The sequence below is a fragment of the Excalfactoria chinensis genome, chromosome 5 (genome assembly GCF_039878825.1).
Source record: "Excalfactoria chinensis isolate bCotChi1 chromosome 5, bCotChi1.hap2, whole genome shotgun sequence".
Lineage (NCBI taxonomy): Eukaryota > Metazoa > Chordata > Aves > Galliformes > Phasianidae > Excalfactoria > Excalfactoria chinensis.
In genome coordinates this window covers 50,662,997-50,945,921 of record NC_092829.1, presented here as the reverse complement: position 1 = coordinate 50,945,921, position 282,925 = coordinate 50,662,997, and the positions used below count along the sequence as shown (strand labels likewise).

Here is a 282,925-nt window from a genome sequence, read left to right as displayed (position 1 = left end):
GCATGGAAATTCAGAAGGAATTAGTCTGGGTAGATCATGCAAGTGTTGTGAGAAACCTCGTTCCTTCTGCTGCTGAGAAAATCCTCTCCTCCTCCACATTTCTTTCAACCATTTTCTGAGATGGAAGAAATGCATCTTGTTTTGCATGTCTGTTCATTTACAAGCACTGTTGCATACGAAAGGCATGCAGTGAGAGACTTTTGCTGTGGCTTGTTTTTTTTTCAGAACTTCCTAATGAGTACGACTAAAACCAGTAACACACCTTCTCCAGGAAACTTTGAAAAGCTGGGAACAATCCAGCTGAAACTGGCCGTGCCATAGGAAAAACATCCTCACTTAGAGCAAAGGGAGGCTGCTGCAGGCTTCAGATGTCACCACAGAATGGCAAGTTACAGTAACTACCTCAGATACTGAAAGCCACCTAGCTCAAGAAGCATAAAGATACACACAGGCTATTTTACACCTTCTGGTTTGCAGCTAGTTCAAGTATATCCACTCAGTCTTTGTAAATACAAACCCAAAGAGGAGGAATGCAAAAAGCTTGCCAATTAGTAATGTCTACTAGACAGACATTCAACAAAGGTTTTGCTGTGATCGTTATTCTAGAATAAGCCAATTGGAAAGAGCAGAAAGGAAGTGTCTGCTAGGGCAAAAGAGGTTTGGGTTTTAACCTTCCCTCTAACTTTTGCATTGTTTTGGCACTTACATTTGACAACTGCGTTCTAGTTCCTCTGTCTGAATAAGGAACTAGGTGTTACAGTAAGCTTATGTCAGCGATGCTAACTAAACACTTGGAATCTTAAGAACAGATGGAGAAATGCAGCTAAGTGGCATCTTATGCATTTTGTTTCCCCTTTCCTCTTCATTCCTAGTCATCACTATCAGAACTTAAAATTACCAAATCCACTTCATCCTTTCCCACCTGGAGTCAATACGCAATTTCTTCTGTAAAAATTTTCTAGGGCTCTACCAGTCTGGTCTTATATGACTCATAAAGCTTCCATCACGTTCTTTGTGATAATCCAACAGTCTCCTAGACAACACGACAGCAGTACATAGGTCCTAAAATTAAGCAAAGGAACTGCATTCTGAATTCCTCTGTAAAGACAACCTGTGAACAAACCTGGCTCCAGAACTTTTCTCTTTGCATTTTTCAACTACCACCAGAGAGTTATCAAGCCTCCATACTATAGCCAAGTTCCTCTGAATCTAGTCCTTTATTCTTATAGTCTTGTTTGAATGCAAATGCATCTCTTGGTATAATTTGAGTCTTGTTCTTTGTTCCACAGCTTCTGAGGTGATCAAACATTCCAGTTTAATCAAGATACCGTCAGTTCTTTGCTGAAAGCTGTTAAAGCAGATTTCATTTTCTAACCACACATATTTTTTCTCTGTTACCTGCCTGGGTCTTTCTCAGTCATTAGTGTCCTTCCTCAGGAAAAGCGATGCTTGTTGGATCAGGTACCCATTTTCTTTTTATAGGATGACTATAATTCATTAGATCAGAAATCTGACGCATCCAGATAGAGAGAGTTCCTAGCTGTGTAATAAATGGACCTTGTTTAAGACAAGACTGTGTGCACGAGTAAAGGCTTCTACAGAGCTGAAGGTGTTGTTTAGTTTACCAGGAAGCACATGCTCTCTGAATATCATCTTCTGTGGCAGGTACACCTCTGCCTAAATCCTAAAAGGTTCTCAAGCAACTATGTGGAAATTAAAAATCCGGTTACTCAAGGATTTGTGATGAAGTAATTTATTCATATTGATGACCAGGTTGTATGTTTAGCATCTCAGAAATATAGCCATGCTCAGGAGCTTCAGGTCAAAATCTATTATACAATGAGTCATGAATAACACAACTGCCTTGAAGGTCTCTCAGTTAGAGATCACTTGGAGTCCGGTGTGCTCACACAGGAAAAATGAAAAGCAGAGCCATCTTCGCCAAGATTTGGGCTGCAACTCTAAGTATGTCCTATTTGAAGCTTAGAGTTCTTGATAACTGTTTAGATAGGTAAACAGTAGAGAGCACTGCATGCTAATGTTTTACAATAAGGGAATTCAGGTCAATGTAACAGGGAGAAGGTAGCAACTGGAAAGAAAAATAAGCAGAGAATTATGACAGGATAGCATCTCCATCATATTTTACTTATTGCTAGAATGCAGTTGTCCCAAATGGACAAATATGAACGTAGATGTATGTCATTCAAGATCCGGAGAAATTTAGGGTCAGCTCTATTATGTGAGTCATTAATATGAAATGCTGATAACGTAGAATGCGTGTATTAAGTATTTCTTATATATTCCCCTACTTCCAAACTCTTTTTCTTCTATTTCAAAAGGGACATTGCAGGGAATTGCATAGAGATGAACTACAAATGCACAAAGCAATAAATGGGGTAATGCAACCATGCATTTGGCCCTTCCTTTAAAGCATACTGACTATTACAGATAGAAACATAACCACCTCTTTTGTAAACTTATTTTAGCTGCAGATCAGATGTGCCCAGATCATTCAGAGATTGAGTAACTAGCTCATCTACCAGACAAAAGAACAAAATGCTGTAGATAAGGAAAGAAGAGGGGAAGGGAATATTAGATATGAAATATAATATCCCTAAGGCAATTATACTACCCAATCGTGTTTTCATTAACATTCAATATTTCTTTGTCTAACTTGCAACTTGTATGCCCTGTATTTTAAGGCATCAAATTATACTGCCATATTGAGGATTATTTAAGCAATCCCGGTAAGTAGGTCAGCCAGTAATTTACTCTGGGTTTATTAGAGTGTGCTAAAAGAAAAGAGCAACACTGCTATTTGTTAAACGAGCAGCTGGACCCTAATTGTTGGGGGGAAAAACCATCAGTTGAGAAAGCGTTTTGTTAAGATCTCTAGCATAAAGAAAAGTATAGCAAAATCGGTTTGCCAGACAAATTCGTGTAGCAAGCAAACATGATTAAAGCAGCTTCTCTTCCATAGCAGGTTAGATTAAGCACCAGGAGGAACGATGCAGTGAAGAGCTCTGTATGACCCAGGGGACCAAGATGGAGGATGCATTTGGTCTTATGTAGCCTGATTAGACAAGCATTTTCCCCAACTGTGTTAACAGCCCCAGAAACTGCCAAAGAAAGAAAGAAAATAATACCAGTTGCATTTCTTTGAATCATGAGGAAGACTGTTCTCATTTAGTTATATATAAAAGCAAAAATAATGAAGTTGTTCTTTTTAAACTAGGGTATCCTTCTGAGGCGGGATCTCAGGTATTTACTTATGAACTAATCTCTAATTTCCCTGCGTTGCCATTGGAAATTCTCTCCAGTACAGTAAAGCATCAAATACATTTTTGAAGAGAAGGTATTGATTTTGAATTGTACCCTCACGTATGGATGTAAGGCTGGGTTAAAGCTTTTAAAATACACTAATTGAATAGCATTTGTGGGGAGAAAAGGCCAAAGATGTAGTCTTAAATTCTGAGATTGAAGTGCTAACACATATCCTTCTCTCTGAAAACCACATCAGCAGCTCCTCCACGTGAACACTCTGTAGTAAGGGATTTCCATGGGTTTAAATAAAGGTGAGGGCCATGTCCCATCTGTGCATCATCGTCTCCCCCAGAACTGTCAGAGCGACTCAGAAATGGCTATTGTGTATGTTCTTAGATAGCATTCATAAAGGAGGTAAATTGTACCCTTTTTCTGTCTCAGTTATTTTACAGCAGGGCAGCTTGCAAGCCCAGCTTGCGGTAGCAAACCAAAAAGCTTTGCTGATGTTGGCCTAAATAGCGCCCTTGAATGGTAGCTCTCAATTACAGTTTGCCTTTTCCTTTACTTAGAAACTTTGTTTTTAACAAGTTTTATTCATGAGCTGGCCTTCCTCAATGCAGGAGATTGACTTGAAAAGTTCAATTTCCCTTCCCCTTCTCCCTCCCTTCCAAAGAAATTTTTCTTTCATAAGCTCTGAAGCAAAAACATCATTAAATTTTCTTTTACATGACTGCTCGAGGGTTCCATGAAACCTTAACTTTCCAAAAAATCCTGCAAGAAATCAGGAAGAGTATTTTACTAACAGCTCATTAAAAATATCCTGATAAATGTTTGTATTTCTAAAAAGTCAGAATGCAAGTGAGATGTCATGTTGCTCTGCTAGAGAACAAAAGGGAACTTAGGACAATGAGCTAGAAGAACAGAGTATTCAGAAGGTAAAAATATTTCATAGTCCCTGCGTTCTATTTATTTCTCAGTTTTCTAGTTCTGCAGCTTGCAGTGGATTACAGAATGTTTCTATTAAACAAAAGTGAGTATTAAACAGTTATAGAATATGTTTTTGATTGTGTTAAAGGACCAGTTTTCCATAGAACCTGGCTTTTAACAAGTCCCTACAGTTCATTCAGGTAAATGCATGCATATAGGTATCATCACTTTTAAGGGCTTGGGAAAACAAGTATGGTATCAAGATACGAACTGAAAGTCAATAAATTTGGGTAGTGCCAATGCAATAGGGGCAAACATGTCATCAGAAACCCCACTTTAAGAGAATTCTGAGATTCTTCTGTGGCACTCATCTTGTGACTGAACAGTCTATCAGTCCTGATATCTCATCAGAACCAGCAGAAATATCAGTCTCTCCAGCAATCAACCTGTTTAGGACATCATGCAGCACATTCCATCTGGCAGGTGGAGACTGGTCAGCACAAAACGTTGTTTCCACTTTGTATTAAATGGGCAACCATATCAACTATAGTCTTAAAGAATAACCACATGAAGAAGGCACAGCTGATGCGACATCCTTTAGGCTGAGTAAGTACGGACTGCTGAAAGACGACATATATTCATCTCCCTCCACTGTTCTCTCCAAATTTCTAAAATAACTCCATTGTTGACAGCCGTGCCCACTTCATCTGCATCTAAGTTTTGGTACCAGAGAGTCAAGGGGTGTTAGGTATTATCAGCAATGAGTCACCCAACTTCATAGTTCTCTCATAAAAGAGTAAGATTAGAAGTGGAATCATAAATAAGATTGTAAACAGCAAGAGAGCAAAGATCCCTCAATTCCATGTTTGAAAACAAGCTTGACACTGTGCTGCCTAAAAGAAAAGAGCGCTGTCACTCTGTTGTGTGTACCTACTGTCTCACCACAAGACATTACTGAGACACACGAGTCCATTAATAGATCACTGGTCAAAATTCCCCCCACAAAGTTCCACTTCAGAAAACCTGTTGCTTCTAAAGGAACTGAAGGCACAGACACAAATCAAGTCATCTAACTCATGAAATAAGATAAAATTTTCACATTGAGGGTTAGACGGGTGTACAATCAGCCACAGGCAGCAAGGATTTTGCAAAATGCCTGCTATTAATTATCTCATATCGTGAATCACCAATTTACTGACTGGAGGCCTGTGGAGTTTCCATTCCCTGATGTAGCAGAGTGGACTACAGGCTAGAATGTGCTGTAATGGAATAACTCAAGAGAACGGTTCTTGGATGCTAACTACAAAATGATGCTGAAAAATATACCAAAAGCAGAGCCACCTCTCCTAGTCGTGCTGATACCACTTACTTGTGCTTCGGTCAAACATATTTTTCTGCCTTCAGTAAATAAAAGTACAAGTAGAAAACATGCAGCTAGGAGAAGTTAGTCCTTCCCCCCCCCCCCCGCCCCCGCTGTGGGATCAGTATATGTAATAAACAGATGACTTCTTGGCCAAGTATCTCCCAGTCTGAAGGGGCCATTTGACTTTTAAGGGCATACAAGTACCATCACCAGCCCACTGCTGATCACTTGTCAATTATGCTTGCTACCTAAAGTTTTAACTGCACCATTAAGTAACTGGAAAAAGAATGAAAACAAAAAGTATCTCAGTTTATAAGAGAATGCAGGAGGTATCATCTGAAATCTACATGCAAAGCTTTGGATTAGCCTGACAAGTAACATCCAACCCGATGAGCATGAGATGCCCGGAATGGCTCTGGTAGGGCGATGAGCATTGGCATGAAGTGAGTTCTTTGGGGTAAGGCTGTGTGCAACTGGCCAACCCTGTCCTACTGGCCCTGCCTGCTACTCCTAATGGATATTGGATGAAGAAAATCACAGAGAACAGGCTAGCTGTTATTAGGAGATGCAAAAGGCCTGGGAAACCAGGAACTGTGTACTAGAGGAGCTGATGCAGGAGACAATCTTGTGAAATACAATTTTGACATTTAGCATTTAGCTGTGTTTGCAGCCCAAATATCATTTTAAGTAGGTTTTTAATCCATTTTTAAAGCATCTATATTGTAACTGAAACCACTGATTAGTTACAGGCATTTACAGTGCCTACATCTTCTGGACAAAAAAAGGAAGGCAGAAATCAACAGTGTATACGTATCAGAAATTACATATTTCTATGAAAAAAAAAAAATTAAAGCAAAGGATTGTTTATGATATCCTACCACATTGCAAAGAAGGCTTGGGCTTATCAGACAGCTATAATAATGAACAAGTTCAGATTTCAGTCATGCAGTTCTTTAAAGGAGCTGCTGTTAAATGCCAGCTATTTCTGCTCGCCTGTGGAGAACACACTATCAGGAGTAAAGCTGAACAGGAAAAAACATGATTATTCTTCTGTGCTTCCCAACTCTATCACAAAAGCTGTTTGAAAGTGAAGCAAAAACTCTATTACTTCTAGGGACAGCTGTAAACCAGAAAAACTTCACAAACTGCTGTCAAGGTACACTAACCCCTTTGCATTTAGCACAATGCTGTGGATACAATAACATCTTTAGCAGCTGGGGCTTGCACACAGTTCCTTTTATGCATGGTACCATTGGGCCTGGAATTCTGTTGTGGATGCACAAGGTCTGATATAGTCTATTAGCATCAGCTTGGCTGGCAGGCATTTAACAAGGCACTGCTCTTACCCTCAGGGTCTTCAGTGAAATGAAGGCCTTCCCACTGCCTTCAGCTTTCCCTAATTATTGACAAACTGTCTGTGTCCTACAACTACCTACAAGATAGTTGTCTGTGAAATAGTGTCTGTAGTTCCATTCCCTGCCAGCTCCCCCACCATGTCATCTCCCCTTAGAATTGGAGCCTGATAGCCATTTCTCAGGACTAAGCATTTATTATGGTAGCCAGCCAGTAGTTAATTTTTTACACATTAATGATGATGTGAAGAAAGCTACATAGGTAAAATGTAAGGTAAATGGTAAAATAGGCTCTGACTCCCTGTGCGAGTGGTAAATCAGGCCGTTATGACCTCTTGTGTTGGCAGACAGATGTTGGAGAAGCAGCTTCCTAACAGGTGGCAAAATGTGTTTCTGAAAGCAGAACTATTAAGTTCCTATTCGTATGTTAAATCACAGACCAAAAAAACCTATAATCTCCTTAAAAGGAATGGGCTGACAATCAGTACTCAGATATTTCAAGGAAAGTTTCCACTTCCATGGTACTTCCACAGAACCAATTGAGTTGGAAGAGATCCTTAGAGGCCATCTACTCCAACTCCCCTGCAGTGAACAGGGACATCTAAGCTAGATCAGGTTCTCAGAGCCCCCATCCAGCTCGACCTTGAATGTCTCTCCAGGGATGGGGCATCCACTGCCTCCCTGGGCAGCCTGTGCCAGTGTCTCACTGTAAAAAAACATTTTCCTTATATCTATACTCAATTTGTTTTACTCTTTTAGTTTGAAACCATTTCCCCTTGTCCTGTCACAACAGACCCTGCTAAACAGCCGGTCTGTCTCCTTCTTACAGCCTTCCTTAAGACTGAAAGGCCACTATCAGGTCTCCTTTGGAGCCTTCTCTTTTCGAGGCTAAACAGCCTCAGCTCTCTGTTTGTCACTGCAAGGGAGGTGTTCCATCTCTTTGTGACCCTCCTCTGGTCACACTCCAACACATTCACATCCCTCCTGTACTGAGGACTCCATATCTGGACACAGTGCTTCCTCCTGAGGAAGTTTATCTGTTTTACTTGACTTACCTCAGAGGCAACTTGGAGTTTTTTATAATTTAAGTGGCAGGCCTTCAGCTACAGACTCAGACACCTCAATCAGGTCTGCACTCAGTCACTGCGCATAGGCAGTTTCTTCATCAACACTTTGTTAGAGCAGCACCTGTACACTGGGGCAGCTTTTATGTGATAGAATCCATCAACTCGTATATAGGTGTTTAAAAAAAGAGAGAGAGAGAGAGAGAGAGAGAAAGTGAAATAGCAGATAGAGCTGCAATGGTCAGTGAAATGGTTCACATACAAAATTAGAACCATATGGAGGAATTTGTCATTCTGGTCCTAACCTCTTATGGTCACATTTTCAGCAGAAAGATTTTGTGCTTTCCTGATCCCTTCTCTGTAAGTTGTTAGCAAATGGTTGCAACTGCGTAGAAAAGCAATCAGACAACTTTTGAGCATGACCAAGAGGAAGGCATCTTCCACAAACCAAGTCAGAATAGACAGGCACTTATCAAACACATTAAAACCCACCTTTTTGAGACTCTCTGATGCCATCCTTCTGTCATTAACAGCATCAGCCAAGCTCACAGAACTCTTACATGTAGCAGCACTTTGCACTTAGCACAGAAAGGACCAAGTCACCAGGACAGAGTCCATAAAGGAGTGAAAAAAAGCCAGATTTCCAGTAACACTACCAAAGAAGAGTTGGGGTTGCATTGTTGTACACCTGTGCAAAGTTCCTCAGAGAACACGCAGGAAGACAGAATTCATTTCAGTGTGTTACAAGGAAACAGGTCAATTACGGCAATTCCTTAAGTAGTAATAACTGAGGCAAATTTAAAGCATTGCTCTTTGGAGTCCAGTGAGACTTTTTAACATGTTTAAGGACAGAACATTATCAAAGCTGTAATTCCATTCCATTCCACTGAGATAGTTTTTTTTTTATCCCAGGCACATGAAGTAATTGTAAAACTGAAAACTATATATGAGCAAATGATCTGGTAGCAGATGTGGTGAATGTCCCTTACCCGGACATACTCAGGGTCAGTCAGGATGGGGCTCTGAGCACCTGATGTAGCTGTAGGTGTCCCTGTTCATTGTAGGGGAATTGGACCAGATGGCCTTTAATGGTCCCTTCCAATTCAAATGATTCTATCAATCTATGTTTCTGGGATCTACTTTTCTTTCAAGTAAGCAAAGCAAGTTACCTATTCCAGAGACTCTACCAGACATTAGACTCAGACCAGACAATGGCCAACTGGACATACAGATCAAAATTTTCCAAAGCATTTAGAGCAGCTACTGCCTATTTGGTAATAATTTACAATGATCTATATTTGCAGAAAGAATAGATCAACAACCTATCTCAGTCAGCCTAAGCTTGGCATCGGTAATCAGGAAAATAAATGGGACAGTTACAGAAAATTCCATATCTACAGCCTGAGTTCGCCTTGGACCTTCCAGAACCTTTCCTGAAGCTTAGAAAGTTCTCTAAAACATTGATTCTTTTCCTGCACAATAGTGTGACATTCTCATCTGCAGACCTGTAGGGGTAATATAGCAAAGAACCCGGAGAAGTGCATAAGCAGAGAAGCACCACGATTTGTGTGTATCTTACAGCTCTAGTGAAAAAAAAAACAGCAAAGTGATTCTGACTATATAACTGATAAGCTGGTACTGTGTCCAAACACCCAACAAAAACTACCTGGCTTTTAAAGGACATTTTGTCTTCCTTCCAATCAGCTCCCAAAGCTCCCTCAGAAAGGTACTGGCTTCCATCTTAACGTAGATGTGGGGGTGGGAAAAACAGTTTCCTTAGCTGTGTATATTCAATTCAAGCCATTTTCCTCTGTTGTACTTGTTGACTTATCTTGTCCAAACTTGCTTTAGCGCATACTTTTTATTCTTCCCAATAACAAATGGGTAAAACAGCCAAGGACAGAATTTAACTCCTCATCCTTCCCCTACCTTCAAATTAGCCTCTTGCACACTGCTGAAATGTGTAGTCTTGTACTGGAAAATAGCCTTCTTTCTTTCTGAGCAAGTCATGAATGCAAAATATTTTGCTTGATAGGAATGCTGCAGTGATGCACACAATGTTGTGGGTTTTTTTTGTCTCTTAACAGAAATGATCTATTTTTTTCTAGTTTTTAATCTTTATACAGGGAGAGGAAAAATTCTAATGCTCATCCTGTGAATGAAGTTAAAATTACATACAATTTTTTCTCCTCTCTGCACCATTCCTGGGTAAAGCGGCCTCTCTGGAAACAATAGCTTAAGCTTTAGGTATCCACTGGGAAAACAGCATCATGCTTGATTTAACACCCTTCTCTTGGGATTCATTCTTGCTAAAGTGCCTGTGTGGTTTATGCCAGAAGGGATACACAATTCACATGTGGATCCCTCACTCACTTAGAAGTACTTAGTACTAATAGAGCCTAACAGGAGCGAGCATCCCATGGATTACAAAAGTGCACCTGAAAACTATCCCCCATTCAGAAAAAGCCAAAGGCTCACCTGACTGGTATGAGAAGGAGAAAGCTGAATATCAGCATCTCTCTCCAATACAACCAAAAGCTGTGACCGGAAAATAACTACTATTAGATTATATGGTCAGATAATGAGCAGAAACGCTATCAGTGCCTCAAAGTCCACAAAGATGTGAAATAAGCACAATACCCCTGGATCATTTTAAAAAACACTTTTCAGGTGTGAGACAGATCATTCAAGCAATATGCACAGACAAATAACAGCTCAATCAGCACGCTCTACTGCATTCTGAGCAGTACCTACCAGAAATCTTCCAGGATCCCATACTGTACATATAAATGTACATATGTATATATATATATAAAAGAAACAAACAAAAAACCATCTTTAACATTAACAGAGCTTGCAAGGTGAAAGAGTGTTTGTTTGCATTCTACCACTTGACACTAAGCCTGCCTTTGCTGCGCACACAGCTGGAGACTGTTCAGTGACAGAACTGCAGATAGCATGATTTTTGGATTTAGAATTCTGTAATGCATATACGAAACTCCACCTCCCCCTACTACATGTGCAGCCGGCTTGATTCAAAGAGACTGCATAGCCAAACCTGATCCACTGCTATTGACCACGGATCTATAAATAGTAAACAGAGCATTGTTTCTCTTGATAGCCATTCAAGCCATTCATGTGACGACTACCTTCATTTTGCCATTTATAGGAATTGAGGGACTGAGAGCATTAGGCTGCTTGCTGCTGTTTGTGGAACAAATTGTCTCAGAACTTACAGAAAAAAGGCAGAGACAGGGAGAAATAATGTACATCATTACCCGGGATTCCACAATCTTGAAGTGATTTGCCACTTTGTACAAGGAGGAAAAGCCCAGCTATAAAAGGGAGACTAGAAAAAGGTGTTGAGTACTGCAACAGTGCTGAACTAATAGCTTTCCTTGTCCATATGATAAAAGAGAATGAAAAATCCCTGACAACATAATGAATCTCTGAATGACAATGGAGCTGCAGGGAGACAATAAAACTTGTCACCCTAAAAGCATGAAAATGACAGATCAGTGCAACTTAAGTTTGTTACTTGACAAGCTCTTAGATTTTTGCACCATATCCTTCATATAAACTGAGTCCAACGTTAACAAGCAGATATGCAGAACAAGAAAAACAAACAAAAACCAACAAAGCAGCAAACAATCTAACCTCAATTTGAAGAGGAAAAGGAAATAAATTATTGCTAAAAATTAGTTGCTTTTTTTTGGGGGGACGCTGCGCCTTTAAGAGATTCAACAGCGCGCCGGAAGTGACGCCATATTGCCTTCCAAGGCATTCTTCCCACCCCCTTGTGGGAGCCGCCATTTTTTTTTTCCCCCACGTGACTCCCGCAGCCAATCGGAGCTACTTCCGGTTGGCGTGGGCCATGCCCACCACGCACTCGTTACCTTGCTGGCAAAGCGCAGTGAGTTGAGGGACTCGGACAAGTTCTCCTCCAGGGGGGAGATATTAACAAACATCAGCATCTTGGCATTGCCCCCCAGGCTGTTCTGCAGCAGGTAGGTCAGCTTGCTGTTCCTATAGGGGATATGGGGCTCCTTCTTGGCCTAGGCCATGATGACCAGCCCCAATGAGGACAGGCTGGTGTTGATGGATTGGGTCTCACGGAGCCTTTTGCTTTGGGATTGGGATTGGGATTGGGGTTGGGATTTATCCAGGCGTTCACTGCCGGCCAGGTCCACCAGGCTGAGTATGGAGTTGCAGCTGAGCTGGAAGATGCTGTGACTGCGGGACGAGCGGTCATTGAGGGCAGTGCGGGACACGGAGCGGTGCAACGAGGCCGTCTGCAGCAGCTGCAGCACCTGTTGCTCATTGTCCACGGGCACGCACTGCAGGTTGGTGACGTGCAGCTGCTGGCTGTCAGTGCTGACCCTGCGGATCTGCAGCTCCTTGCACTCACTGCTGGCCCTGCACTCAGCCTTGCAGGCCTTGCATTCAGCCTTGCAGCCATGCAGCTCCTTGCAGCCATGCAGCTCCTTGCAGCCGTGCAGCTCCTTGCAGCCGTGCAGCTCTTTGCAGCCGTGCAGCTCCTTGCACTCAGCCCTGCAGCTCAGCAGGTCCCGGAGGGTCTCGTTGTAGATCTCCAGGAAGCTGGCCTTGAACTGGTACTTCCATCCCTTCCCCTCCAGCTCCTGTGCCCCCCTGAAGACGTGGCTGACGGCCCTGGGGATCATCCCCCTGCTCTGGGAGTCCCGGGGGTCCAGCCCCTCCATGGTGAACGTCTTCCCACTGCCCGTCTGCCCATAGGCGAAGATACACACGTTGTAGCCGTCCAGGGCGGACTGCACCAGCAGCGCGATCTCTTCAAACACCTGCTCCTGGGTTGAGCTGGGGGGGAAGACGCGGTCGAAGCTGAAGTCGTACCTGGTGTCGTCCTTACGGTCACGGCCGGTGTGAGACTGCTCGCCCTTGATGAGCACGATGGCGTTGCTGTCGTGTGCTGGGAAGTGCAGGTGCTGCAGGTTGTTCTGCAGCTGCAGCTCAGCCGCCAACAGGGGCCGGACCCGGCAGAACACCCGGATGTTGCCCTTCAGCTTCTGCACCGTGTTATGGAGGCGCCTCCTGTCCATCTCCATCAGGTGCTGCTGCTTTTCCATCTCCTGCAGCCGCTGCTGTTGGCTTTGGGATTGGGATCGGAGCTCGGCCATCTCGGCCCCATAGGACTCCTCCTGTTCCCTCATCCTACAGCCCTGGGATTCAACCCTCAGCTTCAGCTCGGCCACCTCCGAGTCCCTCTGAGCTAAAGAGGAGTGGGAGTGATGGAGATCAGCCTGTGCCTGGTGCAGCCTTGCCGTCAGCTCCTCCAGCTCACGGCCTTTCAGCTCTGATTCCTCACGGAGCTTGGCCAGCTCTGCGCTCAGGGTGCTCACACATCTCTCCATCTCCTCCCCTCTCTCCTCCTTTTCCCGCAGCTCCTCCTTCAGTCCCTCCACCTCCTCCCGGAGCTTCCCGTTCTCCTCCTCCAACCTTTGCGCTCTCTCCTTTTGATTCCCCAGTGCGACCCACACATCGTTCAATTGCCCCTTTAAATCCCAGGCAGCTCGACGCCGTTGGGCCCCACCGACAGAAGGAGCCGCTCTTGGAACCGGGGCTGCCCCACGACTCCCTTTCCCAGCCCTTGGGGCGGCGGTGACCGTCATGGCCTTCCTTGGAGGCCCTGGCCCCGAAGCAGCTGGAACGCTCAGTGCCCGCAATGGGGCTCGGCTGGGGGGCTGCGAGGAGGAGGAAGCGGTGCAGAGACGTTTCTGCTCCGGAGCCGCCGGTTGAGGGCCGGGAGCCGCCCGTTTAGCCGCAGCTCTACGGACTGGGAGCCGTGAGGTCGGAGCGACCACCGCCGTTCTCAGCACCGAACCGACGCTGTCACCGGAGCCGACCCCCGCCATTGCGCGCCCTTCCTTCAAACTCCTCAGCCCAGAGGAGGGCCACGAAGATGATCAGGGGGCTGGAGCACCTCCCCTATGAGGACAGGCTGAGGGAGTTGGGTTTGTTCAGCCTGGAGAAGAGAAGGTTGCGGGGTGACCTCATTGCAGCCTTTCAATACCTGAAGGGAACTTACTCCCAGGAGGGGAGCAAACTCTTCGAAAGGGCTGATAATAGCAGGACTAGGGGAAATGGATTTAAGTTAAAAGAGGGAAGATTTAGGTTGGATGTTAGGGGGAAGTTCTTTACTAGGAGAGTGGTTAGGTCCTGGAACAGGCTGCCCAGGGAGGTTGTGGATGCCCCGTCCTTGGAGGTGTTCAAGACCAGGTTGGACGGGGCTCTGGGCAACCTGATCTAGTAAAGACGTATGTTTGGTGGCCCTGCTAGGCAGGGGGGTTGGAACTACATGATCCTTGAGGTCCCTTCCAACCCGGGTCATTCTGTGATTCTGTGATTCATTCTGTAAATTGATTCAGGTTCAATTTGTGAGGAAATGCAGGAACCTGTCTCAGAAATGACCTGGAAGTTGTAAAGCATGGACAGACTGTGGTTCAGTTAGTCATCTGTCCCATACGTAGATCTTAAACATTTAAAAACTAAGAAAGAAAAGTCAAGCTTTTGGATATACGCCACTACAAATCCATAGGCGATTTGAAAGGAATCAGGAGGGCAGCATTCCATACCAGAAAGCAGAGAAAAGAAGTTTCTCCTGGTCCTTCTTGATACCATTCTGTACATTCATGCAATATCTAACATAGTGGGATCTCGAATTGTCAGGGCTTTGTCCATGACACTGCAATACCGATAACAGGCTTGCTGAAATTAGTAAACTCATAACGACTTCAAAGGACTGTGCCTCAAGGCACCAAACAATTTCTAGAGCCTGTTTTTATTTAAATTGTTTTCTGTGGAAAAAAAAAATAAATAAAAATCATCATCATTTGCACCTCTTAGAGACAGGTCGCTCATATGGACAGCGGCTGGTGAAGGAAAGCAGAAGCAAAACAACAGTTGTTTGGTAGCAAAGCAGTATTTCTCGCTGACAACAACAAATGCAGCCTTCTCCTAATGACCAGCAAGATCTAACCATAGAGAAACAAAACTAATCTCAGAGCAGAGATAAAGTTGGAAGTATTCTCACTGGAATCTAGCTAGCATCCAAACACTCACTGTTAAATTCTGTTGAGAAATTTTACATCTTCACCAAAAACAATAGAGTCGTTTGCAAATAAATTCTTCCTGCCACACAACTCTTCAATATTTATTCTCATTTCCCCTTCACTCTTCCTCTAGAACTCATATTTACTTGTTGGAAATATATACCTTGTTTGAGAAACAGAATTTTCCTCCAGCTTTTTGGGAGGATGGGAAGGCTATGGAAATGAATATTATTTAATTTGCTTCCACATGTTGACATTTTAGAAGGATGAGATAAATCTGGGAAGTTTGGATCACTGCAGAGAGAATTTGAGTCTTAGAAGAATGAGTCTGAGATGTTAAAGTGGGCCGGTATGTAAGAAAAATGTCTTCTGAGGCCTGCCTGAGAGAGAACATTCTCTTTTACTGAGCAGGAACTTTATGGAAGAAAGGCAATGTTTTTTCCCTACATAGAGATAGCTTTAGGAGACGGGACAATCTCTTCTTTGTATGTGAGAGATTTTGGTTTCCAGGCACCTTTTCTAGCCTTCTGGATCTGTTGCCCTCTACTTACACATCCAGATGTTAATAGAGATTGCATTTACTCGTCTCTAGCATCAACCTCTTAACTATCCTTTTGCTTTGGACATAGCTCAATGTGAAGAGGGGCAGTGACTACTGTGTGGGAGATTGGTAATCACAGCCTGAACCTCTGATGAATCAGCTGAGGCAAGTGTGGGGTCAGCTGTGGGAGCACAGGTGAGAGTGATGTAGCTGTGCTCCTGGAAGGGGTAGCGCTTGACTCCATCCCCTCTGAGACCTCATTTAAGGGCTGACTCCCACTGAGGCAGCATCTCTTGGAGATTGCTCTCCAGTGAGGACTGCCCCAGCTTCTTTGGCTAAGGCATCATCACTGGTGAGTTTTCCTTCGCTTATTCCTTCTGCACATTTGTTACCATCTGTATATTAACAACCAATACAGACTACAAACACTGAGTGAAAATAGGGGTTTCTGGAAAAGGAGATACTGACGTTATTTGTGTTAGATATTTGGGGGGAAAAACCACAAAGCAGGACTTACATAAACATCTACAGATGTTGATTAGCTTCTTTTAAAAATAAAGGGTTGATGTTGGTAAGTGTTAGTAGAGAAAATCTGACTGCCTTTACTGCAGATGGGAAGCTGAACTTTCACACTAGTTGGTCCTGCACCATGCCCATATCTTACAATGTTATAAAATATTTCTATAATATGGGAGAAACACAAACCTCTGTATCTTCTGAATAACAATCTGCAGACCCTATACGAATACAAGGATGTAATTCACTCTAGGATTTCTGCAGCTGTTAATAAATCACTCAAGCTGCACTCTGGCAGCTTATGACATCAGCAGCAGCCCTCAAGTGAATTACAGCCATTAATTTACACAGAGGAGGCCATCTATCATCTATTATTGACCATCTGTTACTGAGAAAATGTACATTTTTAATAAATTATTAAGATTTTGATAGAAAATGGTGTTGGATTTTATTCGTTTTCACGTGCGTTTGTGATGTTTAACTTCAAGTTCATAACCATCGGTACAAGCTGATCTGTGACACCAGTTGGAAGCAATCACACACTGATAGCAGTGTTATTGCTGCCTACTTCACGGCTTGTCTGGGAGGCACAACATGGGGTGCTTAAAGCTCCTGCATGGACATGAGTGGAAGAGATTGATCCTCTCAAAGGCATTGCAGGAAGACGTACTCAGCAGACAAAAGAAACAAACTCCTGGTGTATCAAGTGCTCTCTCTCTGTCCTTTGCAATGTGAAACCTGTTACACTTTGTACAACATCATTTCTTCCAAATAGTAAAAGTAACAGCTATCGAACATCTGCTTACTGTCAACACAAGATAAGACATTATCTCAAAGGAAGAATCAAGCTCATTGCACCTGCTGATTTACTGCAGCCTCTGCCTTGTATTTCTGTTTCCTCCTGTTTCTACTTCATGAGGTGGTACTGCTGTGCCCTTACCATCAGCAGGATTGATGATATGGATTTGAGTATAGTATATACGCAATTCCAAATTGCAAGAGGAGTTATAGCAGCTACAAGACACAGTGTTATTTTTAAAAGAGGCTATTGTTAATGCGTTGGCAAACTTGGAGATTTTAGCATAGGGCTTGTAAAATAAATAGGAGTGCCTTTGGGCAGTGAAATTGGGCAGTGCTTTGGTGTTTCTGAGCAGTGGAGAATGGGGAGGGGGACAGGGGTCAAATTGTGTGTGGAAATCAGCTTGGAGCACGTCTGAGTAACAAACAGTTCAGGGCTGGCTCAGAGCAGTAACACCCTGAGTTAAACTGTCAAGTGGGCACAGCCTGTTCAGCTACACATTTGTGCTCCTGAAAATCGCTCATAACTACAGTCTTCAAGTCAGATCTGCAAATAAAAGAATAAACAGCATTCCTGTCACCCAGGGAGAAGAAACCGCTTGCTCAGCAAAAGCCACATGTTTTCCTGGAAACTGAATTTGGTTTTGTACCACTGGACAGGATTTGATGCAGTTGCTCTTCATGGAGAGGAAAGGACTGAGCGCCTGGTTCTTAAGCTGTAGAAGCTTGGACCTACGTGATGCCCTACGTAAGTGTAACGCAGCAGTCTCTACACTCAAATCCAAAGTTCAAGTTTCACGTCTTAAAAGATGTTGTTTTACCAAACCGCTCATCACATGAAGATTTTAACAAGTACAATTTTTTAAGTGAAAACTGGATGCTTTCAAAAAGCTGGCAGTATTATGATTACAGGGTCACGGCCCATGCGAGACACTGAAAATGCAAAGCTCAAGGTGGAAAGAGCTACAAAGTCAGCAAAGAATAAATGTAGTTTTTTATAAATTATGTAACTGCCTATAGTTCAGGAACGCTAATTAAAAACCACTGATTCCTGCCAATGCACACTGAAATAAACTCATCTGGCATTCATTCTACATCTTTCAGCCCTGGATTATCAAGTGGAAGTCATGAAATCATCACATGACTGAAATAGTGGGTAACGTGACCGAAAGAAACTTTTACTCCTGTAAGAAATAATGCCATCATGGCTGTTCTGTGGTAATTAACTAGGAAGCAATAAACGTTTCAGATCTGAGACCCTTGGCACTCCTGTGAGGACTAAGCCTAAACGACAGCGTGAATTTAGGAAGTGAAAGTTTGGTTGAAATTCTCTATGGGGTTTTTCACAGTACAACATAATACACCAAATTTCTGATGACATCTAGTTGGAGCCGGTCACCATCTGTCCGCCAGTTTTCAGAACAAAATATGGGCAGGCAAAATAGTTTAACATAGTAGCCTTATTTCTGAAGCATGCCATCGTGGTTTGACCACCTGACTTTCTGATTTTCAAAGACAACATTTTGTGTTATAGACTGAAAGAGCTACAGTGGGAAGCTGCTAGAAGGCAGGAAATATAATAAAACTGATTGTAATCAACCTGAAAGCAGCATCTTTTTTGACTTTTATAATCGCCAGCAGAAATAAGTTGTAGATAAATGTATTCTCAAAGAGAGTCCTTTCAGTCCACTTGGCTTTCAGATCACGAGTTGGAGCCTGCAGGAGGGGGTAAATAAAGTTTACTGGCCTTCCTTCAGCTCCATTCAAACTCACCGTGCACCACCGAACTGCAGCGATCCCTTCATGCCACTGGGACCAAAGATGGCATCTCCTGGTCCTGAACTGTGCAGTGCCCGCCCACTCCATGCATGCACTGAACAGGCTGAGGCACCTATAAAACAATATGTAAGTGCTGTTATTAATATTATCACAGTGCCACTGCCTGTTGACCTATTAATTAATAACCAATTCTGGTCTAAGTAAAGCTTTCCAGGGTTTGTAAATTAAGCACAAAAACTGCTAATCTGGTTCAACAAGGTGGCATGGCAAGGCTGAGCTCCAGGAGCAATTTATTGTTACAATAACATCTACTTGTTCAGAATTTCTGTTGCTGGAATCCCTGCCATTTCCAGGAAGTGCAGTGCATGGGAAATGAAAGTAGAATTAAACCCCGTTCCACGTGAAAACCGTGTTTCATTAAACAACCTTAAACTTTGTTTCCTACTAAGCACCACCAGAAGACTTCCAGTACACAAAGGGAGCTGATGAACAGTAGGAGGACTGGCTTTTTACACAGTGTAATGCTGATAGCAAGGGGGAGTGGCTTTCAACTAAAAGAAGTGATTCAGGTTAGGAGGAAATCCTTTATTCAGAGGGCACTTGGGCTCTGGCACAGGCTGCCCAGTGAGCTGTGGAGGCGCCATCCCTGCAGGCAGAGCTGGATGGGGCCTTGGGCAGCCTGAGCTGGTAGGGGGCAGCCCTACCCACGGCATAGAGTGGGACCCGGGTGGGCTGTAAGGTCCCCTCCAACCAGGCTGTTCTGTGATTCCAATGACCACAGAGGAACCCACAATGCTGGCAAGCGGCTCTCAGAACTTTATCTGCAGCAAATCGTTCCCACAAACGTTTACCATGACTTACAGAGAACAAAGATGCTCTAAGAGCTTCTGCTAAACCTATATAAATACATGTTACGCCTGAGAACAAACCGTACCGTGATCCCTGCGCTGTGTGGAGAAACACAAAGGGCAACTTAAAACATCGGGCAACGCCGTGAAACTTGCCAACTTTGAGCAGAAGGCGGCTGTACGGGTGACCCGAGTCCTGCACACAGGGGCTGCCCCGGAGCACCGCCCGACACGGAGAGCAGCCCCACTGTCCCCCGGCAGCACCGCGACTCTCTCAGCGCCTCTCCCTGCCTAAAGCGGGTGGGCGCCATTTTTAAAGAGCCCTGTCAGGGCGGAAGGGGAAACAGGTGCTTGCTGCTCGCTGAGGTAGCGGCCCCACCGAGCAGGCCGTGGCCATACACGCTGTTTGGGGCTGGGGAAGGGACACCTGCATGCTGCAGACAGGTGGCAGCGAAACACCCCGCCCCAAAAACCCCACGACGTGCAGCGGCTGCGATGGGACTGCTCACATTTAAAGGGCAGCCCCGCGCGGAGGGATCCCGGCAGCACACGGCCGGCCGGCACTTCTTACTCCCCGTGCAGCGCCGAGCGGCGGGGCGGCCCGGAACTCGTTTTCTCCACGGGAATCCCTTCGCCGCGCAGAGCGGTCATGGGCGCTGCGGTCCCCGCTGTCCATCCTCCGCGGGCGAGGCACGGAAGCTCGCTGAGTCGCGGCCTGCCCCTGCGCCGGCCCGCGTGAGGGGGAGGTGGGGAGCGACGCGGCTTGAGGAAGGAGGAGAGTTCGGTTTTCTTTCAAGCCGCGTATCCTTCCGCGCAGCGGGCGCAAGAGGCTGGAGCCGCGGTGTCCCTCCGCCGCCGGCAGCGCAGGGGCAGGCGGCGCCTCTCCGGAGGGGGGCGAGGAGGTCGCGGCTTCGCGGGAGAGAGAGGAAGAAACTTAGGAGCGGTGTGGCTGGAGCGACGGACCGCCCGGCTCAGAAGCCCTGCGGAAAGAGGCCTTCGACACCGAAAGAGAAGCACGACCGGGAGGAGGAAGCGGCGGCGGCCGCCACCGGTCCTCATCGCCGCCCCGCGGGGTCCCTGCGAGGGAGCTCGGGGGACTCTTTTTCACGGGGTCCGGCGGAGGGATCTCTCGGCGGCTCGCTCCATCGCCTCCCCCCTGCACCGCTCGCCCCTCGGCACCGCCATCTTGGATTTTAATCCGCCATTTTTTTTCTCCCCCCACTCGGAATTATTTTTGACCATTACCCCCGTGCATTTTTTTTTCTTTTCCTCTCTCTCTTTTTTTTTTTTATTTTTTTTTTTTTTCTCTTCCGGCTTTCTCTTTTTTCTCCTCGCCATCTTTGCTTTTTTTTTTTTTTTTTGTGCGTGTGTGTTTTGTTTTGTTTTTTCTTTAAATTTCCCCCCTTGCTCCTTTGCTTTGGATGAGCCATTTCCCACCCCCGGCGGACGCTGGGGCAGCACCGGCGACGGCGCGGAGGCGACCTGAGGTGAGCGCGGGGGGCACAAAATGGCGGCGGGGGAGAGCCCTCCCCGCCCGGGCCTCCCTCAGCGAGGGGCGTCCGCCTTCTCCCAGCCCCGCGGTGGGGAAGGCCCGGGCGGCACGGTAGGCCATAGGGGGCAGCAGGGAGCCGGGTAGGAGGGAAGGGAGCGCCTGTAGCCGTCTGCAGGCCTGGGGTAGAGTGGGTGAAAGCTGAGCGGAAGGAAAGGATCTGGGGGTGTTGGTCAGTGGTCGGCTGAACCAGCCGTGTGGTCGGCTGAAGCCAGCTGTGTGGTCAGGATAGCCAGCAGCATCCCGGCTTGTATTAGCAACAGTGCAGCCAGCAGGAGCAGGGTTGTGATTCTCTCCCTGTACTGAGATCTGGTGGGGCTGCACGTCGAGTGCTGTGTTCAGTTTGGGGCCCGTCGCTATAAGAAAGACACTGAGGACACAGAGCGTGTCCGGAGACAGATAGTGAGGCTGCGAGGGGGCTGGAGCACAACTCCGATGGGGAGTGGCTGAGGGAGCTGGGATCGTTCAGTCTGGAGGAGGCACGGGGGAGACCTGAGTTGATCCTTACACCGATCTGAAGGGAGGTAGTGGGGAGGTGAGAGTCAACCTCTTCTACTTGGTAACAGTGATAGAATGAGGGGGAATGGCCTCAAGTTGCACCGGGGAAGTTCTGATTGGATGTTAGGAAACATCTCTGATAGAGTGGTGATGCAGTGAGACAGGCTGCCCAGGGAGGTGGTGCAGTCACCGTCCCTGGAGGTGTACAAGGAAAGGGTGGATGTGGCACATAGGGATGAGGTCAGTGGGGACGGGCTGGGAGATGCACTTGGTCATCTTGGAGGTCTTTTCCAACTTGAGTGATTCTGTGGTTACGGCCCGTTAAGGCAGGTGTGGCGTTGTGTTCTTGTCACGTGAACCAGAAACTGCCTGGGTCCTCTAGGGTCAGCACTGAGCCATTTTTGAACGTAACTACGTACCGTTTTTAAATGAGAGTTTAACCCACCCCCATCCTAAAAATGCTGTTGGTTTTCTATGGGTTTGTGTGCTTTTTTTCTTCGTTTGTTTTTTAAATGCTTCATTACTTTTTGGAGGGTGTTTGTATAATGTCAGTCTCTGCTGTAGAGTTCAAAGCAGGTTGCACGCTACGCTTACTATGATGTATAACCTTAATTGGGTTAGGATGCTCGGTTTCCTGGGGTCACATAGCTACACTTATATTGATGAAGGTGTTTGAAGGGAGTTATAAGCAGGAAGGGGAACAACTTTTTACGTGGTCTAGGAGTGGGTAGGACAAGGAGGAACGGCTTGAAACTAAAAGAGGAGAAATTAAATTAGATATTAGGAAAAAAAAACATATTTGCTCAGAGGGGGGTGAGCTGAGGACGCCCCATCCCTGAATGCACTCAAGGCCAGGTTGGGCCCTGGGCAGCCTGATCTTGTGGCAGGCAGCCCTGCCTATGGCAGGGGGTTGGAACTAATTGGTCTTTAGAGATCTCTTCCAACCTAAGCCATTCTATGATTCCGTGTGTGTCTGTATAATTAGATAGGGGGGTGTGTTTATACAGACGTTGTCCTTAATCACTTATCAGCTTTAGAATTCTGTCTTTGCTTCCAGATGTGTCAGCAACTTGCAGGGCAGCAGTTCACCTGTGAGTGTCTGTTTGCAACAGCTCCCTGTGCCGGTGCTACAAACTGCTTTTCTCGTTTCCTAATGCAAATGCAGATCCTTTTCTTAAGTGTGTGTGTGTACCTACATATATGTGTGTTAAAGCTTTGTCTTGGAAACAGATTACCTTGTAAGTTCTGATGATGTTAATGTTTTGCTTCCAGTAGGTATTGGAGCTGAAATTATTCATCCACTTCTCCGAGCCTTTTGAAAAGTGACTAAATGCAACTGGGTCAGGTTGTCTGTGGGCATGAAGTGGTTGGGAGAATCCAAGAACATGGTGGTGAATGGCAGGAGGAGTGGAAGCAGGGCGTCTAATGACCACGTGCAGAATCAAACCAAATTGCAGCACACAGGAAAGGAGAATCCCAGGTCTGGCAAAAATGGAGTTGAGAGAAGATCAAGCAGATGTACGTACATGTTTCTGCAGTTTGGTGTTTGTGCTTCATCTGTCAGCTTGCATGCCAGGCTTCGGCTGTGTCTTAATTCACAAAGGGGGTGTGCATGTAACTCTCATCAGAAGCATTGATTATGTTTGTATTTGTTGAATGTTGTAACTCCTTTTGGGAATACGGATCTCTTCAGCTTAAAAGTTAAGTGAGAGCAATAGAACATAAATTAATCTGAACCTGGTTGTGTGCAAAATACACGACTGGCACTTACTGAGAGCTACTGTGATTGGAGCCAGATAACAGATATGACTCGAGTTACTAGCCTAAATTTAGTGAACATGTGTTTGTGTAGAAGTAGACCCCATCTTCATTGAAGTCACGTGTATCAGTAGTAGTTAGAAAGCTGTTCTAAGGAACATGGGTGTTTATTTTTGCTATTGATGTGGAGTGAGGAATGAAAAAGAAATTCGGAAGAAATCCTCGTTTCAAATCTTAGGACAGTCAGGCTTAAATTTTCATGGCTTTGTCATGCTCATAGGCCTTAGAGGCAGGTGTGACTGGGTTGTGTACTCTGGGAAGTTGCTTGTATGTGGGGAGGTGGAGTGAGAAGGAAGCCCATAAAAATACATTACGAAACACTGTCTCCATTGTCAGCTGCAATAACCAACAAGAGTTAAAAATGAACTGAACTGTGCTTCTGCTTCTTCCTTTGTGATTTATTTTTTATTATTTTACTATCCAAACTTGAGTTGCAGCTCCCCTTTTCCCTAATGCAGGTGGGTTTCAGAACGTTCCATAAATGATACCTGCTTTATGCTTTCTTATTTGCAGGTAGTGGTGCTTCAGGATTTGAGGGTCAGAGTCGTTATGTGCCTTCCTCTGGAATGTCTGCCAAGGAACTGTGTGAAAACGATGACCTAGCAACTAGTTTGGTTCTTGATCCTTACTTAGGTTTTCAGACACACAAAATGAATACTAGGTAACTTGTCTTTACTTTCCTAGAATTGGTCCTTTGGTTACATCAATTACGATAACTGTGAATTTCCTGCATGTTTACAGAAGTCTGAAACAATGACAGTTGGTGGATTCTGCCTTTAGAATGGTGCTGCATGTGAGACTGGATCTTCGAGCTGTGTAGCTGCTGTTTTGTAGCGCTATCACAGGTCTTCCTATTACCCTTAGCAACAGCTTCTGCTGTAGAGCTGTGTGTTAATAGATGCTTTCCTAGCTTAAACAATTAACTCCTCCTCAGTTTTAAACCTTTAGCCATTTGAAATAATATTTCACAGCCAGGAGTTGGTATCTGGGAAGTGTGGTGTATTTCCTATTTATTTTGTTGCCTGGGGATTTGATTTTCTTCTCAACTTTTACAATATCTTGATTTACTTCCTGAGTTCCAGTGTTAGTGCCACTTGATGCCAAACTCTTGCAGATCCATGCTGAAGAAATGCTGCTCAGATGTGTCTGTGTATAAATAAGATAAATTGATGTGCACATCTGGAACCTTCCTACCAGATTTGCACATAATGTTGTGCACCTGCCTGAATGCTTGCCTTAAATTCAGAGTGGGCTTGTGGTTTAGTTGTTGCGTGCCTCTTCCTGCTTGCTAGTTATACCACCATGTCTGAGTATATTCTGTAAAAGACACGTGTTGCTGGCTTACTGGGGAAGCTGTGCGTGAATGGTAAGTTTCTAAGGACAAGGAAGGAACTGTGTGTTTCTTGTTGTATGAACAAATGGGGGGTCTTGGTCTGATCTGGGGTTTCCAGTGTGTTTCTTGTTGTATGAATGGGGGTTCTTGGTCTGAGCTGGGGTTTCCAGGCCAGGTTATGAGAAGCAGGCTTCCCAGCCCTTGCAACTTATTGCTGTGTTTATTTTAAAAGAAGAACAGGAATATTGCATGGGCAAATCACCAGTGTATCGGTTCATATGTTATGTGTGTGTGTCTGTGTGACAAGCTGATGACTGGTAGAGCCTTACAGTGTGTGAGTTGTACCTGAAATTGTAGCAGTGTGTTCCTGATAGCTGTGAAGACTTCCAGGGAGATCTCTCTTCTTTTCTACAGGGAGTGCAGGGTCCATCCTTAAGAGAAATCCCAGCATTCTTCTTGTTCTCTCTGTGCTGTTGATTACAATAGCATGTTGTGCCCAGGGCAGTGTGTACGTAGGTATTCGGTTGTTTCTGCATTTCCAGAAGTCAATTGAGATAAACATGCATGTGCTCAAAAGCCCTTTTTGTTGTTGTTCTTGGATGAGTGGTGGTGTACAGCTGTTCAGAAGCTGTTCTTGCTGATTTGCTTTTTGCTAAGGAAATTATGTATCTATCGGTAGCTGGAGAAGTTGCTTTTGTAAGTGGTATGTTTTCAACATGTGAAATACTTCTTGAATTGCTGATTTGCAGCAAAAGACCACGCAAAGATTATCATCATGTGTTTCTTCCTTTCTCAGGCTTGGAGTGCAGTTAACAGGCAGCCTTCAGGGACAATAGTTAATAATCTTGGAGCTCTGTGGGAAATACTTAGATGAGGCTTACAACTTCTGCCAGAAGCTAGACCTGTTGACTCTCCTTAATGTCTTACTGAGAGAGTTTCTACCATTATAGTGAATCAAAGTTAAGCTCTCAGCGTAGTTCATGCTTGTCTTTCACTGTAGTAATGACTTACTGCTGTAGCTATTTAGCTTGGACCACCTTCCTTCCATCTAGTGAGATGTAGTGTTTCTATAACTTTGTAGAGTTGTTGCCCTCATGTAATTCTGAGGGAAGGTGGAGGGGGGCGGGGGATGTGAATGCTTGTAGACCCAATTCAAAACAAGTACATTCAGGTACCACTTGTATGCTTGCAGTAAAAAACAAAGGTTACAATAAGCGCTCTTTGTACTTCATTCCTTTAGTTGAAAAGTTTGTGGAGATGGATTGCTTTCCCCATAGCATATTGATTAGAGAAGAAACTTAGAACATTGTAGTTAAATATCTAAGTCACTCCTGGAACTTCTTTACATCTTCTTTATACTGAAGTAGTGACAGGAACCTGAGCGAGCTTTTTGTGTGGTTTGTTGTTGTTCTTTCTGGAGGCAGTAAGAGGAAGGTTCCACAAGTACTCAGCGTCTGCTGTCTTGGGAATTGGGCTGGTAGCTTTGTAAGCTGTCGTGTGAGTAATATCTCAAAGAGCCGAAAGCTTGTTATCAAAAGATTTCAGTCAGATCCCCTAGTGAGTTTTTCCACTTTGCTCCGAAATGTCTTCTTGTTGCCAGGGATTTGATAGCCTGCCTAAAATGTAGCTCTAGAAATTCTTTAATGGCTTTACTTGAAAGTGACTTTATTTGTTTCATCATCCTGGTTTTCCAAGAGAAAGCTGATAGTTTCTGGTGGTTGGGGTCTGCTACAGCCTCCTGATCAGAGGGAGCCTGTTGATGCAGCCTTTTTATTCCAGCTGCAGGAGGTGTACTGCACGTGATGGGGGATTTCAACCACCTGGCTATCTGCTGGGACAGTGGCACAGCAGGTGACAGGCAATCCAGGAGATTGCTGGAGTCTGTTGAGGACAACTTCCTGGTCCAGGTAATAGGTGGACTGACCCAAGGTGAAGCCCTATTGGACCTGGTCCTCACAGATGTGAAGGAGAGCACTAGAGAGGTTAAGAGTGGGGGCAGGCTGGGCTGCATTGACCATGTCTTGATGGAGTTTGTGATCTGGAGGAATGCAGGCCTGGCAAAAAGCAGAGCTAGGACCCTGTGCTTCAGGAGAGCAAGCTTCTGGCTGTGCAAGGAACTGCTGAGTGGGATCCCCTGGGAAACTGTCCTTAAGGGCACAGGTGAGAACAGTGCTGGCTGCTCTTTAAGGACACCCTTCTGAGAGTGCAACAGCTCTCCATCCCCCAGCAAAAGAAGTCTAGCCGGGGAGGCAGGTGACCGTCATGGCTGTGCAAGGATCTGCAGCTTAAACTGAGGGAAAAGAGGGAAATGTACAGGAAGTGGAAGCAGGGTTGTGTAGCCTGGGAGGAATACAGGGCTGTTGTCCATGTATGCAGAGATAAGATTAAGAAAGCCAAGGTGCGGATGGAGCTGCACTTGGTGACGGATGTGAGGGACTCAAGCATCATGCTTGGGAATACCAAGAGCACTTCCAAGAGTCATTTAGATGTACTGGTAGTACAGGAAGTCAAATGCATTGTAGCTTGTTTTAGGAGAATCTAGGTCTGTTTCTGAGCTCCACATTGCTGCTTTCTGTGAAGCTGCAGGCTTACAGTAGTAATTCTGACTGTTAATTCTACCCTGCTACTCTGTTTGGTAGAATGAAAGAACGTGAGTTCTCCCAGCTGCTTCTGTCCTTAGTATTTAAAAAACTGCATTTATTTGTCAGCTGTGCTGCGGAGAATGAATTTCTGCTGCTGCTGGAATTTTCATTACTTCTATCTGGGTTGGATTTGAGCTTTGCCCGCAGTGCTGTGTGTACATTTTTCAGTTCAAGGAACTGAAGTGGACTACTTTATCATTTTAAAAAATGCAGTCTTGAGCCTTCAGGGGATATGGGGTTTTTCCTGATAATGAAGTTTAGTGGAAAAGTCCTTTGGTGCTCTCAGGTGCATGCATTACATGGGCTTTCATACTGAAACTCTTTCAGGATCCATTTTTGTTCAAACTCACTGCTCTGAGTGGCTGAGCAAGGTACCGTGCTTCCGAACTTACCAGAACCTCTCCTTTAACTTCCTTTATAGGCAAGCATCTCACTGACCTTTGGCTTTATACCTTGGAGTTTCAAGATTCTTTAAGTATTCCTGAGGTAAGAGGAAATGAGAGGGAGAAAGAGCTGTGCTTCATCAAGCCGTTTTCTTACATCCTCCTTGTTGAGACAGACTCAGGCAGCTTGTCAGGAAGAAGGGAGATTAGCCTTTCTCTTAAGATGCAGTGATAGCTAAATTTGTGTTTGTAACTTCATTGGAACGGCCAGGCTGTTGTGCGGCCTGGTTCTCTGTGAGACCTGCTTCAGATTCAAATAAGAGAGTGTCTTGTTGAGTTCTCATGATGGAATCTTACAGAGGTATAATTCATGGGTGCAAACCAGAAGTTTGGATAGATATGATTCTGACTTGAGTTGACTCCTGAGTTGTGAGACAGGGGTGGCTGATTTGTTCATTTCTGTTTTGTTTTTCTTGTGCTCTTTCTGTCTCTTCATTTCTCTTCTTTGATGTAGTCTCCCATTTTACTGACATTTAAAAGCCTTGGTTGGTTGGTTTTGCTCAGCTCTTAAATATGTTTAGCTATGGTGTCTTTCTAGGCTGTCTTCACGCTGTTAGAAAACAGTCATGTAGATGCTTAAAGCACGTTGGTAGACTTTTCATGTCATGTGTGAATGAGGAAGTTCTGTACTACCAAAATCACAGATAGTACTGAGGATCACTTCACATAACTACTTGGTGTTGTGGTAGGTAGTGCTAGGAAGGCCTAGTGAATAAGTTTCTATTTCATAACACTCTTTGGAGAAGTGAAGTACCTATATTAAATGCAGCAGAGTCTCACAGTCTCCAGGAAGATTCAGCTTTCAGGCTTTCTTGGCCTGTAGGCATCCTTTGTCTCAAGTCACCAGGTACCCATTGCAGTGTATGTGGTGATGTCCCTGTGAAACGTGAGAAATCTGGTTTCAGTATTTTGGCTTATCTCAAACTTGGTACAGTTTATATACTGCGGTTCATGCCTGCATCTGAACTGTGGAAAAACTCACTTGCTCAGAGTGAAAAGTGTTGGTCTGTTTCATTGAGTTGGGAACCTGTTAAGTAGGATGGTCTTTATTGTGCTGCTAGTTTCCAGTTTCCACATACTTGTGGATGCTTCCATTGCTTACTTGGAATTCCTTTAATTTTTCCTTTGCTCCTTTGCCATGTAAATCATTTCATTAAAATGTGATAAAGGTGCTGCAGGAGATCCTTGATAGTATTTTTGTCCCCTTTGCTTCTAAGTCACGTACTTGAAAGACCCTGTTTCAGATTTAAAATGATGGGCATGCAGCACAACATTTATCTGACCTGTTAGTGTATCAAGGTGGTTTTTGGTTGGTTTTGTTGTTGTTGTGTTGGTTGGTTTTTTTTACCATACTTTAACCATTCTGCAGCCTTCTTTTTGGTCTTTTCAAAACTCGTGTCCATAGTATTTCTAATTGTATTGATTGATGTTACGTGAGTTGCTGCTAGACTTCTGAAAGGACTCTGGTAACTGTAGAATGCCTGAAATAAGAACCTGGGGAAACTCCTGCTGATGTAACCTATGGAGGTATACAGGGTTAGTGCCTGTTCCTGAGCTACTAAGGTAATTCATCAAGTCTGGTCACCTTCTAGAGAATGATGCCTTGTGGAAGAAGTGAAATAGGAGAGCCACTTCGAAGCTGTAAGATATTCTTCTAATAACTAATAAATGTAGGGCGTTAATTCTTTTACTGTTCTAGGTTTTCCATCTACCACGCTTTCTTTTTTTCCCTCTTCCTAGCAGTTAGGATACTGCTTTCTTTAGCTGGCATAAACTGAACTGCTTCTTGATGTATGACAGTGCCTGTCAGCACATGCACATCTCCAGTGCTAGCACAGTATTGAATGCGATGGTATTTCCATCTATCTTTGTTCTTGCAGATTACTTAGCTTAAAAACAAACAAACAAACCAACCAAAAACATCTAAATACAATAAAGGAAAAGGAGAGAGCAATCATTCACTTAGCCCAGAAAGAACTGAAATTGCCAAAGCCCAGATTTTAGCAGTAAATGCTACATCCCTTCCTCTTGTGCAATTGGTAGCTATAGATGTAAGTAAATTGCTATTGATCCTGGTGTGTATTGTGCTTGCAATGATAGGAGTACAAGTGTGTCCCTGTTGCAAAAGGTGTTTCTGATTGCCATTACAAGAATAAGTCCTTATCTGAAACTAGTCAAATGTAGTTTATCTCACTGTGAATTCCTTTGGTATCTGAGGAGGCTCTGTGAGTTTTGGCAATCAAATCTGAGGGAGGTTTCCTTCTTATTTTCAGAATAACCGGGAGATCTTCTCCTGATTGTATGTCTGACTGATAGGCGAAGAAAACTTGGTGTAGCAAAACAAAATGACAGTCACCTCATCTGTAGTCTGAAGGGAGTTTTTTGCAACGAGGCTTGCTGGGCATTTTGCTTTGGTGGGGAGGGGGATAAGTATGTTCTTTATTAAAGAAGATAATTGAAATATTTCTGGCACAACGTTTATTGCAGTTTGAAGTAGGTAAGTTTTAGAAGTGCATCATCTACTTCTTGTTAGATGTTATCCCAGCAGGTAGGATACTTACCTCTTTCTTCTCTGAATTACCAGCTGTATTTTCTGTTCTGAAAGCTCACAAGGTTATGCTGATAATTTTTGCAGTATTCAAAAACATGTAAAGAACTGTAGAGTCATTATATTGCAGAGACCTTTTTTTAAATGGAGAATTCGGAGAAGATGCTTATGTAAAAGCATGGAAAGCTAATAACCTGCACTGCCCCTGGAAACAATACTCCTGTCAGAAGGTCTTTATTTACTGTGTTAGGAGCAGACATACAGCATTCTTCTTCCTCATGAATGAAGTTGTATACCCTTCACTATGAACTATTTGTGATTAAACTAAAATTGAGACATGTAACACTTAACGTTATCAGTTAGGGAGCTGGTGATGTTTCCTTCTGCCAACTTAATTGTCATTTCTTTCCTATTATTTGTTTTTATCATCAAATGCAGGCTTTGTTTGGTAAGTAAGAGGAAGTAAGATTAGTATGGTAATTCTCCACAAGACGTAATGAAACTGGTGTATATTTAAGAAGGTCTTAATTTCATGGATTTAGTCAAAAGCTGTTAACTTTTTCAATACAGAAGCCAGAACTGTGCATAGATCATTCGATACTAGTGTTACTATGAAACTTAGAGCATCCAGTTTATTGTCTTGAATTTTTTTGTACATACAGTGATCGTAAATTGATAAGGAAAGTTAGGACAGTAATACTTCCATTATACTAGTTCTTTGGCTACTGTTTTATAGTGAAATATTATTCAATGGTGGTTGATCTTATCAGCAATGCATTTTATACATAAATTGCCTCGGCAGAATGGAAGGTTTTAAAGTTTGAAGCAGTAAGCTTGGAACCTTTGTCATTACCTCTGAAAATGAGGGTCTGTGGTTTGTTTGCATACTGGTCGGTTTCCTTATGCAAGGAGCAAAATATTCATCTGGCTAGCAAAAAACCTTATGTGCTGTGAGTTAATGTGAGGAAGAACTGCAAATGAATAACAGCAGACTGGAATAGCTTTCTTCTTTGTTTCAGATTTCGACCTATAAAAGGAAGGCAAGAAGAACTAAAAGAGGTGATTGAACGTTTTAAGAAAGATGAGCACTTAGAAAAAGCCTTCAAGTCCTTGACGTCAGGTGACTGGGCCCGGCACTATTTTCTTAACAAGAACAAAATGCAGGAAAGGTTGTTCAAAGAACATGTAGGTGTATTTGTAATTAATGTGCTTTTTCACATGGTTGGAAGGCTAAGAAAATGTAGAAGTCTCATAGGAATGTAGCAGTAGCAACGTGAAGTAATCCTCTGCAGTTACATGTTGCTTGTTTGGATGCTTTTTTAACACGAAATTCTTGTGTTTGTTAAAACCCAAATAACTTGAAGGAGGGTTGGGGAAAATTAACTTTTCATTGCTATTTATTTCATAGGCATATAGGAGGGACAACTATATTTGCAGTTTGCCTCTTCTGTTGTTGGCTTAAGTCCTAGGCAGAAGAGAGAAGCCCTGCTGCTGAGAGACAGAAGTTTTGAGGACTTATTTTTGTGTTGTCCTTTTTTCTTCCTGTTCATTTTTTAAAGTTACAGCTACAGTAGATCAAACTGTGGGTCAAAGAAGAGTAAAAGGAGAAGCCTTGGTACCTCAAAGCTCAATTGGCTCAATATATTACTGCTCTTCCTCTACTTTTGAGCACCCCAAAACGACTTTTTGTTGACATGCAGAGCTGCAAAGAAATTATAGTACTGTTGAACTTCAGGGAAAAAATAAAATAGCTCCTTCTAGAATTCAACATGTTGCTTGCATATACAACCAAAAGGAATTTGGCCTTTTCCTATTCTAAAACAGATTTAATCTAGTAGTAGTGAAGAAAGTAGGCAGCAAATTCTGCTTTCCCAAAGCATTTTTAATGAAAGCTGCCAGAATGAACTGCTTGAAACTGATCTGGTCCAGCAATCTGAACTCAGCAGCTGGATTTCTCATGGAAATAATACCTTGTTCAGAACTGGAAGGAATAAAATCTCATGTAAAAAGGTGGTTAGGTATCTGTGGTTCTTCAAGACCCAAGACAACTTCTTAAACATAAATATGTTTTCCTCACTGCTGTTTTGCTTTTAACGGGATGCTGTTATTTTCTTTCATTGCAGGTATTTATTTATTTGCGGATGTTTGCAACTGACAGTGGGTTTGAGATACTGCCTTGTAATCGGTATTCTTCTGAGCAGAACGGAGCCAAAATAGTTGCAACGAAAGAATGGTAAGTAGTACAGCTTATTGTTATGTTCTGTTTCTACCAATTATTTTGAACGAGTTAATAAAAAAAAGGAGAGCATGATTTAGAATTAAAATCGTAAGGAGGGAATTGGAGTGGGAACTTCATATTGGAAACTTTTGAGTTGAAACTTTTGTTTTTGCTGAAAAACTTGAAGGATCTTCTGAGACGGAGAAACAACAGGAGGCCTGCTTCAAAACACTGTCAATAGCTAGAAAATTCTTAAAGCACAATATATTGATAAGAGTGCTGTGCACTCTCTGTACAAGAAGAATTTTGCACTTGAAAGGTTTGGCTTGAGGGAATAAGTAAGAAAGAAAAAAAAATCTTTGTCATTTTAGCAGCTGAAGAAGTTGAAGTAATCAAAACTCCTGCGGTTACTTGCTTGCATCCTCAGGAGACTGCAGAAACAATGATGGGTAATGCCTTCATGTAATTGATTCTGTGCAGTGGCATAACAACATTTAGTTCATATAGAAGAAAATGTCTACCTGGCCTAATTATTGACATCTTGTGCTTTTATGAAAAAATACCATGCTGTTAAACTTTGTGAGTTGTTTCTTTTAAATGTATGTATGCTTATTTTTACTATTCTTTACACTAAAGGAAGCGGAATGATAAAATAGAACTACTTGTTGGCTGTATTGCTGAACTGTCAGAAATGGAAGAAAACATGCTGTTGAGACATGGGGAAAATGACTTCAGCGTAATGTATTCCACAAGGAAAAACTGTGCACAACTGTGGCTTGGTCCTGCTGCGTTTATCAATCATGGTGAGTAAGAAGGATTGAAACTGTGTTAAATGGCAAAAGCAGTTCTGTTCAGATGCAACATAAGTGATCTGAACAACAACATTTAAGTGAGCTAGATCACATCAGGGTATCAGAGGAAAAACAGCAGGATCAAGCATACTGGTTACTAGGTGTAACGTAGAACTCTTGTTGGGAGCTTCCCAAACCAGAACTGACTGGCTGTGAACTGAGAAACTTAAAAAAAGGCTCAGGGAAGTGATGCTTTCTTCCTTCACAGAGACCTTGAAGCTGGCAGCTGAATCATTGGAGCGTATTGAGGCCCATTCTGAATTGTTAATATAGCAAAGTTTCTGAATGTAGTCAGTAATAACGTAGTGGGTGAACTCTTCGTGCTTCTTTTAAACGCTTACACAGAAGCTTCACTGATACTGCTGCATTAGTACTCTGAAGGAAGAACAGGTAGGATTTAAGATAAGTTCTGTTACTTTGAAGAGGAGGGACTTTGAAAAATTGAGGTAGAGTAGGGAAGAGTTCAGAAATCAAACTGTATCAAAGTGATCGTCTCCTGATATACAGCTTTATGCAGTACTACAGCTCCCAGCATTTAGTTGAGAGTCTAAAGTTGTTGAAGTCAGAGTGAATCCTTACTTTAGATATCTACAACTATTCATGTTTCAGGTCTTATCAACAGTTAATTGACTTTATCTTTTGGACCTTTTTCAGATTGCAGACCTAACTGTAAGGTAAGCAAGAAATTAAAAATCAATAAAGCCCCCTGCTTTTTTTTCTTTGTCCTTGCACCTTTCCCTACCCAGCTGTTTTGCTGCTTGTTTTCTTATTTACTGTTCAACCTTAATGACTTGCCTTTCTTTTCTTCCCCCTCCACTTCCTGTCCTCTTCTCAAGTTTGTGTCAACTGGCAGAGATACAGCATGTGTGAAAGCTCTGAGAGATATTGAACCTGGAGAAGAAATTTCTTGTTACTATGGAGATGGCTTTTTTGGAGAAAATAACGAATACTGCGAATGTTACACCTGTGAAAGGTATGCATTGATGGAAATAAGGCTTTCCAATGAAATTGGGCATATTCATAATGCATTTTGTAAAATTAGAGGCGGTTGGTTATGAGCACACAATTCCTCAATCCGTTATTATTGCTTCTTAATTCATCAGAATGATTTTTTTCAAACTATCACTGAATAGTCAGGTTTGCTCTGAACTCCTGTATTCTGTTCTTTTCCCGCCTCCCATCCTCAGGAAATAGCCAAAATCACAAAAAGCAACCTAGAATCTTTGAAGCAACCTTTACTGAAAAAGGTAGAATTGTAGAGAAACGTAGTTATAGATATTATGAGCACGTTAGCAGTTGGGTCCTGACTGCAGGCAGCTCTTAGAGCAAAGGAGATTTCATTAGTCTTTTATTTGTTGGTCTGAAGTCTTGTTCTGATGAAAACAATCTGAGTAGTTTTCACATAATCTCATCAAAACATGGAGGGTTTAAGTATTAAATATCTGCTGGTTAGGACGGTATTTTCTTATATCTATTCGTTGCACCACAGCAGCAAGCTTATTTGTTTTTCATCTCATTGTCTGAACCCAACTTACCAAATTCACTCCAAGGAATTTCGTAGTTGTTTCTTCTGTTTTCTGTTGAAATTTCTGCTTGCTGTGAGTGTGAAGGTTTGATGTCATCTGTGACAACCTCACTTGGTTCCAAGAGGAAGTTTGCAGTACTTGTAACTGTTATTTTGAGCTTACTGGAGAGAGAAGAATCCTACAAAGGATTAATCCTGTTTGAGAAATATTTTAATGCACACTTAGGTAAATAGTTTCATAGTCTAACCTTCATTTTTACTGTGTAGTTTGTTTACTAACAGTTCTTGTGCTTCAGGAGAAAAGCCTGCTGGTGTGGGCCTCAAAGCTCATTTGATATTGGTAGGTCTTTCTAAGCAAAGGGTACAGTCTCAGGCTTTTGTCTGTAGAGCTTCTAGGTAAAGTTTACTTCAGCCCTGGGAGCTGCTAAGTATTGAATAGATGAACATCTCAGTCACTTTTTCCTTCCAACATGGAAGGTCATTTCTTTTTGCTCAAGTTTTTCAATGTAACATCAATATATACTTTCAGTTTCAGGATGGACCAACTTGATTTATCAGAATCTTTTCAGAAACATGTCATCTTTGGATTTAAAGTACATGAAAATTTTGTGTTTTTAAAGCTAATACTTGTGTAATTCTTGCTTCTGGAATCCACTTCTCAGTCAGAAGGTTATGTTACAAAAATCAGAGGAGAGATTTGGATTTAGGGGAGCTGAGAAAGGGAAAATGAGTCCTTACAAGCATTTAGAAGCCAACCTAATATGTAATTGTGTTATGAAAAAGGAGATGTGTAGAGAAGTCAGCCATCTCTGTATGCCGCAAGAAATAATTCCTAAGATCCAATTTCAACTATTCCGTAAAGGCTGTAATTTTGTAATGTTAAAATGCTAGGCTTCTAGGAGACTGTGGGATATGTTTTGGAGCTGAGGGAAGGTTAGCACTGAAAAAGTATTTTCAGGTCTCCGAGAAAATCAGCACGAAGAAAACACACGTATATGCATTGACAGTTAGGTAAGCACACAATTCATCGTGTCTGACTGAAGTAACCAAGCACCAAGAACATGGCAGAAGGCTGTTGTCATTATTTGTGGCACTGTTCTAATCTCAAGTGGCTGCCACTTGGGCTGAGCTCGGCCTGCTCACTTCTTTTAGTTGCCTGTAATTTGTAAAGTTTAAAATAATGCCAAAAGAGTGTTCAGTATAGTGTTGTATCTGCATAATAATAATAGTTAACTTTGTGGAGATTGAGACCCTCTCCGATCTCTTTGATGTACTTTTGGTTACATTTTATGGACTTCTTCTAGTGCAGTGTGGTGGAATCCAAACTGAAGTTGTCTCAAGTATTTCTGCAAAATGCAAGCCTGTGGGATGGTTAGGAGTACTGAAGGATCTGGGTAGTAGAGTTTGAAGTGCAAGTGTAGAAATTCTTAATCTCTATTGTTTTCTGTGATGAAGTTTTCAAGTTTTCTTATGTATCATGCAAGTTAGACAGCTGTGTACTTCATCTTTAAGTTCTAAAGGAAAATGGAAATATGTGAACATTGTATTCCATTTCATGTACTCTTAAAACTCTTACTAGTGCAATACCAAGTGCTGTAACTGGAGCTGACTTCTTTTTAATTTCAAGTAGTATTTTGAACTACCATATTCCATTTTCACTTGTGTCATTTCATTCTTAAAAGATAGTAAAACAGATGTAAAGCAAGAGAAAACCTACTTATGTATTTTTTTTTTCTTCTCACAATTAATTAGTGGAAGATATTTATTTATTTATTTATTTTAACATCTTAGTGAAACTATACCTGTATAGGCATCTCAATAAAGCGGCCCATGATTGATAATCAACTCAAAGGTTGTTGGTATTATTTATCCATGTGTTGCTATGATTCAGACTTATGTATAAGCATAAAACTTAGGACGTCGTTTCACATAGTTATTAATACATTGTCATCTTTGCCTTTGTAGGCGTGGAACTGGTGCTTTTAAATCAAGAGTGGGATTGCCAGCCCCTACTCCTGTGATTAATAGTAAATATGGACTGAGAGAAACAGATAAGCGATTGAACAGGCTCAAAAAGCTGGGTGACAGCAGCAAAAACTCAGACAGCCAGTCCGTCAGCTCTAACACTGATGCAGATACCACTCAGGAAAAAGCTAATGCAAGTAAGCAAGTGTGGGACTTAAAGTTTTATAAAACATGAAGAACTACCACTGTGATGGCATTGCTTCTTGTATTTGAAAAGCATCCCAAATGCTTTTAGAACTGTAATTGATTAAGGAAACTGAAGATCATTTCTGCAGCAAATTAACTGTTTTCCTTAGGCCTTTCTATAACAAGTAGTATGTTTGTGTTTTGCTTGTATGTTCTTATTTTCTTTCCTTCTGTTGTGTACACTTACATCTAATAATTGGTGCCACATTTCTAAATTTGTCAGTTAAAGAGCTCTGTTGATTTGGTTTGTATTTGAAAAAGGTGGTAAGAAATCACATGCAGTAGTGTGGCTTAGGAAAGAAAACTCAGTTTGAGGAGTGTCCGTTTTGTAGGAAAACAATTCATACAGAAATAGTTCTAGAGATGATTGAATGTATAATCATCACCTTTAGAGATGCCTTAAACTAGGCAGCTATTCCCCATCAGCATCCAGGACTGTTAGTTCTGACACCTGTTCTGAAATGGACGTGCACAGTTAACAGTTTCAGAAGAGATTGGAAGGGAATTTTGTTTGTTATGCTCTTGAGAGACTTCACGGAGTAGTGAGTACTATTTTTCTTCTTTTTTCCCTTCACACACAATATAGGCAAGATACAAATAATTGCAACTTTTTACTCAACTGAGTCACTTTGAATATTTTGCCTCTGTCTGTCTCTTATTTGACATTGCGAATTGAAAAGCAAACCAGTAACAAACTTTTTTTTCAGTTGTACGATCTCTGATGACAAAGCTTTGTAGTTGCAGCTTTGCTTGGGCAGGCAGAACTCCATTGCTATCACATTCAGTGATGGTTGATAGGCAGCTGGAACACTGAAAATGAAACCATTGCAGTAGCTAAGGGTTTAGTTTTGTTTTTGTGGCCCCTGGTAGAAAAAAAATTAAAACAAGAGCTTGCTGATCCTCAGCTTTTTGCTGGAATAATTTTCAGTATCTACTGAGGAAAACGCGGGATGAATCTGTGGAAAATTCAGTAGGAGAAGCAGGTGGAAGGGGGGGGGAGCGAGTGGCGCAGACAGCAAACTTGATACAGTGGAGATGATGAGGGAATTTAGGTGGGTTCTTAGATACACTCCTGGAATTTAGATGGGAGTATTTTTGACAGTCCTGAATAGGATTTGTCTGAATAGGAAATTAACCAGTCAGTCTTGTTACTGCATAATGTCTAGTTTGTTGAACAGATTTTAATTAAGAGTATTAAATGAAACAACTACAAAATTTGGGGAGTGGAAGCCTCAGGTTAAGTCAGCATCATGATCACTTCTTTTTTTCTTTCTTTTGCAGCTAACAGAAAATCTTCAATTGGTGTGAAAAAGAATGGCAAAAACAGAACATTAACAAGACAGTCTATATCAAGAATTCCAGCATCATCAAACTCTACCTCATCTAAACTAACTCATATAAATAATTCCAGGGTACCAAAGAGACTGAAAAAGCCTGCAAAGCCTTTACTTTCAAAGATTAAGCAGAGAAATCAGTGCAAAAGGCTGGAGCAAAAGAATGCTTCTAAAAAGCTCGAAATGGGAAATTTAGTTCTCAAAGAGCCTAAAGTAGTTTTGTACAAAAGCTTGCCCATTAAAAAGGATAAGGAATTAGAGGGACCAGTCAAAGTTGCAGTCTCTAGTGGATGCTTAACAAGGCACGCAGCAAGAGAGTATAAACTGAATTCTGTGAAAGGTGCTCACGAGCATGGTGACATACCACCTTGCACATACATAACACGGAGGTCAATGAGAACGCGGATGAGTTTGAAGGAGACCTCTGACATAAAGCTTGAACCAAATACATTGGATAGCTATAAGAATAACTTGACGAGAACACGATCGGACGTTTTAGAGCAGCAGTCTCATGCAACAGATGAAAACAGCCTGGTTCATGGAACGTCACATAAAGGGGAGGCCAGGTGTCAGAAAAATGACGCAGGCACGTCAAAAAAGAAGTCTCGACAAGGAAAACTAGTGAAACCACCTGCAAAATTAGATGAAACAGATAATACGCACAACACACCTGTAAAAGATGAAGTACCAGACTTGATCAGTTCTCACCCAGAAAATGGGGAGAGGAATAATGTGGTAGATATACCTGTTAGCTATCAAGACTGTATCTCTGGATCTGGTAGCTGTTCTGTTGTAACATCTGACAGTTTCAAAGCGAAGGACAGCTTCAGAACTGCAAAAACTAAAAAGAAAAGACGAATCACGAGGTATGATGCACAACTAATCCTTGAAAATAGCTCTGGGATCCCCAAACTGACTCTTCGTAGGCGCCATGATAGCAGTAGCAAGGCAAATGACCAAGAATCTGATGGAATGAGTTCTTCAAAAATAAGCATCAAACTAAGTAAAGACCACGAAAAGGATAATAATTTATATGTAGCAAAGCTAAATAATGGGTTTAACTCAGGATCAGGCAATAGTTCAACAAAACTAAAAATACAGTTAAAACGAGAGGAGGAAAATAGAGGGACGTACTCTGAGGACCTTCATGAAAATGGTGTGTGTTGTAGTGAGACTCTCTCCCTTTTGGAGTCAAGAATGGAAGTAGATGATTACGCTCAGTATGAGGAGGAAACAGCAGATGAGTCTTCATCAGAAGAGGATGATGAAGAGGAAGATGACTATGATGATGAGTTTGATGACTTTATTCCTCTTCCTCCAGCAAAGAGACTAAGACTCATTGTTGGCAAGGATTCAATAGATATTGATATTTCTTCCAGGAGGAGGGAAGATCAGTCTTTAAGGCTCAATGCATAAGCTTATAGGTCTTAAACTGACCTGGATGTCATTTTTAAAAAACAAAAAATTAAATAAAAAAATAAAATAATAAAAATAAAAAAAAACCTCACCACCAACAAATTCCATTTGATTATTCCTCAGCTGAAGAACTTTCTGAAAAACTTAGCGGCAGCACTTCTTTATTGTTTGTTCACCTATCAACATAATATTGTAGAAAGTGTACAGCATACTGACTCTTCTTAAGTCCAATTTGTGCAGATTTTTATTGTACTTTTTAATAGCCTTCTTATGTGCAATTCTGAGGTAGAGGTAACGCTCTGTTGTAAAATAAAGGCTCAAGCAAAGTTACGAAGTTGCATCAAATCTTTCCATGCAGGACAATGAGAATACAGTGTGGCTACACAATTATTTTTGATCTGCAAGAGCGTCGCTTTGCTCTTGCAGTATTTGACTAAACAATTAAATAATTAAAAAAGAAATAAATCATAGTAGCAGCATATTTAAGGTTTTCTAGTCTATGTTAATATCACCAGCAACGAACTACAGCTTTTCGATTTATTTGCTAGATGTTTGTTTTTTTTTTTCCCTTGGAGTTTGTCGGTTTTAACACTGTATGCTGTCCCAGACGTACTGTTTGTGGCCTTTGTTATATAGTAGCAAACGGTTGGTTGGAAGTCAAATTGATTTCTTAAGAAAAAAAAAAAAAAAAGAAAAAATTAAAAAAAAAAAAAAAAGAAAAAAAAAGAAAAGGTGTTGACAATTTGCTGACTTTTTAGTACATTATATGTACAAGGGTAGCAGTATGCAGAATAAAAAGTTTGGATATGGTGTATTTATTGCTTATTATGTAAATTAAACACCTTGTATTTAACACTTTTCAATACTTTTAGATAAAATTGTTCTTTGCAAGAATGATTGGTGCTTATTTTTTCAAGAATTTGCTGTGAAATAATGTGACTACAACGGGCAACGTTTATCCATTGAACTGCAGCTATCCTGAATTGGTTCTTCATATTTTTTCTGTTGCACTTGTAAAATGCTACAAGGAATTTAAAGAAAAAAAAGAAAAAAAAAAAATCTATTCACTTTAACTTATGATAGTTTTATGAAATTAAAAACAACTACGTCACAGCTTTTGTTCTGTGGTAACCTATCAAATGTTTGTCTTTTAAGAACCAGTTGTAAAAGACTGAAAAAAAAAATATGTATATGTTGTAAATATTTGTGTGTTGTGCGGAATTTTGTCATAAGAAATTGAGATAACTTGCCAGAAGGGTTTTTAAGTTTAGAAATACATCCATGCCAATAAAATAGGAAATTGTAAACCTAGTTTTAAACTCTGCGTTAGTTGGAGTTCTTTGATCGTTATGTAGTTCACTTGGTGCTTCAGAATCTATAGCAGTGGAGAGCATCAGGGCAGTGTTTGACTTCTTTTCATAATTCCAAGGACATTAGGAAAACTTGCTGCTTCTGGGCACGGTTAATGTGTTTGTATGTATAAAGCGTTAACTTTTATGTCGCTTCTTTGAAACGGGGCTATAATTTGCACATTTTGTAGTTGTAACCGTACAGCAGTTTGGTCTGTGTGCTCTTTGTTTCTGTTCAGCCATGGTTTGAGACTCAGAATTCTTCCATCCAAGGATGTAGAAACAGGCAGCTCATCAAAAAGCACCTTGTTGTATCAGTTCAGTCAGCTGTAATTGCATACTGCTGTCAGGTCCACTGCTGTGTGCCTGGAAGAGGAAGGACGTGAAGGTTGCCTTATCCAGGTTTGAAAGCATTGACCATTGGTGGTGATGTGTGGGTAGTTTGCAGGAGTTGCTCCTGATGGTCTGGCCATCTCTGACTTCTTTAGAAAAGTTATTTCCCTTTTCTTTCAAGTGAATCCTTCCAAATGCATTTCATTAATTTGTCAGACTGCAAATCGTATGATGGAATCAGTTTCATCTCGTTTACCTGATGTATTTGTAGCATAGGATTGAGTGTAGCATTAAACCTAGTACTTACAACTTCATCTTTAAAATGTCCGCTCTTTGTTACAGGCAGTCTGTCTCATGCACAGAGTATGTTTTAAAACAAGCCTATGTGTAATGCACAATCTTTTTCTGACAGACAGGTGTTTAGGTCACAGAACACTGAATGCAGAAAGACTGGTAAGTATGCTGGCGTTTTTGAGCTCTGAGCCAGGTATGGTGGATTGTCTTAATGGAACTTAAAGGTTTTATTTGTAGGCAGCTCTTTAGGCATCAGGAAATTTGGATTGATCTTGTTCCATGAACAAGCTTCTTGTACTGGATGACTTAGAACTATGTTTAGATGTTTACTGGTAGATGAGCCCAAAGAGGATCTAGCTGAAGATCATGCATATATGAATTGGCATATAGTGATTTTCCCTTACCACTGAGATTAGAGAAATGGTGAATGTTTGTGTCGTGTATGAAAACCTGGGGATGTTTCTTCCTTTCCTGTTCAGCTCTCAAAGCACTGTAAGGTTAGTGATCCAACCTCTGGGAACCCTCCTCTAGCTGCTTTTATATTCTAGCAGGCTGGTAAGGAAACTGCATCATCTGGATAGGTTTACAGTGACCACTAGAACTTACGGTGGTCAGGGCAAAGTTCTAGCAGGCTGAAGAATTGGAGGGTAGGAGACAAAGATAAGAAGAAAGCAAATAATGCTTTTCAAATAACAGGTTTAGGGAGCTACAGTGTTCTTAAAAGTTGTTTTTTTGCTGTTGTTCTATTTATGTGAAAGTTAAAAGCGCACTGGCTTATTGTACAATATGATCATTGCAAAATACAGTGCAGGAGGTTTGATCCTATTGAGTAGTATTCGTGTCAGTCCTAAGGAGACAGAAGAGATGATTGCTTTGTCTCTGCCTTGCATAGTGCAAGCTAACCTGCCCTGGTGGGTAGTGTTTCTGTGTCTTCTTCAAATGCTCAGGTATTAGTTTACACGAAGGTTACCATTGTTCAATATTACTCTGCTTTTCGTAGTGCCTTGGCTTTATTCAGTAATATTGCCTGACGTGGTGTGTTAAATGCACCTGCGGAGCTCCCCGGAGTGCATATGCAGGTTTGCTTTTAGCTGCTATTGCTGCTTGTCAGTTTGCCTCTGTTACCCACACTTGTATGATCTATTGCTCCTTTTAAAATGAGAGGGTGAAGGCCTGAGAATTGGAATAAGACTTGCTAAAAATGAAAAGCCGAGTTACTTATGTCTGCACTGTATCCACTAGTATCGTGTTTTCTTAAATCCTTTTCCCAGGAAACACTCTTGTTTGGGCTGGGCCATAAAGAAACTGGTAGCCTTGCATGCTCTGTTGCAGCTTACTTAACTCTTGATTTCACAAGTTGGCAGGGTTATGTTGTCTTTCTTCAGTGCTGCTCCATAGCGCTAGGTAAGGAATTGCTCTTTATTGCCTGTAGCAGCTGCTGCTTGTTCTCCACAACGTCACATCAGTTCTAGCCATAATGCCTCATTGACAATAATCCAGTGAAATGTTCTTACAATTGCAGGGCATAGGTGATTGTTTCAATGCTATTCCTTCTCTCCACAGGCAAAGGAAGTCCACAGCTTCTTCCCAGAACTAGGAAGCTATGTGTGATTTAACCTGTGTAATTTTACTTGGACTCATCCATATGGGAAGCTTGGCCAGAAATTTCCTGTCACAGAAGCAGTGATGCTGGAGAACCTCTTGCAGGTACAGGTATGTCAGCTCTGGAGCAGAATGGGGCCAACTAGACTGTGTTGCTCTGAAAATTGGTTTGACTTAACAGGGAAAAGACTTGTGGTTTTGATAGTTCCAGTCAACTGCAGAGCTACCAGTGGGTGCAACGGAACATAGATTTTTCCACTGATGCTTTGTGATGCATATCAGAAGTCAATTTTCTTCCATAATTAGATTTATAGTTTTTCTGCTCCAATTATTGCGTTGGCTGCAACGTTTTGCAACAGATTTTTGTTCTCTACTGGTTTACAACCTATAATTGTGTTGAGCAGGATGTGATTTTACTCATAATTTTAGAAATCATGCATACACAGCGTTAGTACGAGACTGCTGGGTAATTTGTCCTCATTGTTATTGCAGTCTCTTGGAAAATATGGGATGCTGAGACAGAAAGATGTCTTTCCAGATGCAGAGGCTGAGTCCTTTCCTGTGCAAGAGCTCGAGTGCAAAGGCTGCCCAAAATGTTGTAGCCCCAAAGATGAGTCACAGCCCATCCTGTCAGTGCCTGGGAGGTGCCAAATTGCTCATGTTTAAGTGGTGAACAACAATTGCCAACTTTGGAATTGACATCAATACTTGAGATGCAACTTGGGGATTTTAATTGCAAAGCACACATCCTTGGAAGGGAATGTACAGGCTTTAGTCTTAATGGTAAGATGGGGTTTACAATTACTTCTAAAAATCAGACTTAGCCTTTTAAGTGACTGAAGCGTTTCAGAAAGTTTTCTTCCCAAATGGCATAGTTAAATACTGTAGAGTCTAGATAATTCAGATCTGCAGTGAAATCCAGAAGCCAAGCAGCTCATACTCCATTTAAATATAGGACAGACAGTGTAGCATAAGGACCTCTCCTATAGAATATAACTGAATTCTGAGATTATTCAGCTAGTTCAGTGGATGCAAATAGCATCAGGTGACTCAGCTTTGGGAGTATGTGCATAAAGGGTAACCATTGTATGCATCCCTGGGCTTTCTGGAGAAAGGACTGCTTACTCATGTAGTTTCGGAATTCAGTTTTTTAAGCCCCTTCGTGATGACAGCAATATACTTCAGTTTCATCTCTGTGGAACATCCACGTTTCTTTTAAATGTAACCGAATTCTGAATTTCCTGGTTTTATCACTTTTGCTCTAAGAGAAAGCAGTATTGTCCACGTGCTGGTTTAATCCTTAGAGCATCGAACTGTAGCAAAATTCAGATTACTGCATTCTGCTTGGGTATGGTTTTCTTGAAAAGAAAACTCGCACTGTGTTCCATTCCAAGGTGTTTGCAGAGGAACTCCTGTATTCCTGATACTTTGGACAAGTTGCTTTTCTTCCTTTTCAAGCTTATGAATCGCTTCTGAAGTGAATAAAACTCAAAGCAGGGCTGTTTTTATTTCTGAGTCTTCAGGGAACTTCTCTTTTCACACAGTAGCAACCTCCCATTTTTAAACATAATAAACGTTTCCACAAAGCTGGTTATGCTAAAGCTTCCCTTAAAGTCAGTCCTAGCTTGCCTGTCCCTTCAAAAAGCAGAACCTTCCTACAGCAGGGGCTGTATTGGATTGAGTGTGATGCTGCTGGGTAGCAGGAGCCAAAACTAAAAACTAAAGCAGGGGCTCTGTTCCGAAGATGGCTTCTGGGCCCATTCTATCGTTTGGTTTTGCAGACAGATTGGATTTTATCCATCTGACTGCTTCCATTCCCAGCACAAGGTGGCACTCTCCTTCCAAGTGAAGGATTTGTCAGCCCTTCAGCTTAGCTGTCTTTAGAAGCTAGTATGTGTTTGTTACAAGCTGCATGGCTCTTTATTGCTTTTTGCTGTGTGATATCCCGACAGTGCATCTGAGTGATACATAAAGAAGAAAGCAAGCAGACCAGCAGTGAGCTGGAGGCAGGATATGATCCAAGTTACAGAGCAATGCTAGCCAATGGGGATCAGGGAATAACTTGATGCTGAACACAACTGTGCTCTTGCTAGCTTTAATCCCTTTGCATTCCACTATGAGGGGATTCCTCTGTTAGCACTTTCCAGCCTTTTCCGTGCCTGTTTCTGTGAGTTTCTGCTGCTTCCATTAGCAGAAAAACTACTGGGAGGAGCAAGCAGGCGAAGCAGGTGGTACATGCTGCTGCACCTCGCATTCAGCTGGTAGCTGCTGGTTCTTGGTCAAGGGGAGGTATTGGGGAATGGAACAAGGGGGGTGGGGGGGTGGGGGGAATAGGAGAAAGAAGCAAGCAATGTAACATCCTCCTGTTTGCTGAGTCTATAAGAATCCTTTCTTGGTTGAGATCCAGCATTAACACTTGCCTCAGGAATGCTGCGTGGATTCTTGGGGGGGGAGAAGCTGTTGGTGGGTCTTGCAGCTTCCAAACTCAAGTTAGAACAAGTTGGCTGCTGCCATCCTGCTGCTGTGTGACACTTTTAAGTCACTATTTGCTCAAGCTTTGCAATTCCTTGCTATACGATATCAGCAATAGGAAGATCCTGGCTATCTAGTCAACATCTCTCTCTAAGACTGATCTCTCATGCTTGGTTTACTTGATATTCTTTCCCCACACTGCAAGGTATTTATTATCTGAACCAATCTAAAAGATTCGTTTTAATGAAATCTTAATGGAAACTTTGGAGGAATACGAATTGTGAAGATGTAGCTAAAAACTGTGTGGCCTTCTGCAGCCTTGGCTCTCGAGGCTTGTTGCTGTCACAGAAGCTGTGAAGTCTCAACATCAAGAATTGCCAACAATGTGGCAGTAACCTACCACATATCACACTGATCTTTGAAAGAGGTCTGAGCTGCTGTGCCGGGCTTATAGATAGAGACAATGGGGCACAGAGGAACTGGCTTCCTTAACTGTGCATAGCAGGGAAGTGTCAGACACTGATCTCATGCTCTTAGTGCAGAGAAGCACCCTGATACTCACATGTCACACTCTGTACGGTTTCGAGTGTTGCCTGACTGAAGAGACAGGAGACAGTGTCAAACCTAAAGGTATGTGGCTGGGTTTAACTGCTAAGGAAATTATCATAGATACCAGAGGGGCACGGACCTTGTAAGCAGAGCTCTTCCACAGCTGAGAAGTGCCTCTGCCAATGGAGCCAGGAGGGAATGTGAGCCCTAATGTCAGGCGCCCAGTTTCCAGAATGGACTTTGGTAGAGGTGGGTTTGTGACAAAGACAGGCTATAATATGCTGTGGGGTCCGAGGCACTGGCTGGCATCCTGCTGTGCGGCCCCAGCAGCAAAGTTGGCAGTCTCTGGGGTGAAGGATCAGTTTGGTCTCAGCTCAGGTTGCTTGCCTTGGCCAAGGAAGGCTGCAGTGAACTTTTGTTTTTTTATAATCTTGAACTCTCCTACCTTGTATTTATTGCTTCTTCTGCTTCTGTGTGTCCTTCATGAGTTTGTCTTACACATCACCAAAGAATTTGAAGTTTGGCTCCTGATCTGCGTTCTGTAGCTTGTCACCAATCTAATAAAAGTCTTCAAGACAAGGACTTGTCCTTACTATGCAAAGTTTTGAGTCTTAAATTAGGTAGCCGTAACTCCTATTGTTAGGACAGTATAATAATTAAGCCATGCTTCTATCTTGTTGCTTGTAGATGCCATAGAGGGATAGATATTTTCTTTTCCACTTTTCTCTTTTGTAAAAGCTTTCCATCTCCCCATATTCAAGCCTAATATAGTCTCTAAAAGTGTCTTCCACATGCAGTTGCATTCATCAAGAATGTTTCTAGGCAGATTGGATTTTCCAAAGGAAATGGAGCATCCCTCGCAGAGCCTGGTTCCTCAGCAGCTGGCGGGCATGGGCGCTGCAGTGCTTGAAGTGCAAGATCTTGTAAGGAGGAGGAGTCCTGGCACTGCAAAGCAGCTGTGAAGCAAACGGAATGGCTGCAGGCCTCATGGCCTTTGCTGATTGCTTGGTTGCATGGTGTGATGTTACTTAATGATTCTCTTAGACTACAAAGTATCAGACAAGACTGGCTTTCCCCCCCCCCCTCCCTCCTTGCATCACCAAGATGAAAGCTTCCACAAAGCTGGCACAGACCGTACAGCTGAACATGGTGAGTGACGGGCCATACTCCATTGCAGGCAAACCTTGTCCCCCCTTCTCCCCTCTGTGCTTTGGTCTTTTCATTTTTAGTTGTGTATTTTTAAGTTACAAGTTTGCTGTAGAAAAGTTCTTTGTGGATTTAGAAGAGGTTAAAGAGGTGTCGGTCTTGCACCAGTACGGTATGTGCTCATGCACTGTTAATCTCAGCACAACCTTTCTCCTCTCTCCCAGCACTGCATTATGCGGGTATTTACTGGCTTCCATAACACACCGTTTTTGAACAGATGGATCTAATCCTATTGCAAGATCTTCACAGCTAGATTCATTGCAAAGATTTTAACTGATCGAAGGAATCCAGGAGGAGCAAAGGATAGGAAGTGATGGATATTTCTCAGTACAAAGGTGTATTTTAAGATTTTTGTTCTTCTCCCCACTCACAGGCACTGAAATTTATTTCTGTGACTAATAACGTCAAGGCTTTCTAGCACCCGTGACCAGCTGATGATCTCTGTCCTCTTCCCAGAAAAGAAGCATTTTTTCCCCCAGCATTTACTCTGACAAGTGCTTGTGAGCGCTGCAGTTCTTGGATGCTGGCCTATTGCGCAAATATATAGCCAATCCCACTGGCTGAGATCAGAAGATGCTCTGGGAGGTGCTTGGCAGCAGCACCATTTCAGGGAGAATAGAGCACTGCTGTTGTCTGTGCATGCGTATGCTGGAGCCCCGAGGGTACAGATTCTCTGGCCAGGACTGCCGTGTTCAGAGGAGCAGCACAGGGACCTTGAACTCTCTTTGACCGGAATAACCTGGCAAATGCAGGCACAGTCTGCCCTGAGCTCTGTGCGTGTCCTGTTTCCTGGAGCAGTTTGGGTTGTGATTTTTTTTTTAAATTATTATTATTTTTTGCCAGTTTTCCCCAGAAGAGGGAGCAGGCCGCACAAGCGATGCCAGGGGGAATGAATCAGCTCACTGCAGCTTTAGCTGAAAGGCATTTGTTACCTTGCTGTGAATTCCTTCTTTCTTTACTTTCCCCATCTTCAGCTGCTCTTCTTTCGCTTTGATTTGTCTTCTAGCACTCCTGTACCTTTGTGCTAGCCCTTTGATGCTGGTACTCTGTGAAGCACGTGCACAAGCTGCATTCACCTCTTTCCTTTTTAAACTGTTTTTCCAATCGCAGCGTGGCCCAAGGGTGCTTCTGACCCACAGCCCATTTCTGTCTCTCTGGGCTCTAAGTTCAAGCCCACTTTTCTCACTGCTCTACTGGTCCCTAAGTTCAAGCTGTTTCCTTCCTGGTGCTGCTTTCCTGTTCCTCTGATCTGCAAGTTGCAGAGAGGCAACTCCTGCAGTCACTATGGTGATAGTGATCAGACAAAGCAGGATATCAGTTAACTCAGGAATTCGGGTTGCTTTGGTGAAGGTTTCCTTTTGATACCAGCAGTTGGTGTCCAGAGGCTCGCTGCTTCTTGAATACGTATGTGGAGGATGACTGCCTAACAGTCAGTTATACTTCTGCTAACACATGTATAGAAATCCAGAGGGAAAATTACAAGTTGTGGAATTCAAAACCACTGTGGCCCAAGTTTCTGACTTTATGGTGTGAGGGTTGTTTTTGTTATATCAGGAAAAGTTCCAAAAAATGGTAGCCTGGCTGCTGCTGAAAGAAGGCTCTGTGGTTACTTGCTGACTCTTTCTCGTTCTTTCATTCTTTTTTCAAGTAATAACCAACGGAGGATATAACAGAGCAAACCTTGTGGTAATTAAGCATCTGCTGCATTGTATCTCAGTACATCCGATACAAAAAGATCTACTGACACATGCTGAGATTCTTAGTGCTGCTGTAAGCTGAACCGTTCTGGGAAGTTTTCCAGGGAACAATGGACAGAATTGTCAAGGACGAGACAAGGAGGACGGTGTGAGGTATCTGCTCTAAAAACAGTTCTGGGAAGCTGCTGGGGCAGGGAGACCATCTTAGCACTGGCTGGTCTTAAAGATCTTGTTAATTTTTACCTTAATTTGCCAGCTGAAAGATTTATGTGTCAGGTTTTTGTGGGTGGGTGTGGATGGGTGACCAGGAAAACGAGGAAAAAACCTGAGCAGTGGATTTTGCAGCAAAGTTATGCAGCTGTGAGGGGGGCAAGATCTGCAGTTGTGTGCTTGGAGCTGGTCAGCTCTGCTAAGAGCACGCCCTGGGATATAAGCAGTTAAGAGCCTAGCTGTGGCAATTACATCTCTGCTGTGTTACATCTCTGAATGTTTGATACAAGGACATTTACAGACACATGCTGTGATTTTTAATGCAACTGTCAGCTGAGCCACTCTGGGAAATATTCCAGGAGTGGAAATTTCCCACTCAGGGAAGACTTCCAGTGAGCAAAACTGTGAAGGACGGGATAAGGAGGACAGTGCAAGTTATCAGTGCTACCAGCAGTGCCAGACGATTACTCTGTGAAAGACAGAGTTTAAACACGAGCACATAGTTTCTTTTAGGTTAGTACAATTAGGCATGACCAAGTGCTTGCAAACAGCTTGTGTTGTGAGCAGCCCTTCAGTACAGTAAGTACTCCAGTTAAAAAACCTCCAGGCCAATGCTTAAGTCTCCTTTTCTGTACAAGATTGAAGCAAGACGTCAGTTACAAAGCCATGTATGCCTGTTCCAAGGGTAAAGTGTATTACCCTGAGCAGTGTTGCAATTTACAAGGCAGTAGTTGGAGTGTGATGGTTTACTTCTCCAGTGTCGCTCTGTCTTGTCAGTGAATGTTATCTGAGCCTGTCGTGTCATCTAGTTCATGTTGATTTTGGAGCCTGGTGGGTGATGCTACCCTGTGGTCAGGGTAAACAGTTCACACTGCTGCCAAAGTTCACGATAGCAGGTCTGAGTTGTCATCTCTGTTTCCAGTTTGCATTGACAAAATGGTATTGAAAAGGGAGGTGAGTAAGGCAGTGTAACTCCTGTTGATGTGTCTATTCAAAGGGCAACATGAGAGTCAGCTGAGCGTGAGTAAATTCTCTTTTACAAGGGCCTGACCTTAGACTCTGGACTTCCTCGGCCTTGAAAAATCCCTGCAGGGCTATGGAATTACATGTTCACTGAAACAACGATGACTTGAACTTTGCTATAAGTACCTTGACAGCCTCAGCTGCAGCACAGTGAAGTGCTCTGAGATAACTGCACATGCCACCTCAGTTTAGAGGAATTCAGTTTGCCATCTCACCATCAACCTGTTGGCACATACCATCCCAGGGTCAGTGCTCTCACAGAACTTATCTCCAGGACTTTCTGTTCAAATGACATCTCTGGGCAAGGAATTCCTGCTTCCTGTTACGGCTGGGTGTGCAGCAGGTTTTGTTTGTTGACACTGGCAGTCTTTCAGGCTTCATCTTAGTGCCTTGCTAGCTCTGTTACGTGGATGTTTCGTTTAGTGGTTTGTGCTTTGTCTCAGCTTTTCAAGTTCTTCTCAGATGGCCTTCCCAGCAGCAGATAGCACACTGCCTGAAGATTCAAGTGCTGTGGCACCTGGTGATAGTTGTTGCTCAGTAGGTTTTCCAGGATTTCAATTTCATTGCTTTTAACAGTAGTCTGTTGGGGGTTTATTTTAACAAGGAAAGAAAGCTATCAGACGGGATAAGATGTCGAAGTTTTGGATGAGGCCTCACAGGTTCTGGCAGCAGTGAACTCTCTTTAGATCTGCTTGGAAACAAATCTCTGTACAGAAAATGTTTCTATTCAAAGAGTTGTGATCCCCTTCTTTTGTAAAGGAGCCTGGTAAAAGCATCACAAAAGTGCTGTTAGGAGCAAAGGGATGTTTGGCTAGATAGCTCTTGTCCACTGACTATCAGTTCTGCAAGCTTGTAGTTGAAAGAAGTTTTCAGTTCCACTGTGGGGCAGAGAAAGCAACCCTGTTTCACAGAGCCCACGGGTGGCATTTTTTTTTTTCAGCAATGCCAGCTGGTATAAATGCTGCCACATAAACCAGTGGCTGATTTGTCCCTGACCTCCACAGCAGCAGCTCTAGGCCAACAAGGCACGCTCCATCAAACCATTCCCTCAGGCTATGTAAGTCCTGTGCTGTTGTCCTCCTTTTGGGGCACCCCTGCTCTGAGAGCAAGATGTGCACCCAGAGTGGCACGGGACAGTGCTCTAAGCTGCTAACCTTACTGTGCAGGAATAAAGCTGAATATCTCCTTGAGAATTTCAGTTTCACTGTTGGTAAATGAGCATCCCTTGTCCTCTTTGATACTTGCAGAAGTACTCGTTGCTACTCTCAGAGTTGTGAATAATTGAGTTTTTGTGACTTGTTAATCAGAGACAGAAACGTGGCAGCTGACACTGCGGGCTTTCTTTGTTTCTTGTTAGAAGTACTATGTGTCCTGGTTGAACATAGCCTCTCACTCAACCTTTTCTGCTCTGTTTCTCATTTGCTGTTACAATCAGCATGCACAAACCTTTTTGCTATGAGCTGAGGAACTACATAAGAGCCACGTTCCTTCACTCAGAGCAGGAGTGCAACTTCTTTTGAGACTGAGCCAAAACATTGGTCCTAGAGCCAGGTTTGAAGGCTTTGTTGTCTGCAGCTTCTAGCAATTTCTTTCAGAGGCTCCAGAAATAAATTAAGACTGAATGAGTCAGCACGTGAAACAACAAAGAGGCTGTGCAGCACTCCCATGAAAGATGGCAACAAGAGGAGTGGGAGATGCAAAGAAAGGCACAAGAACAAAGCAGAGCAACCTTAGCAGGAGAGGAAAGACAGGCCCTGATGGCCCAGGAGGTGGAAATGGAGTAGATCCTAACAGTGGACAAGGTAGGCCTTGAATAAAAGGTTGAACTGTACTGAGGAGGAGGGGGACTTCTGGGATTTCCAGGCAACTATGCAGCCATTTTTTTGTTCAGTGAGTCAGAGAAACACATGCACTGTGTGGTGGAAAGCAGAAATCCAAGAGCAAAAGGAGTCTTCTTTTTCCTCTCCCCGTTTTATGAGAGGTTTGCCCTTTCTCTAAAGTTGTTGACTTCTCTAAAAGCTACTTCTTAAGAAGGAGTGGTCAGTTTTACAGTATGGACTTCAATTTAGCTTATCAATATGACGCCTTTGTTTGGAGAAGTGTTGTGCAAAAATAGACAACTGAGTACTTTCAGTTGGTAGAGCAGTATTGCATTAAAGGAAATTCCCCTGTACAAGCCAAGGCATGCCAAATTTACCCCTTCTCTGCAGCTTGATGTCATTATCCAAGCAAGTGATATTTCTCATCAATTGTGAAGTTGTAGGCTATGGTGGACCAGACCTGCCATTGAGTGAAATCAGTTCCTCAGCTCACTTAGCAGAGTCACAGAAGTCTGTACGTTACATGTCCCTGTGCTCTTGAGTCAGTAAAGCCTTGAAGCTGCTCTATTTTGTGCTGGATTCATTCTGCTTTAGGCCTAGAGGTGGCACGTAAGAATTCAGGTGTCATTCTTCCCTATTTCTGTAAGTTCACTCAGTACAAGTGGAGTACAGGCTTAACTTGCCTTGCTTTATAAGGAGGAATCTTTTGTAGTCCAAGAAGTGTTTCTGATCAGATTCTGAGCCTTGGAAAGGAGAAACCTGTAAGCAACACAAGAGATCTTGGAGACAGGATAGGGGAGTGTGTTGGCTGGTGGGTTTCCAGAATTTTACACTGCCAAATTGGCAACTGGCTCTGCATCTGCCTCCTCCTCACACTGACACACCTGAACTTCATGTCAGATTTAGTGCCAGCCGTGGTGAATCATAACTTTCACTTGTAGAAGTGAAGTTTCTCATCCAATTATAAATGGGTAGAAGACATTTCTTGCCAGTCACGTCCAGAAGTGATAAGAATTAATTGGATGGGCAGGAGTGTTTCATCCATAGAGGAGTTTCGGAATCTTGCTAGGGAATGTTTTCTGATAAAATGTGCGTCTTGAGGATGTGGCAGAAAAAAGGGCTTCATACCACCCTATTAAACAGATGGACTGCAGGTCTTAGTGCTGTGGAAGAGTCTATCTTCTAAAAGCAGCCAGCCTCCGGAAGCCATATCCATACCCAGAGCCCATTTGGAATGGCACCAGTGTGTTGCTGATTTGTGGGATTTCCATTTCCTGTGTCAGTTTTTTCCTCGGAAAGGAAAGCTGAGGTTAAGACTGGCGTGCAAGAGATTTTGCTTTGTGTGGGGCCTCTGCAGGAGAAGAGGGGGGGCCGCTGTAGCTGTGGCAGGGAGACTTGATGTGAGAACTGCAGATGTTTCCTAGAGTGGGATGTCTTGAGTACCTGCTGGCTGAAACATTCCAGGCATTCCTGCACCATGCTGCTGAACTCACTGTATAAGCAGCCTTGGCCGTTGGCTCTTGTTCAGACATGTATGTGTTCTTAATGCTGGCCAGTTCACCCATCCATTGCTCTGATTAGCACTGAAAGCCATGCATTTGCAGGTGTGATGGCAAGAAGAGTTGGATGCGATTTCAGTTGGTTGTTGTCATGAGCAAACCTCCCAGAGGCAGTGTTTGTAGTGGGCTACGCACCGCAGTGTTTTGGTCTCCGGTTTCCTGGGTACCTTGTGCTGTAGTTCCCCATGGCCCTCCCCCTCTCATAGCTGCTGTGTCAAGCTGCGTTTGTTCTTACTGTAAGAGGCAGAGATTCACACCATCTCGGGGCTGCCAATCTTGAAAATCATCTGCTTAATAGTCCTGGGTACGATAACATTAAATACTAAAAATGCTAAGAAATCCTTCCCCCTTCTCTCACCCTCCCCACCAAGCACTGAATCTTGTCCAAAGTTGCACAAACAGGATTCTGAGATAAAGACCTTGGGTAAGAATTACTAAAACAAACAGGGCATGGAGTGGTTTCTTGAGGGACTGGCCTTTTCAAGGCCAAAGGGTGGGTGTGGAAGAACACACCTTACTGAAAAGTAAGCTGACTACATGAAAAAATACAGAGTAGGATAAATAGAGCCTTGCCCAAGAAGCCTGTAATACTTTAATTAATTTACTGTAACACAGGAGGATAGTCATACAGGTACTGTATACAACATCTGTGGAAAGTGTCTGCACTAGGATTTCAATAATTAGCGTGAAAACCTCTAGATACAGAGGGATCCTGCTCTGCTTAGCATGATGCAGTGCAACTGAGTTACTGAGTTAAGGAGCTCTAGTGAGGAAACCACATGTTCCGAACAACATTTCTCTCTTCCTTTAAAAGTGCTTTATGGCAATTTACGATTCATCTGCAAACTGCCTGGCGCTGAACACAGAGAGAGGAGCAGAAATCCCCCGAGGTACCTCTTCCCTTCTGTGCTGTACACAGCCAGCCCTTCTCTAGCTGTGCAGTCCCTGGGGACACACACAAGTTGGGTCACCCTGTGGTGCTTGTCTATTGATGACTGGCTCTGTGTCAGGTTTTTTGGTTACTGCTTTGTTTGTTGGTTTTTGTCACATGGATGTAATCCACGTTAGAACATTATCTGCTATCGATGTTGGCTACAGATTTAAAGTAAGTCTCTAAGTAAGCCCGTGAACAAAACCTGAGGGAAAGGCGTATATGGAACATGTTTGACTATGTAGCTGTTGCTTTATGCTGGTAACACCTCAAAAACTCTTCCTGTTACATATTTTTTCTCCTGGAAGTATATGTAGTCAGTCAGTGATGAGGGCTGATGGCTTGACTTAATGCTTGTTTAACTTTCCTATGCTGCTGTGGAGCTGTTGTTAGTCTGCAGATAAGGTGTTATCGTTTAAGCACAGTCTAAAAGAAAAGGAGACAGCCGTCAGATTCTCTGCTGTGTTAGTCTGCCTGCTGGCAGAGTTGTCCTTCAAAGTGATCCCTTGAATGTGGTAATAATAGTAGAGCTTTATTTTGTTTCAGCCAAGAGCAACAGCCTAGCTGAAACAGAAAATATCACCCCTTCTGCTTTTGCACACGTGCTGAATCTTTGTGCTGGTACGCTGATACTTCTCAAGTTCTTTCCTCAGACAACAAGGGAACACAGAGACCTTTGTCCTTCCCCATAAAACTGGACTATCATCATCATTTTCGGTATCTACAAAATCAATGTCTGTATCAAAGTTATCTCATCCAGCTTCCTTTAATAACCAAACAAAAGAAATTGGCACCTGTTTGAAGAATTTTCAGGGACTGGTGAACCTTGCTCTAAATGCTGCTGACTACACAGTCTGAGCTGAGATACAGATATTGGTGGTGAAATCCCACCCTGGGTGTAATAAAGTCTCCTCAGGTTTGTGTGAAATCTTGGGACTGAAGTTGTTTTTTTCACTATGAGAGGAAGGTAAGGAGTATAGGAAGACTGTAAATGAGTGATCTATTGTGAACAAGAAAGTCAGTCCTGTTAAGGTTGCACCTCTGCTGAGGTTACACTGAGGTGGATGACTTTTGAATGGAGAAAAATGTGTTAAGAGACTCCTGCATGTTTCACAGCAGGAGTGGGTTGGAGGGGGGGGGCAGGAGGGGAGGGCAGGTGGCAGGGAGAACATTGCAGGCATTGTCATTCATTTCCAAGGCTAGCTTGCTGGAGAGTGTAGCCTTAGGATGCTGGTGGAAAGACCCTGTAGTGCTTGCCAGTAGGTGAAAATGATGAAAATGGGATTTTCCAGGGGGCAGTTGAGTAGCACTTCTATTTCTGTTTTTGAGATCACTCTGTTTCTTTTGAAGTCATTCTGTGAGGGAGCTGGAGTTCTTTTTGTGGCTGCCGGCTGGGTTTGAACTTTAACTGAGCAGTGTCTTTTGGTGGTATCAGGCCATGCAGCCACAAGGACTGCTTCTGAGCCCGCAGTAAGGGCAGCATCGCTCAGGCCACACTGACAGGGCAGTTGTACAAGCTCTAGAATGGCCTGACCCAGGCTGGTGCTGTCACTGCTGGGCCTCTGCCTCTGACTTCCTTACCAGGATGGCTGGGGCTCTGTCAGGCAGTGATAGCTGCCAGGCAGGTGTGGGAACATCGGTGTCCTGTAAGGACAAATAAAGACTCAAGCCAAGTGGGCTAATGGCACGAAGGAGATGGCCTGGCTCAGTGTTCTGTCAACATGGTACATGGCACCCCGTGATCCCACGTGCTCCATCAGTTTAGTAAGCACGTTCCCTGTCCTTATAGCAAAACTTTTTCAGCTGTGATCTTGGCAGACTCAAATGGAGGAAGCCTCTCCTGAGGGCTGAAATGGGACCATTTCATCCATGTCCCAGAAGATGCCGCAAAAGTGCTCCAGTAGCTGCTGGCTTGGAGAAACACTGGTCTTAAAAACCCTTCCAAAACAACAAGGGGAATAAAATCTGTCATTATTGCTTGGAAGAGGTTTGTTTGTTTGTTTATTTGAGGTCTCTATAAGAGAACCCCCAGAAGACCTCAGAGTAGCACTGCTCTAATGGATGTTATGCTTGGAGTCAAAACCAAGATGATTTTTTCTCCGGTAGCATGAAGGCTTGTAATTACAGTTTCTTGATTGCGTGGCTGATGAGCTAGGACTACTTATCTCAGCAGAGCCACTTGTCCATCTCAAACATGCCTCGAATGTACAGGTATTAACTTGCACATGTCCTTGCACAGAAGCTCTTCTTCAGGATGAAAATATTCTAACTATTGTGACAGCAGTACAAAATCTCTCCCTTTCCCTGAACTCAGCACAAGAGAGCAGCTGAGAGGGAGTTGCACAATCACTGCCCAGCCCTTGCTTGCAGTACTTTCCCTGCTCCAGCACTGCACTTAGAACTGCAAAGTGGCTGAGAAGATTATTTTCAGAGCAGGAAAGGTGCACGCTTGGTACAGAGTGCTGCTTCTTGAATTTAGTTCCTCAGTTGGTCATTTGAGCAGTATCTGGTGCAGCTGTCATGTTGCTGGGTACCACGTAGAGCTGAGATATCTGACATCCCACAAGAGGAGAGGTCCTGTATGCTGATGGATGCCTGGTGCTCCTTCTGGTGGGTAGACTGACCAGGTGCATGCCAAAGCCTGCATAGAAGCTGGGGCTGTTCTGTGTCCAAATCCTACCCCAAAAAGGAGGCTGGTTTTGAAGAGAACTGGCAAACTGAATTCCTGTGGCAGATAAGGCAGCTTCTACAGGGCAAAACAGTGTATAGCTAGCGACCAGATGGGAGCCAGGAGGTATTTATTTCTGCCACAGCAGCTCGATTGCTGTGGCAGAAAGCTCCATAACACTGACTAGCCCGTCAAACAGCAGAGAGAAGGATTTCTCACACAGTTGAGAGCAATGCGCTAGCGGACTACGGATGTAAGGAAAGGGTTTAAAATTGCACGATGTGCTGAAGAATGATATAAGTGGGGATTTTTTCTGACAGTTATTGGCAATTAGGAAGAACTGAGAGAACTGTATTCCCTCTGTCCTTCATTCATCAGGCGGAGGGAGAATTTATGTAAGAAACAGCCTCAACCACGGCCAGTACAGCAGGCCAAAATGATTCTGTTGTCACGCATGGGTTGTGTGTGTGGCAGGTAGAGTCTCTGTGAAGACTGTTCAAAGAACAGTGGCTTTCTGCATTGTGAAATGCGTTTCAGAGTAAAGGTGTCACCTGAACTGTATTGTCTTGGGCTAATTACTCTGAATTCAGTGACCTTTCGGTATTGGATTAACAGCAACAATTAAGGCCCACAAGCCTGAACAAGTGCTCTCCTTGGGGGGGTGTTCGTTTCCAAACTTTTATGACTTCTTTGGTGTCTCAGGTGGTTGATGCACTTGTACTGGTTGGAATGGAGCATACACGCTCTTCTCTCTAGGTTGCTGACTTTGGGCTCACTGAGATGTAAGAATCCAGGAGATGTGAAACATCCATTTTGATTTATGTATATAGCTGTGAAATGCATCCAGAAGGGTGTCTGCGTTCCCCCTGTTCCAAAGAACAGTTGTGGTCTGGGGCTAAGTGAAGGAGATGGTGTGTGCTGCAACAGAGGAGCAGGTTGCCAGTGGGAATGTGGCTCATAGTACTAAGTGTCAGTGTAAAAAGGAGTGGGATGGGACACTCCTTTTCCCTTGTGCCTTACTCTCTCTGATGAGAGGTTCCTTCTGTTTCCCAAAGTGTACAAGAGGGTCGTTAATTTTATCATGAATTTCTTTCACCTCAAATTCCTTCCTCTGTATTTATTGATTAGCAGCTGCTGCAGCATCTGTATGACAGAAAAGGCTGCATGTTCCCATTTGCTTTCTGTGCACTGTAAAAATAACTCATCTCGCACTCCCCTGTTCCTAGAAGTTGCACCTATCTGCAGCGTAAATTATGAAGTAACTCGGTGTGATCCCTTTTGATTTTTAGAGCATCAGAAATAGGTTCTGATGCAGTCTCAAAAGTGAAGGAAAAATGCTCTGTTCCCCTGGATTCAAACTGATGTGAGCGCTTTGATGTGAATTTCACATGGGCACAGAGGGAGTGGTTCTCTCTGAAGTAGTTCAGCCCGCACCTGTAACCTCTTAAACTGCAGCCATATCTCTCCTGTGAACCAATATTTGCTTAAGACTGAGGCATGATTTATATGGGAGTTTTGGTGTTGCAACAACTGCTCTGTTACTCAACAGGATTCCCAGATGACTGGTTAATACATAACGAGGCAGCTCTGTAAGTTCAGTTGGTACAAGTTCTCATCGGAGTGGAAAGGAGAAATTCATGACATCTCATCATATTTAATTTATAAAACTATTAAATACCTGTCATGGAGTACAACGCACTCCAGCTGAACTGGCAGAGGGTTTTGTTCTGGTTTGGAGTTGGGGGGGGGGGGGTAGAAGGAGGTGTTAATTTGTGTTAATTATTAAATGACGGTTTCCTAATTGTCATTTGTAATTCTTCTCCAAAGAAGGATTAAATGATGTAATGATAAAATGCCACAGCTAAAGGCTCTGTAGTGATGATCTGTAGACATGATTCCAGTCTTCCAGTCACAATTAGCAGTGCTGTTAGTTCTGAGTCCAGGTGTAGGTGTATTGTGCATCACTGCGGTGATGCATGTGGTTACCCCTACCCACATACATGGTGTTCTCAGTGATGGGTTCTGAATGAAGCCCATTTGTCCAGGTGATGTGCAGCTTCAGATAAGTCTTCTCCACTTATTTAATGTCAATATGTCAGTAAAAAAGACTGAAAAATCTGAAGACTGTTTGATAAGCAGATGTTGTTAGTCAAAGATGCTAGGACAGAGGACTGGCTTCACAAATGCCATCTGATCTTGGAGATTCAGAGGGATGTATTTCTTCTATAAATGGAAAAGATGAGTTAAAACTCTTCAGACAGCCTAATATATCCTCAGCATCTGTGTAAGGCAGACAAGACTCACTGTTCTGTAGGTCTGAGGCTAAAACACCTGCAAGTCAGTCAGCTGCCCTCTCACTGAGAACACAACCTGAAATGTTTTAATGTCTCTGCACTGCTACTCCAGTATTTACTCACTCTGCTCTTCAGCACGGGTATGCTGAAGTCCAGTGATCACTTGGTTGGCAGGCAGCTCCCTGAATAATTGTACTGTTGCATGTTTGGAAACATTTTCTGACTCAATGACCTTTCGTTAACCTCAGGCTGCTTGTTGTTATTACCAAGGAGGAATAAATGTGTCTGTGTGACAGGGATTGCTAAAGCTATATTGCCTGGATTGTGTGTCTTGCCTGTGGTTCTGCCAGGGGAGACCCTTACTGCTGGGTTGGTTCCCAGGAGATGCAGACACTGCTCTCCTGCCTTCCTACCCAGCTGTGGCAGCTGTGGATAAAAGAGCTCTGATAGCCCCCTGGAAATAGCCAGCTAGAAACCACGCTTTGGCTTAAGTGATAAACTGTGCAAGGGTGCTGTAAAAGCTAGGCCATTACATCTACTTAAACAGCGCCCGAGTCAAAACTGTATTGTCCAGGATCCATATCTGGAATCCACCCGTTTTAAAACCTAACACCGGAAGAAATTGTAGCGTGCTTGAATAACCAGTGGTACTGGAACTGCAAGTTCTGTCACAAATCAGTTATTTCAGCTTGGTGTTAGTCCGTTGCTGTGCATACTTAGCATAGCAATTTGTTGCATAATGAGCGGAAGAGAAGGAAAAAATGATCATTTGGGAGGTGTAAGTCATTTTTGGATTAGTTTGTGACCTACCTCGTGGTTTCGGCCAAAAATAGACTTTGAAATTTCATAGGAACATGTGCATGTGTTTATTCTCGTGCTGGCTGCTATTCATGAACACAGCACCGTGCTGATGTGGAGACTTGGATCTTTTTGTATGGTATCTAAATATAGTGCATTTACTATCGTGTTAATGGCAGTGACAGGAACATGAGAAGGAAGTCCTTTAATTGGCTTTGCACCTGCTCTGTCTATGGATGTGTTCAGTGAATGCTCAGGTTCCTCATGGCCTGAGCAGCTAACGCATGCAGTGACAGTGCCCAATACGCTGCCACAGCACACTGCTGTCTTTGTCCTCTATTATTCTCTACAGTCTTCTGCCAGAGACCATTATTGCATGCACAGTGTTTAATTCTGAGTTGTTTTTCTTTTCCTTTCGGCTAGCACATCATATCTGCCTCATGCTGATCTACTTGCTGTCAGGAGAACAAGACCCATCTTGAGCAGTCCTTGTGCAGGATGTGTGCCTATGCTGGGCAGTCCCCCCGTGCCTCCGCATGCTGCACACCCCTCTTTCAGCCTATGAGAGATGGAGAGGGAGCTAATTCCATGCGGGTAGGAACCAGCTGCTGCAGTGTTTTCTTCTTTAAGCATAAGTCTGAAGCTGTGGCTGTGCGTAGTGTCCTGTACAACCAGGAGATTTAAAGCTGTTTTTTGTTTTTAAAGGAGCAAGAAAACACTTGGTTAATTCCTACTGCATTTTTGAAACCTTTGGGGGGTCCTGAGAAACTTCTTCAGCTGGGTTTCTTCAATGAGATGAAAATGGTGTGGAGTAAGTAATTAAGTAACCTCTATTACAGCAAAGGTTTGGTCAGTGTGACTCCAGGAAAAGTCATTTTCTGGAACCTGAGCCACGTAATGTTATCTTTGCACACTGCCTGGAGTACCTGGCACTGTACAAGTTCTAGGTCTTTGTGGTTATCTTAGACCAACACAGCAAATGAATGAGCATATTATCTTCTTGGTAAGGCTGCTTTCTGGTGTAACGCTTCCCTTACATTAGTGAGCCAATTCCTAGAGTAAATCTTAATCTTCAGCCCTTGGGTGCTCCATCAGATGTACTTCAGGTCCAAAGCTGCACCTTGGGTTTGGCTTGCATTTTGAGCTGGGAAACTAAGCAAACGCTGAAGGAAAACAAAGCAACCTCTCTATGGATTATCTCAAATTTAGTCCCAAAAACCTCTCTTAGAGTCAGGGCATAGATGTTATACCAGATTCTTTGGGTGAAATACTCCACTCTCCTAGGCTACTCAGTGTCTGTTTTAGCATGTAGCATCATTGCTGACAACATGGACCTGGAGGAATGCTATCCTACAGGAGCTGGTTACTGCCATTGAGAAGACAAAGATGGGGCAGCAGTGTTGCTTCTTCTGCAGTTGCATCTTGCCCAGGTGACTTACACATCTTCAGACCCTCACAAACTCCGGCTTTCAGAGTGTCACTTTCAGCTGCTGATGCAAGGAGTAGGAAACAGCAGCCTTGGTGTTTGTTTAGAATTCAGCAAGGGGCTTACCAGACATAGAAGCAAGGAATTGAAAAGTGAAAGCAGGCTCTGCGCCAAGCGCAGCTTGGACACAGAACTAGACTGAGAGCGTTTTGCTAAGGCAAAAGAGAGCTACTGTGTGGAGGTGAGCCGAGAAGCTGAGGGACACAAAGACAGCCCTGAACTCTCACCCACTCTTGCAATGACTGCACAGCTCCTGTCTCAAAGCCTCCAGCCTCAGCCCAGTTTCAGAAATGGGATTCACAATCTCAACAGCAACCTGTTCCTGGTACGTAAAGAATGCTTATCGACAACTGCTAAGATGTCTGCAAGCTTTTCAGCTGATATAAGTATCCTTCTGCACAAGTGTCTGTCATTCTCTTCGTGTTGTGTGGCAGATCTGGGCTTAGCTGGCATTTGATCTCGCCAGTAAAATCTGATGCTTCTTGGTATAATAATGAGAAAGACTTGGGAAAGAGAATTGAGTGTTTATGAGTCAGAATTCTAGGCTTATCTCTTTTGTGAGCAATAAGCAATTTCTGCCACGCTAATGCAATTGGAGTGAATAAAATCATGCGTCAATCCAACTGCAGTTCTCTTTGCTGCAGATCTGCAAGTATTAAAGGAAAGCAGGGGGAGAAAAGAACGACTTTACCAAGCTTTAGTAAATCACACAAATTAATAAAAACAAATGTTTTGTGTTATACCGTCAAAGAAAAAAGCCTTCTGCCCTCTCCTGATTGAGTATTTGCTTGACTGCATCCATAACCAGTGAAAAATAGATATTTCCATCCCGACCTGTTGAAGGAGTGCTTCTGTTGCTGCAGAGGACACAAGTGGACACACTGATCACTACGCTCTGTTAAGCCACTGGGAAATAACCTGCATGGTCACGGTATGAGAGCTGAGGAAAAAGTAAATGACAGAGGAAGGTATGACAGTTCTGTGCTGGGTAGCTCTGTATTTCCATGCTGATAGCCAAGGTCATGCAAACTCTCAAGCCTCTGCTCACCCCAGGGAATCTCGGTTCAGATTGTTCCTTGCTTGCAGCGTAATTAGTCACTCAGAGTTTTGTCTGTGCCCTCACTCTTCTTACCTCACCATTACTTCCTCTGCTTTAAAGCTCATGGATCCAGGGGATGTGGGCAGCTGAAGGAATATTCTTTTAATGAGTCTCATTTATTAGGTGCTGCTGTTGATGAAACTGTTAAGTGGAATCAAAAGTGGAACATCAATACGGAACCTATGTTTGCTATCTACAAGAAAAATGTGTGCTAATGGAGCTTGGTTGCTATGGTACGAAATGTGACATCAGGAACATGAAGGTGCATTTGCCTTTTCCCAGTACTTAAGATGGCAGGCTGATTGACCAATCCACTGGGTAGGATATTGCACCGTTACTTAACGAGGTGCTTCTGGTGCCCAAGAGATGGAAACAGGGATCAGTTGCTGCTGAGTATGTGATCAAGTGTCTCAAGTCTGATTCCAGTGTTCTAACTGTTTAGATTGGGAGTGTTTGTGCTTAATTCCTTTCTTGACGTGTTGCTATGGCTTTAGATGAACTGGGTCTGCAAGCCCTTCTTTTGACTCACCTTCATTCACATCACGTGTTCCTCTGCTGCCGTGTCCTTTGCCTTTATCACGCTGTACACACTTGTGGCTCCCCAGAGGACAGACAGCGTTTGTTGTAAAACATTCTGAACGTTTTTCAAGCGAGTTACGCCCTTTCTGTAAACTCAGCAATAAGTTGCAACGAGTTACAGTAACAATAAGTTACTGATTACTAATAGTGTTACAATAGTAAATGACGTGCTGAGCAAACTGCCCTAGCCATTTCCTCTAGGAAACAAGCATAGAGAGTTAATTTGCATGCAGATAGGTATCAAACCAGGACTCATTACAGGAGCTTAAGTTAGACTGGTGTCAAGAAAAGGTGAGTGTGCTGGAAGCAGAAAGACACAGAACGAGATGCTTCCAAGTTTTCAGTGGCTTTGCAATGCACATAGTTGGAGTATTTAAAGCAGAGCTCGTGTCGGGGTGGCCCATAGCAAGAAGCTGGATGGTGCAGGGCTGTTCGGGGGCGGCTCTGCCATAACCCCGCCGTGCTCTGGAGGCGCTTACGGTGCCGTTAATCCCCCCCAGCCCCGAGCTGCGCGCGCCGGTTACCAGGACGACGGAGGAGCGGCCAATCGGCGCGCCCCGAGCACGCCCCTTCTTTCTCCCGGGTGGGCGAGCACCAATCAGAGGGCGCTCCGGAAGCCGACCGGAGGCGCGCGCCCGCTCAGCGGCTCTTCCCCCAGCCTCGCTGCGTGCAGGAGCTGAGAGCCGAGAGCCAATCAGAGCGGGGGGAAGAAAGCGTGAGCGGAGCGGGCCCGCGTGCCGCGCTGCCTATAAAAGGGGGGGCCGGGCGGGGGCGCGCGGCTCATTCGCAGCTGGCGCCGGCGGGGGGAGGAAGCGGCGGAGACGGATTAGACAGACAGTGTGCGAGCCGTCGCGTGCGTCCGCCCCAACGGCCCTGCCCGCCGCCGGCCCCTCCCGCCATGAAGACCAAGTTCTGTAACGGCGAGGCCGACCCCTCTCCGCTCGGGCTCCTCCTGGGCTGCGGCCCCGGCTCCGGCGGGGGCGGCGTCGTCCTCCCCTCCGCCGGGCCGCCCCCCTCTCCGCTGTCCCACGGCGGCCCCGACGGGAAGGACCCCGCGGCGGCGGGCAGAGGCGGCGGTGCCGTGAGCCCGGCCTGCCCCGTGCCGCCGCCGCCGCCGCCCGAGGAGGAGCCGCCGCTCGACCCCCGCACGCGGCGCAGGGCCTATCTGTGGTGCAAGGAGTTCCTGCCGGGGGCCTGGCGGGGGCTGCGGGAGGAGCAGCTCCGCATCAGCCCCATCAGGTCAGTGCGGGCGGAGGGGCGGGGCCGCTTCCCGGGGGACCGCGCCGTTTCTTTCCAATCTCCTCGTTTTTCTTCCTTTTTGCTCTTTATTTCCCTTCCGAAACCCGCTGCGATGGGGCGGCCGGGTTGGACGGGGGGGTGGCGGTGGGACGCGTCCTACGGAAGGTGGGGCGGCGCGGTCCCTTCCAGCCCCGCTGCGCTGCTGCGATGGGCACTCGTGACTCAGCGCGATGACAGCTGCGGGAGGCAGATGGAAACGGGGGTGTCCTCGGAGCGCTGTGCGAGATCCTTGTCTTTTCTTTCTTTGCTAATGAAGTAATCTTCGTGTGTGTGTGTGTGTGTGTGCCGGTGGTCGGTGTCCCGGTGCTCTGTCGTTGTACTAGACCCGAGGTGTTTGCGCTTGTTGTATCAGATGACAGCACTGCTTATCGTTTCCTTCGAGTCCCCCTTGTGTAAATACCCCCTGTTAGTAATAACAAAGTATAAGCAGTTGGTAAATGTCAGCTGACTGCCTCAAGAACCTGAAGGTGCAGGAGGCTGTGGGACCCAGTGGGATCCAATGGGACCCAGTGGGATCCAATGGGACCCAGTGGGATCCAATGGGACCCAGTGGGATCCAATGGGACCCAGTGGGATCCAATGGGACCCAGTGGGATCCAATGGGACCCAGTGGGATCCATGCACCAGTTCTGAGGGAACTGGTGGGTGAATTTGCCAAGCTTGCTATCCATCATCATGGAAAGGTCACGGCAGTCTCTGATGTTTCAAAGTGAGTGTGATTGGCTTGTACAATTAAACATATTTAAAATCAAGCGATTCATTGAAATCTGGCTCGGATGGCCCAAGGATGGGCTGACGTTTCAGAGTGGGTTAAACTGTGGGATTTGGTGGTGATTTGGCTCATACTTTGTGAGAGCAAAGGAAGACAAGCAGTCAATCAGAACACAGGTATGAGTGCACCTGACTGCGGTGGCTGTGATCCTGGATGGATGGCATTGCAAATAGGTGACCCTAGTGGAAGGGCTTATCCTTCGGTAGTCTGAAGTAGGCTCCCTTTTAATGTCCTTGATTAGAGGTAGCTTTTGAGTTCTGGAGTGCGTAAAGCTGCTGAGGCTTCTGTTGAATGGAGTTCAGCCTGAGTAGTTCGCTGCCGTTGTTTGTCTGGAGGGGCTCCAAGAGAGGAATTTCTGGACTTCCACGCACTGTGTTCAGGCAGGGTACGTTTAAGCAGCATGAATGACGAGACAGTAACTCGGTTCATAAGATCTACTGGAGAGAAGAACTAAACAAATCCTGCGTGTTTATTTCTGCTATTTAAATAGCGATGTTTTCATTCAGGGCCTTGAAAATCTTTCAAAGAGCCGTCTGGCACGGTTTCATTGAAGCCAGAAGTGTAGCTGGTAGAACTAACCAACGTTCTGATTGCCTCGGAGCGGTTGGGTTCTGATCTTCATTTGATACCCTTTCCATCTGTCTGGTTTTCCTACCTGCTCACCTCTGTGGCTCAGTTACCTCATACGATTTCCCTAAACATCCCATTTTGAATGCCTGCCAAGCCACCTGGTTCTCTTCTGTCTGCTTTCTTGAGCACATTGTGCAGCTGCTGTTCTACCCTATTTTCTCAGGTTGGTTTTTTTTTTCCCTTCTCAATCATTGGCTCTCAGTCTGTAGTCCAGCCCCGATTCTGTCAGGCACCTCCCAGTAGATACATACCAAGTCATCCCATTTCTTTGGTGGCTCTCTCTGAAAAGTCTTCCTGACTTCCCAGAGAGATTGTAAGAGAACCCAAATAATCATTGATAAAAGCATTAAGGTGAGTGTCAGACTGGGACTGAGAGCTGTCATTTATCCGCTGTGTTTTAGATCTGCCTGCATTCCTGGGCTCAGAGCTCCCTGTGGGGTGTCACTAAATGTCTGTACTTCAGTGCTTTGGGTGATGGGGGAAACAGCATTGCAATGGTGTTGCAAGCTACAACGCAGGTAGTACTGTTTAGATGCTGGAGTTACATTGATGAAGGTGATGAAGTAGCATGCTGCTGGTAACAGTTACCAAGCTTTTGTATCTCTGCTTCCTCAACCCTTTTCTGTTAGCTGCTACTTTTGGACTATATCTGCTCTTGAAAGGTGATGGTAGTGGTGTGATAGACAAGGCTTTTTTTCTTTGTAGATGCTATTTGCATTTCTATTCTGACAGTAAACCAGAAGTTTCAGTACTTTTTGTCTGCTCTAAGAGGAAGTAGTGATGTGGGTGCTTTTCAACTCAGAACATACTGTGACGTTGCAGAAATGTTGTTAATGAACATACCGGGAGCAATGGAAATAATGCAAGAAGACAATGTGGTAGGGAAAATGCAGGTTGAGAAGACTGTTCTTGACGTTTGACTAGCAGAAACCAGGAGGTACTGCTTTGTTCTGGTAAAGCTGTAAAACACAGGTGCTGTCACTTTCCCTGATCACATGAGATGTCAGCATACCTGTCTGTAACCCCTGAGTGGCTGGAGGGCAGATAAGATGGAGATCAGTAGATCGGTCGTAAAAGGTGTGTTAGTGTGTCTCCATTGCATAGCAAGTGAACGCTCATCCAGATTAGCGAATAATCCATACCCTTCTCTTTGTAGAGGTGGCCTCAGCAACATGCTGTTTCAGTGCTCGCTACCTGATTCCATTGAGACAGTTGCAGATGAACCACGGAAAGTTCTGCTGCGCTTATATGGTGCAATCCTGCAGATGGTGAGTCCATGGAGCGCTTTGGGAGCGGGAGGGCTACTGTAGCTTCATTGAGATGTGTTTGGAGATCTTCATCTGTGACACACTGCTGTGTTATCCGTTTGGGCATGTGTTTTGGTGGCAGCGGGGTAGATGGCTAGCTTAAGGCAGTGCTCTTTATAGTTCGTTATTGTCTAGAACTTACACTCCTTTCTACGCAGATCCTGGCTGGCGTCTATCAGCTGAAGACTCATTTGCTGTCCGTTTGATCAGTAATGCTTTGTTTATGGTGTTAAGTTTGGACTGTGGTGTTCTAGAAACGTTATTAAAATCTGCTTCTGTGTAGTGATGTAGGACTGGCATAACTAGCAAGATTGCAGAGGACTTAAGCATTTGATTTCAACCTTAGGAGGGCTTACGACTGAGATTAGTTTTTGTCAAACTTAACTGACGCAGTGCTCAAGCATTTAATTAAAGACCTCATGGGTAACTGTGCTATGGGAAGACATGATCTATAGTGTTTTACTAAAGATGATGCACAAACATCAATGCCATATGGCCATCTCATTCCAAAATACGTTTTCCCAAGTGTTTGATGTGCCCCATAGCCAGCATAAAAGCTTAATAAGATGTTTATCAAACTCTCGTGCTATTCCTTTTTTTTTTTGTCAGTAAAAAAACAGTAAAATATAAACAGCATTTAAATTTGTCAAACCTTAAGAGAAACGGTTGGCAAATCAGTTCAAAACTGTAGGAAAATTTAGTAGGGATGATTTCTTCTAAAGCTTACAGGCTATTACTGTAGGGCTGTATGGCAGATCTTATCCATCTCTGCTAGACATTCGATTACTCTGCAGTAAATCACCATAAGTGTTCAGCCTTACGAAAAATGGCAGCTTCATAAAATTATGTTTGGATGTTGACAGTCGTTTCTATTTGACATAGAGGACCTGGCTTCATTAGCTGTTAATTTGTGAGATTTTCTAATAGTCGCTTGCTTTAGAAAAACTGATCCAATAGCTGCAGGATCTTCACTGTTCTGGAAATTTTGGTCCATTCTTTCTGCATCTACTGCTTTGCCCAAGCTGACCATCAAAAATCTCATTGGATGCTGTCACTTAACTGGCTTTCAAGTGTTTTTATGTAACGTGAGATGTAGACTTTACCAGAATTAATGTAAAAGGTTCCAGTGATTTGAAATAGCATGGAGCATTTGGCTACACTACCATATGTGTGATGGGAAAGTTAAACAAGTGTGTAAAAGTGGATCAATTCCAGTTTAAATCATCAGTACTTTGGCTTAAGAGAAACCAAAAATAAAGGGGGGGGGGGGGGGGGGGGGGGGGGCTGGGTTAGGGGGGGGACAAGGAAAAACCCACAAAAACCTGGAGAAACTGTTTCTAAAGAGACTAGGATTGGCGATACCATTTTTATTCATTAATGGCTTTAATGCAGTACTGACTTGATATGTAGAAGCCATCAGTAGGAACGTGGGCTGTAGAGCTTAATGTAGTGATAGAACTTCTGTTGCCCAAGAGCATGACGAAATGTAGTGTTCCCCCCCCCCATCACCCTTTTTTCTTTTATAAAGGAAAAGTAGACTCTAGTGTTTGGTCGCCCTTCTATTCCCTCAGGGCTTTTCTCAACTTGTCTTTTCCATGCCCCTATTTGCTGAAGAAATCAACAAAATTGGAGGCTCTAAAATCAGGGCACTAATTTGGTTTGAAAATTGAAAGTGTGTTCATAACTTTCTAACCTTTCTGCTCTTGGTGTTGAAGGATCTTTTGAGATGTCTAACTTCCTTTATTTCCGTAGTGGCAGTGAAATGACTGCTCTTGTTGGTGCAGTTCACTAAAGGTTAAGTAAGCAGAGAAAGTCCCAAGGTAAAACTTTCAGATTGCATTGAGGTTCACAATTTTTTGTCAACAAACATTTGTCTCTTCCAGCCCCTGTACCTTAAATGCAAGTTAACATATAAGCAAACTGTTTTACTGGGGGTATTTTGAAAACATAACTTAATATTCTAATGGATTTCAGCGTGGCTTAAGCAGAATCTTATGACAAGCCTCTTGTCATAAGGGAGTGTGTTAGTTAACTTTAGTTTAAAGCCCTGTAGAAATTAAGGGACGCCGCTTGAGTTTTGAGACCTTAATGCTAAAATGGTGACTGAGTTCTCAGTGGCTTATCTTTAACCGAATCTGGGTCTTAGTAGTTACCACTTACTTTTTGAGTCACTGTAGTATGTTTCAACTCCCGCCCATCTTGTTTTCTGTTGCAACTGGAGCACAAAGCAGTGATATCAGCTCCTCTTATTGTCCCTGTAAGTACTGCGGATCTGTAGCAATCTGCACCAAATTGATATGGATATAGCTGACCAATTAAAGTAAAATTTCTGAATAGAGTAGAAGTGAAATGTAGGTCCTCTGAACTAACTTGAGTGAATAACGCTGACGCCATCGTTTTCTTTGAGCCACCTTTGAAAGGAACCTTTTCTGCAGTTTGAAAATAGCCCCAGTTTGCTTATGATGAATCTTGGAAGACACAAATGTCAGTATGTGAAACTCATCCAATATAAGCCATGCCAGTTGGCTAAAGCTGCCACGCAGGGAAGGCTTTGTGCCTTCCTCTGTCATAACTGATATGTTCAAGCCAGTTTTTTTGTGTGTGTGCATGAATGTTTTGGGGGGAGCTGGGGGGAGATGAATGGAACTAGCATGGCCATTGTTATCAATGGTCACACTGGCATGGATGTTTAAAAATCAAGGACTTCTCTTGAGTATATCCTTGAGCAGAACCTTTTTTTTTTTAAGACAAGAATTTGTGCTTGTGACAGGTTAAAAGTACTAACCACATTAAAACTCAAATGTTTGAGGCACAATGCAGATATGTCACCCACTGGAAAAAGGGAAATGTCTTAATCTGCTTCTCTTATTCTCGCTCCAGCTGAGTAGCTAAATTTAAAGAGGAGCACTGACAATACGACTTCCTCATTGCAAAATGACCTGAACTCTTGGCTAAATTCAGTTGCAACGACTAAAGCGAGAAGTTCTCCATTTAATGCTCAGACCTCAAGATTGGATCTCGTATACAGATTGCTATAGTGGTTCTACTTCAATTCAGAAAGAAAAAAAAATTCCCACCTCCTAGAAATACCAATAGGATCTCAGCATATGTTAGAGCCAACAAAAGAAAAGCCCAAATTAAGGTGGATTTCTTTGAAGATCACCTATCGAAAGGTAAAATGGTGATTGATTCCCATTCTTTTACACGTGTCAAAAGAACCTTGAACTCTGTTTCACTGGGACTCTGTTAAATTTGCAATAGCTAAAAGAAAATCTTACATAGAAATGAGGAAAAACAAGCCCTATTCCTAACGTACATCTCTGCTCTCTCAGTTTCTCCATGAGCAGACGCAGAATGAGTATAAATGGTCGCCACTGTTCTGTGGCAAATCCTTTTCCATACCTGCCTTGCTGCCTTTTATTTTATTTTTTTTAACTAAATAAAATGCAGACTGCTGTGTAACTGTAATTATCAACGTCTTCTGTGGTTGTTGGTGTCCATGTCTGTTTGTAGCATGGAGTAACTACAAATCCCTGGCACTGGCAGACGGCTTGAAAGAAACCAAACACCTCTTACGGGGATATATTTGTGTTGGGTGGAGTTAAGGGTGTTCTGGGGGTAATGTACCACTTTAGTTGTATATGCATGTGTTCTCTGCTGCAGGCTTGCCCATGCGATCGTGCCTAGAGCACTCTGGTTTCCAGGTGACAGACACGATTCACGGTATAGTATGAGATCTCTGAAGTTGGAGCGTTCTCTACAGCTTTCATTTTCTTTAGTACTGGATGTCAATGTTTAAAAATAAGGCTTAAGTAGCACCAGCTACTGTCTGTGCTTCTGAATGTTTCGAGCAATAACAAAACCTCAAAATATCGCCCCTTCCTTTCCTCTGCTCCCTCACAAGAGAATGGTAACTTGAAATGAAGAGGATTAGAGAAGTCTTTGTGGCTTTTGAACATGAATTCCTACTTCAAGTCCTACATGTGTTTACATACAAGGACTTTCTAATTACTGTGTTTCTCCAGGCCTAGCAGGGGATCAGTGATGAAAGGCAGGTAGGCTCTCGGGAGCGGAAATAGTCGCTGCTGAATCTAAAACTGTTTGCATTCCCACCCTGCTCAAATAAATGTCCTTTGCCAGCTTCTAGAATTAGAAAAAGCTTCCCCTGCTTCCATAACTTCTCAGTTCAGTTCACTGTGGTGTTGTAATTTCTTGGGATTTGAAAATACTGCAGTACGATGATTTATACCTGCTTGGAAACAACTGAAGCAGAGCATGTGCAGAGAAGTGGAGTTAGTTTATAAGTTTTACATTTGCAGGAAGAGCTTGCTGTTACTTTGGGGGAAAAAAAAAGGTACAAATTGCTCCCGCTCTACAGAGTTCTTCTGTCAAGCATCTCTTTAAATAGAATTTGTCTTTTGATTAGAAAAGAAATAAATATGGGGAGCTAGGGAGAAAATGCTGGAAGAATTCCATTCTCTGCATCAAACTGCCAGGTGTGTAAACACAATCTGGTTGTCTTCTAATCACAGATTATGCAGAGTGTCTCCCCTTTTAGGACTTTGATCTCGTACCTGAAATGTACTGCATTAAATTAATTTCCACAAACAGTGAACCTCATAGTAGACTATATATGACTTTTTGTTGTCTGTGCATTTAGCTGCAACTAAAACCTAGCGAGATTTCTGCATTTGCTGAACAAATATTTAAGTGGTTTGTTCTCAGAGATGTTGAGCACGTGCCCATTCTTAGTTGATATTTCTGTTCGGAAGGACTGATTTAAAAACCTCTAGAGGTTATTTAATCCTTCTCCTATTTGAATAAATAAAATCTCCTCGTTGATATGAAAGTAAATAGCTCCCAGAACTGGGTGTAAGTTCGAGCGTGGGGTTAAAAAGAGAAAGAAACAACACCTGAAGTTTGTAATGTTTGAGCCAAGGGGGTAAGCTGGTTATGTAGGCGAATATCTATGCGATGGTATCTCATGATTTGAGATGTTTGGCTTTGAGCTGCTTCTCTCATAGATGATTGCGTGGACAAAATCAAACCCTAGTGCTTGAACATCCGTTGAACTCTTAAAGAGTTTAACTCTTAAATTTCTGTTACGTGAAATTGCGTCCCGCTTCACTTCATTCGTATTGACTGCATGTACTGGAGACTTTGCTAGCTCTAGGCTGAGTACATGGCCACTTGTGAAGACTGATCCTCTCCAAGCTCCCATTCCTATCTACAAGTTATTTGCGAGTTACTTTGCATTCATCCTCCTCTGGACACTAATGCTGTATGCTGAGGGAACAGAAAAGAGGAAGGGGTGCTGCAGAAGTCTCCTTTTCTGATGACTCTGCGGTAAGATCCCTAACTGCCTCCTTCTAATGGCACAGTGGCTGCCGTTAGGATATCTCCGACGCTAATTTGAGGTGGACTCCTTAGAACTGGCTAGCTCTTTACACGTGCCTTCTGTAAAGCAGCGGCCACCAGTTCAGGTTCCAGGGGAAAGCCTAATCTGCTTACCTTCTGATGAACTGAGCCATTCTGAGAGCACCATTAATCAGGAAAGACTCCTGGATGGTGAGTAACTTTCTGACTGTTCAAGAAAAAATCTGTAAGATGCAATAGTGGTATTGATGTAGGCCATGCTTGTTCAGAGAAGCTCTTTGTAAATTGCTTTAAAGTGTAGTTACACGTTTAGCGTTTAGTGAACGCGTTTTGACTTTATTATAATTTCCTTGAAAGGAATATAAACTAATAGTAGTCTTCATATTGTCTCGTTTTAAGCTTAGTATCTTAGTGGAATGGGAGGTACTTGCTGAAAGACCATCTATTCATGTTAACTATACTTCTTCTATAGCTTCTGAAGTAATGTAACTGCATAGCTTGTGTAAATCGTTAGCTTGTTGTATTGTACTGAAGACAGCTGGTGTTGCTTAACTGTATCCTGTTAAGTTCATATTTCCACCCGTTCTGGACATGTTAGAAGGTTGGAACAGAAAGGTACGCACACGGTTTTGTGAATCACACGTTTCATTCAGAGGGTGGAGATGCAGGCTGCCTTCATGGGCCTCTAAACTCAGTCTGGTTTAAACAGTCTATGGTGGATTTGCAACATAAGTAGCAGCCACAAACTGTCGCTAAATCTAAGCAAATATTTGCTTTCTCTTCTCCTTACCTTCAGACTTTTAAAGGACAAGGCTTTTATTATGTCTTGAATTTGAAATGTGTGGCTCTATTAAAAGCATGTGCCATTGAAGGTGGGGTTGCTGAGGGTGTGATTTGGTACTCTGAAGCTGCTTTCTAATGACAGTCACCAAGCATAGCACAATACATTTTGCACGGAGTTGGTTAAAGCTTTGCTTGTCTATTGCAGTTCTTGCTGATACATCTTTAGCTTACACAGACATTTCATTTGAAGATAAATCCTGGATTTGCATACTGAGTGCTATGTGCATGTTAACAGCCTGGACAGTATATGGTAAATAAGGAAACTGCAGCCAAAAGAGTTTAGGGGAAAAAAAAAAAGAAAAAAAACATTTAAAATTGGGTAATTACAAGTGCTTTGTGAGCTTTACCAACAGTCCTGCAAAAGTTTTCATGTAATTTACATAGTTGATCTCTTAAGTGTTTTAGCTGCAAGACGAATGTCATCCCAGATGTCGTTCAGAGGGACTTAATTTTCTCTTAATTAAAAGCATATATTTAAGCTTGTGATGCATTGAAATGCACTTTTGAAATAGTGGGAAACAAAAACACCTGAAACCCATCTCCTGGGCTGTTGACAGGAGTGGGCTGGTCTCAGTGGCACATCCTTTTTGAAAGGTTTTGGAATTGGTGGAAAAAATACTGTGGTCAGAGGTCAGGTGGATGCTAGTGCTGTAGCTGTCACAGATCAAGACACTGTTGAGACATCTAGTTAACTGTAGCAGGCACTTCGACTCCCTTTGTTCTGGTGGTTGCAGGTTAATCATGTTAAATTTCATCTTCTCATTGTGTTTGCTTTTTCTCATTCATAGAGGTCCTGTAATAAAGGAGAATCAGAACAGTCCCAAAAGGAAAATGACTTGCAAGTAAGTGATTAAATTTGCTTACTTAACAGAACTTTAGAAATAGGGAAATACCATGAGTCTGCTTGCTCTGAACCAGCAGTCAGCCTGCCTGCTGCCTGGGCTGTGCTGTTAGAAAGTGTGGAAAGTAAGGAAGAAAACACATCTATTTGCTCATAAAAGTGATGCAGTGATGGGAGCGTCTGTGCATAGTTTGGAGATATTTAAGTATTCTACATTAACTCTCCAACTTCTATATAGATGATTTTGTACCGATTCTTGCCCGTGTAACTACTGAAGCAGGGCTCTTTTTTCTGTGCTAGAGGAGAATCGGAACTCTACCTAATCCCTACTCTATGATCAATCAAACTTAACTCTTCTGGGGAAAGTAAACGGAGCTGGGGAGTTCCTTTTAAACACAGAGTGGTTTTGATTAGCATTGTGCTTGGATCATCAGCATTCTGCAGACTTTATACTACTCATGTTTGGAACCATTTCTGCTCATCCAGCACAGTGTCTGGCAGAGTGCAGTTTTTTATAGTCATCTGCACAGAATTTGGTAGCTCAGACTTCTTACCTTGGCAGTGTTTCTCCTAAGGGTAATATTGCAGCTTGTTAGCCAGATGGTTTGCTTCTTACACGTTATCATTTGTACTGTCATCTTTCAGTTTTGGTGGTGATTAAGGAGGAGTCTGTATTACTCAAGTTTAAATGCTGCTTTTTTTCTTGCGTTGTTTTTGCCTCCTGAGAATCTGAAACGGCTCAAGTGTTTTCCTGGGGAGTAGAACTCAACTCAACTTAAACTCCTTTCAAAGTGTTTGTTTTTGAATGCCTACTTTTGAAGTCCAGGTGAAATTTCAGTGAAGTCAGAGGAGCTGCCCTTGTTCTCAAGTGACCGATCTTATGGCAGGACGAGTTCTTTTGCTACTCCATTCAAACCTTTGTCTTTTAAGTGCCATGTCTGAGAGCGTTTGAACTCAAATGTTCTCCTGTTGCATTTGGGTAATGTTTACCCATATTCCTATCTCGAGGCAGATGGACACGTGCAGCTGTTCTTATTAATACTGCTGAAACAACGTTTAGAAACTTGCAAGCATAGCTGTGGGTTAGTTTAACATTCTGCATTTTCAACTGTCATAGATAATCAGGATGAGACAGACCCATAACAAAAGTAACCAAAAAGGTATATGGTAATCTCTCTGATTGCCACTCCTGATGCATTTAAGGGGAATAGGATGAGTGAAAAACATGCCCCCCTTTGAACTCTGCTATTAAAAGTTTGATTTGGGGTTGTAATCTGTGGATAAAGGGCTATAGGAAAACACTAGGATTGTCAGCTGTTCTAGAGCTGATTTTGTTGATGGCTACAAAAGTTTCTTTGACTTAGGATAAAATGGTGGGATAAAGGTAGGTGTGTTCAAGGAATGCTTAAGCTTGAATTCAGGGAAAGAAGCATACTTCTCTTGCAGAAAGTGCATCTGCAGGACTGGGGATTTATAGGTTATCTTCACAGATGATCAAATATCTCAATTATTCTTCACTTATAAAATCATTCTTTTTATTTGGCACTCACAGTTATCCAAGTATCCTGAATTCTCCTTTAATGAGCTGTGAAATCAAGAAGGTAACATCTTAGTGGGCACAGCCAACAAAATTGCTGTGGTGAGGCTTTAAAAACACCCTGGTGTTGCACCAGCAACACACAAGTTCAGTATCTGTTGGTGTTGGGGTAGACGTTTAGTAACCTACATCATTTGCTTTTCTTTTTGATGCTTGGTGTTAGGCTTTAGAACTTCCACATCTATGAAGTGAAGTGCACGTGAAATGATATCATGTGTCTTTTTGGCACATTAGTTCTGCCTCAGCTGGTGTGGAAAAATAGTGGAGGGTATGGATTTTTTGCATTCACATGAATGCAGTAAACCTGAAACTCTTAAGTGATTTCCTCGATGGGCTGTTCACTTTTTATTGAAGTTAATACTTCAGAATGTGGTTATTAGTCTTTGCTGCACGTTCCTGAGAGTTTATCAGTGCAGCAAGTTACAGGATGGCAATTAAAAAAAAATTAGCTGTGAAACTGCTTGAAGATTGCTGAAGAGTAGAACCCGAATAAAAAGGGTTATCTGCTGTCTGAGACTGCAGTGAATATGGTCATACAAAAGGCTCTGTAGTCCAAAATGCCTGAAAGCTTTCCTTGTTTTGGGCTTTTGTACTCAGACTTGTTAGTATCATGGGTCAGATTTTGAGGTGAGCTGCTCAAATATCAGCAGAGTTCATGAACATCTTGAATGCAAAGTGCAGCTGGATCCCTGATTGCTAGATCTATTTTATGGCTTCAGTTGTAGAAATAATCTAACAAGAAAGCCATCCTTCAGTGACTTTAACTGTGTTTTTGAGACATACTTTGTATAAAAAACCTGCTGGCCTATGATTGTTATGGGCTGAGTTTATTGATGTAAAGGAAACCTCATGAAGGCTGAGGTATGTTTGGACGTAGTGAAGGAAGAGTGTTTATTCATGGTCACCTCCTTACTGGGAGTTTAAATTATTCTCTCCTTTTAATAAATAAATAAAGAAGGAAGGCCTAAAACGTGCTTAGTAGTAACAAATCCTAATTCATTCTTCTGAATGAAAAGCTGGTTAGTTTGGTCACTCGCTTCACTTGCTTGCATGATTAAACTGTCTTTTCATGAGATACTGCTCCAAATTGTGTTAAAGTCACTAAGAATAATATTTATAGTTCCTGTGATGCATTTCAGTAGGATAAACTCCTTCAGGAAGTAAATTTGCAGAGTTCCCACAGCTTTGGGAAGAGAGAATAGTTTGGTTCTTGCACAGTCTTCCTTTGTGCTGGCCTGTGTAAGGGTATGCAAACTGTACTTGTTTCCTCCCCAGTTTGAGACTTGTTAAACTTTTCTGGAGGCATCACATCATGTTTTGATATATATATAATATATATATATTTAATTTTTGTTTTTCAGGGGGCAGAAGCCATGGTTTTGGAAAGTGTTATGTTTGCTATTCTTGCAGAGAGAGCTCTTGGCCCAAAGCTGTATGGAATCTTTCCACAGGGGAGACTAGAGGAATTCATTCCCGTAAGTCCTGTTTGTGATTAGTAAGTGGGCTGGTAGTTGTTTTAATTGATCGTGACAAGAAGGTCTCTGAACTGCTCAGAGAAGCAGGGATGTGGGAATGGAACACTTGGCAGTCTGCAGCAAGTGCTAGCTGTAATTCAATACAGTTACAGTGGGTGTTGGAGAGCCCAATTATGGCTCTTGCCAGGGAGAGATATCTAAAAATTCCTCAGCTGTAGCAGAGACTAATAAACGAAGATAAAAAGCTTGTTAGATACCAAACATAGCGCTGGAAGCTATAGAGTAACACTTCCCTTTAAAAGCAGTGAGTGCAGATGCTTTTGATGTCCTTAAATATTTATACTTGGTCTGCTTTGAGGGTATTCTTGGTGTGAGATTTGATATTCCCCATGTCTTGATCTAGAGCAGAATTGATTAAGTCATAAGTAAGCTGGGCTAGCTAACTCAGCTCTTCAAATACAGTTTATCAATTTAATTTCATACTGGGGGGCTGAGGAAAAGTGTATTGCTTAAGTGCTGACTCCTTCTTGTGCTTATCTTTCTCACTTAACTGTATTTAAAGAATACTGTACTTTATTACAGAGCAGGAAACTAAGTACTGAAGAATTAAGCTTGCCTGACATATCTGCTGAAATAGCCGAGAAGATGGCAGTATTTCATGGCATGAAAATGCCATTTAATAAAGAACCTAAGTGGCTGTTTGGGACAATGGAAAAGTAAGTTATACACTATTTGAAGTACGTGAACAAGATGGCTTGTCATAAACTTGATATTTGGGATGTTCTTCCTGACTGAGTACTCAAAGGCCATTCCTCGGTTATCTGATGATCTTAAATTACTTTGGCGGGATGGGGAGATACTTCTTCAGCCTTTATTTTTTAAACTTCCTTGATTTTAGTTAAGTTTAATGTTAATGTGGAAAGATGTTTGTTTACTGGCCATAAGCGCTGTACTGTTATCTTTATTTTTTAATAGGTATCTAAATCAAGTGCTGAGGATAAAATTTACTAGAGAATCCAAAACTAGAAAACTGAACAAGCTCCTCAGTTACAACCTAGCCCAGGAAATGAAAAATCTAAGGTAGGCTTATCTACAACTATCTTCTAGTTATCAATTCTATTATCAATTTGTGTATTTGTTGAAGTACGTTGTAGAGCATAATACCCTACATTCATTTCACTTTACAAGCTGGAGATTTTGTGGCTCTGTAGTCAACCTGTGCATAGTATTACTGCAAATTAATAAAATCACTTGCTTAAATCAGATGCTGATCAATAAAGTCCTACTTCTGTTCTGATCTTATGCTCATAATAAAGAAAACCTGCTAGGCTCTTGCTAGAAATAAATAGCACTTCAAATTCTTACAACGAAGCCCATCCTTTACTTAGAAGTGTAACTGAACTTAGTGTTGTATTACTTACTGTCTCTTTTATTGCTGTTTCCTAGAGCTATGCTTGAGGCTACTTCATCACCAGTTGTGTTTTGCCACAATGACTGCCAGGAAGGTAAGCTGGCCTTGTTCAGTGATGCGTTATTGAGCCTTTTTCCAGTCACTTGTTTGCTCTCTGGGAGGTAGTTGTGTTATTAAGGTACTGCCCTGGCAGCTGACCTGAAGGGAACAGCCTGTGCAAGTCCAGTATGCAGCAGCAGCAGGGCAAAATGCATTGACTTAACTGTCTGGGCTAATGAAGAGAATGATTGTAGTGTCATAACTCAAGCTAAGCGTGTACGTAAGCACTGTTAGTACAGGTGTGAGTTTCCTATTAGCACTATTTCAACAGCCTCAAGTGAGATAGGATGTTCTTTAGCCCTTTTGAAAGAAAGATGCTGGAAAAGTATGTGAATGGTCTAAGTGGAGACAAGAGAGAGGCAGGGCTTGAGGTGTGCTGGCTTGCTACATTCTGCATGTGGATGTCCTTTTACCTGTGCAGAGGGTAAGCTAGGCTGAGCTGGAAGGATATTATACCAGGACCACATGTGGGGCTGTTGTGTCCCAGCACTGTTAACAAAGGCTGAGGAATGGGCCTAGAAAAGGATTGTCCCAAAGGACAGGGATAGGGAGCACAAGGGGAAAAAGGCACTGAAATGAGGAATAAAGAGCTATCTCAATAGGAGTAGAATTCAGGATCTCATTGCAGGTGTGGCCAGGTGCAGTACTAGGGGAGTTTGGAATACTAGAGGGTTCGGACAAGCTTTGAAAGCTAAATTTTCAAGACTTAGGGAGAGTATTTGAAGCAATAGGGAAAATGTAGGTGAATTAGATTTGACATGAAAACAGATCAACACATGGGTAGTGGGCAGAATATAGCAGGAATTAGGATTACACCTAAATTGATTTACCAGTAGTAAAACTGCTATCATTTGACTGCAGGCAAGCTTATATGTTTTAGATAAGTTACTGTGATAAAGAGATTAGAAAGGCAGATAAAACAATCTCCCTTATACAGGGAGAGGCTGAGCTTTTCTGAGGTACCTATTGTGCCACATAGAAGAGCAAAATGATCGTGTCCACGGCTTTCAGGCTGCTGAAAAGCAATTCCTGTCCCAGGTGTTGTGTGATCAATGATGGTGCTGTGCAGGTATGAGAAGTGTTGCATAATTTAGACCTCCAGTGTTATAAGCAATTCAGCAAGGCTAATGGTGTCACCTGGTTTAGCTGCTGGCTAAGCACTGTCTTGGAGAAGCAAGAGCCTTGGGGGAGCAGACCTACCTCCCTGCCTGTACAGAAGAAAAATGTTTTGCTTTCTGCGTTTTCAAGGCTTATAGTATTTATCTTAACTTTGCAACTCGGCTGTTCCTATCACTCTTTTGTGTAGATGTGAGGGATAACTGAGATTATCCCAGCAGCATTTTTTTAAGACACAGTGTGGCTTTTCTGTAATTTCGCTGTGACTGAGTATGCTGTATACGTTAACATTACCTTACCTTATGTTCTCCTACCATTTTTAGGTAATATCTTGCTTCTAGAAGGCAGAGAGAATTCAGAAAAACAAAAGCTGATGCTGATTGACTTTGAATACAGCAGCTATAATTACCGGTAAGTCATTTTCTTGTTTTCTATTGGGCAGGAAGATGTATTGCATTTTGAAGGCTAGAATGAGAGCAAGTGTTGAGCTGCTGGTTATGTCTGTTCCCAATGAGTTGTGTTCTGCCCTTAGTGGTGGCCAACAGATGTAACTAGTCAAAACAGCTTTGGTTCTGACAGCTTTGGGTGTAGGCTTAGCAGAGAGAAAACATGGTCACAGATGCTGGAGCTTGCTGGGTTGGAGAGCTTGTTCACTTACTGCAGACAGAAGTAATACTAATGCTGATGCTAGATGTATCTGACTTAGTGCTAAGGTGTATTGCTTATCTGAGTATTTTATCTGTCGACATGTAGCTGGTAATTTATTGATAGCTGCCCATCTTATCTACTTGGTTTTAGTGACTTGCAAAGAAGTGGAAGAGAAATGACAGATGAACTCCTTCCTTTAGCAAATACTGCAGCGTGTTCTACTAAGTAGCCTTGTGCTTCTAAACTTGATTAAGCAAGAGCTTAATAATATAAATAAGAGCAAATGGCTGGTGTGCAAATAAAGACTATCTCTTTTTCAGAGGCTTTGACATTGGGAATCACTTCTGTGAATGGATGTATGACTACACATATGAGAAGTATCCGTTCTTCAAAGCTAGTGTTCTGAAGTATCCTTCAAAGAAGCAACAGGTGGGCACATCAGAATAAGTAATAAGCCGCTGTCTACAATCTTCAGACTCTCCTTTCCAGTTCTAGTTTAGAGTTGCTTTTTTCCAAAACATTTTTCTTCCATTACTTCCCAGGTATAGTAGTTCCTATAATCCTGACTACTTTTGCTTTAAAACTGAACAAAATCCATGACCAGCCATTCGGAGTAGAATTTCTACTGTGTGTTTTTTCCACTATGCACCACAGAAATGAAGTCCAGTAGTCGTGGAGTGCAGCTGTGAAATTAGTTGGCAGTAGCAAAATGTCAGTTGTTGTCCTTTCCTAAACCAGACTTCCAAGCAATTAGTAGAACTGCCTTTAATCTAACTCTGGCACTGTCAGTGTTTGGGGAAAAAAAAGCAGCATACTCAAAAGCCTGCCTAATTCTGAAAGAAGCAGATCTGCTTTGAGACAGGTTTGTAACTTGTTTTGATTACTTGCTTTCTAGCTTCATTTTATCTCCAGTTACCTGTCTGCATTCCAAGATGGCTTTGAAAATCTGAGCAATGAAGAGAAGTCCAAACTAGAAGAAGAAATGTTGCTAGAAGTTAATAGGTAATGCTCCTTTCTTGGCTCCATCGTGAAACTTGCATTGATAACTCGCCTCTGTACCTCAGAGAAACTTCAGCCAAGATGATGCTAAGCAGTTTCTATATGGTGAAGAAAATCCTGTCAGCTGCAAGCTTTAGATGTGTGGTGTGCATATAGCAAAGTAAATAAAATATTAGGGAAGCTGATGGAATTTTGTGCACTACCGTGCTTTAAGAAGAAAAGGTGCCACCACCTGCAAGCTACAGCTTGTATTCTATCAGGATGCTGAATTCGGTTGGCACTCGGTTGGGTGTTGTAGTAAATACAGTCTTGTCATTCCAGGTTTGCCCTTGCGTCACACTTCTTCTGGGGTTTGTGGTCTATTATACAAGCAAAGATCTCATCCATTGAATTTGGTTACCTGGTAAGTTCTTTATTATTAATGTTTCATTGAATTAAAGATGCATGCCATAAGTAACCTGTGTTACCTTATCAGAGTAAGTGAAATGGCTGCTCAGTGCAACTTGAAACTTCCAAGTGGAGTTTTAAAAAACCCCACCCATGTTTTACCAGCTTTTTCTCCTCCATTGTAATGGTAACTCCTTGGATTCTAAGAACTGCAGAAATGACTTTCATTGTACCATAGCCAGACTAGCCGTGCATGTCAGACCTTGCAGTGGGGTGACTGCCTGGTGGTGAAGTGATTCTACTGCAATAAGAGATCCCCTGCAAGAGGGAGACAGTAAGTGTGAATTGGAAAAGCGAGTAGTTGCAAAGCATACGTATAACGTGTTCTTATTGTTCAACAATATCAAGGCCCGTTAGCTTTTCTTTCCAGATAAACTGATGCAAGGTGTTTAGGGTACTGGCAGGTGATATAACTGTAAGGTATGCTGAATATCTTGCAGAAAGCATTGCAGAAACCAAACCATTCCTGGTGAAATCTTGACTTATTTAGTTCCTGTTTTTTTGCCTCCCTGGAGTTCTGGTGGCAGCAGCCAGCAGCGTTGGTTGAAATAAAAGATGGGAGGGAATTTTAGAGGCAAGAAAACCTTTGGGGAGATTATCTCGAGTAAATAGAACAAATTCATTGGGTTGATGGATTCCTTGTTTCTCCAGGAGTATGCATTATCCAGATTCGATGTGTACTTTGATCAGAAGAAGAAGCTCCAAGTATGAATGTGGGAGGAATGTGGCCTGTTGGTTATTGTACGAAGAGGGCAGCTGGACAGAACTTTCACCGTGCTTAGGCTACTGTATCTGTAACGAAGGTGTCACTGACTTCCAGTTCCTTGGAAGGCAGGAGTACAATACTGAAGACTGCATAAAAAATGACTTGTTTACAGTTTCATAAGTATGTGGAATGAGATCGAGAGGCAAAAGTAAAATACAACAGTGCAATATCTTAAAATCCTTTTAATCTAGAATTTAATCTAGAAGGTATTTTATATTCTGGGAGAAGCTTACAGTTAAGTGTCAATACCACCTGCATCAGAGCAAACAGTGTTACTGTATGTTTTCTAGGGGTTTGTTGTCATGATGGCGAATGTTGTAAGCAGAACAGCTGTAAAGGTGATACATTGTAGACATTGCCTCTTAATGAGATGGAAAAGCAAAGGGGACAACTGTTACACTGTGAAGTAGGCTTCAAATCTTACTGTGAGATTAGGTTCAACATGCCCCGTGAACACTATCTTCAAAGCTGCTGAAACCTTACACCACTTTAGCCAGAAAGCAAGGAAACACATTGAAGCCGTTTGCTTTCAAGTGTTATCTGCATATGCATGAATGTCACTCTTAAGCTGGTGTGCCTGTGAAGTATGAATGAACTTTGAACTGGACATTCCAAAGGAGTTTGTCTTCAACCGTTCATTCCTCATCCTCCAAGAACATGCTTTAGTCCAGCCTGGTTGTCTCTTAAAATGCTGCGTCCAGCACAGGGGGTTCTGTGGGCGGTCAGCACTGGGAAGAGTGCCTTGAATGACTCTAGCTACTCCCCAGGCAGCTGGATTGACACTGACAAGACTTCCAAATTGGATCCCGTCTCTCTTCTTGGCTGGTGTTGCCTCAGTATGTGGCTGTAAGGAATAGTAGAGCCAAAGACTGCAGTGAACACTTGAGGAAGTCATTGTTCTGCCCATCCAATGCTTACCATGGCTTGGGAGGCGCTTTTCTTGTGCCTCCGGTTTTCATCATGTTCCAGCAATGCAGTAAAGTGGGGCGTCTCGTGGGGAACAATAACATGTATATTGAAACTTGAGTATAATCTGTGTACATGTCATCGGAAGATTTCTTTAGACCTTTGGGAACTCGTTTATTTTGAACATCATTTGTTGTGCTTTCTAACACACTGTATTATAAATAATAAACTTTTAAGTCTACCCTTTTGTTTTGTTTGTATAGCAAATACTGTTCCAAGCAGTCGAAGAAAATGTGCAGCATTTCATGTACTGTATTGCATAACTTGTAAAAGCTGTCGCTTTATTCTCTAGTACAGAGAGTCATTTTGCATACACAATTATTAATGCTTTATAATAAATATAAAAAGCACTTGAAAAGATCGCAGTTGATGTTCTTAAGTCTTCTTTGTATCCGCAGGGTAAAACAGCTGCAGTTTCTGGCCTTAATCTGTGCTGGAAATACTTTGGTTCCGCCTTTAAGATAAGCTGGAGTTAAACTTGAGGCTTGATGCTGTGTGAGTTCTACTTAAATGCACCTTTTGCAGTCACTATATAGGTGAGTACTAATGGTACACTTGAGGAAGAAGGGAAGTTAAAGCAAGTAATGAGAGGTAGAGTGAAGCTCAGTTTAAAGCGTGTTCCTTTAGAGGTAAGCAGGTTGTTCATGTTTAAGAAGTGTTCTGTCCTGCTGGCTGCTCCAAGCAGTTAACAGGGCAGCGTCCAGGCTGCTAAAAGTTGGGAGCATGTTCTGAGTTTTACTGGCACTCTATGTGAAGCTTTTGTAGTATGAATGTTTGGGTAATTGATGAGGCCGAGGGCTTAGTTTAATGTATGTTACTGCTTTTGTGTCTATGTCAGGAATCATTGACTCAGTGTCCACATCACTTTGCAAGTCCAGATGCTGCTAAAAGGACCTGCTTTTAACTGATGAAAATGAAGCTTCTAGTATAAGCGATGCCAGCAAACCCCCATTCCCCAGCACTGAGGGTACTAACAGGATAAACTTAGCATGACTGTTTGGCAGCCCTCTTTGAAAATGCTTTCTGAAACACGGTTTCGCTAACAATGCTGCTTTCCCTCTGTCTATGCATGTCTCAGGCAGGTCTGAGGCAGGCCTTCCATAGGAATTGTACTCATCACCCCACAGCCTCTCTGGGCAGTCTGTGCCAGCACCTCACCACTCCCTGTATGAAGAACTTCCCCTTGATTGATATTCAACCTAAATCTTCCCTCCTGAGTTGTAAATAGAGAACAAAGGAGAAAGCAAATAAATGAATTCCTAGAAGGAAACATGTTGACTGTCTTTAGCCTAAGTGCCAGCACCCCCTCTTAGCTGATGTCTTCTACTCTACAACCTCAGTACTATGGTTTACTGTGGTCCAGCTGCTGGGGAATGCTGTGTTAAATTGCAGTGGCTGGAGATAGGTGCCTCAAGATAGCACTTTGTTTTCTCTACAGGCAGCATTTGTGGTAACATGTCACAGCCTTTTAGGAGCAGTGAAATTGTGAGTCTGGCAGACAGAAGCTGACTGCTCTGCTGCTGTTTCTCCATCCCAATGCAGCTTCCATGGCACGATGGAGCTGGTGCTGGGAGCTGGCAGCAGCTGCCAGGCAGCAAAGCACGGCCCTGCACTGTCTCTGCAGGTAGGGGGGGTGGAGCTCCGTGTGCTGAGCCTGACAAAGAAGAAAGCTTTTAAGGGTTCAGATCCTCCCCGAAAGATCCTTGCTGAAGCCATAGTAGAGCTGTACCTCAGCGCTCAGCAATGCTGTCCCTGGTGCCTGCTGGGTTCACGTGAAACAGCAAATGGAGCATTGCACTGGAGGTGAATAAATAGCCCTAATGGCTCTGGGCTGAAATGAAGCACAGTGTGCTCTTACAGGGCCTTGGCAGCGAGCAGAAAGGAGCTACTGTGCTGGGTACCCAGGCAACAAAGCTGGTCACTAGCAAACAGCCCACTTGTTTTTTCCTAATGTGAAATTCGCTTTTTATGGCTTTCATTTCCCAATGAGGCAGAGCCCCTGCAGACTCGGGGTTAAGTGTGATCATATTATAATGCACAAACAAAGACATACATGATGCGTATCTACCAGGCTCATTAAACAGGGATCAGCCACAAAGCCTGGCTGCTGGCCAGCCTGGCTGGCATGAATGGCCTGAAAAGACAGCTCTTTGAGCGGGCCTTGGTTTGATTCTTGGACTGACAGAGCACTGTGGTGCTGCTCAGAGGAGCAGCCTTGCAGAGGGCTGTGCTGTTACCCGTTGGCTGTGTCCTGCCATAGAGAAAGAGGATCTCCCCCTCGGGCAGGGTGCTTAACTCCTGACTGAGTCAGGAACGGAAGGTTTGGAGATGATCGCTCTGTCTGCAATCATCTTGAAAATGTGCTGACCTCAGCTCTGGTGTTTGCCATCTGGAAGCTCTCCATTCCCTTTGCGTGTGGGTTTCTCCCCCTGCCACTGCACTTCCTCCTACAGCTCATCAGGTTCAGCCACATGAGATTTGTCTTGGCAACATATACCAAAGGAAAGGGCAGCCCAAATGGACCTTCCATGCTGAATGATCCCCATGAGCCCACGATCCTTCTCTCTAGATCTCACTGAATGGTGTTGAACTGTGTGAACTAGAAGCCTACAGAGGCTGTATGAGCCCATCGCAGACGTAAATAAAGGGAGCAGTGAGTGGAAGGGCGGAAGGAAGCCTGCTCTAATTACCCGAGACAAAGAGCATTAAATAATACAATAATTTCCACAGGAAGAGATTATAGAGAATTGCGTGTAATGTCTCAGTTCTGAAGGGTTTAACAATTTCACCTTAGGATCAAATCTAATTCGAAGGTTATGGTTACAAAGGAAAATGGTTATTCCATAAATGACTTGGCAGTGTTATTTGGAAAAATACTGGTTTCTCTGTAAGGGTAAAATAAGCAGCTCATCTGCATTGAATTGCACTATGGATGAAAACTCAGCTTCCTGAAATTCACTTTGAGGTCTTTCCCTTCCCAGTTTGAAGGTGTAAACAAACCTGAGATGAAATATTTCCCTTACACTCTCATTTGTTTTTCTTTACCCATCCTTCTAACATTGTTATTGCTGTTGTTGTTGCTACTTTCTTGTTGTTGCCGGATACACTTATAAATATGCAGGTTTCTATGAAATATTTATATAATCAGGTGAAGAGCGTGAGGATCACATGACATTTCTGCCATTCAATTGCACCAAAAAGGGGGAAAGAAATGTTACCAGTCATACCTCAGCATTTTCTATGACAATGCTCCCACTAAACAAGTGCTGGTGTTTACCAAAGCCCCTAATGAGCCTGCAAGGGCCAGCCCTGCCTTCTGCGTCTATTCGGCCTCTCTGTGCCTGGCAGCTCCCACTTTGCTTCTGGTTTCCCTGCTGGAGGGATCCCTGCAGAGCCCTGGCCCTAATAAGGAGCAATACTGCCCTTTGTTGGGGTTTCTGACCTCAGCACAGGAAGATGACATCACTCAGAAAGGCAGCAGCGCTCTCCATCTCACTGCTTCAAAACCACAGCTTTTGTGGGCCTGACCTTTGCCTCCACTGACACAGATCAGAGCAATGTAGGCCGATCGCTGCCCTTTTGGTCAACATATCTGTATTTTCCACGTGCTTTACAGCTTCACGTGTCTGCTGTGCAATTATTTACTTCTACAAGTGTTTGCTTTGCTTTTTTTCCCCCCGCTTCTGATTTGTCTTGTGACAGCCTTTCTCACATCGGATCCTTTGGCTCTGTAAAAACCCAAACTGAAGAAGGGTCCCTTTAGTGGCAAAGAGCCGTGTGACATGGCACCCAGGTTACGTGGTAAAAATAGGTTGTCATCGTGTTTGCTCGTGGTGTGAAGCAACTCACACTCAGACTTCTCTCTTTCCAGGCCACCCAGATCCTGTGTGTCCTTTTGAGCAACAGGTTTTGGCTTCAGCACTTGAAAGCAAACAGTGTGTGTGGGATGGACCGGCCAGGGCTGCTTTGGGGTGGCTGATAAGGAGCAAGGGAGCAGGCTGCCCTCGGGGCAGTGCCCTTGTGAGGAGAACCAACAGCATGACCTCGAATTTCCAGCTAATGCTGGCTTCTTTGTCCCCAGTCCTATGGAAACCAAACAGCTCTCCAGCAGGGACACCTGGAGCAGGGTGTGCAGGCCTGGGGAAATCTAGAGATCTCCAAAGAGGAGACACACAGCCTCAGAGTCCCTGTGCCTGTGCTCAGGCATCCACACAGCACTGATGTGCTGTCTGATGGTCAGAGAGATCTCCTGGGTTCTTTGTGCCCACCGCCTCTTGCTGGGCCAGACAGGGAGAACAGCACCTGATGGCCTTTGCTGTTATCTCAATCTCAACTCGTGCTCTTTAAATTGCAGGGAAATCGCGTATTTTGTGGTTAATGATTAAGACGTCCTTCTGGAAGCCGTGACTTTGCTTAGAGGCATGAGCTTGTTCACTGACGTGCTTAAAGCCATCCGTCAAGGACACTCTTAATACAGGGTACAGGCACCCACTTAATACAGGGTAACTGCAAGCAACCTGGATACTCAGGTGGAAGAGCCAAGCTGAGCAGCAAGGCCTGTAACCACACCAAGGCCTCAGTGTGCTGGGAGCAGGCAACGGGACCTATGGTTGCCCTGCCTGCACCAGCTGCACTCCTTCCAGCCCTCGCCTTGTTGGTACAGCTTAATGCTCACACACGCATGTGTTTTTCCAGCTGTCAGATTGCTGCCCATGGAGATTAGGTGCACTGTAGGATTTGTAGGCTACTTTTGAGCAGGAATAAGAGAACATACATGCACAAGAGAACGGGTAACATGCACATAAAAGAACAAATATAAGGCTGCTCTGGGCTGAATCACTTCTACCCAAAAAGGCCTCTCTCCAGAGCCTCCTTTGGCTCTGTACATCTACTTCCCCTCCCCTCCCCCCCATTGCATCCTGCACTCACACCTTCATTTCAGCTGCAATCCTCCCAGGTGGGTTTGGGGGGTTGGGAGGAGCCAAGCCCAGTTCCAACACTCAGCGTCCCACTAACGAGCACTCCCAAATCAGACTGCCAGCACCTGGGAGGAGTGATTGCACAGAAATAAGTCTCCAATTCACTTTAATAGCTCTGAATTGAAAGTTGCCAGAGGCTAATTATAGCAGCTCTGACAGTTTGAGGATTAAAATTATCTTAATAGTTTAACAGTATAAACACTGACTCATGGCACAGGCAGCCCGCTGAGCAGCACGCTCACCTGCACCCCAGAGCTGGTTTTCTTGGCCATGAGCTGGCCAAGGGATAGGGGAACCTGCATGAGAGCAGTGTGGCTTGGCTCTGCTTCTCTGTGACGGGGTGGCTTTTTCAGGGGTATTTGCCTGTCTTTAACTATTTATGTACCCATTAGTTTACATGCATTAGATAAGGCCACTCTTTTCTCCCTTAAATTGGAAGCACCTGGGTCGTATCAGCTGCTGGGCAGGCAGGCTGTGGCCTCCTTTCCACTAACCTCATTTCACTCCTTCCCACACCAAATAAGCTGTTATGACCTAAATTACGAGGTTTTTTTGGGGGGTTGTCTACGCAAAAGCCATCCACACATCTAACAGCTTTTTCCTAAGGTAATACATCTTGTGATTGAGCAAGGGCAGGAGTTCTGGGCAGCGCAGCAAAGAAAAAGGCATTAAAAAGGAAAAGTGGAGCTCCAGCTCTCAGAAGGCAGGCAGGCAGGCAGCAGGGGAGCTGTTGAGTGAAAGAGTGTGTGCTCTGAAAGCCTGGGATAGCAGCCAGGGCAGAAGTGTAGGGAATGATAAAAGGGACTCCTCGAATCAGACCAGGACAGAGAGATGGGTGACATTTTAAGCTGTGAAATGTCTTTTTGCCTTTATTTATTTATTTGCAACTACATTTATTTATTTGCAACTGCAGCATAAAATGAATGTGCCCCAGAAATTCTTCAAGGCCAAAAACCATCAACGTTCAGAAAGAGAAGATAAAGATGCAAGCTTACCGGGTCTACAAGCATTTCTGCCCCAGCATGCGCGTCTGGTTTGAACTGAGGCAAATCACTTCACCTTTTGGTGCCTCCTTATTTCATGAATGGCAGCAGGGACTCCTTCTCCTCCCATCCCTTTTTCCTCTTGTCTACTTAGGGCAGTGGGCATTGCAGGGCAGTCACTATTTCCTGCCATAGGGACAAGTCTCCTCCAGCCCTGGGCACTACTGAGATCCTACTGCTTTACTGAGGGTGACGTGGGACCACCAGGAGCAGCAGAAGCAGTGGGAGGAAGCTAAAGGAGAAGTAACCTGCATCTTACCAAGTATGCCAAGCTCTGATACATTCAGCATGATTGCTGCTCAAAGAACTCAGCCAGACCGCTGTGAGGAGCTGCAAAAGTCCTCCCCTCTAAATGAGGAGGGGATGCCACTGGGCTACAGGCTGCTGGATGGACTTGGCCATGAGGTCCCAGTGTCCAGCTGCATCCCTTGCCATGCTCCTGCCCACACTGGCCTGCCCAATGAGGTGCCTGGGCTGAGGACCCACTTCATAAAGGGAGATGAGCACAGAGCAGTCCCACGCTGCTGCCTGGGGCATGGGGAACAGGAAGGTCTCGTTGAAAATGATGAGTGAAGTGTGTGCCTGAGGTCTGGATTTCTGGTGCTTCTGCCTGTGGCGTCTGCAGGAAACATCTATCCTCGCATATACACCTGGGGCAGGGAGAAAGAAAGGGGTGGAGAAGTGGCAGTTGCATTCTGTTAGCTGGTAGGACTAGGGGGATCCTCAGCATCCCACCATGGTGGAGCCCCATTGCCTGAGGACTTCTTATGAGAAGACTCTGCAGCTGTGAAACATCAAACACGGAGTTATAGGAACTAAAGGTCGTTCTACCTCAGCCTTCTCAAGGTAAGGAGCTGTTTACAGCTTATCTATAATACAGAGCATCTCTAAGGCTGATCTCAGGTGTCTGTGGCCTCAAAGGGCAGTCTCCTCCGTGGAGACAGAAAGATGATAGTAGAGCTCTGGTTACAGCCCCAAGGGAGTGTGGCATCACCTCTGCACTGCCCTTACCCAGGGTGTCCCCCAGAGTAAAAGCAAATTGCCTCTGTGCTGAGGGCAGCAGCCCTGTGATGGGGCCCAGCATTTGAGTCTCTGCAGAGCAGAGGAATGGGATTCATGGCAGACAGCTGGGGGTTTTGTTAGTGTGATGGCCTAATTAGAGTCAGCAGTGCTTTTCTGCCAAGGCTGGGGTGTGAGGGGTGTGAGAAGGACCTTCCGTGCCCAGCACCCTGTGCGGGTGAACCCAAGGCAGCAGCAGGGTAGAGAGGATCAGCCAGCCCAGACAACAGGGGTACAAAACCCTTACTTTTCTCTGCAGCTCTGTGAGGGGGGGTGGTTTTCGCCTTGAGCAGCCCAACCTCCATCTTCTGGGAGATGGGCAGACACTTCAGGGACAGCAGCACCTCTCCCACGATATCCTGCAGAGGACAGGGAGCAGGAAATCAGCAGGTGGATGGGCAACCCTCCCTGCTACTGCCTGCACCACACAGACCACAGGATGCAAGGCAAGAGTTGTTCCTTAAGTGAAGGGATGGCTGTCAGGGTGCACAGTCCCCCAAGCCACTGTATGGGAGTACAGAATAAGGCCACACGTTACCTTTGTGGTCTTCTGCAGTTCCGCACACAAAACCAGGCTCTGGGAAGCCTTCAGCTGGCTCAGGGCAACCCTGACTTCCCCCAGTGCAGCATTCCTGGAGTATTTGTCAAAATGTTGGACCTATGGGAGAGAGGCAAAAAGCATGTCCATGGGGCAAGGTGCAGTGCTCTATGTCTATTAAGCAAAGCTAGGACACCATCCCACCTCCATCTTCAGGGTGCTCCTCTCCATCTCAGCATCCTGCAGGGAACAGATGAAGTGCTCCCCAAAGGCTGTCCTGCTGCAGTTCTTCACCGCTCGGCTCTGCCACTCCTGGACCACACACTGGAGCCCAGGGATGTGGGATGGGACCCGCTGCAGCAGTCGGAGCCAAACGGCCACCTCAGTGTGCCTGTGGTTGGGCAGGCCCTGCACCTCCAGGCCACTCACTAACAGCTCACGTTGCTCCCTGCTGTACAGGAGGGAGAACTTCAGACTGCCCTGGGAGCTGGGCAGGGGACTCAGGTCACTGGTTGGGTCTTCAGTGATGCTGCAGGAGAGGCAGGGATGGGGTGCATCCAGCCCTGCTCCCAGCTCCGCCATCTATGGAAAACAAGGGTGAGAGGAAGGGAGACAGATGGTCTCTTAAAGCACAGCATGCTGAACTGTCCTCCTTTTCCTACAGTGGCAGGAAGGTGTGTTGGCATGTAGTGGTTGACAAGCTGGCCCATGGCATGGGGTTTGGAACTAGATGATCTTTAATGTCCCCTCCAAACTAAGCCATTCTGTGATTCTACAGTGCCCTTGCTGGGGCAGGACAGCTGCTCTTTCAGCCTCCTTCCCCTCTTGCTTCACTGTTCCCTCAGCAGCTGCAGCCTTCCAGCAGCCAGTCTGGGCTTGGCAGCTGCTGGTGGTATTTTGGGGCCATTGCTGAGCCCACTGCCTGCCTCGTGGCTTCCTGGGCTGCTGTGGGGAGGCAGCAGGAACTCAAGGAATCTGCGTTATGGGAAACCACATCCCTCCGGTAACAGACACGGGCTGGGATTGGGGGGAGGGAAAGGAGGGGAAACTCGCCGTTGCTCCTTCCCTCAGATTGATCAGATGCTGCATAAAGGAGGAGCAAGTAGAAGTGAAACTTGAGATCGAGTCAAGTTTTCCCAAAAACTGCACTGCAGGTTTTTCACTTCCCTCAGCATCAGCCCTCAGATGGCTCTCAGCCTTGCCCAGCACTGAGGTACGTGCCTCCACATCTGTGTCACTCTGCTGGCTGCTACCGAGCAGAAGAGGCGGCATCTTCTTCTCCCACAAGCCATTCTCTGCCCTCATCTTCACCCCATCTCCGCTGTTGTATTTCTTCCCTGTGGGGATAAAGAAAAGATGAGTAGGCAATACCCAGCTTGCTCTGAGTAGCCAGCAGCTACAAGGGGACAGCCTTGCTATAGGACCTGCTGAGGGCCCTGTGTGCCCCCATTCCCTCCACAGGCAGCACCAGGTTCACACCACCTCCCCAGGAGGAGCCACTTCCTCAGCTGCCCCAGGGCACCTCGATGAGCTGCTTGCCATGGAGTGCCTGTGGCAGTCAGTGTGTGCTTGGAAGCAGGAAAACCACCGCCAGTGCTTACTTTTCCCAGTCCTGCTGTGCTTCTGAAGCTGGCACATCTGGTAAGCCAGGATGGTCAGGGCCCCCAGGAGCAAGAGGATGGCTAATGCCAGGATCCCATATTTCCAGGTGCTGGAAAAGGGAAGCTGTAAGCTGTGCAGCCTGAGTGTGATGGAGCTGTTCTGCATCTTGTTTTCTTCCTCTGGAAGAAAGAAGGAAGCAAAGGGTCAGCACTGTCAGCATTGCCTCTCTACACTGTGAGGCCTGGACAGAGAGCAGGACAAGGCCTGTATTCAGTCATATATACTGCAGCTCAGGCTCATGTACACAGAATTAGTCACTTTGCTCGGTGTGCAGCACTATTTTCACAGGCTTGTGCTCACCAGATGAGTACCATTTCATCACAGGCCTGTTACTACCACATAGATGGGCATCCGCTGGATTCCATTCCTTTGTCCAGAGCAACTTACAAAGCAGCTTATAGACTTCCAATGAGAAAGGCTGTTGGAAACAGGGCACACCTATGATTTCCCTGCTAGTTTTTTCTCAGCCTGCCTCCACATAGCTCTACTGCCTCCTACAGCTGCTGTTGCTCCTGCTTATTGCCTTCTGACAGGAAATGCGTGGGTAAAGCACAGGACTGAACACAAACACCCAAGAAAGCTTTACCCTCGCAGTATTCCTCCCACAGTGTGCAGCTGAGGGATGCTGCTAATGAGAATCAACAGTGTTATTTTTTAATTTCCAATAAGTGTTCCGATTGCCTTTATAAGCAGCAATGGTTTCTACTGTCACTATGAGCTCTTCTGCTAAGGAGCATCTCAGCTTTACCCAATGTCACTTGTTCCACACAAGGAACCTGCCAGTGCTGAGAAGAAGCAGAAGCTGCGTTTTGCTTCTAGGAAGATGACAGAGGTCCATCAGGCTATGGCTTAGTGCAGCCTTTCATCCCTATGTAGCCTGAGTAATCAAAGCAAGGACTGGAAGGAGGGATCCTGCCAGCCCCTTGGGGTGAATGTCCCTTAAGAGTGTTAGCTCCTGCCCAATGAACAGGTGGATACATCTGGGGAGGAGCAGAACTGAGTGTTCCATCCCCCCTCAACACCTTTATACCCATTTGCCCTGTCAGGGAATAAGCCTTGGTGGTTTTTTCTTTTTCTGATTGCTTAAGATGAGATTAAAACGTGATTTCTTTGCTGAGAGCAAATGCTTTACTCACATCTAGCAAATAAGAGTAGCCAGAGCCCAGCTTCACACTAGTGCTGTTCTAAGGTATTACTGCTGCTTTATGCAGCCCACAGCGAGCTTTGAAGCAGAAATCAGTTGAGCGAAAATCCCTCAATGTGCATGAATTCCTCACATTGGAACAGGTTGCTGTTAACACCACGTATTTTCTTTGTATTCTCATTGTTGCCTGTATTATCTGTACCTTCACTGCAGGACCATGCACCGAGCAACACGCTGGAGCAGAAGCAACAGTGAAGAACAGCAGATGACCGGCAGGAACATCCTTGTGTGGATGAGAGCTAAGCCTAAATAAACACTTCCCTGAAAACATGGGACTAAGAGAAGCATTATAAATCTGCACAGGAAACTTAACTCTCTGCTAACCTGCAGTAAGAAAGTGTGCTGTGAGGATGCTCAAGGAGCTACAGGAAGGCTTAGGTGCAGATCTGAGCATCAAGAGGGGTTTATTGATAGCAGAGCCCTCAGGAAGAGCATACAATGAAGATAACCTTCAGCAGACATTGTTGCTCTAGACCTGGCTGCCAGTCACCTGAGAGGTTTTCACTCTTAATGGTCTGCACCTGAATAAGGAGAATGATGGGTAAAGCAGCCATTTAAATAGAGGCAAGCAACAAAGCTGGATGTCTCTGTCACCATCATGCTTCACCCTATGCTTCTGAAGCTCATCTGAACATTGCTTCCCCTCGCAAGGCCAGATGTCACAGCAGGGCTGGCTATGGTACACAGCTTCTCTGCTCGGTCTGGCTGTCACCCATTCTTTGATGTGTGAATGAAAGCCTACAGTGGACCAGGTGCTTCCTTCGTGCTTGTGTCTGCATCGGTGTGGGCAAGAGGAAACAGCTCACCCTTCTGCTCCTTCCTGAGCCCCCTAAGAGAGGCAGCCCCCAGCATAAATAGCCCTGCAGGCACAGGAGATGTTGCTGCCTTCCCCCCAGAGCCACAAGGACCTCATTCCCAGCTCCTCCCAGAGGCCTAGCTCCCAAATCCTACCTTCAGAAACAGCTTCAGGGCAGGATCCTGGGAACCTTCCGAGCCTGCTGCCAGCACACAGCACAGGGTTGCTTTGTTGCACCAAGAAAACAAGTTCCCAGGAGCCAATATTGACCAAGCCAGAGGAGAACAGGACGTACACGTGGAACAATGTGCTGGCTGGGCTGGTGCCTGGGTAACTCCATCATAGCCATAGAGAGCTGGCAGTTTGTGTGCCTGTGAGATGTGGCTGCAAGGGTCGTGGAAGCCTTTGCACACATCCCTGGAGCTCTCTCTGTGCTCTCAGCTGTGCCAAAGCCCTCCCTGTGCGCCCCCAGGTGCAGAGCCATGAGCCCAAAGATGCATCTAACAGGTGGTTTTAGCACAGCGTGACGTCTGGAAGGTGGGAATGGTGCTTTCCTTTGGGAGTAAGAAAACAGTGCTGAGCTCCATGACTGTTACAGGGCTGAGCACTGAGGAGGAGATGAGGAAGGAGATGGGACCTTTTGGGGGGTCTGTACCCCAGTTCCTCCATGTGCTGCTTATTTTACTGTTGCTGCACACCAGGGATGAGCTGAGGCCTCCAGCTTGGCAGCAGGAGCTCCAGCAGCAATCCCTTCTGGGCCATCACAGTGCAGCTGGGGAGTGCCTCTGTGCCTGGAGCTGAGGAGCTTTAGTCATCTGCAACACTGTAATTAACTGTGCAGATCAAGGCAATGCGGCACCAGCAGATGGAGGACTGCTCATGGAAAGAGGTAAGTGGGGCTGGGAAAAGCTGGCTCTCGAATGTTCTGTCCCAACACTTGTAGGGTCAGAATTTTCATTCCCTTCAGCCATGTGGCTGTGGATCCTATGTGCTGGTAATTTGCCCTCCAGCTTGAAAGGGGTTATGGTGCTTGTAGGGTGGCCTTCTCTCCTCTGGCAGGAGGTTGGCTCCATGCAGTCTGAGAGCTACACGTTTCCGTGTACTTCCTGGCCTGGAAAGGGATACAGGAGGCATTTTGCCTCTCTGGTTTTTATTATTTCATGTTGATGTGTGTTTTTGCTATCATTAAAAGGGATAGAATGAGATGGAGTGTTGAGGAGGAAGGGGTGATGGCTGCAGAGTGAGGCACGCGGAAAGGAAGAGTTATTTGCCCAATATTGGAAAAGATGACAAAAAATAATGATTTTTCTGAGGTAAAGGAAGATTTCAGGCAAAAAGTGACTCCTGATGGACCAGCTCAGCAGAGGGCCAGAGGGTTTTGGAGGAGTGTGACACACTTCAGAGGGTCACACCCTGATGATGACTGCTCCTGGCAGCGCTGCTGGAGCACTGTGACCTCCCTGCTCCAGATCACATGCTTTGAGACTGCAGAGGCTCTTGCTGCTAATGGCATCTAGAATGCAAAAGAATGTGAATGCTCTGGAGTCAAGTTCTCTGCTACCCATTTGGTCTCAGATGCTGTGGTTTTTTAAGCTGCTAGTATTTGCTTGGAGAGCTGAGTTGTCCCTGGTGGAGTAGGGTTAGTGGTTTTCTGTGCAGTGTTTGGAAAGCAGTGCTCAGAGGCTGTGCACTACAGAAGGATGGTGCGGGGAAGCTTGTTCATACTGTTAACACTGGGCTATGCTGGCTTTGCAATAGCATTCAGATGTCTGCTGTGAACTGAGAGTTAGATCTGGACTTCTTAATCTTGCTAAGAGAAGTGCGGTGGGGAACAAACCTACCTGGCCATTCACACCTGCCTGAAGGCACAAGTAAACTTCTTCTGGGGCACATTTGGGGCTTGTGCTGACTGCTACAGGAGCTCTGCTCGTGAAAATGCTTCCTTTGTAAGAACCACTAACAGCTTCTTCCAGATCAACACTTTCCTAAGCCCAAGAGAAGCCAGTTACAAGATAAACATGTAGGCATCACATGACAAAGCCTGCAGGACACCTTCAAATCGTACGCCTAGGTGGGATTTGCAAGTGACCAAAACACCAAGCAACAGCTTTAGGGAAGGAGGCGTCAGGAAACAGGCTTTAATTTCACATGCTTTTTTTTGCAGGGTTAGCACAGTGCAACACCCAACTTCCCACTTGCATTTTTTTAGGCCACGTTTTCTTTCATTGCAGTGTTCTGGGTGTGTGTCAGCTTTGTTTCCCCTTGCAACAAAGTTTATTAAAATCCTGACTGGGCAAACAGCCTCAGAAGCAAGGGGAATGTTTTCTAGGCTTGCAGCCTTCCTAAGGGCTCGACAAGTCTCCTCCCAATGTGCTTCAGCCAGGAATGTAACCAAAAACAAATACAAAGCAAGGTATTACTAACAGTGCAGCTCAGAAGAGATGGGGGTTGGTCATGAGGGAGAAATATACAGATTTGAGCAATGGACTGTATCTTACTTGAATGAAGCAGTTAATTATTTGCAAACAGACTTTAATAAAAACTCCCGTAGAACCACTCTTGCCAGAGCAAACATATTAAACCACATAATCTTCCCCCATACTAATATAAACACACAGCATCTTTTGTTGGTAGGAAAAAAATCACTCTTGGAGGGATGCTAATTCTGACTAAGCAGCTGAAGAGCCACTCCTTTTTCTCTCCTCCAGCAGCCTGGTCACTGCTGCTTTCCCAAGAGCTCCTCTAGGGAAAGGCAGTGGAGAGCTCAGTTTCTAACTAAAAAGCACACTTGCTGGTTTCTGGAAAGCTCTCCCCAGAGACCTGGCAGAGGCACCCCTCTGTAACAATACAGGAGGTGGTTCTCCCCTTGCCTTTGGAAAGGAGCTCTCGTTAAAGCCTGACTAATACGTTGTGAAGGATTATAGGATTAAAGAGGTCCTAAAGGGTACAGCCCAGCTTCTAGCAGATGCCCACTATTTCTTTATTTCAAGGATAGCGATGCCATAGTGCATGTACAATGCTTCCACAAGCCTCAGCGTTGGCAGATCCAGCGACACACAAGGCTTACCAGCTACCCAGACCCCCACTCTGGGAATCCACAAGGCTTTTTTTTTTTGGTAAAAGCACATTCTATATTAAATTAATTAGCTTTATGTAAGAAAAGTTCAGATTAAGAAGAGGATGTTGTTTAGACTTTGCTCTGCAGGTTGTCATCACTCATGAAATGATCTTCACGTCAGGTCTGGCCTCTTCCAGGGCTTTTAGTTCATCATCCACTTCAGGACCCCAGAAAATGTCGTACAGGCTGAATCAAAATAAAAAGAGCAGATTGGGTTAGTGGGTATCTTCCCATTAAGGTCAAATAGGGCAGAAAGACACACAGATGACTGTCATGAGAAGACTAACTGACAGAAGGGGCCCCAGCTAGACTGCAAAGTCCAGTCCAAATGCCGGTAAGGCAACTGCATTGTTCCCTCCCCAGCATCACCATTCCTTCCTTCCTGGGCCTTATGGACCAGAGCCACTACAGCCATGCCATTTGGAAGGGATGGGGCATGTTTTGCAGCACGTAGGTGGTGTTCCACCCCGTAGGATCAGCCATTTGCCCAAAGGAACACAAGCATTGCTCACATCAGCTGCTGCATCTTGCAGTTGGGGTTCCTCACGGCTTCGCAGAGCTTCATCACACCTTCATCATCCAGAGTGTTGTAGCTCAGGTCCAGCTCTGTAAGGTTCTGCTTGGTGATCATGACATTAGCCAGCGTGGCACAGCAAGCCGCGGTGATATCGCAGTTGCCCAGCCTGTGGGGAAAACACAGAGAGGTCAGTGCAGTGAGTGCTAGCTCCAGAGACACCCTGTCCAACCCCAGCTTGGGGTATGCTGGTGCAGCCCAGAGATTCCCAAGGGTGAGCATCTCAGAAACACCAGCAGAGGCTGCTCTGTGTTGTCCCCATGACACCTACTGATGCACCACTGAGTTGCATATACAAGACACCGTGACTATCAGGATACATGGAAGCAACAGTGGCTTCCATTTACTTGTGAGGTGGGATTGGTCTAGTTAAACATCAGTATGTGGTATGAATTGTTTCCTGTGAGCAAAAAACTTCACTGTTATCCCTCTCTGCATGCTGTGCTTGGAAGGGTAATGCAGTAACAGAGATGACCCCTGAGGGTGCACCTTACCATAGAGAGTGGATGTTGCAGTTGGGGTGCAGCAGCCCCTCACACAGGATCTCCACCCCGGCATTGCCCAGCTTGTTCTCACCGATGTGCAGGACTTGCAAGTGTTTGTTCACGCTTAGAACGGAGCTGACTGCCTTGCAACAAGCAGCTGTGAGCCCACACTCTCTAACCCTGCAAAGCAAAAATGACATGAGAAGCTAAAGTGCTGCCTGCTAAAGTGCTACGTGGAAGTACAACATTAATTTCCAGGCCATGCAATACCAGACCATCCTAACCCATGAGCTTTCTCAGGACGTAAACTTGAAGCTGCAGTACTTGAGACACAAGCCTTCTAATTTTGGTTCCTCAATGTGAGCTTGTATTTCAGTGGAGAAACTGAGCTAGCTGATCACAGCACCCATTTTGCTATTACTTGAGGCCTTTTGAACTTACAACACAGCTTCTTAGTTGCCATCTGTGGCAGAATAAAATATATTAGGTGGAAGTTTTCCAAGTAATGCTTGGTCTCCTTTGACTTATAACAGGATCACAGAACTGAAGGAGTTGGGGAGGGACCTCTGGAGATCATCTAATCCAACCCACTGCTACATCAGGTCGACTACAAGGCAGATCTTCAAAGAAGTTTAGAAATGCTACATCTAGTCCAAAAGTCTATTATCTTTTAGGTAAACGATGTCTGAAGAACTATTGCAACTGTGGCTTTGTGTTAGCAGCTCACCATAGCTCCTGGAGGTGAGCTTTGGGATCCTTGAGAGCCTGACACAGCATTTCCATACCGGAGTCCCTCAGGTTGTTGTCTATCAGACTGACCTCTAGGAGGGTCTCTTTTGTACTGAAGACTCTGGAGAGATCTTTACAGCTGGCACTTGTGAGGTCACAGTCCCATAACCTGCAGGGAAGAACAAAACATTATTTTGCCCCAATAATTATTTAGATTAGAAAACTACGTTAGCATTGTGAATTCTGGTTACAGCATTTCCTTTTCTCCTGTCCTTCACAAAACTCATCCATTCACACAAGCTTCCTCCTTACTCTCCATCTTTTACACCAAAAGCTCTGTCTAAACCAGAAGATAAATCCCAACACTCATAAAGCAGCTCAGAGCAGCCATGAACTGGCTGAGCTATGAACAGCAGAGACACCCTTGTTTCACTAGAGGGTGTAACTGGGATGCTTTCTGCTTAGAAGTAAACGAGCGATGCAGTGCAGATAGCTCACAGGCCGCCAGAGGGATTCAGGCACACCCTGTCTACACTTACCATAGCTTCTGGATCTTGCAGTTGGGATGTAACAGTCCTTGGCACAGGAGGGCCAGCCCGGTGTCCCCTATCTTGTTATCCCCCACAGCAAGATCCAGCAGAGAGGGCTTGCTGCTGAGAACCGCGCTGATATCCCGACAGCTGTCGCTGGTTATCCCACAGTTCTCCAGGCTGCAGAAAAAAACACATGTTTAGCTGCTGCTCCAGACTGGCTGCAGTGTTTGTCCACCACCCCCAGTTTGTACAGGACAAGTGCTATGGGATAGTTTCCTGCTGCAAACTGGGTGCTGTGATTGTTCCTCCACGCTCGGACACCAGCAAGTAGTTACAAGTTAAACTTGCAGTTACGTGTTTAACCTGGTGTAGAATCACGTGATAATTAAAAACAAACAAACAAACACAAAACCTGAAAACCCTGGATGTGCACTTTTGATTTCAACAGTTAAGAAATCTGAGCCAGCAAAATGCTGGCCTAAACTTCAAGCATTCTTGACAAGCATTCTTTTTATCCATGGCAGGAACAGCAGTAGGACTATTTGCAGTCAGAGATGACCAGCTCCTCCTTACTGTAGTAACTCCAAGTCACAGCTCGCCTCCACCAGCCCCCGGCACAGCTGCTTCACAGCTGTATCTCCCAGCGTGTTGTTACTTAGGCTGAGCTCCTTCAGGGTGGGCATGGCTTGCAGCGCAGCATTGAGAGCTTCCACGATATCAGCGGTGAGTTCACAATACTCCAGCCTGCAAGGAGAGAACAAATCCAGGCAAAACCAAGTATTGAGTGTCTTCTTACCCACTCGGCACTGGCAAAGCGTGCATCAGCCAGGGCAGAAAACATGCTGGTGGGGTCTACTTAGGGACCAGGCAATGCATGAAATGAGAAAGAACCCTGGGATATCAGAAACATCTTGCGTTACTTGCCATCACTGCCAAGGGGGCTAAACAACGCCTATGGGAACAGGCATCCAGCTATGAAGAATCCTCAAGACCCACTCCCATAAATTAATGTGGCCACATTCAAACAAAACAAAATCCACAGCTGGCCACAGAACTGCGCTTGTCCCAAGGTCAAGACACAACAAAGCTGAACTGCTGGATGGCTAGAATGCCCAATGGCTACTTACTGCAGCTTCTGCAGCTTACAGTTGGGGTTCATCAGCCCTTGGCACAGCACCTTCACCCCAGCAGTCCCCAGTTTGTTATCGCCGACGTGCAGATCTGTCAGTGATGGCTGTGCACTGAGGACGGAGCGGAGAGTCTCACAGCTGGCACTGGTCAGGTTGCAGTTCTGCAGCCTAAAGAGGAGGCAGTGGAGGTGAGAGAAATGCATCCTCACAACTACAGAGGCTCTTCTGGAAGAGCTGTGCCTGCTGAGGTCTGTCACTGGCCCTCTAGATAGCAGTTCATCCAGGTATGTAACCCTACTTTAAGTATCCAGAGTAACTAAAAATAAAAATCTCCTTTGACTTGGCTTAAAACCCTGGACACACCATTTAAAAGTTCTATTGTATCCTAAAGAAGGATCTATAAAGCCAATCCTTCAGCTCTCAGGCTGAGAGAAGTTATGTGCCAACCAAGTTGTTATTGCTAAGTGGTGTTTGAAGTTATGAGACATCAAGTTCTTGTCATGGAGAAGTGTCACACACAGCACTGCTAACTTTGGATTGGGTTTGGTTGGCTCTCAGGAACAACCTTTTGCTTGGTTCCTAAAGACAGAAGCAAAAAAAAATGGCTGTTTTCAAAGCATGTGATCTAGATAATGGCTGAGTTGCACCATCGTGGCTCTGGTATTATGACCACACACTAGTTTGCCTTGTGACTTCATCTACAACACTCCGCAAACATATTAGAGCAAAACAATCAGCGGGGACTTACCATAACTTCTCCAAACTACAGCTCGGAGTCAGCAAGCCTTTAGACAGGTACTCAATACCTGCATCCCCCAGCTCGTTGTTGTTCAGCTTCAGCTCTTTGAGGGATGGATTTGTATGGATGATTGAGGAGAGATCCTTGCAGTTACTACTGGAGAGATTGCAGTCATCCAGCCTAAAAGACAAGCACGCATGGAGCACATCAGTCCACAAAGTCACACTGGTCTCCTTGGCTGAAGAGCTTGCTATGAAAGCAAAGCGGCTGATTTATGCCTCCTGGGAATGGCATGGAGCTGTGTCAGGGGTGGGTGGGTGTTAGGAAAAGGTTTTTCCACCAGAGAGTGGTCAGGCATTAGAGGGACTGGATGCCAGCTTCCCAAGACACAGGCTGTGCTATGCAGATGCAAGAGTTGTGCTCCTTTGGCAGGGCTGGAAGATGATGCACCCTCATCAGAACTTCACCAGCAACAAACTACCAGCATCTGAAGCCACATCTAGCTAGCAGCCAGCTCGTAGGCTGTCAGACTGGTTCTACGCTAAGACCAGCCAAACTGGGTCTTTGGCCAGGTTTCCCAGCCTCAGAGATGCACTTGGCAATCTGGTGTCCTGTGGATGAGTCGTGGCCTCTCTCAAGCACAACTCCCAGCATGAAGGAGTGTGCAGCATGGCAGGGGCATCTCCCAAATGGGGTTGTGTTCAACACTGTTGAACAGCCCCCGACACAACTACTCCTATCCACTACGCCTCAAGCAGCCTGTACTCTGCTCAGGACACAGACATTCCCTTAAGTCTAAGTGTACCCAAGGCAGCCCTCAGGAAACCCACATGCTTGCCTGCAAAAAACACTCTTCTGAAAAACAACAGGAAGTCAACCTCAACCTGCCTGACCTCGTCCAGGCTGGCTGGATATGGCCTACCCTCTCCAGCCCAAGCAGGAAGATGCCAGCTCACAGAAGGTGAATTCCCAGCCAGCAAAGAGGGAATCATGCAGAACAAATCTGGTCTCACCCCATCCCCCAGCTTACACTAGGAAGCTCAGTTCCCCTCCAGCTCAGCACACAGGGTGGGCATTTCTGATGGCTGAGAAAAGAATTAAAAGATGGTGGCATGTGGCTTGTGCATAACAATTAACGAACAGTCACTTGGCAGCATGTGAACTGCAGCCCGGAGAGCATGCAACTTAATGAGCACAAAGGAGAGATGCCTTCCCCTGCTGGAGGGATCTCACTGCCAAGAAAGACAGAATTAACCAAAGTGGTGGTCAAACGTGTAGGTAACCAATCGAGACATTGCCTGTCTGAGTGCACACCACACTGCATGGCTGCTTATCTCTTGACCAAAAAAAAAAACCAAGACAGCTTTTATCTTTTTAATCAACAGGTTGCACAAAAATATGTAGAACTGTCCCCGCTCCCATGCAACCATTAAGTCACGAGTCAACGATACCGCAGCTCAGTTTCACTAGTGAAATGCACTGCATTACTACCTGATGGTGCTGCAGGACTTCATGGTGGTCAGAAGTTCGGCCCACCTCGATGGGCTCATCTCCTCACACTGGATGTCAAGGTCCATTTTGAAAGTCGAGAAAAGATCTGAAAAGTTTAAATCCAGCTGTTATTTTTGCCACTGGTTGAGAAGCAAGGGCAGCAACTCTCTTCAAACCCACACGCTGCAGCTCTTTTCACTATCACAGAATGAAATGCGTGTCCACAAGAGGTGGAACACGGGTAAAGGAGAAGTGTTCCTCCACCGCTTGGTTCCCAAGCCTTGACAGGTCACTCCAGTTGGGCCAGTCAAAGCGCAGAGAGCAGGGCAAGCAGGGATCTCCTTTGCTCCACAGTCAGATGGCACTTCTGAACGAGCACAGACACAGCGAGTGCCAGCAAACACGCAGGAGAACACACTGAGGCTGAGAGCTGAGCTCTGCTCTGAGCCTACAGTGGGCAGTGCTAAACCTAGAGGTGACAAAAAGTTTTGGCGTCTGGGCTGTGCCAGCATGACTCAGTCATGATTAGTCATGACACAGTCAGATTCCGGAGAATCCGTTTTTAAGAAAATGGGCCTTTTGAGTTATCACTTTGGAATGAGGCAGTAAAAAAAAGAAAAAAGGGAAAACCCCAGCGCTGCTGAGTGCTGTTCATCACCGCCTTTTTCCATCCCCGTCACAAACACGGCGCAGGGTGCCGCCTGGCAACACGTTACAGCCGCTAGGCTGCAAGGGGGATGCTCCGCACCCCAAATCTGTGCCGGGAGCGGCGCTGCCTAAATGCGTGGAGGAAACGACAAGCTCCGGGAGAGCAGAACGGCGTGCAAGTGGGTGAGCAAGACAGGAACTGCTGCGCGACTTGGGCAAGCCGTGCTCTTTCGAAGGGTTGAGGCCTCGTCTGAAAGCAGGACTCGATCAGGCGGTGCTGAGGGACCCGCAGCTGTATTTACAGGCGGGGTAACGCGGTGCCAGCGGCCGGGCCGAGCCAAACCGGTGGAAAGAAGCGAGCAAACAGCACAAAGTGTTGCACAACCCAGCGAACGCCTCCAGCTCCCGCTGCATTCTTCTCCTTTTCTCCCCCCGCGATCACAAAGGGCTCCCGCTGAGCCGGCACCGCTCGGAGCATCCCCGGGCCCCGCTCCCCGCCGCCCCCTCCCAACTCCCGGCATCCTTCCTCCCTTCCCGCATCGCGGTTAACGCTTAATGCCGGCAGTTGCCGAGACCCCGGGAGTGCGGGAAGCGGCGCCGTGACCAGCGACGAGCTCCCCCGGGACAACCTCCCTCTCGTCACCGGGACCCGCCGCTTCCCGGAGCGCTGCCGCGGCCCCCGGCTCTGCCCCCGCTCCCACTCGCGTCCCCGCCGCCGTACCTCCGCCCTTACCGCCGCGGCCTGGCCCTGCCCACGCCCGCCGAGCCACCACCGCCGCCCGCCCGCAGCGCCCGCCCGTCCCGTTCCGCTCCGCTCCGCTCCTCCCTGCGGGGAGGCTCCGCGCCGCCGGACGGGGAGGAGCGCGTGTGCCGCTCCTCCTTCCCCGCTTCCCTTTCCTCTCTCCTCGCTGTTTTTTTCCAGTCCTCCTTGTTTTACCTCCTTTCTCTTCTCCCTCCTCCCTTTCTTCCCGTACTCCGTTCCCTCGATGCCCTCTCTCTTTTTTCTCTCCCTCTTCCTTTTCTCCTTTATTTCCCCTTCCCTCTTTTTTTCTTTTTCCCCATTCTTTTCTTCCTCTTTTCTCCCTTCTTTTTCATCCTCTCTCCTTCGTTACCCTCTACCCCATTTCCCCCTATTTTCCTCTTTCCCCACCCCTCTAATCCCCTTTCCTCCAGCCTCAGAGCAGAGGCATCAGGGCACATCGCTGTAGAGAGGTGATGCACAGGGGACCAGAGGACCAAAAGTTACACGTTACCATCCCTCTTGGACTGAGAACCGACTCCTTCCTACGGGCCATTCTGGGAACAGCAACAAAACCCATTCCTTAGTGAGCTGGTGGCTGCCTATGGAGACAGCTTGAGGGGCACGTGTGGTGCCCTCCATGCCCTCTACCAGCCCCGGTGGCACAGTTTTCTCCCACATTCCCTCCGTTAATGCTGCTTCAAGCCATGTGAAATGCAGCCCTGGGCTGTGCACACCCACACAACATGGCTGGAGCTGGGGCATGTTCATCATCACCCTGTTCTCTTCCTCCTCCCAATAATGGCCACTCCCCAACTTGCTGTCGTTTCCTATCACTTTTAACCCTGGTGAAAGCTCCTTCAGCCTTGCACAGGGTAGGGCAGGGAAAGGCTGCAGAGTGCTCAGAGCAATCTGGATGACGCACCGGGCTACCCTGCCTCACCCATCAGAATTTTGGCTTCATCTGATGTTTGTACTCCCACAAATCACCCCATGCCCCCAGCTCACTCCATAGCTCTCCGACACAGCAGCCCCTGTCTTTCGGTGCTCCCCTTTGCTAAGCAAAAGGGAAACGTTAAGGACCTTTCAGGCCTGGTGCCATGCTGATACCAACCTTCCTGCTCAGGTCTGTGCGAGGGGCAGGCAGATGCTTTCCTGCTTCTGTTACTATGCAACCTCTGCTGTTGTGCAGGCGGAATCTGCTAGAGGGAGGAGAGTTGGGTTGTGTTTTTCCTCCTTGGCGTAGATGGGCTGCAGGATGGGCAGGACCACTGCCCCTTTTCACTGCAAATTCCAAAGGCTGGCAGTAGTTGCAGCAGGATGTGGTCTGGCAGCGGTGCCAGAGCAAGCTTCCCACAAAACCCAATGCTCATAGGGGCAGTTTAATGTTCATGAGTGGCCATTTGTCCCTGCCACCTGTGCTGGCAGCCATGCTTCACACATGGCTGTCCTCTGGCCTGCAGGCTTGGGTCATCAGATTCCTGTAGGGGCAAGAGAGTGGCATGAATATCCTAGCAGGGGCAGCCCCATGTGAGTATGATAACAGCACAGCAAAGCTGCAGCCCTGTTTTGGATCCATTTCTCAGCTCTTTGCTCCCAAAGTCTGAGTTTGTCTGGGCTGGGGCATGAGGACTGTGTAAGGGATATGAGGATGCGTGGTTTGAGGACGGCACAGTCCATCCAGCAGTTGACCAACAGAAACTGGGTGGATCCAAAAACTCCTTTGTCCCCTGGGTTGCCCCCACTGTGGGGACAACCAAGGGCATCTTGGGAACAATGAAATGGCATTTCTGCAGCAAGCAGGGCCAGGCTGTCCCACTCAGTGGGTACAATACACCCCAGGGGAAATGGAGCACACCTGTCTCCCAGCTGGGTTTCTTTCTTCTTTAGCTTGGCATTAAGAAGAGCACACCAGTGTCCACAGAAGTTGGAACTAAATGATCTTTGAGGTTCCTTTCAACCCAAGTCATTCTATGATTCCATGTACCTAGCCAGGGCAGCCCTGTATCCTGGAGAGGTCAGGACGTATCTCTGCATTTAAGATGACTTCATTTTAAAGCTGATGCCCATATGCACATGACCTAGAGCAAGCAATCCAGACGGCTACTTAAATTGTCTCAGAATTAAACCCATTAGCATAAGCTGAAAGCTCTGTCTTTCTGCCCTCCAGCACTCTGCCATTCCGTCCTCTCTGCTCTCACCATGCCTTTGTGCGTGGGCTTAATTGCAATTAAAAACATTAGAGTTTTCAGGGTAGTGACAGTTCTTTTGCTAGCTTGACCGTGTGATGCCTACCAGCAAACCAATGAGTTGCGGCAGCAAGTCGTAGGAATGCACCCAGCCCCATCTGTCACATTCAAGAGGCCAGGTTTGGCTGTTGGCCCTTCCTCTCTGTCAGCCTGTCCTTCTGCCTGAGGGCCATTTGTTCCTCAAGCTTGTGAAGCTTTGTGGGGGGAGGAAACGCAGAACTCGGGCCATTCCTCAAGAGCCGGCAGGCTGATAAAGCTCTTGGAAGGGGAAAAGAAGCCCCAGCATCTGTGAAGCCAGGGCGGAGAATCTGACACCAGGACTCGGCCACAGTGCCGCAGGAGCAGCACAGGGGAGGTCGATCAGCACATGCTGCTGGCGAGCAAGTGGCCGGGGGCTGCACGTTTGAGCTTCTGGCATATCTGAGCAAATGCTCCTCAGCTGCGTGTGTGCAAACATATGGCGGCTCTGTGCTGTGACGGCTCGGCAGAGATTCCCACAAGAAAGCCATCAGGAGGAATGCTTTGCTGCTCTGATGTGGTCTTCTTGTTCTCGTAACAGAAAAGCTGCCCTCTTTGTTTCATGCTGCGTCTATATTGGGGGCGAGGGTTGTTGTGAGGAAGTAACGCTTTGAATATTTGTGCAATGTATTGTCCTAAGGCGTACAGTTTCTGGCTGTGGTCACTGCTAGGCCGGATAGGAAGCGTGCTGTTAGTTAACGAGAGGCTCCAGAGCTCCGAGCTGGAGGAGGAGCTGCTCAGCACAGCAGCAGCTGAGCTGCAGGGGGCGGTACAGCTCCAGCTGTGCACCTTGGGGCTCTGCTGCTGTCACCCAGCTGCTACGGGACCAGGGCTGGAGCGGGCGGGTGGGTAAGGATGTTCTTTGCATCTAGAGGGGGAAATTGAGAATCGGACCATAAATACACCCACATTTCGCCTCGGAGTCTCCTTACGTTGGCTGTGCAGCAGCTGATGAAAGAGGAGGCTGCAGTGACAGCTGGTTATTGCATGAGATTGTTCGGGACTCCAAATCCTTGCTATAAATCACTCTTAGAAGATGAGAACAAACTCTTCACCTCTATCTGCCTTTCAGATCTCGGTCTGGCTGTTCCCATTATCCGGAAGGGGCCGAGAGGTGTCCCAGCCTTGCTGCTTAGAATGAAGGGTGCTGGGGACAGAACGATTTTCCAAGAGCGTGGTTGCAGCCCGCAGTTCTTTTTAAAGGAATGCGTAAAAAGGATTGTTTCAGTAGCAAAACCGATTCGCGGAGCATAAGCACAGCCCACCTCCAACCACCAGCCTAAGAAAGAAAAACTGGAGAATGCGGGCATCGATCCCGCTACCTCTCGCATGCTAAGCGAGCGCTCTACCATTTGAGCTAATTCCCCACCCGCTAAGCCTCCCTTCTCGTGCCTTTCCTATTCTCGTCTCGCGAGACGCCGCCGCCTCGCCGACAGCACCCGGCCCCGCTCGGCCTCCCACTGCGTCTGCGCGAAGGAGCGCGCGGGTCGGGCCGGGCGTTGGGGCGCGCGCCGGAGGATGGGATGCGCGGCGAGGCCGGGAGCTGCTGCGTGCTGCCCGCCTGCGGTGAGGAGCGGCGGGGCGCGGAGCTTCGTGCGGGGGGATGTCGGTGTGTGTGAGGAAGGTCGGGCGGGGGATGCGGGGTGCCCGGCGTGCGGCCACTGCATCCCGCGTTCCCCGCGCGGAGAACCCCCCGGGATGGAGCTGCGGCCCTCCCGAGGCGGACAAGTCGTCGCGGCGGCTGCGGGGGGCCGCGGGACGGCGGGGGGTGCGAAGCGCAACGGCGCGGGGCGGGCGCTGCGCCGGGACCGCGGGAGCGGCGGCGGGTCCGGGGCTGTGCGGCTGTGCTGCGTGTAGCTCCGCTCCGCCCGTCGCTCCGTCCTGCTGTGCTTTATCGCTCTCCCTTGGCAGGTTCTGCTCCGGGGATGGGTTTTGTCTCACGCGGTGTCGTTAGTAGCCGGGCTGAGTGCTGCTTTATCGACACCGCTGGGAAGTTTTGAGTTCACGCGTCCCTTTTAACGCCGTGTCTTTCTTTGAGGGGCCCAAGCAGCACGCTTTCGGCTCTTGAGCAGCCCTCCTGCCTCTCGTTGCTTGTTTTCGTGGCTGCGGGCTGCTCTGCTGCTTGTGTTTCAGCCAAGGGGAGATCAGCCAGCAAACACATTTATCTATTAAAAAAAAACACCCCAAATGGCAGCGACCAAACAGCCGCCACCCCACCACACCCCTCCGCAGCCTGCCTTCCTGACTGCCAGCTTGACTCACAGTTCTGACAGCCCCGTACCTTAGCCATTATTTTAACCCCGTGTGAGCTTCCCCCCCATCTTGCCAGCCTGGACGGCATTGCACCATCATTCCTTTGTCTGTTGTCCACTTCTGACTTTGACATCCGTCCCACCGAGCTGCAGGACCACGCGCCTTTCACTGTCTTTTTGATGCACAGAAACAGGGAGGTTTTGGTGAGCATCCCTCCTGGCAGACCCCACCTGTCCGAGGTGCCAGGCATGGCGTTTCCCCTGCTCAGTTTTGCAAAGCGTCTGCTGGACTCTGTTAGAGCTGGAAGAAACCTTTGGTGCCGTGAGTTGGCTGCGCTTTGCACAGATGCTCTCAGATGTGAGGTTTCACCTCCTCAGTGCTGTGAGGGTTTTTCCTGTCACGAGGCAGCCTGCCTTCCTGCACCCTGCACTGCTGAGAGCAGCTGCAGGGCAAGTGCAGGTGTGGGGCATGATGGCACTGACTTCAGCTGTGCTTCATCAGCCCCATCCCTGGGCTCTCCCTCATTTGTTCCTCACAAACTGATGCAGGCAAACACTGAATGCTGATGAATCTCCATTTGTTACTCACACTCATTGCATGTGACAGAGAAGTCTCTTTGCAGGTGCCTGGGGAAGAAAAGCCTAATCTAAACTTTGTGCAAAGAACTGTCCCCAGGGATGCTGAGTTGCGATGTACTCTGGGCTTTGCAGTAGACTTGCTTGCTGTACCTCTGTTGGCTTTTGGTGGTGTGTGGCACTCCTGCTTGTCTTCTCTGAGGTAGTGCAGGGATGATTTAAGAGACTAGGTCCTGATTGCTAGGCATGTTGCTCAGCATGGCTATGTGAAAGCTCGTGCAGGATGGAATCATAGAATCTTAGGGGCTGGAAGGTTCCTCTGGAGATCAAGTCCAACCCCACAGGTTTACACAGGAAGGTGTCCAGGAGACCCCACAGTCTCTTTGAGCAGCCATTCCAGTGCTCTGTCACAGTAAAGGAGTTCTAACTCCTGGAACTTCCTATGTTCCAGTTGGTGCTCGCTGCCCCTTGTTCTATCACTGGGCACTGTTAAAAAGAGCCCAGCCCCATCCACTTGACTCCCACCCTCTCAGTATTTGTCAGCATTGATAAGATCCCCTCTTAGACTTCTCCAGGCTGAAAGCTGTCCCAGGTGTCTCAGCCTTTCCCCATAATGGCAATGCTCCATGTCCCACACATCTTTGTGGCCCTCCACTGGACTCTCTAAAGTTCCCCATCCTTCTTGAACTGCTGAGCCCAGAACTGGTCGCAGTACTCCAGATGTGGCCTCACCGGGGCAGACTAGAGGGAGAGGACTACCTCCATTGACCTGCTGATCGTGCTCTTTTGAATGTGCCTCAGGATACCATTGGCCTTCTTGGCCACAAGGGCACACGGAAGGAGTGCTCTCTGTTTTGTGCAGCACTTTTGGAACAGATGCCAGGACTTGGGCATTCTCTGCAGTCGTGGGGTGGCTGGATGTGCTCCTTGGCTTGCACTGGCACTACTGACACGCATTTCCATCCTGTGCTGCATGAGAGCTCAGTGCGACTGATGTGGGGCCTGAGTGTTCCTAGAGAGATATTGATTGTCCCGGACAGCTCGTGTTTTCTTCCTTTGTTCCAAGCCCTCGTCATGCGTTGGGCTCATTAGGGCAGACGGCAAAGCTGGGCAGGCGGTATGGATGGAGTTGGATGGGGCTGGCCAGCTGCCACCCTATCCCGCCTCCGTAAGGCTGAGGCAGTGTGCCTGCTAATTCCATTAATGGTAGCCCCGTGCCTGGGAGATAGATGTAATTCTACCATAAAGCCTGTGCTCAGCCATGAACCGGGAAGATTTGCTGGTTCTCCCCAGTGTGCCGCTGTCAGCGTACCCCTGACTTAGCCACAGCCAGTATTTAGAAGTGTAGATGTCAGTGTAAAGATTGGGTAGTGGAAAAAATCACTATGAAATGTGTGTGAAGAAATGCTTGGCTCTGGAGCCGTGCTGCCTCTTGGAGTCTAGCAGTCTGCTTGTCGTGGATTGTACCGCAAACGAAGGCTTCCTGCTTTAACTCGTGCAGGATGACATAGGGCCCGGCCAACAGCTGGGAGATGGTTTGAAAGGGACTTGTCCCCAAAGAGCTCTGTGTGTCACCAGGGCAGGGCAGACAGCACGGAAGTGTTACTGTGCGTGTGTCAGATCAGAGTGAAAGCTTGCGAGTGTATTGGAGCCACAGCAGGAGTTTTTAGCACAGTTAGCACATCCTCTGCATTCTGTTGGTGCTGTGGCCCCGCACTTGATTTCAGAGGTGATTCTCCTGGCCCGCTCTTTTCCCAGTTATTTTTTGCAGACTGCATCTTCCTGTCTGCAGCCATATAATATACCCTGGTGGCAGGCTATTATCCGCATTGGAAAGAAATGGTTAATTGGGATATTTTTAGCTCTCCTCGTGGCTTGGATCCTGGAAATCAGGCACGGGAGCCAGCGCTGTCTGACCATTCAGCTTTACACAGTGTGAAGATGGAATGCAGCAGGACTTCATTGGACCTCAGCTCTGGTTCTTAAAGCAGTGGTGAGAGCATCGCTGTCAGAACAGAGGTGGCTTACCAGGGAGGATGTAACGTGGGTGGTAAAGTAAGAAGTAGGTCACCAGCTCTGCGTGTGTTTACTGGTGCTGATTGCAGTGCTAACCAGGTACAGTTGCCAAAGCTGTTTCAGAGCATTGGTATTTTCTCGGCAGCCTCATGAGTTTCACAGGGAAACCTTCAGCTCAGTGTTGATTTGGTTGGTGGCTCTCATGTCCCTGGTCCTCAGTTAAATCGCCTCCCAGCTGCAGCAGCAACAGCTGGGATGGCCCTGTGCTGGCACTGTGTTTTACTGAAGTATTTTTGAGCCACATCTGCATGTCCATCAGATTGCTACATCATTGCCTGGGTGGCTGTGCCTGTGCTGAGCTGTTGCTGTCCCAACCCATCACGCTCCTCCCTGGGAGAAGGGCTGGTGCTGGCGCCACTGGCTTCCCAGAGACTCACAGCCCATTCTCCTGTTTGCTCTCAACATCTGGAGGCTGAGCTAGCAGAGCCTGGTGGCCTCACCCCTTTGGCTGCCTTAAGCTCTGCGGGTGCTGTCTCTGCCTGGCTTCCTTTGAACTAAGTTCCTTTTGTGCTCAAACTGCTGTAGCTCTGCAAACCGACCTGGTGGATGGGCTGAGACTGCTGGAGTATTAGTGCTGGCTGGGCTGTAGTATGATGTGTGTTGAAAAACCACCACCAACTGGACATTCATGTCACGACATCAGGGAGCCAGCTCCTCTGGGATCTCTCTTATTTCTCAGCCTGGAAACCTTCTGGCACTGCATCTGCTCAGCCCTGAGGAGCTCAAGAGGTGACCTGACAGCCCCATGCTTGTGCCTTCGTGTGTGAAGAGACCCAGTAGAGGCTGCTCGGGGTGAGGTCAAGTGGGTGGGGGTGAAAAGTGGGAGGATGCAAAGTGGGGCTTTTGGAAAGCTGTGGAAGATTTGATCATTGGAGTGGTTTGACTTGAGGTTGTGCTTTCAGCTTAGTGGCGACAAAAACTTTCCCTCCAGTATAGGCAGGCAAGAACCTTGCAGAGCTACCTCCATCCAGACTGGGGAGCTTCGTGCTGTGGTTTTGTGATAAAAGCCCTGCTGAAAGGGAGGGATCGTCCTGCTGCTTATCAGACTCCAGCCCTGCTCCTTCATGGCCAGCTCTGAGGTGTGTCAGACCTACCAGTGAGTCCATTTAATTGAGAGGGGCAAAAGGGAGCTGTTTGAGATGAAGTGTCCTGCCCAGCATGGGGGCTGTGGCTTCAGCAGGTTGTGTTTGACTTGAAAATGCCTGCTGATGTCTGCTGTGTTAAAACTGCCCTGAATTAATCAGTCAGGTTTGTCTGGTTGTTCTGTTTTGTTTTCCCATAGCTGATGTAAGATGAATTTCTGCCGAGGCGCAAGCTTGAGCTCAGCAATAACATTTATGGCATTGTTAAAGATGCTTGGGGATATTTCTGGGGAGTGCACATGCTCTACATGGTAACAGTTATCAGGAGAACCGAGAACAGGGCGGTTGGAGATGCTTGGCTGGTTAATTGATTTGAATGCCATGGAAACTCAAAGCCTCGTGCTGTTTCCGGAGAAGAAAACCCCAAGACATATAAAGTGGAGAAGCAGCAGTGGGTATTTCAGTGACGGGTGAGACTTGAGTTGTAAGGGTTTTAACTGTGCTTTTCTGTCCATGCTGGGTGCCAGCAGAGCTGGTGGGTTTGAGGTGAGGGTGCAGAGGAGATTGCTCCTGGCTCAGAAGCAAGACTTGCCTGGAGGCCTCACGGCGGCCGTGTCAGGAACAATATGAATATTAAGGATGAGAGAGGGAGAGATGAGCTCTGCCTCATTTGTCTCTGAGAACCAGGGGCAGGAGAGCTAGGTAGAGCTGTGGCTCAGATGGATGGTTGTAGGTAGGTGATGCTTCTGGGTACACTGTCATTTCTGAGCCTACAGATGTAAAAGCTCCCTCCATGTAGCAGGGCTTCATGGCTTTTACTTCTTCCAGCTGTGCTGTGTCTGTTTTTGGTGAGGTCTCCTGCTTGCAGCCTCTTGATCCCTGAGCCTCTACCCACTCCAGCTGGAGAAAGAGTGGGCTGAGGGGTGCTGGAGGCATGAGCCTGGTGTTTGGCACTGCAACAGCCTTGAAAACATCTGGATGTTTTTGAACTTTGATACTGCAAAGACCTGTATGTATTTCTTGTCAGCATGCTGCTGTCTGCTTTCCTTCAGAGCTTTTGCTAGATCATTGGCATATGTCTGGTGTTTGGCCTCGCTCTTTTCCTGAAAACCTTTTGAGAACACCCTTCAGCTACAGCAGACACACAGCAAAAGAAAACACCCACCCATATGTCCTGCTGTTCTTGTTTAAGCCACAGGACTTACACGGCTGCAGTGTGTGATTGTTAGGACACATCAGCCCTGTCTGCAGGCCTCGAGAAGCACATCACCAGGCTGTTTCCAATGGCTTTGCAGAAAAGTGAGTGGCTGGGACGTGTTCAGCAGCGAATGGAGCTGTGGTTTGGAGTGACTTACCCTGTGCAGAAACGTACATCAAAAGGGGATGCTTCTTCCCGGAGCTGTGCTGTAGCTTGAAAGCCTCACCTGTTGTACCACTGTGTCGTCTTTCTTGGGCCATGCTTCCTGTCAGCTTAGCTGATGGCAAATTGCTCCTGCCAGAAATTGGTATCCTTTCCCTTTATTTTCTTCTTTCTGGGAGGATTTCTGGATGGCAGCAACTGTGGCTCATTTGATCCACAAGTGCGGAACAGATGACTGGGACAAGGGGGAGGGAAACAGCAGGGCTGTCTATTTTGGATCAGTGAAATAATGGGATATTTGCTCACCAGAGGTGCGAGGGGAGACGTGACTACTGGGCCCTTCTGTCTCCACCATGAGCAGTGGCTGTGTATGAGGGAAGGACTGCTTTTTCAGTTTCATGGGAGTGTTGGGGGAAAAATCATGTTTTATGGTGCCTTGATAAATTCCGTGAGGTTTTGGAAGATGGAAAAGGCTGTTCTGGAAGAGTTGGAGGTCCTGTGGGATGGGATAGCATCGGTGGGAGAGAGCACCATATACTGAGTGCAGCCATATACTGCAGGGAAGCTGGGTGATGTTTTCACTGTAGAGTTGTTCGTGCTGCTTCTACCTCAATTTCCCTCCTTGCAAAGGAGGGGTAAGGCCTGCAATGTGCGTTAACATTTCTAAAAGGCTTTGAAGTTGGTAGAGTCCTTTGAGGTGTGCTGCTGACAGACAGCAGAGTAACAGCTGAAAACGTTCAGCTTCCCAATTAACCCAGGGGAGTTCTGCTCCCTCCCCCCCCCCAGAAAGACTTTAAGCTCAGCTCTTAAATAAAACATTTCTTTCAAATGTATCAAGCAGAGTATTTCTCTGCTTAAATACACTGCAGACGTGGGCATGATGTCTTAGCCCCTCTCTGGGAGGGAGCAGGACAGATTCTGCCATCCTGTTCTCCTCTGGCCATAGGCCTAGAGATAGGTTTATTTTCATGCCTGCCTTGTTATAAACATTTATCTGACCTGTCTCAGGCTGAAGAGCTGTCATGTTAGGTGCTCACTGCTAGTACATTGCTGCCTTGATGATGACTTTTCAAGTTCCAAGGGCTGTGGAGATTGAATATTTTTTATATCAGTCTTGGTGTGCTTCTATACCCTAGGAGTTAGTCATATGTGCTTGTATTTGAGGAGATTGCACTTCGTTTCTTTCAAAAGCCACATAGAAACTAAGCCTTGCTGTTGTTTGTGGTGAGGCCAGAGCTTAAAGATGCTGGTGTTGCAAGATCATCACCGGCAGGCTGTAGGAGAGGGGAAGAAAATTACCATGAGCCTCCTCAACAAAACTTGATGATTTCTCTGTGCTGACAGGAAATGCCCATACCCGTAATTAGTCTTAAAAGTGAAGCCTCTTTAATAGTGAGTACTCTTTAAAGGGTAATAAGCAAAGCTATGTGGTCAGTCCTGGGGATTGGCAGACCAGTTGGAGCCATTGGGTCCTCTCACTGCTGCCTGGCTTGCTCTCTTGGCCAGAGCTGCCTTTATATGGCTTGGAAAAGCTGTACCAAGATCACCAAGGCTTACCAAGTGGCAGAGAGTAGCTGCTGCCCACCTGTTGTGCAGAACCATGCTGTTTCTCTGCTTTGTTGTTTTACTTGCATCCATCATTCCTTATCCTCTCCCTTTGTAGGTCACCCAGCATTGCTTGGTGGTGTGTTTGGTTGCCTTGCAGTACGGATACAGCACACTGTTGAGTCCTTAGCACCAAGCAGTGTTTCTAAGGTTTCTGGCTGCTGTGGCACAAAATGCTTTGTCTGAGAGTTGGGCTTGCTTTGGGATGGCAGGCCAAGCCACCTGCATGTGGGTTTTATTAAATGCAGCAGGCAGCAGCACTTAGTGAAGCTGCAACCATCTCTGTTTGTCTTGCTTGACAGTACTGGTAGAAGACGGGTTTGAACTTTGCCAGTAATGTTTCTGTAACATTATCCAATAGTAGCAATTGCATCCAGAAAGTCAGAGGAGAGGGACGGAGGAAAAGAAAAGGAGAAATGGTTGCCTAACAGGAGTGCTGGATGCTTTTCTTAGCAGCAGGCTGAGCTCTGGTGCAGGAACGGATTGATGCCGACGCTGATAAAGCCCTACAAAGCTAATGCAGCTCCCTTCAGATGTAAGCCACGTGAAGCCAAAGCAGGAATTTCCTTGCTGGGGGAAAACTGCATTTCCGTATTGTATAAATAAGCTGTCACTGAAGATTATTGGCCAGATTGGATTTGTGTTGTATTATTTCTGTCTTTGTAGAGATTTTATGTTCCACTGCAGAACGGTGTTCACTTAGTGACTTCAAAAGAAATACAACAAAGAACCTCCTGGAGGTATATATAATGTGAATAAATAACTTATGTTCTTATTAGAGGGATAATGTAAAGTGACAGGGAGAGCATTATAAACAGGGATGGAAAATTTGTGCTTGAGGCTTGCATCCAACGTCTGTGTCTTGTGGTCTTCAGCATTGTTTTCATGCTTATAAATGCCTTCAGTCGTTCTGTAATGGAAAAGGAGAGAATGGGGGATTGAATGGGTTATGATGTTTCTCTATTTAAAAAAATAATATTGTGGTTGACATCCGTGAGTCACTCGCAGAGACTAGGGAAAACAAGTAAGTCTCTTCTTCTCAGTCCAAGGTAAACTGATGAGCAGCATGAGTAAGTTTTCTCGCAGTTCATAATGAGGTCCTCCAGTTGGCAGGAAATATGTGAGACATCCTTGAGCTGATCCGGTTGTTAGAGCCTCGGTACATCCCCTTTGCTGGTTTAGTGTTCTGACCGAATAGCTGCTCGCAGTTCTTGTCCCATTCTCACTTTGCCTGTATGGTTTTGCTGTGCCCGTTTCCTTACTTCCCCCACCTTCTAATCTGCTCTTAGGTAAAACGTGCTTCAGGATGGTTGTTCAGCCACTGCGCTCATTGCTGCTCCCAGACGGTTACCTCAAACAGGAAAGAGTACAACTGCATTACATGTTTCTCTGTTACTCTACATGGTGACCTCTGCTGCAGCGTTACGGCCAGACAAACGTCTCTTTGTGGCTGCTTAGAAACATTTCCTGTAAAGCATCTATTTTTCTGATGTCTCTTCTTTGGCGTGCAGTGGGGACTTTGAATGCATACAGCTGGGTGTTTCCACAGCCAGCAGAGTGGATTTCTGTCACTGCTTTTGCTCAGTGCTGCTAGATGCCTTGTGGTGTGACTCAGGTACAAAGGCTGTGTCAGACAATTGGTAGGATATATCAAACCATTTGTATCATGAAACCATCACGCTGAATAACTAAGAGTAAAGCACAAGCAGTGTGGCTCTGACATCGGATGGAATGTGTCTGCTTTACAAAACAGAAGGAATTGCAGAAGTGCTGTTTTGCAGATCTTCAACAGGGTCTCAGAAAGGAGCAGGAGAGTTTAGCAGTAGTCACTTGTTCAATCTGTCAGTCTTGTTGGCTCCACTGCTTAGACCTTAACTTCAGTGCACTGACTGCTGAGGAAGCTTTGCTGGGCAGACAGCCTTGCCTTGGGACAGATAGTCTTGCTTTTTACCTTGTCTTCCTTCTATGATTTTGGTTAAGTCCTTTAAGAACCTTGTGTCTGGTACCTCAGCTGTGGGCAAGAACAAGGCTGGAATATGTTCAGTGCAGAGATCTAGCATCCGTCACTTTCTCCTAAGCTTGACTTTGCTTCCTTTCCTTTCACCAGTCATGTCTTATTATTGTCACTAATTAACACTCTCTGACATTCACAGGATTTGCCAGTTCCCACATGCCAATGAGGATCGTGCTCTGGCTGCTCACTGTTGGTGTCCTTGGAGAAGTCAGCGCTCTGAGCAGGTACATTTGCAGCACTCGCCGCTCTTCCTGTATGTGACTGTGGGTTCAACACCTGCAGGGTTGGTATTTGGTGTCAGAAGCACGAAGGTGTGCTGAGGATGTGCACTCTTCCAGCAGTGGGGTCTGGCCCTGTGCAGGACCGCCTGCATTGACTTGTGTTTATTTATTTATTATTTAATCCTTTCATGCTTTTATGAATTTCTTCCAAATCCAACCTGCTTGTTGTTGCTGCTTTAGGGGCTTTGCTGACAGCCTTGTTGTTAGAAAGCATGCCATCGCTGCTGAGTGGACAGCCTTTCATCTTGATATCCCAACATGAGCAAATCTGCTGCCGTTTTCTTAATGTGTCTGTAGTTACAGAGAGCACAGCCTGTAGCAGCTGATTCCTTCCTGGATAATTATTATCTGCTTGGCCACTGATTGCTGTCACAAGCAGTGGAGTTGTGCCCAGCGCTACCCAGCGCATCTTCTTGAGCTATTATGCTTTTATTGCTTCAATCGAAAAAAATCGTGTGCAGTCTCTGAAACTGGCAGTGTGAGTTGCTCGAGTTGGTTTTAATTGCCGAGATGCTGTCAGTAATCACCCCCTGTGTGTGAGCAGCAGGTCTGCTTGCACCTTGATTTCAATTACTGCATTGCCATGAGGGCTGTGTCATGCACTGCTTTTCAGTAACTGTAATTGGGTCCCAGCTAGCCAGAGGCATGTGTGCAGCCATGGGGACCCGGGTGGAATATTTTGCTGTTTGTGGTCACTCAGAGAGGTCTGAGGAGTGGTAAATTTGGCTGTGGGAGGACATAATCCTTAGCTCTGTGCGTGAAGCTTTCTTGCTCCCTTAAAAAACAAGTGGATTCATTATGGGAGCCAATCTTTCTTGAAAACCTGGTTCACCCAGGATTGTCTGGGTGGTGCAGCAATGCACTGCAGGAGTAGGAGTTAGGGTGGAGCTGCTTCCCTCTCATTACTGGTATTTACTGGGACTACTTGCGCCCTGCAAGAAGACATGCTGTCTGCTTCTGAGCTGGTGACAGAGGCAGTTAGCAGCAGTGTGTGCACTTCTCGTGCTAGCCTTCTAGGTGTACTTTCCATGTCTTAGGGTTATGTTATAGCTCAGAGGATCTCTATTTAAAGGCATTATAATGCATTATAGGGGCCAGCATTATAAGGAAATGGCAACAGCAAAGGAAAGCACGGCCTCTGCTAGCGGGCTGCCTGTAGTGCATCTTTTGGAAGCAATGCTGAATCCATGCCCCAGGCTGCTGGTGACAAAAAGCAAAAGTCATTTTCTTCCACACCTGAAATATCAAAGTGGATTTCTTGTAATGGCATTTTGCCTCCCATAGTGGCTATGTAGGGAAGAGTTTGCCATCCTTGTCCTCCAGTAGCTTGGTTCTCAGGGAGCACAGCATCCTTTTCTGAGGGTCGATGGAGGCACACGGGCTAGCTGGCTTCTTGTTGGGCCAGACAGCAACAGTGCATGGGACAGGACAGAATAACCCTCCAGCTGTGTAAAAGCGATGCTTAAACTAGGAAGTAACAATAAAACAAACCAAACTTTGGGACAAGGGAGAAAGTAGTGCCCGGGATTCAGAAGGGCCTAAAATGCTGACAGAACAGATGGAAACTTGATTTACCCAAGTATGTTCAGCCTTACCTCTCCCTTCTCTATTTTTTTTTTCTGTCTGTCAGTCTGTCTTTTTTCTTTTTCTTTTTTTTTTTTCAGGATGGGGCAGGTTATTGTAATTGCAGATGCTATCTACTGAGCTTGATGAGATTCTCATGCAAATCCGGAGACTGACTGTTCTTTTGTTAGGGCTGCTGCATGCATTACCCAGTACTTCATCTTACTGCACAGGGGTCTATTTTCTGCCATTTGGTTTATTTTCAGACACGGCTTTCCCCATCTAATCAGCAGAGGTTCAGCAATTGCAGTGTGATTTGCAGAAAAAGCAATCCCACTGAATACACGGAATGGGGGAAGGGTGGGGAGGAGAGAGGAAATGTCGTATTAATGAGTGATAAAACTAAACGCTGATTTGAAAAAATAGCTTGAGATGCTGTTTTGAGAGCATAAGGATGGTTAATCTCAGTTGAGAAACACACTGTGTTGCTGATATGTATGGTTCAGTTGCTGGGCAGGCTGTGTATTGGTATAGGGACCAGCAAGTTCAGTGGCTGGGGTTTGGTTATGTGCATAGTTGTTGGCTTTCCTCTTATTGTCTGCCACAGAAGTGAAGTGACACTGAATGGATGGGCTTTGCTTTCCCAGAACATTTTAGATGTGATATGTCTGCCCACAGGAAGGTGTCTGATGTTGGCTCAGAAGAAGCTACTTGATAAACAGTGTCAGTCACCAGAGCCAAAGCAGAGTGTGCTTGTGGTAGGGGCCACTGCAGGCTCACTGAGAGTCGAGCTTCATTCTAATACGGGTGGGCTTTGTCCATGCTGTGTTTCAGTAGCTCTGTCAGGCACTGGAGTGAATAGAGTCCTGTGGGGGAGTTTCCTGGGGCAGTGCTGCAGCTGTCCCTTCCTCTCCTGCCCAGCTGCTGCTCCAGGACAAATGTCTTCACGTGTCTCATTGATTTCACCAAATGCCTGTAGCCATTCCAGGCTTGTCACATGAAGAACTGCCCTTCAGAGATGCAGGCACCTTTTATTCTTCCATCTCCCCTGATGTTTGTACCGCTCCTTTTGCAGAGGCTTTGTCATTACAGTTACAGCTGTAATACTGCAAACACCGGACTGCTGTAGGTGACACAGGAGGTGGATGGCTAATGTTCAAAGACTTTGATACTTGCTCCTCTGACAAATAAGTCTTGGTTTCACGTGTGTGCCTACAAATGATTTGGTTTTGGTTGCTTCTACTTAAGTAGTTGCCCTGCAGGTTAACCCCTGCAGTTTGCTTTGCCCTTTTTGTTTTCTATAGCTTCTTGCAGACAATTGCGCAGCAGGCTTGCTAAAGTTCCATTAGGAAAATGGAGAAATGTCTGGGTTTCAATTTGCTTCTGCATGTTTAGAAAACAGAAGAAAGAGGGGAAATAGCACTGGAATGCTATTTGTATTCTGTGTTTGGTCGGAGTGGGTATATTTTGCTGCTTCTCTGCTCTGCTGAGCAGTGAGGCTTGCAGGTTACAGAGCTGTGTCTTTGTGGGGAAATTAGGGATGAAACTTTTTAGTGCTGTTTCAGTCACTGGAAGAGAAGCACCACAAGGACTGAAGTAGGAGCATCCATTAACTGCCTAGAGCAGTAATCCTTCCTGGGGGCATTCATCTAATCTAACCTGATATAAGAATTTATGCAGAGGGAGAACGTTTCCATTCTTCCATTTCCTGCTGAGTTTTCTGAGAACATTCGGAAAAATTCAGTGCCAAAATGACCCTTTTCTCCCTGGGAGGGCTTCTGTTTTCCTGAGACGTGTTATTACTGTCCTGTTGAAAGCCATCTGTATCAGTTGGCAAATTAGGATTGTGTTAGTTACTCCGTTTTCGCTGGTTCCCTGCAGACATGCTCACTGCAAACCTATTTTCAAGTTCTCCATTGGCATGGGCTGCAGATTGTGTTGCCTAATGAGGAAGGACATGTGCGTGTCCATTTGGGTCCTTGTGCTGCTGCAGTGCTTGGCCCTATGCCCCCAGTGCCTGGAAACGGCCATGGTGGCTGTGCCCGTGGTTTCCTGTTCCATTTCGTTCCTGTGCTTAGCCAAAAAGCCAAATGAAGGAAAGAAATGGTCCTGCGGAGTGTTTTCTCCAAGGTTTGGAAAAGCTGCTGCAATTAACGGCGATCGAATATAGCAATGGATTCTGTGAACTTTTGGATATATAGATTTCATAAATGTGAAGCCTTCCCTTAAGGAAAGTTGATGTTAGTTTTTCCTCTCGTACTGCTAATTACTGTGGGGGAACTCCTGTCTTATTGGTGCTTTCTCACTGAAAGGCATTTATTTTCCTTTCTCCTGCCCTAAGAAGGCTGGGAAAACCTTATACATTAGGAAACTAAGCCTCTACCTTAAATGGCCTTAAGCACATGAATATTCAGCTCAATTTTCTTTTACCGTTGGCTTTTTAGGAAATGAACAGGAATCTCAGGGCATCCCTGGGTCACCTCTCCTTTTGAGCCTTGGGAGAAGGCTCAGAATGTTTTATTCCAGCAGCTGAATGCTTGAAGATGTCCACCTCCTGCTTTGAGTACTCTGTTAGGAAAATATTTCTCCTATCAGTGAATATTTTTGCTGATGCTGTTGCTCTGTGCTTGAAGTATGTGGGCATATATTGTAATCTGCTGGATAAGATAACATGAAGACAGCTGTACCAGGTTGAGCCAGGGATACATTTGAAGTGATTCCATCTGAAGTAATACCCTGTCTCCACAGACGGTAGTGGAGCTGCTCTAGAAGGAGCTGGATAGAGACTGAGCAGCCTAATAGTGCTATAGGGAAATGTGTCAGAGCCCACCTGATTGGGAAGAGCAAAAAAAAACCAACAAGCCTCTACCTTCTCAATCTTTGGTGTAGCATGGCTGCCCTCATCCTCGTCTCTGCTGGGTTAAATGGTCCTTTCCCAGTCATCTTTTGGGGAGTTTCCTGATCCTGCTTGGAGCTTGGGGCTGTAAGCACTGCAGGATGGTGAAGACCAATCTGTTGTAGCCTGAATTCCTCTTATTTTTTTTGTAAATTTCATGAGTTTTGAGCAGGCCGAGAACTCCATTTGTATGGGAATCTGTAGTCAGGCAGGAAAGGAGCAGCTGTGTATGTGGGCAGACTTGGAGCTGGAGGTGTGCAAGTGTGCTTGCAGCAGTGGAAAGGCCGTATCTGGGTTACTGTGCAGAGAAGGACATAGCTAACTTTCACAGGGCTCAGATCACAGCTTTTAGGAACTCTGTTTAGAGCAGTTGTGATATGCAGGTTTGTTCCGTGGGTACATAGCAGTTTGTGGTAAGCCAGACCTCCGTAACCATGACAGCACAAATTTAAGTGTGTTTCAATTTGCTTTCACAGGCAAAAGATCTCATGTAGCCTGCGCTGAAGGCAGTCGTTTGGTGGCTGTCTAAATTGCTACTTAGCCCATGGGGTGACTTGGGTTTGTCTGCTCTGCTATAGGATTATACGCTCCGTGCTTGTTACTCCTGTGGTAAGACCTGGGCTGTGAGGTCTTTGTATTTGCAGCAAGGTGACCGTTGTGTGGGCAGCTTATTGGTGACCCAGAGTGAAAAGCACAGCAGGCATTTGACCCGTGAGCCAGCCAATTCTGTCCTGCACCTCTGCTTTCCAAACAGAGCACTCTTTCCAGCAGCTTTTGCTGGAAGAAAAGGAACGTCTGGGAGGGCTGCTGGTGGCAGGCTGGGAGAATAAAGACTTCGCCTTGGTATTTGCATGAAGCATGCACTCCACTCAGATCCCACTGCGTCTCTTTATTAAGTTTCTCTTTCCTTGGCTGGCTCTTTGGAAAACCCTCTTCATTCCAAGCTTGGTTTGGAAAGAGAAACACCCACACAGATGGCTGCTCTTCAGTTGTCATTCAGGTTGGGTTTTTATGTTCCTTTTTTGCATTACCCCCAGGTGCAAACCAGGCTTACTGCCAAAAACCATGTCCTAGACTTAGCAATAAGCTAAATGCTAAGGATATTCTGGTATGTTTGTTTGTTTGTTTTGCTATCTAAGCTAGAAATGCAACAGGCTATCGAGTATTTTATCAGTTCATAAGGACTTGTGTTGCCTTTTCCCTCTTTGGCTGAGTCTCCACATGGTGAAGTTGTTTGTTTTTCTCAGATAAAAGATACAGCTTTCATTTAAGATGAAGACTCATTCTGGCTGTGTTTTACTCCTTGCTTGATAATGTCTGAGTGGTGCCACTTGTTCTAGACAAATGCCAACGCTCGGTTTCTGAGTCTTTCTGCTCTCATCTGATAAGGATTTTCTTCATCATAAATAGCTCTCAAAGGAATTGCTGAATTGTTAAAGAATAGGAATTATTTTGAGGTCTGTGGGATATAGAATGGCTTTTATTGCAGCTGAAGGCAAAGGGAGGGGAGCGGTAATGTCGCTTGAAGGCTTGGGCTTGGTGTTCTGGTTATTTATGAAACCAAAGCCGCTTGCTTGGATCACTCACTGGGATCTGAGGTAGTATGGATGGCACAGTCCCCAGGATCTCATTTTCTCCTTTGTGGCAAAGCTTTGCTCTTGCATTTTTCTGGCTTTTTAGTCATGGAGGAGAGCCAGAATTAAGTCACGACTGTGCTTGGACTTCGCTGTGATTTAAGGGAAGCCCCTGCTGTCTCTCTCCTGCAGTGGGATTTTTTTAATGAGATATCTGTGGAGGAAGCAGACAATCCAGTCGATAGAAAAATTCTGTAAGTAATGGGAGGAGCAGAAGTTTGTCTCCTCCTCAGCCTTGTATTTATCCCACACTCCTGACTTCTCATCTTCCCAACTAGAAAGAGACACCTGGGGATGGGGATGCTGTAAATACAGCCTCATGCAGGTACGTAAAAACAGGAGATGGCTGTGACAGCAAGCTCCTGGCAGGCTGGCAGAGTTGAGTAACGGGATGTTGGGAGCCCTACTCCCTGCCCTTGCACAAGCAGCAGCGTGCTGGGGCAGTACCAGCTTGCTCCTCTTTGTTTTTTCTCTCCCAGCTGTTGCAAAAGCAGCTGTGGCCTTGCAAGAAGGGGTTTGCCAGCTGAACTCGAGGCGTTGCACGTGCATTTGCCGTATCGCCTACTCCCTGCCCTGACAATCAGCCATTCACTGCTTGCTGTCCCTCCAGCACGGTGCTAAGCAGAGACAGCCTCGAGGGACAGGGTGGCTTGTCCCATAAGGGGCTGGGAGCCTTGCAGTGCCCAGAGCTGCCTTTAGTCCTAGCATGCAATTGCTGCAGTGCCTTTGTGTTGCTGCTAAGCGCTGGTCATCCCAGATTTCTGAAAGTGTGTTTTCATTTTGCTTTCTTTCCTGAGGGTTTTGGGCAGTGCTTCCCAAAGCTATTGTGGTGGGCATTTCCCCTTCCCTCCCAACAGCAGCTTTCATTTGTGCCTGAATATCTCAGCATTGTTCACATTGTCTTTTAAATCTATGAGCTTTTTTCCTTTATTTTTTCTTCTTTTAATTTCGACCACAGCAGTCTCCTAAATGCTTCTGCAGTCCTCAGAGTCACTTTGCACATTCATGGGAGCAATATTTCCTCTTACAGAATGTCTTGTATTTGAAGCGCCAGACAGAAACGTTGTTTTTGTAGTGCTGAGTTTCTGAAAGCCTGGTTCTTGTGGGTTGTTTTGTTGGGTGTTTGTTGTTTTTTTTTCTTTGAGGGTTTTCCTTAATATTGTGCTAAATTCAGCTTTAAGCAGGACTGCATAAGCTAGACGGAACTGACTCTTGTTGAAACCTGAGGTTTCTGACTCTGTAATGAACTCTGCTTCTCCAGGTTTCTGAATAGCATCCCATGTGTTAAATCTGTTCTCCTCTTGCAGCCCAGCAACTATTTTTTCCCCCCCAATTCTCTCCAGAAATAACAGGTTATTATTAGTATCTGTGTGTGTATGGATTTACCAGGCCTGACATTACTTGGTGATGAGGATATTTATCCCTTTTTCTATCTTTGTTCCCAGAAGCTGGGCCTTGTGTTAGCATGATATATATCTGCACATCTCCTGTGGTTTGTTCTGTGTGTGATCTTCTGGCTGTGCAAAGACTTAGGTTTGCTTCCATAATTCCAAGTGGACAGCAATAAGACATTTCCTCGCTCAATAACTATGTAACTTCTAACTGAAAAGCGAACATTATTTGGTGGGGTTTTTGGGGGAGTGGGGCCATGTGTCCCTACCCCACTTTGAGTACTGAATATTAGTGAAGGGCCTTGGGCTCAGTCAGCCTGGGTAGGTTATGTGGTGTAGTTATGCTGTCTCCTGAGATGTGGCTGATTTGTTTCCCTGTCTCCTCATGAGCGTTGATCTCATTGCCCACCCACTACAGCAAGTCACTTACAACCGCTCAGCTGCTGGATGAGTTCTGTGACTCTGCAGTGTTAGCATCTAGGGAGATGAGTTCCCTGAGCATTAGCTTCTTAGAATCCTGGAATCATCTAGGCTGGAAATGATCATCAAGTCCAGCCATCAACCTGCCTAGCAAATCTCCACACTAAGCCGTGTAACTGAGTGCTGTGTCCACTCATTGCTTGGATACCTCCAGAGATGAGGACTCCCCCACTCCCTGGCATTGAGCTCTGCAGTCCTACTACTTATCCTACTATCTGAGCTGTGTTGTATGTGCTCTGGCAGATGATACGCTTGTAGGCTTGTGTGCATGTGGAACATTTGGTGGCACGGATGCTCCTGGAGTTGGAGCTCCCTTTATACAAGAATGTGCATTTACACTTCTGGTGGGAGACAAAAGTGGCCACTGGTGTGCAGAAAAGCATTGTTCACTGGAGTCGCTTGCAGGATTACTGGGGTTCTGGGGACTCACTAATTCACCTTTGTTTGCAATGTGCTAAGGCTTAGAATTGTGCACATGAGTGTTTCTACAGAGTTTTGCTGCAGGCAGTGAAAGGCCAGTAATGTGGCTTTTCATTGAAGGAAGGGTTGGGTTGTTTTTTCTTCTTTCCTTCTTTTGTTTAGTTGATGTATTGCTGTGACATGACTCTCGTAGCACTATTTCTCACTGAGACGTGAAATATTGAATCATTGTAGGCTTCCTCTCCCATTAAGATAGGGGGGAAAAAAGCCTTAAAATGGTATGTGGGGCAGGAGGAGGTTGTTGGGACACATGCAGACCTCTTTTCAAGTCACTGTTCTCATTTCTCCTTTGAATTAGCTTTTTTCCAGATCCGCACCAGAATTTTGCAATAAAATCCACATGTGAGAAACCAGTGGCGCGTCTTCTAGTCAAAACAGTGCAATGTAACTACTTAAACAGTCCTAGAGAAATGTTTTGATTAAGTAACTGAAGGCCACATGCATGCTGAATGAATTAGTTTCTTCCCTTTGTACTATAATGAAGATGCCATTACAGAAACCACATGAGAGGAGCAATCTCAGACTATCTCTTCAGAGTTCGTGTGTTTAGAACTGCAAACTTGTGTGTATGCTTTTAATAGCAATTAAAACTTTTCTGGTTTCTTTTGGGGATGCTCTTCCTTGGCTAGGCTTTGTGGAGGGGCAGCTGTAGTTTGCGTGCTTAGAGCCTGGGAGGCTGAATCCTCCTTTTTCAGCCCTTTGAGCACTTTTAAGTCATGCCTCACTCCACCAGTGCCTCTGAGAAGCTTGGGGATAGGAGTGGAGAGATATGAATTATTTTTCTTCAAAATTATACAGTGCTTGCTTTTATTAAGCTGCAGTAGTACTCCAAGCATGGTAATTACATTTATTTCTGTAGAAAAGGTGCCTTTTCTGTCTTTATTTAACTTTGCTTCTCTTAAGGTTGCTCTAAGTATCTATTTGTCTTTTTTCAAATACTAACGAAAAGTACCGATGTTGAGCCTTTAGAAGGCTTTATGAGTAGGTTAAATGAGGGAATAATTTAATGAAGGACCTAACCATGCCACTGCAGCATCTCTTAGGTAGCTGCAGTCGTATTATGACTACATATACATATATATATATACATATATACATACATACATATATATATACACACACATATATGTGTGTGAATATATATATATATATATATATATATATATAAAAATAACCATCAACTCATCACCATCATGCCTACTGAACCATGTAACTCAGTCCCCCAATCAACTCTTGTGTTGAACCTCCAGGGACTTTTAGTAGTTACGTTTTTCTGAGTGAAAATGCCATTTCCTTCTTTTTCTGCTACCAAAATTGGAGATGCTCTTCAGACCCCTGAAAAGAGATGACTAGGTGTCATGTCATCTCTGCAGTGGTTTCTTTCTTTGGCTCTTCTACCTAGTGCTATCCTATCCTCTACCCTAGTCAAGAAGCTCTCCTGGATAAATGTTTAGAGTTAGCATCGAGAGAGATCATTTCTAAAAGTAAATGTTGAGGTCAGGGTATATCCACATAGCTGGACTGGCTCCTAGACCTTCAAATTGCTTTGATTTTTTTTCCTTCCATACTGGTATGCTGTAGTGTTGTGTAGTGCTCCTATTGCTCTCCCTAGTAAGACTGCAAAGATGAGGGATAAGAAGACAGGTGATGTTACTAATTTGAAGTTAGATCCTTAATGCTTTCTTACTAGTTTTATGTGTGGAAATATGGTTTGTGTAATGACTGGTAGGAACGCCATGGAAAATATACAATGTGAATTTTTATCTGAGTAAAACGGTGTTTGTAGGCATAACGTTTCATGTTATTACCAAATAATAAAGGACTGCCCAAAGTATTGGACTAAGCTTGGAAATCACAGTGCTCGTGCTTGCTTCAAGTTACATTCATCTTCAGATTGAGCAATCTCCTCCTTTATGTGGGAAATGGGACTCTACCAAAGACAGGTCAGTCCTTCTGATTTATTCCAGTTGCATTTTCCCTTCAAAGTCTAGAATTACGATTTATGAAAGTAACAATTATTTACTTGATTTATCTGAGTGCTTAGTTCTGCCTCAGATAACCACAAAGGATCTTCAAAAATGCAGCTGGCTAAACTGCCTCGCTCTTCTGTGGCTTTGTCCGGAGCACACTAATTCTTTAGTTGTGAGCGTTGCAAAGTAGAGATTCAAAAACACCAAACCTGCCTCCTTTTATCAAAACAGATGAATGCAAAAATGTTGTGAAGCAGTTCTCTTGATCTGGCCTCAAAAATGAGAGTTGAAATACAAACAGAAAACAAAGTCTAATCTGAAAGGCTCTGCTGACAGGTTAGACCTGGAGCATGTGTGGGCTTGAGTTTGCCTTGAGGGATGGTGAAGGCAGACACCATCACCATGGTTGTGGCTGGGATATGTTCTCCTGGCAGTTTGGAACTGTGCCGCTTCAGGGTGTGATAAGGCTGGTGTCTGCATTCTCTTTGGTTGCATAGCAGTGAGATGATGAGTATTAGATGCTTTGAGGTTTTGAGTGAATTTTCTATGCCGAGGAGAGCAAAGAAGCTGCCAGCCTTCTTGCTTCAGTAAGCTGGTCCCCAGGCAGTAGAACAGATGTTGGAGGGCGCTGACCGGGTCTGGGTGACTCACAGGTGTGTGTTTTGCAAGCTCTGCACTTACAAACACTCTGCTTGACTTGAGACACACAAAGTTGCTGTGTCTTCCCCAGAGGCTGAGCTATTTGCCTACCCTGGAACTGAAGAGGAAAAAAAACAACCATTATTAGCAGATGAAAAAGAGCAGTCTGCAGCTGTCCTAAACTAACAGGTTACGCTGCAGCCTGGAGCTGGGCTTTTTTTGTGAAAAGCAACTCAAAAGAAGTAAGCAGGCAGAAATGCCCCCCCATACAAAACAGAAACCAAAACTAACAAAGGAAATGCTCGCTATTCAGATGAAGCGATAGAGGTGAGGGAGGAAAAAACAAGTCATCAGAGACCTCTAGAAGTTTGCTACTTTGGCCAGAAACATGCAGTTTTGAGATGGCAGGAGTTTCATAGTCTGCACAGTTGACCAAGAGGTGATGCAGGTGTTCCTGCCATGTAACCCTAGGCAAAAGCAGGCTGGGTAATGAGTGACAGAAGGTGCTAAGCTGAGGTATAGCAAGGCATGCTTCAAGTTCTGCTAAACCTCTCCAGGGCAGCTTCACTTCTGTTCTCTTGGGCAGTTTCAGTACACAGAGAAGTACAGCAGGTAGGAAGGGAACTTGGTCCCAGTGTTTGCCTCCATTTCGGGCTTGCATGGTGCAGTGGAGCATGGCACTGCTCTGTGACAAGGCTTTACATGAGCAAGCTCCCTGTCATAGTACATTGTGGTACAGTAGGAGTTGTGGCACAGTAGGAGCCCTGATTCTAGGACACTTTCCTCTGAGCTCCATTCAGTTAATACTCTGACAGGCTGGTTTGCTTGAAAGCCTGACACAAGGCAGGATTCCACCTGCTCTGTAGTCTTCATGGTTCATTAAGGAAGCTGATTAACTGGTGTAGGTATAAATGAGAAATTACCTGGCTGCAGCAAGCACTGAGCTAACTGCTTGTTGCTGTGGAGCAGCTTATCTATCTGTCTGGGCTCCTGTGACAGCCAGCTTTTAGTGACAAGAATTAGATTAGTGCTTTTATTGGTGTATTACATAGTCTGTATTCATGGGCTAAGGATGCTGATATAACAGGAGGAGGCCTGTTTGTTCTTGTTTCCCTTGCTGCCAGAAGCTGGTACAAGGCAGGAGAAGACATGAGAAGTGCTCTTTCTCTGTGTGATGAAGAGGCAGGATGCCACATGTAAAGAGCAGGTACAATATGCTGGCAGGGTGCACTGCCAGCACGTGAAGTCACATGAACAGAAGTCGGGACATACTGCTTGTATTGATGCTGCTGTCAGCTCACATTTTCTCTCAGCTTGGGGACCATGAATTAACAGGCCCCATTGACAGGATGTCCTGCTTTTAATGTTCTGAGTGAAGGGATTTGTTTGCCCTTAAGGATAACACGCTTTTGTATGTACCTTTCCGACAGCGCTGGGTGCAGACATTCCCAGCAATGCAGCCTGGCTCTTTTTGGCCTCTGCCTTCAGACAGGACTTCAGGGGGAATTGCATTATGGTTTTGTCGTGCTTTGAAGGATTTGGGTATGTTAAGTATGAGGGCATGGAGAAAGAGGGTGGTTGTGGGTTGGTTTTTTTGAGTGTATGCAGAGAGCTGGTGAGACAGGTGCTGCAGCTGCGAAGGGTTTTGCTCTGAAACTGTCCCTGTGAGCCCCAGAGGTTTGTGCCCTGCCATTTATCTTCCCATCTCCGTGCGGCAAGAGGCGCCTGACCAAGAGTTTCTACTGTCTGCACTTAGCATTTCAGAGGCTTTTATTTAACCAACAACTGGTGAGAGCATCTATATTTTTGCCCTCATAACATTTTAGTAAGCTTATCATTTCAGTGCCTTTATTCATGGTTCCTTATACTTGGAAGCACTGGAGAAACCTGATGTGAGAGTGCCTGGCTGCTTGCAGTGCACACAGACGCTTGAAGCAGACACCAGGAGTGGGGAAGTGTAGGGTAACTGCAGAGGAACAGGAAGGTTTGGTCAACCCAGTTGAAAAGTAGCTACCGGAGCGAGCTGGTGCTTCCTCTTCTGCATGCACACAGTTTCTGACATCGATGCAGAAGGCAGACAAGGTGTCTTGGTGAAGCAGCTGAGGTTTGGGGGAAAACTGATCTACGTGAAGCCCTGGTGATTCTCTCTCCTTGAACAGAAGGTATAAACCTCTTCACAACCTGAAGAGAGATTTTGTTGCTGCTCGCTTGTCCTGGATGGTTGGCTGCCACGGGGAGAAGGATTGTTGATTGCTCTGCTCTACGTTACTGGTGTTGCATCTGCTTCTGGTTCGATGGAGGTGCAGATCCACTAACCTACTTCTCAGACTTTACTGTCTTCGCCTTCTGACAGAGCACCTCTAAAGTGGAGCTGATTAAGTTTCTTCTATCGTGAACAATTCTGCTGCTAGTGAGGAGAGTTTGTGTTGAAAGAAAAACATACCAGCAACAACCTTGGAGCAGCTTACAGGCTCGCTGGTGCCGGGGTTCACCATGGCCACTTGCTTGATCAAATGGAGGAGCAGCTTGGAAACACTGTCATGATCCTGGCGCTTCAACTGCCAGAAAAGAAATGTAGCTTAAAAAAGCTTTCTTCAGCTCTACGACACAGGGGTGTCTTTGTATTCTGTGTGTGTGCTGGTTTTCACAGCCTTCTGGTGTCATCCACTCCAAAGTGCTTTGGTAAGTGTCTATGGCAATGTGTAGTAACTCAAGTGGGAACGATACGCCTGTGTCCGTCTTGGGCAGCATTGGCCCATAGACAACTGAAGTAGATCCTCAGAGGAGGAGAATGTGTCACAGGCTGTAACAGCTGCTGATGGGACTGCTCTATTGCCGTTTGCATGTCACTTTTCAGATGGTTTCTATAATTTGATTTAAATAGCAGAACATGCCACAGCTCAATTTGTGTCACAAATAAGAATTTCCTCCTTTTGTAACTCTTTATTATGCTGTCTGACAGTGTTTAACTCAGTAGTGAACAAACGTTCTTCATTCCTGACTTGCTTTGCATGAAACCAGTGCTTCTTACAGGTTGTTTTGTGCCTCAGCACATAGATGGCTCTTTTGTGGTTGTCAGGAATAAATATTTCCTGATGCTTTGACCTTGCCTTGCTTTGGGGTCTGCTTTTAGGCAAGTGCTTTGTGGGTGCTTTGGAGATGGGTGGGACTGACCTTTCAGTCAGGGAGGAAGTAGATTAATTGCAGACTTAATTGAAAAATGGCCTGTGCTTTCACAGGATCATAGAATTGCAGAGGTTGGAAGGGACCTGTAGGGATCATCTAGTCCCACCTCCTGCTAAAGCAGATTCCCTGCAGCAGGTCACACAAGTCTTGAATATCTCCAGAGGAGACTCTATAGCTGGTGTTGGCAGCCTGTTCCAGTGTTCTGTTCACTGTCTCACAGTGAAGAAGTTCTTCCTTGTGTTAGTGTGGAACTTCCTGTGTTCCAGTGCTTTATTGCATTGACTTTCTTCTGGAGCTGTTGTTGAGCACATACTAAAGAGAAGGAATTTGCAAACATGCGTGCATGGTCCCATACCTATTACGAAGTGGTCAGTTTTGTTGCACGTGTTGCATTCTACTTAAGTATTAGATAATTTATCTGCCTCTCAATTCTGTAGCTGTGTGCCCTTTACATTGCCTTTTCAGCTAAAAATGAAGTGGCACTTAATCAGTAAGTTAAAAGTACTGAAAGCTGCAGATGAACTTGCTTTGGTTTTCCAAATGCTGCGCTAATAAAATAACCAGCCGTTTCTTCAGTTTGTCAGAGCTGACAACCACATGCATAAAAATCAACCCAATACCCAACTCACAGGATCCAGTGCATGAGTGCTACTTCCTGAGATTGCTTGATGGAAATAAGAATGCGTGCAAGTGAATTGACAGTACAGCCTTCCTGCAGGCTGTCAGATGGGGAAAGTAAGCCCGGAGAGCTGTCGTGTTCTGCAGTAAACGCTGTGTTTTTCTGGCAGCTTAATGATTTGCTGTGAAGTGGGGGGGTGGGGGATGGGCGGTTCTGTGTTGACTGGGTTTTTTTCTGGTCTTTTCTCAGCAAAGATTTGCTTTGCGTGTCCACGTATTCCTACTTCTTGCATATTTGAGGTATTACTTAGTTTTGACTTTGCAGGCAGAGGAGACCCGTGCAAGTTATTGTGGATGACGGGAGCTCCTGGCTAGTCAAGGGAGTGGGGTAGAAGCCTTGTATTTTCTCAGTGCTGATCCATGTTGCAGGAGTTGGAGATGCATAGAGTAGAAACTGGATGACTGGCTTTTGGTGAACCTTTTTCTTCTTGTCTTGCTTTATCTTTCCAGTGTGATCTTTAAAGCCCGCTGCCTAACTTGTCTTCTGGTGCTGGGCCAGCTACCATACAGGTGCTACAGGAATGCTGGAAAGTAGCTTCAGTGTCTTCAGATGAAGCTGATATTATTTAGGCTGTATAGAAAATATAGAGCCAAAAGAGTCTTGTGAGGGAGCTTCTATATGTGACAAATGCTCCTTGGCACTGAGGTGATTAATTGATGATGAGCCTGTGCAGAGGAAATGGTTGTCTTCCTGGCTGATGGGAACTTCTCAGTTTTTGGGCTATCACATGGCACCCATAACAGAAGGCCTGACTGCATGACTGTACCACTTTACTTTGTAAAACAGCGTAAGCCATCAAAAAAGGGGAAAATAAATATTTGTATTGGGTTATTGCCTAGGGATGAGCATTGGGTGGATGTGAGCAATATCTTCATTTGTAAGTGGGGAGGTGGTGTATTTGTCTTGGGACAATTATTGGCATTTTGGGTTGCAGGACAGGTTGCATTTCTGGTGGTTTTATACTTGTCATGGAAAGACTTTTTGAGGTAGTCTTTGTGGTTTGTGCTCAAGAGCTCTCAGCTAAGACTACATGATGATTGGAGGCATCTCAGTTGGTTGCGGATAAGTGATATTTGTTTGCAGTGGCCAGGTCTGTACCTACAACCTATGCCAAGGGGACTTCTGCTGTAGAAAATGCAGGCAGTAGTGAAAAAGCTGAACTGACATATCCTCGTGGTTTCCTGTAAGGTTTGTGTTCACTGTGCTTGCAGGATTTGTTCTGTACCTGGGGCAGAACGGGAGCAATGTTACTTCAGTGAAACCAGGCTGCAGGTTTCTGGCTGCTGTGCTCCAGGTCTTCTGCTAAGCAGGGTTTGCCATTATGCAGTCCTTACAGTAATGTTTTTTGCATCTTTAAATCTTTGAGGGGGAAGGTTGAATGGTGTTTCAGATGTGAGATGGTAGATCTCTGTCCAGAGATGTGCAGCCCCTCTTGGTCATCTCACAGCATGAGAAAAATGACAGTGGAGCAGCTGAAAGGATGTGCACATGACTGTGGATTGACAGTCTTCTGCTTTGCAGTAGTATGACTGTCTTCTGTCTTCTGCTTGGCTAGCAAGTCACTTGTCATCCTGGCTTGCTGTCCATCCTCCATTTTTATTTCTTTCATACCATTGAAGAACCTCGTGGCAACACAAAACCAAAGTTTGCTCGTAGCGTAGAGGTTTGACGTGGATCTGCCCTTCCTCTGATGGAAGGAACAGAGCGTGGGCAAAGATCACAGATGTTGCGCTTTAAGGAAGGTGACTGCCAGACCTCCACAATCAGAAGCCTGCTATCCCTGTGATGTTGGAGCAGGCACCCAGTGGTACTCATAGCCAACTGTGAAGTCTTCATTTACTAAGGTGTTTGACCCATGGGGAAAGGAAGGCAGAGCAGCACCTGCATTGCCTGTCAGCAGCAGCTTGATGCTGGAGGCAGAGATGCTTGGCACAGGGATGGAGAAGCCCTGCTGCAGGTTGAAGTAGCCCTACTTGTCAGAGTGTTTGTCAAAGCACGTGCTACAGAGATCTCATTAACTTAGAGCAGCCAGGTAATGGGGCAGGGGGGCCAGGTCTGGGAAGCTTCTGTGCAGCTTGCTTGGCAGAGGAGGAGGCAATTACTGAAACGTTCATAAACTTGACTGTGAGGAAACTTATTTTCTCTGACAGCAGCTTACCAACCCACCCCAAACACTGTGTGATCAGCTGCACGATTAACATTTTGTGATCACCGCAGTGTTTCGCTTTTGGGCTTCAAAGAGTGTAGCTCTTTGGTAAACAAAACTGCCATGAAAATAATGGCAGGCACTGACAGGCTGTTGTGGAGCAGACTGCGGATGGTGAGAATTACTCCAAATGGTTTTCTTGATTTCTGTTACAAGCTTCCCCCTGTTTTAGTCCTGCTGAAAACTAAGGCTGCGGATTGAGCAGAGCAGCAGAACTAGGGAATTCAGAGTTAACTGATCAGCTTGTCCTTGGTTCACCTCTTTCCCTTCTCTGATAACAGCCATCTGTCTTAGAAAGATGATGCTTTGTTAGCCAGAAGAAATGTGGAAAACCCCATAAACCAGCAGTTGCTCCAGTCAGGTACTGATAGCTGAAATGCTCGGTCCTTACCTCCTCTGCTGGAGCCGTGCCTTGCTTTTTGCATGAAGCCAGTCTTGGACATAAGGAGCATCCCACAGGAAATGCACCTTCATCAGTAAGCAGGTTTGGGCATTAGATACAGCGGCACAGACATACAGGAAGGCTCTCGTAGGTTTGTGTACTGATCCTTATGGCATGGTTTATCTGTGGCCCAGTGTTCAGCTATGTCTCTGCTTGGCTGATGAAACCTCATTTCATCTGTCTGCATAAGGAATCAGCTAAGCATTATGTGCCTTGGTTTTCCTTTTCACAAAGGTGTTCTATAAGGCAAGACATTACACTGTCTTCTAACAAGCTTGCATGTTCAGCAAGCCAGTGCAAGTTCTGTTGTTGATATACCCTTGGCCTCTTCCTTGGGCTGGTGTATGGCAATCCTGAGCTAATTTGCAATGGCTTGAAACATGCTGTGTTGGAATGGGAGCACACCTCACATCCCCTGCATCTGGTTCAGTTCCTACAGACAGGCACAGAATGTCATTCTGTGCGTCACTGCTGGAACAAGCTCCCTTACAGGGTAGACTTTGTTTTTTCGTGCTGTGCCATTTTTTTTTTGGCAGGGTGTTTTTGCAGACGATGTGGTTAAAGACTTTTTATTTTAAAATCTTAAATTTTGGAATGCGGCTCCGTAATGGTGTGTAGTTGGATTTGAAGAAAAAAAAGTCTGCTAAAATGGCATGCAGGGGAGGTGCAGCAATGAGGTCATGTTTAAGGCGTTAGACTTTCTGCTGCTGGTGAATATGATTTTTGTAACGAACACGGAGCTATGAATGTTTTTCCTTTTAAAGAAAAACAAATAATTGGGCCTTCCATCTTAGACAAATGTCTCTTCTTTGAGAGGGGCCTCCTCACTTAAGTTTTTCCCACTTAATGGCGTTTTTAGTGGGAGCTGCCCTGTTCTTTCCATCCGATCTCTGTGCCCACACGTCTGAATATTTCCATTTCAGAAAGGAGGACACCGCTGGTGCCAGCAGACAGACTTCCAAAGTCTGAAATGCAAAAGTGTTTTTAATGCCTCAGAGTTGTGACTAGCAAGAAAAACCTCACCGAAACTCACTCAACTGTTGCTGCTGTGTAAAGATAATGGCAAGACTTGCTTCTTCTCTCCTTCGCTGCCTGCCACGCTGGGATATTGGAAAGGAATCATTAATGGAATTGCCCATCTAATGCTGCAGCTCTAATGACTTCGGGCTGCTTCTTGGCTGCAGGACCCAGGTAGGAGATCTATGGCACAACACCCAACACAGTGGACACTATCTCACCTTGGACCCCCAGCATTCGAGGGGTCCCCAGCATTTTGTGAGTGATGTGTAACAGCATCCCACCTCCAGCCATTAGGCCAAGCAGTTTGAATCAGGCAGTGTTTTTCTGTCTGTCCCTGAGCTATCCAAAAGCCTATTGAGGGGAAAGGGGACTGGCTTTTTTCAAGAGCGACTGAATACAATGCCCAAGTTACCATGGTTTTTAAATGGAGTACTTCAGGAGTTGTACAAAAGCATCTTTAGCACTCACAGTGCAAAGAGAATGAAAGGACACAGCTTATGTCAGCACGGCATCAGAGGCTTAAATGAATGTCATTCATATACTGTTAGGAGATGACCCAATTTGGATCGTATTTATGGAGTGGGAGGGGAGAATGGACCTGTTTCAGCTGACTTTTGAGCTTGAAATGCACTTAGAGGCTTTGTGTTGGGACTGCACAGACAACCACTGGGCAAAGAGAGCCTGCTGTGGGGCGTTCCCATGTGCCAGCACACTGCCACGTCCTGCCCTTCCCTGCCCAACATGCTATGACATTCACACTATGCTGTACTGCCTGGGGAAAAATTACATGTCGGGGAGAACCAGCCCTGCTGAGGTTTTATTTCATTCTGTTTTCTTGTACAAGGCTTGTGAAGCCTCTTATCAGCATGCAGTCTGCAGGCCAGCTCCAGCTGAGCCTATCAGCCTGCTGACAGCTCAGGGTGAGGTGGGTGCTCAGCGTGCCACTTCCACAAGGAGCAGCTTATGCTCAGCATGGTCGAATTTGCCCCTTTGGAGCCATAACCAGCAGATAGCTGGGCTGCATCAGAGCCAAGGTTGCTCCACACGTCCCGGCCTGGCATCTGCATTAAGACTTTGTAGGAACTGATGCCTGATGCTCTTAGGCTTGGAGTTTTTTGTTTTGTTCGGTGCTGTTCTGCATTTGGTTTTTTTTTTTCCTGTTGTTGTTATTTTTTTAAATCAGATTTGATAATGCTGGTCCAAGTGAAGAATTGTGAAAGGTGAGTGGCTTGCTTTGCCTTGTACACAGCCACTGGTTGGTTTGTGAGAAACGGAGCCAGAAAGAGTTAACGTGAACTGGCTCTGCAGGACTGAGAAGTGAGTTAGCATTGGGGTGATGTTGTAGTCCTTGTGGCAAGGCTTTTAGCTTTATGTGTAGCCATTGAAGACAGCAGGAAATTCATTGTGTTCCTTGGAACAGGATGGAGCCTTTCACGTGATCTTGGTTTTCTTTGAACCTTAATTCTGTAGTCTCTATCCATTGCCTAGCTGCAGGAAGACTCCCTGCGCTTGGAGATGTATGAGGGAGCAGCAGCCTCCCTCCCAGACCATCTGGGGAGTTCTGCCTGTCCCCCTGGGAGACCAAAAGTGGCGTTTGCAGAACGGCTCTGAGCTCATCACCAGCATGATGTGTTATGAATGGCAGCGTGTGCCTGACACGTGCAAGTTCAAAAAATGCATTGGGGATTTGTGCAGCGAGGGGCAGAACTCATTTGGAGGTGTGCCTACCCTAGCAGCTGGGCCCTGGGGCACTGAATAGTGCTGTGGGCAGTGGATGCTGCAACTACACCAAATCGGTTAAGGCTCTTTCAACTTGCGTTTAAGGCTGGAGGGCTTTGCACAGAGTTGTGCTGTTGTTTATAGACTTTGCCTTGCTGGCTTGCCTCCAAGGAACATAGTGGGCTGTGCGCTTGCTGGTGCGTAACTCCCCCTGGCTTCCCCTCTGCTTTGTGTGCTGTGCTCCAGCCCTCACCCCAGAGCGGTGCTCCCTGCACTTCCTCTGCCGTGCTGTGGTGAGCTCCATAACCGTCCCACGGTAAGACAGCTGCTTCCACTGCTGCCTGGTACTGGCAAAAGGAAAACTGGATGTCGGTGCTTTGTATCAGAAGGACTAATTACTATTGCCTTCATCCTCATGGCTCTTCTTCTAGGCTTCTTGTGCATGTGCAGGTTATCATCTAATTTCTTCTTGAGTAACAGTTCTGAAAGGATTAAAATCAGCCGCTGTTTGGAGTTGTGACTGGGGATGCGTGAAGAGGCAGAAGTTGTCATTCCCTTCTCTTCTAGAGCAGATACTGCTTTGGGTGGAAAGGAGCAGAGAGCTGTCTGTAAGGTCATCTGCTGCACATTTATAACCGGAATCCTGTTTCAGGATTCCTGATGCTCTGTTATCCCACATGTGACTGTCAGCTCCTGCAGCAGGCTGTGTTGCCCTGCCAAGCTCAAGCCACATGTGCTGACTTCTATCACACACATGCTCACTTCTAACCTGCACGGGCTCCTTGCTGTTGGTCCTGGGGCACGGGCGGTGTGAGCTCTGTTCTAGGCAAAACAAAAAGCGAAGTGCTACAAAGAACCGCAACTTCCACTCTAAAAATACCATAAAAGGCTGTGTCCTTACAGGCTGGGCATGGGAGCCATTCCCACCCGCATTACTGCAGCATGAGTCACTTGGCGATCGAGAGGCACTCCATGTGGATGCCCAGCCCAAGATGCTGGAGGAGCAGAGGGAGGAAGGGGAACTGCTCCGTGGCTCTGTGGAAGTGATAAAGAGTTATACAGAAGAGGATGACGAGCACGACGTGTGAACTTGCCTGAACCTCTGGGCGGTTTTGGTTTCGTTGATGTTTATAGAGAGAGCTTCCAGGATGTGCTGCTTGCTGATGATTTGTCCTGGAAGTATTTGCAGCGAGGAGCCATCTAAATATGTGGACAACTCCGGTTTGTTTTTAGGAAGCATAGAACCTGCCACGTGAATGTGAAGCCAGAAAGACCCTCTGATGTGAAAGTATGTGTTATCCAGCCTTCAAGCTCAGCTTTTTCTCTCCCTATCCTCATCATACCTCTCCTCATCTTCATCCTTCTCTTCCCTACTCTGGTGCAGAAATAGGCTGAGCTGTTTTTTGATTTAAAAAGAAAATAAATGAATGCAGAGAGAGCTCCCTCACAATAAGTGCTGCTCATGCAGGTGCCTTGTATCCCATGCACAGGTACTGGGGAGTCAATCCTGGTTTGTTTTGGTTTCTTTCCCAAGTCACCGCCTACCTGCCTGGCCCCAGGACGGCCGGTTATTGTTTTCCCTTTTCCTTCCTTCCCTTGATGAAGCCCTGGCTTTCAGAGCTTACCGGATTAAGCCCGTCAGTGGGAAATTCTATTAAAAGCTTCCTTTATTTAGACACCAGCCCAGTGATGTCACCACGTGGGCAAGTTCTCCGAGTTGGTCTGTGCAGAGGGGAGGCCGTGGGGCTGCGTCATGGTTGGGACATCCTTTGGGGTCTCCTCCCTGAGGACAGCACAGGGTGATCACCCAACAGGGACTTGGGTTGCTCTCATCTCACCCCACTCTCAGGTGCATCTCCTGAAGGAAGTTTTTAAAGGCTGATGCCATAGCTGTGCCTGTTTTCCTGCTCAACACTTTCCAGGTTAGTCCTTTCAGGTGTTTTTTGCTGCAGGTAGCAACTGTCTGGGCTCTGCTCTTCTTTGGGAGGGTTTCTGGATGCATTCTCCAAAGGGCAATGAAAACATAGGGTAGCAAGGTGGTGGCCTGGAATGGAATCAGTGGGCTGGGTACCACAGTAAGGAACCAGATGAATTTCAGTTCTATCATCTGTTGGTGTCTCTGACAGTTTCTAAATGGGGACACAGTGTATATGTGTGAAGGGTTAGAAGGCAAAATAATTTACCAGTTCTCTATGTTTTTCCTCCATCTCTTCTATCTTGTCCTTTTACCAAGCAGGTGGCTTGTTCCTAACCTGTTCCATGCTCATATTAGAAGTTGAATTTGCCAACAACCTTTAGTAAGGACAAGCTGAATGAGATAGCCGTTCTTTAGAGCAAATTAGTAAACTGGAGGTACTGATTTACTCTGTTTCTTGTCCTTTTTACAAGCACTGAGCATCATCTTTCCTTGTGCTGGTCTGTTCTGCTGTGGCAGGTGATGCTTTTTGCTGTGCACGCTGCTTTTAGCAGCTCTGCTGTTGGGGCTCAGATGGTGGTTTGTTTATTTTTTGGAGGGCCTGTATGGTGCAAGTGAAGTATGCTCAGAAACCCGCTTGTTTTCTGCATGTAATGTGATGAAGCTGTCAGCCAGAATGGCTCAGCTCTGCGAGGATAATGCTGACACTTTCATGTTAAAAATATTCTTTAAGCTGTCAGAAAAAAAGGTGTTTTATTATTAATGCGTAGCACTGCAGGGGTCCTGTGAAACGGGCAGAGTTGATGAACTGTTACAGATTAGCAGAAGGCCATATGCAGTATTTATTAAACAAATGCCTGTAGCTGCATAAATCATCTCCATCTGCAGTTTGTACCTAATGGGCACTACATGACCCACGTCTTTCTGTGGTACTGCTCACAAAGAGGAGCTTGGGGTGGCTCTTCGTGCCCACTGAACGCTGAAGACCTCCTTCAGAGGTTTGGGCAGCAGCTGAGCTTCCTCTTCAGCCTGCCCATACGGAGGATTCCCTATCAAACCCCAGCTCAGGTTTGGGTGAGGCATGGTTTCTAACCCACGCATGCTGATGCTCACGCTGCTTCTGATCTGCTTGTTGACGTTGCCTCCTTCCCACGTTCTCCACCTCGATATCCTGAACTATAAAAAATAAAGATAGATGCAGATAGCACAGGCACTTTGCAGCTTGGTACTGGTGGCTCGATGCTATTTCCTTGCAATTCAGATGGCACAGATTGAGACTGAACTAACAGCAAAGGTCATCAGGATTGAAGGTACCCATGTTGTGATCACTAGCAACAAAATCCAGCCTTCACAATACAACCTTAATTAAAAAACAAACATGTTTCTAACGTTGGGAAGTGACATCTGATAGCATTTTCTCTGAAGAATGGGTGTGGGGATTGGGTATTTTTAGCTGCAGCTAAAAATATATATTTTTTTTTTATGACGGTCTCTCAATAAACTTCTATAACAATTGCTTGAAAGCATGTGTAGTTGGAGCTTTTTCAGCCAAAGATGTGTTGCTGAGGGGAGGGGAAGAGGGAGTGGCAGCCTGTTTTCTGCTGGATTTGCTTCTGATGGTAGATTTCAGTGTCAAAGTGGATATGATTTTAGAACTGGGTGTATCTTGCAAGGGCTTTTCCAAGGCACAAGGGTGTCTGCAGCAGTTGTAAGATTGCTTCCACCTGCTTCTGCAAGGCAATTGGGAATGTGATTTGTGAGATCTTGGCCTCTCAGAAAACTTGAGTTTGGATAAGAAGTTTAAAAGGAACTGCACACGGGAACAGACAGAAATGCTGCTGTTTAAGAATCCTGTAGAAGCTCGACATAAGGAAGGGCAACCTAAGTTTGAGGTCTGTGTGGACTGGTTTGATCTGTAGCTCACTATATAGAGAGATTTGGGACTTTCCCACAAATGGTGTCATCTCTGAGATGCTATAGATAGGCAGGTGAACTCCTGCGTAAAACATGAAGGTCATCTTCATCCAACCACAAGCTGCTGGGATGCTCCTCTCCTGGTGTCTGAGTCCTGGACCTCGAAGTGGCTGTGGAAAACCTCGAGAAGCAGTGGCATGAGAAGGAGGAGCTGCGCAAGCACTCTCAGTTTGGGTTGCTGATGCTATCTGGCTGTTGATAATTGCTAGCGGAAACGGTTGGGCTGTCGTAAGGAAACGTGTTCTAAGCCATTCGGTGCATCTCTGTACTTGTTCTGATGACTTTGAGTAAGGAGAGCAGTTAAGCCACAGGTTAATAATAAGCACTCATCTGTGCTTGCTGTGTGTACAAAGTATGGTTGGTAAGAGATGTCCAAGCTTTGTCCAAGCCATATGGTGCCTTGTGATGATGTTTCTCTTCCCTGGCCCCACATGTGGAGCTGAGCTGACTTAGTTCAATGTCCTCTAGAATCTAAAAAACCCAAAGCATCTGAGGTCATTTAGCGCAGCTTTAGGCAGTTCCTTGTAAGGTGTGCTTGAAGTTCCAATTTGCATCTAAAAACCCTTGCCTTTGTAAGGTAGGAGCCTTAATTTTGATATTCCTAAATGGTAGCATGCTGTTCAGCCAGCCCTCCTGGGCTTCCTCTTAGTTTAGCCAGGGCCAGCATCCATCCCTTCCCTTCAGCCTGAGGTTCAAGGCAGCACAGCAGGTGTGTGATCCATGCCAGCATCTTGTCCCTTGGGGATGCTGCAGTCCGGAGCATCACTGCACAGGTTTGGGCCAGGTCCCTCCTGACTGCAGCACCAAGCATGGGGCTGGAGCATTGTCTAGAGCATGGGGGAAGGGACAAGAACGATGTTGAAGTGGTGGTTCGATTGTCTATATTTTGTCTTTCTCTCATTACTCAAATCAGCAGTGAGGATTTTCTGCAAACGGGCAGTAGTTTACGAGGTTAGCTTAGGTAGCGAGAGCTGAGGATTTGAGGTCCTTAGTTGGACAAATCAAGACAGTTTTCTGTCTTGATTTGGGGACCTTAAACTTGATACTCTGGTTGCTTAAAGCAAAAATACTAAAAATGTGACTGTGCTAATGCATTCAGTGCTTTTTCCAGAGCTGTGAGCTTGGCACCTGGGCTTGATTTTCACGTGGCACCTGTATTTAATTCTGAATCTCACTGGTAGGATCAACATGGGCTTAGTGCACTTTGGTGGCTGTAAAAGACCGGTGTCTGCAGCAGTGTGGGTTTGGGTGTGATAAGGGGTCTGCAGGAAGGACGTGCAGTGCACGGTGAGAGCAGAGAGTACCTGAGTGGGCACAGTGTTGTGTGGAAATGGTGTGCAGTTCAGCTCCTAAATCACCCACCGCTGCTCCTAGTGGGGAGCGAGAGCTGTGAGGCTGCTGTTGTGCCAAAGTCCCTTCCAAAAGGAGGAGGGGAGAAACAGTCTGGAAAAGCAAATGTTTTTGTGATAATGTTGAGCAACAGTAGGTGCTTTTGTTTTCCATCAATGTAAGGAAGTGGGAGAAACGCGTCATTGCTTTAGTGCATTGCAGGCATCAGGGTTGCAAGCGATTGAGCTGTAAAAGAGATTGAGATTCTCCTGTTGTAGGGAACCACAGAGCGGGATTCAGCAGTGAGATGTGGGTGAGGAAAAGACCTGTAGTGCTTTGGGATGGGCACCGCTTGCGTGCTGCTGCAGCTGTGCTTCTGTCAGTACCAGGTGTCAGAGGAGAAGGAGGAGAAATGCAGAGAACCTGAGCTGAAGCAGTGTGGTTGCTGGAGACACAGACACTTCCTGAAGCTGCTCTGCAGGCTAGTGATGGGAAAGCTGTCCTGTGTCATATGGACGTTGCACAAGTGCTGTGGCTTTTGTTGTGTTGCTAAATGATATGTTTCTACCAAGTCTTCGTGTTGCCGTGCTGGCACAGGTGTGTGCATATGTAATATTTCACTTGGGTGATGGAATTATTTCTTCTTGCATCCCTAGGTGGGGTTTGGGATGCTTCAGCTCCTGAACTGAGTGTTGGGGAGCTCTGTGACCAGGGGGCCAGATGGGGAATCTGGGTCCTGTAGTGTGAGGGGTGAGTGAGGTCTTAGCTCTCAGGTGCTAAATGCATGCAATGATACAGAGTAGTCTGGAAACTGATGAACTTTGCTAGCAGTGTTGTAGAACTGAGATTTTGGGAAGTTTGTGCATGAAATGCTGGTAAGAAATCTGGCTTATCCACAGCATTTTTGGATAGTTGAGGAGTTTTTAGCTTTGTTTGCTTCTGACAAGCAATCGTGTTGTCAAGATACCAGCGGAACCAGGCAGGTGAGCTCCTCTTGTCCTGTTCTCAGCTGGGACAGAGTTTCAGTGACTGTGTCTTAAGGGCTGTGCTCATCTCAGCAGAGGCCCCTCTGCTAAATTAAGTGGTGAGGTGGAGCAAACTGGCTCCAATTGCTCTCTAAAAAAGCTCTTCCGACTCGTGACTCGATGTTTGGTAAAAAATAAAGTGCAAAAAAAAACCCCACTCCCATGCAATCAGTATGCTATTTAAAGTCTTATTTCAGCATCTGCAGTCTAACTCAGGCGTGTATCTTACTTTTTCGTTGGCCCCACTCTTTTCTTTAGGAAAACTAAAAGCAGTTTCTTTGTGCCTTTCCTTGTCAGAATACCTTCCACTGTTCTCAGGTGCTTATTTATTGACAAGTTCCCTTTTCAGAGCCTTTTTGCACAGTGCCGAGGCCAGCTGCACCAGAGGTAGGATGCATTCAGTTATCCCAGATTTTCATCCTGGAATGTGAAGATTGAATTAACGGGCAGGTTTTGTGTTCTGTCTACTCACTTTTCCTGGATGAATGTTAAAGCATTTTAAAGATGAATGCATCTTTCAAGCTCAAGTTGTCATTTTCTTTTCCTTTAGTTGAACATGTCTACAGTTATGTCATACTGTGTCTCACTTCTCGCTATCCTTTTGAGACCCAGATGATGGTTGAGTTATTTTCACTTGCTTTCTGGGGAGAACAGCAGATGCAGATAATCCCTGCTGGCACAGTCTTGCCTTAGCCAGCACTGGGAGTTTTTTCCACTTTCTTCATGATGTCAGGGCAAGGCCAAGGCCTTTTCACCATCTTACAATTTATGGATTCATGCATGTTTTCCAAGGGCCAGATTTACCTTTCTTTTTAATAGAAGTGTCACATAGATAAATTACCCAGGAAGGCTCCCAGAAGTGACCAGCAAAGCTGCCCCACAGGCTGCAGTGCCGTGTAGCCCATCTGTTTCCAGAGCTGCAGAACACAGGGTGGAAGGCAATGGAGCTGGAGGTACTGCTGTGTCTTCAAGAGGTATCTGTCCCTGTCTGCACTCTCTCCCTAGAACCTGTGTTTCCATCATACCAAATGCTTGTCTTTGCATCATTGCCACAGTCTCTGATCTACTTCAACTTCTCCCTCTGCTTTTTAACTCACCTAAGAGGGAAGATTGCAGAGTATGACGCACAGATTCAGATGTGAACGATCCAAATTGTTTCCTACAAGTTCTCACATCACTTATTTAGACCTTCACAAGTTTTCTTGTCCACCCCTACAACTTTCCCGTCCATCTTTACACTCAGCAGAGCATTCTACAAACACTCCTCAACTGTTCATGCAGGCGCTTATCCAGTCAGAGCCATGAGCTGTTCCTCCTTCTAGAGATGCCCTTGGTTCTCATGCTGTTTATCTTGCTGTGAGCTGCTGCTCTGTATGGTCCTTCTTCTGTACGGTCCTTGTTTTGTGATTTAATTTTTCTTAGTTTTTCTATGCTTACGTTCACTTACCTCCTTCAGTTGTTAACAGGCTGAAATCTGCTGTGGTCCCCTCTGACCTGCTTCTGTTGCTACGTTATTCATATCAAAAATGTTGAGCACATAGAGTATTGTAATAGTAGGTAACAGATGCACTGAAAGACGAGAGATTTAGATCAGGTGTAAGGAGGAAATTCTTCACTGTGAGGGTGGTGGGGTTCTGAAGAAGATTGCTCGGAGCAGCTGCTCCATCCCTTGAGGTGCTCGAGGCTGCACTGGTTGGCAGCCTGATTGGGTGGAGGTGTCGCTGCCTGTGGCAGGAGTTTGGGACTGGATGGGCCTTTGTGGTCTCTTCCAACACAAACCATCCCATGGCTCTATGATTTCTTGACCCCTTTCCCTCAGTAGGAGGAAGGAATGAGTTACTTGAGTTGGCGCCTGTATGGGAGTCCTTTGAAGCTCTCCTACTTTGGGCTTGGTTGAAGCACTCCAGTTAAATAACATGAGTATCTGAGCATCCCCCTGTCATTTGTGAGGAACAGCAACATTCCTTTCACTTTTTCCCATCTCTTTCAGTTGAAGCTGTTTAAGGTTGCCATGAGGTTCATGGGCAGGGCTGATATGGGGCAGCCAGGCAGGATTGCTGCTGAGCTCGTGGGATGGTGACCCACCTGGAAGAAAACTGGGAAACATGGCTATGGAACTGGGTGAACAAGCTTCATAGAGCACTGCCTGTGGGTACTGCCCATGGGCTGTTCTCAGCCCCCTCCTCCTGGGCTTATGGCCAGGCCATGAGCTCATGGGGAGGGCTCTTTCCCCAGAAACTGAGACAAATTACTGCCTCATCTCGATGCTGGCATCGTCACAGGAGGTTTCAAAACTAGAACATGCTGGGCTGGCAAACCTGAACTTCTAGTTCCCGATGGTTTGGGATGGCCTGTGATGTCAGTGGTTTATGTTGTTCCATGGTATTGTATGCCAGAGACTGATAGAGAAGTACAGAATATGGGAGAGCAAAGATGGCTGTCGAGGTGTTAAGAACGTAAGCTTTTTTTTGTGTCATTCTGCTGCATTTAACTATTATTGCAATAACATCACTGATTTCCAGCTGTTGGCACGCTTTTCCAGCCTCATGGCTGTCTTTTGGCTCAGAGGCTCCATGGATCCATTTTTAGTGTCAGACACGCACTTTATGTCAACCACAGTGAAGTGGTAACAGCCAAATGCCTTGTGAATTATAAGAAGTATTTCGGAGCCCTGACCGAACTGCACAGATGTTGATTTCAACAGCTTAAAGCACACACACACACAGACACAAACCTGGTTTTGGTTTTACATTGACTGCTTAGTCGGTGCTGTTTCGTAAGCTGGGGGCTGTGGTGAGTACTTTGTGTGCCTGAAGTCTTCCCCTCCACTTGGATTTTATAAACATGTTTTCCAAAAAGGGAAGAAGGGAGGTTTCTTGTGTGAGTGATTTCCTCAAAGGGAAAACAACCGTTGCATTTTCTTGTTTATATCTAATGGTGCTTTTGAACAAAATAGCAAAAATTCCTGCGAGCGTTCAGTTTGGGTAATTTTAGGAGTTATCAATAAACAAAAAGGAAGGGAAAGGTTGAGTTGTATTAAAGCAGTCTTTTTTTAATTACTCCTTGGAAGCGCTGCGTGTCCTAATGCTGTACTGCAGAGCTGCGAGGGATCACGGAGCTCAGGAAGACATCTCTTTCGATCAGACACTTCTTGTTTCTCTGAACTTTGCTATTTCTTGATGTGATCGCGTGGGGTTTCAGTTGAAGGGAAGAAGTTAACAGCAGTTGTGCTTCAGGGTCTGGAGATGCTGACTGAAGGTAGTGGGAGCCCAGGGAGCTGCCAGCAATGTATGTGGTCAGGGAGTGTCCCTGCTGGGGCTGCCAAGGGTGAATGGGTTTGACTGCTGTGTCACCCAACAAACCCATTGCAGTGGCTGAAGGAATGAGAGTGGTGCAGGGAGGAACCTCTTTCAAATACATACTTTCCTAGGAGCATGGGCACTGGTCTAGTCTGGGTTACTTGTCCTAAACATGGGACGTGACCAGAGGCGAGACCCATGCAGTACGTTATCTCATTTTGACTCAGTTTAGTTGCCTGCAGCTTAGGGTTAAAATAGCCTTACAGGCTATTTTCAGTAAGTTTTCTGTGGACAAGCTGTATCTCATCGCTAGTAGATTTTTAGCTTCCTACCTCTTATTTTCATTGGCTGTCCCAGTGCCTTTATATCATAGGACATTTGTTGTTTCCTTATTTGCTCTTTACAAGGATGCGGTCCCACTGTGCCAAGGAGAGCGCAGGCTGCTGGCAGCTCAGCATCCTGCCTGTTGCATGCTGAAGTGGAGAGCAATCATCGCTGTATCTTCCCGTGCTTTAGCTGAAGAAATGTAAACTGCTCCTCATTCTGAAGCCGCCAGAAGTCTGCTCCTAAGCTCTGTGTTTATGCAGTTTCTTTCCAAGCTTGTGCCTTGCCCAAAGAGGGGGATTTTTCTTCTGGATTTTTGGCCTTTATTTATAGACACTGGAATGGAAGATGGAGGAGAAAATAAGTTTTCAGTTCCCACAACAGCACGTGGACTTTAGCATTCTCTAACTTCCCTCTCTTTCTTTTTTTAATGAGGTCAAGTAGAAATCATTTAAATAGCAGAGCTTCTAAAAAAAGAGAGAAAAATGCATTGCATCTTCCTTTTTAATTTTTATTTTTTATTATTCTTTTAAATTCCTTGTAAGATCTAAGAATAGCAGCTGCTGAGGCACAGCACGCAGAACCAACAGCCCTGTTAGGGGTTCAGCACGCGTCTGGAGCTGCGGTTTGGCATTGCAGCAGTTGAACTTTGCATAAGGGCTGGGGCTGGCCTGGTGTAGTGTGGGTGCAGAGGAACTGGGCCTCACTCCTCTCCCTGCTGCTCCTCCTGTGCACGTGTCTGTGTCACAGTGCAGGTTGATAGCCTTTGTGCCATCTTTTTTTGTTTCTTTTTTTCTTTCTTTTTTTTTTTTTTCCCTCTGCTTAAAATGGGAGAGAAATACCAGTTTTTGAGGCTGTCGTAATGACAGCTACACTGTGGGCTCTGTTCTCTCAATTGCTTCTAGCGCTTCGATGCAGTGAGTATAGAAACTGCTTGGATGCAAGAAGCATGCCTGCTTGGGGCTGACAGGGAAGGCTCTGCCGCTCAGCCAGGCCAGAAAACAGCTGAAACACAGCTGTTTCCCTGTGGTTGAGTCTCTCCATTACTGCCTACTCCTTCCCCACTGTGCTGGGAATTCCTGCCAGGATGGCTTTCTGGTGAGACCTCTGTGTCCTCTGTGTGTAGAGTTGCACAGGGGATAGAAATGAGGATGGGTCAAACCACCCCCTCGGTCAGCTTGGGAGTCATATCTCCCAGCATGTTGCTAGCAGCACAAGATCCCACCTTGTTCCTAGTGAGCTTCCTTGCTTGCACATCATGATAGTGGGTAGAGCAGCCTGCACAACATTGATTTCTCCTCGACACCCATTGCCCACAAATGCTCAGTGTGCTGCCAAAGGGCAGCACTGAATGGGATGGAAAGCTCACCAGCTCCTTGCTTCCTTTGCAGTGAGCCATCAGCAGGGACCAGCCTTTGTCCAGACAGCAGTGCAACAGGGCTGCCCAAGGCTGAGCTGTGGTGAGTGCACGACCAGGAATCATCGCAGCCTGAGACGGAGGGCTTACTGCTGGTTAGATGCCCAAAAGGAAGAACACAACTCTGGCTGAACTGATGCATCTCGGCACCTGATACAGGCTCAGGTAAGGGCGCGGTGCCTCGCATCTCCACATTCCCTTTGCTTAATGTGCCAATCGAATCACCCTGAATCAATTATTTGCTGCCTGTGGCAGTAAATTGTTCAGACTTGTGCTGGGCTGTCAATTATGTGGTTATCTTATATGTTCTATGGTCATCCTGAATGTTCTGCTTCTGGGCTGCTTGGGACACCACTATACTTGTATCATGTGGCCTGTACTGGAGACCTACTCAGCTGTCACCAGTGCCCCTGCTAAAGGAGGGGGATGTGCTCTTGTGGAGGTGGCTGTAATGTTATGATGCATGCAGATATGATGCAGATAGAGTGAGACTGGAACCCATCTGAGCTGTCTGTGACACACCTGTGAGTCATGGAAACTGATGTAAGGGCAGTCGTTTGCAAAGACCCTCGGTTGAGTCAGTCACCTCCTTAAGATTCAGCTGACTTCATGCTCCTTACACTATTTAGGAAAAGAAAATAATAATGTGCCTGTACGCTCTTGGATTTGTTGTAGTCAAGGAAGTAAACATGCAAACAGGATCTCCTGTATCTGTGTTCTTCCTGCCCGGTAGTAATTTTGTTCCTATTGACTTTGTGAGCACAATTCTGATTCCCTTTTCTGCAGCATGGCTGCAACCGAGTGCCCTCTTTGCTTGATGAGAGATTAACAAGCAAGCAGGGAGGGCACAGGTCTGTCTGTGTGCTTCAGTGAAACCTTCTGAGGGGTTTTGTAGCCCACTGCGTACTGAGCTGCTGTGCCGCTAAGGCTGTGCACTGCAGGGTACTGCTCTGAGCACTGTCCTGGGACAAGCAGCCAGAGGTCGGCTCTTTGCACTGTGCTCCTGCAGGAAGAGAGCAGGCTTGTAGCGTGGGCAGCCCGAGGTTTGACGTGAGTTGATTTGTTAAAATGTGCTTTTAAAATAGAATGCAGAACAGGAACAGAGATCTTCTAAGTTTCCGTGGTGGTGGGCGCACTTGTCAGCTATGTACCTTTGTGACTGTGTCCCACAGTAGTTTCAGTTTGATACAGGCCAGCATGTTGTGCTGCGCGCCAAGATGTGGGGTGTTTTTTTTCTTGTTTGGCACATTCATGATTCCAAAACATCTTAAACTCATTTCTTTGGGTAACAGTTACTAGTGATTGCCCTTCACCCAAGCAGTGATTAGAAACCCCATTGCCATGGGTGCAGTACTGTAAAAGCTGAGGCAGGCGAGCAGGTTTCCGAGCTGTGCCTTGGGGGGCAGTGTACGGAGGAGGGCTGCAGGTGGCCCAGACAGCTCTGCCTGGGGAAGGAACAGCATTGACTCAAGGGGAAATTGGTTGGTTGCAGGGAGGCTGTGAGTGTTCAGCAGTGCCTAGATGGGGAGGCTTAGCAGCAGGGTTCAGCTTGCTCAGGAAATCACTGCTTAAAGCAGTGGGCTGAGAAGAAAATGCTGTTTTTTCTCAAGCTCAGCCTGTGTGCAGGAGGGTGCATCAGCACAACATCACTGCAGCTGCTCCCTCCAGAGGCTGGGAATTGCCTTCTGCCACCTGCTCCACAGAAAACTGCTTTGCAAGAAGGCATCAGATCTTGCATTGTGGCTGAAGTGAATTTCTTGTGGGGCATCTCAAGGCATAGAATGTCATAGAATATCCCGAGTTTAAGGGCATACTTGAGGAATTATCAAGTCCAAAACATGCTGATGCGCAACTCCTTGCGGTCCTCTATGAAGCTCTACATTACCATTGGTCAGGTCTTCAGTCCCTCTGCTCCAATCCTTGTACAGAGACTGCCACCACTTTCATTTCTGCTGTGTGCAGATCTGCGTGCTGCTCTTGCATCCTGGTGGAAAAGTCCTTAATGGAACTTCCTCGTTGTTTGTGTGCATCAAGCAGAGGGGAGAGAGGATACAAAGGTATGCAGATGTTGTGTCCTCAGGGCTCCTCTGGAACAGGTAGCTGCATCTGCTTCATCTGCAGGTGCTGGAGAGAACCAGGCAGGGGATGGGTTACAAGTCCTATTGGGGTGAGCTCAGTGAGCAGAACCCAACTCTTCTCTCTGTGGTGACAGCGGTATGACCAGAGGGAAAGCTGCTCAGTTACTATGTAACTGTTAAAGTCAAGGAGTAAGGACTGTAGATGCCTATATTTACCATTAAATAAGATGATAATGATTTCATGGAAAAAGGAATCTGAGACATCTTGGGGAGGATATAACAGTAAGTCTGACTTTGAAATAGCAATGTTTGCAAAGTTGTAGAGCTGGGATGCAGACACCTGGGATGCAGCCAATACCTGAAACGCATGGAAAGCTAGTGAAGGGAAGGTTGTTATCATCTAGGCTCTGCTAGGTGAGATATTTTGTGAAGAGTTTGGGTTTACTAGTGGCTAGGCAGTGTTCAGTGTGGGTAGGCAGTACAGTACAGAGAAGCAAGGTCAGTACAGGCATGTTCCAGGTGCAGAATTGCCTGCTTTGCAGCCAGTTCGAGGTTTCTGGCTGCAGGGAGCCTTTTGCAGAGGCTGAAGCCAAAAGCACGTGTGGTCTTGCTGCTTTCTTCTACTATGTAAGCCTTCTTTTCTTACCAAATAGCTCTTCCTCTGGTTATTCTATTACAGTGTGTGGTAGAGATGGTCAGAATAATTTCCACTTCGTAAGCGTCTTAAAAAAACTGTGCATTTAATTTGACGTACAGTTTGTTCTTCCCACCAGCCTGCAGAAACTTCTTATTTTCAGCAGCACCTTAAGTATCTCGTTTGAATTCTCCAGCCTCGTAACAACCCGAAAGTGATGTAAGGAGGAGGTGGGGCAGGAGAGCAAATTTCCTTTGATTCAGATTTCTCGGAAGGGAAGCATGGGAAGCAGTGATCTTCTCTTCTTGCTTCCCCATTTATCTCTAGTGGCTCTAATGTCTGATCTGTATAGGTCCTGAAATTAACGAGAACCATGCAAGCAAATGAGAAAGGACATCGCTATTATCAAATGGATCTGTGAAGTGAAAATGAGGGAGGTAGTGCTTTTCTTCCCATACTGCAGCCTGCAGAGGGTCAGGATTTGCTGTGTGTTGTGATCATCTGCACCCAGCACGGGGCAGGACCGGCACAGCCCACTCCTGCACAGCACACACGGACAGTCAGTGTGTTGGCCACGTGGTTCATTTTGTAATTTCTACCAGGATTCTGCCCAGCTAAGGGTCCCATGTGTTCCTTTCAAGCCAGACAATAAATCTCTGGACTGTATTATTAAAGTCATTTAGCTTTCAGATGCTCTGGGTAAATCACTGGGTGATTCATCTGTGGCAGTGGGGAGAACAGTTTAAGGCTGTGATGGTCCTTAATAGCTTTTTCCTAACCCTGCTGAGTCTTCTTACAGCAGGCAGAATAGGCAGAAATCTCCTTCAGGCAGACAAAAAGCAATCTAACAAGCTGTTCTAAGAGGCTTTGTACTGCTAAGTGTGTACAGACTTTGTTTTTCCAAAGGTTAAGCCATCAGGGAACTGCTGCTAGTCCCAGCTCCCTCCCTGCTCCTCAGAGTGTGCTCTCCACCTGGGACCTGTTGGCTGGCAAAGCCACAGCCATGTGAATGATAGCACTGCATGACTTCCAGTGCTTATCCTGTCTGCAGCTAGTGGGCTTCAGAATCCATCAGTGCTGCTGGTTTGCTCTTCTCAGTTTTGAAAGCTTTCTGTCTTCTGTACAGCATGTGACTGTGCAAAGGCAGAGCATCTCCCACTCCAGCTGCTATGTATTCAGAGATCCTGCTTGCTCCAATTCAGTTGTTTCCCAGTATAGAGTGAGGAGCTGGCAGCTGAGCTATGAGCATATGAGCTCCATGCAGGTTTTGTATAGAGACTTCTCAATCTCAGCTTCATTTTGTCTTTCAGATAAGGCTGGGAACTAATGTTGTCAGCAAAGCTGTTTCTTATTAGCTCTTTCCTAAAATATTTCCTATGCTGTGTACAGGTTTACTTATCTCTTTTTCTTATTTTTTTTTCCCCTCTGCCTTACAGCTTCTGACATGAAGAAAGATATAGACACTTTAATAACCCAGGAAAAAGCGGAGATCATTGCCAAGTATGAGAAGGTACCAGCCTTGTGTTTTTCTCCAGTGCACTAGCTAAGACAGGGGATATTTGATCAATGGGTCAAGCAAGGATGCTTTGAAGGTCTGCCACAGCAGCTGAGCTTTTTCTTCCTGCTTCTGCCTGCCCATCCTCTCTTACAGTCTTGGGTCCTGTATATGCTCCATATAGTCATGGGGGCCTTGTGCTTCTGTGTCCCTACTGAAGCCAGAATGGCTCACACCCGATGGGACTGCCTGCTGTGATGTACAGCCCTTCCCAGCCCACAGCAGTGGTACCTCAGATAAGCTGGATTCAGCCTGTAAACTTGTCCATTGGTTATGTTGCATTTTTTCTCTTTAGAGTAGGTTTTGGTTTGTAGTGCTGTTGCTCTGTGCTTTCTAGCATGCAGGCACCGGGGGGAACAGTATGTGGGCACTGGGGTATTTCCGTTCCTAATGTGGCTCATTGACCTTCCTTCTGCTTTCAGGGCAGGCAGGAAGGAGCCACGATTGACCCATGGGAAGATGCTGATTTCACACTGTACAAAGTTACTGACCGCTTTGGGTTTCTGCAGTAAGTCCTGCTCTTCTTTTCCACCCTCACCACATACACCCTGCTGTCCCCATGACTAACTTGTCACCCCTTACTTTTCTAGTGAGCAGGAGCTGCCAACCCGCACCGCCTTGGAGGAGAAGGTGAGAGCTGTTAGCTTTGCCAGCGTGGGTACTGGGTTCTTGTAACTTCATCTGGGGAGAAGTGATCCTTGTTTTTAGTGATTTGAGGCTAGCTGAACCTGGATTTCTTTTTTGTCAAGGAACGATCCCTTTGGAAATGCTTTCTGCATATTAAGCCTGTGTCTCTCCTTGTTTATACAATGCTTTTTTAATGACTGAGCATTGAAATTGCCAGCTCTCGCGAACACATCTGGGTTATTCCTGTCTCCTGTGAGAGGTGTTTCTATGCAGCTGAGTGTAAAATTTGGCTGTCAGAAATTTAAACTGAAAGAGAAGGAAGTCTTATTCTTTCAGAAATTGTATCCCATAGCTTTTTTCTTAAATTTGTCCTGTCTTTTTTCCTCCTCCCACCAGCAAAAGCAGCAGGAAATTGAGCGCGTGGACAAGTGGCTGAAGATGCTGAAGAAATGGGGCAAATACAGAAACAGTGACAAGGTAAGGTGGAAAGAAAGAGCACGTGCAAGGAGGGATTCTCTGTTGACTCCTTTGAGTAAGTCAGACTTTCAGAGAAGGTTAAGAGAGAAAACAGATGGAAAATATTGAATAATTCTACCCGTTACTTAGTCTTCAGTATTTTGAAGCTTTCGTTGGCTTACTAGTAGAGGGGAAAATTCTGTTCTGACTCAAATATGATGAGAAATCCTAATTGCTGTCTACATGTTTGCACTGACACCTGTGCAAGCAGGAGCACAGCAGATGTGTATGCCCAGCTGAGTCCCTGCTGCACACTGCAGGTGACAGTGCAGCACCTGGGCATGGCATGGACAATGCAGGGGGTACAGCTGATGTTCCTCCTGGTTTTCTCATTGGAAGACTCCCAGGGGAGAGATATATCAGTCTAGGATGTGACCTAGATTTAGGGTTTTGCTCCTCACTTTGCCTGTGTGAAGCCCTTTGGCTGTTTGCTGAGCCTATTGGATGGTGTTCACCCATCTGTGGAGGACACGTGTTGGAGGCGTTATCCTTCTGCATTGGATTTGACATTGTAAGTAAACTGCACCAAATGCCAGTGCAAAACCAAATGAATTTTAATGAATAATATTTGTAATAAATTCCTAGGACAAACCTCTTAAAGCAAAAAAGCCTCAAACCTGATGGCGGGCTTCAGACCCTTGCTGAGCACAGTCAGAAGCACTGTGCCTGACCTGCCTGCATTCAGAAGCTCCTTGTGTTGGCTCCCTCAGAGCTTTCTCCAGAGGATGCCAGCACAGCTGCTGGAGGCTGCAATGAGCAGCTTGTAAACAGAGCATCCCCTTGCCTGATCACTGGCAGCCTGGAGCGATTTGAAGTTCACCCAACCAAAGAACACCAGTAGGCTCCTCTTCTGTTAAATAAAATCCTGTTTTTGTTATAACAAGACTGGGACTGAAGATAAGCTTGGGATTTTTTAGTCCCTCTTCTTATTTCAGCGCTGTTATAATTATTTTCTTCATCAGTGCTATTCTGTGGGTGGCAGAAATGGAGGTTCTCCTGTGGCCTTGACTTCTCTAATTAGAACTTAGCGTTAATTGTTCTGTGGCCTTGTGGATACGATACCAAACTCCAGCAGTGTTCAGGCAATCCCAGCAGGCCCTGTTGTGTTTGGTGTGTGCTGGGCATACCTTGGGCTCTCCTGTGTCAGCTCAGGTGGACCAGCTAGAAGATCAGGTGCTGGAGGAGTACAAGACAAACCAACTGCCTTGCTCCTTTGTCCAAGCTGTGGGATTCCCATGTCCAGCCCCAGGGTTGATCCCAGGAAGCACTAAGGAGCAGGATTTGTATGACCTGGCTGCTTGCTGGCTTTCACCTGAAGGCAGGAGAAGTGCTTGACCAGCCATCCAAAAGCAAGCCACTCACAGGTCCCCGTGTCAGGGAGTGTAAAGGAATAAATGACAATGTTATTTATAACAGCCTGTGAACGGTCCCTCACTCCAGGACACAGAAGTGGCATTGTCCCCTGTAGGACTGGAGCCATGGTGCTCAGCATCGGCCCCCACAGTGGCTGAGGCACAGCGCTTGGCAGCAGCTTGGGAGAGCATGAAGCTGAAGAACACAAAGCAGCTTTGAGTGAGGTCTGGCAGCCTGCTGGCACTGCTGGCAGGAAGCTCTGTGCTGCTGCCATTACCATCGGTGCATGTATCAGAGCTACTTTGTTGAGCTCACTGTGGAGAGGCAAGGAGCATGACCTTGAGAAGCATAGAAAAGTACCTTCACTTTGATGTGTTTTCCATCCCCATCAGTCCCTTGCACGGAGCACACCACCATCTGCGTTGCTGTTTTGAAGGCAAGATGCTGCACTCTTAGAGCTGTACAGCCCCGTGCTTCATTGGGAGCACAAAAGCTGCCTGGAGGTTGGTGTTATGAGCTGATGACTGACACAGCTCAGGGGTGTGGAATTTAAAGGACTGCAAAGAGAGGACTCAGATGTTGTCTTAAAAAGAAGTCTCTTACTGAAGACAGGAGCCTTCTCTTTGTCCTTGGTTTTGACACAGTCTGTTCAGAAGGACTCTGGACTCACTGTGCAGCTAGGTGTGTTTTTCAGCGTCAGCATGGGGCTCAGGTTGTTGCCTTAGCTTGTTGTGAAGTGGGCAGATAACACCTTCTGCCACCTCTGAGGAACATCTGCATCCTCCCTGGGGATTCTTCCTGTCTCCAAGCCTGATTGTTTGTCATTAGCTCAGTTTCTAGCATGCATTCCCACCTGCTGCTGGGCCCTGTCTGCGTGATGTGGTTGCTGCAGACTGTAAGAAACAGAGAGCCCTCAGCCGACAGCCTTTGACATCCCCCTAGCCCAAGGTGTGGCCTGCCTGCACCTCAAATCACTTCTGGTATGGCCTGTTTCAAGATGAGCAGCAGATAGAATTGCCCTAATGAAAGGGCAATTAGGAGCCCTGGGGCTCCTCGTGCTCAGCCTGACAATGGATCTGTCTGCAGAGCTGTTCTAGGCATGCTTTGCAGCACTATGACTTAATTCCAGCGGAAGCACACACGAATGACAGCAGCACCATTCTAGAAGGGATGCGATTAGGCTGATGTCACGGTACTTGTTCCTGGCTGTATGGCATCTTTACTGACTTCACAGGGGAAATGATGTGACAATAAATGAGTCCATGCTAAGGGCACACAGAGCCAACGCATGCCAGCTTGCAGAGAAGTGTTGTGTTGTGTGGCTCAGGGTGCACAGCGGGGCTGGGGGATTTGTGCTCCCTTCACTGCTGTTCCAAATCCATTTTATTACTTTTAGGATTCTAGGAAATGCCCCGATGGTGCCATGTAAGCATAAGCACAGCAGTTCAAGGGAAAAATGCTGCACTGAGTGCTTCTTGATAGCGGGCTAATTTCTTCATTGTAGCTTTGGAATAACTGGATTTCAACCAGAAGCATCAGTCTTGTGGGTCTGAGGGCTGGGCAGAGGATGTGATCTGTGAGCAGCGTGCTCACTGCTTGTTGCATTAGGACTTTGGAGAGAGATGTCTTTGGCTGGGGATGTCAGGTTCTTAGCACAGCCCATCTTTGCACGCAGGCGTGGCCTTGTCTCTATTAAAGGTCGCTGAAGTGCTGGGTTCTTAATCTGATGTGTGCCGACAAAGCGGTTTAGGATGAATCAGGGCTCTGTGTTGACTGGCACAGACCCCCAGCAGGGAGCAATCTGCTCCTGCTTGGGATAACCTGCAGACCTTTGTCACGTCAGGGTTGAGCTGAGTAAGGCTTTTCTCCCTGCTGTACTGCTGCCAGGAATGGAAGGGGTTGCACTGTTGTAGCAAATGGCCTCTGCCACAGCCACCACATTGTGTCCTCATGATGTGCCACCAGGGCAGTAGAGATCACCGCAGACACTGGAGTCCACTCTACTGGTGAAAGCCATGGAGCCATCACTTCAGCTCCCATCACCTCTGCTTATGAAGTGGGATGGGGTTTGCTCTCCCTGCCCTCTTTGTCTGTGTCAGTCTGCTGTGGTCCTGGTGCTCTTTTCACAGCAGCAAGCATTGAGCAGTTTATTAGAGCCAAAAGATGGTGATTTGGGAGGGTTCTTCATTTTCACTCAGAGCAGCAGCTGTTGTCACCTGTGCTCCCCTTCCCACACAATTGCTGCTGTTAATGATAACTTCCTTGTTTTCCTTCAAGTCCCACAACAAAGGAAAATTGCTCATTTTCCCTCTCCATGATTCACAGCACTGAGGTTTTATCACTTCTGGAAGTGGTGGGAGGAGGAAAGCCTTTGGATAAATAGCAGAGAGGCATTTTAGTTCGTTTCCATCTCAGCATGTTTTCTAACTCCCTTGTTTCTGCCGCACTCTTGTGCGGAGAAAATCATTAGAGACATTTACTATATATGCCACACTTGTTAAAGTATAACAATAACAGCTCTGAGAATTCAAAACAGGATAATTTTCTTCCCACGAAGCTGAGCTTCGTGCTCTGCCTTGGTGACTATCAGCCACCCTTTCCTAATACTCTGGAAACAAACAAATCGTGGGATGATTGTTAACGGGTACGTGCTCCATTTTCTTCTTCCTGTTTCAGTTTGTGCTTCACGAAGCTCTGAGGCTCTTGTGGGCTCCTTGTTGCCCAGAAAGATGATGGATGTGCTGTTCTTGGAGACATCCAGGGTCAGGCTGAATGGGGCTCTGAGCACACTCTAGTGTAGATATCCCTGTACGCTGCAGGGGAATTGGTCTCACAAAGGGCTTCTGTAGGGTGTGGTGGTCCAGATTGTGTGTAGGACCTTCATGGTAAGTGAGACTGCCCAGAGCAGTGAGCAGCAGATCTGGGGAAGGACCTGTGCTAAAAACTCAGGTGAGAAGAGAGGAAGCTGATGGTGTGGGATGTGTCAGGAAGGAGAGGTGACAGTAGCAGGTGTTCTGCTTAGCTCCAGGAATGTAAAGGCAACATTGCAGGTCCATGACGAGAAAACCTCTTGCTGATACTGTGTGGTTTGATTCTTCCCCTCGAGATACAGCTCTTCTCTTGCACCAAGCTTATGGAAAGAGAAGAGGGATTTGAGGGGAGGTCAGATAAGTTTAAGCCAGACAGCGTGCATGGATTGTGGTCAGTGGGGCATGGAGCTGATGCTCTGCCCTGTCCTATTGGGTCCTTCAGACCCTTTAGGGGACCAAGGGGATCCCCGCATCTTAACATAAGCCCCCTGCAGCTGGAGCCTAGGCCTGTGCAACCCTGGGATCCTCAGGAACCCAGAGGAATGCTGCAGTTGGTTCTGTAGTGCAGCTGTAAGACGTTTCAAGGGGGTGGGATGAGTGCAAGCATGGAAAATATTCAGGCGTAAGGCACTTTTTTTTCCTTTTCTTTTTAAGTTCTTTTAATGGGATGGAACAAAAAGCTCTTTTTTCTGTTTCCCATTGAAATTTAATGGTCTGTTCAGAGAGAGAGGGCCTTATGACAAGAAAAAGGAAAGGCATCTGTGAAAGGCATAAAGCGAACACATGGATTTAGAAGGGGGAACACTCACACGTTTGTTTGATCCCTGTCATTGCTTGAGGGATACATGTGGGCTGTTACCTTCTCCAGCACGAGAGAGCCCTTGATGTAGCCTGCCACTTGCCTTGCTGCATCTGTCTGCCTTCAGGTATTGTTCTGGACGCATCTCTGTGACTCTTGTGGGCGAGGGTTCTCCTCTCCATGAGGAAATGTATTTGTCTCCTAGTCCCTGAGGACACAGGTAAAGTGGCCACACCAGCTCAGACCCCAGTCTTGCAAAGCCAAGGGTACTGCTTCTGTCCCCAGAGGATATCAAGAGGGGTGTCCAAGGGCAGGTTGGCTACGAGAAGTGTAAGAGCCGTGAAGCACCTGAGGTACATCCAGCTCCAATAGGGATGGTCCATGCCCAGCTCTTCTAGCAGGCTCAAAAGCATGAGATGTGTCTGGATTTTGTCTGAGTAGATGTCTTTGGCTGCAGATGCCCAGCCCACCCATCAGACTGAAAACGTCTCCGTACAAGAACAGACAGGGGGTCCACTAGCTGAGGGCTGTTGTGCCATGTGAGCACAGCCGTGCTGTGGTACACTAACAGTGCATGCCTTTTCTTCCTGGCAGATGTGTCGGCGAGTGTACAAAGGCATTCCGCTCCAGGTACGAGGCCAGGTCTGGTCGCTCTTGCTGGATGTTGAGAAGATGAAGAAGGAGAATGAAGGAAAGTATGAGGTATGGGACCAACAAAGGAGCAAGTGGGGAGGGAGGTGCCTCAGCTGCTGTGGTGGGCCAGGGTGGGCATAGGACCCACTGAGAACATGGGAATCTGCATCTGTGATGGGCAGGGGGAGGTGGGAGATGCCCATGGGGAAGCTTTTGAGGATGGGTAGTGCGCAGCATGCTCTGATAGCTGAGCTGAATCCCTGCTGTGACCTGCGAAGAACTCTGAGGCTTAAACTTAGCAAGGGCTGAGAAAGGAGGATAAACTCCTTATCCATGTTTTTGTCAGGTCGGGGTGTGTTGCCCAGCTGCTTCCCCAGTGTGCTGCTCCCATGTGTGCTGTGCAGGCAGCTGGTGAAGGAGCTGTTGGTGTTACTGTATCTTTGGAAATGAGGACAGAAAGCTCAATGAAGGTGCTGGGTTTGGTTCCCCGAGCTGCCGGTCCGTGCAGTAGCCCAGAGCACTTGGAGCCAGTAGCCACTAGGTTTAGGTGCTCCAGACCTCTCTGTGGACTTCAAAATGTTACTCGTTGCATTGTGAGGTGTGCAGCAAGGACAGAAGCCTTGAACCAGCCTACAAAGGGTTGCCAGTCAAGAAAGCCAGTTACAGTGGGGTGAGGACAGGTGTAGAAAGCCTTTTGATTAGTTTTTAACTTAGATAAGCAGCTGGAAGTTGTTGGCAAGCATTGAAATGACTTGGATCGAAGCAGCTGGTGTATTCCTTTTATCTTCAGTCGTTATTATAGCAGTGCTATCTTGAAAGTCTCTATTAAAAATCAATTTCCATTCTTTCTTCTGCAGATAGGAGCAAGGTCCTACTTGCATTGCTTCCAACCAGAGCTCTTCATCCTGCAGGCTTTTCTGTGGATTCCTTGGTATCAAATAAGCAATTTCTGTGGTGTACATTGAACAGAAATTCAAGCAATGGTGCTTGCTGTATTTCTTCTGTTTTTCACATCAAACCTTAAGGCTGCTTTATGCTGCCTGGCTTCTTTTCCTACCTCGTTTCACAAATAGCTTGCAGTAATGTAGCTCAAACCAAGCAGGCTCCTTTGCAACAGGGGTGGCACACACTTTCCTTGCAGACCTCAGCTTGCCCTTAAGAGCCTGGACACGTTTCTCATAATGGTGACCAGAGCCATGGGTGAGCACTGGGGTGTTGCAGAGGCTGTTGCCTTTTGGAGGCAGAAATTCAAGTTCCACTTCCAGGAGGTGCAGGCGCTTCTAAAATCCCTGCCTATTACACAGGGTGAGGCTAATTCTTATTACAGCCAGTGAAGCATGGATGTTAATAGTGAAGTGCTGCCGGGATGGAGTCACATGAGGGGGCTCGGGGAACATGGGCTGGGATCACAGCAATAAGCAGGGATAATGAAGCTGCCTATAATAACATAGTTTCTTATCACGCTGGTGCTGTGCAGGCGGGGAAACAGTCCAAACAAATGAAAGTCACAAGGAGTTTATCTGCACTTCAGAGGAGAGTCTGCAATAAGAGGGAGCTTCAGGATTAATAGGCTTTGCTGTACTCAACCCCCCCTAAAAGCTCATCTTAATCCTCCTCCTCTTTGGTGCCACCTGCCGCTAGCAATTAGTTCTCTTGTTAATTAGCTCCAGAGGCACATCCTGGCAGAGGGGTTTTGCTTTCAGAAGGGACTGAGTCAGTCTCAGCCCCTTGACCTGCAGAGTCCGGCCCCATGGCTTGTTGTTGGGGCAAACTGTGGCACAAACACATCCCGTGTGCCTTGAGGATGATCTATTTGGAGAAGTCAGAAGGTGCCAAATTACAATTATTTACAGACATCTCTCTCAAAGCCTATACTCTTCTGGCAGGGAAAACTGGAGGGAAATGTGGGGAAATCTGAACTCAAGTGATGCAGTATGTGAGCCATTGTGTTACTTCAGGTAGGCTACGCATTGTGAAGGGCAGGGACAGGTGCTGGAAGTACAGTATTTAATGCAGGGAGATGATAGCATTTATCCGATCATCATTTCATTGTCACGTTTGCTACTTTGCCTTGTGTAGTGCAGGTGATAATTCAAAAGCAGCCCTGTGCTGTTTGTTGCTCCTCCATATAGTTGCTTTCATGACTTAAAATTCCTGAGGGAGCATTGGCTGTGCCTGGTCCCACTGTGCTGGATTGGTGCTGTGGGCTGGGCAGGGCTGCAGGGCATTGCTCAAATACCTCCTGAGCACTGACAGGCAGAGGGCATCACCTCCTCACTGAGTGCACTCTTGGTTCAGGTGGGCTTAGCTTTCAATTTCATCTGCTTTTGTTTTACGTGTGTTTTTTGGTTTTTTTTGCAGCGGACTTCTGTCCTTTCTGTGTAACACTGCCTGAAATGGTTAACTAGCATAGGGGAATGTGAGGATTAAGAGCTCAGTGCTGTTGGTGTACATACATCTCTTTGTTTGCTATGGGTGTGCATCATTCCTTAAGCACCAACAGAAGTCTGAAAGCTTTGTTACAGCCCAAAGAGAGTGCCAGGCTGGGTGCCATAGAGAAGCCTGTGTTGTGGATGTTGGGGCAATCAGGAGGCTGCACAACGGGGTGAGCCAGAGCTGCGCTGCCTCTGTGCTTGCAAGAGGTTTTGGGGCTGGTAAGATGTGCTGGGCCATGTCCCACTGTGCAGGCACACACGTGCTGCTGAGCTACAGCTGTTCTACCTCGGTGGGAGGGCGAGCTTGTGCTAGGTTTGGTCGCAGTTCCTCATTCCTTCACCTCCAGGTCACTGCTCACTGCTGGGGTCACTCCTCAGTGGCTCTGCATCTCACAGGCTGCCACTTCTACTGCGGGGAAACAGCTGCATATGATAGTGCAGGCTTAGATGATATCTGACCCCTTCCTCTTGTCTGCCACTCTCCCTTCCAGCAAATGAAACAACAAGCAAAGAGCTGGTCCTCGGAAATCAAACAGATAGATCTGGATGTTAACCGCACCTTCCGAAACCACATCATGTTTCGGGATCGCTATGGTGTGAAGTGAGTACCACTTGAAGGGCACGTGATGAGGCATGGGCCACGGGCATTGGGTTCAGCTGCTTGAGCATCTTTTTGGGCAGATCTACCGTGGACCACGCTCAGCCCCAGTTCTAGAGCCTGGCACATCAGTCTGTTGCGGTGCTTTGGCCCTGGAGGTGCTGGGCTTGCAAGTGCAGTGGGCATGGTTTGGGGTGACCAGGGTGGTGGGGAGTCCCTGTGGAGCGGGATGAAACATATGTGGCCTCTGTGATGGTCGGGTTTGAAGAGCTGCCCTCCATCCAGTGTGCATACCATATGCACTGCACCGTGTATCTATACAGTGAGGACTCCCTTAGCAGGGACAAGGGAGTTGCCTGCTAATGGAAAGGTGATATTGTTTCCCCTGGGATTAAAGCATTTGGTGCCTCACTGGCTTCCAGACTCTGGGAAAACCATCACCCCTTGCCAGACCTGACACACAGGTGTGCTGAGCTCAGTTTGTATGGGCGGCACATTCTAATGTCCTTTCTTTTTCTGCAGGCAGCAGGCACTGTTCCACGTCCTGTCAGCATATTCCGTTTACAACACAGTAAGTAGTAAGCTAGTCCAGTTACAGTGAAAGTACAGTGATACATGTATGTAAATCCAGCAGGTGTGTGTATCTCAGGCAGAGTCATGCCACCTGAAGTTGTAATGCTGATGTGCAAGAATTGCTGTGATGCTTGGGCGGAATAGGCCTAAATTGGCTGCCAAGTCCACTGCCTCCATTGTAGGAGGCACAGGTGACTTCGGGTAGCAGTCAAAGGAGCGACTGCTCACTGACCTATCTCACAGCTCTGACATCCTTAAATCTTGGGTAAACCTTCCGAAGGTGCAATTCAGCAGGTAGCACAAATTCAAAGGGCTTTTTAAAGGCCTGGCTCAGAGCTGGGCTCTTGTTTTAGTCTGGGTAAAAGAGGAAGGATGGTTTGTGTGCTGGTTTTAACCATCGTGTGGAGGTGCCTGGAGATCTTAAAGCCTTGCAGGTGGGATGGTGTAGACCATATGGCAGACACTGTAGGCATATGGGAACTGTAAACTAGAGAATAAACAGTAAATATCTGGAAATTGGGACAGAACTTAGAGGAGGATGGGAGATGCAGGCAAGCTGGGCTTGTCCTGACATCAGTGGGGCCTGGGATCCATGTGCTTCCATCTCCATGTCTTCCCCATGTGCCCCTTTTCACCAGTAGCAAGTGGTGAGAGTCTGATAGGGTTGCAGAGAGAGACACAGACAGCATGAAGCACGTGTGTCCCTTGGCTCTTGCAGGAGGTGAGCTACTGCCAGGGGATGAGTCAGATCGCAGCCATCCTGCTGATGTACTTGAACGAAGAAGATGCGTTTTGGGCACTGGCACAGCTGCTGACCAACCAGAAGCATGCGATGCATGGTAAGGATGGCTGGGATGTGGGCGGCAGCTCTTGCCGTGGGGCTTGCTGAGAGGAGGCTGTAGGCTTTTGTGTAATTTGGCCAGGAGGGACTTGTTTCTCCTTAGGTACGTGCTTAAAGTGAACATGGCTTAATTACATGGCAGTATAAAATGAGCATGGAGCTGAGCTCTGCTCCAGGCAGACAGGCTCAAGAGAAGGATGTAGTTTATCAGCACCAGCTCTATAGTTAACACAGTTTTATAGGTGATATCTCCCCTCCAAAGTGCCTTGCCCCTGGCAGTCAATTAACTCAAGCTTACAAGTTTTTAAGAAGTCTAACAGAAGTGCATCCAAGAGCACTGTACAACACTGGTTTTAATATACCATGAGCTACATGCCCTTAAGTTTCTATGAAGATGCAGTTCCACGATTTCAGTTCAACCACACTAAAGTTCCTTTTATCTTGTGGTTAGCAGTCGTTTGTGCACAGAGGGCAATTTCAGAAGCAGGCCACCAGCCCTGATGGTCTGACAACTGTGGATGGCTCTGAGTAGAAGGCTACACCCATCCTGATCTTGCTTTTATGCTCTCTGTTAAAGCAGTGCTTCATCTGTGACTCTATGGTTTTGGGGTGCAAAGCAGGCAGAAGCTTGTTATAGGTTTGCCAAGCGCATCTCCCTCCAGATAGCAGGCTTGTACTGTACCCATGCTGGCACATACGCACAGGGCATGAATGTCTACAACATGGGGCTGCCCCATGACCAGTCCCTCCAGATCCTATAATTTTTTCCCCTTGTCTTTTCTCACTTAGGTTTCTTTATTCCTGGGTTCCCAAAGCTGCAGAGATTTCAAGCTCACCACGAGCAGATTTTAAGCAAACTCTTTCCGAAGCTGAAGAAGCACATGGTATCTCTTTGTTATCAATCCTCCCACACTAAGTCACATTTAATGCCAAAGCAAGGAGCGTAATGCTCTGCCACATGTATGCACAACTGAACATAATTCTATCCCTATGCTTCAGCCAGACAAAGGGCAAACATTTAAGCTGTTTTTTCCATGTATCTTGCTGAGGGGAATGGCTAGCATTTGTTTGCTGGTTATCATTGCAGCAGGGACTGCTAAAATCTGAAGGCTGCACAGGTCAAGCAGCTGGCATGACATTCAGGGGCTGGAGGGGTGTCTGCAGGGCATGTCAACTGTGGTCGAAGGCTGTTTTGTAGCACCTGCTCCCTTTTTCCCCCCTTGCATTTGTGTTAGACATTCAGTATTCATTGGTCAGGCTGCTGAGAGCTTCTGGTTCTCCCAGGGGTTTGGTGGCACAGCTCCAGGAACAGCTGTCCGCTGAGACAGCTCCTGTTTCTTGCTGCCAGAGGGCCAGCCCCAAACCTGCCAGTGGAACAGAGTCAGAATGTGTTTTCACTTAATTATAGCCACTGGGGGTGAAAATGAGCAGCAGGTGGGTGGCATAAACTCAAATAACTCTGCTTAGGTAGAAGGTTTGGGAAGTGGAGTTAATGGGGGGGGGCAAAGAGTTATGAGCACTACTGGATAGACCCTGCAGGTGTGGGTTTGCTTGTGGGATGCTTGGGGTTCCTCATTTCTGTGTGCAAGAGGCCAGGATGGGAATCGCTATGGAAACTCTAATGTTAATCTCTATGGAGTACGTGGGTTTGGTTCCTGGGAGCTTTCTGTAAATCCCTGGAGTAGAGATTAACATAGGAAAGCTCTTAGGAATCGTTCCCTGAAGTTGTGGTGTGGCTGGAGCCTGACTGGCTGTAGATAAGCCCCACAGATTGCTGGAGCTGAAACGTGTGTCTGTGCTTACTGTCTCATCCTAGGACAAGGAGCAGATGACGACAGGGATTTACACCACCAAGTGGTTCCTGCAGTGCTTCATCGACCGGGTGAGCGCCCCGTGGGCTGTGTTCTGCTCTGCCACCCATGCATGCCAAATCTGTCTGGGTTTTCTGCTCGCTAATTGGGGAAGAAATAACATAATTCTAAAATTCTTTTAGTTATATGTAAGGTGAATATTACGCATACTCTCATGAGGCAGAAAATTCAAGCAGGGAGAAGCTAAGAAGCTAACTGCATGTCATTCATGGAGGGTGGCAAGCATCCTCCGACAGCCACAGGCATGGGGAGAACTGCTCCTCCTCCCTGATCTGCTGCAGCCGAGTGAGGGCAATTAACCTCACTTAGGCCCTGGAAACATGTATGGGGAAGAGCTCGAAGCACAAACCTGAACAAAATACACTACAGCAGTTGCACATAAATGAGTAGGCCGTGCACCGGAGACATGAAAGCATGAGATAATTACCTTGATGTGTCCAGGGCTGGGCCAAGCCAAGGCTGCCTTATTTTTTGGGCAGCCTTGTGCTTTCACATGTGAATAACAGATCGAGACCAGTTGATGTTTAGCACATCTGTGTCCACGGTCACAATTTTCTGCTCTCCTGCCTCCTGTAAAACAGAGACTGGCCTCTTGGGAGTGAGCTCAGATGTGTGCATGCGGAGCCTTGTTGTCACTACAAGCTGTACAAAATGCAGAATCCCCTTAGCAACAGCTGTGCAAGAGCTGCTGAGATCAGTTGCACCGAACTCTGGAGTGCAGATGTAGCATCCTAAAACCAAACTTTAACGTCACAGTAAGATCAGTATGAATTTCATTAGTGGTGATGTGCTGTAAATCTTGGCTGACGTCCCTGGGAGATGCTCTATCATTTTGAATACCAGTTCACTCCTGTTTGTCAGAATGGGTCCAAGTGTTGATCGGAACCTTTTGCCGAGGTCGAAAGGATGTCCATCAAAAGCTATTAGGTTTGTTAGCTTTAAGCCAGAGATTACACAATAAGGTTTTGTATTACGGATGCCTCACTGTGGTGTGTGTTTCAGTACAAGGGGACACAGTCACTTTGCTGACCTCTGTGCTGTCTGCCTGTAGCATCGCTATCTTGGTGCTAACAGGATGCTTTTGTTTATGTTGGGAACAGACGCCTTTCACCCTCACCTTGCGGCTGTGGGACATCTACATCCTGGAGGGAGAGCGGGTCCTGACGGCTATGGCTTACACCATTCTTAAGCTGCACAAAAGTAAGTGTTTTGTGTGGTGGGCAGGCAGTGAGCACAGCACGAGCTGCCACGTAGCCGCTAACCAAGGGATACGGTGCTGGGGTTGGCTTAGCCCAAGCCTGTGCTGCCATCCAAAGGCAGTGATTTGCTTCTGGCTGGAACAGCTTCTGCACTGCCGCTGCCTCCAGAAAGTTTTAATTCTGATGGCAGGCAGCAGTGTCAGCCTGGCTTTGAAATTTATTTGTGTACGGAGGAGCGTGTGGTGTGGGGCATGTCGATGCCCCATCCAGTCTCTGCCTGCATCCAGTTCCTGCTTGCGGGCTTGGGTGGAGGCGGCCATTGGGCTGTCTCATGGAGCTTTTTCTCCTCCTAGAGGTATTGAGGAGAACTTGCAGAAATGACCCTTAGATTGTGTGCTGTCCTTCATAGGTCCTCACCCTATCATCATCCGCCAGCCCCTACTGCTGAGCTGCTGCCTGGAGGAAGTGGGGGGGGGGTAAAGTGTAGCTGGCATAGGCAGCCCCTAGTCCTCAGCATTAAAAGGGCATCAGAACACCTGGCTCAATGGATTTCACTCTTCACCTTGACAAAACCAGAGCAATGCATCCAGTGCTTGTTCACTTTCCAAAACAGAGGTGTAGGGTTAGGTCGATCCCCTGCACTCACCCTGCTGCGTTCTCTGCCCTTCCCTAGAGCGCTTGCTGAAGATGACGCTGGAAGATCTGAGGGAATTTCTGCAGGAGAAAATTGCTGCATCGCTGCAGTATGAGGATGATGCTGTTATAGACCAGCTGCAGGTGTCCATGAGCGAGCTGCGCAAAATGAAGTTTGATCTTCCCCCACCTGGTGGGTAGAGCACCGGCAGTTCCCGTGTCCCTCACCCCATGTCCCCCTGTTCCCCTTTGATTACTTACGTATTTTTAATATATTTTCTTAATTTCTTGTTTTTGATTTTTCACTTATTGATGTCACCGCTACCCCTGCTTCCTCTCTGGTGCAGCCAAGCCTGATGAGTTCCCTCGCAAACCCCTGGGCCTGGAGCTCTCCCTCAACCCTCTGGCCATGAAGGCCAACGCAGCAGCCAATGGCCAGAATGGGCTGCTGGGTGAGCACCCCCCAGACAGGAGCACCACACAGCCCCCCAGCCACCAAGGGACGGCTGCCAGGACTCCCGATGTGCCAGGCAGCCAGGCCCATGAAGCAGCTGACAGCCATCTGCATCCTCCCCAGAGCGAGGGGCAGCCGACAGAGGACGTGGCACAGCAGCAGTCTCCAAAGCCAAGTGAGATACAGGCCTTCCCCACCAGCCTGGAGGATGCTGTGGGGAGTGGGGAGTCCACCCTGCACACTGGACCTGAAGTTGAGCATGAGGAGCATCGTGAGCCGCACCACAAGCCACCCAGCCCCGCTCCCTCCCCATGTGGTTCTGTGGGCTCCTTCCACCCTACATCGAACACTCCTCTGGACATATCAGCTGAGGAGGCCCAGCCGCTTGAGTGGCCTCCCAGCACGGACCACACACCGGATCCTAGTGCTTGTGGGCCACCTGAGGAACAACAGACATCCTCCATACATGGGGAGGAGGCCACAGCACTGCACAGGGACATCCCTGAGGACACAGATGAGACGCAACATGGAGTGATGTTGCTGAACGGAATGGACTCGAAGGTCTCACTGCCGAAGTCGGCATCCGCGGGTGAGCTCGGTGGCCTGCAGCAGGGCACAGAGATAGCACTTGAACGAGGCTTTGCTGCCCTAGGCTCACTTGCCCCAGGCAGGCCATCGGGCAGCAGCACGCCTGTCCTGTCAGAGAGCGTGGCACTGGCCAGGGGGAACAGCCTTCACACCGTGGTGAAAACCACCACCCGCCTGCACGTGGCCCATGTGACTGAGCAGGACTTTGCAAACAGAAGGCAAGTGGCACAGCCCTGGCCGGAGGCTGCCCGTCCCCTGGCTGCAACCTCCATGCTGCCTCCTGCCACGTCGGACACGGGGGTGGTCCAGCAAGGCACCCAGAAACCGCTGAATGCACTGAAAGCACCGCGCCCCCCCCTGAGCCCCAAACCAAAACTTCCCCCACAGGTTTCCAAATCTCTGTCAGAGAACAGCTTCATCCAAGGCTCTCTTCCCCCTGCACGGCTGCCCAAGTCAGTGACATTTTAATGGGGTGTGGGACTGAGCAGGGATTGGAGCTGGGGGCCAGTGTGGCATAAGCCCCACGATGCCCTCCATAGGGTTGTGCCTGCCTGCGGTGTCCCATGGAGCTGTGCTTTGGTACGAGAGCCAGGGCTGCGGAGCCTGGAGCCACCAGCAGCCTCCGCTTTGGTTTGCATCCATGGTTTCCTTTCTGTGGACAAAAGTGCTTGCATTTGGGTTCGTTTGGGGAGAGCAGCAGGGCTGGTTAATATGTGCGCTTTGCTGCCTGCTCCTGGCAACATGGAGCCCCAGGGCTCAGGGTGGGTGCAGAGATGGACACAAGGCAGTGGAGTCCAAAATACTTAGCAAGAGTTTCTTCCTCTGTAGCAATAGGCCTTTATTTCTTTTTCCAGACTTGCAGGAAGCAGCAGCCCTTTAGATGAGGCTGGGGTGTGCCAGCAGGCAGGCACCACTGCCCAGCAGTCTATGCAAGCCCCTTTCTCCTGGTGGTCCCTTTCTGTGCTCCTGGCTGCATTCCCAGAGGGGAGGTATTAGCAGCTGCTGGTGGTGAGCTCTGGCTGTGACCCCAGCAGAGAACCCTCCATGTTCTTCAAGTGATGAGGATGGTGGTTAAAGTTGAGCCTGGGTGTTGCAGGTCCAGGACAGCAAGCAGGCTTGCTGCCTCTAACTGAAGGGGAGAACTGGCTGCTGCCCTGGTGAACCTGAGGGCACCATTTAGCTGCAGTAGTGCAAGCCCCTGCCCACGCACCTTGTCTCTGCCCACGAGCTGCTGGAGGTGTGGTGGTGTCTCGTTGTGGTGCCCAGGCTGAAGCCTGCTTCTGCCTGAACAAGTAAAATGTCAGGGTGGAGATACCATAGAAGTTAGGGGCACACTGTCCCCAACTTTTCTTTGTCCTGGTCTAACCCAGCCAGAAATCAGCAACCGAGAAAGGAAACCTAGGTACAGAGGTTTGCAAGTTGATGCCCTAAAGCATTGCCAGAGGAGAGATGCCCCTGCATCTAGGTGCACTGGAGAGCCCTGGGGGCCTATCCCTTCCCTGGGACGCATGGGATCTAAGCCAGTCTCTGCTTGCAGCACCTCTTTTCCAGGCAGCACTGTGACCCCAGGGTGTCACCACCTGGCTGGAGGTGCACAAGGAGCCAGGGCAGCTCACTGCACTGAAAGAACCGGACCAAACTCATGTGCCCAGCACATGGCAGCTCCTGGCTAAGGGATTTCGGTAAGGAGGAGCAACGGGAGCAGTAGGAAATGCCAGATGTGTGGTCTGTGACTCTGCTTTGTGGCAGAGGGGATGGGGATGTCACCTTTTGGACAGTGGGTGGGACCGTAGCCCATCCCTCCAATGGCAGACTCCTCCAATGGCCAAAGCTCCTCTAAAATGTAATGGAGACTTTTGAAACCTGGTTTTCATCTCTCAGGCTGCTGCGCCATAGCAAAGCCTACCTAGAGACTAGGAGAAAACATCCACTCAATCCCTTTGGGTATTTACCAGGTTGTGTATGTGAACGTTGGCAGTAGAGCCGTGGAAGGAAAGTGCTGCTTCTTTTGCAGCCCTGCTCTGCTCCAGAGTCTGTTCCCTGTCCATCTCTGCAGTGCAGGGCTGACCCCACAGCTAGTCTGCCAGGGGCATGTGGTGCTGTTGGTGAAGCACTTAGAAGTGCCATACGGGTGCTCAGTAGTTGTGTTTTAAAACACCATGGGTTGTTGTTGAGGCAAAAGTGCCGCGGTTGGTTTAATTGGTTCGTTCATCAGTAACCGTGCAGTTGTGAAAGCTGTTAGTGTGCTACGATCCCTGGGCAGTGTATCAGGACAGGCAGCAGTTGCCTTCCATAGCAGCCATACCCTGCTTGGAAGGGGGTCTGTAGCACCGCAGGGGCTGCTGAGAGCCAGCAGCATGCACTGCTCTGGGTGCTGCCTCCCTTCCAGCTGCTCTTGCTCCAGTGCATGTCCCAGGGCCCATAGCAAACCCAGTGCGACCATGAGCAAACTCAGGAAGGAGCTCCCAGCTCCTGGCCCTGCCAAGCTGCCCTGTTGTGGGCTGTGCTGGTCCCTTGGCCCAGTGCATGGTGCAGATGCAGTGTGGGCAGCAGCAGAGCTGTAGGGCCCAGCGCCAGGGACAGGCCTCGCTCTCTGTCCTCACACCACAGCTCTGCAGGGCCCAACGCTGGAGGCCGCAGCTCGGCCGTGCACTTTGACAGCCCTGCTACCATTGGCTTCTGTTTTTATTTGCTATTCTTGTTTACAGCGTGGAACGCTTCCTCCATGACTCTTTCTAATGTATTATAATTAATACTTTAAAAATATATATCTGTCTGTGGTCATTTGGTTTTGTTGTTGTTGTTGTAAGGAAGTTTGGTGGAAAAAAAAGGTCACTGGTTCCTTTTAGCTGTGATCCGAACAGGCTGTGCATAGTGTTCAGTGCTGTTTGACATGGTGGTAGTGGTGAAAGGTTAGTGTTAAGCTGGGCCCCCCCCAAGCTTCCCTGCGGCAGCCGTGCTAGGGGCAGGAGGAAGCACCGAGCTACTCTTAGGTGAACGTGCAGATGGAAAATCACTCCAGTTCTGGGGCTGGGCCTGGTGCTTCCCTGACGTGTGCAGAAGCCTGAGCTTCTGTGTGTGCAAATGGTGGAGACGTTTGGCTGAAGCAGCAGTAGTCCTGGTTGGGACTGAGCTGCCTCCCAGCTGATCCTGGCCCTGTGCCTCCCTCATGAGGTAGCAGCCAGGGTGCTGAGTGGGGCCCAGCAGCAGGACAAGAACCTGCTCCTCTCTGCTCGCTGTGCTCACATCCCAGCACAGCCCTTCTGCAGTGCTCTGCACTGGCTCTGTTGCAGTGGGGAGCCCAGGGCTGACACTGATTTCCCTACCTGAAGCCCTCAAAGGGCCATGCTGGACAGAATGGGTGCACCCCAACGCAGCATCCGCTGAGTCAGGGCTGATTCATGCTGACGCCATTCACTGGTGCCTCTCATCACTAACAGCATCCTGCAGGAACTGCGTGTGGGCAGCACCTCTCCCACACCCCACCCTCCGTGTCCTTCCTGCAAGCTGCAGGGTGTTGCAGCTGGGCAACAGAGAAAGTGGCCCTTTGGTATCAAGCGCTGTGATTACACCGAGCGCTGGCTCCTCCACTGCAAACCCAAAGCTACACCAGCAAGAGGGGGCCAAGAATAGGTCAGTGCCATGCAGCACTTCAGGAGCAGCACAGGAAGTTTGATGGCTCAGTGGCTTTTCTCAGAAGGGCAGGGCTTTCCCCGGGATCATGCTGGGCTTGAGCCATGTGGCAGGCAGAGCTTTGTTCTTCTCTGCACCAGTTCACTCAGTGTTGCTGATAAAGAGACCCAGAAACTGCATAGTGGCATCCCTGGTCCCTGCATGCCATGCATGCACTGGATTGTACCTTCCTGCCCACAGCAGAGTGGTGGCACTGCCCTGGTGCTGGTACCAGTACCAGAGGTGCACCTCTTGCCAGCATCTTCTGGCTCACGCGTTCACCCAGGAGTCAAGCGGTGTCTTGCTTGTCCCACTGCATTCACAGACATACAATCACAGAAACATGGAGCTATAGGATGGTTTGAGTTGAAGGAACCTTAAAGACTGTACGGTTCCCATGTCAGCTCCTGCAAACTCAGCTCAACCCAGGCAATGTCAGAACCTTCAGCAAACACCAGGAACGCCTCTATTTTGAAGTTGCCATCTCTTGTTGGCTTAGGAGAGTGCTTCTGTTGCAGCTGTCACAGACTAAAAAAGGCACAAGACTTGTTCCAGCGCTCCGTCAGCATCTCTAAGAGCTTGTAAGCAATTACGTCAGTTGACTCAGCTGTGATCTCTCTGAACTCTCATCTCTCTCTAATAGCGTGTGAGATTCTTGAGTGATGTAGGAGAGAAAAGGTTAGCTGTCCATTCTGAGAGAGCTGAACCTGAGCAGACCAAAGCAGAACAGAGCTACAGCTTCAAAGGAGGCCCTCTTCCAGCACGGGAGATGTGACCTCAGCAGGTAATTGGCATGATGCTGCCTGAAGCTTTCTTGGTCACAGTGTTTATACTTTCCCAAGGTGCACATCACAGCACCAGGTGTAGTCAAGCCTTGCCATAGCCAGCTAAAGAGATTGTGGCAGCCAAATGTGAGCAGGTGTGCCCAACTATAGCAAAATGAACTCTTTGAGGACTTAAGACAGCTTCTGGGCACACAAGGAGCAGCTCTTCAGAAAACAGTGCATGTTCCACTCACCTAAACTCATGCCACAGCATCAGAACAGAGAGGGGCAGCAAAATCCTTGCCATAAGGGAAACTGAGTTACTGGAATATCTCAAAACCACATCTTATGGTCCAGAATGTACATTCAGTACCTATGGGGAGATTCCTACATCAGCTTCAACTATAGTAATTCCTTCTCCAGATCTACATTTGCTTTAATGGAACTGTAACCTTGATATCACTTTCAGACTCAAGAAATTCAGCTACCAAATGGACAGTACTCAACTCGTACTCAGTATACAAACTTGTGAGTACTAACAACTGTTACAGCTGCTCTGCCTGTCACGACCAGCAAGATGCTCTCCTGCACTCAGACCACGAGCACCAAGTCCAAAGCAACAGCTCCAACTGAGAGAAGCAGCAGGGCCTGATTTTGCCTACCTTAATCTTTCTGCCATGCTGAAAAGCTGCCGTGCTTGCCCTGAGACTGGCCTTCCCCAGCTTAAAGCCAATGTCCTGGAACAAAGACGTGCTACTGCACTAAGCATCAATCTCACAACGCGTGATTTGAGAGGAAGGGCTGCTGTGTCAAGCTTTTAGCACCTCCATTTGATCCCAACCTGTTATCTCCCAACTTTCAGCATGGGATTTTGTTTTGCAACTAGAAGACACCTGAGCAAACTCAGGTAACAAGTGTGTTGTTCAGACCCAGAGCCTTTCTGAGCAAGAAAACTTGACCCTAAGGGGTACAGAAATCTCTCTGAAAGGGAGGTGCTCATGCTGTGGCTCCTTGCTCCCAGCCAAACTGCTGGAGGATTTTGTGTTCTGGCCGCTACTGCTCTAGCATATCCCTTGCAACTGTGGCTTGTGTGCAAGAACCTGCTGACATGGCACTTTGCAGCAACAAGTCTGGAAAGCAAGCTCTTAGCACAAGTCAGTTCTTGCCCAGGCCGAAAGCAAAGAGTGATGCCAAGCAGCATTAGCATTAGCCCTGTACAGCATGGCAGAGCAGGCTGCTTACAGGGATGCTGCTGGTGGCCCATGGCTCCATACTGCAGCACAGAAGGGTTCCTGTACCCATTTTGCTACATGAGGGATGTGACTCATGCTCTGTCCCTGCTGCTTCCAGCCTCTGCCTCCTTCACCACTTACACCTCTTCAGGTCTCAGCTAGTCCATGCAGAATGGTTCTCTACCACCTGGATCGCCTCCCTCCTTTGGTGCTCTCGCTGGGGTCTGCTACTGCAGACACAAGTCCCATCAGCCTGCACAGAAGCATGGCCTTTACTGGAGAAGTGCCACCAGCCCCTTGCACAGATGTGCTCACGATGGCCAATAGCAGGCATGCCCACAAGGAGGCCCATGCACCAACCTCCAAGGGACAGACAGGGTTGGTGACCCATTATATCCTACTGACAGCCAGGGGCAGCCGAAGGTGTTTATACTAAGCAGGTGTTAGTGTCAGCCAGGTGCTGCAGGGAAGCAGAAGGGTGAATTCTGCCTCCAGAGCACATGAGCACTTTGGACCTGGTGCCAGAAAGACAGCTGCCTGCTGCAAGGCAAGGCTGAAAGCAGCCAAGCAAAGTGCCTTGGCCAACCACTGCTGCCTTTTCCAAACTCCGCACTACCATACAAAGCTGGGAAGAGCAAGAAGCCATCCTCTGCTCCTACCCTGCTTGAAGTGCTGCTCAGGGCAAAACCCAGGAAGCACCCAACTGGCACCAGTTCTAAACACAGCTCTCAGCTCCTCCCTGGTGCTTCAAGGCATAGCATCTGAGCTCATAACAATCCCACACAGTCTGGGGCGAAGGCAAAGTGCCCGGGGCACCGCTGAGGACAAGCTCAGGCTGGTTGCACTCTGCTACCCAACCAAAACTTGGGGGCCAGCAGTGGGTTTCGGTGCTAATTAAGCAAACGTGTTGACAACAACAGTGTGCAGCAGAACTCCTTACCTAAAAGGACAAATCCCTGCGTGTGAAAGTAAGCGAGGCCTCGTGCGATCACAACTGCTGCCTTTGGCACCCTGCAGCCCATTGGCTGCCAACCTGGAGGGCACAACACCCACCTCCGTTTCCTCTCTGACTGTTCATTGGCACTGCCTGGGGATACCTGCACAAGATTCTTCCCACAGAGGCCAAAAGATGACCTTTAACCACCTCAGGACCTCTTCAAATAACACTCGGCTCCAGGAAACAACATGTGGGCTCACAGCTACTTCACAGAGCTTTGCCTTGCACCCACGTTGAAATCACTGACCCAGCTATTGCCTTTATGGTCTGCAGCGCATTGGTGGTTCACCCAGAGATGTAACCCAAGCATCTCCCCTCCCGCTTTCCTGTCCCCTGTGATCCTCCCAGAGCCACCATTGGCAGCGAGCTCTGGACACAGCCATCAAAACGGTTTGTCGAGACCATCAAATAATAATTTACTGTGATTCAATCTGTGGCTTTGTACAGTTGCCGGGGTGGGAGGAGGCCAAAGGAGGAGGAGAGGATGGGGAAAGAACCAAAAGTCGTCTGCTGCTGGCCTGGGTGAAGTGCGAGATAGTCCTTGGAGGGGCTGGCACTCCTCCCGTCCTCTTCTTCCTCTCTCCCTCCCCCTCTGCTCCTCCCCTGAATCCACTTGTTTCTTCCTTCACATCACCTCTTTCCTTGTGCTCTGCACAGCGGACACCTCTCCAAGTCAGGGTCCAGTCAGGGTCCAGTCAGCTGAAACAAGAGGGAGAAGACCTGTTAGCACCCACTGGCTCTCAGAAACCACTTGTCACCACTGCCAACCCTCACGCTTTGGGACAAGCCTGTAGTTGCTGTCTGCTTTCTAGTTTCTGGCATTGCCTGTTTTGTGGAGTCACCTTCTGGGGCTGCACTGCCCTAAGAAAAGGACTGTACATTGCTGGATGGCAGGAGCCCCAGCAGCAAAATGCACGCCTTCTGGTCTCAAACCTGCCCACATGGGGGAATTTACATCTCTTCTTTTGCCAACCCGCTTTATTAGCAGAGAACAAGCCCCTCCTTCCCATGGCCAGCCCCTGTTGAAGAGGATGCTGGTGCTGGCCACCCTCGTGGTGACGGGGACCGGCTCCTGGCAGTCTCTGCACGGGGGCTCAGCCCAGCCCGTGTCCCCACATGCTGTCAGCTGTGAGCCAGAGCAGGAAATGAGCCCCACGCTCACATCCCCATCCGGAGGAAACGCCACAGAACATCTGGATGTCCTGAACATCTGGAAGCCTCCCTCTGCAGCGATAAGCATGCTAGGCACAGCGCAGCCCCACGGCCCCCGGCTGGCCGGCCTGGGGGAGCATAGGGGTGGAGTGCTCAGCCCATAGGAAGCGAACGCTGCCAGTGCCGCTTGTTTTGAGAACTCTGCTACGCTCGTGGCCTTTTGCCTCCAAAAGCAGTGAAGGCAAAACAGCTGCCCACCTCCTCGCTCAGTGGGATGCTCGCAGTCTGTGGAACACAGGCTGTCACTTTAGGACTCCAGCAGTTGCGTGAAGGAACAAAGAGCCAGACGGGATTATTTGAGATACTCCCCAAATGACATCACCTCAAGGGCAATGGCTGTGCAGGTTTTTTTCACAGTCCCTGGCTCTAGGGCACAGCCCTCAGGTGTCCCTTATACATCACTCCGGTGCACTCAGCCCTGACTGCCCATCTCCTCCTTTCCAAAGGAGTGACTGTGCAGACAGATGTACCCTCAATATGGAAGCCAACCACACAGGCATTCTGGCTGAGGGACACCCAGCCCAAGGTAATCAAAAGCAGCTCTCCCCTCCCATGACTTGGAATACATACATCATTAAAAAAAAACACCTAACAGACAAGGAAGGAAAAGAATAGGCAAGTGAATGCAGGCAATCTGCACAACACTTTTTGGCTCCAACCCGCACAGTTTACAAAAGCAAAACAGCCCCCTGATGTCTAATTCTCAACATTGCATCAGTTTCAAATATCCCAGGGGATATATCTGACAGGAAGACTCTTCTATTGAACAGAGGGCTTTCACAGTCACACGTATCTGCTTTGGAGCTGTAGGACAGCACAGTTGACGCAGTAGGAGGCAATGTGCTCACAGTTCGTCCTCTGAGCTGCTCTAAGGCCAGGCTGGTGCACGTGGTGAGCTGCACACCTGGAGCACCAGCATCACTCCTCTGCAGCATGGGAAGGAGCTTCCCCAGGGACGGCATGACAAAACATGCATTTCTTTCAGTGTTCTGCAGGAGTTTGTTCCGCTGAACGAGGGGAAAAAATAATAATAATGAAAAAAAAAAAATCCCTTCCTCCCACACATTTCCTCAGGAAAGTGGGAAAACCTGCCTTACCTTCTGCTTTGACACAAGATGCTATTTCAGTCCCCATTTTAATTAAGAAATTACCATCGCCGAAGTTGTTTCTGAGGCATGTTTGCAGACGAGCACCCCCACCCTGCTTTCCATACAGCCCATCTCCTGCTCCCAGAACTCACCACAGTCACGATATCACACATTTACAGTTCATGCAGCCAGGGCCACTCTCGTCTGGTGGGTTCAGCTTGCGCAGTTTATGCTGACGGATCTCCCGCACTAAGGTATAGAAGGCATCTTCAACGCCCTGCAAGAAATACACAGTGCTTTGCTCCAAGCAGGGCAGGGCAGTGGGGAGAAGCAATGGCTGTGCCCATCCATGAGGAGCCCCAGAGCTGCCTCCAGGCAGCACGGACCAACAGCAGCCTGGGGCTGGGCTGGGGATCGTGCCACGTGGATTTATCTCCCAGAGCCATAACTGAACTCGGACCATCAATCACAGCCTGCATTCAAGGCAAGGCTGCAGCCAGCTCGGAGCTGGGCTTTCTGGCAGCTTCATTCCCAGCATCCTGACAGTGGTAAATCAGTGCCCGTGCTGGCTTGCTCTAATTCATGTTCCCTTCCCAGCTTGCTGCCATGCCAAAGCTGTCAGAGAGACTTACAGCACGCTGGGTAATGAGCAGCTGGAGCGCTGCTTGTCTGGCAGCCCAGCACACAGTCAGCATGGCACTCCCGCCTCTGTCCATCAGGGAGGCCATGGCTCATCAATCTCCCCCCCATCCTGGGGCTGGGCAACATTCTCCACTCCCAGGCCCTAAGGCCTTCATGTCTCTCCTCCTACCTGTCTGGTTTTGGCCGACGTTTCTATGTAGGGGATCCCGTAACTCCGAGCCAGGTCCTGCGCTTGCCGGGTCTCCACTGTCCGTGCTGGCAGGTCACATTTATTTCCCACCAGCACCATGGGAACATCATCTGAGTCTTTCACCCTCTTGATCTGCTCCCTGTCAGAGGAGATGCCAAAGTGAGGGGAGGAAGGGCACCAGCACAGAGGAAAGGTCACTTCTTCCCCAGGAGCTGCTGTGCTACAACACGCCTGGTGCAGGGCTTCCAGAAGCACGTGTGCAACCACAGCTCGTAAGCAAGTGAACTCCAAAATAGCTCGGGCACCTTTGGAAAAGAAAACTAAACATACTTCTGCCCTTTAAATGCAGCTGTTTGCTATATTCAGCTTGCAGTTATGGCAGTCTGCATGAAGGCAGCCTCCTAGCATCGCCCAAGCCAAACAAAGCAGAACGCTTCAGCAGCTACCTGTGCACTACGAACATTTGAGACCAAGTGAGCCCCCAAGTGTGTGAAAGTCACCAGGATAACACCTGCAAGCAGGGTCTGCTGAGCTGACAGAGCAGCGTTTGGCAGCTGCAGCCTTTCCTGCAGATGCACAGATGCTATTTGCTTCATTTCAGCTTAGTTCAGTTCACTCAAAGTTGAGAAACCAACTGGGAACCGAAGAAGTAGTAACGGTTCTCCATTCCAACCTGATTTGGAAGGAGGTGGGAGAGGATGAGATCTATTGCTTCTATAATCTTAAGGCCATTACGACCGCAAACAACACACTCTGTTCCCCCATGGCAGATAATAACTTCCTTTGTTTAATACATCACTTAACTTGGGACACAAAACAGCTTTTTTTGCTTATGTAACCAAAACAATTAGTGGGGTTTTATTTAACCAATCCACACACACACACAAACTGTGTGTTTAAGATTCTGCTTTCGACATTTTACTTCAAATTTCCATCCCAAAGCAGCTGGACATGCGGCACAGAGTCAAAAACACCCCAGCAACAAAAAGAACATCCCACGATCATCTTGTTTTAATACAGTAGGACACAGAAATGAGGTCTGAATATATGTTGGCTATGCCATAAAGCCACTTAGATGTTCGATGTAACATCCTGACCGGCAGACCCCGGCACTAAATTTAGTGCACGGTGCTACACTTAGTTGAAAAGAGATACCTCCTAATGGCTCCGTACCAGGCAGAGTGAGTTGTTCTCTGGGGAAAATTATTCTAAAAGTGCAAATGCAAAGAGCACATGTGGAACGAGATTAAAGCTGGTGATTTACATCATGATTAAAACCGGGGCTTGAAATCGAGCCATCTTCTTGAGTGATTCACAGGCACCAGCCCCAGCACAAGGCAGTGGGATGAATGCTACCAAATCCCTCAGGTGCTTCAGGAAAATCCCATCCTTTGTCCTACAGTTCAGCTCGAACAAGCCAAATTAGTCCAACGCACGCAGTTACCGTGCCAAACACGCCTGTCAGCTCTGAGTAAGGCAGGGCTGTGTCTGTGCTGGGAGCTGCAGGATGCCTTGAGAACTGTGATCGCTGCTGCCCATCAGCCTCCAGATGAGATCCCTGTTCCCCACCTCCAGCAGCGGGCAGGGCTGGCTCAGGTGGCAGGGAAGCAGGCACTGGCGGAAGCTGCGGTGAGTCATTTCCTACACTGCTCCCAGCCCCTCGGGCTGGCTCCAGGCACGTGTCAAGGCAGGACTGGAATAGCGGGGGCTGCTGCAATCAGGACTAGGCTGGGCAGGGCTCAGGGTGATCGGTGGGGTGAAATGAGATGCCACATGCCAGTGGAGTCTCTGGCAAGTTTTACTGATGGGGCACGCAGTCCCTCAGAAGGCAGGGAAGCATTAGCCCAGAGACATGTTTTCATATAGCTCTTCAGAGCAGGCAGGTTGATGCCTGCAAGCCACCCCATGCATCCTTTGCAGAGCAGAAGTTGCTGAGATCAATTTCAGTAGCAAAGCAATTCCATTAATTAGAGAGGGAAGGGAGGGGGTCGTAAAGGATCATCTCTCCCTTTAGTCACCATAAACACTTAAACATTACATTACCGAGTCCCCGGGGGCCACAAGCAATCCCTTTGGATGGGTTTTATTGGAGTCACTGACATCAGCCGTCTGCAGGGCCTGTTCCCTGGGGGGCAGCTGCTCACACTAATTGTCTGTGTGGGCAGCATTGATCGAAGAGGGAAGGCAGGGGGGGAGCAGCAGAGATGCTCACCTGTACTGGTGGATGTCCTCAAAGGACTTGGTGTTGTTAATGGCAAAGACGCACAGGAATCCTTCCCCTGTTCTCATGTACTGGTCTCGCATGGCACTGTATTCCTCTTGCCCCGCAGTATCCAGGATGTCCAGCAAACAGGTCTCTCCATCGATGACGACTTGCTTTCTGTAGGAATCCTGCCAAGGGACAGAGAGAGAGAAGGTCAGCCAGAAGGCCTGATGGAGGCTGATCCTGCTACATGCCAGCAGTGCTGCTGGGTGCTGGGAAGGCTTTCGGCACTTGGTCTGACAGCTCTGGGCACTGCATCCCATTCTGAGGGGCTGGAAGAAGGCACACACGAAGGGAGGCTGCTGGCAACCATCAGAGTGATCTGTGGGGCCAGCAGGTGCTTAAGACCACCTGGCATTGCAGCATCCCTGACATGGGATGTGACAGATGCAGTGACAATCTTATCAGATGAGTTTTGCCCCTAACAAGTAGCCCTGAAGATGACAACAGACATGGCAGAAGTCACTAACAGACTGGCAGCAGTGCGGGAAGGGAGCACAGATTCTGCCCTTTGTTCATTGCCACACAAACAGCAGCCTCCGGGACTCATTAAAGCCTTTCTCCTCCTTGCAGAAAGCACCCTGAGATCAGCCAAGACAGGATCTGCTCCACTTCGACCTTCTCAGCAGTCCATTACCCCATCCTTTGCCACCGCGCTTCTATCTACACAGGAAGCCCTAGCAGCTCTGGGATTGGGCAGCTCGCCACGCAATCCTTATTATGCTGTCTGTAATTAAGTGATCTCACCACCACCATTTGCAGACACCTCCCCGGTGCAGGGCAGTGCTGCAGAGGGCAGACCGTGCGTGTCTGCTATGCACATCCTCCACTACTCCCTCCCCTCCCTACACTCCAGCTCGCATCCAGAGGACGAGTGTCTCAGCACACATGTTCACATGTAATTGCCAAGTCCCTGCTTATGGGAGGTCTCACAGCCAGACAGCACACGTAGAGAAGTGACCCCACACTGTCCTGAGGATGCTGGCACCTCACTCCCCCTGCTGGGCTCGAGATCTCACAGATCCTTTTCCAGCAGATTAATTTGAATGGGCACAGTGTTAAAATGTGAGCCAGAGACAGCAGGTGTTGGGACAGGACACTGGGGCTGCCCATGGGAGTAGGGGACAGCCAGGACATCAGCACCGCACCATGATGGCAGGAGGCCATGCAGGCATATATCCAGCATCCCCAGGTGGAACCAGAGGTGGAACCTTCCCACCTCTCCCACTACAGCCTCTCCCCAGAACCCAGCACTAATGGCTCCCAGGGCTCTTCTGCCCACGGCCACTTGGCACAGCAAAAGAGCCACCAAAACAGAGGTCCCACCCCAGGAGATGGGTGTGTAGCTCTGGCTAAGCAGAAGCTGCACAGGAAGGCAGAGCCGGTCACATCCCAGCCGCCTCTGGTGGGGGGGGGGGGGTCCAGGTCTGCAAATCTGCAGCAGGAAGAGGCAGGAGGTACACCAAAATGGGACAGAATGGGCTGACACTACTATAGGTGAAGAACACAGGAGGGGAGAGGAGAGAGGAAGGAGGCAGCTGGCTCCTTAAGCAAGGTGCGACACTGAGACTCAGGAGCCTTAAAATAAACTCCAGGCTCCGCTATGGACTCTCTAGGTGACCTTGCCAAATGACGTAATAGCAAGTGCCTTTAAGTGCTTTTCTCCTTCCCATCTGTAGGATAATAAGACCACTTCAGCCTTTCTACCGAGACTTGCCTCTCTTGTTTATTTAAGTGGTGAGCTCTTCAGGGTGGGGACTACACATACAACACTTACCAGAATAGATTTCTGACCCCAGCGGGGACCTTTTAGGCATTATGATAATAATAACAACTGCAGTAACCACAGCTGTATTTATACACATCTGGTAGAGACTGCTCCAGGACTGCAGGCAGGGAGGTTATTGTCTGAGAGGCGTGACAGAGCTGCGAGTTGCATCCCCAGGGGAACCTACTCCTCACACAGAGCAGTGCAGGAGCGGCCAGGAGCCATACTGAGAGCACAGCACCATGCAGATCTCTCCCAGAACAAGGGATAAGTCACGCAGCGGGTAATTAGCATCACTCCAGCAGCGATGGAACAGCAAAAGCAGCTTGATAATTGACTACGTTTTAACAAGGTAAAGAGAAAATTCTTTGTTGCTTATGTTTGTAATGTGGAAAACTGGATTCTGAATGCTGAACCTCTTCTGCATACCCTACAGAAGCATGAGCTGTTGTGGAAATGCCAAGTCACAGCTTGAACCTGGTGGGAAGGCAGAGCCAACCCAGAGGAGATCAGGTGTCTGCAATGTACTTGAGTGACTGGTAGCGGGGAGCCAGGATCCAGCCCTTCCCAGACCTCTTTTAAGGGCTGGCAGTGGAAGTAAGGGGATCTTGCTGGAGATCCCTGCGTACCTGAGGCTTTCTGAAGGTAAGCAGCATCTTTCCTTTATTTCTGTGTCAATGGCTGTTGCATTTGAACAAGTGCTCACTTGCTGTAGCCTAGGGCCTTGCTACTTTGTTGTTATTGCTGTGCTTTCCACCATGTTACAGTGTTACACAGGCACTTGGCTGATTCTCCAGGTGGGCCCTGGACGTGGCAGATACCTGTTGTCACAAAAGATCCATCCCTCACTCCTTGCAACAGAGGGTGTCAGAACTGACCTTTCCAGCTCAGTCTCTCTTCTCTGCTTCCTGCTGGAGGATGAACTCATCGTGCTCTAGAGGAGGACAGAGATCTGCAGCTCAAGGGAAACTACAGAAAAGCACTCCATGTTCTCCTTTCCCTGAGCTATTTCACGAGGTCTGCAAGCCCTAGGGAAGAACCACAGCACTGGTCTTCCTGCTGTAGAGCAAATCTATAACCAAGTGCTAGGTAGCCTGAAGAAAATCCATGAGCTCCCTGCTCTGCAGGGACAGGGAGCATCCCTTAAAAGAAATTCAGCAGTCTTTACCTCTGTTTGGACTCCTGACCTATCTCATCGTGCAAGATGTACAGAGCTCATCAGAGCTCTGATAAAACCCATTTCATCAGTAAATCTCAAAACACGATGCACAGGAGGTCAGCGTCCTTACTTTGCACAAAGGAGAAGTGGAAGCGCAGGCACAAAATGGCTGTGCAGTCTCAAACCTTTACCTGCTCTCTATAAAACCACCTCATCAGAAAGGAGGAGCTCTGTGCTGCCCATCAACCCCTCAAGGCTGTGCCTGCTTCCATGCATGCTGTGCTATTTCTCTCCAGCAGACAATATTGTCCTTCCTCAGGAGGCACAAATTGGACCCCGTGACCTCCAAATTCACATGCAGCTACTTGGAACAGCTTTACAAAGCAGAGGAATATCACCAATCAAGTTTGGTCCCGAGACCAACTCAAGTGCACTTAGGTTTGCAGTAGAGTGCAAAAGAGCAATAGCAAAACGTGTAGACAGAACTGCTTACCTCTATTGTGGGGTCGTACTCATCAACAAAATGGTTCTGAATGAGCTGTATTGTCAAAGCACTCTTCCCGACACCTCCAGCTCCCACTACCACCAGCTTATACTCGGTCATCTTCCAGCTGACCCCAGCTCAGGGCCTCCAGGAGCACCACCACCTGAGGGGAGAAATACAGCCACCGTGTTAGGTGAGTGAGAAGCATGAACCAGTGGCTGGGAAAGGCAGAAAGATGGGTGTCCATGTACTTTAAACACGACTATGTTCTAGCTATGAAATTCTTCCTGTGAGGCATTCTGCTCAGTACTGCCCTGGCCTCCCAGCCCAAGCTCACAGACGTACCCTGTTGCTAAATGTGGTCAGAGACAGAGATGGTGGGATGACCCAAGGGTCAAGGACTTTTTTTGTATGTTCCTCCTTCAGTACACTGACTACCCTGGAAAACAGAGACAGTTATATTTATATAACTCTGTTGCCCTGTGCTGTGCCTCCAGAATGCACTGCCTCTTATGATCCCATTCTCTGGGGTCTCAAATGTGAAGTGACCTCACCTAAACCACGAAGCTTGCTCTAAAATCACAGCAAAGAACTGCAGCATCCAGAGCTGTTTCACCCAATATCCTCCACCGGTGGCAAAGGTTACTTCAAAACGGGGGAAGAAATTGACTGAACTGAATACAGAACTGTGCCCAGTGTGTAACTCTGTCTCTCTACAGTCCTTCAGACTGCCAGTCTGGATGCATCCTGCGTGACATGATGCATGGGAATATGTAAGAGATGGAAGTGGTAGGTAAAGAAACCAAAGAGAAGGCTGCGTAAATGAGAAGTAAACCTTTAAATTTCAGCTCCCTTTCTACTGAGAAAGAGGAACTTCAACTTGGAGCTTACGAGAGGATGATTACAAAACCCTGAAGGCTTGAACAGAAATCCCCCTAAACTTACCAACCATTACAAAGAGATCTATCTTGCAGTTCAGAGGGAGAGAGAAACAAAGAGCTATAACTGCTCTGGGAAAGGCTGTGAAGAGCAGGGATCCTAGCAGCTCAAAACCCAGCAGGGGAATTTTAAGAAGGTGCATTTAAAAACATTAAGGCTGAATTGTGGTTCCTGGCCATCTCTAGTCATGCTGCTGGTAAAGCAAATAACCAGGAAGGGGCACTGCCTTTTGAGCAGCACACAAGCATTCAGAAAGAGGCCTCATGCTCAGCTCGGAGCCCTGGGAGCTCAGTATTTCACATCAGATGATGCCTAGTAGCGTGATAATGCTGGCAGAAGCTGCTGCATCTCCTGGAAGATGAGCTTTGTTTAGCTGGTTGGTACACGGTGTTCCTGCAGTGGGCACTCTGCATCCAGCCCGTGTCTGCAGCTACTGAATTTGCTAACGCAGCAAAGATTTAATCTAAAGTAGGGCAGAACTTTCTGACTTCAATCCCCATCTGACTGCAACCTTAAACCACTCAGACAGTTCAATCACCCGCCTGGGCTGGGGAAGTCAGACACAGCCTCTGCCTGTCAAAGCCCTTTTCTCAGCTGCTATCTCAGTGTCAGGAAGACAAAGAAAGATCACGTCCCTTCCAGCACTCAGGATCTTGGGGAAAAGCAAGGAAATGGTTGCAAAAGAGCAAGCAGAGCACAAACAGGGGAGACCTCTGGTCCCATGCTGATGCACTTCTCTGCTGCTAGAGAAGTTAGGGAGAAAATAAAGTGCAAAAAAAATGAGATACCTCAGGTCCATGCCTTCCCAGAGAAGTTTCATGGAGCTCTATTCTCAAGGCCAGGGAAGAGACTTGTCAGGAGCCATACGGCATCACATGGCAGAGGGTCAGGCTCTAAAAGCCAAGAGAGGTTTCCAGCTTAAGAGTTCTCTGATCCCTTTTTTTCTCTGGGAGCAGCTCCCAGGTAGTTTTGCTGAAGAGCAAGTCTGAAATTCAGCTCACCACTCGATAGATACCCCAGCAGTCACAGCCTTCTTCCTTGTGTGTTGTGCAAGTGGATGGGACAACTGAAACTGCAGATATAACTGCCGTGATCTCTAACTGCAGTGGGAAGTTCTGTCCTTCTGAAAGTGCCTGGCTTCAACTTATCTGCAGGGAGATTTTCTAGCGAGTTAGAGATCAAGGCAGCACTGAGCAAGCTGAAGTGCGTGCGCGTAGCACAAAAATGCCCCTCCTACAAAACACAGTTTATGTACAAGAACTCTGCAGCTTTAGCATTCACTGACTCCCACCACACCCAGAGGATGCTGGCAGCGATGAGATTGCTGTTGGAGAGATGGTAGCAGACATCCTCAGTCATCCCACGCTAGTGTTGGATGTGCCGGATGGGGATGTGCAGCCTGGCGATTGCTGTGAAAGCTTTTTCTGATGTGAGAATTTGCAGAGGAGGAAAAATGAGTTTGCATTTCTCAGCAGCTGAAGTAGAGCCCAAACAGAACTGACCAAAAAATAACAGAGGAAAACACAAAAGAATCGCTTCCCAGTCCCACGCTAAGCAACAACAGCGGTCTGCAAGACTAACCAGGTTGCTCCCTGGTGTTTTCCCCTCCTACCCAAACGAACCACCTCTGTGCTGCCCAGCATCGTTCCCAGCAGCCAGATCCCCATAAAGCTGTGCCAGGCAGTCCAACAAAAGGCTCAGCAGGATGCCACTGCCAGGAGCCGTTCAGGAGTAGCGTCTGGGAAGAGGAGGGCTGGGGTCTGAGTGCCAAGCCAACAGCCCTAGCATGGAGCTGGAGCTGTATTTCCTGACCTCGTGGATTTTCTCCCGTAGAGAGAGGGCTCCTGGCTCTCATTCAAAGCTGTCTAGGAAAGCTGAGTGCTTCCGCCTGGCAGCACAGCTGCTCCCAGCCCAGTAGCCCATGAGTCCTCCCCCAGCACTGTGGATTTCCCAGGCAGCAGGAGCCACACAGCTTCAGGAAACAAGAACCATCTGCCAGCCTCACAGGGGAAGCAGGGAGAGCAAGCACCTCACCCCAGCCTGGCTCCCAGCAGGCAATCACGTCCCATCTCTGCGAGCATGAGGGGATGGAGACCATACTGCAGGCAGATGGCACAGCCCTGTAACTCCTGTGCTGTGTGCCAGGCAGCACCCAGCTTTGGCTTCAGGAGCAATGACTGAGGTGCCTGGCGCAAGCTCTCCCAGTGAAGAGACTGAGCAGCACTTTCAGACCTAAAGCCTAGAGACTATGAATGCTCCTCAGGGTCCCAGCTAAGTCTCAGCTTTTCTGCAGAGAACAACCTGATGTCCTGCACAGTCCCTGTTCTCAAGCAGGGAGCTGTATCAGCAGAAGGAGAGGTAGTTCTGGGGACCTGACTCTGATGATTACAGCTGAATTCAGTGCAAAGCTGGGACAGCACAGAGAAATCTCCAGAAAGTCATCTGACACAAGCAGAGATGAGTGAGGCCAAGTCTCTTGAGTTCCTCATGACAACTCATCATGTCAGGTGTCGAGCAAAAGGGACATGAAGTGGATTTGCAATGCATTCACTGATAAGGAGGCTCTCACATCCTTCAAATAGGATCTCACTGGAGGAGCTTTCTCTGCTTTCTTCCTTTCCTTCTATTGCTTTGCCATCCAAGTAAACAAGCCAAGAGACAGGTGTTTGTGCAGCCCTGCTACAGAAGGTAACCATGGTGGAGATCTTTGAAATATTCTTATTACTGAACATTTACACTCTACCTGTCAACAGAGAGTCCATTTAAAGACATAGGATATCAGTTCCACCTCTGTAAACATCTTTGAATTGCGCTCACACTGCGCATCCTTTCTTCCAAAAGCCTCGTCCACAAGAACTAAGGAATTATTAGACTGAAAATGCAATTCAGAACATCTACTCTGACAAGGCAAACCTTGCTGGCTCACTCTTGTGACTACTCCGATTCCTCCGTTTGCTCGTATATAACGCTGTCACCAATGTTACAAAATACAGCCTCTGCAGGGGCTCAATGAACTTCTCAAGTAGTTTGAAATGACAGCTCTTGTTTCTTCTCAAGGGTCAAAACACTGACGTTCTCAGCGACCTGCCCAGCCTGGAAGATGGTAGGAAAATGAGTCTGGCAAGCTGATGCTCTGGTATGAATCATGGCCTATCTGCAGTGCTTTGTTTTCGTTTACTTGCTGCTTTTTAAATTAACAAAGAAGCGAGCTGCAAATCTAACACAGTGTGCTTGGCTGTCAGCTTGCTGGCTTCATACTCACAAGCTCAGACGACATGGCCCCCAGATGAAAAGAGAGAGGGATGCCAAAGATGTCACAACAGTTGCAAGTAGTGATCCTGCTTTGGAGAAGCAACAAATGTCCTCCATTAGAAGTTCATGAGCATGCGTAAAATAGCTCTGCACGACTCCTCTAACCAGGGACCAGTTGACCACAAAGAACCTCTGAAGTCCCCACTCCTCCTTCACCATCACGCTGACAATATCTCACAGGCAATGCTGTCCCTTCAGCCATCGGTGCTTTGCCAGGAGGGGGGCAGATGGCAGCAGGCAGTGCCCAGGCACACCATCACACAGGCCAGAACAGACACGAAGACAAAGGAAATGAGATGATGCCTTCCCCACCGAATCCACTGCCAGTTTTCTGTTCTCTGGTTTGCACTTCAGCTGCTCACGCTGCACCCTGCCTGATGGCTTTATTTAATAAAAGCAGCAGCACATCACCTGCTGTTGGCTGGATGCTGCTCTGACTCTGCAGTTCTCCCTCAACCTCTCGTGCTGCAAGTTCACTGAAGTACTTCGTTGACAACTTACTTTGTAAGAAAAATACTGGGGAATCACAACCCTGCCTAATGGCTTTATTAAGCTACCAGAAACAGTAACAACCTGCATAAACATCAATAACGCACCAGCTGTCCAAGAGTTTCTTTCTGAATCAATTCTCCATGAAGAAATCATGTCCTAGCTATCACAGGCCATCAAAATGGTAACATTCAACAGAAAGGTTAGCAGGCCCCTTATCTCAGGAGCTTATAAACATCATCAATCTGTAATACAGCACTGCAGCCTGTCCCCAAGGAATGCTCAATGCAGAAAGTAGCACTTGCCACCAGCTGATCACCAGCATTTCTGATCTTGGTCTGAGTGTGAGAACAGATTTCCTTAATTTCTGATTACATTTGCATGTGCTGCCAAGGGGGAACTTCCAGCCGTGGATGAAACCAAGTGCACTTGGGCTGCTCACATCCATGTCTCCAGCATGCTGTCAGGTGATGTAATGTGCTTGCAGTTCGTGGTGGGATCTTACTTTCCATTGTTACTGCCTGCTAACAGGGTGGGATTACAAAGGATCATAGAATCATTAAGGCTGGAAAAGACCACTAAGGTCACCAGGTCCAACCATCACCCCATACCGACCATGTCCCTCAGTGCCTCAACTCCAAGCTTCTCAAACACCTCCATGCTGTTGTTCCACTGTGGTCTGGTCCACTTGGTGACTTGTGGAAACTTCAATGCAGTCTACTACTTGCTGGTGAAGAGAAAGCGGCAGTGCTGGGGCGCAGCCTCTCCCTGCACCCTCCAGTGTCCCCGTCTCACTGGGGCAGCAGCCTGGCTCCTTGCCACCTGTGCAGGGGATTGCTGCAGCAGTGATGGAAGGGACAAATGTAGTATTTGCCCCTAACCACTGAGCTAGCCACTGCTAGAGTTGGGGTTGCTGTCGATGTGCAGAAACACCATCCTCCTTATCCTACAGACTAGCCATAGCCATGCAAAGGGGCAGGCTCAACCTCATCATCAGTGGCAAAGCTAGGAACTAAATTCAGACAAGTGACTTCCAATCCAGGGTCTTAACAGGAGACAAAAAGCTCCGTGTGTAGGTTTTGGATGGGAAAGCCGTTGGTTCCCCGCCGGGTCTTTGTGTTCGGCTGTCAGAGCTGACAGCTCCCCTGCAGAGCTGAGCTTCCATGTGCAGAGATGTTTGGAGAGGCAGAGCAAATCAAGTGGGAAAGCCCAAACTGCTCTCCAATTATCCTAATGAAATCACAACTGTGTCACAAGCGCAGGGAGGGCGCAGAGATGCTCCAAAGCACAGACCCAGTGGAAAAACAAGAAGAGAGCAGCTGCCACAGGAATGGCTGTGACACAGCAGCACTGAAAATCCGAGAGCAGAGCTCAGTGTGCTTGGGGAGGTCACAGACAGCATTCTGGAAGGGCCCACTCTGTGTTTTGGCACAAGTTTGATGCGGGTTTACACCAAGACTGTTCTCTGGCCCCATCGCTTCCATGAGACAACAGACTGTACCACACATTCAAGAGCTGCATTTCCCCTCCTCTCTCACCCCACCCATTCCTCCCAGACAACTGCTGACAGGGAAAAGCTAAGAAGCCAGTTTCAAGAAACACTTCTATGCTGCAATTCTTTAGAAAAACTTGTAGCAGAATGTGGCTGGTTGTTCAGCTTTCTGCTCACTTCAAAGCTTGACGCATATGAACTTTCAGAGCAAATGGACAAGGAAACGAGGTATCTGGAACTGGGAAGTTGCAGGAATTGTTTTGATATTACTTTTCAATTAAAAAAATAAATGAAATCATGGAGAAGAGCCTTTTAAAACGGCCAGTTCTTGAGCAGGATAGTATTAGAAGAGTGTCAGTATGCTTTGGCTTCCAGGATCAAAGCGGTACATGAAGCAGACACCTCACCTTGCCAGAGCTATAGCAGCAGAACGGTCCAGACAGTGAGCGGGTGAGAAGGACAGCAGCAGAAAAGGAGAGGAAGGAATGAACTGGAATGGAAGGAATGGAGACAATGGGAGCCCACACACCCCCAGATTCACTCACCCTCTGGATGGCTAACTGGCCCTGCAGAGAAACAGGGTCCTCGGCTCTGGGGATGGCTCAAGTCCCCCTGGAAGGAGAAGAAACACAAAGGAGTGAGCAATGACAATGCCCTGGCTGTGCAGAGAATATCTTTACATCGAGCCTACTCTGGATTAAGAACAGGGCTCAGCATCCACGCTTCGATGTGGCCGATGACCCACCCTTCCCTACCAATACCCACACGCTGCTTCCCCTGCCGCTCACCCAGCGCCTGACTATTTTCAGCTCAGGGGATTTCCTGGGCCTGGCACAGCTTGCCTGTTTAGCAACCCTCAAAAGAAGTCTTTTCCAAGGGCTTGTCCAGCCTCCCCCTGAACCCACAGAAGCTCCAAACCCACATCATATTTTGGCAAGGATCTCACAGGTCTCCTCCCCACAGGGCAAGAAACCATCACTCCTGTTAGAGCACAACCTGGCTCCACCAGGCAGTCAATGCCCACCTTCTCTCACACAATACCACATGCTGCTAATCACATCCTCCAAAGCTCTATCTTTCCCAGAGAATTGTGGCTTACAGCCTTTTCTCCCCTTATTTTTAAAGACAGGGCAGAGCAGCACAGCTGCAATAGTCTCCTCTTTGCTGCAGGTATAGGAGCAAAGGGATCACCTCCTGTGGCACGAGGGAACAAGACTGAGTTCCCTTCTCGCCTTGCTATTCCCATGGGGACATTGATAAAAGCTGCCTTCACAGCTTGTTTAAACACGGAGCCCAAAGGAACAGCTCGAGAAACCCTGAACAGACAAAATCAGGTATTTCCAGAGTGTCTCCTTGATTAGTAAGCCACTTAATTTATGTGATCAAATATAACGATCATCCCTCTGCATTCATTTAGCCCTTGCAGAGCTTTTGCAGGCACGTACCCTTGTTTAGCAGCAGAGCTGGGAGAAGAAAGAAGGTACCTCAGCAAAATCAAATCTGCTTTAGCAGATCTGGGGGAAGGAGGCAGGGAAAATGCAAGTGAGGGTGCGTGCTGGGGGGCCAAGCAGGCAGCTGGGAAGAGATAAAGGGAAGCAAGAAGGCAGCTGCTGCTGAGCCCCCCTTCTCCTCCCCTTCCCTCTGGGGCACACTATTAACACGGTGACACAATGCTGTCCCGGCCGCACTGCTAGCAAGCATGAATATGCATTAGACATCATGCAGCAGAGCCTGGCGCACGCTGCTGATTTATAGGACAGCTAAACAAACCCCTTCCACCCAGCACACGGCCACCGTGCTCCGCAGCGATAACACTGCCCTACAGAGCAGCGAGGTGGGTGCTGAGCAGAGAGCTCAGCCAGCTCTGAATGCAGCCACCTTACAGCCGAGGTGGATGGGTCTGCAGGCAGGAGGAGCCCAGCAGTGATGAGCATGCAGCACCAAGCAACTATCGCACCACAGCATTTTGACAGAGAAACAAAGAGGTCTGAAGGTTAAGGCGTGAGATCCATGTTTGGATTAGGAGATCTCCCTGCTGGTAAGGGAGGATTCTCCCTTTTTGGGCTGTGGAGTGCAGGATAAAGAGACACAGGGTCTCCATCCAGCATGCCTTGCAGATATGTGATGGAACACACTCCTCCAACCCCAGCAGGGTTTGGTCCTGCAGCTATCCCATCCCCTGAGAACCAGGGACCAAGGAAATAACTCCATTCTGCAGTGAGGAATCCATAGCAATGAAATGAGACACCAAACCAACAAGAGATGTGGCTCCACCTCACCTCAGTAGAAGCTACCAGTAGGTCCAGAGCTGGCATCTCCAATGCACTGTCCGAGGCCATCAAACCCCAGAGACCCTGCAAGTCCCTACTCAGCTTTCTGCTGCTCTACACAGAGAAACCTCTCAGGAAGAAAAAGGCAACGGGTGGCTCTGAGGGACAAGCATAAAGACAGCAGGAAAAGGTGACATGCCTTGTGCCCTGAGACTGAGCTGAGAGCACACAGCTGAACGTTTCTGCTGGAACTGAACCAGCGGGCTTGGGGAGGGCAATCTGCTGAACAATAAGATAGGTAAGTTGCCTGGCAAAATTAGCACAGAGCATAACGTGCTTGGCACAAGAGTGATGTTATTCACATTAGCAAAATGAAGTAGGAAGCAAGAGGGTTAAAGCACTGATCTTAACTGGCACTGTCAGATTTCACACGCACGAGGACCAGCATGCTTGCTTTTTCTGTATTGTTAATTATCAGCATAGGCAATCACACCTAAATAAAATAAAAATTAAAAAAAATAAAATAAAATAGAAAAAATAAGAACAGAAGAGAAGGACTTTTGAACTTTAAACCCATTACAAGCATGGTTGAAAAGCTGCATTCAGCCTGGCTCCCAGCACATGAAGTTCCTTGGGACAGTATAAGCAATGTCAGAGCATGGAAGGTGTTGCAGGATTCCTGTGGATCCCTGAATGATCTTTTTCTCTTTTCCTCTTTGCAGTGGAAACCAAACCCAGCACTGGAGCAAGATCTCTTCCTGTTGGGTGTTCTCCAAACAAGAAAAAGGGTTCTTATACCAAAGTTTCAACTTAGGTTTTGTCCTTTTTTTAGCTCTGGTATCTCTGCCGTCCAGTCAGCAGTCAAATCCTCATCTTCTGAAGCCATGGTAAAAAGCATCATCACTCCAGTGAAGCCACTAAAGCCAAGATTGCCAATACTGAGTGAGAACCTGACTTGATTGGTTTTAATTTTCAACACTTGGAGCACTTAAGCCTCTCAGCATCTGCATACAGAAGCAAGGTAGACCCTCACATCTTCTGGGAAACAAAGGACTAGAAAGACACCTTCATTCAGCCTGGAGGCACAGGAAAAGCCAGCAAAGCCACGAGGAAGGAGCTGCAGAAGTGGTGAAGTTCGAATAAATGAACCACACTTCAATGGTAGACTCAAAACAAGTGGTGACCCATCCTAATCACTCCAAACTCTCCCTAAGTGTCCCCCCCTTTTCCTTAGTGCTCCCAAGAATGTGCAGAGCCTCCTCGAGGAATTTCTGCAAGAAGAGTGCATGGCGTTCAGTACCTGCCCTCACAAAGACCAGCAAAGATGCAGGGGCTGAAGCTTCACCATGCTTTCTGGAAAGGGTTTTGAAAGCTCATGGCAGCAGGAACCTCCTGTGAGTACCTTGGGCTACAGCCCATGGCAACACCAACAACCTGGTGCTGTGTGTGGCCTGAGTTTACTCTCCAAATATCCTCACCACTGCCCTCAAAAAGTTTAGTGGTGCCTTTGCTGACCTTTCAAGACCATGAGGGCACATCCCAGAGTTAACAACAAACAACAGAAAGCTGGGTTGTTCTCCCCCAGGAAGAGAAAGAAAGCAAGAAAATGAGCTGATGTGAACTGCTGCTGCTGAAAACACAACCCGGACTCACCCAATGAGGCATGCTTCCATGCTCCTGTCACGACACGATCTGTCTTGTGAGCCTCACGTTGGCTCAGAAATTACTCATCAGATATGGAAATGAGCCCTCTGAGGGATCAGTCAGTGAGAACAATCACAAAGTCTTTGCTTTTGAACAAACGGAAAGAGTTTGGGGTTTGGGACACGCTTTGCTCATTTTAAAGTGAATGGAGAACAACCAAACTATCTACAGCTGGGGGCTCGACTTTATGGATCCATTTTGCTTCAAATGTTTGTTAGAAGGACACAGTGCTCCTTCCTTGGCAAATAAGAATAACTTCAGGGATTATGATTGAGCTGTGATTTTTAAGGTCTTGCCAGTATCAGTAGGGGAGACAGCCTATCACCAGCAAGGTCAGGGAAGCAATGATGCCCTGGTGGAGACTCCCTGCTTCATCTGGCAGCAGCAGACTTCACCAGTAGTACTCCTCAAGGCTCTTGAAGGCAAGCACAGCAATTTGTCATGCATAGACATTATTCACACCTAACTGGAATTAAACTACTTCTTATTTCCCCTTTTTAATCACCCTTCTTTTCAGAAAGCTCCCTGAGGACCAAGTCTGTCCAAAGAACCTTCGAAGCCACGGTGTGGTATAAGGGTATAATTCCTACATAGCTCTCATGGTTCCCACACAGGAACTTCAACGGAAACATTGAGAAGAAAGAAAGGAAGAAGGAAGAAGAAGGAAGAAAGGAAGAAAGGAAGAAAGGAAGAAAGGAAGAAAGGAAGAAAGGAAGAAAGGAAGAAAGGAAGAAAGAAGAAAGAAGAAAGAAAGAAAAGAAAGAAAGGAAAGAAAGAAAGAAAGAAAGAAAGAAAGAAAGAAAGAAAGAAAGAAAGAAAGAAAGAAAGAAAGAAAGAAAGAAAGAGAAAGAGAAAGAAAGAAAGAAAGAAAGAAAGAAGAAGAAAGAAAGAAAGAAAGAAAGAAAGAAAGAAAGAAGAAGAAGAAAGAAAGAAAGAAAGAAAGAAAGAAAGAAAGAAGAGAAGGAAGAGAAGAAGGAAGGAAGGGAGAAGGGAGGAAAGGGAGGAAGGGAGGAAGGAGGAAGGGAGGAAGGGAGGAAGGGAAGGAAGGGAAGGAAGGGAAGGAAGGGAAGGAAGGAAGAAGGAAAGAAGGAAAGAAGGAAAGAAGGAAGAAAGAAGGAAGAAGAAGAAGGAAAGAAAGAAGGAAAGAAAGAAAGAAGAAAGAAAGAAAGAAAGAAAGAAAGAAAGAAAGAAAGAAAGAAAGAAAGAAAGAAAGAAAGAAAGAAAGAAAGAAAGAAAGAAGAAGAAAGAAATAATTGAATGTTTGCTAAAAGCTTTTTTAAATAGAAGAAGCCCACAGAAAGCCACCAGCTTGCATGTCAAACAAGCTAACTTTAACTTGAAATGCTACTTGAGCAAAAATAGATGCTGCGCTGTTCTGCAGAGTGAATATATTAATGGAAGAGGAAAATTCATGCTGTAACAGCCGGGAAAGCACTGAGCTCTGAAAGCTGGAGCTTGTCAACTGACCCTCAAAATCCATCCTCACAAATGGGTGCTCTGTTCTGACTTAGCACCCTGTCAGGAGCTGATTAGGATCTAGACCCTGCACCCAATAGACCCCTATCGATCGCCTATCTTTTGTATAATCAAGAATCATGGAGCCTCAAATGACCACCACAATCACCAAGTCCAACCCCCAACCTACCCCCACCGTTCCCACTGACCATGTACTTCAATGCCGCATCTCCATGGCTCTCAAACACCTCTGGGGACAGTCCTCCCCACCACCACCCTGTGCCAATGCTCATTTCAATGCTGTCCAGCTACAGACATCTTTTGGCTTTGTACTGTACTGACGTGGTGAGAATTACCCTTTTCTCCCATGAACTCAGGAGAAAATGTGAACGAATACCCCCAACCAAGAGCCATGTTAGTGTCAGGCGCAGCTCTAACACAAGAGGTCTGTGTGAAGTATGCTTTCAATCACTCCGTCTTAGCTGAGCAAGGCAAGGAAACAACACTGCAGGTCCTTATTTGCAAAGCACCAGGTTCTGATTCCCTCAACGACATCCCACTGCGATGGTATGAAGAGCAAGGCGGCTCCACGCTGCTGCTGAGTGCCGGAAGGAATGTCGACGTGACAGCACTGCTGAGCCCAATGGGTACAGGCTTGCACCAGGCTGAGCTCACTGGTGCAGATCCCCAGTGCCATGATCCATCAGCTCCCTGCCTGCAGCCACCGGCACACAGCACTCCTGGAAGCTCTCTGAAGCTGCATTTGCAGCAACATGTTGCTTCTGAAGGAAAACCACAACGTGCTCGTTTCAAAGCAACCAGCTGATGAGGAACAACAACAGGGAGAGGGAAAAAAAACCACCTGGCACCACTCCCCCTTCTTTCTCTCACGAGAAGCTTATAGTAATTGCAAAGCATGAGAATCTGAGCAAATGCTCTACTTGGGCAACTGGGGCCATCCCTGCGAAAATATGCGCATCTAGGGGATGTGAGTGTTGTGCAACCAGCACGGTACTGAGCCAGATAAGGCAGAGACCTCTCACTGGGCTCCGCAGAGACACACTTGTAACTCCACGAAGCTGACTCTGGCTGAGACAAGTTGCTTTAATTTTCTCTCCCTCCCTCCAGCCTTCACGGGGGAAATAATACCAGCCGACTGCTTATGCAGTTTGAAGCCACCAGACAGTATTTGCAGAGCTGAATCAGTAACCAAAGAAGCCTTCGGTAGAGGATGGGAGGGAATATGGCTTCTCTGTGCTGGGAGCCTCCTTCCCTTGTTGCCACACTAAATGCTTTAAAACTTTAAGAACATTCTTTGTGCAACAAGGTTAACTCTGCTCTGGACCCCGACATGCAACTTCAACACACTACATTATTTCATAGAATCATAAAATGGCCTGGGTGGAAAAGGACTATAATGATCACCTTGTTTCAACCCCTCTGCTGTGTGCAGGGGCCTTCTGAGCGCCGCCTGCCTAGATTTAGGTACATGCACATGTTATTTGGGAACTATACAAGAGAAATTAGATAGGAAAGTCATACCATTGGGAAAGACTTACAGATCCTGCTTTCTCCCATCAGCTTTCCAATGCCAGAACATGTGCCTATTGGCTGGGAGAGCCAAGGGAGGCCACTACACATCACGGAGAGACCTACAAAACCTCTGCCATAGTCAAGGCAGTGAATGTGCTGCCAGTGGCAAAAAATAACAAGCAGAGAGAACTGTTCGGAAGCAGTACATCCTGGAGCAAAGAGGCTGCAGCTGCAACTAGAACGGAAACGCTCCCAGGATGGAACCCAGGTTTTGCTCTCAGCAATGACTGCACAGCACCACACTGCAGGCAACCAACCTCAGCAGGCTGTGCAGCAGGCTCTTGGGTCCAGGCTGAAATCTCTCCTTTTGCAAACCAAAACCCATAGGTAATGTCTGTTTGGGCTCTTGCTGCTATTTCCCCCATGTGGCAAAACCAAGAAGCAGTTACCGTAGATGAGCAGGGAAAAGGAGCAGCCACATGCCACTCAGTGTCACAGATGATGCACCCGCTGACCCATAGGATCTGCAAGCAGCAGGCAGAAAGTCCCCGTGCAGCAACTGCAGGATAGCATGGATGGAGCAGCAAATGCTGGATGCTGTGCCAGATGCCTCTCTGCCAGGACGCTCCTCAAACACGGCCACTATTTATTGTACCAAAGTTCAAGAGGAGAGACAGCAGTAAAAGTACTGGAGCTAAACACGCTGTGGTTTCAACTACGAGGCTCTGACACACCTTCCTTCCTGAACCAAAGCCTCCTGAAAGTTTTCACACACCTTCCCTCTTGGCTATACAACCATCTCTGCCCCCTTGAAGCTGGGGTTGTAGAGCAGAAGAGCTTGTCCTGTACATGTGTAGCTGGGTACAAGAGCAGAGAGAGGTCAGGTGCCCTGCAAAGCAAGAAGATACCATATAACAGAACATAAGGTACTCTGTGCTTTTCTCTGCAGCGTGCAATGTGTGCTTCCAAGCTGGGGTCAGCCAGAAATCTCTCCCCTAACAAATCCTCTGTGATTTCAAAGGCACTGGCAATCCCTTTGACATTTCTAGCTTTCTTACTGGGCTCATTATGGCTGTGACATTTGGTTTTTTACTGCACAGGTTACGCACACTGTAGAGCAACGCTCTTCTATCCATATCAGTCACCAAGTCCTAGAAGTACTCCCATGCAGGCTCCTCAACAATACATTTTAACTGCCTGACAACGTTTTTTTCTCATTTTCACTGTACAGCTCTTGCAGGCTCTTCCAAAGTCACTCAGAGCTCCTTGCACTGAGTGACTTCAGACTGGTTGAGAACCACAGTCAAAGGGTTTGATGCAACCATGATGCACCCAGAATGCCTCCTGAGGCTCTCTGGAACTGAACGCTGACTTTTGGGTGCCTGAACTTGCAGGAATTAAGTGTTTCAGTCTGCAGAAAGATGGGGTACAAAACAATGATTTTCTTAGAGGTTGTAGGATTTGATGCTAAGCACACAGACATGATAAAGGGTAAGGAGCCTGGCACAGCATCCTGCCCTGCTTTGCACACACAGCAGGTTCCAGGCCAGCTGCAAGCACAGGGACTCAGGTTGAGCTCTGCATGCTGAGCTCTGCGGGCTCTCACTGCAGACAGGTTCTCACTCCTAAAACACCCAGTGCATCACGCTTCTGCCACTGGCTAATTCTTCCAAAGGAGAAGGCATGATGGAACAAGTGCTTCCAATCAAAGCCAGTCAAGAAAATCCTCCCGAGGCGACTAGGCTTTATTTCTCCCAGTTGGCTCAGCCTCATTTCTCAGTTCTTTTATGAACAGCTCTCAGTCACCTCCAGCTGCTCCCAGCAGACTACATGGAAAACAATACTACAGAAACTGGCTCCACCTCCCTCGCAGCCCCAACACCATTAGGGCACCTAACAGTACTCCAGTGTTAAGAGGCGTTGGTTTCACCCACTAAACCCTGGAGCACCCACATCTGTGTGTAACTGCACCCTCTGGTTGCTGTCTGAATGATGTCCTTCCAGCTCTTGGCCAGCAAGGAACTGGTTGGATCACGATGGGTATGAGGAAAAATCTCTTCTCAGGAGGAGTGTTGAGGCAGTGGCACAGGCTGCCCAGGAAGGTGGTAGAGTCACTGTCCCCAGAAGGTGTTCAGGAACTGTGGAGATGTGGCACTGAGGAACATGGTCAGTGACCATGGTGGGGATGGACTAGGGGTTGGGCACAGTGATGTTAGTGATCTTTCCAACCTTAATGATTCTATGAAATGAAATGCAGGTTCTTGAGCAAAGAGGAGGGATAGGTTTACCAGATAAGACAACTCGCAGCTAAAACAAGGACAGACTACATCCAGCAGCTGTGCTCTCTCTTTGTGCTACTGCAACCAGCCTGATGCAGCCAGTCAGTGTGGGATTCACCTCACCTACAAGAGAGACACCTACATGAGAGCCCATCATCTGGAGCCTCTTTGCAATCAATGAGAAGAGACAGACGCAATCTGTCTGGCTGGTTTCAGACATCTGCATTAGGATGAGATGAAAGCTCTCATTTCCCCTGCTGCATACATATGGAAGCGAAGGGGGAGCAGCGGAGATGTTAGGCATCAACATCTAAAGAGGTGAATTGCACCCTGATGTTTCTTACCATGCACTTTGCTCAAGCACTTTTCAGAGAGGGATCATCTCTCATTTTATGCTGCACCCAACATGAAAGCGCTCCCAGTCTCCAGGGCCCAAAGGTAACACCATACTTCAGATGGTAGAAGAGGGGCTGATGCTCTGAAATACCTACTGCAGAGAGAACTCCACAGTCTTTTCCCTGGAACAATATTCCAAATGGATTCAAGTCATTTTGGGGACTGTTAACCCAGTGAAGAGGAGGCAGAGCTGCAGGTCCCAACCCGCCTCTGCATCAGCAAAAAAAGGAGTGGTAATAGTCCCAGGGGCCAAGCAGTCTGTGCAGTGAGAACCACTGAGCCCTGCAGGTTTGGCTTTACTGCCGGGATGAGCAGAGAGGGATGAGCACACACAGCAGGGTTGGGGGATGGCTGCAGAAACGTGCAATCTACACACACCAGGAAGAGACCTGGGATTTTCAGACCCATCTCTTTTTTCATGACTTCTGAGATACATGATCCTTTGGGGCTGACAGCACTGGAGCTCAATACAGACAAACGCAAAATAATGAGTCTGGGGGCAGGAAGCCAAAATCAGAGAGCACACATTAAATGGAGCTGTCGTGCTGCTAGACTGGCCAGGGAGGAGATGGAAGAGGTATCGTAAGATCTGCAAAGCCATCAGCCCTGGTGCTACAGAAAATAAGAAAACCGAGCTCAAACAGGGACCGCAGGCAGAATAACTTCCCTGACAGCAGGATGAATGAGGACTAAGTTGCTGCATAAAGCCCTCAAATCAAATAGACCAAAAATAAAAAAGTATAGAAAGATCTACATGGCATTTACCTACCGAAAGGTTTAAAGGACAAAGAGAAGTTTGAATTAGCTTCCTGAAAGGATGACTTCCTGGTGGCAGAGCTTTTTCTTCTGCATCCATCCCAGTGTACGATCCCTGGGTTTGTGGGCTCCCACCTCAGATTTTAACCATTATTCTCCTTGTGTCTGAATCCCAACAGGCACCTGCAGAGCCAGTCAAGCTGAGAAGGAGCAACCAGTGGTCGTCCAGCTGCCTGCACCAGCTGCCAGCCACAGCCCATGTCCATAGCAGGAGCTGTGGGACTATTCTGATTTGTTGTTTGGTTTATTTTTTTCTTCCTTCTTTTCCCCCTCCTCGGGGATATAAACTGAAGGCATGCTAAGCTGCAAATTGAATAAACTTGTCCTAGGTGCAGACTTTGAAATAAAGGAGAGGCAAACCTGAAGCATCTTAAGAGATGCTGTCCTGCCTGCCAGCCCATGCTCACTGCAGTCAACATCAGTTTTCAACTGACTTCAGCAGAATTTGAACAAGACCTTGTAACCCTGTTGCAATGCAATCAAAAGCCCTGCCAAAAAACCCGTGTTTATTAGCATGCCCTGAAAAACCCCAACCCTCTGCTATGCATTCAGCTTTTGCTCTCTTCACAAGGAGCACGCTCTTCAGACAGCGCATTTTGAGGCCCCTAAATGGGACTACAGAAGCAACTCTATACTTCTTCATTTAAAACTGCATGTCTTCCCCTCTAAAACTCGTACTGGATTTCCTTTGTCTTCTTATAGGCATCTTGCAAATGCCTTGTTTTCTCTTCAAAACGTAGGGACTGCAGGTAGAGAAAATTCTCTACCTGAAGTGAAGTGCTGGTAGCTGCAATTCCCAATCAGCTGTCCTGGGCCTTCACTGGTTCCCAACCAGGGACTCCCACAGTCTTTAGACCCCGCAGATCTCACTGCCACTATTAATTGCTGAAATCAACAGTATTTAATTCCTACAAGGCATAAGATGAACCAACCGGCTTCCACCTGGAGCAAGAGATTGGGACCTGGAAGGTTTCCTTACAGCAGCAGTGATGTGTATATTTAAAGCACCGGCTCACGTCACACATCGCAGAACCACCAAGCTGGTTTCCTGAAATCCCATCTCCACACCTGCCCTCTGCCAACAGGGAGCTCGTTGCACTGTTGGCTCTGCAGCCAGGGACCTACTGCATGCATCTTCTCAGCAGCCCTTGAAGCACGGAGCAGTCTCTGTCCCTTTCCTCATCTCCACAGGCAGGAGCCATTCTTCATTTTCTATCCACAGTCACACCAAAAGACTCATCCTTTATGTATGCATTCAGCAACATAAGCTTTAAAAAAAAGACAAGCCTGACCTGTGATGTGCTGAAATACTCCACCTTCCCTTCGGACTCCATTTGACCTCTAGAGCCAGCTACCACCAGTGTGCTGCAGAGCTAAGGCTACAGCCCCATCGCAGAGCCAAAGGAACAAAAAGATAAACCAGAAGTCCGGGAATTACATTTCTAGGTAGGCATCTTCCCTCTGCAGCCTCCTGTTACTCACCTCCCATTCTGAACAGCTTTATCATCCGCTCTTCTATGGTTTCTCTGAATTACCCCAGAGGTGACCGTATTTCAGTGGCAAATTAAACTGTCACAATGCATTCCCCTCCACAGTGGTGTTGGCTTTTGTTTTTAATATGTGAGCCCTGGCTGCCAGAGAATTGTTTGGATAGATTAGATTAGGGAAACAAGTTGGAAAAAAAAAGTAAAGATTTTGCTTCTTGAAGAAATCTACCTGCCTTCCCCCACACTCTCCCCAGGAAGTTTTTTATCCAAGAATACTCAGTCAATTAACTGAACTTTTAGATGGACTGTTCTTTCTGTGAGAAGTGCCTCTGAGCAGCTGACAAAAAGAGAGATGGCTCAGATTGGAATTATCTGCTACGAGCATATAGCAAGATTCAAAAGCTCTGCTGTTTGTTTCATTTGATCGAGCCCTCCCCTTCTTCCCATCCAGAGGGCTACAACATTTCTCGTCAGCTGCTCGAGTTGTCTTATTATTGTGACCATAAGCCACACCAGTCCATGACCTCCTCGCTCCTGTGGGAAGGCAGCAGCATTTCTCTAGACTTGGGTCTCATTCTCTCAAGTCTTTTAGATGTGTTCAGGATGGTCACATGGGTGTTTCTTTCAAGCACGGGTCTTTTGAGACTCACAGAATATCCTTGGCTGGAAGGGACCCACAAGGATCGTAGAATCGTTTGAGCTGGAAGGAACCCATAAAGGCCACCTGATCCAACTCCCCTGCAGTGAACAGGCAAACCTATACTAGATCAGGAGATCGGAGCCCCATCCTGGCTGACAAGATTATCAACTCCAACTCCTACTCAGCACAGGACCACCCTCAGAGGCTCAAATACGAGCCCCATCCACCGCATCCCTCCCAGCAGCAGGAGGAGGTAGAAAGCAAAGTGAGGATTTGTGCATACTTCCTTGTCCATCAGCAGCTGCCACATGGAAGTCACAGCACATGGCATTACAGCAATACCCTCCCCCCTGCCTAGCCCCCCAGGCAGCTATCCCACATCAGGCAGCTATGATATTATACGTGGATGCAAGGAGAGACAACAGGACAGTCAGCTACAGAATTAGCACACACAGACACTGGACTTCATCCCATTAACCTTCAAGCAACAGTGATGTTTCATCTGCTTATCACATTGAAAAGGTTGGCTTCTCAAGCCCACTCTCCTGCAAGATGAACTCTGGTACCTCAAGTAATAGTGTAGTGGAAATGCCAAGTCACAGCCTGAAGCAGTGATTGAGCACCTGATGGGAAGGCAGGGCCAACCCAGAGGAGGTCAGGTGCATGCAATGTACCTGAGTAACAGGAAGGGGTAAAGCCAGGATCCACCCCTTCCCAGACCTCATTTAAGAGCTGGCAGTGGAGGTGAGGAGTATCTTGCTGGAGATCCTTGTGTACCTGAAGCCTTCTGAAGGTAAGCAACTTACTTCCTTTATTTCTGTACTCACGGCCACTGCATTTGAGCAAACCTTTGCTTGCTGTAGCCGAGGGCCTTGCTACTCTGTTGTTATTGCTGTGCTTTCTATCATGTTAAAATAGCAAGCACTCTGATTTCTCATCCTTGCTCTAACAAAGCCAGGTGCAGAAACAGGGCATGGATAATACTGCAACTGCACAAATAAAGAGCTAGAACCATGCCAGGCGGCTGCAGCAGCAGCTATGTGGGTAGTGAAAAGAACAAGTGACTAAATAGATCATGTGCAGGCTAATTTCATATATTCAGACCTTTTTTATACGTATTCCTCTTTGACTTGGAGCAGACTGTGAGCAGATCTGTACACAAACCACAGAATTGCTGAAGACAATGCAAAGCATCAAAACAGCCTCAGCACTGGAGCAAGCTGTGGCTGCTTACATGATGGCAGTCTAATATGCCAACAGACAGCTGATGAACTGAGCTCACTTCTTAACAAGCCTCCAGTCAAGACCTCTACTTGCTTTGGACAAAAGAGCTTTCAATGAGATGACTGCCCTTCGGAGACTGTTCACCAGAGTCTGTGTTTCTTAAGGGAGGTGCTGGCTCTGATTCAGGCCAGGCTGGCAGAACAGCATGCATCCACCTTGTGCTGCAGCAGCCTCAGCGATGCCTTCTCTCACAGATCTCTTCTTTCACTCCTCGCTTCTCTTCCTGCAGAATGGGAGCAGGGCACAGCCCCCTGGTGTGTGCTGGTTTCTCTCATTTCACTCCTGCTCTCTGGCTTTTTACATCTCACAGCCTTCTTCTGCAAACAGGACGTCCTCCTTTTCACAGGTTGCAGCTCCTCCCTATGTCTGCTGATCTCCAAGGATGCTAAATAATCAGATGTACAGGCCTCTTCCCAGAGAACTGTAGATACAGCAGTGTCCCTTTTTTGCATTTGTCACGTTACTGCTCCTACGTGCATCTAAATTCAGCACCATCAGCTCTCAAATTGAACTTCAGCGTGAGCAGCTTCATTTGTAATGGCTTTAGCAATGCAAGAAGAAAACTACGCTTACAGTTGTGCCCAGTGCCATGTATTGCATTACCAGAGCACCCTCACCCAGCAGGAGGGTCAACATTGCTCCCAGCAAAGGAGAGGTCTGGTGAGCTGAAGCAACCAGCCCAGCCAACAGCAGAGATGGAGTCAGGACTCCTGGGTCCACTGCATTTACCCACAAAGCCATATGTCAGCACCAGACTTGGAGAGCTGGATTAGCTGTTTGAAGAGCCCACATCACCCTCAGATGGATGCCTAAGCAGGTTGTATATTAATATGGGTACACCTCAGCCAACATGGAAAAACCAGGGCACTTTGCTGCGCACTCTGCAAGCTGCAGAATTGTGTTCTGACAGCAAGAAGTTGATAACTGAAGTTTTAATTTCCCCGAGCTAGTTGTGAAGTAGTGCTGGTTCCACATTAAGGAGAGACCAATGAGCAGGTGGCAACACAACACAGATCATCTCAAGGCATTTTCCTTTGGATATCTATAATTATAAACCAACTATTACCAGCTCTGCTCTCTCTCCACAGTAAATAATTAACTGCAAAAGCATATTCCTCTCAGCCCCATCCTCCCCGATCAATATGGCTTCAGGACTACATGCTGCCAGGACTGCTCACTATAGCAGTGCACTCAAAGCATTTCATGTGACAGAGGAATGGTGTGACTTCATTCACTTCAACAGAGACCTTTCCTTCCCAGTACAAGGAGGTGTCATCATGTAACTCCTGTACCTACAGCAGGAAAGTACAGCACACATAACTTAAGATACATAGTTGTACAAAGACACAAAAACCAGTCTGCCATTTGATCCTGGTTGTTCTCTTTGTATTCTAGACACTGAATTATTCAGTCAAAAATCACATTGAAAAGGCACAAGCAAAACTAAGTGCTGGAAGAACACTCCAGAATTGTAGAAACACCCTTCTCACAACCAGCCAGAATGCCAGGGAGAGGCAGAGCAGCACTGCCACTGAGCAAACATCTTCAGACAGTCACTGGGTTTAGTTCAGCTGCTGACAAAGAGTTCAGTCAAAATCTCCACCAAGGTGGAGTAAAAGGGGGAAATTTAGACTTGGAAAGCTTGAAAAGAGAGGCTGAAAAATAAGGCAGATGAAAGAAAAGCCATGATATACTGAGAGATAACAGTAAAGGGAGAAAGAGAAAGGGGGGAAAAAATGTAAGTGAAACAGATACTAAGAACGGCTCAGGAAAAGAGAAACTATGAAAAAGTAGAATGGAAACTAGAAAGACAATGAGAGAAAGAGGAATGGGACAGGGCAGAGCAGCTGACCAGCGCTTAGCAGATGTCATTTGTTTAATCTCATTGTATTTGTCAAATAATCTACTTAATATTGCTTTTTGGCCTCCAATGAGCCGTAAAGCTGATGAAATAGCATTTTGTACAATTAAAAGCATTGAATACATTCAACTCTTACCAACATTAAACTAATAATACATCTATCTGCTGGCTTTAAGTTTACACTTCAAAAAAAATATGTATTAAATACAAAGCTGGCAATAAATTACAATTAGATACAATAGCCTGGGGTGCAACTGTGCTGCTCTTCTGGGTTGCCCGAAGTGGAGCAGCACAGTGCACCTTGAAAGATGGCAAGCTGGGGCATGGCTAGCATTCCTGCCCCTTACCTTCTTCACCAAAAACTCTACACAGGGCAGCCTTTGCCTCTGTTTTCACTGTGTTGATTTTTTTTTTGCCTCTCATTCAACTTCAGAAGGCTCTTTTCTCTCAACAACACGATGTATTGGGTCCTGGTGACAAACGCTGTGGGCAGCCCAGCCTGGACGAGTGGGAAGGCTGGAGGGGATCCATGCTGTCAGGCTGTCATCTTGGGAAACGGATGTTTGGAAGCTGCACTTCACCTCCCCAAAAGGTTAGGGAAGTTTGGTGGAAGACAGTGATGTGGCAAACGGTGCTTTAGTACTGCTGCTCTCCCAGGGAATGCTTTCATGAGTGCCAGCAGCCTGCTTCTTGGGGGAGCCAAGAAAAGAAGTCAAGCAGCAACTGTCAGCCTGCTTCTCCCTCTCTGGTCCAACAGCGCTCTAAGGGTCCCCTCATGACAGTTTGAGCACAGAACCTCCTTCAGAACTTCACAGCAACCCCTTTCAAGTGACTCACAGAGCCTGCAAGAGCCTCCCTTAGGCCTTTGGTTTTCTTTCAATATCATGGCATGAGGATGACCCCGAATGGAGGTCACTATTGCTAATTACTAGATCACAGCACAAACAGAAAAGGTATGACTGCACCAATGTTTGCACGGAGATCTGGAGGCTGTGCTGGCAGCACCCACCCGGCATAGCCCAGCAGTGACAGCCACCAGCCTGCAGGCCCACCAGCAGGCCGAGCCAGGAATTCTTTTAGCTCTGGCTGCCCTGCTGCTGAAACAACACCGTTTGCACGTTGTTAATCAGACCAGGACTGTGCGGGAGGAGTGGGCTGCAGTGCCTGGGTGTGCGAAGGGGGGACAGATGACTTCACAGCCACAGCTCTGTTACAAGCACCGGGAAAACCGTGCAAGCTTCATTCTCCAGCTGCAAAACCAGAACACTTCAGAGCTCTGCGAGGATAAATACGTCAGCAATTCTGACCAAAGCGGTGCCCGTGCCCCCTTATCTCTGATGGCCTGGACTGGGGGAGGAAGAGTGGCCTCACCATAGCCCTGTGATGGCACAAGCAGTCAGGGTGTATGCATCCCTTCCTGCTCTTCTGCACAGTGCCGGGAGCCCGAGGCACGCAGTTCTGTGCATGCCTGGGTCAGGCTCTGCAGAGGAGCACAGCCAGCAGGAGCTCGTGCCTATCGGGCACCGCCGAGGCTGCCGGGAGTAACTGCACGGAGCGACGGAGACAACTTCAGGTAAGGAACAGCGCAGCTCTTCCCGATGCTCCGGCTTCCATCCGCCCTCCTCCAGGCACCCCGCAGCCCTTCCCGATTCCCCACCGGCTCTTTTGTCTACGGCCGACCGAAGCCCATCCCGTGCGGATGCGGGCGGGCCGAGCCTCCCACCCTCCCGTCCCGCGGAGCCTCCTTCCCACCGGGCTGCCCGCGGACTCCTCCCCGCACGGGTGCAGCCGCACCGCAGCGTCCCTCGGAGGAAGGGAGGCGCCGACGGCCCCGCAGCAGCACGCCCCGCGCTCCGCCACCTGCGGGCCGCCCCCAGCCCGGGCACCGCCCGCAGCGCGCCGCGAACGCGGGGACGGCCCCGCCATGGGGGGGTACCGGGGTGCAGCGCCGGGCGGAGGGAGGCGGCGGCAGCGCCGCGCAGGTGACCCCGCTCCCCGCAGGGCGCTGCCCGGAGCCGGGCCCACCCGCAGCGTGGCGGCGCAGAGGGGCGAGCAGGCGGGGCCGCCCGGTACCCCGCGAACAGGTGGGCGTGCGGCTGCGGGCCCCGCGTTCCCCCCCTCCCCGTCCCGTCCCCGGTCACTCACCCGGGCGGGATGCGCGTCCTGCGGAGGGCGGCGGAAGTTTGCGTTGGAATAGCGCTGTTTGGCGTTCGGTTCGGGGTTGGGGCTTTGGGGGTTTGTTTTGTTTTTTTTCCTTCCTCCTTTCCGGGGGAAAAAAAAAACACCAACAAACTCGACCACCGAATCGAGCGATCCCCCCCTCGCCCCTCCACCGCCCGCCCGCCGCGCTCAGCCGTGCGTCGGACCGGCGGCGAGGTGAAGTTTCCACCGCGGTGGCGGAGGCTCCCCCGGCGTGCCGCGCCCGCCCCGCATTGGCACCGGGCGCCGGGGCGCTCCGTGCCGCCGCCGCCGCCCGGACAATGTGCGTGCGGGGGGAGCGCAGCGGAGCGGGAGCGCGCCCCGCCGGCGGCCGCGGCACACGCCCAGGCTGCCGGCCCCGCCCCGCCGCCACTCACGGCCGCCCGCCGGCCCTGATAGGCGGTCCCCGCCTCCGCCGCCCTCCGGGTGGGCAGCGCCGCCTGTTCATCATCCGCCGCGGTCCGCCCACCCGCGGCCTGGCCGTGGGGCGGTGGCGCTGCGGCCGGCCGGCCTGCGGCGCTTGGGGCCTGCCGCTGACGCGCCGGCTTGCGGGGGGCTCAGGGGGCGGCGCCGGGGTGGGGCGCTCCCACTGCCACGGGGCTCCCCCGAGCATCCTCTTCTCCAGACTGAGCTATGCCAGTCCCCTCAGCCGCTCCCCATCAGCCTCGTGCTCCTGACCCTTCGCAGCTTCGTTGCCCTTCTCCACGCTCCGGTGCCTTGATGCCTTTCTTGTAGTGAGGGGCCCCAGGCTGAACACGGTGCTCGAGGTGCGTCCAGCACCGTGCTCCTGCTGGCTGCACTACTGCTGATACGTGCCCAAGCTTTGAGGCAGGACTGCAGAATCAGGCTCCAAATAAAGTCTGCGCTCCTGGTACTGCAGAAACACTGTTTGCTCTGATGCAATCCTCAACCGCATCACCACTACTGATTGTTTCCATTAGAAAGGTATCTGGTAATCTGAAAATGGATCTAGAAGCCATTGTTCTAGATGCTGCCATTGACACAGTAAAAAGAAAGCTCATGCCCTGCAGAGCTCGGGGCTGGAACAGAGTAAGCAAGCTGTGAGGACACCTGCCGAGAAGCCTTGCAGGTTTTTTCAGGTCTCGCAGGCTGTTGCAGCAGCGCAAACGAACCTGCTGGAGCACTTTCTATAAGCTGGAACACAAACAGACAGGTCCAAACAAAGAGGACGAAGCTTCAGCTTACCTTGAGAATGTTTGCTGGCTTCTAACAAGACCTCCCGCTTCGGAACAACTCCTCTGTTCTCCACAAAGCCAAGAAGAGCGGCTTGCAGAAACGTGGCATCTCTCCCATGCAAGCCAGCAGCAGCGGCACGCACAAAGGTGTTGGGTCTCTTCACAGGCAGGCACACGTACGCACGGCGCACCGCCTCTCTGCACTGCCTGTCTCATCTTGTCTTCACCCTTCTGGTGAGCAGGCAGGTACTGGAGCATACAGGGATCTTGTATTTTGCACCCTGCAAGCAAGCTTCTGTTTCAGTCAGCCGGGACTCATCAGGGAGCATAAGACCCAAATAGGTAGGGCAGTAGATGAGTGTAGTAGACAAAGCACTCAGAGCGCGGTGATGCACTGTCATAGACTGCCCGGAGCAGCTGTGGATGCTCCATCCCTGAAGGTGTTCAAGGGCAGGATGGATGGCGCCCTGGGCAGCCTGAACTACTGAGTGACAGCCCTTCCTACAGCAGGGGGATGGGAACTGGGTGGGCTGTAAGGCCCGTTACAACCTCATGCATTCTATGTTTCTATGAAAGCTATGGGCGAACCTCATGATTCTTGGACTTCTTGCTGGCCTACAAGTGCCAGGACACACCAGAAGATGGGACTGAGTCTGCCTCTTGGTCATTCTTCAATGCTGTGATCACATCAGGACATAAGATACCTGGGGACTACTTCTTGCTGGCAGGCCGCGAAAGACAGTAGCAGAATCATCTCCTGGTGACTCATAACCACACATTGGGTTGCTGACAAACTTGTGAGGACACAGAGAGTGATATATCTTAAGTATGCCTGACACTACCACCGTCCATCCCTTTTTTGATAAAAAGACAAAATACTGCTCTAAGGTGTTGCTGTGGACAGCATAACTCCATTGCTTTTGGCAAAGCTGGACAGATTTACACTTGCTGAGGATGTAGCTCATTCTGCGCATAAAACATCATTCTTCCTGGTCACATTCTTGCTTTTCTTTTTCTACAGGTGAATGCCTCTAGAAGACAGAAACATCTCATTTAAGCACAGGAGCAATGCCGCAGCAACAGCAGATCAGCTGGCAAGGTTGTTCATTCTGCTAACAAAACTTCCCCAGTTCATCCTTTGATATTTCCAGCAAACTCTTCCACCCACCCACAGCTGCCCAGTGCAGCTCCTGTGCTCTACAGCAAACCTCAAGGCAGGTGCAGAGAAATATGTACCTCTCTAGAAATGCTGCAGCGGTACTAACTATTGTAAGCCTTTCTTGTCAAGAAAGGAAGACTGGTCTAATTCTGGGCCCACTGACACACAGTGCAATAAGAAGGAAATGGGGAGAGCATCACTCTATTTTTACTGCCCCACTAATGTTGTCAAAACCAAACCTGCAGTGGGGATGAAGAGCTGCTCTGTCATTCCAGTGCCTTCAGTTTTAACTCATCATCTTCATCAACCAGTAGCATGCATGCAGGAGGCCATAACTTGTGGACTTGCTTCTCCCATCAATAGTCATGTGATGTTTTAAAACAGCAGTCTAAATTCAGCCCTGGAAAGATACATTACTGATTTCTCTAAGTGCTGTGACCCCCCCCTCCCCAGGAAAATAACTCCTTGACATTGTCACATTGTCATTTCCTCTTCAGTCTCTGCAAGGAGGTTGGTGTGACATGAAAGCATGCAAACACAAGTTTGTATCATTGAAACTTATGCCACAGACTTAGTTAACAACTGAATTGCTCATCAAATCAAGGCCACCCCCAAAAGTTTGGAGATGTTGAACTTTTGTAGTGGTTTCTCTAGTAGGAGCACCCAGATCATTGCTAGCTTGAACTCTACTCTCTTTTGCCCTTTAAATAAATAAATCAATCAATAAAAAGAAATAATAATAATAAAAAATAATAATAAATGAGAACTTCTTGTGATCATCAATATCACCAGCAAAGCAAACGACCACACTTCTGTAGCTTCACAAGGTTGAAGCTTCATCCTCATTATGCAGAGTACTTCCTGGCTCCTTCTGTGCCTTTCGTGCTGTCTCCACATTCAGATAGTCTGTTGGTCTGTTTTTCTGGCTGTGTTTTCCTTCTCTCTGTAATTGAAACTTGCGTGAGGTGTTCAGTAGGAAGATTGTATCAGTGCGCTCTCCATATCATTATCTCTGAGAGCATGCTGAGAAAAGCAGAGATTCTGAGGTGCTTTCCCACAGCACCGTATTCTTCATGATTATTTAATTTATTCCTTCTGCAGACACGCCAGGCTCAATACACCTTCAGGTGCTTCTGCGCTGGGATGTTGTTCTTGCTCACCTCTCCCTGAGCTTAGGGGATAAATAGTGTCAAGACAGAAAGCAAACGGATACATGGCAGAGTTTTAAAAGTGAGTTTTCTAGAGGAGGCAAATTGTTTCCTTTTAGTAGCTGACAGTGCGATACAAGTAACTTGCCATGGCAACCCGCTTATGAGACGGGAAAAAAGTGAGCACCACCAGGTGCTTTGTTACTGTAGCAAGGGAAGAGGCTGAGACCTTAATCCTTTTTGGTTAGCATTGAGCTGCGCACCACCTAGGTAAGCTGTCAGGAGAAGTTCATGTTGTTTTTGGTGCAAGTCAGCTGATGCGTGAGGCTCTTTGATACTTGGATCAAAACCGAAGTGCAGTCAGAAGGAAAGAAGGAAGTGCTCAGAAGAATTGAAACAAAGCTGGATTCTCAGAAGCACAAGACCTAATCCATATCCGCAACAAGCTGACACAACTCTGCAGATGCCAGGAAGAGCTGAACCTCTTTCTACAGAAATTAATTGGGCTTCCATTCTCCAGCAGTCTCGGTTCTTTTCCCAGTTTCTTTTAAGGAAACTCAGATCTGGGAGTGTTCTGGTGTTATCTGGGACAGAAGATGGCATAGGCTAGTGGAGTCTGCGTTCACATCCATTCTCTTTACAGAAATGCTTCTTGGAAGGTCAGACTTCCTGGTAGGCAGCTTACTTGTGCTGGTGAGAGAACTGAGAAAAGACACAGTGAAGTGGTTAAGGGCAGCAAGGGGAAACCCTCCTAAGTGTCACTGTACAAGGAGAGCAAAACTGATCTCTGATAGCTCAGAGGAGGACGATTGTGGAAGCTGCTATATGTGCAAGCGTTCCTAGAAGCCAACATGCTTAAGGTGGGCTCATTTGTTACAAGTGAGCAGGCCTAGGATAAATACAAAGTGATAGCTTTACACCTGAAGTGGAAAGGACACCTCCTGGAGGACAGTCTTCAAAAGAGAAAGAAAAACAGAAAGTTTCTTAATCCCTAGGCTACTGACATGAGCTATAAGTAACACTGCTCCCATTGTGCAATGGAATGAATAGGTGCTTTCCCTTTCTGTTTTAAAAACACTCTACCCCAGTTAAAGTTGAGCTTCTTGGTATAGTATATCAACATATATCAATATATGAAGAATATTGGTATAGCATAGTTGATACGATGGTGAGAAAATGGTAAACAGTGAGGAATGGCAACTAGCCTTCTGGGCTGAATTTACAGGTAAGACTGCTGTGGCTCCCAGCCCATCCCTGTCTTACTTCCCAATGAGGCTGTAGTGAAAATACTGCTAGATCACAAGCCCCAGCAATATCACAGCTTGGAAATCAGCCCCTGGGAGAAGTTCTTAATGTATCAGATAAATCTATACAGAAATGCAAGGCTACAGCTTACTCCTGACAGTGAATTGTTACGCAAATCCTTACCACAGGTTGCACTGTCTTCCAGTTGCACACGTCTTCCAGTACCTGAAAGGTTCTTACAGTGAGAGTGGGGCAGGTCTCTTCTCACTACTGACTTGTGACAGGACGAGGGGAAATGGCCTCAAGTTGCGCCAGGGCAAGTTTAGGTTGGATATTAGGAAGAACTTCTTTACAGAAAGGGTGGTTAGGGACTGGAATGGGCTCCCCAAGGAGGTGGTTGAATCGCCATCCCTGGATGTGTTTAAGAGCCGTTTGGATGTGGTACTCAGGGATATGATTTAGCAGAGGTTTGTTGTTGTAGTGTTGTTTTGTGATTGTTTTTTAAGAGATAGGCTACTGGTTAGGCTGTGGTTGGACTTGATGATCTTCAAGGTCTTTTCCAACCTGAATAATTCTATGATTCTATGATTCTATGATTGAAAGAGGCAGAGCTGTAACAGATGTTGCCAATGCAACATCCCACAGGTCTGGGGCTCACAGAGATACCTAAAACTTGGAACAAAAAGTGCAACTGAGAGACCACACAGAGAAAAAAGACCAGTGAGTCCCAGTATACTTATTTCTTCTGTAGGCAGACTCTGAGCAGAACTGGAGCGATTTCCTGTAGTAATAATCAATTAACTGAAGCCTGAATTAATTCATCAACCCTCAATCAGCTGACAAAACCTTCCACTCGTATTGTCTCCAAAAATATGACATTGCTTCAGATGATCCAACCAGTGAGTGAGCCCACTTTGTTTTTAAACCTAAAAATAACAGCATTACGGATGGATTAAATCCTACTAAGTAAAGCACTCGAGCTTCTTTCAACTGAACCATTTGAAAACACTGCAGAAGATTCTGGTTAGCTATAGCAGAATCATCAGTCTTGGAGAGTACTGCAGTCCACAATTGGATCTTTCTCTTCATGGATTTCATGTTTGAAACAAGCACAAAAATTCACACACCTTACCAGGTGCCTGACCCAAGTTCCCCAGAGCGAGAGTAAGATATCTATTGATTTTGCTGCCAGCTGGACTTGATCAATTATAAACTGAATATGGGAACTCACAGACATGAGATGTTCTGGTGTCATAGAAAGTAAAGGCTTTGTAATCACTGCTTGTCTCCCACCGTCTAAAAACACAAACAAGTGCAGATTCTTGTTTTATATGTAAAAAAACAAGAGCAGTTCCCACACAAAAATGGACATAATTAAAAATCTGGTCAGACCTAATGGGCCAGTCTTCTTGTAGAGGTACATGTAGGAATAAGATCTCTCTTATAAATGATATGCAGTAGTTGATAATGTGACGCACTCATCTGTGAGGACAGTGGGGTACCTGGACTTCACAGTCTGCTGATGGGGGAAGGGATGGGATATAAATCTGACATGGTGAGTTTGACAATAATGAGAAGTAGTGCCGCTCTCTACAGTTGTGGCCCAGTCTGAAACATGCTGCCTTCTACAGAAAGAGCCCCCTTTGCTCACAGAATCACAGAATGGTCCAGGTTGGAAGGGACCTCAAGGATCATGAAGCTCCAACCCTCCTGCCTGGCAGGGCCACGTGCTCCAGCAGATGTTTGCTCCAGTTTCTAGCAAATCTTTTTGAGTTTTGTGTTATTTCACGAGGACTGTAGCTGATCACACAGTGAGTCTGGAGCTTAAGATACTTTGAAGCGATACAGATTCCTTTGTGAAATGCTCCCCCCTGATGAGAGTGACCAGAGTTAGTAAGTATCCCACATCCACTTCCACTCAGTCCCAGGCTAACCCCAGGACCAGCAAAGGTCAGATAGAGTAGGAGGTTTGGTAAGGTAGGAATCCACAAGTTATGGGCCGCGCTGACTTTCCTTGCAGTGTTTTGCTGGTATGAGCACAAGAGCTTTTGCTTGCTGTCTGCTTCAGTCGAACATCAATCATTCTCTTGGAGCCTGATTCTCAGATCACTGTGCACCAAAGGGAGGTTCTTGCCCTCACCTTCATACAACAACAGCTCAGGTCTCTAAAAGTAGAAAGCCGTATTTTTTAACAGGCCCTTACAATATTTACACCCCTTGTGATTTTCCTTTTCAAACTCTTCAGAGAACTTTGAGCAGTCACACATCAACAGTTTCTTTTTGGGACAGCTCGGATCACTTACCATGCTCTGTGTCATCTATGTCACTTGTGCTGACAGGAGTCTGTCTTCCAGGCAAGGAAAGCAGTTGGGTTGCTAAGGGATGTCTTGCTCTCTCTGTCATTTCTGCATTCACTGATGTGCAACGGATTTATCCATGTGGCGTTCAAGGCTTCCCTGTAGCAGATGAGTTTGTACTTGAATCTGAGACCATCCTATGTTGTCCTGGAGGATACACTAAAACTATTCTCACTCCTTTAAAAAGAATCTTCTTACTCCTTTATCAATTAGTACAGAATTTCTTCCCCTCTACACTGCGGAACAGTTGTTAACCACATCAATTTCTCAGAGGTTTCAAAGCAGCGTTGCACAGCATGCACCCACAGTAAAACTAGGTAGAATTGAAGACACCAGTGTTTGTTCAGTTGAACCACTGGTTCCTTTTCCTCTGATTATTGCTTTTGAATGTGCCAGCTGCACTTTGTCTCTAGCCCTGCCCTACTTCCCTCCTTCTCATTGTCAGACTCAAGCTGCTTCTCCTTTTCTTTTCTGCCTTCACTGTTTTTCCTTTTTCCAGAAGGAATGAGAAATGGCTGCCCAAGGAGGTGGTGGGGTCACAGTCCATGGAGGTTTTCAAGAAAAGGGCAGGTGCTGTGTTGCACGACATGGCTCAGTGGGCATGGTGGGGATAAGCTGAGGGTTGGACTACATGATCTTAGTGGTCTTTCCAACCTTAATGATTCCACGATTCTATGATTAGGAGCCCCGAACCTCAGTTCTCAGACCTTCTGTAAGGTTCCTAAATCATGATGTCCTTAGCAACTAGTTGCAGATTTATTCTTTGGCCGCCAGCTCTTGTCATTGCCTTTTCCACTCCCAGTGTGCTTCTGTTGGGGAAATACTGAGGCTGATGTACCGTAACACCAATTAGAAGTGTGACGTGAATCCAAGTGATTGACTGCATTTTAGCCATTGACTGTGAAAGCACAAGCAAGCTAATGTTAATCTACAGATGTTGTATTAACACTGAGAGTTTTCCCAGTCCTCATTAGCAACCCACTTTGATAAGGGTAGAAAGTGTTAGCTATGGTTTCCCTTCAGTAAGCTGTTTAATCACCAGAGCTTAACTGGCGGTGGGATTTGGGAGACTTACACGATCACAAAGTGTATTAAGAGTAATACAATACTCTCTAGCTTTCTTGTAATATTGCATGGGGGAAAGAATGGATTCAGGGCTGCTCTGTTCCCTAATTTAAGAGGCTCCATTGTGTTCTGGGCACTGCGTGGGGGCTGAGGGCTGGGCAGAAAGGTGCTGCCTCCTTAGCCAAGATCTTCCTCATTTTTAGAGGCATACTTCTAACAGCTCTCCTGCAGCTATCAGCACATGCCAGTGGGCTTGTTATAGCACGTTGAAAGGCACATTCTTGCTGGCTCACTGGGGTCTGATCCAAAGCTTATTGCAGGCAATGAGGAAGATTCATGGACTTCTTCAGTGGCCTTTGGACTGCCCTGTGGACACAGAAGCACAATGTCTGATAAATGCATGCATGAGAGGACTCTCTGTTTCACTCCAAAGAGATGGCAAAAGAGATTCTGCATTCCAAACCTGTACATCCTGGAACAGTAAAGCCAACACAAATCCTACTTAATAAGTGACTCAAAATCACTTTCTCCCTCAGTTTCTGAATCATCTGCATCTCAGCCTTTATGAGGTTCTTGGATAATGGGATGAGAAGAGTGCTACTTCTGCGGTCATCCCCACGTGCACTGATTTCCAGTCACTCTTTTAAAATGCCCTCTATCACCGAGCAGCTCTCATGTAAAGATCTCACACATGAAGTAATTCTTCTAGCATTTCTACAGAGAAGCTAACGGCCCTTTTACAGGTGGGTAGGCTGAGCTCCAGGCTGACAAAGATCACAAAGCGCATTTAGGGCAAACTGCCTGAGCTGCCACTTTCCCACAGCAGCGATGACTGCTCAGGGGGAATATTAACCTCCTTTGTTAGAGTGCCCAGGCAGAGGGGAGGGCCATGTAGTCTGCAGCAGCTCCACTTGTGTACATGCACACATGAATACAAAGTAAATAAAACTAGCTGGCCTCATGCCTTGAATCCGGGAGTCCCCATAATGAAAGCTTAGTGTATGATAAACCAGAATGCCATTCTCAGCCCTTTGTGCTGAGCCATCAGGCAGGTGGGAAGGTAAAGCTCAGGCCGGGTGCTCATTCCTGAGTCACCTTCTTCAGCATTTGTTATTGCCGAGCGTGTTAGCTTGCTGGATAATAAATGACTTCATTCACTGCAGCGGTGAGGACACTATTAAAAATTAACTCTGGCAAATGGTCTTGCATATTTTTCAGACAGAGGCAGACAAGGGAGAAGAGTTGAGGAGTGCTGTTGAAATCCAGTTTGCAGAAAGGGCAAGTGTTGAGTTTTTATTAAAGGAGTTATAAGTGCTGTTGTTGGCAATTGATGATCAAAATTCCAGGAGTTGAAGGATCTTTGTAAGGTTAAAAACAATCCGAATAGAGAAGATGCAATAGGCATATTGTAGGGGAGGTCAAAGAGTAAGATAAATGTGGATTACTTTTTTGAAGTGTCATGTTTTACTTGTTTGCAGACATAAATTATTTTATTACTTGGATGTTATTACCACACAAACGAAAAATGAACTTTCGCTTCAAGTGTTGCACCACGTTCTCACGAAACCACACTTAGAACCATATACAATCCACAGTAGCATGCAGAGTATATTTACTGAAATGGAGAACTTGCATTAGAAATTGGAGGGACTAAAGCAGCTTGCAGATAGATCCCTCACTTTCCTGGCTTCTCTTGTCTCCAGCACCCACACGGTATCCATCAGATTGTCTCAAGACAATCCCTCCCAGGCTGCATTTTAAGTAAACGCAGGGCTTAGGCAAGATGCCAACCTGCTAGGCTCAGAGCAGGGAGTTCTGCCTGTGTGCGCCCTCCCACTCCCACTGCCTGCATGCTGAAATCCAGTGCAGGGGAGCTCAGCTTTCAGCTCAGCAAAAAATCACTCAGTGATCCTTTGCTCCCTTTGTGTCACTCAGAGAAAGGGATGTGATCTGAAGCCTGCTGGCGCTGATACTAATGATCGCACTGATGACAGAATGCGCCTCTTGTTCTGAGAGCAGAAAAATAAACTTCAAGTCCATCACTAAACCTCATTCAGATGGCTTTGATATAGCAGCAAGCAGCATGCTCCATCCTGAGCCCAGGGTTCCCAGAACATAGAAGAGCTCAGTCCGTAGATGGCTTGATATCCATGGGGAGGCTGGAGGGTAACATAAGCTACATTGCCAGGTGCAGTGACTGTGCAGGCAGATCTGCCTGCTGGCTGCCACGCTTCTCCCAGACGCATTTCACAGTTGCTGATATAGTCTGCGCTGTGATCTGATAGCACCTATTGAAGGGCCAAGGGGTGCTCTATGTGTACCAAATCACCTCCTGTCTTTGTGTGCCTCAGGTATTTGTAACCGTTAGGCTTCAGCAGATACATTGTGCAGGGAAGATGCTACAAAGTTTCTGCATAAGCAGGGTTGAAAATTTCCTGGCTGAAGGCACTCAGTTATTTCTGTGCCCAAGTTGGTAACTTTTCCTACTCTAATCTCTTTCCTTACCTGTGGTATTGCAGTGGCCATGGTACTTGTGCAGCTTCAGCATCTGCCTTCCACAGAGCTAGCATCATGAGATGCTTCCATTCTCATTTCTGTTTTCTGCTGCAGGGATCTTCACAGTGGAATATTCATCTCAGGAACTAGGAGTTTCTGATAAATCACTGCGGGGATTTACCCCAGGGTCTCTTCTACAGTGTTTCAAGTAAAGGGGATGCTGGGATGGAGTGCTTAGCTAACAGAGGAGTTACTGCAGAGTTCACAGCCAAAGAACTGATCTGCAAGCAAAGCTGAAGGCCCCACAGCAGACAGCATGTCACATCCACTGCTGTGTGCTGTATCCTTGAAAGCAGACTGTCAGGTGGGGAGTTGGAGGTAGGTGTGAGATTTGCACGGACTGTGGTGTGCTCTATGGTTCGATACTCTGAAATACCACCTGAGCAATTGTCTTTCTCTCACCTGGTGTGCTGAAATATGTAACAGAGCTAACTTGTACTGACAGGGTATGAAAAGTAAAGGAGCATACCAATAATCCATCTTCTGTCAGCACTAATCTAACTTAGCTGCTGGAATAACAAAGTACGCAGTCCTTTTTCTAAGCACACATTATGCAAAATCAGAGCCAGGGCTGTAAGGAGGACATTTGGAATTCAAGTCTCTCCTGTCATTTTTACAACATGGAAACATCCTTCCCTCTTTATGAGCGTAGGCTTCCTTCTGCTTGCTAGCATTGACAGGGAAGTTATGCAATTCGGTGACCCAAATACAGATGAATTCCTAAGCTTTCCAAAAAGACTTCCAATGGGAAAGGGAAGGCGAGATCCTTACATTTTAGGGAAAATCTCAGCAGGGGATGGTGGTGGGTTGCCTTACTTTTCATTTCTGTGAAGCTCTTGCCGGACTGAGATTTGGCCTGTGCGCTACAGAATGGAAAGCAGAAGCAGATGTGTAGAGTCAAGGGTTCCTTTGACAGAGCAAATAGGAAGCCCAACCATTTTTGTCTTTGCCCAATTCATTCATTGCAGCCCGAATCGAGCACAAATCACCCAGTAGACAACAGAGCTGAAATGCCCCCAGGGAGCATTGGGAATGGCATTTAAGGCAAAATAAACACTCTGCCTCTTCCTATGTGAGGATAGAGAGCTATGTCCCCTCAGATACAAACACTGCTCCTAGGGTGAAAAAGGTGTGTGTGGGAATGCTTAGGGAGGGTATGCAGGGTTTGCTCCAGCCCAAATGCAGCCTGCAGAGCTGCCTGACAGCAAATCTACATGCTGGTTTCCTCCCTACGCTACTGTACACTATGTCCTGGGACTTGTGAAGTATTTTTGTCAAAGCTCTAGTTTGTAGTGTGGCTTCTAGCAGTGCTTTTGAGAGTGATGGCTGAAAGCCTGGGTGTACATGAGTTGCATGCAGAGTAAGCTCAGAACTGTGCAAAGTAATGCAAACAAGCAGCGTAATTGCCTGCAGATTGGTGCTTTGAACTGATTAATTTTTTTGAAAGGTCCAGTTCCTCCACTGTTTCACACTGCATGTTGTCACTTACACTGATGGCAAGTGAATATAAACTGGCACCTTTCTGATTTGGTGGTGTTTTGCGGTGGCTTTGCACTAGCACAAAAAGCAAGCACACGCTGCAAAGCTGCTGCTTCACTGCTTGAAGACAGCTCAATGAATTTCACAGCTAATGTCTGCATGGCAAAGCAGAACTATAAACACGGTGAGTTCACAAGTTTTCCTTGCACTGCTGAGAAGAAGTGCTGCTCCTGAAAAACTACAGCAAAACAGACATCGACCTTAACTTCTTTCCAACACCAGTTCATTTTTCTCTTAGTATAATGTTGGAAACAAAGTTGTAACTCGGTCACTGACCGTGGAATTAGTCCCAGAAGAAATGCAAAGACCACCAACAATGTGGACCAGGTGTGAATTATAAATAGCATCAACAAGAGGCCTTCGGTGTCCCAAGTGCATTAACTCCACAGCCAGCAGTATTCCTTTTATATTTTTACTGTGAGCCAACCATCTTTAAGCCATCTCAGTAAGACCATCTCTTGCTTGGGATTTGTGAACAGTGGAGACCCTAACTTAAATGAAACCCCTCTAGTAGTGCTACAGTTGTTACAAGATCAGGTTTTGTAACAACCAATTCTTTAGCTAAAATGATTGTCTATATGCTGTAGGGTGGCTCTATATGTGTCCTGTGCAGTGGGACATAGTCTGGAAGAGCAGATATGTGCAGATAGCAACCCTGGGCTTCTCAGTGCTGGAAATAGTTTGTCACAGAAGAGGAGAAAGGTAGATGTCCTTGAAGAGAAACACAAAACAACAATCTTTATTTTATACCCAGACATTTCAAGTTACCATTGACTCATCTTGAGTCATGAATGATGTAAGCAAGAGAGTTCAAGCATGTTTTTTTCCAGGCTCTCAGTATATATATATTTCATATTAAGAAAATTTTGTTTCCCTCTTCCTAAAATGGGGCAGGAGAGAAATCTTCTCCTTATTCATTTATTTATTTATTTACAAATCTTAGTTACAACTAAGACAGAATTAGGAGATAAGCCCTGCTGGAATTAGGATGTTATGACTTGTCATTTCAAGTGTTAATGCAGTGCCCCACTTCACTTATGTTACTTCATGTTGTTCACTCTGATCAGTTGCCTCAACCACACATTAACAGCCATTTCTGGGTAGAGTCACTTTGTCACAAGCCAAATTCTGTCTTTCTAAAACGATTATGCAAAGGGAGGAAAGAATCCTCTAGCCGGGCATTGGCATTGGGGATTGCTTGAACATAAGTGGAATTCCACTGGTGTTTCTTCATTTCAGCAGAGCTGAACCTGCTCAAGGCTTAGGTTAATGAGACATCCCCACAGTACAAACCAGCAGCACCACATTTGAAGCTTTCTGTAAGCTTCCCTTTTCTCTATGAAACCATCCTCCATGGGAAGGTGCAGCTTGCTGCCTTTTATCTCTTTCCAGTCAGTAGTGGGGACAAAGAAAACTCACAACTGCCAATGTTTCACTGTGAGTTAAAATGCTCAAAAAATTTAGTTACTTTTTTTTTTTCTTTAGGTCCAGTTCAGCTTGAAAAGATCCAGCTTTGTATGAAATGCCATATGTTGCCTGACGAAGCTTTCCTTTAAGGTTGTACTTTATGAATTCACGTAAGCCTGTGAAAAGGAGCAAAAAACAAATGCTTGGATCTGGTGAGTCAGAGAAAATGGTTTTTAACTGGATCATCTCACTGCCCTTTCTTTTCATGCCAGATGCAGTTACAGCCAAATCAATTAAATTCACAGATTTCTGTCTTCCTCTGGATCTTTGGATCAGTTCTAACTCCCACCCAGCCTCATTCATTGCTTTTGATGATGGTATCCTGAGCACCTGCTCTGGGCAAAACTGTTCTTTCATCATCTTACAAATGCAGTGACTTCAAGCATGTGAAATCAAGAAGTTAATACTGTAACTGATGCTTCAAACAAGGGCCTTTCCAGGGGCCTGGGCTGAGTTTTCAAAAATGCCATGGTAATTTCTAGTTCTTGTTCAACACCAGAATTACCAAAGGTAGAAAGTGTTCTGCCATACAATAACATGAGAGAATGGTCCAGCAGAGCAGCTGTCTGAATTGGGGAAGTCAGAAACACAGTTTAAATTACTTAATTTTGATTTTCGCCCTGCATAAAACAGTAGTGAATATATTTGTTCTGCATTAAATACTTGGAATAATAAGCTTTTGGAGGCACAGCTTTTACCATACCTGATGTATTTCACTTGTTATGCGTTTGCTTCATTGACACCTTTTTTGATACAAAGTATGGATCAAATCAAATTGAAGATCAAATCAGAACGGGGCAAGCCTGAAGATAATCCAAGTATGGACTAACAAGCAAATTGCCATTCCTCTGCTTTCAATCCAAATGTACAACACAGTGGCAGTGGTAGGATGGGTAATGAAAACTGAATACACAGAAATGGAAGTTATCCAGGGAGAAAGCAAACTTTCAGGAGTTTAATACACTTTAATTTGGCACTTAGTACATTAAATGTTTTGAAACAAATTTTAACTGAAAGCCTAATTAAAGACAATGGAAAACATGACAGGAGTTTCCCAAAGGTGGATTACAGCCACCCCTTGTAAGGGGGTTGGTAGGGAGAAAAGATGGTGTTGAAATGGAAAACAGCTGAGAGTGTGCAGTGAGAGCTGTTCTGGGCAATACTCATCCCCGTTTCTGTTAGTGCCCTTTGGAAAAAAACACTGAAATATGCTAATGATGTTTGATAATGGTTAAACCACATCACCAGAGCTGGAAAAAAGGGACAGAGTGATAAGAACAGAATAAAACAAAAGCGATACAAAGTGCAAGGCCACACACTTACTTACGTACTGAAGTGGGGACTCCCACTCCCCCAGACGGGACAAAACCAGAGAGAAGCCTCATCTTAACAGCTTATATTTACAGATGACTGTGGGAGATGACCAGTTCGATGTGACCTTGATAACTCCATCTGCGAAGATGCCAGACTTGGCATTTCCAGCAAGTTAAGATAGTATATATTCTACCATATGAGACACGTGGAGTAAAGGATGCTATTCTGGTCACCTACCTTCAAGGAAAAAAAAAGCTAGAAAAGAAAATCCAGGATGATAATAAAAATGGTGAGATTGCCTTTTATCATAGAAGATTTTGAGTTTGGCTTGTATGACTTAGCAATATAAATGTCAAGATGAGATGAGAGTGGGCCCTATAAATATATCAGAAAAACAAATATCAGACAGGGGTTATTTTTAGCTGGAAAATATTTTGGCAAAAGAACAGATAGGTATAAACTAGCAATAAATATTTGTAGTCTATAAATTAGAAGATCCGTAACCATCAGAGAGAGGCTATTAAGAGAAGAAAGTAGAGAATGGCAGGTATCTAAGTGACTTTGATGTGGTTACCTGCAATAGAGTTGGATCCCCTAACCAGGAAGCCCCTTCTGATCCTGGTTTTCTGAGGTGTAGTGCAGTGGTATTCCTAAATGTTAATTGTACAAGTATCAACAGCAGCTGGCACTTAATTAATAATATTTATTAGTAGGTAGGGTGCCTGGTTGTTGTTTGGGCACGCTGTGACTGGATGAAGCCACAAGGACAGCTGTATCTCTTCTTTGGAAGACCCCAAAAGAACAGCATGTCTGACCAAGCTTGGTTTTCAGAGAAAGTTTTGCCTGATCCCTGTTCATTTGCATTGCATCAATATAACTAATCCAGTCTAACCTGTTCTAGTTCGTGGCACTCCTGAGATGGCGAGATCAAAATCAGGTCCCACATCTCTGAACGGGTACGCCATTCGTTAATACCTCAGTTTAACAGTTTTAAACATCTCGTGGCAAAACTGCGGTGTAACTGCTATAAAGCTTCATGTATGTACAACGTGATTCCTGGATAGAGATCACTTTAGCTCCACAGTTATTAATTCACAGGTTTCTCTCTGACCTTAGCTCAGCTCTGGGAGCGGTGCCAGAACAATTACAGTAACTCTGAGCAGCGCAGGCATAAAGCTCCTGTATTTACTCTGAAATTGTGCCAGGTTTTCTCTGGCTCACTGATGGAAAGATGCATTTCTTCTTTGATTAGTTTCAAATAGTTCAGCCTGGGTTGGCTATAATAAGGTTATTTCAGCAAAAAAAACGGAGGAGAAATAAGCTACCATGCAGAGGTGTGCATACACTACATAGTAGCTGTGTAGATAACCTTAAGGAAATGCAAGCCAAGGACTGGGAAAGCAAGTCAAGGTGACTTAAAGCTAGTTATCCAGAAAGTAAGTGGCAGAGCTGGGAGTGAAATTCAAGGGGAATATGCTTTGCTTGGTGTTGTTTTCATTGAGTTGTGCTGTCTTCCTGGAGCACGCTGAGGCCCACCTTCTTCCTTCCTGCAAAGGTAGGGCAGCTGGAAGGCAGTGACACCAGGTGAAGCTGAGCATGCTCATCACTTGGGAAACCCAGGCCCCTGGTGATCTCCTCTGACGTAAACTGACAGTCAGACCCTGCAAAAGGGGAGGCAACACATTTCCTGATCTGTGGTTTAGAGTAGTGTTTTCCAGACCCTGGAATGAATTTCATCTTGTTGCAAAGGAAATGATGATGCAGCCCTCCAGCAGCTGCTGTGCTCCAGCATCCTTGCAAAGTTACAGTACATATTTTGTGGGTGTATGTGTGTATGCAAGCTGCATATTCAAAACTCCCATTTTTCCTAACATCAGACAGGCCTCCAGGTCTCTCCTCCAGACCCACTTTCCTGTCCCCAAAAGAAATAGTGCTAAGTGATGAATCTGAAAGATAAGGTAACTGTTGTCTTTGAATAGGCAAATCTAATTGATGAACGCATGAATCTGATGATGGAATTAACCTGATTTAATTAATTACTCCCTCTTGGTGGAGCTGTGAAAACTGACCGTAGTGTGCTTTAGTCTTCCAGTTTTTAAAATCAATCGCATTAAGGGAAAGCAAACATGTTTGGTTTGGAGAATGGAGGGGCTGTTATGCGGTCAGTTTATATGGCTCTGCAGATGCCTGGTGAGCTGTTGAGCTCCAGAAAGAGAATGCTGTTTGCTGGCCTGTCTGTGCAGGGGGTGTACCTAGCAGCGATGGCTCCGTGTCTTCATGCCCAAGCTCTTAGTTCAGCAAAAACAAACCACCTTGCCTAACATAGAGGGGATGAAGATTTGCTTCAGAAAGTGTATGGGAGCTGTTGGGTCACAGCCTGAGCCGCTGATTAAGCACCTGGGGAAAGGACCTCGTCAGCCCTGGGAGCACAGGTGAAGGCAATTAGGTGGGATCACAGGTGAGGTCAGCTGCATGGCCACTCCTAGACCTCATTTAAGGGCTGACTGCTGCTGGAGAAGGCTTTGGAGCTTTTTCTGTAAGCCTGGATCCTTGGAGATCTTTGGAGATGGGTGAGTGCCTTTACTTTTCCTTTGAAATACCACCCCATCCACTCTAGTCCCTTTGCTGTTACTCTCCTGTGTCGTCTTTCCATCAAGTTAATCTCTCCCACTGTATCAGGAGGTCAGTGGAACATTCAGATGGCACTCTTGGGGATGCCCCAGAAAATTCTAACCTTCTGAAATTGCTGAGTATTATTTATTTATACCAGGGGTTGAACAGTGAAAAAGAACTGGGCTGATGCCATAGTGCTCTCCAACAAGAGGTGGTGAATGGGGCAAGCACAGCATACTGTTGCTCATGCAGCCACGTGGTGAGCCAGAAGTGCAAGGTCTGCTCTCGTTGCTAACAAAGCTGTATCGCCTCTGCCTCTCCCTCTGCTCCACTGTCTCCTGCACAGCTCTCGCCTTGCCCTGCAGCCATCCTCAGGGCTCCATCCAGCCAGGATCCCTCGCTCTTAGGAACACGGAGAGCTCTCTCTCCTCCAGCACCCATCGTGCCGCAGTCGGTCGCCAGCCGGCGGGCACGGCGCGTTGCGGTGGGGCGGAGCGGTAAAGGGAGACTGGGGCTGCCCCGTGGCGGCGGCCGTTGCCGGGTAACTGGGGCCTCCCCAGCCGCCGGTGGGAGCCGTTCGGGGCCGGTGGCGGCCGATTTCTGCTGCTGGGAGCCTCTTTTCGTTCTCCGGTCCCTCGCAGGGAGCAGCTGGTGGCAGCCCGGAGGCTCCTGCGCGTTTGTAGGTGTTGTGGGCACCGCATCAGCGGGAGATTGCCTGTCCTGAGCAATCCCAACAGCCCGACTTGTCTTGGTCATGCACCCAGCCTGCACCATTCTCGTGGAAAAGACTCCATTACTTCACCATGTGAATGCTCCTGTTGGTCTCAGAGTTTTCCATCCTGACCAAAATTTTCTGGTGAGTATGGAAGCGTGTTAATTAAAAGTATTTTTAACCTTTTCCCCTTGTAACGTAGCCTCAGCTAATTCTTAAAGCCCATTGAACGACTACTGAGTAAATAACTGTTCAGCAAATGCCTTGTTTTTGCCTTTATGTAGATACTTCTATATCAGTCTTCCATGCACTTGTGTTTTCCTTTGGGAACTGCTTTAGTTATGCTTCTGTTTGGCTCTTCTAGGCTGTACTGCTGCTCTACACCTGTTTGAAAGGAGAGATTGTGGTGAGGTGGGGGGCTTTTCCCCCAGGTAACAGTAGTAGGATAAAAGGGAATGGCCTCAAGCTGTGCCAGAGGAGGTCCAGGTTTCTTCTCCAACAGGCTACCCAAGGAGGTGGTGCAGTCACCGTCCCTGGAGGTATACAAGGAAAGGATGGATGTGGCACTGAGGGTCATGGTGCGGATGGGCTTGAGGGTTGAGCTTGGCAAGCTTGGAATCTTTTCCAACATTAAACGTTCTGTGATTCTACATGTACTGATACATCTTTAAGGTCTGTTGATCTTGAGCTTGTGCTGTTACAGCTGATGAAGAAATACTTTCTGATTGTGGAATGCTCAGAGTCCATGGGGGTTTCATTTGAAGTCTTCGTTCTTACTGCTTTTTATTTAAGCAGGATATGGAGCAATCAAACAAGGTGTTGCACTGTGAGCAAATGCATCACTGAAGATAAATGGGGATGAATGACCAGTGAATGAAAATTTCTCCAGCAGAAGGATGGAAAGCAGAAGGGGAAGAACAGCAGCACTGCTGAAAGAAAAGGTAAAGTAATTGAAAAGGCACAAGTGGCTCAGATGTTTCAGATCTGTTTGTTGTGGTTTGGTCCAATTTAAAGAATTTGCATAAAGCACTTCAGTTTAAAAAAAAAAAACACAGCATTCAGACAGAGTTGCTGTCATTAATAGGTCAGAAAAAAGCATAATAAAAAGCCTATGTGTTCTTTCTCCTGGCTTCAACACTGAGAATGTGGGTAGCAAGATGGAGCTGCAGACAATGTATGCCAGTACTCATGCAAAGCAGTGTAAGAGCCATGGGTGCCTTGGGCTTCTCTGCTGGCTACATAGTGAAGAATAGAAACTGGTGTCTCCTCTGTCCCACGATATTCCTGGAGCTCTTGTCTCAGGAGATCTGATAAATGGATACATCCATCTGTGACAGTTTGCTAGTCCAGTTGTGTGCTGCTGTCAGTGGAACAGAGAACACTGGTCTCTATCTGTGGCCTGTGATGTCACAACTTGCTTTACCTCAGCTCTAGGGACCTGGTTCCGCATGAAAACAGGGTTCAGATGTGATATGAGACCAAATGTGAGTTAGCACCAAACTAGATTGATTTAACCTTATTAGTGTCTGTGCATTCTTATACAACTGGAAGTCCTCAGGGTCGTGGTAAAAGAAATGTGCTTACTTTCCAAGTGTGAAGTAGTATACAATTTAATTCTACTAAATAGTATCGTTATTTAATGTATCACACATCTGGAATTGCCAGATTTGTTACTAGTTGGAACAGTTCAATATTTATTCAGGATGAATTATGAATAAGTAATTTTTAAGTTGGAAAGCTCATGAGCTTCTCACAGAAATGAATATGTAACTTTAATTTGCCAATGAAGTGGCATTGGTATCCCTTCTGCAGATTCCTAAGCTGTGAGCAAAACGTACTTTGTATCAGTTGGGCCACAAGTACCTGCTGTAGTACAAACCAGAAGGCCCGGTTTGTGAAGATGGATGCAATAAAGGCTAATTTATCCATTCTTGAAGATGGCTGATGTGGGCCATCCAAAGCAACATTATCAGATATGAAAAACACAAATTCCAAGAGCCTTCCTTCTTTCATTGCAGTATCTCATATAGTGAGCTATTTGAAATGTAACGCCGTTTTATCCTATAGTTTTTGCATCGTGGGTTTTTGTTTAATCTTTTTCAGCAATGTTAGAACTCAATGCTTTGATTTCTATTTTTATTATTATTATTATTTTATGGGGCTAACATAAGTAATGTTTGTGTGTGTTTTTATTTTAGTAGAGAATCCATCCAAATTCAGAGCAATGAACATGGGGGGGAAGGGGTTTGTGGGGAAGTATATAGAATGAAGGGCTTTAAATAGATTATTGCTTCCTGGGAAAGACAAGCTGCTGTGGTAGTTCTCTGAGAGTATCATCTCACCGCTGGTAGGAATATGTTAAAACTCTTTAAAAAAGAAAAGTGAATTGAAAACAGTATAAATTCATTTACTTTCTCTGTGCCCATATCTTGAATCTTCTGTGCAGTTCTGACCATCCTGGAAAGTAAATGTCAGAACTGAAATTGTTTCCATGAAATGGAACAAAGATGAAAGAGGCAAAATAAAATGAGATTCCTCAGCTAGAGGAAGAGATGGAAAAGAGATGATGCAAAAGAAAGGTATAAATTAATGAATGCATGAATGCTGTAGGCAGATGGATGGATTGTCCATAAATGCATCCAACCATTTTCACCTCATTTCTGATTTTAGCCATCACAACAACCTATGGCAGTGACTTGTACAATTTAACCCAATACCTTGCAGAAGTACATCTTCCCCTTTTCAAAAACTGCTTCCTGATAATACTTTTCTATTGGGTAGTACCACTGCTTGTCTTAAGACCTGACAAATAATTGATTCCTTACTTATCAATCATGGCTGTCAAACACAACACACCTTTTGGCTCAGGATATTACTAAGTAGCAGGTTGCCAGAAATGAGGACAGTGTGTCAGAGGAAGGATTGCTTTGAACTATTCTGTTTCTGATCCTGTTTTTTAAGTATCTGTTTCTGCCTGCAGTAGCGAGCTGGCCATCTGCCTTGACCCAGCACGACAGTCACAACACAACCTATGTAGTAGTGTAAAGTGATTTCATAGGGTACTTTTCACTGTAAGTTGTCAGGCCTTGCTAAAATCTTGGGATTATTTATTACTAAACAAGCTCCTGTGCACTGTTTGGTATTTTCCTACAAGTTAAACCAGGACTAGTCTCTTTAATCAGTATATCCCATGAGAGCAACACGCTGGAAGTTAGGACCATCCCAGCACTGAAAATGACTTTCCAAATGGCTTTGCAGGCCATGGAATCTCTTGGTTCAAATGGCTTAATTATCTAATAGAGTGGACTGAAAATTGTTGGAGGGGGACAACAGAGCACTTTGAAATGCAGAAATGCTTTATGTGGTGCATTTTCATTCTGTGTAGAAGTTTGGATTTCAAAAGGCTTATAAATGTAGTGCAGCAGTAGTCCATTTCTTAAATGGAATCTGGGAATGCTTCTGAATGGTGATTATTAAAAATGCTTTGAATCCAAAAATGCTGAGCTTTTCTTTTCTGCAGCTTTAGGCTGTGGCATAATTCTGGGTCCATGAGTTAGAACAGTTTGAGAATGAGCAGCAATATTTTAAGCTTGGTTCCTGGTACTGCATTCACCTGTGCAGACAGGCACTGGTGGATGTATCTCTGAGATCTGTGTCACAGGAAACATAGCAGCATTTTTATTCTAACAAATGGAGAAAGCCTGCAAGGACTTTAGGAAAAAATGGAGAATGTGTTTTTACGCTGGTTTCTCTCTGACAGCTTACTCATCTTCATAAGGATGTGGGAGAGGATCAACTGGTGTGAATATATCTTGCTTTAAGGTCCAGACAAAGGCCACAAGGCTAGTTTAAGAGCATTTATGTAAGAGGAGAAGGTTGGTTTGTTTTTGGCTTTTGTTTGTGGTACTTGCGTGTGACAGGAAAGGACGATTAGGGCAACTCCTAAAGCAGAACCTAAGTTTGCAATGACTGGGGATACTTCCATTTAATAGCCTCCCCTGTCTTTGCAGCAACTGACACCACCTTGTATATGATTTTTTTAATTGAGTGAAATTTTATGTCTATACAGGGCATAAAAAATGATGCTGCTGAATTCTTTTTTATTCCTTCCCCTAAAATAGGGTTTCATCCTGCTTCTGACTTTCTGAATCTATGTTGCAGGCTACACACAGGGACAGTATTGTTTGCTTTCCTGGATGGTAAATAAACATCTTAAGAGGAGTGTTTCCTGAAGGTCATCTTTCTTCTAATGTACTCAGGCTTGAAATACAGACTGGTTGAAGGATGTACAGTGCTCTTCTCAAGCTCTGAGAACTGTCTGGCTGCCTTTCTTTAGTCCAGCTCAAAGTATGCTGGGTTTTGTATTTTTAAGTCTTCTCGGTCAAATCAGGAACTAAAGAAGAAACAATTTGGATAACTGATGATTTGATATGAGCCCTTAACTATGGGACTTCAACCACATCTCATTTAGTATGTGTTTATGAAGAGCAGAAATCTTTAGCATGGTTGTAGACTGCATCTCATAGAGGTGTAGTGAAGAGGAAATACTTGTTTTGAGGTCCTCTTCAAAATGTCTATGTTAATATTTAAGTGATATCGGTGGATGCTTCAACTGTTCAATAAAAGGGTAGATGTGGCTCTGGGGGGCATACTTAGCAAGCATGTTTGATGGCTGGACTAGAGGACGTTGGTGCTCTTCTCTAACCTTAATGATTCTTTAATTCTTTCTTGGATTAGCCAGGTGATGAACTTTGTTCTTGTATAATCCTCCTGTTCACTATATGGAAAGTTATTTATGCAAATAAGTCTTTTTCAGGATTAGGGCCTTAAAACTGTGGTGTTGAGTTAGATTTTCTTTTTTAGGCTTAGAGAACATGTAGCACATGAATGGGTGCCTGTGACAAGAGGAGAGTTTATCTCGTTAGTATTCTTAACTGCAAGCACTGATCTTAAAATACTATTGTCTTTACAAAACCTCACTGGGTTTTGTGTCCTCAGAGCATCATGGCTATCTAACATGACTGGTATCTACAGTTCAAAGAAACTGCTGAGTGCTTACTTGTAATATGAGAGTGCTAGTCCTTTTAAGTGCTAGAAAGGTGAATGACCTGGTTGATTTTTTAGAAAGAGTAATTGCTTGGGTTAATTGTCTTTTAAAGATTACAGAATATGCAATAGATATTAGGACAACCGGTGGAGTATTAAGCATAAGATCAAACCTTAATTCATTCAGAGAGTGTGTACTTACCTACATATTCTATCTTCTGAAATAAAGAGAATATTGGAAGTAAGATCCAAAGAGAAAAGAATATTAAGTGTTTTCTTACAGAAGACTTCATTAAGCTGGTGCTATAGTTTAAATTAATATCTGTACCTTGGGAATAGTTGGAAAGAATAATGTTACAGATGAATACTTCTTATTTTAACAAAGCTGAACTTATAATGTTGAGGACTGCTTTAAAATATACTTTCCCCCATCTTTGGCTCTAGGGATATCTGTTACATTTAAGGTAGTAGCACGTGAGATTTTGGGGCAGCAAATTCACAGTCACCCTGCAGGTGTGTTTTCCTATAACTTTCATTGCTCATATAGTATTGCTCATGTAGTATTGCCATGTACTACTGCTTGCTTTTCTCTTCTTATGTTTGTGGTGGAGAAGGGTGATGGCAGAAAGCAGAAGGAAGCCTCCTGAGACATTTTCTTGCAGCAGAAAGCCTGCCTCAAAAAAAAATTCTCTCTCTGGCTTCTTGCAATTTCAGGCAAGGATTTAGATAATCCATGTTCATTTGAAGTTCATAGCACTTGCACCACAGAAGGTATCAATGAATGTTTAAGTCTTGGTAGAAGTTGCCACTGATCCCTTCCCACCACAGTGCTCTGAAAATAAAAACAATTGAATGGACTTGGGTTTATTGTTTCTCTGGCACGTAACAGCATGTATAATAAGGATCAATCTGCTTTTTCTCCTGCTATCAAGACAGCATTTGTCAGGCTAGTTTCAGAGTGATTTAATATAGAGGTATTTCCAGCACATAGGATAAAAATTCCTCATCACCTTACAGCCTCTTTGGCAGAGCGTGGGAAAGCATTACCTGGCTTGCTATTTTAATACATGCAATTTATAGATGTATAAAAGAGAAATCGGTGGTATTTAAATGCATTGCCTTTTTATTTATTACTGCTTTGTTTTGCAAGAACATGAAATGCCTCAAGAATGTTGTCTCAAGCCCAGACTAGGTTTGCAGCATGGGCTTTCTTCTCTAGGACCACTACATCTCTGGAGAGCAGCAAAGTTTGAACTCAGCTTTGTGCATGGAGTAACATGAACATCAGGAGGCTCCCAAAAGCTTTTCCTGGGGACTGAGAGGCATACATCCTAAGGCTTCCCCACTATGGCCATGGCAACTACAGGGCAGAATTTACATGCAATACCAAAGGACCACCAGGCACTCTTACAACCTCTGACTCCATAAAGAAGATAAACAGTGAGGAAAATCTATATGTTTGCTGCTTGTGAGAGTCTGTTTGACCCAAAGCTTCTAATTTCTCAAAGGGTAAAACAAAACTACTACTGTAAACAGTTGAATCATCCAGTGTCATAGCAATCAGAGAATTTTTAATGATGTTAAATGGGAGGAGAATTCTCCTTTATTTCAGCATTCTTGTAAAGGCTTTAGGTTTTTTTTCTATAATGGCCCATACAGGTGGAATGTTTATAAATGCTCCTTACAATGTTTATGTGATCCCCTGATATTACAGCAGCATTGAAGTACATTCTACCTCTTTCTGTTGAAGAGAAACAGAAGATTAGGACAGTATCACCCATTCCAAAACAAAAGACTCCCGTTAATATCAGGTCAGATGTTTTATTTTTCAGCTTTTGAAAGTCACACCTGCTAAAATCGAGTGGTGTGTTGCAGGGTGCTTTATATTGCATAAGAGTAGCAGGAACTGTTTTTGCCATTAGGAGCGGATTATTGTAACAGTAGTTTCCTGATGACATCATAGCAAATTCCAGCTGCCCAAACAGTTATTTTCCAGAAGAGGTTATCTGCAGTGCACTTGCACAAAGTTATACTTAAGGGCCACTCATGGTTCCCATTGGTCTCATGAGCCAGACCTTTGTCAAATCTTTAGTAAACAACAAATCATTTGTGGTAACGGTATGGGCACTACTGTAATCTGTTTCTGAATTAAACAATGATTACTCAGTACAAGGCAAATGAAAGTAAAGTCTTCACTGTGAGTTTCCTCTCGTTAAGGAGTGGCAAAATGGTTCTGATGTGTTTTTCTTCCAGGTATGTTTTTGGATGATGGTATAATGGTAAGGATATACAGATCACAGCACCCTACCTGACATGATGCAGGGGGGCTTTGGGACGTCATGGGTAGCCAAGGACAAAAAAAAGGGCTACTGACTTAGGAACTGGTCTAAGGGAGTAGAGTTTTGGTTTTGTATGGGATATCATCCTTCTTTGTTTGAAGCTAGAAGAGCTTATAATTGATAGAAGAATTGTGCTAGGAGTAGGGAAAGAGGAACTATGGAAGCCAAAGCAGAGGAAAGAGAGGTAGAAACCCACTCTCCTGGACTTCTACTCTACAGCCTGAAATCACGTGGGCTATGAGGTAATCTTGGGGGCTCTGAGAGATGGCGAAAGACTAATTTGTTTTCCGTTTACAAATGGCTTGGTATTGCAAAAGGGATGGGTGGCTTCTCTGATGGCTTTAGTGCAATGCACAAAGGTGTGAGAGGAATGGCAACTTGCAACACTGTTATTGGGGACTTTCAAATGATAAACTGAATACGCTTAATATTCCTCCAACCTTGGGAATGTTGGTTGCTATGCTAATCTAAGCATGTTGAAAGTGTCGTATAGGTTTTAATGAAGCTTTGCAGCACGCCTGTAAATTGTTATGTTCATCATTATCACACTCACTTTGGGTTAGAGGAAGTTGGCAGCTTAGCTGTTTGGGGTCTCCTGTCTCACTGATAGTCTGCTTCTAGTTGTCTGCATGGAAGAGACTGCTAAATCAAGATCCCCAGTGCAAATCCTGAAAACATTAATCCTCCTATTTCTTTCAGTCTTTTATTATCAGTGTTCACAGGCAGGGCAAACTCCATTCTATTTCAGCAATTATGAGTCTTTCCCTGACTCTCCCAGCTGCTTGTTGGCATTGCTTTGCTTTCCTATTGATTTCTTTGAATGTTTTTGTTTGGTGTTACTAACTTGCAGGAATGTTATGTATTGCCACTCAGCATATATATTCAAAGTATCCGATGCAGCCATCTGTTCTGTGGAGTCAATCTTCAGGTTGGTGACTTTTCAGACCTCTTCATTGACAATGAAATCTTTCCAGTCCCCTGTGAACTGTTCCCTGAGGCCAACACTACTTAGGGTCACTGGTTTCTTAGCCAGTGTGTTTGACAGAGCCATGATTTCTCGTTTATTTATTAGTAGTATAAATGAGTGGATGAGATGGCTTTACTGGAAAGATTTTAACCACCTCAGGTTAGGCAACACTGAAAATAGCGTACAACCTGGCTCTGTATCTGCATGAGGGCAGGTGGTGTGCAGGACTTCTTCTGGAGGTTTGGAGGCTCGTGGATTTTTATTTAAGGTTGGCACGTCACCATTAGGATTCTTACATTCTTTTTCATTAGCCCTCGTTTTGAGGATGTTGTTTTGATCTGTATTCACAAGCAAATTCTTCTTCTCTGGAGAAAGTTTTGTATTGCATGAACATGGAAGCATGATGAAAAGATTAGCTTTGTTTGCTGACAGTGACTCAATTCTATCCCAGAAAATTTCTAATGAAAATACTTTTTTCCTACTAATCCATTGTTATAATAATTACAAGCACTGGATCAATAGCAGGAAGCATAGATTTGGAAGTGTTACTTCAGGTCTTCAGCCACAAATTGATCTGCTTGTCAAACCATAAATAAATGCTGTATCAACACATATTTCAAAGATAAGAGCATTCTGAAGTGTAATAGCAATGGACTGAAGGAAGGAGAACAATAACTTGTTTTATTCAAGTGTTTTAACTCCTTCCAGCCCTAATCTACACAGTCTTGCTGTTTATGTGCATTTTGTACTCAAGTGTTACATCAGTAATTTCTGAGTATTGATCCACCTGGCTCCAGTAACATGCAGGATTATCTCTGGATAATAACGATACTTGCTTCAATTAGAAGGAATCAACAGTATTAGACATGATCCCAACAAATCCTTTATAATTGTCCAGTGTTTGTTTAGCAGATACTCTATTCCAAGTCAGTTTTTCAGCAAAAGTAACATTAGAAAAATAAAGTCAGCACCAGAAGACCTTGGTATCATGTAAGTTCCTTGGGCATTCTATGATTGTTACAACTCCATGTAATGACTACATCATAAAGACCTGCTCCAAGGAATGTACAGGAAAGGATCCTAGTAATTCTGGGATTGTCTGGAGAAAGAAGCTGGTGTTAGAAGGGGATAGGCTAGATATTTTATTCCCAAAAGCTAAGACGTCTAGTACTGGGAGATCAGCTTTTCTTCTTAATGGGAAGCTGCTGTTCTCTGGCTGCTCTGAGTCTTTCAGGTTTCCTTTGCCTGTGCAGAGATGAAGACTGACTGCTTGCATGCAGTCGAGATGAGGAGTCCCTTTGGTGTAAACCTCTCTCACTAGCTTCTCTTCTCGAATAGAAATCACTAACTGAGCATTTAGTTTCTCCTGTTTTTCCTGTCAGAAGTTACTCCTGTTTTTGTTTATTAGTAGAAAGGGGGAGGTAGGTCTGAGCTGCCAGTGAAGCCTTATCAGCCAGTTATGATTACCTTGATTATTTAATTACTTTTCCAGCACTAAGAATGGGGATTTCCTCTGGTTCTCCACAGTGAGGTGAGGCAACTGCAGGTGTTCGTTAACTGAGTGAGAAAGCTTTTCTCTAGGCTAGCCTGTTGTTGATACATTAATGCTCCCAGTCAAGCCTCATAAGGAGTGGCTGAGGGAACTGGGGTTGTTCTGTCTGGAGGAGGCTCAGGAGAAACTTAATTGCCCTCTACAACAACTAGACAGGAGATTGTGGTGAGGTTGGGGTTAGTCTCTTCTTCCAGACAGCAGTAATAGAATGAGAGGGGGTAACCTCGAGTTGTTCTGTCAGGTTCTCAGGCTGGATATTAGGAAGAATGAGTAGTGAAGTGTTGGAACAGGCTCCACAAGGAGGTAGTGGAGTCACTGTCACTGGAGGTGTTCAAGAACCAAGGAGATGTGGTACTTAAGGACATGGTTTAGTAGGTGGCCTTGGTGGTGGGTGGACAATTGGGATAGATGATCTTAGCGTTTTTTTCCAACCATTATGATTCTATGACTAGCTCTAGTGGGTGAAGAAAAGGAAGAATACGTGTTACGTGATGCACTGCACTGAGTTTTTTCTGATTAGGGAAACCTCTGTCTTTATAGGTACTTGCTGCAAGTAGCCTGCAACAGCAGTCAAAATACTTTTTGCTGAAGGGAAAATAATAAATACAGGGGAAAAAATAAAATAAAATCAGACTGTTTATTCTCTTTTGTCCAAAGCATATGAAGAAGGACCTGAAGTGGAATCCTGGCACTGCTTCTCGTCCAGCTTCAGCTGCAGTCCGGGTGACTGACTTGAGTTGGCGAGGTAACCTAAATCCCAGTCCACTGATTAAAGATGATGGAGAGCTACTTCTGGATGAATACCTTTCCCCCAGGAAACTGGTGAGTTGACATCCAACTTTTTAATGAAGTAGAAGAAGGAAACTGACATATGAAGTGCTGCATTAGCTTAACCTTCCAGCAGCCCTTGTGATGAATGCAGATTGTTGCATTGCATGTCTGACAGCTAGGCTTCTGCATAAAATGGGATTCTGTCTTGTGGAAATGTATCAAATGTTTGTCTTTTCACCTTGTTTCATATCAAAAATACGGCCAGCGTGAATGCTGCTGTCTTTGTCAGCTTTCCTGAAGCAGCGTGAAGTATGGGTAATGTAATTATCATTTTAAAGAGATCTCATTAAAGCTTTCTGAAGTACCTTGAATCTCAGCATTAGAAAAAGCTTTTTACGTGAACCTTTCCTATGGATTGAAAGTAAAACTTAAAAAGCTTAACTTCTGTTCTGAATTAGTGAAATCCTCTGTCTTTCTAAGAAGCCAATTAAAATATTCTGCAAGTGTTATAAATACTTTCTCTACTTATCGAAGTGTGAGCTTTCAAAGCACATTTGAAAGCTGTGTTCCTTTTTGACCAGAGGGAAGTGATTTTGGTGTGCAGCTTCTTGAATGAGAGTAACGTGCTGAAATCTCTAGCGAAGGAGTTCTTGGTTGTATATTGTGCTATATTTGCTCAATACTAATTAAGAGTAGAATCCCTAGGGAGCTAAGAGCTGGGAAAATAACCTTGCTTATTCCTGCTGGAGGGAAAGAGAGCTAGAAGCAGAAGTTAGAAGGAGGAAGCTGCAGTTTTTTGTGTTGCAGAGCTGGGTAGAAGTCCATGAAAGACAGATGGGGGCAAGGCTGTGCTTCAGATGCTCCCAGAGCACAGGATAGTGTTCCATGTTCATAATCCTCTGCATTCACGTTCTGCAGGGGTTATGTCTGACTGCAGGTTTACATGACTTCCTCAATATATGCCAACCATTGTTATGACCACTCACTGGAGCTGAGATATCCAGTTGTTCTCAGAATGTCTCTTCCAGTGGTACCCAAGTCTTCTCCTAAGAACACTGATTTCTGTAGAGTGTATATTTTAAACTTTCAAGAAATCAAATTCGATGTGTGGCCTTGTGATCTACCCCGTTCACTTTCCTTTGGCTTATGTCAACCACTGACAACTTACTGGTCTTTTTCTTTAAAACCTGATGTGGAGTTTGACCAGAGTAATATGTTTGTGGCCTACAGCACCCTTTATAAGCCCAATGGGAAGCTCTCGGATTAGTCTGTTATCTTAGGATGTGAAAGGAAGCCCATTACAGTAACCAGAACTGCTGCCCTTTGATTTCAATAAACTCTGAATGAAACCCTTAGAAAGTGCTTTAGTTGGAATGGTTGTGGTTTTTCTTCTCTTTCTGAAGCTTTTCGTTCACTATCAATTATAAGCAGAAAAGCATTCACTAAGGCAGTGTTATCCACATCTAAGAAACTGAATTTCATTGTTTGGTTGTGTTTTATTATTTATACAGATCAGAAGTTAAATTCTACAGCAGTTCCAGATATTTGTGTGCACTAACATTTGTAAGGAATTCACTCTTTTAAATGGATGCATGCTGTCCTACTAATTTTTCTGGATGCAGTTATCTCCTGGTCCTGGAACCTGACATTTGTGTTGGCATAGCCAAGATACTTCTTGTTGAGAGGAGAAACTATATGACATTGTGAAGGAAATGTTAACAGTGTTTATGGCTTGTTTTAATAACATCCAATTGATCTATTTTTTGACCTTTACACTGATCAAACCAAAATTGCTGCTTCCATGGATTTACTACTTCTTCATTTTCTAATGTAAAAATAGATATGCTGCCCAACCACTTCAACCTGAAGAACAATCATGGGCATATTAGTATAGCAACCACATGCCATTGATAACCAAGTGGTCTGAAAGATTCTTCCGCTTGAATCAACACACTCGTAATGTCATTTTGTTTGTCTTTTAGTAGTTGTGAATATTTTAGAAGTTATTGATTGCATTCACCGGAGGGGCTCTAAGAAGGAACAAACAGGTTTTTAAAATACACACTTATTAATGTTATACTATAAAGGTAAAGACATAAGCTCCAGTTCTGCAGTGTTATACAGGCAGGTTTCTGACACCTTATGGAGATTCCTGAGGAGAATTTTTCCAAGATATATTTTTCTTTGTTCCAATATGTGCAGGTGTATTTTGTTGTTTTTTTTGGTTTTGTATGGGGAAGCCTTGAAGGTCTGGCTGTATAGAACCTTTAAAGATTGGGTGCCATGCATCACAGCCTGCAAGCTTGTCTGAGTTTGTCCTTTTTCTGGAGGGATCATAATCTCCATTCACTAATGAAATCATTACTCTCCATTACTTCATTACTAAGGACTCTTCAAAAGATAGGATGTTCATACTCCATCACGTTTTCTCCAGTTGCCAGGTTGTTTTCCTTCAAAAGAGAGGAGAATTTGGCCTTAAAATTTGTATTTTTTTTCCCCTGTCTTTTTTTTTGCCTTACTGAACTCCACAACACGAGAGACAGGCAGCTACTCCAAAACTCTCCCTTGCTGTTCTCTTGCTCTTCACAGCAGACCATCACCTTGCTTAAATCTTATGCTTGTTCACTATGGGCTTTGTGTTTTTCTGTGACCTCATTCCAGCATAATGTTCCCTTTGAAATCCTTTGTGATTCCATGTTCTGCTTGGGTTAATAACACCTTCAGTAGTTTCTTCTTTGCTTGCTAGAATCTATCCTGCTGTAATGTCACACTTTGTCCTTTTGCATTTGAATACTCTTCATCTAAGCTACATGTCAAAAGCGTTTGATGGTAGGGCTGGTATCATTAGCTGTTCTTTTTATTCTTTCCTCTAGTATCAATAGCAATTTTCTGTTGTACTGTTTAATCTTTATCTGTATCAATAAGTGTTCTTTGCTTTTCCCTTTGTATATGTCTTGTTTAATGTCTGCTGCTCCATTCTCCTCTTCTGCTTGTGTGGTGCTTAAGTGCACTGCCATATGCTATAGAGTGCTGGCATGAACAAATTCTTCCTTTTTCTCCCTTTATTCTGAAAACTCATTTTTAATGGGGGATACACAGGTTTACCATTAAGTATGGTAGAACTGAAACTGGGAGTTTCACCTTTCCTGAATCCAACTTTTACTCATTAAACCCCCCTACCTCCTGCTTGCATTTTGGAAGCAAAGCTTCTTTCTGACTTAGACAATGAGAATCAAATTCTCAGAACAAATTACAAATGATTTTCCAGACATCGTCATGTTCTCAGAGCTTACCACTTCAGTTTCTTGGCTTTTGGTATCATCACAGTTTTTATGTGGTCTTCAGAGAAGAAAGACAACGTTCTTCTTATTGCACTGTTTATTGATCCTGCCCCAGTTAATCGTGCTTTCTAAACTTGGGAACACATGTTTGGAAGTGGTGTTTAGTTTTGTTGTAGGGTGTATTTCATGTGGAATGCACTCGTCCTCATGGGGCGAAGAAAATCTTGGAGGGTCCTGGAACAACAGATTGGATTCTCATTGGAATGACTCAGTCACTTCCTTTTTTGCTTGGCAGAAAGTTTTCCTCACAGTTGTGAGTTGTATAAATCTGAGAAGAAACTGGAGATCAAGGGAACAGGTGCAAAATCTTGATAACTTATAATATGTGGAGTCAGGAGATGGGCATAACCGATTTAATTCGGATCTTTTGATTCCTTCCTTAGAATTGGGCAATCATTTATAATGATTTAAAACAAAAAAAAGTTCAAAGGGACCTCTGGAGGTCTTCTAGTTCATTCTTCTATTAAAAGCACAGCTAGTTTCTGTGCTAGTTCAAATTGCTTGAGATGGTAGATAGCAGTAAGCATACTGTGAATAGAAAAGGAGTTACAAAGCTTCTTTTACTTTCAGAGCTTTCCTTTTGTATGTTCTTACCCTAATATTAAAGCCTTCACTCCAGTGAAGTCTCATATATATCCTGCTATGTAAACATCTGATGTTTTATGTTCACATTGTCGTGTCAGGAGTATATTTATATGCATATACTTATACACATATGCATGTTTTTTATTAAAAAACAAAACAGATTTGCATATAGTAACAGCTGCTTAACTAAGTCTTGAATTGTAAGTGTGTAGTGTGTTGAAATGCAGGCGCTTACTATGCATGTTGTTAGATTGAAAACAAGAATTCATACTGCAGTATGTTTTTGTGTGAGGGAATGTAAAGCCTTAAATCTGAAGCAAAAATTGGTATGTCTATGATATTGTGAGTGTTAATTCAGGAGAGTTGGACTTGAGCTTGTGTTTCTTTCTGGAGGAATGGTACAGGCTATATCTGTACCTCCCATATAGTTCCAAGCCCTTCATTTCCTTTGAAGTTTACGGTAGTAAGAGAGAGAGCTCTTAGCAGCCTGTAGCATCAGATCCTTGTTAGCAATTAAGAAAGGAAAAGTGTCAGTACTGTGAATCCCCAGGATAGGTCAGCAGGGAGCTGGACCAGTGCTGGCAAGACAAGGCTGTGCATGTAGAACTGTTTGTGTGACTTGGAGCTTTAGCATGAGGAAAAAAACAAAAAGACATCTTTGGTGAAGTATTTGTTTCCATTTAAACTTCAGTCATTTCTTCACTACTGTTTTTGTACCAGCCAAGAAGATCCCAATGCTTAAAACCTGGTTATAACATTCTAGTAATTTTCTTCTTAGAAGAAATAGGAGTTGCCATACTTGCGGCAGCATTATTTTCTTGTGCAATGGGAGATGATTCTTGGGCTGGGAATTTGAAATAAAATCCCCGTGAAAAGCAATGAATGCATGAATAGACATGAAAATGATATTTGCATACAGGTGTAGTATTAGAAGAAAATAAGCTCACCACTCAGGAATTCCTGTGCTGGCCAAATTAACCAGCATCAGCAAAATGAGCACACAGCTGGAAACGCTTCTCAGGCAGCTGCGTGCAATGTGCTTTTCAGCAACATCTCTGCTTTTCTTAGAGCATGTGAAAAACTGAGTGAGGAGCAAAGAAATCAGTTGTGTACACCAGCTTTAATTGCACAGACATTATTTCCAATTAAGGAATTTACAGAGAGTTGCAAGTGGGACTCAAACTGTATTTCCCAGCATCCCCAGGTGACTTTCCCAGCATTCCTGAATAGGGAAGCTCTACAAACACAGAAGAATGTTTCACTTGCAGTTTTTTTATAGTATGCTTGTGGCTTTTCTTGTCAGTCAGAAGAGAAGCTTTCCAGACGGACGCATGCTCTCCAGTCAGGTGTTGCCCAAATGTTTTGCAGGATGAGAGAGCTTTGTGAGCTATTATGGGGTTGCTTCTTAAACTACTGGCTATACTAGCCACTGATAGCTTTTGCATGATCTTGTGGAAGAAATAGTTTTACTCTTGTTTCAAAGGAGGTGCAAAACAGCAATATGAACTTGGTCCATTTCTGTTTTGCTTATCACTCATGCTTCAAAGAATTGTGCACTGCTTTTCCAGAGGTATTTGTTCTCCCAAATAAGAAGACTTAAGGTGGAGTATAGCGCTGCACAAGTTGTCAGACCACGTTCTTGAACATGGTGTGCAGGAAGGACTTTGCTGTTTGATTCTTCAGAAAACAACTGCCTCCTCTATCTAACCAGTACCCACCTCAGTGGGTAGGTGGCAGGCAGAATCCTCTCTGGAAACCAGCAATCAACCTGGAATTATAATTAATTTTTCAGATCATTTTTCTGATGTCAATTCAACTCTGCCTAGAAGAGATCCTTGGTACCTTTTTGTCTGCTTTACAGCTGTAAACTACAGAAGGAAACCCTAGATGGCACAGCACTTTCATAGCAGTAAGCGTTCCTGGGACATGGGCAGGAGTCTTGTCTCTGGCTGCCAGTACATCCTTTTGAGCTTTGGTCAGACAGCCATTACTTGATGCCACAGTGGGACACCTCTGAATTAGAGCACGAGTTTGTCCTACACCTGGCACAGCCGTAGAGTGAAGCACTGTGTAGCACCTTAGCACAACATGTCAACCACACGGTTCCAGACATCCCTCAGTCCAATCTGATCATCCCTGGTGGTGTGTTTTGCTCTGCTTGTTTGTTTGTTTTTTCTTACAACCTAACAGCAGCAAAATTCCTTCTGTGTATCCTTCCTTTTAATTCTTGCTGAAGGTTCCTGTGCTTTGACATCAAACAGCAGTATAAAAGGAAGGTCCTATTGTCTTCTTATTTTAAGTGTTTCCATGTCCTTCCTTTACTCTCCCCAGTCTTGCTGCCAGAGTTGTGTCTGTGACTTCTGAGAGTCCTCTGTTTGCACCAGTATGCCAGGAAAGGTGCCTAGGGAGTAGGAGTGTCCCAGCTGTCCTCTCCAGGTACCTTCTTCTGCACTGACCCTTTTCTTGCTAACCAGCTCCCAGCCACACCTGGACTCCTTGCGCTTCCAGTGCCTTTGTAATGAGCTCATATCCTCATTTCATGTTTCTTTCACGTAGCATGATGGCTTTTGCATCCCACAGCCTGTCAGTTTCAAACTCTCTAAGAACTCCCTCAGCATCAGCAGGCAAAAAGAGTGCTTTTCCTGGTGATTGTTGGAAGAGTGGAACAGGGAGCTAGGAACTGCGAACAGATGGAGTCTATTGCATTTGCTTAACGCGTGCTTCAATCAGCAGTCTATAGTTCAAAGAGCCAGCGGTGGCAGTTGACAACCTTCTACAGTGCTGGGGCCACAACTCTGTTTGTTGCAGCACAGAATGTTGGTGAGTTAAGTGGCTCAGCTTTCAGTCAGGGGGAAAAGAACGAATGGTGGATCTGGAAGAGGGAAAAGGAGAACAAAATCTGGTTTCCACCCATGGGAAAAGAAAGAATAGGGAAATCTAGAAGAGGAAAATATAACCTTGTGTGACTTTTACTCTTTGATTCTGAAAGACGAGGACAAGGAGCAGAAGTGCATCTCTTGTGGTCAGAGTAGTGAAAAGAGGCTGTCTGGGATATGGCAAGAGGAAGGATAGTTTGGAGGGAGCAGTGGGGAAAGGCAAAAGCATTCAAAAGGCATGGTGCTAGGGCATTCTGTTGATATACTGACGAAATGCACATCCCAAAGGTTATTGTTCTGGGACCTCTTTCTACTCAGTCTTTTAATGAAGTAGGCTATTAGGGCTATTTTGGCCTGGACCAGGGAGGTATTTATCAGAAGGTGTTGCCTTTCATGACAATGAGCTTGCATCCAAGCCCAGCAATTTGAGCCTGTGGATGCATGCCAGGATGTCAGCTAGCTCTCATTTCTCACATGCTGTCATGGTACATGACAAATAGTGTTGTCTGCTGAAAAGGATGACTGCAAAATATGGATTGCAGTAAAGTACCTTGTTTTTAATTGGGGGAGAAAGCTGTCTGTAGTATTTACGCTTGCTGCCTTTGCAGAAACTAAACAGTTCTTCTGGGGTCTGCGTCTGGGGATTGAAAGCATATTCCTGGATGCCACTGAGGTATGGGGAGTTTTTGCTTTAGAACTTTGTTTATCATGTCCTACTGTGGAGGCAAGGGAGGACAGAAGCTTAAAATCACGGTTAAAAATTGAGATTGACACTAATTTTACACATTGTTTCTGAAAGGTGATTGGAAAGCAGGTGAAGACTTTGGATAATTCTCTTTCTGAGAAGTCTTACCTCAAAGCCTTACTCAGCATGTAAGCTTTTTAAGGAGCGATGCTTAGCTGTTTCATCAACCCTGGTCTTGAAATGATGCCCTTGTAAGCTGTCATCTCAGCTTCACTCTGAGTGTTTTGGTCCTTTGTTTGTTAGAGAATGTAGAGCCATTAGAGTGAATGAAATTGATCACTTGTGAGCAATATGAATTCTGCTTGATGAGTGGGAATGTTGCCACTGCTGTTTTTTCCCTGCAAAAATCAACTAGATGTTCTTGTGATTATTTTTCCCTCCAAAAACTCATAAACAGAGGTGGTCCTACACAAATTCCCTTCTAATGAATCATTTCCCCTATATTAGTTTGACCTCCAAATGAAAACAAACAAAAGTGTGTTCTGACTTTCTAGTTGTAAGAAAACTTATTTCTTACATGGTAGGCGTCACTGAGTGACTTTGTTCCTTCATGTTCAGTAGTGTGACGAAAGGCAGGTGACAATACTTCTTTCAGCCCATGCTCTTGATTGCATCGTTGAAGACAAACTGATAATCAGAATCAGATGTTTTCTTTGAAGCCAACTTTTATAGCTTTAAGTCTTAACTCTTCAGCATAGAAAGATGAAAATGTAGCAGTTGCATCACTATCTGTAGCTTCAGCTCTTTCAGGCAATTGCAGTGACCTAAAGCCTTGTCCTCGTCTCTCTGGGAGTATTTCAGGCTGCTCCATGAACTACAAACCCATCAGGAAGAAGGGGTAGAATTCTCTCTTGGTCTGTTTCATTGAATTGGTGCATGAAGGATTCACTGAGTGCCCAGAGCTGATGGAAAGGAAGCAGTGGGGCATGTAACCTGGATGAGGGAATGGAGGGAGAGAGGAGCAGTGTAAGTGAAGAGATGGCAGTCTTGTTACCGAGTGGACTCTCTCAGGCTTTTCTTTTGGAAAGAGGCACACCAGGATTTTGGTTCAAGGCTCCCTTTATCATTCATTGTGTTTAAGTTAGAAAAAGGGTGGTTTTGATTTACCCTATATTAAATACAGAGGAAAAACCGGAATGTATCAGTGCCAATTTCCAGATATTTAAGGAAAAAAAAAAAAAAACCAACAAAACAAAAACCTGTGATAGCTGCATTTACACACACACCCTTAATACAGTGGTTGACCCTATCACAGAGATTTTGCAGTAACAAAGGAAGATTTTGGAGACTTCCTTTGGCATTGACTAGTTCTTTTATAGGAAATTTGTCTTTCTTGTAATTAGTGTTGTGTTCCTTCAGAAATGCAACCGTTTTATGACTGTCTTGAGCTAAAATTCTGTTTCCTTTTGATAAGTTTTTGATAGATTAAAAAGCTAAGCATTGTATTTTGTTGAGTTTTTTACTACCTGGCACCTTTTTGATTCCTGGTGACACCAAGGGTACCATTTCTTGTCCTAGGATTAGTAAAATATTACACAGTTCTTACAGTGTGGACATGTAGTTTAAATGAAGATAATTGGCATGTAATCTTTTGTTGATTTGCAAGATGAATGTAATGCCCTGCCTTGACTGTGTGAGCATTGTAGAAGTTATATGAAGCTGAAGTAATTCAGAGCTGCTAGAAAGAAAGATCTCTGAATACTAAGTTTATTTTAATGTTATCATGTATCCAGCTGTTTTGACCTGGACTACTGCTGACATAGGAAGGCTTTCAAGCAGTGCTACAATGTTCTGTTCCTGTATCACCTGGCTTGTTGTGTGGGAATACACATTTCTCTGCTTATTTTTACAGAAAGCTTTGACAGGGATGGATGATCTGCAGCAAGTAAAGGCCCTAGAGATGCGAGTAGATACAAGAGAGAGCAGCTTGGGGAACTTTGGTAAGAAAACAACGCTTTCTCGAATTTTTCTCTATTGTATTTTATCAGGAATGGGGACTCAGAAACTCAGCCAATGTAAGGTACTGTTGTACTGGAGGGCTCTGGAAACATGTTCTTCCTGGTAGCCCTCATATCATGATCACTGTTTTCTTCTGTGAGACTCTAAGACTGAATGCTACAGCAATGGATGGGTGACGCCATTTAGGGCTGCAAAGATGCTCAAAAGACTGGAGCACCTCTCCAATGAGAGAACTGAACCAATTCCTCATGATATACTTCAAGGACTTAAATGAGTATTTACTGATTAAGTTGCCCTCTAGGTTATTTGTTGCTATTCTAGTGAGACAGAGTAGCCAAAGTTCAGTTTGTCTCCACTGAAAGATTCCCCTGTGGCTGGAAAATCGATGGTGGTATGAGGCTGCCAGTGCTGCCAGCCTCCTGGATTTGCTTCCTATGCTACCTCATCAAACTGTGCTGGAGAATGTGCTTGAGGAAGCTCCTCTAGATACATAATTTGATGAGCCCCAGGAGGCTCTGAATGCTTGTAATTCATCTGTGTCATCATCTCTGCTCAAGAGAAGTAAGGAATTACTGCAGGAATTTCTTCAATAGCAGAGTCAACACTTAGAGTGTGGAACATTCCTTTCTTCCTGACTGGAAGGCACTTCTGCAGCAACCTGTGTAGTCCTGTCACAGCCAAGTCCATCTTTGCCTGTCCTGAAGCTGAACAACTATTGCAGGGTAATATTTTACATGCCAAAGGGAGTTGCACCCCCAGAAGCCAGTGCTGGTATTTCATATGAGCGGTTCATTTTCCCGTGCAGAGCACCAAGGTGTGCAAGTGACAATAATGTAACAGCCAGTTTGCTTTGGGCCTTTTGATATCAAGAATAGTTAAAGCAAGTACAGCAAAGGGGGCTTTTGCTTTGAACTGCACAGCCATCTTATGGATGGCCTCAAGTAGCACCAGGGAAGGTTCAGACTGGATGTCTGGAAAATATCTCTAAAGTTGAGGCTGGGCACTGGCACAGATTGCTCAGGGAGGTGGTGGAGTCACTATCCCTGTAGGTGCTCAGTAAGCATGCAGGTGTGGTATTAAGGAATATTATTTAGTGGGCAGCATTGGTGGAAGGTGGACAGATGGACTGGATGGTCTTAGAGATCTTTTCCACCCTGAGTGATTCTATGGCATGTATTGATTATTCAATTTAGTTTGCAGGTAGGTTTCTTTTTGTTAGGCACTTGGTAATTTAAGTCAAATTGCATCTGTTTCTTTCAGAGTTCATAGCCTATTCAGTCTTGTTTCTTCCGGTTGATAAGAAAATCTTATTATACCATTTCTACTAGTGCTCCAAAATGGTGCTCCCATTCCCATGTCATTATGCATTTGCTATGACAAGCTAGCAAAATGCCGTACCTTATCTGTAACTTCTGTGTTGTGGTATTACCTTAAATATGTATTTCCCTCCATTTCCTCTTTCAAACTTTACCTCACAGTCCATTATTCCTCATATGCTCATACAGAAATGCTGCACTTAGTCTTGTCGGATTTCTGAAGTATCATTAGAGCAGAAGAGCAAAACAAGTTAATTTACGTGTCATTGATCTCTCTTTCTCATGTTTCCTCTGCACTTCCCTTCCCACTACTGGAATAAATCCCTTTCCTTCTGCTCCCTTTGAATAAGTTTTTGCAGCTTCTACAAATCGCAGAGCACTATTCCCACCTTGCAAACCATTTCCATCTTATTCTTAGGGACAGGGCGGAGGTTCAAACACTAAAAGACCAATGTTAAAATGTTTTTCTGTGGTCAGTATTAGAATAATGAAAAGCTTCATTCCAGAACTTGAGTTTGAGTCTCTTTGTGGGATCTGGGATAGCTGCTGAAAATCTGTAGCTGTTGGTTCTCAGTGCACCTTGCTGAGTGACAGGCAAAGCACTGAACCTCACTGGCAAGTCTTATATCCAGCTCTGTGGAATTTGGATTTACTTTTGTTCTCTATTACTGTGTGTAGGCTTCAGTTTATATTTGAGCAGATGGACTGTTTCCTTTTTATTAGCTTATCCCTTCAGTTTTGATTGCTGACAGATCTGGGACCATTTTGATGACCAGCTCGTAGAAATCCCTGCTGAAAGTAATGGTTGGATATAGTCATTTAAGACACTACATAGTTCTCTTAGTCCTAAGTGATTTTAATAGCTACAAATCAAGTTACCCACAATGCTGTTCACTGGTACTTATTCAATTGTTGCCTTCTGGCAGCCAGTCTAAGTTGATTATGTGTCTGGAGACTGTTGCTTCTCTTTGGTGAGGCAGCTGTTTGCTGCACAGGGACTGTGCAGTGCTGCACCACTGCTCAGCAGAGAGTGTTTTATCAAGGAAAACTCTGCCAAAGGTTCAGCAATAGGCATATGTTATTTTTCATACCAGGTTGTCTTATCTGTTTCCTTCTGCTCTGTTTGTTACTATTTCTTTGTAAGAAGCAAAGGCAGAAGACATTTACTCTCCTACACATGCCCTCCTAACCAGGCTGCCTTTAATCCATAGAATCATAGAATGGTTTGAGTTGGAAGGACCTCTGAAGGCCATCTGGTCCAACTCCCCTGTGGTGAAGAGGGACACCTACACTAGATCAGGCACTCACAGCCCCTCCAGCCTGACCCCAAGTGTCTCTAGGGACATCCACCACCTCTCTGAGAAGCCTGGTAATTTAGCTGGTATGAATAAGCTTTGCTGAGAAGATAGAACAGCAAGGGCTGCAGCAGGTCTTGGCCAACCTCTCCAGCAATCAGAAATACTTCAGAAGGGGATTTACATTAAACCCTATGGTTTGTGGTGTGACATTTTGTGAGATATGACCTCAGGTAGCTAGGCGACAGCTAGCTTGGGTTTGTCTGTGGATACTGCATTGCTATTTAAACAACAAGTGTAATTAATACAGATACTGTGGCTTTTAGAATATAATAAAGCCAGAACCTGCCTGTTTTCATTTTAATGCTAGTGAGTTATGTAAATGTCACCTGCTATATCAAGGCAGCTCAGAATGTGATCTGCGTCGCTACTCTGCTGATGAAGTTCAGCACTTAAGGCAATGTAGCTGAATGTACGTGTATCTTTTTTTATCCAGAAATTGAGCTAGTAATCTGAAAACTGCAGTCTGCTGCTCTAAAGAAAGCAGCTCCAAGGTAGGTGTTTGCAGGGGAATGCTCATTTTATAGCATAGTCAGGCTTTTCCCTACAAATGCACATTGTGTTGGAGGGCCAAACTAACATTTATATAGAAATGTTTTCATTCCAGGTCCTATTTTGATTTGAAGTTTATTTATAAACAATAAAAAATCAGGTATCAAGCACCTACCTTACATTTTAATTTCTTTCTACTCTTCATTTAGCTTTTTTGTTCCACTGGAGTAGCACAGCAGAAGAATTTAACACTCGTGCATTGTTGCAAGGAATGGCACTGAGACTCATGGGTCAGCGGCCATGGTGGGGATGCGTTGGTAGTTGGACTAGATGATCTTAGTGGTCTTTTCCAACCTATGATTCTATAAAAAGGCTACTTAATGAAAGAGAATCAAAGATAGAGGAGATAACGTTTCATGCTGCTCTCAGTTCTCAATCAGATCAGCACTGTGATCATAAGCTTTTTAGAGAAATACTTTGTTGAAGTCCTCCAGGCAAATTTTCACACTACAGCACGTAGCATTCTCTTCTTTCCTACTTACTACAGAGCCCAGGGGTTGATGGTGCCAAAATACAACAAAATGTTTGAGATGGGAGATCGTGTTGCAGTAATGAAATAACCAGATGTGAGAACTTTGTCTTCAGCCTGTAATGCTGGCTGCCACACCCCATGGCCTCCTTGAATCCTTTAATAGTATATTTTTCTTGAACCTACCCCAGACGTATTCAGTAGAAAGTTTTCTTTTGAGCGAGACTTAATTCCCTTCAAGTCATCTTTACTTCTCAGACTTTGACTTTTAAAGCCTGTTTGCTTCTTAATAACTCAGGTTTCTTATCAGCAACAAAATAGCATTTATTTTTTAATCACGCACATTTTGGTTTCTTTCCCTTGGGGTCTTTCTTAGCACACAGATTATGTCTGCAGAAGTCTTTGCTCAGTAGCATTTATGACCGCTGTGAATAATTAGCAGAGATAGCTGTATCTCCTCTATGGGGAATCTGAAGTATTTTGGTGGGGTTTTTTTGCCATACTTTATAAAATTTTACATGACAGTGTGTACCTTGCAGGATGAGGATGGTGTGTGTATAATTTGTGCTATAATTTTTACGAGTTACGGAAAATTATTAAAAATAAGCCTTAAAAAAAAAAATGCTCAATGGGTGCTTTTAGTATTTTCTAAAGAGCTTTGCAAACAAACAACGTTTAAGATTTGCAGTATAGCATGAAATTCAATATGTGGATTATAATCACTTCCAAACAGCATTAGATGAAGATAATGCTTCTTCTGAAACATGATTTATTAAAATGTTTTTGCCATAAAAACTGTTTGGGGAAATGGAATGAGCAGCATAATTTTCTTTGTTTGCTTGTGAGATCCTGCTCCCCTCCCCCCCACGCCCATCCTTTTTTGGTTGTTTTTTAATTCAAATTCCTTTTGTGATCCTTTGCGAAGAGCTGGATAGCTAGAATGTGAAGCTAAATTGTCCTTTGCCAGTCACACTATTGTTGAGAGAATAGGTTTAAATGTCTTAGCACTGATCCAGTCCGCCTAAAATTCATGTTACCACTCCATGGTGATACATTGTACTTGAGGATTCTCGCTATGGGTAAACTCTTCTGATGGGAATGGGCAGGTTTGCTGTTGTCAGTAGCAAATGTATCCTGTGCCTGAAGCTCATATCCATGGACTGCTATGATCTAAAGTGCTCTTGATCTTCAGCTCTTTTGAGTTATCACTCAGTTGACAGTCAATATGGATTCTTAGTCAGAACAAAGAGAACAGTCACCACGAAGCCAGATTGTGTTGTCCCTTTGGAAAGGTGCTCTATCAGAGTTGTCAGAGAGGGTTTTCAAAAAGTAGAATTAGTCATGCAGACATGACATATACGTTGCAAAAATGCAAAGGGTTTAATATTTTCTAAGTGAAATAACTAAATTAATTTGCTTAGAAGGGGTCCAGCACAGATCTGACAGGAACAGATGAGGAAGGTAGGTAAAATAAGATGCTTCAACTTGTAATTGTCAGAAGTTTCTTTTATCCTACTACCAGATGTGCAAGATAATTCTTTCTTCTGATCCCGTAGGTGCCTATCTTCCTAATCTGAGAGAGCTGAAGTTGAACAATAGCTTGCTTGCATCCGTGAGGTAAGAAATGAATGATAACTGAAGCAAACATGAAGAATAACGGCCCTCCATTTTACTTAAATGATAAAATCTTCATTTATGCTGCTTTTATTCCTATCATTTCCACATGTCATGATAATGGATTTGGGTCACAAATATGTATTCCCAACCTTCTAAGTTTAAGGACAGGACCTAAACTGGAATAAATCAGTGTAGTTACAGTGATGCCAATGGATTACCCTGCAGTCTGCCACGAGAAAAGTTGCTGCCATGCTGACATCCATGGGAATTTGCAGAAATGTTGAAGTTAGGACTTTACTCACATGTACGTCTAGATGCTTGGATTTCAGAGTGCTTCAGCCCTTAAGCTTTTATTGTGCACAGCAGTCTTTCTTGTACAGGTCAGACCAGTTCTTCAGCAGATGAAAATCTCCTTGGCTTGACTGAAGTCAGTAAGTTGCACTTACTGAGAGCTGCTCTGAAGCTTCATCTCCTTGGTTTCAAACTAAAAGAGGGGAGATTTGGACTGGATCTAAGGAAGAAATGCTGTACAGTAAGGGCAATGATGCACTGGCACAGGTTTGCCCAGTGAGGTGGAGGGTGCCCCATCACTGGACACACTCAGGGTCATCCTGGAGGCACACTGAGCACCCGATGTAGCTGTAGGTGTCCCTGTTCGTTGCAGGGGAGTTGGACTACATGGCCTTTAAGGGTCCCTTCCAACTCAAATGGTTTTGTGATTCTATGACATTCTTCAATGGATAGCAGCAATACTTCTCTCTCCCATGCATTGTTGATAAAGTAGCTAACAAACTTCCAGTTTTATGACTGGTGATCTGAACACCATCTCTTTATTAAGGCCCTTGACTGAGCATATACTGGTTGCTAGAAGGATAAAAAATGTAAAAGAGAATTGAGCAGATTCGATCCGACGGCCATTATGAGAATGGATTACCTGGACTGTCATTTGTTCTGTGTCAGAACACAAGCTGCTTCTCAATCATATGTGACCTTGTAAAGAGGGACTTTGAGTTAGGAGGAAAAAAAATCTTTAGATAATAGTGTTTAAAAATGCTACTTCATCATTCAGTTGTTACACTTAGATCATGTTTTCCCTTGTTCTGATGGTAAGTTGAAATATTTGCTCTCTAAAGTTGTGTGTTTGTTTTTTTTAAGTTGATTTTACAAACCACAACGTGGGAAACTGGTGAATCTACATTGCTACAAGCATTTTAATGGCAGCCAAGCCTTGTCATGGAGTTTTCTGAACTTCTGAATGACACTGTCTGGTTTATTTGACCTAGGGCTTTAGCAAGGTTCTGCACTTCCTTTTGTATTGTCACAAAAAGTTTTTGCAGTGTGTTTTCTATGACATCCTTCTTGCCCTTCATGCAGATGATACTTGGTCTCTTGTTGAGTTTTGATTTGATCGACTATAATGCAAATATGTTTTGGCTGTTGTGACAGTCCTGTTGTGGCAGTTCCCAGGCATACAGACCAAATGAGAAACTACACACTCTCAACTTCAAGTAAGCATGCTTTTTATGTGCCAATTAAATGCAGTAGTAGGTGTATATGTAAAGGAGGAGCAAGAATCTGCTCTCCCAGAGCACTCAGTGAGGGACAGGAACAGCTTTCATTTCTGGATTCCAATCTTTTACAGTCTATCGTTGGTTAACATAGATCACACCAGGGCACGGCCCACGGTGCAAGCACAGTCTGGGACTTGAACTTTGTCTTTGGACACCTGTATTAAGTCAACATACTACCTCTTAAAGCAACATTGCCTTCAGAGCAGTAATGATGTTTTCTACAGCCAATGTAATATAGCTAGACTGCCATTCTAACAGGCTGTTTCTAGTTATTCATAAATGGTTATACTGGTGTTTTTTTTGTTCTGAATTAAAATGTTTGATGCTTGAATTCTGTCTGAGAGGTAGGCACTTGTTTGTATTCAACCAAACCCATCTAAGTGGTGCTCTTGAAAATAGTAAAAGAATGCTCTTCCTACTTGATAAAAGTAACTCCCATAAACTTTCTCAGGGATAAGGTTGGAATCATTGTGGCTGTAGTTTGAAAATAGGCAGCAAATAAGATGAAATGTCATTTAAGGACAGGCTGTGCAATGTTGGTTGGATTATTGAAACAAAGGTAAAGACAAAAAGATTGAGAGTGTTTCAGACATGCCTGTTTCTGGGTTTTAGTTTTATCCTTCTACTGGCCTCTTGCTAAAGGTAAACAGCTTGGAATGCCCATTGTACTGTGGAAATAAATTACTTCTGATCTTTGTTCGTTTTCTAAACCACACTAATTTTATGAGGTCCTCATTTGGCGACCTTTGCCCATCTACCTGCAGCCAAGAAATTCCAGATTTATGAAGTGATATTAGAGAACAAAACACGAAGCCTGTTCTGAAATGTCTTAAAGCCTGACTTTCTTTTGTGATGACACACGCTCCTTCTCTTGGTAATATCCCCAGGAAAAGCACTATATTTCAAGACCAGTGAATTATTGCTTCTGCTTTGGCATGTTGCCTATATATTTCTTATCAGATTGCTTTTATTCTGAATTCAGGGATGAATGAAGAGATCTGTTTAAACATGTTAGATAAAAATCTTTATGAAAGGGCTTTTGTATCAGATATGGAATCTTAGGAATTGGTTCCCATAAGTTTATAGCAGAAGCTGTTTCATCAGCTGAAGTGCATTTCCTCCAATTCAGCTCTAGCCGAGCTAGCAAAAGACTGATCTGCTCCCAGGGCTACTTAAGGAACTGCTTATAATACGGAGAACTTCTTATGCATTAAGAGAGATGAAAACCAGAGTCTGCAGAGTGAGGGGCCAATATAAGTATGAGGAATGTAGTAAAAGGAGAGCAGATTTCCTTCATCCAGAGTTTAGATTTCTTTGCTGCAGTCCGCATTGCATCTAATTCTTTTATTGCTCTTACCCTATTGCAGTAAGTCCTCCAGAATGAGAAGATGGCAATCCAGTAAAGCCATCACGGGAGAGTGGAAAAGGAGGGACAGTGGTCCTGAGGGTGCAGAGCACATGGAAATTTGATGTTACTCATGCTTTTATTTTGAGCCTTGGAATAGATAATTATTATTCTATTTTTTTCTAAACACCAGCTCCTGGGACCAAGACTGGCTGCATCAGAGTCTGTGTGTTTGCCTCCTGAAAGGCTTCGGGCCCTCTTGACAGTGCAAAGATGACTGAAAATGTGGGAGGGAAAAAAGTGGTTTGAGCAATGATTTAATTAAGAAAGCAGAGCCAAACTAATTCTTTCTTAATTAGGGGCAAGGGCTTTAAACAAGTGTTTAAAAATTCCTTTGCAACCTGAATGGAGATACTTAGGAATTTGTGATTAGTGATATTATTCCCTGGTACTCATCCAATGAATAGGTAAGTCAAATGCTCACCTTCTGAAGTCATCAGAAGTTTGACTTCAGTGGAGCTGAAAACTGAACATTAGTCCAAGTGCTTTCTTGGATCTGGACCGAGTGGCACCGTCCTGTACAGGGCTGTGGCTTAATACATATGACCCCAGAATTGGAAGTGCTGCTGATGGAGTGCCTGGCATCCTACTGTTTGCTGGGCAGTGTCCTTTCAAACAGAAGGGGTAGATAGAGGGGCACCATTCCTTTTAATCTGTTTTTTATTAATTGTTTTTCCCCATTCCCCACTATTCTTCAGTTTGCTTTTTCATCTTTCAGCAGTTTCTATTTTTATTTTTTTTTGCAGTTAGAGAATTTCCATGTCTGATATGTAAATACAACATGTTTTGTGCCACAGATCTTTTACAACAGATAAAATTTCAGGCTATTTTCTAAACTCACATCAGATACTTGTATTAAAGATTGCAGGTATTTATCAACAGGTGATCTCTTTGTATTACAGTAATGCTTACAGCCCTTAATGAGAGATCAGGGTCCCGTTGCATTACACTGTATTGACACACACAGAGAACTGCTGCTCTCACTTGGTCTGTCTCAATCTCTTTGTGTCCCTATTTCAGTGCCCAGAGCAACAGTGCTTGCTTTTACACTTGTTTTTTCTGCATGGGGAAAGCGTTTATTTTTCAATGCAAGTTGGTTTCTTTAGAAAGCACTTCTATTGCTTCTTGTGTGTGGGCAGCCTGAAAGCCTTTCAGCAAATAAGGTTGCTGTGAAGTCTATCTTAAGATATTCTTTGAGGACTTTGGGTGCTTTCCAGGAGCTAGGAAAGAAAGCATCTGAGTTGAAACTTAATCTCTGTATTAATGCCTGCACATCCCTGGGAATATCATAAACCTTGGCAAAATTGCTGTGACCTCAAGTTTTATTTAGCAGCGATGGTTTTAAGGACATTCATGTTATTGATTACAAAAAAAAAAAAAAAAAAAAAGAGAGAGTAATGATTTGGGGGTAGAAATGCAGCTATTTTTAGTTGACTGGATTATTTTCAGTAAAACACCATTAGCCAGTCTGCTTTTAGCCCTAGGAGAACCTGATTCTCATCTTCAGCACCCTACATTCTATGTTGTCTTCCCCAGTTGAAGCTCCCCTGCAACCCAGTGATGCACAAAGGGCTCTTTCCCCACATACTTCTCTCACGTGATCTTCTTTCTGGTGGGACAGTAAGCATAACACAATTTTTGCAGTGTGAACATGGCTAGTGAAACAGCAAATTAAGTAAATAATAGATAACGCTTGCAACAAGTCCATTAGCAACCACCTGCAGGCTAAGGTGAGTCTGTCATTTAATGAATTGTCATGCCTCTGCCCACTGTCTGAACAGACACACCACTTCTCAGATATTTGAAAACAATATGGGGGGTGTACTATCAGGACTGCGCATTCCAGGAGAATGAGAGACTAGAGAGGAGACAGTAGATGATGTTCTGCTTTTCCCTTATCTTGAGGAAGTGTGAAGATAGAGACATCCTGCCTCCCTCCTCTGCCTCCTCTGGTTACAGTTTGCTCTCAAAGGGAGAATACAGCCCTTACTCTTTCAAGGTCAGCCAGCAGAGACAAATGCATGTATCCACATTTGTAAAATGCACAACTGTGGTTCTCACCTTTTGTATACTGCTTTCCTTTCCTTCATCAACAAAATACATATTGTTTCCAAAGGGTGCCTCTGAAATATTAGCCTCTGTTTTCAGTCTTACACATACTGATGTGCCAGCTGCTTTTAGTGGTTGAGAAGCTTTGTGCGGGATCTCATACTTACCCAACTCCAATCTCTGGGCTTACAAGAGCATCCTCACTCTTTGAACCACTTGGAGATGGCAATGGCAGCAATTTATTCAAAGATCATAGGAATTCAGCGTCTTTGTGGCTGAGCCACTGGACCAAGACTTCAAAAATACAACTCTGTTTTGGAATTAGCTGTGGTCTCTTCAGCTACTTGTAGAAAAGGTATAGCTGCAGAATTTTGCCATCTCTTCAGTTTCAGTTGTTTGCTTTATGTATTACCCAGGGGCAGACATGGTGTTTTATGAGTTATGTGCAAGGCTTTCCTTGATGGGGTTGTGATCTCAGTTACATGCTGTGGGATACTTCTATAATATGATAAATAGCAATGTTAGTGGTAACTAGCAGATACCTGGCAGCAAATAAATGCTTTCTATACCCAGCTATTCATGTTTGCAGCTGCTGTGTTTTAGATGTCAGAGCTGGAGATTGCTTATGAAAATACACGCTTTCATCAGTGGTAAGACAGAATGGCTATAATCATCATCTGAGAAAACCCAGAGAGTTGGGTTGGGAAGCAGTAGTCATTAGGTCTCTGCTGGTGAAGATATCCACCTTCATTTCCTCAACAGCTGTGGTCCAAGCAGCCACCAGGAGGGGCTGGCCTTGGAAAAACAGGTAGGAAAGTAATGGTAGCATGATGTGCTGTGTTTGCAAGTTGCTTTGATTCTGCCCTCTGAGTGCTGCTCATCCGCCTCTGGGTTTATTGTATATTTGTTTTGTTTGGAGAATCATTATGTTCATTAAGAAATTATGTTTCTTGGAGTTTATGTTTTGGAAATTTGGAAAAGTCTTGGAAATTATGTTACCTTGGAGTGCAAGGTAAATGCAGATTTGGAAAGGGGAAGGATGGGGGAAGGGAATGAACTCCTTGATTGTATTAATCGGTTGGTGACTGCCAGCAGTATGTATATGCAATGAAGGAATAAATAGGGTTTCGTTGCACAACCAGTTTTAATAATCCAATTCCTATAAAATGTTCTCCATATGGGATTTGATTTAGTTGTTCTCATTTTCTGTGGACACGTTATTGTACGCTGAGGACGTGTTGCTATTTTCCCACTTGCACGCTTCTTTTTCTGTAGATTTATTTCTGATTTGCTCTTTGGCGAAGTTTTTTCCCTCTGCCCTGAGGTTGTTACAGACCGCATCAGGTCTCTCTGGGATGGATCAATACCTGCAAAAAGAAGTACCAAAATGCCTTGATGTTTTAGGAAGTGAGATTTGGGATTCAGTCAGCGAGTATCACTCGCACCCATTCTTCACTCTTTGCCTTAAGCTGCCCAATGTGTTCTTCATACAGAGAACCCAGAGATAAAGGCTTGATAATGAAACCTACCACCACTTTCAGTGACAGAAATCTTGTGAAGGGTTGTGCGTTTTGTTTTAAGATTTTTAACGCTGGAGAATCTTGTCAGTTTTTGGGGTTTTTGTGAAATATTCCCTCTGCTTAATCTGCAGCATTAGGAGTTTCAAGTGCTGATTTTGAAAGATGAGATCTGCACTCAGTCAAAGTTGCAATATATCTGTCATGTTCTGCCAAAGCTCAGACCTGAAACATCCTGCAAAGCAGGTACACAAACATGTGGGAGACTTAGAAGGTATTCATGCAGGAAATTCTAAGCGCTGTAGGATTTGTTCTTACGTTGTAAATAACTCATTCTTTAACCAGGGTTTCATTATCCTTTACTTACTATATGTGTAAACTTTCAACAGTGAGAGTGAAGGACTGCCAGATCTATAGGAAATGGCAGTAGCTCTGGGGTTTGACTGAGGGATAGTTGGTCCATGGGTGTGACAGTTTTATTGTCTGAACTTTGCTCTGTTTGAAAATTCCCCCTCATGGAGTGTGTAAGATGCAGCACTGTGCTGGGTTCTGCAGCATCACCATGGCACAGCTTCATGGTGAGTACAAAGGGTCAAGGGCAAGAGTTGGCCCACAGCATCACACTGGAAATCCCTGCTACTTTCATGCTGTGGGAGCTGAGTGGGTCACTGCTACTACTATGCTATCTCATGAAATGCTACTAGGTAGTCAAATTGCTAAGTAATTTTGAAGATCAAAAGGAAATTAAGGAAAAAAAAAATCATTATCCTTCCCATGTATGGTATATATTTGTGTGTTTAGAGAATCACTATTCATGGCTGCAAGTACATCAACTTTGATCAAGCCCATAATTCTCCTCTAGCTATTGTGACAGCAGTCAAAAATGAGAGCATTTGAAACTAAAGCCCCAGATCACTTTGCAACGCTATTAACTTAACAGAATTAGATGTCTGGGTTAGTTTGTGCAGAACGACAAGTAGTTACAATGCTGATCAGTTCGCCATTTACTAAGATCTCTGTCCTCTTGGTCTCTACTAGCACTTTAGCTTAAAATGGGATACAATGTGACTTAGAGAGGGAAGGGCTTTCAAGTAGCTACTGTGAATTCAATGAGCCAGTGAAAAGTGGCAATAATGTATGAAGTATCCCAAGCAGCATGATAGCAATGGCCTGCTGATGTGGTTCCACAGCTGTGTTGCCCTCTGTTGTCATCCCCTGTCTCCAGCCTCCGCTCTCAACCAAGAGCTTAAATTATTATTTTTTTAATAATTAAGCAAACAGATTTGAAATAAAACTGTGAAATGCTGCCAGCGGCATCATCAGCACTGCAGCCCATGTGGAAAACACCTTCTTATTCACTTGAAGGTTGTCCCCAAAAATAGGACAATAGAGACACCCTACTGCCAGCCGGGTACGACGGCTGTAAGGTGCAGGACAGAGGGCATCCAAGCCAACAGCTGTAGCATCTTGCTACTTGAATTTTAGAGAGTAGGCACAAAACCAAGCAAGGCTGTAGTACTTCGAAGCATCTCTCTGCAGCCAGCTCTTGGCATTCATATGCAAAGTTGGACTTGATAGCAAAAGGACACTGCAAGGGACATGAGGACATTGCCTTAGCATTGCTTGCAGGGTTGGGGTGTGTGATGGATTTGATCAAGGGCAACACGTGCATACAATCAGTTTTACAATTCTGAACGCTTTACAGCTATTTGAGAGTACAATGAAACTATTTGTAAGCTTCCTATTGGAACATGTGTTACTGATTTAAATAACATCGAGGCCTTAAAAGTTTTTGCTTCTGATGTCAGAATTATCAGTACAACAGAATCATTGTGTACTGACATATGGACTGGATCGTTGTCATCGCTGTATGGCTTGATAAGTGCAGCTTGATCTCCGTAGATCAGTGGTTTTCTTTCTTTGCTTTGTAAGACATTAGCTCAGTCACTCTTAAACTCAGATTCCCTCCAATCACCAGCGTGTTCACTTTGAGTGACCTTTAAAAGTAAATACCAGCATCAAGCCCAATTTCAGATATATTGCTACTGCAGATTTATTTCACAGATGCGAGTGTGCTTTCAAGAATTGTCTGCAGGTTCAGTGGGTTTCATATTTTATTTATAGGTGGATGATTCTAAAGCAATTTCCAAAAGAAACGATGATCTTGAAGCTGATGGATGTGCAGGACTGGGCTCTGTTAGGACTGTGCTGCTGTGTTTACTGGGTAGCATGAGCTCAGTGGAGCTACCTGAGATTTATTGTAGTGAAACCAAGAACAGGATTTGGCTGTGTAGGTCTGGTCTCCATCCAGCAGAATTTTGGCTCAAACAAGTCAATCCCTGAAGTACAAGGAGGCTGGATTAATGGAAGGACATGTTATTATTTCTCAAACTATTATTAGGTGTTGTGAGCCAAACCGTTCCTTGCCCCTGTGCTCTCCCCCCAGCTTTGGGGAGTGATGACAAGATGGGAGCATCGCATTTCATGGGAAAAAATCTTGAATGGTTGTGCACAAGTGGGAGGGTGTTGCCAAGACCCTCACAGAACACAAAGCTGTTCAATGAGTTCCATTCCCTGCAGCAGTGTCTGGAGCTTTCAAAACCTTCTGTTTATTCGTTTTCATGAGGGGGGAAAAAGGTTATGTATGAATATATGTAAGCGTCAGAATGGAACTAAGGAAGCCTGTGTTGGTTTTGTAGCACTTTTAAGAGCTAAAAATGTGATTGAGTGTTCAGCATATATTCTGTAGGCAAATGTGCCGTTATGTTTGTGGGGTAATTAATCCAGAGGATGTTTGTTTGATGATCTCAGAGACTGTAATCCTGCTTGTCACAGAGTGATGATGCACACATTCTCACCCTGTGCTCTGTCTTTCTGCATCAGACCTGGCCCATACAAACTACTGCAAAATTTATGGCTGTTTGCCCATTAATTCCTTCCCCTTCCTGTGAAGTTACCAACTTCCACATCACTTGGGATAGGACACTTGTCTACTGGAACTGAATTAGCTGATGTGTATGTTAATGAGGCTGTATTTCCACTGTAGTGTCCTTTGATTCCTTCTATCTGCTAATTGTTTGCACATCACTCTTGCACGCACGCAGTGAAGTAATGGCCTGAAGTTGTGCCAGAGGAGGTTCAGGTTGGCTATTGGGAAACATTTTTTCTCAGAAAGAGAGGTGAGGCACTGGCACAGGCTGCCCAGGGAAGCGGTAGAAGACCACCCTGGAGGTGTTCAAGAGCTGTGAAGGTGTGGTGCTGAGGGATGTGGCCAGTGGGATCAGCAGGGTAGGACTTAGATGATTCTAGAGATCTTTTCCAACCTTTATGATTCTATGCATGCTTACAAACCCACATTTCCCTGACCCTTGGAAGCTGTATGTGCCAGATGCAGCAGGGATAGGCCCAGAGGAGGCACTCCCTTGACTCTTGCATGCTCTGAAGTTCTCCTCTCCCTAGCTGGGATATTTCAGAAGTGTTTTCAGAAGTGCAGGTGCATGCAGTTGTCTGTTGGGAGTTGCTTGCTCCAAGCTATGCTGCTGTTTAACCCTGCAGCCTTACAGCAGCCGTACTCTTGGGAAAGATCATCTGTACAGTAATTAATGAGGGAGTTCTTCTGATATTGCAGTGAGATTGACACAGCTTTCAGATGAGCCTTTTGTTAGTCACCAAATAAAATATTTGCAGGTGCAGTTTGCTGCAGTAATGTCTGAAACTGAAGATCACTCACTGTGGATGCCGGAGTAAAGAGCCGCAGGGCCAATATTTGACTGTGACCCAAAAAGTTCACCCCTCCAGCAGCCAGGAGATGCATTAGCTCATAATTCACAGTGAATACAGAGCTGTGCATGACTCCATAGGCAGTTTGAGCACGAGCTGGTCATATTCATGTGCACTTGATTTAGCCAAAGCCAGTGCTGGAACTGAAAACCATAACTGTCCAATTCACACACAGGCAAAAATATGGTTTAACTCAGGCCATTTGACCTCTAGGCAGGAGCAAGGACTGCTTCTTCCAAATGTGTTAAGAGATGTTTGCAGGAGAAGAGATGGCTGTTTCTTCATAGGGCTTTGTGTAAAGCTACCTGGGAATGCCTTTGTTGTGCCACCCAGCGTGTTAAGAAAGATAAATAACAATAACAAGCATATTATCAAAAACTCTTTTTGTGGTAAAACACCATTAAGTAAGAAGTACAAGACAATTGAAATCATGAATTGTATCATGCCACGTCTAAGGAAATCACGTTAGGGTTGTCCTCCCTTTTGCTAGACCAATAAACGGTGCCCATCAGAAGCACTTGTTTCAGCAGTGTGACAATGGGGATGACCGCTCTCGTTGACTTGTGTCCTTTGGTTTACAGAAAAGGTGATTCTGCACCAAAATTAGCCTGAAAATTAAAAAACTGATCAGTGCTCTAAGTGGGCCATGAAGTGAGCAATGTATTTCCTTTGCATTACTAGTGCCTGCTATATTAGAGCTTATTGGTGTATTAGCTTTGGTCAATGATAGGTTCTGCTTTAACATTTAATTTGATTTCTTTCTTATTATGGGCACGCAGCTTACAAATCTAATAATAAATTTCTGTAACTCTTGCTGTGGAAGGCATCTGTTCCTTAAGGACGCTTTGGGACGACTGTTTGCTCTGTTTATGAAATAAGCACAGTGCAGAGAGTTTCTGGAAACTCTTTTACAAGGTCTGGAGGTGTGGTGACATACAGGAACAGCCTTTGACAGAGAAATATGCCGTTTGACAGAGATTTTTCTGACTTGCTTTGCTTTGACCATTTGAGCATCTGCCCTGCCCATACTTAAGAGGCCATAGAACCTTACCGAAAGGGTTTGTACTGATGTATCTGAATGTGCTTACTTACATCTTCAGCAGGCAGAGGGGGAGCCCTTCTGAGGCACCACTGGCAGTTAGGGAAGGGTTAAAGTGAGGCAGATCTGAATAATAGCCATGAACAAACCATACCACACTAGGCAGGGGGGTCAGAACCCCCCAGACCTGTTTGTTTCAGCCTGGAAGCTCCTTTCTATCCCTGTGTTTGGCAAACTGCCTGTTGGATCCCTTGTTTTGCCTTCTACAGTCCCCTTTTTCCTACTGTGGCTTGTCCCAAGTGTTCAGACAGTGGAAAAATAAGAAAGAAGTATGGATAATAATACCTTAATCTCTCTTGTGAAAGCACTCCTGAGCCCGTGGGTTGACTGGGTGTGCAGCAGCCCTGGAGCATGCAATTTGCTGCGGTCTCTTTTGCTGCAAAGCTGCATCAAAGCTGCACAAAGTTCTCTGAGGGCAGCACAAAGCTGTTCTTTTTCCCCATGGCCCGTAGAGATAAGGCACAAATAAGCAAGCTGTTACGTGTACTCCAAGATGAGAAGAGACTCTGTGACCATATTCTTCTATCTTCTGCAATTTTTCCCTAGAAAATGCATTAAAGTATATATTATACAAGATCACTAATCCACAGTTTTGAAGTCCAAGAGCCTCTCTGTAGGAACTCCAGCTGAGCCTCTGCCTCCTCTGATAAGCCGTCCTTGTGTTTAGTTGCCTGCTTCAATTAATTTGTAACTTATAATGCAGATGGTCTGGTATCACAGCTATGGGAAAGAATTTTGGGCTTTTGGTTGGCTTGGGATTTAATGAGGCAATGCATTTTATTAGTAGTAGTATTATTTTTAATTTAGTGATGGTTTCGTGCATCTTAATGTTACCAAAGATAGAAGGTTCCCCAGTTTGATTTACTACTCCTTTTGTGTTCTGTGGTGTCTTTTTCTACACTGACACTATTGTGGTACAATATGGATGTTCCACATACGTGGAGGTAAACAGGTCGGTGTGTGTTTCTCTGGAGTAAGACCAGAACGTTTGGAGTTCACACAAATGGTTCATTTTCTACATTTTGTGGAGCTACAAACTGAGCAAATTAGATGGAACAAATTATAATTTTCTGTGGATTGGAAAGGAAAATGTTATCTGGTAAGAGTGCTATTCCTTTCAATTGCAGTAACACAAAAGGGGTAACTCAATGGAAGTACAGAGTAAGATGCCTGTGAGTCAGTCTAGGTAGTTTGGGTTTATATGTGTAGAGTAAATTGTGCCAGCATGAATAAACCTCACTCGGTTCGTAGCACATAGGTGCAGTTTATGAAAGAACTACCATGTCAAGTCTCTTGGAAGAATCTTTTTCAAGCAGAACTGGAGAAACATGTTGGCACACAAGAGCAGGGACCTCTGGAGGAAAAGTTTGGATTATGATTTTATGACATTTTTAATGACATTTCTTGTAAAAAAAAAAAAAAAAAAAGTGTTTTGAAGAAAGTGGCAGTGACCTAAAAGGAAAAGGAAGCAAATCCTGAGTTCATTTGCCCATTCAAATAGAGCAGAGCTTCCATTATTTCTTTCATAAGGGATCTCGGAACCACATTGTCCCATCTCCGTGTGCTGTGGATGACTTGTTGTGGGCTCTTGGATTTAGATGGAATCTCTGCCTGCAGTTCTCTAAAAGTAAGTATCAACGTGTCCTGCCAAACAATTATTTGATATCTACCTTTGCTTGATATTTTCTCTTTAATTGCGGTCTTCATTTTGCAAATGCTGAGTGTTACTAATGTGAACCTGTTAATACTTCTGTTTCCTTCTGCTGAGGAACTCTACGTGGCCTACAACAAAATCTCAGACCTGTGCCCGCTTTGCTTTTTGGATCACCTTGAGGTTTTGGATCTGGAAGGAAACAATATTGAGGACATCAACCAGATGCAATACCTGGGGCTTTGCTGCAAACTGAGAAGCCTGACAGTGGAGGGCAACCTTATTTGTCTGAAGCCAAATGCAGAATCTGCAGAGGTGAGAGCACGGTTTGTACGGATTATGTTAACTTTATTTTTTTTGTAGTGCTTTTAAAACTTGTGCTGTAAATGAGAAATGCGTCTTTCAATTGTCTTAATGTGAGTGATGACATGGGAGGCATTTCCCATGTCCGAGGACAAAGGAGAGCACAGACCTCAGCTGTGTGAATACTTCCTGCTTGTGAGGGGTTTTTTACAGCCAGTTGGAAGGTAGCTACTGTTTCTCTTATGGGATGTGCCAACTGAAATTTGTCAGTTAGATAGCATTCTTTAGGCTTTTATATTCTTTTGGGGGATCACCTGTCCAACAGCAGTTTCTTTAGAATCACCATTCTCAAACCTTGGAGTGGATGCTTGAAGTAACTACCAAAAGCTGTATTGTAGAAATTGCTTGTTGTCCTTTCCCTGAAAGGGTTAAAATGCAATGGCCAGAAAGACCCTTGTAGAAGCTGGAGGTAGAAAGTACAGTGATTCATCTCTTACATATTGAAATGAAGTCAGTTCTGAAAAGGTATTTTGATAAGTGCAGGAGATTCTTTGTGTCACAGAGATGGTAACAAAGCAATATGTGATCTGCCTTGGGTTTCAGGGTGGTCCACTAGAAATAAGTAAGGAAGATCTAATTCTGTGTGAACAGCCTCAAAGCTGTAGTGCTCTCTTCCACTTTACCCTAGTTCAAAATCTTAGCATTCTTGAGGTAACAAAAATCATGTTGACATCTGCTCAGAAGGTAAGTGGAAGAAAATTGGAGTTGAAGGAATGAGTCAAAAAAGACTGTTCTTCATTTTGGTCACATGAAGTCTAGCATGTACCAGAGGACGGTTTGCAGCTTGCCTACTATGTACTGTCATCCACACATATGTAGGTACATAATAGACAGTATTCACTATGGATGGCACGTCCCACAGTGGTGCCATAAGAAGCTGATAATACAGGATTAAGAAAGCAGGTGCTGGGCCTACATATCCTCTGTGCTGTGTTCAATAGATTCCCTGTGTGTTCCAAAGGGGTCATACCCATACCACTGATTTGCATGAAAGGATTCATTTGATACTTGTCCTGGACTTGGTCCTGAAAACAGAGGTGTTATCAGTGAAACTCAATATTGTAGTGGATATTTTACATCTACTCATTTTTAAGATACAAGAGTTTCTGAGATGAAATTGTTTGATCATATCCCTCAGTAAAAGCAGCAGCTGAAGGTAGTGCTTTAGTTATCATGATTTTCCTCTCTGGAATCCAAAACACAGTATTACACGCTCATTTTCTGTTTTGAGCTGTTAGGAGTGTACTTCAGAGACCACACTTGCAGCTGTTTATATTCACAATGATTTCTCCGTCAACATTCCTCTCTTGTTGAAGGATGCAATCATGAGAGAAAAGCCCAAATATTCTGATAGTCAGGAAGCACTGCCTGCTTCTAATGGACAAAGTCACCTGAAATACAGAGAAGAGTTGGATATGGGTTCTGCTTCCTCAGTCTTCTTGTAGTGTGGCTTTACTGTAGCCCTGTAAAACCTCTTTTATTTATTTGTTTCCAACATATGGAATGGCCCAGCTGGATTTACTGCTCTTTGTTCATACTGCCTGCTTGCTCTCTGTAATTTGATTTTCAGATGAGCTCATCTCCCTCTGTTATCTAAACCAACAGCAACAACCCAATGATAAATGTTGCAGCCTCTCTTGCAGTAATGTACCATGAGCGTAACATGATGCTCTGCTCGAGCAGGACACGGCTGCAGATTGGCTGCAGCCCAGACTCTGCTCAGAGCACATACGGTACGTGGTAGCATGGTGATTGGTTGACTCATTTTCTAAATTAAGATGAAAGGCTCAGTTGGAGGAGTGTGGTGTCTGCCCCTTAACAACAACAATTACACGCTTTATTTGGCGAGCTCCCTCTGCCAGCCTTGCTGCTGTGCTGTGTGGAGGGAGGGAGTGTACAGCCATCCAGCTATCACCAAAAGGTTTCTGTTCATGATAGCTCTGTGGGGTTTTCTAATGCTGCTTGTGCTGTCCTGGAAAGCATGGCATTAATCTGCATCAAGCAATTCATTTATAGGTGGCTGATATGTCTCAGGGAAGCTACCTATGCATATTCTGCCACTAGCAATGCACTCTTGTTTTATACTTACTGAAGTCGAAGGAAGCATATTGAGATCACCACCACTTTTTATTGCCAATTGTTATCCAAGACTGTTTCCCACTGCAGTATTTCCATTGCAAAACTGAATGTCCCAGTGCCCTGAGATATTGTTAAACATTCCTAAAGAAGGAAGCTCCAAGTGGAGATGTCTTTCTACTGCTGGAATCCACCAAAATGGAACAATTTGCGGTGCACTCTGAGTACAGTCATAACTGTTCTGGATTGTTTTGTTGCCTAGAGGTCCCAGACCTTGGCATAGGTTCATGAATGATTTTATTCACAGTCAGGTCTGCCCGCATGTACAGAATGGGGCCGCATCAGTGCTTTCCCCACTGCTTGTCAGTGAGACCATGTATGTCAGGAGTGATAGTGTTGTTGTTCCAGCGCATGGAAATGAAATCCCGGAGCAGCCAATTTTAGTCTCTTGTGCACCTGCTGTTGGCATGCAACCTCCTGCAGAAGATAGCATAGTTTGAAATAAGTCATCTCTTCTAATGATGTGTAAAATCACACGCGAATGCCCTGAAGACTGCCCCAGAAAATCAATGCAGCTCATTCACTGCAGCTTGTTTATAGCTGTGCCTTCATCCATCACCAAGCGTAGCTGCACTCATAATGTATTTTCAGTCTTGCTATAACCTATACTGTTGATGTGGATACCAGAGAATCACAAAACCAGGAAGAAGGGCTGGACAAGTGCTGAGGATGCCCAGGCTTTCCATGGATATCAAGTGAATGCCTTCACTTCCATACACTATACTTAGTATAATGAAGATAAAATTCTACGTCAACAGCAGAGGGGCCATGGGCAGGGGGAATGTGTTTGCATTCAGAATGTGCTCGTGAATAATTTCAGTAGAAATTATATGAGCAGAAAACCCGGTGAAAGATAACTCCTGATGTTATTTATTTCTGTTGAATAAGGCAAATGGGTTTACTTCGTAGAGGCATTTCAAAGTATATGGCAGTAATACAAATTGAACACTGTTGTGCTGCTGATGGAAGTCCACAGTCTGTTAAACAAACTGTCGAAGTGATCACTTTCTCAATTTCTCCAGGAACTAGATTACAATTACAGAGCTGAAGTGAAAAAACTCATTCCCCACCTGGAGTATTTGGATGGAATACCAGCAAGTCAGACCGCTGTCCCTCCTTCCAGTAAGATGAATGAGGACTGGCTAATCATCAAGGAATCCATCAAGGAGGGTGGTTTGCCCAGAGACATTTCATGGTTAGGTACGTCAGATTTCCCATCAGGGTTCATTTTTCAGGTTATGAAGTGTGAAAAGGAAAGCCAAAGAGCTAGCCGGCCTCCTCAGAGCCAAAGCTTAATTGCAGAGAAGTGACAAAGGACTTTGTCTTCTTCACTTGGGAAATGGGGAAGCTGGAATTCAGCATGGTGCAGATTTAAATGAAAGCTGTTCAGTGCTGGCCACCAAGATCAGTGAAATGCAAATGACTTGTAAAGCATCAAGTAAATCCAACAGTAGCTGGGAACCTGTGCTTAGTATTCTTTCTGTGTGATTAGAAGAAGCCAACTTTGGAAGCTGTTTCAGCAACAGCTGCTCTCAGCCCTTTCTTTCTATGGTAGGAATCAATCCCATGTTGCATGGAAGTAGCAGGATTTTCTACTCCAATGTAATAATAGCAAGGGCAGTTTGGTTGCCGCTTCCTAATGGCAGCAAATTACTAGCGACTGAGTTTGCATGGTCTTGAAACACCCCTATTCCATTTTCTTTTTCTCTGTGATTAAGTCCATTACATTCATTAGGATAGAGTAAACAGCTGGAAAATAAATCTTTTGTCCCCTTGCTCATAGCCTTCTAAAGTCTGTGCTTTTACATACCGCGCTACATGCACTTTACCACTTCCCATTAAATATTACAAAGTATTTCCTATAACTGCTCCTGTTGCTTCCCATTAATGTGGGCAATGTCGTTGGCTTCCTGACCCCCACCGCTGCGATTTGCCTGCCAACTGTACTCCATTAAAAATTTAGCTTGTTTTTGAAATAAACACATACGTTTGTCATTTATCTAATCCCCGCGGATCCAGATCAGTAGGGTGTAGTAGTAGCTATGGTAGTGAAAAAATCCATTAAAACCTGATCCCTCAGTGATCCCCATTTGGCAGCATCAACTGTGGTTCAGAAAACTAGTTAATGGTGTGGACTGGGGGAAACTGTGTGCAATGAGCACAAAACTAGAGTTTGTGTTGTTATCTAGTGTAGCTAGAATTACATTTTTGCCATTGGCTATAAACTGGTAAATTCATATGGTCAGGTTTAGGCATCCCCATGTTTTCTTCTTTCCTATTGCAATACGTACTCTGCTATCTCGCATCTACTGTGTGTTTCGTGGTTCTGTAGGAACAACTACAGCCAAGATAACTTGAAGGTCTCTAACACTCAGCTCTTAATGAAATGGCCATATTATTACAGTGCCAATTGCTCCGCTGTAGAGCTGCTAAATGCTCAACACTTTGAAGTGCAAGCTGTTCATTTAGGCATCAAAATGAAATTTGCTCTCCTACAAATTGGTAGCTGCACACGCTGCTGGCACAGCCTTGCTCTGCTCCCTGTATTTGAGCAGGTGGGAGTTCAAGGCTCTGTCTGCCTTCACTAGCTTTTGTATAATCCATCCTATCCTGTACCACTATGAAATGCAATTATCACATTTCTTTTTGGTGTAAGAATGATCTGTCTGGGGAAAAAAAGAAAAAGAAAAAAATCTATCACTGCAATTCCCAGGTTGCCACAACTCGTGTATGCGCTTTGCCCTGGTTGATAACTGGTAAAGTGGCTGTCAATGCCAGCATTGTGATGGTGTGGTTTACAGCTGCTGCATGTACTCAGGTGAAATTTCTCTCTTAGGTCCACGTGCAATGGCAAAGCAGCCTGGATCCAGCCCAAGCCCTCCTACAGCTTCCAGACCTGGAACTGCACAGTGGTCTGTTAACGCAGGAAGGTGTAGCAATTCCCATCTGTTGTACAACATCTCTCCTCTTCCAGATCCCACTATTTCCAAAGACCTGTTTCCAGATAACTGCAGTGATTTGACACACGGTAATGTAATCTTTTAATCTTGTCCTTTCCCTCACCTCCACCTGCTTCTGGATGTTTTTATTGCTGCTGAAAACCTGGATGCTTTGAATAACACCCAGCTATGCCACTGCTACATCAGGCTCAGCTTACATGAAGAAACCTAGGCACATCTTGTTCAGTCTTTGTAATTGATCTGTACAGTCTAGTTCTTTAGAAAGGCATGCTGATGCACACTGGCTCCCCAGTGGATTATGAGCTGGAAGGTGCAGTATGTGTTTTGCAGACTCATGCTGCAGCAGGATCAGTACCATCAAAAACCACTTGATGTATCATTTCTACTTGCTCAGAGATGCTGTGGATGTCCCATCCCTGGAGGCATTCGAGGCCAGGTTGGATGGGGCCCTGGGCAGACTGATCTGGTGGGTGGCAGCTCTGCCCATGGCACTGAGGTTAGAGCTCAATGATCTTTAGAGTCCGTTCCAACCTAAACCATTCTGTGATCAACGACTGCGTCCTTTTGGGTTTCCAGGGCTAGGTCAGTAAAAGGATTCAGTTCCTTGGTTTCTGATCTTCATGCAAGCTCAAACCTCAGTTGTGCCAATGACTGGCATGCCCTGTCAGCCCAGCTCTGCCATATGGGAGCACCACCATGTTAGCATAAATGGAGGTGAGGATGGAGGGGCCCTGTGTTTCCTGGGTTCATTCAGGATGAATGACATTCACGCTTCCTCAGCTGCATCCTTGTTCTTCCGGGGGCAGGTGACAGCATGAACGTGATTTAGGTCAAGAAAATCAAAGTGCAGAACAAAGATGTCTCTGCTGAGACCTGCTGTCTTGGACTCCTGAGGACAGCTGGTTAGAAAGAGAGTTCACTTCTCATAGGAAATGGAGGACTTCTCAAGGCATCCTTCCCTTGTTTCCCTGGGGAGATTTAGGTTCTTCAATTCCAGCACCTCTGAAGGGGCAGATTAGATAGGGAGAAAGTGTTTGCCTCTACCAGGCACCAATCCCACCTCAGTTCCTGACTGTAGGTAGGAATTAGGAAGATGATTGGGATGAAGCAATGCGGCGTTAACAGCTTAGTGTACATTCAGGAAAGCGCATGGAAGCTGAGTACAACTTGCCAGAGAATAAGACCATAATTTCACATGCACTTTTAGCTGCTAGCTCTACTGATAGAGGCCGTTTCACCCAATGCTCACTGCTTCTTCCCTCTCCTTTAAAGACTTGTCTCTTGTACTGACAAGAGCATCTACACGGGGATGTGGAGAACCTGATTCTGCTCAAGATCCAGATGAAAAATGACTCAGCAAAAGAAAACAAACAAAAACATCCATATTCTGTTTTAATCTGGATCTGTTCCCAGCACTTACTCACCACCTGGCCCCTCAAATGTGTGTACCAGCAGAGCGAGAGAGGCAGCAGGAAGAAAGAGAGTCTGGGAGGAAAAGAGAAACTGCCTCTTAGCATCAGCGTCAGCCATGTGAGCTGACACTGTGAGCCTACACCATAAAATATTACATCCCTTTGTATGCAGGAAACGATGCTGACTGATTTCAAAGACAGCACAGTTTGCTAAATGCTGGGATTATTTATTTATTTATTTATTTATTTTCCTTTTCTCCTAGGACTCAGCCAAATTATATGTGGGAACCCCATCAAGGCCCTTCGTGCAAGGAGGCTAAAGCTAGGTGTATGTTTTTCCTGTACACTTCATGTTCCTGCCTAGTCACCCACATAAATCTGATGATAAACTGAGTTTCCACTGTAGTTTTGGTGGCCCACTCTCTTCTGTGGACCCAAAGCCCCACATTCTTATCAACCTGACTAATCAAAGTCCAAGTCAAAATGGCAACATTTTGGTGGTATTTCTACAGTAACTACCTAGCAGAAGATTTATGAGCAGTTTGATGTTGGCATAGTCAGGTCTATGAGGTGGTCGCTGTTGATTAAATAAATACAGAGTGTGTTGTTCTCATTCCCATGGCCATGCAGGTCAGCCTGTTCGTGTCAGCAGGCCAGTAACTGAGTGAGAGAACACCCATGGGGGTGCACAGTCTGGCTTACAGGGTTGGCTCCTATGGTTGCTGAGGTTCAGCATGGAGGAAGTTCCTGAGGTCATCCAGGTTACTTGTGTCATTTTTCAGCCGCCTGCAGAGAGCTCCTTGAAACTGTGCAGTCTGAAGATAGAAAACCCTGACATCTCTGTAGGTGGAGGAGGTGTGAGCCAGGAAGACGTCTTCTCTGCGCCGACAGTGTGGAGAGAGCAGCATAAGTGGCGGTGAGAGTGTGGGTGAATTCTTATTATGCAATAGAGCAGGGATTTCATTTTCTGCTGTAAAATAAAACAAACTCTTTGGCCACCTGGTGGTAGTTCCGTGGGATAGCCTTCTGCCTTCCCACCCTGCAGGCTGGGGCGGCTCATCCCTGCAGGGAAGCCAGTGGGATGGGAAAAGGAATGCTTTCAGATGATCAGACATAACGTCTGATCCCTTTAGGACGATTCTGCATATCTGTAGGTAAGTGTCAAAGCACTGTGGGTGGCTAAATACACAGACTCAGTGTTTGCCTGCACTTGGCACGCTGCATATTCTCAACTCAAGGCTATACTCAATGGCAAAACACTTCCCATTGTCCAGGTGCCTGCACACAGCTCAGCAAGAAAGGGTCATCCCAGCAGCAAAGGCAGCTACAGATGAGGAAGAGGATGAAGGCTGCATCCCAGCCAACAGCGGTGAGAGTGAGCTGAAGGACACCTCAGATGAGGATCTCACTGGAGGCATTTCACCTATTTCTTCTTGCCACTCCTGTCTCTCACAGTCCTCCTCAGGTACTGGACCCAGGTCTCCAGGGAAGGGTTGATACAGTGTAGGGACAAGTGCACCTGACTGTTGACTGATGTATTTCTTAGGAACTGAGTTGTTTAATGGGGTCTGGCATCTAACATCTGCTCAGGGCGTAGTGACCAATTGCGTTGATCATCAGTTGGTGTATTTCAACACAGGTCTGTGGAATTAAGGGAAATAAAGCCGATCTTAAACCAGCTTAGCATTCTGACTAGATGATGGATGTGCCTTTGTCTTTCATTTCGTGTCATTGATTTGTGATGGTGTCAGGTGAGTGTAAAATACTGTTGTTCCAACCGAGCTGTTTTACCCCAGTTGGCACTGATGCAAGTAATGTCTGAGCTGATGATTAAGGTGCAAGTGGGCTGCTGGGAATTCTGGGAAGACATTCAGCAGAGTGTTTAAAAATGAAATGTGCTCTTTTGCTCAGGAAGGAAGCCAAAGACCTCTCTGGAATTGCACTCACATGAATGAGAGCAGAGTTGTTGAATATCGTATTTAAGGTTATTAGAAACATTAATAATGGTTATTCCAAGTACGTATCAAGTAGAGGAGATTAAAAAAGTATGACTTAAATCTGTTTCCACTGTTAATAGTCACATTTTTTGCTTCAGTGTGTGAGATGTGGGTTTACATTTATTTCAAGGGCTAAATGAGTCTGTTAAAATTTGGGAAAATACATAATATTTCTTTTCCAAATGTGTTTGTAATAAAAAACATAAGCATCCTAATTGGAAAAAATAATTGAGTAATTCCAAGTCTCTGTGTATAAAATGCAGAGTAAATGGTATCTCCTTAACAAGAATAGAAGCAGACTGGAAGCATCTAAAGAAATGGCCTGTTGTCCAGTGACCACAAAAATCTTAGACCATGATCTAATGGTGTATTTAGATTTAAAACTGATTTTTAGATGTAATATGATTTTTTTTTTTTTAGATTGAGTATGATTTGCTGTGATCTCATCCACTTTTTAGATTTAATAGGCCATGCTCCAAACATCTCAGTGTGCCAGTGCTGTACCTCATAGAAGTGGATGGGCTTAAGTGTAGTTGTTGAGATCTGTCAGCAAGGTTGACTGAGTGGTTTGAAGTCTGGTGTCACCTAAGGATGGAATGGATGACGCAGATCCCAAATCATAAACAACTGGCCCTCATGACCGAGATTCATACAGAACAAATGCAAAACAGGGCCTTTGTTCACTTTGTTCCCTAGCAGACGTACGTGTTTTGCAGAGCAAATACCTGATAGAAGTTTGTCAACTGATTGACTTTATTCAGCGGGGTGCTGAAAACACAGTTTGACTTCTGCGAGTTGAGACTTTGTTCAAAGATTTGGGGAGCACTTAACTGTAGAAGTTTGTCCTACTTGGTGTGATTTTCTTGGAGTAGAGCTTGTTGCTGGAAATAATCCTGACCAGGAAAGGAGAAGTCATTGGAGCTAAACTGCTCCTATTTAAAAGTGCAAGAAGCATCAGGTCTATATAATCTGCATGCTTTGGAGTCTGTCAGTGATATTTCAGGCTCTGGAGTCAGGCATGCCATTCTTTCAGGGTATCCTTAAAACAAACATGAAAAAAAAACATCATGAGGTTTAGCCATTTTTAACGCCTAGAGTGTGGAGGGAAAGTTGACATGGTTATCTTCACAATCAAATACATTAGGAAATATAAACATGAATTTTCTGTGCCTGGATTTGGGTTGGCATGTTCTTTAAATAGTGTTCCTGCCATGGATTCTGCACATCAGGCAGTTAGGTGCAGTTGGGTCTTTTAATAGACAAGCAACTGGATCCCTGCTATATATAGAATGGCTTTGAAGCATGTATGTATGCTTGTTATATTTGTAAGTCATCAATAGGAATTTTCTTGTGTGTGTTGCACCTGAGGATTACATGGACTAAGAAAAAAGTGGCTCCAGTCATCTGTGATCTTTGTACACTGAACTTCAGAGAGCTGGATGGGGAACTCCAGTGCTTAAAACAGGTCAGGGTGAGCACTGTCCAGGAATGGTGCAGGTGTGCTTGGTCCTGCCTTGGGATGGGAGGTTAGGGAGCTCCTGGTAGTGGGCATGGTGGTGATGGGTTGACTGCTGGACTAGATGGTCAGTCATTTAGCACATCTAGTACGATGAAGCAGTTAATTGCTGTGCTTCTGCCTATGTTTCAGATTCATTACATGCTCAGGAAGGCACAGTGTTCCCCAGCCAGAACCGCTGTCTAATTCCATCTCCTCCAAAAAGCCCTTCACCTGCAGCTCTGATGGGTTTTGCAGCAAAGCCCCAGGAACTGAGGAAGCACAGGGCAAGGTGCCTGAAGCTAACCAGCCCAGAGGAGGGCAGGCTGCCCCAGCAATGCCAGGCATGGGTGACTCAAGAGACTTCAGCTCAGCTGCTGAGCAAGGGCCTTGCTCTGCTGAACCTGCACAGTGTGCCAGCAGCACAGGAGCCTCTGCCCCTCAGCCCCCAAAGGCAGTGCCAACCTGATGGCATCACTGCCAGGCCGAGACCTATCTCAGGACCTGCAGCTGTCAGATCAGCAGGCATCAGGTATGTGTGCTGCTGGCACTACCCTTTTCTTGCACTCCTACCGGGAAAATGACTCCACCTCCTCTCTGGTCAGCCTCTTCCATTGCCTTTCCACTCCTAAGAAATTTTTCCTGTTATCCAACTTCAATTTCCCCTGGTGCAACTTGAGACCCTTCCCTCTCCTCCTCTGGCAGTTACTGAGGAGAAGAGGCTGACCCCCACCTCACCACAGTCTCCTTTCAGATCATTGTAGAGAGTGATAAGGCCTCTCCTGAGCCTCCTCTTCCATAAGACTTGTGCTGCAGACCCCTCATGGCTCCATTTCACTCTCTGGACACACAGATTATTCTCTGTTGCAGGGGATTTTAGTAGTACTCATTTGAGACTCCCTGAGTAAATCCCATAGTGAGTTCTTGACATTCCACTGTGGCTTTTTTACCTTGAGATTTGCATCAACCCATGTCATAAAACACTTGGAAAAATAATGTAGGCATCAGGTAGATGTCACATGCACCAAAACATGGTTATTTCTTGATCTTCTTACTGTAAAGTTGACATTGCATTGCATCTTTGAATGCAGGTATCCAGACCCAGAGTATAATGTCACCACGGTGTTTTTTCTCTTTTCCTCAGCCCTACCCTGGACAGGAGTCCGCACAGTGTGACCAGCCATCCCCAGCCGGTCGTCCTCTCACCTCCAAGACCCTCAGGGAGAGCTGGGCTGCTGAATGCCATTTGCCCCCCAACTGCTGGGACAGTGCTGCAGAAGCTGCCAGCCAGACCCACTGTCTCATCAACATCTCAAGGCAGGAGTCCCCGCTCATAGCCCGTGTGTATCAGACCCATTGACACTGTGCCACCTCCACGCACTGCGTGCAGTCCTGACACTTGGAGGATCAGTGCCATCTTTCAGCTGCCTCTGTGAGATAAAAGCAGAGCTGTGCAAGTAGAACAGTTAGAACAAATGCCATGATTTGCCTCAATTAAGGCTACAGCTGGTTCAGAAGCGCTTTCTTTAAAGAGCACCTGCTGGTCAACAGAAGAGCTAATCAACCTCTTACAACAGCAAATGTGGTTATTTTTTGCAGCCTTCATGAACTAAAACAGAACAACTCTTAATGGATTTCCTCTCTTCTGCCTCCTGCCCTGCTCTGTGGGTGAGGCAGTGGCAGTAAACCAGCAGGACTCAGTGCCTGCCAGTTCCAGGGTGGGCTGGAGGGAGTGGGAGACGTGCGGCATCCCCCCCCACGCTCAGTATCCTGGCCTACAAGCATCCCTGCTGTGTGTCTTTTGCATAACTCAGCGTTCAGGGGCAAAGCCAAGGGTTCAAGGCAGCATTGACCTAAACATGTTTGTATATCATATGACTGAGTCATTTTAAATAATGCAGAGGCAAAGATGAGGCAGGGGAAGTAAGAAGATGATCTCTTGTTTTTCAGTGGGGCATTTGCTTTATGGTTGGCGGAGGTTCAGAAGAGCTGGTTTTGGGGGCTGCAGACTGGGGTGTTGATCCCAGTGGCTGTGCCTTATGATTTCATTGATGTTGCAGTCTGAAACTGAGCATCATCACATTTCTCACAGTTCCTGTTACTGTGTTAGATATCTATTTTAAAATCACTTGATGAAACAGTAATTATGTGACAAGTTAATTAATTGTTTTATGTCTTCCTTCTACCAATCAGCTAAAAGTAAAGGAACAGAATGGCAGAGAAAGCCCAAAATCTTTGCCTTGTTGTGGTGCTCTGCTTTCTCTTACAAAACAGCCTGCAGCTGGAAGCTCATTTGCCCAGTTTCGGTGGGCATGAGAGGAAATTATCCATCAAAAAAGCACCAAAAACAACTTGGTGTGTGATTCCATGACACAGGCTCCTCAAACTGACTCTCTGTCAGTGCCACTGGCTGTGAACATGGGCCACAAAGAACCTGACCCAAGGAAGTGGCAGCACAGTTCAGAAATAGTCTGCAGCAGGATAACATTTGGGCTCTTCTTGTGCAGGGCTGTAACTGGATGATGGGTAGGAGCATGCTCTTTGAAGTGGGTTTTTGTGCTTGGAAAATGGGGTGGGCTGCACGTGTTGTTGTGTGGGTGCAGAACGCTGGGTACAGATTTGGGAACTGCTCTCAGAACGGCCTGGGAGCTCTTCTCTCAGTGAACAACACTTGGATCTGTGCGTGTCTGGGGCAAGGAGCATCACTGCAATGGGGAGAGAGTGCAGAGATGTGATCAGAAGAAAGGGATTTGTCCTTACATTGCTAAATTATAGATCAGGATAAGGTGTCTGCTTTACCTCTTGATCATGGAGCGGCTTGGATTGGAAAGGACCTTACAGCACATCCAGTTCCAACCCCTGCCTTGGGTAGGGATGTTTCCACCAGCTGTGAGGCTGCCACACTGCTTGTCTGTCACTGCTTCCAGGGTAAGCAAAATGCCACGGGGATGCCAGCCTGTCCAGTGTCCTCATCACAGCTTTATACATAGTGCAGCTCTTACTGGTCATGGCTGCTGTGCTCACTTGTGTTGAAGGCTTTGTAGAAATGGGCTGCTTTGTGCTTGGAACACATTCATCTCCATTGCCAGATGAAGAGGAGATGCCGTCTTTGACTGCCAAGGAGGAAGAAGCCCAGGAGACATTTAAGGAAGAAAGTCTTACACACACATCTCATATAAACACAGACTACAGGTCAGCCCAGGATAATTTCTAGGGTAGTTTCTTGGACAGACACTGTGTTCAGAGCCTTAGTATTTGGTCTCAGTGCTGTGCACAGTGCACCCATGGTAAGGCATGGATGCTTCTGGGGTGATTGCTTGAGTGCCTTGCACTTGAGTAGTCCCAGTTTCTCCGCTGCGTCATGGGATTTGAGATGGCTCACGGTGCAGCCTGGTCTGTTCTCTGGCAGTGACTGATGTTTGGTTAATACAGGGAATAATTGTTCTTTTTCTGAGGTGTAAGTGGTACCCAGGCTGGGGACTTTGTGAGGATGATGCTGCCATGCACAACTTGTCATATGTGATTAATTGGTGACAAAATGAGAAGAGGCTGCTCAGCTGCTGTACAAGGCTGCAGAGGCTGTTGTCTGTAATTACTGAGCTGTCTGTTAACAAACAAGCTTGGTAGATGGAGGAAGCCATCAAGGCAGCTCCATAGTGCCCTGGTGCCCCTCAGTACCACACACAGAGCAGCAGGGCTGGAGGCTAGAAGACCTTCCTGGAGCTCAGGGTATAGTTATGGCACCTCTCTTTCCCAGGAGAGGGAGTTGCCAGTGGGACTTGCCATGAAGCACTGAGTTAGTTGGGAAGTGGCATCATGGTGCCACCAAAAGGAAGATAACCTTGTGGGGTACAGCCTTGGTTGTGCCCTAGGGGCAATAGGAACAATTTTCTGGTCCTCAGTGGTTTCTATGGGGCCCTTGAACAAGTTGCTTGGTCTCTTTGAGAAGTGGCATAGCTCGATCTTCAGTTTCTGATGTTCATTTATTTACCATCTGTAAGGAAAAAAAACGGAGTGCCAGTTCTCCTTCTGTCTGAGGAGGAGTGTGGGTGCCCCTGTACCGAGGCAACCCAGAGCTTTTGCTGGATTTGGTGAGCAGAAGGAATGAATAACTTGAAATGGACACTAGAGGGAAGAAGAGAGTCTCACAAGATAAGTATTATAAGTAGAATCACTGGGAAACCAAATGCAAGCAACTTTGGATCACTCGGGAGGTGTTTGGTGTGCAGTGGGCTCAGCCTGTCCTTTGTCACATCATTCCCTGTCCCATGTGCTGGCTCATGTGGTGTCCCACGTGCTGTGTAGGCTGTGTCTTCATGCACCACCTACCTTGATTTCTTGGGGGTTATTTTCCTCGGAAACCTGCGCTGCATGAGACATGCAGAACGCCCCAACCCTGCCTCAGTGCTGGTGCTTTATGGAACCCAGCGATGCTGCACGCAATCCCAGCACATCCTGATTAGATTGTTTGTGCTGTAGGTCACAGATAGATGTAAGTTCCACCAGATCTGCCATGGGCTCAGCACCAGGGTGGTGGGGCCCTGGGACAGGTTGCCCAGAGACCGCCCCATTTCTTTCCTTGTGTCTAGTGACAGCTTCCAGGTTTTGAAGAGCAGAAGGGGAGGTGTTATTTTCCCCATTCAACTGCAGTTGCACAATACTGATTTTTTGGATTATGCACCGTCCAGGGGGAGCTGGAATCCAAACACAGATCTTTGGATTAGATTAGTGGAATGGAAAAACAAAGGAA

General features: G+C 45.7%; 8 protein-coding genes and 1 non-coding gene across 15 annotated transcripts; 4 read left to right on the top strand and 5 right to left on the bottom strand.

Moving 5' to 3' along the window:
• Nucleotides 1–11,822: 11,822 nt before the first annotated feature.
• LOC140253174 (carboxy-terminal kinesin 2-like) lies at nucleotides 11,823–16,544 on the bottom strand. Its single transcript, XM_072338603.1, is given in 2 exon segments — nucleotides 11,823–11,866; nucleotides 11,869–16,544. Coding segments are annotated over 2 exon segments (2,037 nt in total). The 5' UTR covers nucleotides 13,862–16,544.
• Nucleotides 16,545–20,124: 3,580 nt separating this feature from the next.
• Nucleotides 20,125–41,844, top strand: KMT5B (lysine methyltransferase 5B). Of its 3 annotated transcripts, none has more exons than XM_072338775.1 (10): nucleotides 20,125–21,027; nucleotides 22,860–23,105; nucleotides 23,919–24,066; nucleotides 31,391–31,556; nucleotides 32,495–32,604; nucleotides 33,226–33,392; nucleotides 34,095–34,114; nucleotides 34,277–34,413; nucleotides 36,931–37,127; nucleotides 38,458–41,844. In XM_072338775.1, exons 2-10 carry the CDS (start codon nucleotides 22,946–22,948, stop codon nucleotides 39,924–39,926), a joined length of 2,574 nt encoding a protein of 857 aa, XP_072194876.1. In that variant the 5' UTR covers nucleotides 20,125–21,027; nucleotides 22,860–22,945; the 3' UTR covers nucleotides 39,927–41,844. The 3 variants fall into 3 exon arrangements, with proteins under 3 accessions (XP_072194876.1, XP_072194875.1, XP_072194877.1); XM_072338774.1 differs by having other exon boundaries at nucleotides 22,863–23,105; nucleotides 38,458–41,843; XM_072338776.1 differs by lacking the exon at nucleotides 20,125–21,027 and adding an exon at nucleotides 21,064–21,143 and having other exon boundaries at nucleotides 22,863–23,105.
• A 22,818-nt stretch (nucleotides 41,845–64,662) lies between these two features.
• CHKA (choline kinase alpha) lies at nucleotides 64,663–84,845 on the top strand. The gene is made up of 12 exons (XM_072336952.1): nucleotides 64,663–65,134; nucleotides 67,753–67,864; nucleotides 74,911–74,964; nucleotides 77,922–78,035; nucleotides 78,618–78,751; nucleotides 79,011–79,115; nucleotides 79,482–79,540; nucleotides 80,985–81,072; nucleotides 81,630–81,738; nucleotides 82,205–82,311; nucleotides 82,630–82,711; nucleotides 83,407–84,845. Exons 1-12 carry the CDS (start codon nucleotides 64,794–64,796, stop codon nucleotides 83,464–83,466), a joined length of 1,365 nt encoding a protein of 454 aa, XP_072193053.1. The 5' UTR covers nucleotides 64,663–64,793; the 3' UTR covers nucleotides 83,467–84,845.
• A 6,012-nt stretch (nucleotides 84,846–90,857) lies between these two features.
• LOC140253330 (synaptotagmin-13-like) lies at nucleotides 90,858–93,404 on the bottom strand. Its single transcript, XM_072338845.1, has 4 exons — nucleotides 92,311–93,404; nucleotides 92,107–92,226; nucleotides 91,816–91,927; nucleotides 90,858–91,159 (listed from the first exon to the last, which is right to left on the bottom strand). Exons 1-4 carry the CDS (start codon nucleotides 92,686–92,688, stop codon nucleotides 90,858–90,860), a joined length of 912 nt encoding a protein of 303 aa, XP_072194946.1. The 5' UTR covers nucleotides 92,689–93,404.
• A 4,475-nt stretch (nucleotides 93,405–97,879) lies between these two features.
• RNH1 (ribonuclease/angiogenin inhibitor 1) lies at nucleotides 97,880–106,059 on the bottom strand. Of its 2 annotated transcripts, none has more exons than XM_072337595.1 (10): nucleotides 105,949–106,059; nucleotides 104,568–104,673; nucleotides 103,086–103,256; nucleotides 102,335–102,505; nucleotides 101,781–101,951; nucleotides 101,214–101,384; nucleotides 100,673–100,843; nucleotides 99,955–100,125; nucleotides 99,399–99,569; nucleotides 97,880–99,072 (listed from the first exon to the last, which is right to left on the bottom strand). In XM_072337595.1, exons 2-10 carry the CDS (start codon nucleotides 104,651–104,653, stop codon nucleotides 98,985–98,987), a joined length of 1,371 nt encoding a protein of 456 aa, XP_072193696.1. In that variant the 5' UTR covers nucleotides 104,654–104,673; nucleotides 105,949–106,059; the 3' UTR covers nucleotides 97,880–98,984. The 2 variants fall into 2 exon arrangements, with proteins under 2 accessions (XP_072193696.1, XP_072193695.1); XM_072337594.1 differs by having other exon boundaries at nucleotides 105,937–106,056.
• Nucleotides 106,060–109,515: 3,456 nt separating this feature from the next.
• On the bottom strand, nucleotides 109,516–109,588 carry TRNAA-AGC (transfer RNA alanine (anticodon AGC)). Its single transcript has one exon. It is a non-coding gene; the product is annotated as a tRNA-Ala (tRNA).
• A 67-nt stretch (nucleotides 109,589–109,655) lies between these two features.
• On the top strand, nucleotides 109,656–174,036 carry LOC140252624 (USP6 N-terminal-like protein). 3 transcript variants are annotated; one of them, XM_072337526.1, is made up of 16 exons: nucleotides 109,656–109,787; nucleotides 119,326–119,410; nucleotides 151,030–151,220; nucleotides 155,204–155,277; nucleotides 155,745–155,830; nucleotides 155,913–155,952; nucleotides 156,346–156,426; nucleotides 162,022–162,129; nucleotides 164,987–165,096; nucleotides 165,616–165,664; nucleotides 166,385–166,505; nucleotides 167,297–167,391; nucleotides 168,324–168,389; nucleotides 169,479–169,578; nucleotides 170,251–170,403; nucleotides 170,558–174,036. In XM_072337526.1, the coding sequence occupies exons 4-16, from the start codon at nucleotides 155,212–155,214 to the stop codon at nucleotides 171,718–171,720; spliced, it is 2,238 nt and encodes a 745-aa protein (XP_072193627.1). In that variant the 5' UTR covers nucleotides 109,656–109,787; nucleotides 119,326–119,410; nucleotides 151,030–151,220; nucleotides 155,204–155,211; the 3' UTR covers nucleotides 171,721–174,036. The 3 variants fall into 3 exon arrangements, with proteins under 3 accessions (XP_072193627.1, XP_072193629.1, XP_072193630.1); XM_072337528.1 differs by lacking the exons at nucleotides 109,656–109,787; nucleotides 119,326–119,410 and adding an exon at nucleotides 137,980–138,224; XM_072337529.1 differs by lacking the exons at nucleotides 109,656–109,787; nucleotides 119,326–119,410 and adding an exon at nucleotides 140,028–140,088.
• Nucleotides 174,037–178,298: 4,262 nt separating this feature from the next.
• Nucleotides 178,299–211,220, bottom strand: HRAS (HRas proto-oncogene, GTPase). 2 transcript variants are annotated; one of them, XM_072337536.1, is made up of 7 exons: nucleotides 210,826–211,220; nucleotides 193,501–193,567; nucleotides 186,733–186,886; nucleotides 183,262–183,440; nucleotides 181,029–181,188; nucleotides 180,370–180,494; nucleotides 178,300–178,616 (listed from the first exon to the last, which is right to left on the bottom strand). In XM_072337536.1, the coding sequence occupies exons 3-6, from the start codon at nucleotides 186,841–186,843 to the stop codon at nucleotides 180,375–180,377; spliced, it is 570 nt and encodes a 189-aa protein (XP_072193637.1). In that variant the 5' UTR covers nucleotides 186,844–186,886; nucleotides 193,501–193,567; nucleotides 210,826–211,220; the 3' UTR covers nucleotides 178,300–178,616; nucleotides 180,370–180,374. The 2 variants fall into 2 exon arrangements, with proteins under 2 accessions (XP_072193638.1, XP_072193637.1); XM_072337537.1 differs by lacking the exon at nucleotides 193,501–193,567 and having other exon boundaries at nucleotides 178,299–178,616.
• A 15,639-nt stretch (nucleotides 211,221–226,859) lies between these two features.
• On the top strand, nucleotides 226,860–280,662 carry LRRC56 (leucine rich repeat containing 56). Its single transcript, XM_072337530.1, has 14 exons — nucleotides 226,860–229,394; nucleotides 230,046–230,191; nucleotides 239,812–239,976; nucleotides 249,325–249,412; nucleotides 254,680–254,740; nucleotides 267,692–267,788; nucleotides 267,930–268,127; nucleotides 271,334–271,511; nucleotides 273,148–273,339; nucleotides 274,947–275,011; nucleotides 275,466–275,599; nucleotides 275,958–276,148; nucleotides 278,329–278,707; nucleotides 279,320–280,662. The coding sequence occupies exons 2-14, from the start codon at nucleotides 230,147–230,149 to the stop codon at nucleotides 279,510–279,512; spliced, it is 1,986 nt and encodes a 661-aa protein (XP_072193631.1). The 5' UTR covers nucleotides 226,860–229,394; nucleotides 230,046–230,146; the 3' UTR covers nucleotides 279,513–280,662.
• Nucleotides 280,663–282,925: the final 2,263 nt, after the last annotated feature.

Bases quoted from the DNA above. Each gene is read 5' to 3' on its own strand.
- LOC140253330 (XM_072338845.1), bottom strand. From the start codon at position 92,688: ATGGCGGAGCTGGGAGCAGGGCTGGATGCACCCCATCCCTGCCTCTCC. The intron at 92,227-92,310 runs GTGGGATGGTGT...TCTCTCCCATAG, and splicing joins GGAGCACCCTGAAGATGGAG to GTCCAACATTTTGACAAATA. The intron at 91,928-92,106 runs GTAACGTGTGGC...TGTCCTCTGCAG, and splicing joins AACTGCAGAAGACCACAAAG to GATATCGTGGGAGAGGTGCT.
- RNH1 (XM_072337595.1), bottom strand. From the start codon at position 104,653: ATGGACCTTGACATCCAGTGTGAGGAGATGAGCCCATCGAGGTGGGCC. The intron at 101,385-101,780 runs GTAAGGAGGAGC...TTTTTTCTGCAG, and splicing joins TGTGACTTGGAGTTACTACA to CCTGGAGAACTGTGGGATAA. The intron at 100,844-101,213 runs GTAAGTGTAGAC...TCTTCCCTGCAG, and splicing joins TGCAAGATCCAGAAGCTATG to GTTATGGGACTGTGACCTCA.
- LRRC56 (XM_072337530.1), top strand. From the start codon at position 230,147: ATGGAAAGCAGAAGGGGAAGAACAGCAGCACTGCTGAAAGAAAAG. The intron at 230,192-239,811 runs GTAAAGTAATTG...TTTTGTCCAAAG, and splicing joins CAGCACTGCTGAAAGAAAAG to CATATGAAGAAGGACCTGAA. The intron at 275,600-275,957 runs GTGAGAGTGTGG...CCCATTGTCCAG, and splicing joins AGAGAGCAGCATAAGTGGCG to GTGCCTGCACACAGCTCAGC.
- HRAS (XM_072337537.1), bottom strand. From the start codon at position 186,843: ATGACCGAGTATAAGCTGGTGGTAGTGGGAGCTGGAGGTGTCGGGAAG. The intron at 183,441-186,732 runs GTAAGCAGTTCT...GTCCCTTGGCAG, and splicing joins AGTACGACCCCACAATAGAG to GATTCCTACAGAAAGCAAGT. The intron at 181,189-183,261 runs GTGAGCATCTCT...CTCCTCTGACAG, and splicing joins GAGGACATCCACCAGTACAG to GGAGCAGATCAAGAGGGTGA.
- KMT5B (XM_072338775.1), top strand. From the start codon at position 22,946: ATGAAGTGGTTGGGAGAATCCAAGAACATGGTGGTGAATGGCAGGAGG. The intron at 24,067-31,390 runs GTAACTTGTCTT...TCTTTGTTTCAG, and splicing joins ACACACAAAATGAATACTAG to ATTTCGACCTATAAAAGGAA. The intron at 31,557-32,494 runs GTAGGTGTATTT...CTTTCATTGCAG, and splicing joins AAAGGTTGTTCAAAGAACAT to GTATTTATTTATTTGCGGAT.
- LOC140252624 (XM_072337526.1), top strand. From the start codon at position 155,212: ATGAAGAAAGATATAGACACTTTAATAACCCAGGAAAAAGCGGAGATC. The intron at 156,427-162,021 runs GTAAGGTGGAAA...TCTTCCTGGCAG, and splicing joins AATACAGAAACAGTGACAAG to ATGTGTCGGCGAGTGTACAA. The intron at 166,506-167,296 runs GTAAGGATGGCT...TTTCTCACTTAG, and splicing joins CCAGAAGCATGCGATGCATG to GTTTCTTTATTCCTGGGTTC.
- CHKA (XM_072336952.1), top strand. From the start codon at position 64,794: ATGAAGACCAAGTTCTGTAACGGCGAGGCCGACCCCTCTCCGCTCGGG. The intron at 74,965-77,921 runs GTAAGTGATTAA...TTTGTTTTTCAG, and splicing joins AAAAGGAAAATGACTTGCAA to GGGGCAGAAGCCATGGTTTT. The intron at 79,116-79,481 runs GTAGGCTTATCT...GCTGTTTCCTAG, and splicing joins CAGGAAATGAAAAATCTAAG to AGCTATGCTTGAGGCTACTT.